This window comes from Hyperolius riggenbachi, chromosome 5, assembly GCF_040937935.1.
Source record: "Hyperolius riggenbachi isolate aHypRig1 chromosome 5, aHypRig1.pri, whole genome shotgun sequence".
Classification (NCBI taxonomy): Eukaryota; Metazoa; Chordata; class Amphibia; order Anura; family Hyperoliidae; genus Hyperolius; species Hyperolius riggenbachi.
The window spans coordinates 443,583,617-443,871,974 of record NC_090650.1 but is presented as its reverse complement, the minus strand read 5'-3'; the positions used below and the strand labels follow the sequence as shown (position 1 = coordinate 443,871,974).

General features: G+C 48.5%; 6 protein-coding genes and 1 pseudogene across 7 annotated transcripts; 2 read left to right on the top strand and 5 right to left on the bottom strand.

Annotated features, from left to right (window-relative positions):
* Window positions 1-34,385: 34,385 nt before the first annotated feature.
* LOC137519255 (fucolectin-1-like) lies at window positions 34,386-92,442 on the top strand. Its single transcript, XM_068238131.1, has 4 exons — window positions 34,386-34,423; window positions 68,026-68,111; window positions 69,940-70,222; window positions 88,727-92,442. The coding sequence occupies exons 2-4, from the start codon at window positions 68,030-68,032 to the stop codon at window positions 88,896-88,898; spliced, it is 537 nt and encodes a 178-aa protein (XP_068094232.1). The 5' UTR covers window positions 34,386-34,423; window positions 68,026-68,029; the 3' UTR covers window positions 88,899-92,442.
* Window positions 92,443-106,274: 13,832 nt separating this feature from the next.
* LOC137519254 (ubiquitin carboxyl-terminal hydrolase CYLD-like) lies at window positions 106,275-258,839 on the top strand. 2 transcript variants are annotated; one of them, XM_068238130.1, is made up of 15 exons: window positions 106,275-106,364; window positions 125,908-126,404; window positions 174,373-174,648; window positions 178,230-178,299; window positions 181,029-181,219; window positions 182,871-183,033; window positions 184,372-184,507; window positions 184,707-184,817; window positions 186,802-186,893; window positions 188,235-188,301; window positions 191,477-191,609; window positions 207,517-207,625; window positions 211,825-211,943; window positions 250,707-250,920; window positions 257,352-258,839. In XM_068238130.1, the coding sequence occupies exons 2-15, from the start codon at window positions 125,946-125,948 to the stop codon at window positions 257,534-257,536; spliced, it is 2,325 nt and encodes a 774-aa protein (XP_068094231.1). In that variant the 5' UTR covers window positions 106,275-106,364; window positions 125,908-125,945; the 3' UTR covers window positions 257,537-258,839. The 2 variants fall into 2 exon arrangements, with proteins under 2 accessions (XP_068094231.1, XP_068094230.1); XM_068238129.1 differs by having other exon boundaries at window positions 181,026-181,219.
* LOC137518331 (heat shock protein 30C-like) lies at window positions 136,503-137,922 on the bottom strand. The gene is made up of 2 exons (XM_068236022.1): window positions 137,508-137,922; window positions 136,503-136,702 (listed from the first exon to the last, which is right to left on the bottom strand). Exons 1-2 carry the CDS (start codon window positions 137,920-137,922, stop codon window positions 136,503-136,505), a joined length of 615 nt encoding a protein of 204 aa, XP_068092123.1.
* Window positions 146,241-147,750, bottom strand: LOC137517935 (heat shock protein 30C-like). The gene is made up of 2 exons (XM_068235009.1): window positions 147,284-147,750; window positions 146,241-146,486 (listed from the first exon to the last, which is right to left on the bottom strand). Exons 1-2 carry the CDS (start codon window positions 147,689-147,691, stop codon window positions 146,280-146,282), a joined length of 615 nt encoding a protein of 204 aa, XP_068091110.1. The 5' UTR covers window positions 147,692-147,750; the 3' UTR covers window positions 146,241-146,279.
* LOC137517934 (heat shock protein 30C-like) lies at window positions 151,140-152,603 on the bottom strand (annotated as a pseudogene).
* Window positions 157,105-157,713, bottom strand: LOC137518330 (heat shock protein 30C-like). The gene has a single exon (XM_068236021.1). It carries the CDS (start codon window positions 157,711-157,713, stop codon window positions 157,105-157,107), a length of 609 nt encoding a protein of 202 aa, XP_068092122.1.
* A 24,262-nt stretch (window positions 258,840-283,101) lies between the features above and the next one.
* On the bottom strand, window positions 283,102-286,703 carry LOC137519488 (E3 ubiquitin-protein ligase TRIM11-like). Its single transcript, XM_068238444.1, has 2 exons — window positions 286,401-286,703; window positions 283,102-284,842 (listed from the first exon to the last, which is right to left on the bottom strand). The coding sequence occupies exons 1-2, from the start codon at window positions 286,701-286,703 to the stop codon at window positions 283,157-283,159; spliced, it is 1,989 nt and encodes a 662-aa protein (XP_068094545.1). The 3' UTR covers window positions 283,102-283,156.
* Between the last annotated feature and the right edge of the window lie 1,655 nt (window positions 286,704-288,358).

Genomic DNA, 288,358 nt, shown 5'->3' with positions numbered 1-288,358 from the left:
TCCACCACCACCAGGCGTTGCGTTAGGGGCACGTTATGTGCCCTATAACGTCCCCTAAACGCAACGTCCTGGTGTGTAAGTGGCCTTAAACAATGCAGATTTCCTGGCTGTGGTGCAATCCATTGTCTCTAATATGTTTAGCCATAGCCCCTGAACAAGCATGCAGATCGGGTGCTCTAAATGAAGTGTGACTGGATTAGCTGCATGCTTGTTGTGATCCAGACATTACTGCAGCCAGAGAGATCAGCAGGACTGCTAGGTGTTGCTTAAAGCGGATCCGAGATGAAAAACTAATTATAACAAGTAACTTCTCTATATATCTTTATGATTATTTATTCCTGTGATACAATGAGAGCAGCTATGTTCTGTTTGTCACATTACACACAGACAAGCTGATCTGCATCTCTAGCCCTCAGCCTGTGAAAAATCCACTCCTATCTCCTCCTCCCTCCTTCCCTCTGCCTCTGAAATCTCTGGCTAGTTACACCTCCTCCTGCCCAGACTGAGCTCCGATAAGCCCTTGCTACTAAAGCTGAGTACACACGTCCGATAACGATTGTTCGAAAATAGACGATAACGATAATTGGAGAGATAATCGTGCGTTTCTAATCTTCCAACGATCGGTTTTTCGAACGATAACAATCGTTATCGTTCAATCTGGCCGATCCAACCCGGTGGATTTTTTTTAACAGATAATCGTTCAATCGTTGTAGTGTGTACAAAGATTGTCCGATAACGGTTATCTGTGATGTTCTACGCATGTTTGTAATTCCGGAAGTTGCCCACTCCCTATATATACTCTCATTAATTACGTACACGTTCGATACATTGAAAAAGCCATCTGTAAACGTCACTTCCTATATTCTATTCGGCACTAGTATTACGTGATTGGCCACTTTTTATGATAGGTTTCCACTGTACGAATGTTAAATAACGTACTTCCCACTGAGATAAATACATTTATCTTTTAAAACGTACGGTTCACAAAACAAACATCGTTACATGTGTACTACGTCGGCCGATTTTTAATAGCGTCGCTTCCGTTTGCGCACGCATTTTTTATTGGTCGTCATTCAGTACTTTTTAGAAAAATTGTTCATGTGTGTACACGGTTGTTCGTTACGAACAATTCTTCACTTCTCATTTTAATATCATGCATATATCACGAATCGTTCGTTTTGAACGATCTTTATCGGACGTGTCAAGGCTCTCTGGAGAAGCTGTAGGCGAGGCTTGTTTAGTTTATAGGGAATTAGAGTATTAAAACAAAAACAAAAAGTATTTGGCTTGAGGAATGCCCTATAAATTATAGGAAAGGAACACAATTATGCAATGAGTAAAAGTTTATCTCGGATCCACTTTAACAGGAAATAAATATGACTCCACATACCTCTCTCACTTCAGGTTCCCTTTAACACAAATGCATAACTCCCAACTGTCCCTATTTTGGAGGGACTGTCCCTCTTTGGGAACCCTGTGCCTCTGTCCCTCTTTCCTCCTCATGTGTCCCTCTTTCAGGACTGATGTACAGATCTGTGTTAATATATGTATTTTTCTACTGAATAATAAGTTTAGGGGCTCGTTTCCACTAGTGCGGTGCGAATCCCTGGGATTCCACCGATGACGAAATCGCATGCGGATGCGATTCCGCGTGCGTTTTTTGCCGCGAATTCGCATGCGATTTCGCATAGGCAGGGTCTATGCGAATTTAACCATGTCACTGCCTGACTCAATTTGTATTACTTTTCATGCGAATTCGCACGCGAATTCGCGGCAAAAAACGCACGTGCGTTTTCCCTATTAAATACATGGGCTGCGATTCGCCTGCATTCCTCACGCAGGCGAATTCTGCAGGCCCTACCGTGCAGAAAAATCCTGCACAGAAAAACGCACGAAAACAATGACAAGTGGAAACAGTCCCATCCACTTTCATTGCCTATGCGAATTCGCATGCAGGCCACGCATGCGAATTCGCCCTAGTGGAAACGGGCCCTAATTGACTCTAAACTTTTTACCTATCCTTTAAATTGATATACAGTGGGTTGCAAAATTATTCGGCCCCCTTGAAGTTTTCCACATTTTGTCACATTACTGCCACATACATGCATCAATTTTATTGGAATTCCACGTGAAAAACCAACACAAAGTGGTGCACATGTGAGAAGTGGAACGAAAATCATACATGATTCCAAACATTTTTTACAAATAACTGCAAAGTGGGGTGTGCAAAATTATTCGGCCCCCTGAGTCAATACTTTGTAGAACCACCTTTTGCTGCAATTACAGCTGCCAGTCTTTTAGGGTATGTCTCTACCAGCTTTGCACATCTAGAGACTGCAATCCTTGCCCATTCTTCTTTGCAAAACAGCTCCAGCTCAGTCAGATTAGATAGACAGCGTTTGTGAACAGCGGCTTTCAGAACTTGCCACAGATTCTCAATTGGATTTAGATCTGGACTTTGACTGTGCCATTCTAACACATGGATATGTTTTGTTTTAAACCAGAGCAGCCCCAATTGTTATGCCCCTGACCCCCATCCCTCATATTCCCAACCATATTCTTGCACTGCATCCTTATAGGAAACATGAGGCTAAATGGCTGCAGATTTACTTACCTGGACCTTCCTTCAGGCCCTAGAGTTCTCTGTGTTTCTTTGCTGCAGTTCTGCTGTCAGCCGCTCTTCTGGGGTCCCCTCCATGGCCAGTGCACAGAAGAGTGGCTGACAGCAGAGCTGTGGCGAGGGACACAGAGACCTCTAGGGGCTGGAGGAAGCCCCAGGTAAGTAAATCTGTAGTCAATAATTTAGCCTCATGTATCCTATAGCCATAGTCCAGCCCTGCAGCCCCAACGGTTCTCTACTTTGTAGTTATCTCCTACATGGAAATATTTTCTGGGAAAATCCGGGCTGCGCTCCCCTCATGCAAAAGCGTGGCTGTGCTTCCATTGTGCAAGCATGGCCGAGCACGATACCCCAGTAGCTGCTACCCCCTTTCCCCATCCCATATGAAACCTTTACCTTTTCTTGCATAGATCATCAGGGCGGTCTGTATGGCTGATATTGTGGAGAAACCCCTCCCACAGCAAGCAATATCTCCCTCTGTGCATAGATTGCTCAGTAACGAACATTCCGTACAGATCACCTGGCAGGACTGGAAATGTCACCACCAGAGATACATTTCAGAATGTGAATCAGGGAAAGAAAAGATTTTACAATGAGCAAAACTGACTAAATAATCTATAAATAACTATTAGAAAAAAATAAGCGTTTTATTTATGTTATTTTCATTGCAGTGGCTCTTAGTTTTTATAGCTGTCATCATTTGTCATCATCCAGTGCTCACATTATAGTCATGGCAGCCCACAGAGGTCGGGGGAACAGGGAATGATGGGGAAATGTCTCCAGGAGGAGCACAGAAAGCAATAAAACACAAGCTGCAGCCTCTCTCCACACAATATAGTAAGTGAAAGGAGTTTCCCTGAAGAATAAAGCAGAGGAATTTCTTACCGGAGTGCAGGCAGATGGCAGCCAGGAGGGATCCCCACACCGCTCTCATCCTGGTGCACTACAGTAGCCAGCCGCGCTCAGCAGCAGGTCCGCCTTCCCAGCTCTGCTTATATACCTATAGGATATACATTATTATTTCACAATCTGACAGTTATCAAGCAGAACAGGTTTATCACATCGCTGCACGTCCAGCAGCTGGGAAAGTACAAGTGGAAAAGTTTATAATAGTTGTTTACGCCACTGGCGGAGCTCACATCTGTCTATCTGACAGCAGAACGTGCCTCGCTCAATCACACGCTAATTCCCCGGTGTCACACACAAGGCCCGCGGGCCAAACGCAGCCCTCCTCGCCATTTTATGCAGCCCTGCTCCTTGCCATTTTATGTGGCCCTGCTCCTTGCCATTTTATGCGGCCCTGCTCCTTGCCATTTTATGCGGCCCTGCTCCTTGCCATTTTATGCGGCCCTGCTCCTTGCCCTTTTATGTGGCCCTCCTCGCCATTTTATGCAGCCCTGCTCCTTGCCATTTTATGTGGCCCTGCTCCTTGCCATTTTATGCGGCCCTGCTCCTTGCCCTTTTATGTGGCCCTCCTCGCCATTTTATGCAGCCCTGCTCCTTGCCATTTTATGTGGCCCTGCTCCTTGCCATTTTATGCGGCCCTGCTCCTTGCCATTTTATGCGGCCCTGCTCCTTGCCATTTTATGCGGCCCTGCTCCTTGCCATTTTATGCGGTCCTGCTCCTTGCCATTTTATGCGGTCCTGCTCCTTGCCATTGTATGCGGCCCTGCTCCTTACCATTTTATGCGGCCCTGCTCCTTGCCATTTTATGTGGCCCTCCTCGCCATTTTATGCAGCCCTGCTCCTTGCCATTTTATGTGGCCCTGCTCCTTGCCATTTTATGCGGCCCTGCTCCTTGCCATTTTATGCGGCCCTGCTCCTTGCCATTTTATGCGCTCCTGCTCCTTTCCATTTTATGCGGTCCTGCTCCTTGCCATTGTATGCGGCCCTGCTCCTTGCCATTGTATGCGGCCCTGCTCCTTGCCATTTTATGCGGCCCTGCTCCTTGCCATTTTATGCGGCCCTGCTCCTTGCCATTTTATGCGGCCCTGCTCCTTGCCATTTTATGCGGTCCTGCTCCTTGCCATTTTATGCGGTCCTGCTCCTTGCCATTGTATGCAGCCCTGCTGCTTACCATTTTATGCGGCCCTGCTCCTTGCCATTTTATGTGGCCCTGCTCCTTGGCATTTTATGTGGCCCTGCTCCTTGGCATTTTATGTGGCCCTGCTCCTTACCATTTTATGCGGCCCTGCTCCTTGCCATTTTATGTGGCCCTGCTCCTTGCCATTTTATGTGGCCCTGCTCCTTATCATTTTATGTGGCCCTGCTCCTTGCCATTTTATGTGGCCCTGCTCCTTACCATTTTATGCGGCTCTGCTCCTTGCCATTTTATGTGGCCCTGCTCCTTGCCATTTTATGTGGCCCTGCTCCTTGCCATTTTATGTGGCCCTGCTCCTTACCATTTTATGCGGCCCTGCTCCTTGCCATTTTATGTGGCCCTGCTCCTTACCATTTTATGCGGCCCTGCTCCTTTCCATTTTATGTGGCCCTGCTCCTTGCCATTTTATGTGGCCCTGCTCCTTACCATTTTATGCGGCCCTGCTCCTTGCCATTTTATGCGGCCCTGCTCCTTGCCATTTTATGCGGCCCTGCTCCTCGCCATTTTATGCAGCCCTGCTCCTCGCCATTTTATGCAGCCCTGCTCCTCGCCATTTTATGCAGCCCAGCTTCTTGTCATTTTATGTGGCCCTGCTCCTTGCCATTTTATGCGGCCCTGCTCCTTGCCATTTTATGCTGCCCTGCTCCTCGCCATTTTATGCGGCCCTGCTCCTTGCCATTTTATGCAGCCCAGCTTCTTGTCATTTTATGTGGCCCTGCTCCTTGCCATTTTCTGTGGCCCTGCTCCTTGCCATTTTATGTGGCCCTGCTCCTTGCCATTTTATGCGGCCCTGCTCCTTGCCATTTTATGCGGCCCTGCTCCTTGCCATTTTATGCTGCCCTGCTCCTCGCCATTTTATGCGGCCCTGCTCCTTGCCATTTTATGCGGCCCAGCTTCTTGTCATTTTATGTGGCCCTGCTCCTTGCCATTTTATGTGGCCCTGCTCCTTGCCATTTTATGTGGCCCTGCTCCTTGCCATTTTATGTGGCCCTGCTCCTTGCCATTTTATGCAGCCCTGCTCCTTGCCATTTTATGTGGCCCTGCTCCTTGCCATTTTATGCTGCCCTGCTCCTTGCCATTTTATGTGGCCCTGCTCCTTGCCATTTTATGTGGCCCTGCTCCTTACCATTTTATACGGCCCTGCTCCTTGCCATTTTATGCGGCCCTGCTCCTCGCCATTTTATGCGGCCCTGCTCCTCGCCATTTTATGCAGCCCAGCTTCTTGTCATTTTATGCAGCCCTGCTCCTTGTCATTTTATGCGGCCCTGCTTCTTGTCATTTTATGCGGCCCTGCTTCTTGTCATTTTATGCGGCCCTGCTCCTTGCCATTTTATGTGGCCCTGCTCCTTGCCATTTTATGTGGCCCTGCTCCTTGCCATTTTATGTGGCCCTGCTCCTTGCCATTTTATGTGGCCCTGCTCCTTGTCATTTTATGCGGCCCTGCTCCTTGTCATTTTATGCGGCCCTGCTCCTTGCCATTTTATGCAGCCCTGCTCCTTGCCATTTTATGCAGCCCTGCTCCTTGTCATTTTATGCGGCCCTGCTCCTTGCCATTTTATGCGGCCCTGCTCCTTGCCATTTTATGCGGCCCTGCTCCTTGTCATTTTATGCAGCCCTGCTCCTTGCCATTTTATGTAGCCCTGCTCCTTGTCATTTTATGCGGCCCTGCTCCTTGCCATTTTATGCGGCCCTGCTCCTTGCCATTTTATGCGGCCCTGCGTCTTGTCATTTTATGTGGCCCTGCTCCTTGCCATTTTATGTGGCCCTGCTCCTTGCCATTTTATGTGGCCCTGCTCCTTGCCATTTTATGCAGCCCTGCTCCTTGTCATTTTATGCGGCCCTGCTCCTTGCCATTTTATGCGGCCCTGCTCCTCGCCATTTTATGCGGCCCTGCTCCTTGCCATTTTATGCGGCCCTGCTCCTTGCCATTTTATGCGGCCCTGCTCCTTGCCATTTTATGTGGCCCTGCTCCTTGCCATTTTATGCAGCCCTGCTCCTTGCCATTTTATGCAGCCCTGCTCCTTGCCATTTTGTGTGGCTCTGCTCCTTGTCATTTTATGCAGCCCTGCTCCTTGTCATTTTATGCGGCCCTGCTCCTTGTCATTTTTCCGACCCCCCTCCCCGACGCTAGGCCCAATACCCCCTTCCTGCCCGCTATCCCCTCCAGCTCGGGCGGCCCCTCACATCCACGGCTTGGGGGGGGTTGCTTAAAGCTTGCCTCAGGCGGCAAAAAGTCTAGGGCCGGGCCTGCATAGTTCCACATAGCCCCACATTAATTATCACTGACTACCATTTGTTCAGTAATTATTCAAATTAGCAAGCAAGTAAGAAGAGCAGGAAAGCTGGCACTGCTGCACGTGTTCAATTTATTGTAGCATACATAAAGTGCAGGCATGCAACATCTTGCAAAATGGCATAAAAAGTCATAGACATACCCTTGTGAGAGGAGGCGTGGGTGGTGGTGGGTGCTGGACAATGATGCCTGACGGCTGTTTCGCGCTGGGATAGCGCTTCTACGGAGGCTGCAGAGTTATGGGCAAAGGCTCTGGTTAAATATCCTCCAGAGCCGTCATGTAACATTTACTTCCGGTGTCAGCGCCGCCCATATTTCCGCGTCACGTGTGCATACGTATTGACGCCTAGGCGTCCCGCGTACGCTGCACGCGTACGTAAATCCGCATGGCGCCAGTGATGTACGCATGTCAATTGGATGCATGCGTACTGCATTATTATGCTTATGGCGCATGCGTCAAAATGGTCGCATTGGGAATGGGAAAACTCCCCCTAGCGGCCAAATTGAGGTAGGGCCCGACTCAGTCATACCTGCACCAGGGTGAAAGAAAGAAAAAAAATGAAAAAGATAAAGGGGGAGAAATAAGAGGGGAAAGGAACCAGAAAGAAATGCAAGAAAAAACATGTTAGACGAAGTAAAGGTGGATGATCAGGAGATCCTGAAACAGTGAGACAAAGTGCATTACCCAAGGTGTCAGTATGTTTGGATCGTGCCCCACAAAACGCAAATTACTGCTATAAAAGGCACAAGGAAGCCACAAGTCTTCAAAATGTGCAAAATCAAGAGGGGAGGAAAATGGGAGGTTATGGTAAAGTAAAATTGCCCACTACCCCTGATGAGTGTTCACCATGGGGGCGAACAAGCCATGGATAGAGGGAGGGAGAAGGAGGACCAGCCACTGGTCGTATTGCCACTCTCCACAAATTAACAGCAAAAGTGATCGTATATAACATATAAGACAATAGACAGACAACAAATAGGACACATCGGAGGAGTCCGAATATGGGGAGGGAAGATACAGTCTCAAGGACGACAAGAAATGCTCTGTGGTGCAAGATAGCAACCTCCTTAGCGGTAACCCCGTGCTGGACACGGGGTAAGCCGCCGGAGGGTGCCGCTCAGGCCCTGCTGGGCCGATTTTCATAATTTTTTTTTTGCTGGACGCAGCTAGCACTTTGCTAGCTGCGCCAGCACTCTGATCGCCGCCGGCCCCCGCCCGATCGCCGCTATTTGCTGCGGCGCGCGGCCCCCCCCCCCCCAGACCCCAGCGCTGCCTGGCCAATCAGTGCCAGGCAGCGCCGAGGGGTGGCCCGGGACTCCCAATGACGTCCCGACGTCAGTGACGTCGGTGACGTCATCCCGCCCCGTCGCCATGGCGACGGGGGAAGCCCTCCAGGAAATCCCGTTCTATGAACGGGATTTCCTGATCGGAGATCGCCGAAGGCGATCGAAGCGGGCGGGGGGATGCCGCTCAGCAGCGGCTATCATGTAGCGAGCCCTCGGCTCGCTACATGATTAAAAAAAAAAAATTTTTTTTAAAAACTGCTGCGCTCCCTCCTGGCGGTATTTTTCATACCGCCAAGGAGGTTAAGGAACGTAAATTAAGAAAGTTCCAAAGAGACAAAGAGGACTACGCCCTTAAAAGATTTTTTTCTTGGCAGAGAGGAGTCAGACGGGGAACACCCAGGAAGGGTAAAGGGCACTGGACGACCGATACTGAATCCAGTGAGGACGAAACTAAGTCCATCAACCCGCCCGATTCTAACACGAACAAATCAGATTGCCCTTTAGACGGCACACAAGGAGGGGGAGGAGCAAAACCAAAACAAAAAAGAAAAGGAAAGCATCTGTCCTGGGAGGACAAGAAGCCCCCAAGGGACCCAAAGCGGAAAAGGCACTGAACCGAACGGGGGTAACCCCTGAACCATTGGAAATCCTAAATCTCTCTGAACAGGACCTTCCAGAAGGCACAGTATCCCTACTTCAAAAAGGTTTAAATTTTCCACTGAGTACTAACTTTGACTTTCCAAGATTCAAAGTTGACCTCTACAAAACCATCAGACGTCTTAGTATACAGTTACATTTCGCCAAGCAGAATTTGACGTTGGCCAAGTCGGAAAATATGGGCTGGGGCAACTCGCAGGTGGGCCCTTTGGGGTTCAGTCCTCAGTTTGTATGGGATGAACAAGATCTTAAAAACCTGGAACTTCTATGTGAGTTGGAAGATAGTACGATGAGTACAAACGATCAGAATGAGGCTCCACCTCCCAAATTTAAACCCTGTAGGTCAGTAGCACCTTTTCCGGTGCAACCAGGATCTAGCTTGGACATCTTTCAGAAAGTGGTTGAACGTGAACTGAAGGCAGAAATTTATCCAAAAACGACGGACAACATTACAGCTAAAGAGAAACATGCCTTGAAGTGGCTACGATCTAGACCAGATTTACAAATTAAAAGAGCCGATAAAGGCGGAATAATTGTTGTCATGTCCTCAAAGCAATACCATGAGGAAGCCCTTAGGCAATTGCAGGATAGAACAATCTATCAACCACTGTCGAGAGATCCCACTATCCATTTTTTAGACCAATTGAGATCCCTCCTAAGGAAAGGAGTAGAGATAGGAGCCCTTTCTCCCTCACTAGCGAGTGGCCTCATCCCTTTCCACCCAACCAAGCCCATCTGGTATCATATACCCAAGGTTCACAAGTCCCGGACCAACCCTCCGGGTCGCCCCATTGTCTCTGGCATGGGGTCGACCATGGAGAGGTTGTCCAGGTATTTGGATCACGTCCTCAGACCTCTCCTGGAGGAAATACCTTCTCACCTCTGGGACACCATGGACGTGCTCAGGGGCCTTGAGGGCTTAATATGGCACAAAGGCGATTTGTTAGCCACTATTGATGTTGAAAGTCTTTACAGTCGTATACCCCACACATTAGGCATTATAGCCGTAAGACATTTTTTGGATAAAACTGACAAATCTACAGCCTGTAAGGACTTTATTTGCGAGTGCCTCCTGTTTGTATTGACCCACAATGCATTTCTTTTTGACAGGAAATGGTATTGGCAGGTGTCGGGGACCGCCATGGGGACGGCGGTCTCCTGCACTTACGCCAACATTTTCCTAGCATGGTGGGAAGAACTTTTTATATATTCAGAGGACAACCCATACAGGGCGGATCTCAGGATGTGGTCCAGGTACGTGGATGACATTTTGGTGTTTTGGTCCGGGACTTGTGATTCCTTTTTTAACTTCCTATCCCACATTAATTGCAATTTTGTCAATATGGCTTTTACAGCCGTTATTCATCCAAAAAGAATTGCCTTCCTTGATCTTGAATTAATAATCAGTGAGGATAGGTTATTATCCAAGGGATATCGAAAACCGACAGCAAGCAATGCTTTATTGCACAAATCGAGTTTTTACCCCGCACACGTGGCCCGGACTCTGCCCTACTCCCAATTCCTCAGACTGCGTCGCAATAATGCTAACGATGCGGATTTCCGCCAGCAGTCTGAGGAACTGGGAGTGAGGTTGTTGGCAAGAGGCTACAATGAGCAGGACATCCAAGAGGCCTTTGTCAAAAGCAAGTACAAAACGAGATCAGACCTCTTAAAGAGGAAACCAATGAATCTTCCTATACAGCGAAAAACTCCCTTCTCTTTTGGCTACACCAATATGGTTGACCATATAAAGAAAGTAATCCATAGGAACTGGGATATCCTGACCAGGGATCCCATACTGAAGCCTCTAGTGACTGAAGGACCATTATTCTCTTTCAGAAGATCTCCTACAATAGGCTCATTGGCGAGCAGAAGCGAGTTCAAAACAGCAAGTGGTAGTGATTGGTTACGTGAAGGAGGCCCTCGGGGTAACCACAGGTGTGGACATTGCAAATCATGCAGTCAGATGGTAGTGGGTTGCCAATTTCGCAATACGCGCTCTTTTTTTACCTGCCAAACGCGGTTTGTTGTTTACACAATGTGGTGCCCCTGTGGAAGGTTTTATATAAGCTTGAGCACGCTGAAGACGTTCTAGAGAAGAGGTGTATAAAATCCTCCTGTGCACACTGCATGTCCTTCTAACTGAGTAGTCTTTGTCGCAATCGCTGTAGTGCCAACCGCCTGCCTCTTTCTGTTTTGGTTTATTATTAAAATTAGTGTCTGACGCAGATTGTGAACAATGTTTGTATGGAGGTAATAAGGATAATAATCTGAGCATAATCTGAGCAGGATTTCCTGGCCGCAGGGCGACTGATGAGGGGTGGGACAAATCCCAAAAACCAAAGATAATTAAAATTAAATGAAAGCACCCCTGAATCAGGAAAAAATATTGAATAAAGCCATAGGGGGCTAGATTCTTTTTTTCCCCTTTAGAGTGTCCTGGTGCTGCTTGTTGTCCTGGGGACCCTTCCAGTGATCGGTTGAAAAGGGCGCCCGAGCTGCCTGTATGAAAAGGGCGCCGCCATAGACATCAATGTTATTTCTGGAAATATGGGCTACAAGGTGTAGAAAAGGGCGCCCGAGTTTTGATATAGGCTACAAGTGGGCTCCCCTTTGTAGCCCATATTTTTTCGGCTACAAGGTTTTCGGCTACAAGCGGGCTCCCCTTTGTAGCCCATATTTTTTTCGGCTACAGTAAGGTGCCCCTCTGTAGCCCATATTATTGACCTTTTTTTGTAGCCGAAGTTTTTATATGGGCTACAAGCACTGTAAGCTGAATTATTTCATTCCCCCACTATCCATGGCGGCCTGGAGGGGGAATAGTAATTAACACATCCCGGAGTTTTTTTCTAGCCGAAGTTTGTTATGGGCTACAAGCGCTGGAAGCCGAATTATTTCATTCCCCCACTATCCATGGCGGCCTGGAGGGGGAATAGTAATTAACACATTCCGGAGTTTTTTTCTAGCCGAAGTTTTTATATGGGCTACACCAGGCGCCTTGGTTTTTTTGTAGCCGAAGTTTTTATATGGGCTACACCAAGCGTCTTTTTTGTAGCCGAACTTTATATGGGCTACACCAGGCGCCTTTTTTGTAGCCGAAGTTGGTATATATATGGGCTCCACCAGGCGCCCTTTTTTACCGGCGCCCTTTTCATGTAGACCCCCCTTCCATTCCCCACCCCCGGTCAACTTACCTTCCGAGCCATTCCCCTTCTCTGGTCCACTTACCTTCCGAGCCGTTCCCCGTTCCTGGTCCACTTACCTTCTGAGCTATTCCCCGTCCCCGGTCCACTTACTTTCTTAGCCATTTCCTGTACCCTGTCAACTTACCTTCTGAGCCATTTCCTGTCCATTGTCCACTTACCTTCCAAACCGTTCCACATCCCCGGTACACTTACCTCCCGAGCCATTCCCTGTCCCAGGTCCACTTACTTTCCGAGCCGTTCCCCGCCCCTGGTCCACTTACCTTCCAAGCCATTCCCTGTCCCCGGTCCACTTACCTCCCGAGCCGTTCCCTGTCCCCGGTCCACTTACTTTCCCAGCCGTTCCCTGTCCCCAGTCCACTTACCTTCCGAGCTGTTCCCTGTCCCCGGTCCACTTACCTTCTGAGCCGTTCCACGTCCCGGTCCACTTACCTCCCGAGCCGTTCCCCGTCCCCGCTCCACTTACCTCGTGAGCCGTTCCCCGTCCCGGGTCCACTAACCTCTCGAGCCGTTCCCCGTCCCAGGGCCACTTACTTCCCAATCCGTTCCCCGTCCCCTGTCAACTTACCTTCCGAGCCATTCCCCTTCCCTGGTCCACTTACCTTCCGAGCCATTCCCCTTCTCTGGTCCACTTACCTTCCGAGCCATTCCCATTCCTGGTCCACTTACCTCCTGAGCCATTCCATGTCCCACTTACATTCTGAGCCATTTCCCGTCCCCGGTCCACTTACCTTCTGAGCCATTTCCCGTCCATTGTCCACATCCCCAGTACACTTACCTCTCGAGCCGCTCCCCGTCCCCGGTGCACTTACCTTCCGAGCCGTTTCCTGTCCCCGGGCCACTTACCTCCCGAGCCGTTCCCTGTCCCCGGTCCACTTACTTTCCGAGCCGTTCCCTGTCCCCGGTCCACTTACCTTCCGAGTTGTTCCCTGTCCCCGGTCCACTTACCTTCCGAGCCGTTCCCTGTCCCCGGTCCACTTACTTTCTGAGCCATTCCCTGTCCCTGGTCCACTTACCTTCCGAGCCGTTCCCTGTCCCTGGTCCACTTACCTTCCGAGCCGTTCCGTCCCCGGTCCACTTACCTTCCGAGCCATTTCCCGTCCCGGTCCACTTACCTCTCGAGCCGTTCCCCGTCCCAGGTCCACTTACTTTCCGATCCGTTCCCCGTCCCCAGTCCACTTATCTTGCGAGCCGTTCCCCGTCCCCAGTCCACTCACCTCCCGAGCAGTTCCCTGTCTCCGGTCCACTTACCTCCCAGGTCATTCATGCAGCACGTCATGCAGTCATGCAGCACTTTCTAAATATTACTACACGTTACACACAACGCAACATGTGCACTGTGAATGTCGGACAGACTTTGCATTGCTGTGCGTTAGTCTGTGTTGGAACATTTTCTAACGTGCGACTTTAACGTCGCACTGTGAAAGAGGCCTGAATCTCCCCTCTTGGGTGTGCACAATCGCGTCCGGAGCAGGGGAGGGAGGGACTTCAAGGATGTTAGAGTTACGTCCTATCAGCCACAGACTGCCACACAGAGGACGTAACTATAGCGTCCTCAATCCTAAAGAGGTTGATCAACTCACATTTCAGAGGTTCAGTGCACACCGAGCGGTTTTAGCAGCAATCCGCCAACCGCATCCGCCTGTGAAAACGCTTGGCTAATGTATTTCAATGGGATGGTGCACATCGGCGGTTTGTATTTTTAGCAAACCGCAAACGTGCCTCCTGCAGCACGTTTGCGGCTTGCAGAAGCGTTTTTGCCTCAATGTTAAAGTATAGGAAAAGCTCAAACTGCTCTAAAAAACGCTAGATCAGAGCGGTTTTCCAGGCGTTTTTGTTACAGAAGCTGTTCAGTAACAGCTTTACTGTAACAATATATGAAATTCACAAAAACTCTCCAAAAATGCTAAGCATGATTAGAAAACGTCTCTAAACATGCCTAGAATAGCTCTGAAATCTGCTTCACAAAAACCGCTAGCGTTTTGCAGATCTGCAAGAGGTTTTAGTGTGCACTGGGCCAGACAGCTTTTTTCCAAGCTAAATAAGCCTTTCTTGGTAAGTGAGATCTTCCATCCCTCAGATTAATTTAGTTGCCAGTCTTTGTACCCGTTCCAGAAGGTCAATGTCCTTCTTATAGTGCGGTGCCCAAAACTGTATGCCATACTCCAGATGTGGATGAGAATCAGGCCTATGCATGGTGTGTGTGGCATTGTGACTAGTGATGGTCAAGTATATGCAAATAACTTTGAGTTGTTGCAAATGTATGCACATTTTGTATGCAAATTTCCGCAGCTTTAAAATGAACCAATCAAATCCTGCTGAGGTAAATTTTGATTGGTTCATTTTCAATGTGCATAAAAGTTTGCATACATTTTCATCAACTCAAAGTTATTTGCATCTACTTGACCATCACTAATTGTGACCAGGGTTGCTCAGCAGGACCCCGAATGCAAAGTTTCCCCGAAAAATTCAGGTGTTTTTTAGGTTTGCCGCATGCGAACCTGAATGCTGCGATTCCGAGCCGAACCCGAATACGAAGCATGCCGAATGCGCGTGCTGGAATTCGGCCGGATGGAGCTGTGGGTTCGATTTCGGCTTCGGGATTCGGGGATGACGTGATTGGGCCAATCAGAAGTCCTCCTGCCGAGGAGCTGGCAACCCTAGCAACCAATCAGAGGAGGGGAGCCTGGCCCTCCCCTCCTGTATATAAGGCGGCGGCCATTTTGCGGAGCCACGCACTTGTGTGACTGCTGCTGGTACTGAGAGATTCTCCAGTGCTGTGCTGTGTCTGAGCAAGTGCTTTTCACGCGTACGTACAAAAAGGGCGCCTGGACAAAAAGGGCGCGGGGTGTAAACTCTAAATAATAATTAATCATTAATAGGGTTTATAAATATAGTGTGCTATATTTCGTTTACAAATAATGTTTAACAAAATTATAAATCATTAAATAATGTTTATTAAATCGGAAATTGTGAAAACGTTAATCTTCCCTGTTTCAAAAGTTAAACTTATAATTACGTTTATAAAAAAACCAATAATATATGTTTAATTGTTATAATTGTATATTATTGTGAATAACCGTCATTTATGGTTTGTTCTTATAATAAAATCTGAAAATATTGTTTATAAAGATGATATAAATATAACTACGTTCGTAATAAGTGTTGTAATACATTAGTAATTATTACTAAAATTATACTAAAACTATACCTAAGCCTACTCTTACATAGAACCCTACCTGTACCTATCCCTAACCCCTAGACTCCCCTGTTGGTGCCTAAACCTAAGACCCCCCTATTGGTGCCTAAACCTAAGACCCCCCTGTTGGTGCCTAAACCTAAGACCCCCCTGTTGGTGCCTAAACCTAAGACCCCCCTGTTGGTGCCTAAACCTAAGACCCCCCCCTGTTGGTGCCTAAGTAACCCTCCCTGTACCTACCCCTAACCCCTAGACCCCCCTCTTGGTGCCTAAACCTAAGACCCCCCTGTTGGTGCCTAAACCTAAGACCCCCCTGTTAATGCCTAAACCTAAGACCCCCCTGTTGGTGCCTAAACCTAAGACCCCCCTGTTGGTGCCTAAACCTAAGACCCCCCCTGTTGTTGCCTAAGTACCCCTCCCTGTACCTACCCCTAACCCCTAGACCCCCCTATTGGTGCCTAAACCTAAGACCCCCCTGTTGGTGCCTAAACCTAAGACCCCCCTTTATTATGTGGATAATAATGTTTTACTAATTGTGGATTCAAAAAATATTTTGCAATTTATGTTACGTACTGATCGCTTTATTTTGTGAATAATAATGTTTTACAAACAGTAAGGGATAAAACTTTAAATAATGTTTTAATTATTTAAATAAGATAAATATGTTTAGTATTTTCATAAACGTTATTCGGCACGGGTGCATTTTATAAACGTAAATCACCACAAGTTCAGTTATAAATCATTAAACATCGCCGGGCGCCGTTTGTAAACTTTATTTAGCTCCTGGCGCCGTTTATAAACTTTATTTAGCTCCGGCGCCCTTTTTTCCTACTCGGCGCCCATTAAACTCTATTTATTATGGGAGTGAATGGCGGCGCCCTTTTTGTCCACTAGCGGCATGCGCCCTTTTTTCCCAGCTCCGCTTTTCACTGCTAAACCTAGCGTTTTGCTTCCTAAACACCTCCTAAACACATTTATTGTTGTCTTATATAGTTAGCTAGTATTTTGATTGTTTTTAGTCAGCTAGTGTATAGGATCCATCTGAAAATGGCGCCTGAGAATAATGGCGCATGGTGTTGTCGCTAATCCGTTTGCCGCTTATCGCTATTTAACGTTAAAGCCTTATTGTTATTTAATGTTAAAGCCTTATTGTTATTTACCGTTAAGGCTGCTTACACACTAAAACGTTACAGGCGCACGTTAGTGCGCCTGTAACGCTCCCCCAACGCACAGCAATGTAACACAAGTGGGCTGTTCACACAGCCCACGTTGCGTTACATGTAATGCTGCACGTTCTCCGGAAAGTGCAGCATGCTACGGCGTTGGAGCGGCTATAGCCGCGTTAGACTGTTTGCACATGCGCAGTGGGGGGCGGAGAGGAGGCGGGGAGAGCCAGCTACAGTAGCCGCGCACATGGCTACTTGATATTTACTGCACTGGCGGTAGCTGATTGGCCGGCGGGACCACGTGATGCGGAGTGTCTCGCTCCGCATCACGTGGTCCCGCTGGCCAATCAGCGCCACTCTGGGAGACATTATAGGAATCGAGCCGCCTAATGCGGCTTACTCTACCGTCCTCACTTGCAGCACCATACGTTGTGTTAGGTGCACGTTATGCGACCTTAACGTAGCACCTAACGCAACGTCTTGGTGTGCAAGTAGCCTAACACACAGAACCCTCTCTGCACCTATCCCTAACCCCTAAACCCCCCTGGTGGTGCCTAACCCTAAGACCCCCCCTGGTGGTGCCTAGCCCTAAGACCCCCCCCCCCCCGGTTGGTGCCTAACCCTAACCACCCCCTAGTGGTGCCTAACCCTAACCACCCCCTGTGGTGCCTAACCCTAAGACCCCCACAGTGGTGCCTAACCCTAACCTTGACAGTGTTACATTAAATCCATTCACCGTTTTGCAGTTAAATAACATCTGAAGTTTGGCTTATGTAGGGGGCTATTGATAAATAACGTTACTGTGTGCAATAACGTCTGCTGTTTGGCAAATGGACGGCACTAAATAATGTTAGTGTGTGCCACTATTGATAAATAACGTTAGTGTGTGCCACTATTGTTTTTTTCCCTTTGCGCCATTATTATGCAGTACTAACGATAAATAGCGATAAGCGTATCTTTTTAATGCGGCGCCATTTTCATGCATAGGCGCTGTGCGCCATTATTCACTGACCTGAGTGTATAGTGTATACTGTGCTAGGCTAGTGTTAGTCTGTGAGCAGGCTAGGCCTGCTAGCCTAGGTAGCCTTAGCCTACTACTAGCTTAGGTAGGTTAGGGATTCTAGTTAGTTGTGTACTAGTATTACTAGTTTAGTTAATTATTACTGCTGTAGTCTGTTACTTTATTAGTTTCAGTACTGTGTTAGATAGTTACTGACTGTGAGTGACAGGTCACCACCAGCATCCATTGTGAGTGACCTGACCTGTGACTGTCTGTCACCTCACCTGCCCCCTGAGCCTATTGATTGATTACGTCTGACCGCGTGTGACCGTTTTTAATTGTCACCGATTGTCTGCCGCACGACTTACTTGTAGCCTATTACGCTAGGTGTTTCTTAGTTACCTGCGTGCATACTACTAGTGTCTACTGTCTACTACTATACTACTAGTCTACTAGTCTAGTACCCGTTCACTAATTTTTTTTTCAATTTTACTGTGTGATTTTATTATCATCTGTAGTGTGTGTAATAAATAAGAGTTACTTACAACACATACAGGCCACCACACCAGCATCCGTTGTGAGTGACCTGTGACTGTCTGTCACCTCACCTGCCCGAGCCTATTAATTGATTGCGTCTGACCGTGTGCGACCGTTATTAATTGTCACCGATTGTCTGCCGCACGACTTACTTGTAGCCTATTACGCTAGGTGTTTCTTAGTTACCTGCGTGCATACTACTAGTGTCTACTGTCTACTACTATACTACTAGTCTACTAGTTTAGTACCCGTTCACTAATTTTTTTTTCAATTTTACTGTGTGATTTTATTATCATCCGTAGTGTGTGTAATAAATAAGAGTTACAACACATACAGGCCACCACACCAGCATCCGTTGTGAGTGACCTGTGACTGTCTGTCACCTCACCTGCCCGAGCCTATTGATTGATTGCGTCTGACCGTGTGTGACCGTTTGTAATTGTCACCGATTGTCTGCCGCACGACTTACTTGTAGCGTAGTACGCTAGGTGTTTCTTAGTTACCTGCGTGCGTGCATACTACTAGTGTCTACTACTGTACTACTAGTCACCACCAAGTCACAACCAACACAGACTTTATTAAAGTTTACACCCTTTCCCGCCCTCTTTTACTTATTTTCTTTTACTGTATTTGTATAGTGCACTATGACTGGCAGAGGTAGAGGGCGAGGCACCACCTGGAGAGGAAGTACCATTGCAGGAGCCACTGCCAGCAGCAGCAGGTCTGGGACTGGTGCGCCGCCAGCCACTGACCACAGCGAGGAGGGAGCAGAGGCGCAACAGCAGCGTGTTGCGCCCATCTTTGAGATGGGTCGTTGCCCACGGCCCATTGGGGAGAGTCAGGTGCAGGCTGTGGTGGAAATGATGGCGGGGCAGGAAGCCACCTTTTCCAGCCAGGCCTCCAGCAGCAGCGAGACTAGTGCCACCAGCAGGCCTCCACCAGCGCTTGAGGCCATGGTCACGGTGACCCCATCGACCAGCCTGCCCTCAATGAGCACGCTCTTTTCCCCTGAGACTGTGACTATGTACAGGGATGTTTTGGAGAAGTATGAGTTGGAGATGATGGGGCCATGAAAGGAGGAGGAGGAGTTACAGGTGCAGAAGTTTGTTGTTGGCGCTGAGGAGGAGGGGCGTGATGCAGGGGATGTTGGGGTAGAGGAGTTGGTTGAGTCGGGCTCACATGATTTGTTTGGGGTTGATGATGATGACTTGATAGATCCTTCCTATGTGCCACCAGTACCACCAGCACAGTTGGTTGAAGGCAGCTCGTCATCGGAAGGAGGAGGCGTCTCTGGCGCAGAGGCGCGGCAGCAGCAAGGCGGCCAGCACAGGGCGTGGAAGGCAGGAGCCACAGCCTACTGCTTCAGTCGCTACCACCACTCGCAGCAAACCTCTAACTACAACCAAAAAGGCACAATCCTCTAAGGGCACCCAAAAACCCCAGCCCTCAAGCGCAAAGAGCAGGTTGAAGTCCCCAGTCTGGCGGTACTTCACCAAGTGCCCAGTGGACCCGACCCGTGCAATTTGCAACAGTTGCAATCTCAGGCTCAGCAGAGGTCGCGATATCCACAAATTGAGTACCTCGTGCCTGCAGACCCACTTACAGAGCAGACATTTTGAGGACTTTAATGAGTTGGAGAAGCTTATGCAAAGTGGTGCAAGCAGTGGTCAGAGCCAGACAGCCACTGCACAGATTTCAGCAGCAGCAGCAGCAGCCAACCCTCCTGCCCATCCAGCAGCAGCAGCAGCAGCAGCACAGCAGCAACTCACTCCCACCCCCCCACCCCAAGCAGCCAGTCCTCAGTGGCCTCATCAGCTCCCTCCACAGTGGCCTCCTCATCCTCCCATGCAGGCAAACGCCGCCAGACCCTGCTCAGCGAAGCATTCCCCGGTGTGACCAAGGTGCTGCCTCCCGCCCACAGGCGCATCCGGTTGCTGAACGGGTTGCTTGCCCGGGCCATGTGCTCCCAGCTCCTGCCATATTCCTTTGTGCAGGAGGGGAGTGACATCAGAGCGCTGCTGCAGGTTGGGATCCTGGAGTGGCAAGTCCCCAGCCGCCACTATTTCTCACGCAGGGCGATCCCAGCACTGCACCGCTCTGCCATGGAGAATGTGGGCCGCGCGCTGGATCACGCTGTCAGTGCACGGATCCACATAACCATGGATTCCTGGAGCAGCCGGTTTGGGACAGAGCGCTATCTGTCCTTTACGGCCCACTGGGTCAGCCTGGTGGAAAGCCCGAGCGAGGAAGCAGCAGATCCATCCTCGGGCACAGCAGTACCAGTCGCCCACTACGTGGTGCCACCGCGCGGGGTCAGGGGAGAAGCAGCAGCTCCCACCGCCAAGCGATCCCGTCTCTCCAGCAGCGTGAAGGCCCGCCACTGCCAAGCGCTGCTGGAGATGAAAAGCCTGGGGAAACACTCCTTGACGGCAACTAACGTGTTCCGGTACCTTAGGGAGCAGGAGAGGACGTGGCTGACCCCCAGAGGCCTCACTGTGGGATTGGTGGTGTCCGACAATGCCGCCAACCTGCTGTCTGCCATCAGCAGTGGAGACTTGCTCCACGTCCCCTGCTTGGCCCACGTCCTGAACCTGGTGGTGCAAAAGTTCATGCACACCTACATGGGGATGGAGGAGCTGTTAGAAGCGGCGCAGAAAATTGTACGCACTTTCCGTCGCTCAGCAGCTGCCGCAGCAAAACTGGCTGACATCCAGCAGCAGGAGGGCCTGCCATGACACCGCCTTATCATAGATGTGCCAACTCGCTGGAACTCCACCCTGGCGATGTTGGAGCGGCTGGTTGAGCAGAGGAGGGCTGTCAACCGGTACATCTATGATGCCACTGTCGCCGGCACCAGCAGCAGAAGCAGCACCACACTCCAGCTCCTCACCAAAGCGCAATGGGGGCAGATGCAGCAGGTCTGCTTGGTGTTGGCTCCCTTCCTGCAGGGAACCAACCTGGTGAGTGAACAACGGGCATCCCTCTGCCAGTGGGTGCCCTTTGTTTGTCTGCTGGACAGGGCACTTGGCGATTTGGTAGATTTGGGAGAGGAGGCCCTGAAGCAGCTGGAACAGCAGCCACCTGCGCAGTCCACTGCTCCGCAGGTATTTGAGTCCCTGGAGGAGGAGGAGTTGGAGGTGCTGGACGTTGCTGCTGGGGGGGAACATCGGAGCGCAGCAGTAGTGGTGCAAGGGTGGAGAGAGGAGGAAGAGTCTCAGGGGCAAGAGGAGGATGAGGAGGAGGACGCTGACCCTGATGTCTCTGTTAGACGGTCCACCCTGTTCCCCATGGCAGCGCACATGCTGCGCTGCCTGCACACAGACCCCAGGGTCAAGCGGATGCAAGCGAGGGAGGACGCCTGCATCAGCATGATCCTGGACCCACGGTTGAGGGGGAGGTGGGATCAGTTTCTGCCTGCCAGAGACCGTGAGCAGCGAGCAAGGGAGTTGCAGGAGATCCTTGTTCGGCGACTGGAGGAAGCCTTCCCCCCGCCTTCCACTCCCTCTGTCCCTGGCCAGCAGCACAGCAGCAGGTGCCTGCGGCCAGCAGCAGCATCAGGCGCCCAGGAGACCTTCTGTCATTGACGCAGGCGTTCTACATGAAGGAACAGCAGCCGAGAGAGGAGGTGCGGGCAGCAGCCACCTTCGGTGAGAGTCACAGCCAGCGCATGATCCGGATGGTGGCCGACTACATGGGGTCCTTCAGTGGGCTTGACACCGGCAGTGAAGAGCCTGTGGACCCCATGGAGTACTGGGTGGAGTGCTTGCACATCTGGAGGGAGCTTGCGCAGTACGCCCTGGAGGTATTGTCTTGCCCCTCTTCCAGCGTGCTGTCTGAGAGGTGTTTCAGTGCGGCCGGTGGCGTGGTCACCGAGAAGCGCTCTCGTCTGTCCACAGAGGGCGTGGACAGACTGACATTTTTGAAGATTAACCAGGCCTGGATAGAAGGCACGTTCCTGGCACCTGTTGTTGGCGAAAGGAGGACATGAGGTGCCTGCCTGGGAATTACAATACATTGCCTGCTGCCTGCCATACGTGACGACTCCTCCTCCTCCTGCTGGCCTGCTGCATTGATTTACCTATGAATTTATTTATGTATTTATTTATTGTATTTCTACCGGACTCCTGCTGCTGCTGCTGGCCTGCTGCATTGATTTACCTATGAATTTATTTATGTATTTATTTATTGTATTTCTACCGGACTCCTCCTCCTCCTGCTGGCCTGCTGCATTGATTTACCTATCAATTTATTTATGTATTTATTTATTGTATTTCTACTGGACTCCTCCTCCTCCTGCTGGCCTGCTGCATTGATTTACCTATGAATTTATTTATGTATTTATTTATTTATTGTATTTCTACCGGACTCCTGCTGCTGCTGCTGGCCTGCTGCATTGATTTACCTATGAATTTATTGATGTATTTATTTATTTATTGTATTTCTACCAGACTCCTCCTCCTCCTGCTGGCCTGCTGCATTGATTTACCTATGAATTTATTTATGTATTTATTTATTGTATTTCTAACGGACTCCTGCTACTGCTGCTGGCCTGCTGCATTGATTTACCTATGAATTTATTTATGTATTTATTAATTTATTGTATTTCTACCGGACTCCTGCTGCTGCTGCAGGCCTGCTGCATTGATTTACCTATGAATTTATTTATGTATTTATTAATTTATTGTATTTCTACCGGACTCCTCCTCCTCCTGCTGGCCTGCTGCATTGATTTACCTATGAATTTATTTATGTATTTATTTATTGTATTTCTACCGGACTCCTGCTGCTGCTGCAGGCCTGCTGCATTGATTTACCTATGAATTTATTTATGTATTTATTAATTTATTGTATTTCTACCGGACTCCTGCTGCTGCTGCAGGCCTGCTGCATTGATTTACCTATGAATTTATTTATGTATTTATTTATTTATTGTATTTCTACCGGACTCCTGCTGCTGCTGCTGGCCTGCTGCATTGATTTACCTATGAATTTATTTATGTATTTATTAATTTATTGTATTTCTACCGGACTCCTGCTGCTGCTGCAGGTCTGCTGCATTGATTTACCTATGAATTTATTTATGTATTTATTTATTTATTGTATTTCTACCGGACTCCTCCTCCTCCTGCTGGCCTGCTGCATTGATTTACCTATGAATTTATTTATGTATTTATTTATTGTATTTCTACCGGACTCCTGCTGCTGCTGCTGGCCTGCTGCATTGATTTACCTATGAATTTATTTATGTATTTATTAATTTATTGTATTTCTACCGGACTCCTGCTGCTGCTGCAGGTCTGCTGCATTGATTTACCTATGAATTTATTTATGTATTTATTTATTTATTGTATTTCTACCGGACTCCTCCTCCTCCTGCTGGCCTGCTGCATTGACTTACCTATCAATTTATTTATGTATTTATTGTATTTCTAAAGCGGCAACATATTACACTGCGCTCATTTTCCTCCTGCTGCTGTCAGTGGTCCCACCACCAGGGCCCACACAATGCATTGCCTGCTGTCAGTGCCACACGTCACTCCACCTCCTCCTGCTGCTGCTGTTGTATTTATCCTACTGCTGTCAGAGGTCCCACCGCCAGGGTCCACACTATGCATTGCCTGCTGTCAGTGCCACACGTCACTCCTCCTCCTACTGCTGCTGTTGTATTTATCCTGCTGCTGTCAGTGGTCCCACCACCAGGGTCCACACTATGCATTGCCTGCTGTCAGTGCCACACGTCACTCCACCTCCTCCTGCTGTTGCTGTTGTATTTATCCTGCTGCTGTCAGTGGTCCCACCACCAGGGTCCACACTATGCATTGCCTGCTGTCAGTGCCACACGTCACTCCTCCTCCTACTGCTGCTGTTGTATTTATCCTGCTGCTGTCAATGGTCCCACCACCAGGGTCCACACTATGCATTGCCTGCTGTCAGTGCCACACGTCACTCCACCTCCTCCTGCTGCTGTTGTATTTATCCTGCTGCTGTCAGTGGTCTCACCGCCAGAGTCCACACTATGCATTGCCTGCTGTCAGTGCCACACGTCACTCCACCTCCTCCTGCTGCTGCTGTTGTATTTATCCTACTGCTGTCAGAGGTCCCACCGCCAGGGTCCACACTATGCATTGCCTGCTGTCAGTGCCACACGTCACTCCTCCTCCTACTGCTGCTGTTGTATTTATCCTGCTGCTGTCAGTGGTCCCACCACCAGGGTCCACACTATGCATTGCCTGCTGCCAGTGCCACACGTCACTCCACCTCCTCCTGCTGCTGCTGTTGTATTTATCCTACTGCTGTCAGAGGTCCCACCGCCAGGGTCCACACTATGCATTGCCTGCTATCAGTGCCACACGTCACTCCTCCTCCTACTGCTGCTGTTGTATTTATCCTGCTGCTGTCAGGGGTCCCACCACCAGGGTCCACACTATGCATTGCCTGCTGCCAGTGCCACACGTCACTCCACCTCCTCCTGCTGCTGTTGTATTTATCCTGCTGCTGTCAGTGGTCCCACCGCCAGGGTCCACACTATGTATTGTCTGCTGTCAGTGCCACACGTCACTCCTCCTCCTACTGCTGCTGTTGTATTTATCCTGCTGCTGTCAGTGGTCCCACCACCAGGGTCCACACTATGCATTGCCTGCTGTCAGTGCCACACGTCACTCCACCTCCTCCTACTGCTGCTGTTGTATTTATCCTACTGCTGTCAGAGGTCCCACCGCCAGGGTCCACACTATGCATTGCCTGCTGCCAGTGCCACACGTCACTCCACCTCCTCCTGCTGCTGTTGTATTTATCCTGCTGCTGTCAGTGGTCCCACCGCCAGAGTCCACACTATGCATTGCCTGCTGTCAGTGCCACACGTCACTCCACCTCCTCCTGCTGCTGCTGTTGTATTTATCCTACTGCTGTCAGAGGTCCCACCGCCAGGGTCCACACTATGCATCGCCTGCTGCCAGTGCCACACGTCACTCCACCTCCTCCTGCTGCTGTTGTATTTATCCTGCTGCTGTCAGTGGTCCCACCGCCAGGGTCCACACTATGCATTGCCTGCTGTCAGTGCCACACGTCACTGCTCCTCCTACTGCTGCTGTTGTATTTATCCTGCTGCTGTCAGTGGTCCCACCGCCAGGGTCCACACAATGCATTGCCTGCTGCCAGTGCCACACGTCACTCCTCCTCCTACTGCTGCTGTTGTATTTATCCTGCTGCTGTCAGTGGTCCCACCACCAGGGTCCACACTATGCATTGCCTGCTGCCAGTGCCACACGTCACTCCACCTCCTCCTGCTGCTGCTGTTGTATTTATCCTACTGCTGTCAGAGGTCCCACCGCCAGGGTCCACACTATGCATCGCCTGCTGCCAGTGCCACACGTCACTCCACCTCCTCCTGCTGCTGTTGTATTTATCCTGCTGCTGTCAGTGGTCCCACCGCCAGGGTCCACACTATGCATTGCCTGCTGTCAGTGCCACACGTCACTGCTCCTCCTACTGCTGCTGTTGTATTTATCCTGCTGCTGTCAGTGGTCCCACCGCCAGGGTCCACACTATGCATTGCCTGCTGCCAGTGCCACACGTCACTCCACCTCCTCCTGCTGCTGTTGTATTTATCCTGCTGCTGTCAGTGGTCCCACCGCCAGGGTCCACACTATGCATTGCCTGCTGTCAGTGCCACACGTCACTCCTCCTCCTACTGCTGCTGTTGTATTTATCCTGCTGCTGTCAGTGGTCCCACCGCCAGGGTCCACACAATGCATTGCCTGCTGCCAGTGCCACACATCACGTTTTCAGTGTTGTTTTTTTAAGTACACCTATTTCAATGTGAATTCACTTTAAAAAAACACACAAAAACCCCCCGAATTCACGAATACGAATTTTTAACGAATTTTTAGGCGTAACTTCGAACCGAATATGAACTCGAACCGAATTTCGTGGTCAAAGGCAAATTCGAATTCGAATGTCATGCGGACCCGAATTCGAATGTACCCGAACCGAATTTTGGTACATCTGAGCATGCCTGATTGTGACTCCACACTGAAGCATGTATTAGAAACATCCGCAGTCATTACATACGTGTGCCCTACATGTGCTGGCATGCTGCATATGTCACACAGGAGCCCTACTTCACATTAGTACTGCATGTACTGGCACATCACCTTCTATTAAAGACTTCAGTGCTATTGAGGTGAATCTTTATCCTCATTACAGCAACACACCTTATTATTACACTGCTGTGCTCCAGCTATTATGGTACAGGTAATAAGCACTGCGATAGGCTGTAATTGCTTCATACAGTGTGAGCTGAGGCTACATATGGGGAGAACAGAGATGAATTCTGGAGAAGCCAAACAGACCTGTGCCTAGGGGGATGCTACCTGAGGGAGGGGGCTGCACATGGAAGAGGATGGAAAAGGGAGGTTGCAAATGGGAGCAAAACATGGAATGGGAGGGGCCTCTGGACATGGATGCTACACATGGAAGAGGGGGGCTGCACATGGAATGGGAGGGGCTGCTGTACATGGATGGTACACATGGAAGAGGGGGAGGCACATGAAATGGGAGGGGCTGCTGTACATGGATGTTAAACATGGAAGAAGGGGCGGCACATACATTGGGAGGGGCTGCTGTTCATGGATGTTACACATGGAAGAGGGGGCTGCACATGGAATGGGAGGGGCTGCTGTACATGGATGTTACACATGGAAGAGGGGGCTGCACATGGAATGGGAGGGACTGCTGTACATGGATGTTACACATGGAAGAGGGGGCTACACATGGAATGGGAAACAAAAACAGGAAACAAAAACGGGAGCCCAGTAGTGCAATATGTAAAGATCAGGGTTTAAAATAAAAGGTAAATAGATTTTCTACTTACAAAGGAGGGTTGCAGAGGGGCAAACAACCACTAGAAGCAGGTGGAGACCATAAACCTGACTCCACTCGGGGTGGCTCAACTGGACCCGGATGCGGTCTCTCTCCTTCAAAACAGTGACAGACGACTAGCGGGGCAAAGACCACTAGAGGTCTGTCTTGACCCCTCCAACAGCCTTTTTGGGGGGTATACAATTGGGAAAAGAGGCGCCCGGGTGTACATAAAACTTTTAAAAACAAATAAAATGGGAAAAAGTGATGTGGCTTACCTCAATCATGACGTGTATGTTTGTAGTGACTTTTTTAGTTCATGTTTGCCTTAAAGCGAGATTGTCACCATAAAAATCAAATTTCAACAGCAACCTGTCTGAGTATATTAAAGAGACCCTGTACTGGGGGGTACTCACCTCGGAAGGGGAAAGCCCCAGGGTCCCAATGGGGTTTCCCCCTCCCCTGTAGCTGCAGGCAGTCCAGCGTTGGCTCCCCGGAAGTGTCCCGGAATCCTCCCCCGACAAGCCTGCCAAGCACTGATAAGCGCTGATTTATTTACCTTCCCTGGCTCCAGCGGGTGGAGCCGCAACTGCTCTAAGCACGGAAATAGACCGAAATAGCCGATCTCTGTTGGGTCCGCTCTACTACGCAGGCACAGGCGACTTGTACCTGCAGTAGAGCAGACCAACAGAGATCGGCTATTTCAGCCTATCTCCGAGCGGAGAGCTGATACTGCGCCTGCACTGGAGCCGGGAAGGTAAATATTTACATCCCCGCTGTTCGGAGGGGCACAGCAAGACCACCGTGGGACTGAGAAGGAGGACGGGGGAAGCCTCGATAGGATCCGGAGGCTTCCCCCAACCGAGTTGAGTATCCCCCAGGGGAGGTTTTTCTCATTACAGGTTTTCTTTAAAGGAGTAAAATAAGGGCTACTTACCCGGGGCTTTGTCAAGCCCCAAGCTCCCAGCATGTCCCTCGCCGCAGCTCTCTCCGCAGCCGTTCGCCGCCTCTCCCTCCCGGTCCGCGGTGATGACATCAGGCTGATCTGGAGGTCGGCCTGTACTGCGCCTGCGCGAGTGGTGCTGTCAATCACCGCCACGTGGACCGTGCGCAGGCGCATGCAGTACTGCAGCGAGGGACATGCTGGGAGCTTTGGGCTGGACGAAGCCCTAGGTAAGTAGCCCTTATTTTACTCTTGATGCCTGATAACTCCTTTAAGTGATAAAGATGCTAATCCTGCATTAAAAACTTTCAAAACTGTTTCTGCTGTTATGGTTTAGAGTTATCACATACCTTAGGAGCACTGGCCCTTTAAGTGCCATTGCCAAACAGTTGCATGCTGGGAGTCTTTTTTATTTATAATATATTTCTCCTCTTCCCTTTATTTCCCCCTCCTTCTAATGACATAAGACAGTGCACTTTCTAGTATAGACCTCGGTGGGAGTGTCTGAAGACTCTGGGAGGAGGTCAGGTAACGAATACACAATTAGCAAGAGGAGAAAAAAAGAGTGAGGGAGGAAATGATGTCAGGAGGTCAAAGGTAACAAAGATAGAAAATGCCTAGAATAGGATTCTCTGCTTTTCCTTTATAAAATTCACAGGAATCAGTACGTGGATAGCACAATACATCTCTTATGTCAGTAGAAGTAGTATTTATCTACTTATATATGTGTTTTTTTATTTCTAGGTTAGCATGGGTTTCACTTGTTCTTTAAAAAGAACTTGCTGCCTTTGGAGAAATAGACCGGAAACCCTGTGCTTTAATATACACACAATTGGTACAGCTGTTCCCTACCTGTGTATGACTAATCACAGTGGGTGATGGGGAGGGTGCAGCACACAATGCTAATGGTGTGGGCGTACCTGCATCGGCCTCGGCCCGCCGACTCCTCGGAAACACCAGATACAAATGGTCGTCCTAGTGTCGTGTAGCTCCCAGTTTGCAGGGAACATTTATACAGCACAGGTTTCAAACTTTCTATAAGGGATTTTTCACACCACAAGCAATTCCGCGGTGTTCCTTCTGCAATTTCTGATCGCCAGTGATCTGCAAACTCCTGATGCAGTGGGCTGCTGTGTTTGTAGCTATATACACCAACAAGCAGTGCCAATCTAATGCAAAAACCTTAAATTCACCAATGTCTCTTGACACCATACAATAGTCCTGTGAGTTCGCTGTGGGGATATCCAGTTAGGTGAAAGTCAATAGAAAGAATCCACTGCGCTCTCATTCCAATTAATAAGACCTAGAATTAAAAAACAAACTGCGTGATACTGCATTCAGGAGATTCAAGCACTTCGAACACTTCACAAGCCCGTGCAACGTGAATAAACAGTGCCTCCACTCGTGACACCACCACCCGTAATTGGAGAGGCTCACCAGATTCAAACCACCTCGCTTTTGCAGGTGGGTCTCTCGCTTTAGTATTATGCTTCACTAGGATGCATCAGTGAACCATACCCAGGGGCGCCTCTAGCTATTTTGTCACTCCAGGCAAGAAAATCTGTGTCGCCCCCACCCCCATGGCGCCCTTCCATGAAAATAATCATAATGCGGCAGTGTTTAGACCAGGAAATAATCCTAATGCGGCAGCGTTTTTCATCAGAAAGTTCGCAATGCGGTTAGTGTTTCACCAGAAAATACACGTAATGTAAGGCTGCAGAAGTGAGCTTACGGGCTGCAGGCCAGTGAACTGACGCGGCGTCTATTAGATGCTGCAAGCCTGTTCACCACCTGGGGACACAACATCTGGCGAGGGGGTGACCGTGGTTCCCCCTGCACAGCATTCATGACTGCCTGGTCAGCCTGACACCCTTTACAATGGGTCAGAAGGAGGCACAAAAGGGGACAGAAGGAGTCACAGGGGGACTAAAGGGAGCACACGGGGACAGAAGGAGGCACAAAGGGGCACAGAAGGAGGCACAGGGGGACAGAGGAAGGCGCAGGGGACAGAGGAAGGCGCAGGGGACAGAGGTGGCACATGGGGACTGAGGAGGCACATGGAGACAGAAGGAGGCACAAAGGGATACAGAAGGAGGCACAGGAGGACAGAAGGAGGCAGAGTGGGACTGAAGGAGGAACAGGAGGGCAGAGGTAGCACAAGGGCACAAATAAAGGCAAAGGAGACATAAGGAGGCACAGGGAGGGGGACAGAAGGAGGCACAAAGGGCACAGAAGGAGGCACAGGGGGACAGAGGAAGGCGCAGGGGACAGAGGAAGGCGCAGGGGACAGAGGTGGCACATGGGGACTGAGGAGGCACATGGAGACAGAAGGAGGCACAAAGGGATACAGAAGGAGGCACAGGAGGACAGAAGGAGGCAGAGTGGGACTGAAGGAGGAACAGGAGGGCAGAGGTAGCACAAGGGCACAAATAAAGGCAAAGGAGACATAAGGAGGCACAGGGAGGGGGACAGAAGGAGGCACAAAGGGCACAGAAGGAGGCAGAGATGGCACAAAGGATGAAAGAAGGATGCACAAGGCACAGAAGTGTCAGCTGCCTGCAACTTACGCTAAGTAGATGCAGCAGAAGCAAGTAATAGAACACCCACATGGGTGTGGCTTAATTTAGGGTGGGGCTTAATTTAGGGGTGTGGCTTAATTCAGCAACATGGCGCCCCCCAAAGACCAATGGCACTCCAGGCAATGGCCTGTACTGCCTATGCCTAGAGGTGCCCCTGACCATACCAATGTGCTGGTACAAGACTTGTTTATTCTCTTCATAAAAACTTCAATAAAAACACAATAAAAATTTAATTGCGCAATATGCTGTAAAGGTTGGCTCTCAACCGCGCTTCTGGCGCCAACTAATTACTCACAAGCTCCACAGTAGAAGAAAAGGCATATCTGAGCGATGCTCCTAGGGTCCTTGTTAACGTCTAGGTGGCTTCCGGGCGGCGCCCGCTTCCTAAAGTCCCCTCGCTACTATGGGCTCCCTCTCGCTGCACACGGCTGCTCTGGAGGCGTGCTTGCGTCAGGCGTACTGGCTGCGCCCTACGCGTTTCGTCATCAATCCAGACTCATCAGGGAAGCATAATACTAAAGCAAGAGACCCATCTGAAAAAGCGAGGTGGTGAGCCTCTCCAATTACGGGTGGTGGTGTCACGAGTGGAGGCACTGTTTATTCACGTTGCACGGGCTTGTGAAGTGTTCGAAGTGCTTGAATCTCCTGAATGCAGTATCACGCGATGTACAGTTTGTTTTTTAATTCTAGGTCATATTAACTGGAATGAGAGCGCAGTGGATTCTTTCTATTGAGTGTTTGTAGCTGACTGTAATACCAACACTGGCCACATGAGGTCAGCAGATCACCAGACTACGCTGATCATACATTTAACAATAACAATAATAATATTTATATAGCGCTTTTCTCCCTGGGGACTCATAGCGCTATGACATTATGCAGTCTCAAAGGCTCGGGAAAAGAGGTGAGTTTATAGATTTTTTTTTTAAAGCTGTCCAGAGAAGGAGCCTCTCGTACTGACTGTGGAAGTGAGTTTGTCTGTATAGTATGAACACCACAGGTGTGAAACACAAGGCGCCCCCCCCCCCCCACCCCCCCACCACCATTTTATATGACCCAAATCTGCCCCTTTCCCATTTTTTATGGCACAAATCTGGTCGTCCCCCATTTTATACGACTTGTTTCCCCATTTTATTTCAGAGCAGTTGCGATCACAAAACATTGTGGCAAAATTGCAAAAAATTGTGATCACAATCAATGTGAAACATCCCTTGCTGCTTACATTTGAATCTCCCACGGGCCACAGAAAATGGGGAGATGGGCCACGTAATATGGGGGGAGGGGATCTTATGCTTGACACCTGTGGTGTGTGCACTGTACAGGCAAATGTACGATCAGTGTCAGTCTTGTGATCAGATGACCTCCTGTGGCCAGTGATGGTATTACAGGCAGTTACAAATTTTTGCTTTATGGCCTCGTTCACATTGCGCTACGATCGCGTTCGCGTTCATGTTGGCTGTTTTTTGATACATTTTTTTTTCAATTTCTATGCGTTGGACGTTTTTGTTAAGTGCTTTTCTAAGTGCTTTTGCAGAGCAATTGCGTTTTTTTTTCCCTTCCTGACGTCAAGTAAACTTTTGATCCAATTTATTTATTCTTAAAACCGCTCACACAATCTCTGCACAGAGCGATTTTGTGAGCATTTTGCGTTTTTCCTATACCTTCCATTGAGGCGGAATCACCTCAAAAATTGCCCAAGCAGCGCTTATCTGAGCGGATTGTAAAGGAACCGCTCAGATGTAAACTTTCTCATAGAATCATTGCACAAGCCCTTTCGGGATGATTTTGAAAATCGCCAGTGCTTAAAAAATTTCAAAAACACCCCTAATGTGAATGAGTCCTGTGGCCTCGTTGACATTGTGCTTTGATCGCGTTCGCCGTTTATTGATGCATTTTTTTTCCAATTTCTGTGCGTTGGACGTTTTTGTTAAGCGCTTTTCTAAGCAGGTAGTAGTACCTTTAAAAAGGTCAAAAACACCCCTAGTATGAACGAGCCCTATGAGATGATCTTTTAAACCAAACATCATAACATTGCGTTACCTGTGCTCACTCTGCCCCGCTGGAGTAACAATTGCCCCCACAGAGGCAGGGGGCGGGGCAAAGGGAGTTTGCCGAAGTGATCACTTGTAGGGCAGCACGGTGGCGTAGAGGTTAGGTCTCTCGCCTTGCAGCGCTGGGTCCCTGGTTCGAATCCCGGCCAGGGCACTATCTGCAAAGAGTTTGTATGTTATCTCCGTGTCTGCGTGGGTTTCCTCCGGGCACTCCGGTTTCCTCCCACATTCCAAAAACATACAGATAAGTTAATTGGCTCCCCCTAAAATTGGCCCTAGACTACAGTACTTACACTACATAATATAGACATATGGCAATGGTAGGGATTAGATTGTGAGCTCCTTTGAGGGACAGTTAGTGACAAGATATATATATATATACACTGTACAGCGCTGCGTAATATGTCGGCGCTATATAAATACTAAATAATAATAATAATAATAATAATAGTGCAGCGGCAGCAGAACGCGATACTTTACCTGCTTCTGGCGGCAAGACGGGTCCACACACCTCTCAGCCACTTTCCATACAGCCTATAACCTACCGCTAGAGCTTTGCGGGAGTGATTGTGCCGCGATTAACGCGGAACAATTACTGGACAGAGTAGCGTTTTGGGAGCGATAACGATTAACGGTTCTATACATGCTAATCACAATCGTTCCAGAATCGCCACCAAAACGCTGCATGTAACGCTTTTGCGATGAACACAAATCGCGAAATGCCCTCGACCCCGACAGTGAGAACACTGCCATAGGGAAACATTAGCTATGTGGTTTACAAAACCGCTAGCGATTTTCGGTGAGCGGGAATCGCGCGATTCCTGCTCAAGTGTGAACAGGCCCTAACTGACTCTATACTTTATCCCCATGAATTAGATTAATATATTACTTATTTTCAAATGTTAAAATGAAGGAAAACTACTGATAATAGTGAGGACCAGCGCAGCGTGGACTGAATGATCTTTTGCTTCTGAGAACACACTTGCAGGGCCGTTTTCCCCGATTTCCATCAATGTTTTGCGTTCGTGTTTAACACGTGCGTTTCCATGTTTATGTGTTTGCATGGCATGTACCGCCATGCAACGTGTGGGAAGAAGCAGGAAACTGCATTTAGAAAACGAAAAAAAACGTAAACTCGCACAAATGGACACAGCGCATGTGTTTCCCGCGCAAGGCTATTGACTTAAATAGCCTATACAAACGTGTGTGTTGCCGTTCCCGCCAAAACGTGCAAAAATGCATGTAGTGTGTTCCCTGCCTGAATTCTTTGTGATATGCATGGTGAGGGATGTGATGGGGGTGTGACTAGAGGTGTGGCAGGGGCGTGTCTTAAAGGGAATCTGAAGTGAAAATAAACGTATGATATAATGATTGGTATATGTAGTACAGCTAAGAAATACAACATTAGGAGCACAGATATGAATCTCATATTGTTTCCAGTACAGGAAGAGTTAAGAAACTCCAGCTGTTATCTATGCAAAAGAGCCACTGAGCTCCACGGCTTTCAAAGTTGCAGAGAGCTCTGTCTTCTAAAGCTTGTTATCTCAACTGTCAGTCATTGTATTTTGTTTTTTTCTGCAGAGGAAAGTTCAAACATTCACTGGCCTGCTCTGTAAAATCATTTAGAATGCTGAGTGTTGTGTAAACTGCAAAAATTAGAGAATGATGCAAGGTTATAAAAAACACTATGTAACTGAAAATAAAAATATGAGAATATTTTCTTTGCTAATAATTGTTCTAGTTATTATCCGTACTACACAACCAATTCATTATATCATGTTTTTTTTTTTTCGTTTCAGTGTCACTTTAAAAGAGTCCCTCTTTCTTATCACAAAAAGTTGGGAGATATGGTTTGGGGGTTTTGCAATCGACTGTGAAAAACAACCTTGCAGACGTCAATACAAAACACTCCAAAGTGATGAAACTCGGTATGAAGTAAATTCTGCTTGTTGTATTTGGACAGCCGATGTCTGTTTGGAAACTTGAAAAAGAGAATTATTCTGCATCCATAGATCAGGAAGGCTGAGCTCTGCTGTCCTGTACGACACACACCATTACAATACACAAGGCCAGACCAGGAAGGCTGAGCTCTGCTGTCCTGTACGACGCACACCATTACAGTACACAAGGCCAGACCAGGAAGGCTGAGCTCTGCTGTCCTGTACGACACACACCATTACAATACACAAGGCCAGACCAGGAAGGCTGAGCTCTGCTGTCCTGTACGACGCACACCATTACAGTACACAAGGCCAGACCAGGAAGGCTGAGCTCTGCTGTCCTGTACGACACACACCATTACAATACACAAGGCCAGACCAGGAAGGCTGAGCTCTGCTGTCCTGTACGACACACACCATTACAATACACAAGGCCAGACCAGGAACGCTGAGCTCTGCTGTCCTGTACGACGCACACCATTACAGTACACAAGGCCAGACCAGGAAGGCTGAGCTCTGCTGTCCTGTACGACACACACCATTACAATACACAAGGCCAGACCAGGAAGGCTGAGCTCTGCTGTCCTGTACGACACACACCATTACAATACACAAGGCCAGACCAGGAAGGCTGAGCTCTGCTGTCCTGTACGACACACACCATTACAATACACAAGGCCAGACCAGGAAGGCTGAGCTCTGCTGTCCTGTACGACACACACCATTACAATACACAAGGCCAGACCAGGAAGGCTGAGCTCTGCTGTCCTGTACGACACACACCATTACAATACACAAGGCCAGATTAGGAAGGCTGAGCTCTGCTGTCCTGTACGACGCTCACCATTACAGTACACAAGGCCAGATTAGGAAGGCTGAGCTCTGCTGTCCTGTACGACGCACACCATTACAATACACAAGGCCAGATTAGGAAGGCTGAGCTCTGCTGTCCTGTACGACACACACCATTACAATACACAAGGCCAGACCAGGAAGGCTGAGCTCTGCTGTCCTGTACGACACACACCATTACAATACACAAGGCCAGACCAGGAAGGCTGAGCTCTGCTGTCCTGTACGACACACACCATTACAATACACAAGGCCAGACCAGGAAGGCTGAGCTCTGCTGTCCTGTACGACACACACCATTACAATACACAAGGCCAGACCAGGAAGGCTGAGCTCTGCTGTCCTGTACGACACACACCATTACAATACACAAGGCCAGACCAGGAAGGCTGAGCTCTGCTGTCCTGTACGACACACACCATTACAATACACAAGGCCAGACCAGGAAGGCTGAGCTCTGCTGTCCTGTACGACACACACCATTACAATACACAAGGCCAGTTCTAGACTTTGTGCTGCCTGAGGATGAGAATGTACTATGAGGATTAAAGCTGGCCATACACTGGCCCGATTTGCCGCCGTTTCGACAGCAGATTCGATCACTGGGATCGAATCTGCTGCCAATCGTTCACGCTACACGCCGAATTTCGATCCATTCACTGAGATTCACTGAGCTATTTACACCTCGTGTGGTGCCGGTCCTTTGAACTTTTGGATTATATTGACCCTTTGGTTCAGGGGTGAAGACCTGGCACACCTTCTTATACTAATTCATGTGGTGCTCCTAGACTTTTGCTTTAATTGTTAAAAAAAAAAAAATGGTATACGTGAATGTTAAGCTACATACACACGGGGGACAATCGTCCCCCGTTGCATGTATATACGCGACCAGGGAGCGACAGCTGTCCACACGTCTCTCCAGAAAGGCAGAGACGCGGCGGAAGCTGTCTGTGAATGGCGCATCCCCTGGCCGGATGCTCCATTCACTTGCGTAGGTCTCCTGTCGCTAGTCCGCATACACACGCAGGACTAGCGACAGTTGCGGCGAAGTTGCGGCGACAGCTGTAGCTGGCGATTGATCAAGTCAATCGCCCAGCAACAGCTCCGACTAGCGACGGTTCGGGGGGCACGCGCGTCATACACACGGGCGACCTGTCGCCGCAACACGCGCATGCCACGTGGTTGCGGCGACAGTTGTAACCCATGTGTATGCGCCATTAGACAGATTGCAGAAAGGAGTTCTAGGGAATTGGGGAAACTCAAGAGAAATCCTTTATGTGCAAACGAGGAGAGGCGACTAGAGAGGAGAATGCTGCTTGTAGAGCAGAGATTACATCCAGGGTGGTAAATACACTGACCAGTGTAGTTAAAGGACACCTGAAGTGACAGGGATATGGAGGCGGCCATATTGAGTTCCTTTTAAACAATGCAATTTGTGTGGCTGTCCTGCTGATCCTCTGCCTCCAACACATTCAGCCATAGCCCCTGAACAAGCATGCAGCAGATCAGGTGCTCTGACTGGAGTGTGGCTGGATTAGCTGCATGCTTGTTTCAGGTGTGTAATTCAAACACTACTGCAGCCAAAAAGATCAGCAGGACTGCCCGGCAACTGGTATTGGAAATATATACGGCAGCCTCCATACCCCTCTCACTTCAGGTTCCCTTTAAAGGAGCAAGACTATCAAGTGCTTTGTAGATGAGTGCAGATCTTGAATTGTATTGTTTGTGTGATTTGCAGGCATTTCAGTTTTGTCCATAGTATTGGAAAGCAGAAGGACATGAAGGAGGAAAATGCGCTGAGACAGTCGGGATGCAAGCTGTTAATGCAGCTAAAACAGGAGAGGTACAAATGACTGAAAACTAAAAAAGAGCTGATAAGTTGCCCAAGATCAGAAGTAAGGATGGAGAGAAGAGAAGGGGACTAAGGACTGAGCCTTGTGGTACCCAACAGAGAAGAGGTAGAAGGAGGAGATCGTGGCACAGTGTGCCACTCTAAGGGCCTGTTCAGACTATGCGCGTTCCTAGCCGTTTTCAGGGAACGCGTACGGGTACCAAAAACGCATAGAAACGGCTCCTAATGCTTTTGAATGGGCTAGTTCACATGTATGCGTATGAGACGCATACGTTTCTCATCCGCATTGCTGCACGCAGTTCTGTGCGTCACACATAGAAACGGACGCAATGGAAGTCTATGGACGCGTATCAAAAACGCGTACTATTGCGTTTTAAGCGTACAGATTCCTCTGCGGTTCCCATAATTCTTTTTTTTCCCCCTGGATCACGTGTGTGTGCAAAACGCAATAGAAAACGCATTAGAACGCAAGAAAAATGCATGCGTTTTTCAACTTGCGTTTCTTTGATTTTATACGCGTTCTTCATACGCTGACAATCTGAAAAGGCTCTAAAGATTCTATCTGATAGACGGCGGGAATCCAGGAGAGAGCAAGACCCAGGATGCCCAGAAAGGAGAGGATTCGGAGAAGCAGAGAATTGTCCACCTTGTCAAATGTAGAGATCAACAAGGATGAGTACAGAGTGCAAGCCTTTATCAGTCTGAGGCCAGAAACCCACTAGGAGCTATTTTCTGAGAGATTTGTGATTTGAAAACTCTTGCTAATGTAATGCTATGGGTGTGATTCCATTTGAGTGATGTGATTTTACAAAAATCCCCCATAGCATTGCATTAGCAAGAGCTTTACAAATCACCAGCGATTAGAAATCGCTCCTAGTGGGTTTCTAGCCTACGTTGACCACTTCTAGTGAGTGACTGGAGCAGAAGCCCAATTGAAAGTAATGAAACAGTAGGCTGGCAGCAGAGCTGGGACAAGGTCCTCCAGCAGCCAAGGCTGATACACCAAAGTGCGCCCCCCCCATCCCCCTCACCGCTGCCGTCACACACTGATTGCTATTAGACTAAAAAGCCCCTCCCCCAACACCTTAATATCTAGTTATCTGGCTTGCAGTCACTGCCGTGTATCCCCTTTTCTTATTTCTTTCTGCTTCATACACAATAGGGGAATGATAGCTGAGTGAGTTATGCGCCCTCTCCTACACTGCGCCCTGAGGCTAGAGCCTCTCTCACCTCGGCCCGGCCCTGTGCCCCCTCCTACACTGCGCCCTGAGGCTGGAGCCTCTCTCGCCTCTGCCTCGGCCTTGCGCCCCCTCCTACACTGTGCCCTGAGGCTGGAGCCTCTCTCGCCTCTGCCTCGGCCCGGCCCTGTGCCCCCTCCTACACTGTGCTCCGAGGCTGGAGCCTCTATCGCCTCTGCCTCGACCCGGCTCTGCGCCCCCTCCTACACTGCGCCCTGAGGCTGGAGGCTCTCTCGCCTCTGCCTCGGCCCGGCCCTGTGCCCCCTCCTACACTGTGCTCCGAGGCTGGAGCCTCTATCGCCTCTGCCTCGACCCGGCTCTGCGCCCCCTCCTACACTGCGCCCTGAGGCTGGAGCCTCTCTCGCCTCTGCCTCGGCCCGGCCCTGTGCCCCCTCCTACACTGTGCTCCGAGGCTGGAGCCTCTATCGCCTCTGCCTCGACCCGGCTCTGCGCCCCCTCCTACACTGCGCCCTGAGGCTCTCTCGCCTCAGCCTCGGCCCGGCCCTGGCTGGCAGTGAGGTGACGTACCAATTCTGAGTAGACATGTCACTGAGGTAGGTTAGAGGAGAAGGTAAGGAGGAAGATAGGCCTGTAGCTGGGGATATGCTTGAACCTGTTTGGGAAAGTACCAGTGGAGAGGGAGTGGTAGAAGATAGAAGTTTGGGAAGGTGAGATGGAAGAGGAGAGGTATGTAAGAGGTGAGAGGGGATAGGATCAGGGGGCAATGGTGGGATGTGATTTGGAGAGAGGAGAGGTGAGTATGTAAGAGGTGAGAGGGGATAGGATCAGGGAGTAATGGTGGAATGTGATTTGGAGAGAGGTGAGGTGAGTATGTAAGAGGTGAGAGGGGATAGGATCAGGGGGTGATGGTGGGATGTGATTTGGAGAGAGGAGAGGTGAGTATGTAAGAGGTGAGAGGGGATAGGATCAGGGGGCGATGGTGGGATGTGATTTGGAGAGAGGGGAGGTGAGTATGTAAGAGGTGAGGGGGAATAGGATCAGGGGGCGATGGTGGGATGTGAGTTAGAGAGAGGGGAGGTGAGTATGTAAGAGGTGAGAGGGGATAGGATCAGGGGGAGATGGTGGGATGTGAGTTAGAGAGAGGAGAGGTGAGTATGTAAGAGGTGAGAGGGGATAGGATCAGGGGGTAATGGTGGGATGTGAGTTAGAGAGAGGAGAGGTGAGTATGTAAGAGGTGAGAGGGGATAGGATCAGGGGGTGATGGTGGGATGTGATTTGGAGAGAGGAGAGGTGACTATGTAAGATGTGAGAGGGGATAGGATCAGGGGGTGATGGTGGGATGTAAGTTAGAGAGAGGAGAGGTGAGTATGTAAGAGGTGAGGGGGGATAGGATCAGGGGGTGATGGTGGGATGGGATTTGGAGAGAGGAGAGGTGAGTATGTAAGAGGTGAGGGGGGATAGGATCAGGTGGTGATGGTGGGATGGGATTTGGAGAGAGGAGAGGTGAGTATGTAAGAGGTGAGAGGGGATAGGATCAGGGGGCGATGGTGGGATGTGAGTTAGAGAGAGGAGAGGTGAGTATGTAAGAGGTGAGGGGGATAGGATTAGGGGGTGATGGTGGGATGTGAGTTAGAGAGAGGAGAGGTGAGTATGTAGGAGGTGAGAGGGGATATAATCAGGGGGCGATGGTGGGATGGGATTTGGAGAGAGGTGAGTATGTAGGAGGTGAGAGGGGATAAGATCAGGGAGTAATGGTGGGATGTGATTTGGAGAGAGGAGAGGTGAGTATGTAAGAGGTGAGGGGGGATAGGATCAGGGGGTGATGGTGGGATGTGAGTTAGAGAGAGGAGAGGTGAGTATGTAAGAGGTGAGAGGGGATAGGATCAGGGGGCGATGGTGGGATAGGATTTGGAGGAGAGGAGAGGTGAGTATGTAAGAGGTGAGGGGGGATAGGATCAGGGGGTGATGGTGGGATGTGATTTGGAGAGAGGAGAGGTGAGTATGTAAGAGGTGAGAGGGGATAGGATCAGGGGTTGATGGTGGGATGTGAGTTAGAGAGAGGAGAGGTGAGTATGTAAGAGGTGAGAGGGGATAGGATCAGGGGGCAATGGTGGGACGTGATTTGGAGAGAGGAGAGGTGAGTATGTAAGAAGTGATGGGGGATAGGATCAGGGGGTAATGGTGGGATGTGAGTTAGAGAGAGGAGAGGTGAGTATGTAAGAGGTGAGAGGGGATAGGATCAGGGGGTGATGGTGGGATGTGATTTGGAGAGAGGAGAGGTGAGTATGTAAGAGGTGAGAGGGGATAGGATCAGGGGGTAATGGCGGGATGTGAGTTAGAGAGAGGAGAGGTGAGTATGTAAGAGGTGAGGGGGGATAGGATCAGGGGGCGATGGTGGGATGTGAGTTAGAGAGAGGAGAGGTGAGTATGTAAGAGGTGAGAGAGGATAGGATCAGGGGGTGATGGTGGGATGTGAGTTAGAGAGAGGAGAGGTGAGTATGTAGGAGGTGAGGGGGGATAGGATCAGGGGGCGATGGTGGGATGTGATTTGGAGAGAGGGGAGGTGAGTATGTAAGAGGTGAGGGGGAATAGGATCAGGGGGCGATGGTGGGATGTGAGTTAGAGAGAGGGGAGGTGAGTATGTAAGAGGTGAGAGGGGATAGGATCAGGGGGAGATGGTGGGATGTGAGTTAGAGAGAGGAGAGGTGAGTATGTAAGAGGTGAGAGGGGATAGGATCAGGGGGTAATGGTGGGATGTGAGTTAGAGAGAGGAGAGGTGAGTATGTAAGAGGTGAGAGGGGATAGGATCAGGGGGTGATGGTGGGATGTGATTTGGAGAGAGGAGAGGTGACTATGTAAGATGTGAGAATGGATAGGATCAGGGGGTGATGGTGGGATGTGAGTTAGAGAGAGGAGAGGTGAGTATGTAAGAGGTGAGGGGGGATAGGATCAGGGGGTGATGGTGGGATGGGATTTGGAGAGAGGAGAGGTGAGTATGTAAGAGGTGAGGGGGGATAGGATCAGGTGGTGATGGTGGGATGGGATTTGGAGAGAGGAGAGGTGAGTATGTAAGAGGTGAGAGGGGATAGGATCAGGGGGCGATGGTGGGATGTGAGTTAGAGAGAGGAGAGGTGAGTATGTAAGAGGTGAGGGGGATAGGATTAGGGGGTGATGGTGGGATGTGAGTTAGAGAGAGGAGAGGTGAGTATGTAGGAGGTGAGAGGGGATATAATCAGGGGGCGATGGTGGGATGGGATTTGGAGAGAGGAGAGGTGAGTATGTAGGAGGTGAGAGGGGATAAGATCAGGGAGTAAAATGGGACTCCAGCCCAACAGAAATCTTCCATCTAGAGTTCTGCAAGTATCTCCTCCAAGTCCATCGAAGCACTTCAAACTCAGCTTGCCGGGCAGAGCTAGGCAGGTTCCCACTATGGCTTACTATCCAGCAGAGGGCACTCTCATACTGGGCGCATATACAGAGCAGCAACCCCAGCACTTACCACCATAAAGCCTCACTGAGCCAGGGGGGCGAGGCCATACCACGCGCTCTCAAGCAAAGCATCAGCAGCCAGCCCAGCCAAGGCCACCAACACAGTAGAGATGGGAAGTTCGGATCTTTTCAATGATCCGGATGATTCGAATCGGATCATTGAAGAGATCCGGATCTTTGATCCGAATCTCGGATCATTTTACTACAGGAGGCATTCGGGGGTGAAATGAACAGCAGGACAGGTCTGTGGACAGGAGAAGGGGAGGGAGTGGACACACAGAGAAGGGGAGAAGATGGACAGAGGGCAGGGAGTGGACAGAGAAGGGAGGAGGGACGAGCAGAGAGCAGAAATGTTTGCACGTAATACCCACATGCTGCAATATGCTTTACATGTATTTCACCTATATGTTCATCTGTACACTTTGAAAGAAAAGGTCGCACAGTGAAAGAAAGCATTCCCAGAAGATAAGTGCAGCTGTTTAGTGCCGAGTGCAGGAGGATTATATTGCCTTTTAATCACAGTGTCTGCAAAGTTACTGAGCTGTGCTGAGCCAAAAGCTTCCAATGTGTTCACTGTGCAGCACTACGGAACAGACAGCCTGTAATGAGCAGCACATTGCAGCCAGTATGTGTGCTCTACACATGTCTGGCAGTGGCACCCATGTCCCCTCTCTCTCATCTACCTGTCTCCCTGCAAGGCTGGCTCCCATCCAACAGAGCGATCCCTGCTTCCAGGACCCCGCTGCCCGCTGAGAGGGGGCGTGTCGCTCCTGGCCCCGCCCCTTTTGCGATCCGAATCGTTCATTTTGATGATTCGGATGATCGACTCATAAAATAGATTCGGATCAAAGATCCGAATCGTTCATGATCCGGACAACACTACAACACAGGCTGACAAAAGCCCAAATAAAACAGACTATAGAAAGCTGCAAGGAACGATACATAGAGGAATGGAGAAGTGACATAAAGAATTCCAAGAAACTCGCTGTCTATCAATCACTACAGAGGGAGTACACAATGGCTCCATATCTGGGGAGGCTACATCACCACAAAGACAGACAGGTCTTGAGTTTGTACCGTCTGAGTGCCCACAGCCTGGAGATAGAGACAGGGCGGCACAGACAGACATGGAAGCCCCGGGAGGAGAGACTGTGCAGACAATGCGACCAGGAGGTCTTGGAGGATGAGGCCCACTTCCTGCTACACTGCAGCAAATATGCACCTGTGAGGACCGCCCACTTCCAGAGACTCTCCGCCCACATCCAGGATTTTACCTCCACAGATGAGGAGCGGAAACTCTACATCCTACTGGGGGAGGAGGAAACAACCGTGCAAATAGCTGCCCGATATGTCACAGCCTGCCACCAACTGAGAGGAACATGATACCACATGGACTGTATTACCCCCCAATACCCCCCTATGGACTGTATATCCCAGTCCCCATGCTGCCCCTTACATCATTCACACACCTATGGACTATATACCCCAACTCCCTATATCCTTCCCTATTCCCACAAACCCCCCCCCATGTTAATGTTTTGTCTTGTTTTGCTTTGGCAATGCTAAATGTATTTGGTCCTGCCAATAAAGCTTTTTGGATTTGGATTTGGATTGGAGTAATGGTGGGATGTGATTTGGAGAGAGGAGAGGTGAGTATGTAAGAGGTGAGGGGGGATAGGATCAGGGGGTGATGGTGGGATGTGAGTTAGAGAGAGGAGAGGTGAGTATGTAAGAGGTGAGAGGGGATAGGATCAGGGGGCGATGGTGGGATAGGATTTGGAGGAGAGGAGAGGTGAGTATGTAAGAGGTGAGGGGGGATAGGATCAGGGGGTGATGGTGGGATGTGATTTGGAGAGAGGAGAGGTGAGTATGTAAGAGGTGAGAGGGGATAGGATCAGGGGTTGATGGTGGGATGTGAGTTAGAGAGAGGAGAGGTGAGTATGTAAGAGGTGAGAGGGGATAGGATCAGGGGGCGATGGTGGGATAGGATTTGGAGGAGAGGAGAGGTGAGTATGTAAGAGGTGAGGGGGGATAGGATCAGGGGACGATGGTGGGATGTGAGTTAGAGAGAGGAGAGGTGAGTATGTAAGAGGTGAGAGGGGATAGGATCAGGGGGTAATGGTGGGATGTGAGTTAGAGAGAGGAGAGGTGAGTATGTAAGAGGTGAGGGGGGATAGGATCAGGGGGCGATGGTGGGCCGTGATTTGGAGAGAGGAGAGGTGAGTATGTAAGAGGTGAGGGGGCATAGGATCAGGGGGTAATGGTGGGATGTGAGTTAGAGAGAGGAGAGGTGAGTATGTAAGAGGTGAGAGGGGATAGGATCAGGGGGTGATGGTGGGATGTGAGTTAGAGAGAGGAGAGGTGAGTATGTAAGAGGTGAGAGGGGATAGGATCAGGGAGTAATGGTGGAATGTGAGTTAGAGAGAGGAGAGGTGAGTATGTAAGAGGTGAGAGGGGATAGGATCAGGGGACGATGGTGGGATGTGAGTTAGAGAGAGGAGAGGTGAGTATGTAAGAGGTGAGAGGGGGTAGGATCAGGGGGTGATGGTGGGATGTGATTTGGAGAGAGGAGAGGTGACTATGTAAGAGGTGAGAGGGGATAGGATCAGGGGGTGATGGTGGGATGTGATTTGAAGAGAGGAGAGGTGAGTATGTAAGAGGTGAGAGGGGATAGGATCAAGGGGTGATGGTGGGATGTGATTTGGAGAGAGGAGAGGTGAGTATGTAAGAGGTGAGAGGGGATAGGATCAGGGGGTGATGGTGGGATGTGATTTGGAGAGAGGAGAGGTGACTATGTAAGAGGTGAGAGGGGATAGGATCAGGGGCTGATGGTGGGATGTGATTTGAAGAGAGGAGAGGTGAGTATGTAAGAGGTGAGAGGGGATAGGATCAGGGGGCGATGGTGGGATGTGATTTGGAGAGAGGGGAGGTGAGTATGTAAGAGGTGAGGGGGAATAGGATCAGGGGGCGATGGTGGGATGTGATTTGGAGAGAGGAGAGGTGAGTATGTAAGAGGTGAGAGAGGATAGGATCAGGGGGTAATGGTGGGATGTGAGTTAGAGAGAGGAGAGGTGAGTATGTAAGAGGTGAGAGGGGATAGGATCAGGGGGTGATGGTGGGATGTGATTTGGAGAGAGGAGAGGTATGTAAGAAGTGAGAGGGGATAGGATCAGGGGGTGATGGTGGGATGTGAGTTAGAGAGAGGAAAGGTGAGTATGTAAGAGGTGAGGGGGGATAGGATCAGGGGTTGATGGTGGGATGTGATTTGGAGAGGAGAGGTGAGTATGTAAGAGGTGAGAGGGGGTAGGATCAGGGGGCAATGGTGGGATGTGATTTGGAGAGAGGAGAGGTGAGTATGTAGGAGGTGAGGGGGGATAGGATCAGGGGGTGATGGTGGGATGTGAGTTAGAGAGAGGAAAGGTGAGTATGTAAGAGGTGAGGGGGGATAGGATCAGGGGGTGATGGTGGGATGTGAGTTAGAGAGAGGAGAGGTGAGTATGTAAGAGGTGAGAGGGGATAGGATCAGGGGTTGATGGTGGGATGTGATTTGGAGAGGAGAGGTGAGTATGTAAGAGGTGAGAGGGGGTAGGATCAGGGGGCGATGGTGGGATGTGATTTGGAGAGAGGAGAGGTGAGTATGTAGGAGGTGAGGGGGGATAGGATCAGGGGGCGATGGTGGGACGTGATTTGGAGAGAGGAGAGGTGAGTATGTAAGAGGTGAGGGGGGATAGGATCAGGGGGTAATGGTGGGATGTGAGTTAGAGAGAGGAGAGGTGAGTATGTAAGAGGTGAGGGGGGGGTAGGATCAGGGGGTGATGGTGGGATGTGATTTGGAGAGAGGAGAGGTGAGTATGTAAGAGGTGAGGTGGGATAGGATCAGGGGTTGATGGTGGGATGTGAGTTAGAGAGAGGAGAGGTGAGTGTGTAAGAGGTGAAAGGGGATAGGATCAGGGGGAGATGGTGGGATGTGAGTTAGAGAGAGGAGAGGTGAGTATGTAAGAGGTGAGAGAGGATAGGATCAGGGGGTGATGGTGGGATGTGAGTTAGAGAGAGGAGAGGTGATTATGTAAGAGGTGAGAGGGGATAGAATCAGGGGGCGATGGTGGGATGTGATTTGGAGAGAGGAGAGGTGATTATGTAAGAGGTGAGAGGGGATAGTATCAGAGGGCGAATGTGGGATATGAGTTAGAGAGAGGAGAGGTGAGTATGTAAGAGGTGAGAGGGGATAGGATCAGGGGGAGATGGTGGGATGTGAGTTAGAGAGAGGAGAGGTGAGTATGTAAGATGTGAGAGGGGATAGGATCAGGGGGTGATGGTGGGATGTGAGTTAGAGAGAGGAGAGGTGAGTATGTAAGAGGTGAGAGGGGATAGGATCAGGGGGTGATGGTGGGATGTGAGTTAGAGAGAGAGGAGGTGAGTATGTAAGAGGAGAGAGGGGATAGGATCAGGGGGTGATGGTGGGACGTGATTTGGAGAGAGGGGAGGTGAGTATGTAAGAGGTGAGGGGGAATAGGATCAGGGGGCGATGGTGGGATGTGATTTGGAGAGAGGAGAGGTGAGTATGTAAGAGGTGAGAGGGGATAGGATCAGGGGGTGATGGTGTGATGTGATTTGGAGAGAGGAGAGGTGAGTATGTAAGAGGTGAGAGGGGATAGGATCAGGGGGCGATGGTGGGATGTGAGTTAGAGAGAGGAGAGGTGAGTATGTAAGAGGTGAGAGGGGATAGGATCAGGGGGCGATGGTGGGATGTGAGTTAGAGAGAGGAGAGGTGAGTATGTAAGAGGTGAGAGGTGATAGGATCAGGGGGCGATGGTGGGATGTGATTTGGAGAGAGGAGAGGTGAGTATGTAAGAGGTGAGGGGGGATAGGATCAGGGGGTGATGGTGGGATGTGAGTTAGAGAGAGAGGAGGTGAGTATGTAAGAGGTGAGAGGGGATAGGATCAGGGGACGATGGTGGGATGGGATTTGGAGAGAGGAGAGGTGAGTATGTAAGAGGTGAGAGGGGATAGGATCAGGGGGCGATGGTGGGATGTGATTTGGAGAGAGGAGAGGTGAGTATGTAAGATGTGAGAGGGGATAGGATCAGGGGGTGATGATGGGATGTGATTTGGAGAGAGGAGAGGTGAGTATGTAAGAGGTGAGAGGGGATAGGATCAGGGGGCGATGGTGGGATGTGATTTGGAGAGAGGAGAGGTGAGTATGTAAGAGGTGAGAGGGGATAGGATCAGGGGGTGATGGTGTGATGTGATTTGGAGAGAGGAGAGGTGAGTATGTAAGAGGTGAGAGGGGATAGGATCAAGGGGTGATGGTGGGATGTGAGTTGGAGAGAGGAGAGGTGAGTATGTAAGAGGTGAGAGGGGATAGGATCAGGGGGCGATGGTGGGATGTGAGTTAGAGAGAGGAGAGGTGAGTATGTAAGAGGTGAGAGGGGATAGGATCAGGGGGTGATGGTGGGATGTGAGTTAGAGAGAGGAGAGGTGAGTATGTAAGAGGTGAGAGGGGATAGGATCAGGGGGTGATGGTGGGATGTGAGTTAGAGAGAGGAGAGGTGAGTATGTAAGAGGTGAGAGGGAATAGGATCAGGGGGCGATGGTGGGATGGGATTTGGAGAGAGGGGAGGTGAGTATGTAAGAGGTGAGTGGGAATAGGATCAGGGGGCGATGGTGGGATGTGATTTGGAGAGAGGAGAGGTGAGTATGTAAGAGGTGAGAGGGGATAGGATCAAGGGGTGATGGTGGGATGTGAGTTGGAGAGAGGAGAGGTGAGTATGTGAGAGGTGAGAGGGGATAGGATCAGGGGGTGATGGCGGGATGTGAGTTAGAGAGAGGAGAGGTGAGTATGTAAGAGGTGAGAGGGGATAGGATCAGGGGGTGATGATGGGATGTGATTTGGAGAGAGGAGAGGTGAGTATGTAAGAGGTGAGAAGGGATTTGATCAGGGGGCGATGGTGGGACGTGATTTGCAGAGAGGAGAGGTGAGTATGTAAGAGGTGAGAGGGGATAGGATCAGGGGGTGATGGTGGGATGTGATTTGGAGAGAGGAGAGGTGAGTATGTGAGAGGTGAGAGGGGATAGGATCAGGGGGTGATGGTGGGATGTGAGTTAGAGAGAGGAGAGGTGAGTATGTAAGAGGTGAGAGGGGATAGGATCAGGGGGTGATGGTGGGATGTGATTTAGAGAGAGGGGAGGTGAGTATGTAAGAGGTGAGAGGGGATAGGATCAGGGGGTGATGGTGGGACGTGATTTGGAGAGAGGAGAGGTGAGTATGTAAGAGGTGAGAGGGGATAGGATCAGGGGGTGATGGCGGGATGTGATTTGGAGAGGAGAGGTGAGTATGTAAGAGGTGAGAGGGGATAGGATCAGGGGGTGATGGTGGGATGTGATTTCGAGAGAGGAGAGGTGAGTATGTAAGAGGTGAGAGGGGATAGGATCAGGGGGTGATGGTGGGATGTGATTTGGAGAGAGGAGAGGTGAGTATGTAAGAGGTGAGAGGGGATAGGATCAGGGGGTGATGGCGGGATGTGATTTGGAGAGGAGAGGTGAGTATGTAAGAGGTGAGAGGGGATAGGATCAGGGGGCGATGGTGGGATGTGAGTTAGAGAGAGGAGAGGTGAGTATGTAAGAGGTGAGAGGGGATAGGATCAGGGGGTGATGGTGGGATGTGAGTTAGAGAGAGGAGAGGTGAGTATGTAAGAGGTGAGAGGGGATAGGATCAGGGGGTGATGGTGGGATGTGAGTTAGAGAGAGGAGAGGTGAGTATGTAAGAGGTGAGAGGGGATAGGATCAGGGGGTGATGGTGGGACGTGATTTGGAGAGAGGAGAGGTGAGTATGTAAGAGGTGAGAGGGGATAGGATCAGGGGGGTGATGGCGGGATGTGATTTGGAGAGGAGAGGTGAGTATGTAAGAGGTGAGAGGGGATAGGATCAGGGGGTGATGGTGGGATGTGATTTGGAGAGAGGAGAGGTGAGTATGTAAGAGGTGAGAGGGGATAGGATCAGGGGGTGATGGTGGGATGTGATTTGGAGAGAGGAGAGGTGAGTATGTAAGAGGTGAGAGGGGATAGGATCAGGGGGTGATGGCGGGATGTGATTTGGAGAGGAGAGGTGAGTATGTAAGAGGTGAGAGGGGATAGGATCAGGGGGCGATGGTGGGATGTGAGTTAGAGAGAGGAGAGGTGAGTATGTAAGAGGTGAGAGGGGATAGGATCAGGGGGTGATGGTGGGATGTGAGTTAGAGAGAGGAGAGGTGAGTATGTAAGAGGTGAGAGGGGATAGGATCAGGGGGTGATGGTGGGATGTGAGTTAGAGAGAGGAGAGGTGAGTATGTAAGAGGTGAGGGGGGATAGGATCAGGGGGTGATGGTGGGATGTGAGTTAGAGAGAGGAGAGGTGAGTATGTAAGAGGTGAGAGGGGATAGGATCAGGGGGTGATGGTGGGATGTGATTTGGAGAGAGGAGAGGTGAGTATGTAAGATGTGAGAGGGGATAGGATCAGGGGGCGATGGTGGGATGTGAGATAGAGAGAGGAGAGGTGAGTATGTAAGATGTGAGAGGGGATAGGATCAGGGGGCGATGGTGGGATGTGATTTGGAGAGAGGAGAGGTGAGTATGTAAGATGTGAGAGGGGATAGGATCAGGGGGCGATGGTGGGATGTGAGATAGAGAGAGGAGAGGTGAGTATGTAAGAGGTGAGGGGGGATAGGATCAGGGGACGATGGTGGGATGTGAGTTAGAGAGAGGAGAGGTGAGTATGTAAGAGGTGAGAGGGGATAGGATCAGGGGGTGATGGTGAGATGTGAGTTAGAGAGAGGGGAGGTGAGTATGTAAGAGGTGAGAGGGGATAGGATCAGGGGGTGATGGCGGGATGTGAGTTAGAGAGAGGGGAGGTGAGTATGTAAGAGGTGAGAGGGGATAGGATCAGGGGGCGATGGTGGGATGTGAGTTAGAGAGAGGAGAGGTGAGTATGTAAGAGGTGAGAGGGGATAGGATCAGGGGGTGATGGTGGGATGTGAGTTAGAGAGAGAGGAGGTGAGTATGTAAGAGGTGAGAGGGGATAGGATCAGGGGGCGATGGTGGGATGGGATTTGGAGAGGGAGAGGTGAGTATGTAAGAGGTGAGAGGGGATAGGATCAGGGGGTGATGGTGGGATGTGATTTGGAGAGAGGAGAGGTGAGTATGTAAGAGGTGAGAGGGGATAGGATCAGGGGGTGATGGTGGGATGTGATTTGGAGAGAGGAGAGGTGAGTATGTAAGAGGTGAGAGGGGATAGGATCAGGGGGAGATGGTGGGATGTGAGTTAGAGAGAGGAGAGGTGAGTATGTAAGAGGTGAGAGGGGATAGGATCAGGGGGTGATGGTGGGATGTGAGTTAGAGAGAGGAGAGGTGAGTATGTAAGAGGTGAGAGGGGATGGGATCAGGGGGTGATGGCGGGATGTGATTTGGAGAGAGGGGAGGTGAGTATGTAAGAGGTGAGAGGGGATAGGATCAGGGGGCGATGGTGGGATGTGATTTGGAGAGAGGGGAGGTGAGTATGTAAGAGGTGAGAGGGGATAGGATCAGGGGGTGATGGTGGGATGTGAGTTAGAGAGAGGAGAGGTGAGTATGTAAGAGGTGACGGGGGGGGGGGGGGGGGTAGGATCAGGGGGTGATGGTGGGATGTGAGTTAGAGAGAGGAGAGGTGAGTATGTAAGAGGTGAGGGGGGATAGGATCAGGGGGTGATGGCGGGATGTGAGTTAGAGAGAGGAGAGGTGAGTATGTAAGAGGTGAGGGGGGATAGGATCAGGGGGTGATGGCGGGATGTGAGTTGGAGAGAGGAGAGGTGAGTATGTAAGAGGTGAGGGGGGATAGGATCAGGGGGTGATGGCGGGATGTGAGTTAGAGAGAGGAGAGGGTGTGTTGGGAGCAGACTGATGGAAAGGAGGTGAGGGTTGTGGGTCTGTATGTAAGGATTAGGACTATTCCCTGCAGCCATCTTGTCATGCACAGGGGAATTATTTATTACTAGAAGACAAACACTCATTACACACATCAGTTTCCTGACAGAAAATATTTCCTTAATTAGTGAAAGTGATAAATCATTCTTTGCCACACATAGAAAGTTTTACGAGAGGAACTTCCTGAGCCAATGAGGAAACCTCCAGCCCTGATTAACCTTTTATGAGACACGTTACACCGCGGAGGATGAATGATTCGCAGGCTGAACGTCTCAGTCAGGAAACACGGCTGATCATCCACAGAGCCCGATAATCACTGCAGATCCCTCCCGGCCGCCGTCACTCTCTCTCCTCATTCAATTACTATTTTCTCCTAAGATTTTTCCTAGGTGATATTTTCACAACTTGTTATAAAATGCTTTTCAAGTCACCAACCAGCAAGTAATACATTTCTGACTTTCAAAGTGGCCTTTCTTTCTGGGTCTAAAGAGCAAGTCAGAAGCGAACACTGCTATTCCAGCGCAGAAGATTTGGGTGCAGCTGGCGCCACCATAGGCCTTAATAGGAATTACAGCTATAGCGGCGCACACTGAGTAACTTTAGCGCCGTCAGAAGGCGGAGCTGAAGTTACTTTTTAAACACTGTAATTCGTCTTCCAGCAATTGCTGGAAGCCGATTTATTTCATTTCCCCATTATCCACATGGACCTGGAGGAGGAATAGTAATTACCGCTGCCGGGACGTGTGCAGCAGCAGGATAAGCCATATACCGGCTGTATCCTGCGCCCAAGTCTCAGATTTCTGTTGTACGCAGTCAGAAGAAGGATCTTTTGCGTCTGAAGCATTGAAGGTGGCTTCTTTATACGATTGCTGGCAATCGATGGATAGTGTCACATGTTTTCTTCATTACTGAATATTTAGAGCCAGTAGATATGGCCCAAACATCAAATTTTGGGTTCGCAAACAGCGAACGTGAACTTCTGCAAATGTTTGCGAACATGTAAACCGCCATAGATTTCAATGGGCAGGGAAATTTTAAAACCTACAGGGACTCTTTCTGGCCACAAGTGATGGAAAAGTTATTTCAAGGGGTCCAACACCTGGACAGGGGTGTGGCGGAGTGGGATACATGCCAAAAGTCCCACCAAAAGTTACGGAGTTTACCCAGAGTCAGGTTTTAATCCCTAAATGGCAGCCAGGGCCGGGCCAAGGCATAGGCTGGAGAGGCTCCAGCCTCATGGCGCAGTGTAGGAGGGGGCGCACAATTCATTCAGCTGTCATTCCTAATTGTGTTTGAAGCAGAAAGAAATAAGAAAAGAGGATACATGGCAGTGACTGCAAGCCAGATAACTAGATATTAAGGTGTTGGGGAGGTTGTGGGCCCTGTGGCGCCTCTTAGTCTAATAGCAATCAGTGTGTGACGGCTGGGGTGGCAGGGATGGAGGGGCGCACTTTGGTGTCTCAGCCTTGGGTGCTGGAGGACTTTGTCCCGGCTCAGATGGCAGCTATCACATTATGCACAGCTCTGGGTGTCAGTGGGCTGTGGAGTGTCTCACACAAAGAAATGAAGTAGTGCTATCATCAGAATACAGTGAAAAATAATGCACTGGAGAGGTACTGTGCTTGTTACTAATGTGGCAAACAATGGCAGTAGTACTGTGCACAGCTCTGCATGGGTACCAGTGGGCTGTGGAGGGTCACACATAGAGGGAGATATGCAATAGTTCTATAAGAATACAGTGGAAAAAAACACTGAATTGGTACTGTGCCTGCAACTCAATGTGGCAACAGCAGTATTGCACACAGCTCTGGGTGTCAGTGGGCTGTGGTGTGACACACACACAAAATAAAAAACAGGAGACCGATGTGCTAGCCCTCAAAAGGGCTGTTTGGGGTGCTTTCAGCAAGTAGTCAGTGAGGAACAAGAACACAGGCCTAGCTAATGCATTCCCTATCTGCAGCAAGTCTGTCCCTGCTCTCACTAACAGCCAGCAGGCAGCAGCCAGCAGAGAATTGATCCAATATGGCCACTGCAACTGCTTTTTGATAGAGGGGTGGGGGGTCCAGGAGGGGGTGCTAGCCGATTGGCTGCCATGTGTCTGCTGACTGTGAGGTAAGGGGTAAAAGTTTAGCTCAATGATGATGTATAGGGGCGGGTCGAACACGACCCGCCCCTATACATTGAATGTTCACTGTTTGCCCCGTATGTGAACAGCAGAAATTCGGCGGGAACCATCTGCCGGCGAACAGTTCAGGCCATCTCTAATTGCTGGCAATCGATGGATAGCGTCATGTGTCTTCTTCATTGCTGAACATTTATTGCCAGTTCTCACCTCAGAGTTTAGTGTCAGCACTTAGCATTGCACACCTGTTACGCGACACTCCGGCCACCAGGTAATTAAGAGAATGAGTTATGGGACAGCCAGGATGGAAATTGTTCTTCCAAAGCTCTTTTGGCACGGAGTTCTTCCGGAAGGAAAGATATTTGTGGTTAAATACATTCACAGTCTGACGGTAACACTGATGAGTTGGGAGATTTCCAGGTTCCAGATATAGCTCAGTCTATAAAGGAAATGACAGGACAATGCTTTCTCTGTTTACAATATCATTTCCTTATTATGGTTATTTTTCCCAATCTTACCTCCATGGGCTTGTGCAGCTCAACCCTGACCTATAGGGGCCCATACACTGGTCATGTTCGGCCATTGATCGACAGCGATTTGACCTCTCTTATCGAATCAGCTAGAAATCGATGCAGCAAGATGCATGATTGATTGGCCGATCGAACGATTTCCAGCCTATTTAGATCGATTTGCTCGATCATTCCAAATGGAAAATCTAGGTTGATCGGGTGCTGGCAGCAGATCAATGGCCCATAGCGTTGCATTAGATTGAATGGTGCAATAATGCATTTTGATCGATTTTCAATAGATTTCATTCTGAAATCTGTTGGAATCTGTTCCTAGTGTGTGGCACACATCAGATAGATTTGTGTCAGATTCGACCTGACAGGCATCTGACAGGAATCTATCTAATGGTCTAATCTGCTGCAAATCTATAAGTGTATGGCCATCTTTAGTTCAGAATCAGCTATCTTTGCCGTGATCAGGCGAATGGTTACTGAAACCCCAAGGAAGATACACCAAGGTTCCCAAATCATACCTAGGTGGCCATACACTCGTTAGATTAGCAGCAGATAGATCATCAGATAGATTTCTGATCTATCTGATGTATTTAGGAACATTTTTTACTAGGAACAGATTTTCAATAGATTTCAGTATGAAATCTATTGAAAATCGATCTGATGGCATTTTTTGCCATCAGATTTCCATTAGGTCCAATGTAAAATGATAAGCAATCTCAAGAGATCGACCTAGATTTTCCACCCTGCTAGATCGATTGAAATTGATCGAAATCGGCTGCAAATCGATCGATCAGTCAGCCGCTAATCGGCTCAGTTTGTGGGCCCCTTGAAGTGAAAAGAATATGGAGATTGCCATATTTGTCTCATTTTAAGCAATACCAGTAACCTGGCAGCCCTGCTGATCTATTTGGCTGCAGGGGTGTCTGAATCACACCAGAAACAAGCATGCAGCTAATCTTGTCAGATCTGACAATAATGTCAGAAAAGCCGCATCTACACGCGTAGATGCGGCTCCGATCCTCCTTATCAATAGAGCTGCTGATGCGGCTCGATTGATAAGATCCGACAGGACGGATCTCCGCACCGCCGATTCCCTGCTCGCTCGCCGCGAGGGGACAATGGCAGGGAATCGAGCGGAAGATAAGCGGGGATTAACGGGAAATCGAATCCGGCGCACGCGCAACGAGCGGGGATGCGGAAGATGCGATCCGGCGGCTAATCGAGCCACCGGATCGGAGCCGCATCTACGTGTGTAGATGCGGCTAAACACCTGATATGCTGCATGCTTGTTCAGGGGCTATGGCTAAATGTTTTAGAGGCAGAGGGTCAGCAGGATAGCCAGGCAACTGGTATTGCTTATAAGGAAATAAATATGGAAACCTCCATATCCCTCTCACTTCAGTTGTCCTGTTGATACTGACACATCTAGGATATGCAGGTTCTGGGGCTAGTTGCACATAATCAGTGCCTACACAGTATCTATCTAAGCAGAGGCGGGACAAGGTCCTCCAGCACCCAAGGCTGAGACACCAAAGTGCGCCCCTCCATCCCTGCCTCTCCAGTCGTCACACACTGATTGCTATTACACTGAGGCCCCTCCCCCATCCCTCCCACCGCAGCCGTCACACACTGATTGCTATTAGACTGAGAGGCACCACAGGGCCCACAACCTCCCCAACACCTTAATCTCTAGTTATCTGGCTTGCAGTCACTGCCATGTATCCCCTTTTCTTATTTCTTTCTGCTTCAAACACAATTAGGAATGACAGCTGAATGAATTGTGCGCCCCCTCCTACACTGCGCCCTGAGGCTGGAGCCTCTCCAGCCTCTGCCATGGCCCGGCCCTGTATCTAAGCACAAGACTGTATAATTCATATGTGTCTGTATTTAAAGGGATGAGTTGGAAACACTAAGAGACACTGGTGCTAGGATGACCAAACCTGCACCACCCAAGTCGCCTGTGCTGAGATTAGATATGTAGCTGTGTCATCTCAAATTTCATCCTCTCAGCGTCGATCTTTTTGGCACAGCACTCCTCTCTCTCAGTTACTTTATTGCAGTTCTGTGAAGTTTGATATTAGTTACGGGGTTCTTCTAAGTTTTGTAGTGTAACGGGGAACATTAGACTGTTATGTGAAGTAGAGAAAGGGCTACAAATAAGCACCAGAGAGAACTATGCTTGGTTTGGGGGATGGGATGATTATTATTATGGACTCTGGAGCTTAGATATAGTCTATTCACTGTATTCTGGAGATGCTCTGGGGTCTCTGATTTGTGGGATGTTCTAATCTAGTGTAACAATCTGATCATGCAGATCATGACTGTACAATACCAGTGGTGCAAGATGCTGCAATGCACCTGGCCCAGATGGCATCCACCCCCGGGTATTAACCAGCTGAGCGGTCTGGACGAGCTCAGCTCGTCCAACACCGCCAGCGGCTGCCGCTCAGGCCCTGCTGGGCCGATTTTAATGAAATAAAAAGCAGCACACGCAGCCGGCACTTTGCCAGCCGCGTGTGCTGCCTGATCGCCGCCGCTCTGCGGCGATTCGCCGCGAGCAGCGGCGAAAGAGGGTCCCCCCAGCCGCCTGAGCCCAGCGTAGCCGGAACAAAAAGTTCCGGCCAGCGCTAAGGGCTGGATCGGAGGCGGCTGACGTCAGGACGTCGGCTGACGTCGATGACGTCACTCCGCTCGTCGCTATGGCGACGATATAAGCAAAACAATTCTGGGCGCCGGAGGCGATCGGAAGATCGCCTCCGGAGCGCCCTCTAGTGGGCTTTCATGCAGCCAACTTTCAGTTGGCTGCATGAAATAGTTTTTTTTTTATTTAAAAAAAACCCTCCCGCAGCCACCCTGGCGATTTAATCAGAACGCCAGGGTGGTTAAAGGAGTTGAGTTCAGTTATTGATAAGCCACTTTATCTTATTTTCTGTGATTTTCTTTTAAGTTCCTTCTGACGGGCGTACAGCTAATGTTTCCCCCTTATTCAAGAAGCGAAATAAATCAGAACCAGGAAACTATAGACTATAAGCTTAAAGCGGACCCAAACCAAACATTTTTTTAATTAAAAATATTTAGTTGCGCCTCTCTGACACATACAAAGATAAATAAACACTCCTTCAAACCTATGATCATTTCAGTGCATGGCTTTCACCTTTCTGTTTTCATAACTAGGGTTATACAGGTGGCAGCCATTAGCAATTCTTCCATTGCCAAACACCATCTACTCCACCAGTTTGCCGGATTTTGTCCCGGCAATTTGAAAGGAAGGGAGGGGTTCCTCCAATAAATGTAAAATATTTTATATTTGCCATCATGCAGCTGAAAAAAGGCTACTATTTATTATTATCATTTAGAAAATAGATTTTATTTCTGAAATCTTGTATTTTTAATTTGGGTCCACTTTAAAGGAGTTATCAGGCTTTAATAAAAAAATAAGTTAGGCTAGATTCACAGTGGGACGTTGCGTTTTGATGCCACGTTAAAGTCGCACCGCAAGCTTACAACGCAACGCGCCCAAAAAGTGGCAACGCAGTGTTACCGTCGCATACAGCAGATACAGTAAAAAATACAGGCAATGAAAAGTATGCATCCAAGTCATTACTGAGCATGTGCAAACAGTCCAACGCAGCTAATAACGTGTATAACGCACAGCATGCAGTACTTTTACTTAACGTGCAGCGTTAGTCACTAACGTAACGTGTGCACTGTGAACGGGGCATTGATTTTTCATTGCAGTGAGTTATTCTGCGTTAAATGCTGTTTTAATGCGCGACTTTAACGTCCCACTGTGAACTTAGCCTGATACTTACCGGGGGCTTCGTCCAGCCCCAAGCTCCCAGCATGTCCCTCGCGGCAGCTCTGCCCGCAGCCCTTCGCCGCCGCTGCCTCCCAGTCCCCGGCGATGACGTGAGGCCGACCTGGAAGTCGGCCTGTACTGCGCCTGGCGAGCGGCGCTGTCAATCACCGCCATGTGGACCAGAGCGTACTGCGCAAGCGTACTGCCGTGGCTCAGTTTCGCATGATGTTGCAATGCCGTTGCTGCATACTCTACCAGAGTTTATAATGATGCATGGTGTCTGTGCAGGCTTTGAGCCTGTGCAAGATAACCAGGCTGCAGGATGCTTACTGTAGATGCCCATTGCACGTTAGATTGTACACATTGGGATGATGAGCTTGGGAAGAATTTCTGTTTCATTTCAGAAATGGAAGTCTTCTGAATCACAGTATCAAGTGAATGAAAAGCCCTTGCAGGTGGTTGCCGTAAGCAATGGGGTCACAGGTTTATTCCAGGACAAAAGTATGGGCCTTGCCGTGGGTGGTCTTGTGGTTGAAAACGACCACTAGTGGCCGGATAGTGTACTGGTTAAAGGAGTTCAAATCCTGGCTATGGTCAGTACCTATTCAGTAGGGAGTCCTTAGGCAAGACTCCCTAAGGCCCCGTTCACACTTGCGGTTTAGTAAAAACCGCACCGGATGTCCGGACCGCACCGTATCCGGACCGGACCTGATCCGTACGGTTCCTATCCGGATCCGGTCCGGATCCGGTCCGTTTGCATCCGGTTTCCGTGCGGTGTGAACACGGTTGCGGTCCGGATCCGGTTTCTTAAGGAGATAACATCCTTTTAATTACCTGGGGTCTGGGAGGTCAGCAGAAGGGTCTGGGGTCATTGTTGGAGACAGGTGGACGTGTGGAGACCATCCGTGGATACAGAGACTGCAGTTGGGACCATGGATCCAGGCATTTTTTACTCGTAAACCTGGGAATTCTCTCTGTTGTTCGCCTCCTTCAGACATATCAGACATGTTGCTGGCAAAAAGAGCTCCAGCATGAAATCGCTGCTGCCCCACTCTTCGCTGGGCCCATGTGGTCCCCATCCAAAATGCATAGGAAGTGGGGTAGAACATCCGGATTTTATAGCCAGTGTGTTGTGCGCTCTCCGGCTCTCATTGCTTTGTATTGGCCGGATGGTGCAGTCCGGCTCCGCTCCGGATACTGCTGCCGGAGGAGCCGGACCAAAAAATAGCGCATGTTGGAACGGACGCCGGAGTCCGGATCCGGTCCGGATCCGGTCCGGCTCCAGTCCGGCAGAACGGACGCATGTGAACGGACGCATAGGCTTTCATTGCCATGCCGTGCGTCCGTTCCGTCCGTTCTGAAAGCGGTCAGGCTCCGGCACGGCGATTCCGGACGGCCACCGCTAATGTGAACCGGGCCAGCAGTGTGGCCTCTTGAACGCATCCTAGTGGCTGCAGCTCTTGAGCAATTTGGGTCCGACAGGAGAAAAGCGCTATACAAGTGTTTGGATTTGGATTATTAAAACATTTGGTTTAGGTACAGCTAAGCCAGAGTCCTTGGAATTGGTTACTACAGACAGGTTGGGATTTCTAGACATGGTGGTCATGGTTGGAGGACTCAGCTTTTTAATATGTATGTCAGGAGGGTATATTACTGTTATTATTGCAAATAAGGGCTTGTATTTATTGACAGGGTACAAAAAATACAGATCAAAAAAATACATCTTTATTTCCAAATAATATATTGCCACCATACTTTGTACTAGAAACATAATTTAAATGTTGTAATAGATGGGACAAATGGGCAAATAAAATGTGTGAGTTTTATCTACAGTAGCATTGTTTATTTTAAAAGTGTAAGGGATGGAATTGGAGAAATATTGCATTCATTTTTTTTTAGTTTTTCCTTTAAAGGAAAACTTAAGTGAACTATAAAAAAATGAGATTTACTCACCTGGGGCTTCCATCAGCCCCCAGCAGCTGATCGGTGCCCTCGCAGCCCCGCTCTGACGCTCCAGGACCCGCCGGCGAACACTTCCGGTTGGGCCGTCACTGGCCGACAGGCATGGGAACGCGAGTGATTCTTCGCGTTCCCAGCCTGTATATCGCCCCCTATGCTGCTATTGCGACAAAAATATGCGTTGCCGCATTACGCACGTATAGATATGCGGCAATGCGTATTTTTGTATGCATTGCGGCCCGCAATAGCGCTAATTACAGTCGGGAATGCGGAAAAAGCTACGCGTGGCCAGTCCTGACGGGCCTGTCGGCAAAAACGAAACTAGCTGGCAGCGGGGGACTAGAGGATTAGTGAGTGGCTGCGAGGGCTCAGGATTGCTGCATGGGGCTGCTAGAAGCAGAACTAGCTGGCAGCGGGGGACCAGAGGATTAGTGAGTGGCTGCGAGGGCACAGGACTGCTGCAGGGGGCTGGTAGAAGCAGAACTAGCTGGCAGCGCGGGACCAGAGGATTAGTGAGTGGCTGCGAGGGCACAGGACTGCTGCAGGGGGCTGGTAGAAGCAGAACTAGCTGGCAGCGGGGGACCAGAGGATTAGTGAGTGGCTGCGAGGGCACAGGACTGCTGCAGGGGGCTGGTAGAAGCAGAACTAGCTGGCAGCGGGGGACCAGAGGATTAGTGAGTGGCTGCGAGGGCACAGGATGGCTGCATGGGGCTGGTAGAAGCAGAACTAGCTGGTGGCGGGGGACTGGAGCAGCAGTGAGTGGCTGCGAGGGCACAGGATGGCTGCATGGGGCTGGTAGAAGCAGAACTAGCAGGCAGCGGGGGACCAGAGGATTAGTGAGTGGCTGCGCGGGCACAGGATGGCTGCATGGGGCTGGTAGAAGCAGAACTAGCTGGTGGCGGGGGACTGGAGCAGCAGTGAGTGGCTGCGAGGGCACAGGACTGCTGCAGGGGGCTGGTAGAAGCAGAACTAGCTGGCAGCGGGGGACCAGAGGATTAGTGAGTGGCTGCGCGGGCACAGGATGGCTGCAGGGGGCTGGTAGAAGCAGAACTAGCTGGTGGCGGGGGACTGGAGCAGTAGTGAGTGACTACGAGGGCACAGGATGGCTGCATGGGGCTGGTAGAAGCAGAACTAGCTGGTGGCGGGGGACTGGAGCAGCAGTGAGTGACTACGAGGGTACAGGATGGCTGCATGGGGCTGGTAGAAGCAGAACTAGCTGGTGGCGGAGGACTGGAGCAGCAGTGAGTGACTACGAGGGCACAGGATGGCTGCATGGGGCTGGTAGAAGCAGAACTAGCTGGTGGCGGGGGACTGGAGCAGCAGTGAGTGACTGCGAGGGCACAGGATGGCTGCATGGGGCTGGTAGAAGCAGAACTAGCTGGTGGCGGGGGACTGGAGCAGCAGTGAATGACTACGAGGGCACAGGATGGCTGCAGGGGGCTGGTAGAAGCAGAACTAGCTGGCAGCGGGGACCAGAGGATTAGTGAGTGGCTGCGAGGGCACAGGACGGCTGCAGGGGGCTGGTAGAAGCAGAACTAGCTGGTGGCGGGGGACTGGAGCAGCAGTGAATGACTACGAGGGCACAGGATGGCTGCAGGGGGCTGGTAGAAGCAGAACTAGCTGGCAGCGGGGACCAGAGGATTAGTGAGTGGCTGTGAGGGCATGGGGCAGCTGCAGGGGGCTGGTAGAAGCAGAGCTAGCTGGCAGCGGGGGACCAGAGGATTAGTGAGTGGCTGCGAGGGCACAGGACTGCTGCAGGGGGCTGGTAGAAGCAGAACTAGCTGGCGGCGGGGGACCAGAGGATTAGTGAGTGGCTGCGAGGGCACAGGATGGCTGCATGGGGCTGGTAGAAGCAGAACTAGCTGGCGGCGGGGGACCAGAGGATTAGTGAGTGGCTGCGAGGGCTCAGGACGGCTGCAGGGGGCTGGTAGAAGCAGAGCTAGCTGGCAGCGGGGGCCCAGAGGATTAGTGAGTGGCTGCGAGGGCACAGGACTGCTGCAGGGGGCTGGTAGAAGCAGAACTAGCTGGCAGCGGGGGACCAGAGGATTAGTGAGTGGCTGCGAGGGCACAGGACTGCTGCAGGGGGTTGGTAGAAGCAGAACTAGCTGGCAGCGGGGGACCAGAGGATTAGTGAGTGGCTGCGAGGGCACAGGACTGCTGCAGGGGGCTGGTAGAAGCAGAACTAGCTGGCAGCGGGGGACCAGAGGATTAGTGAGTGGCTGCGAGGGCACGGGACTGCTGCAGGGGGCTGGTAGAAGCAGAACTAGCTGGCAGCGGGGGACCAGAGGATTAGTGAGTGGCTGCGAGGGCACGGGACTGCTGCAGGGGGCTGGTAGAAGCAGAGCTAGCTGGCAGCGGGGGACCAGAGGATTAGTGAGTGGCTGCGAGGGCACAGGACTGCTGCAGGGGGCTGGTAGAAGCAGAACTAGCTGGCAGCGGGGCAGCAGAGGATTAGTGAGTGGCTGCGAGGGCACAGGACTGCTGCAGGGGGCTGGTAGAAGCAGAACTAGCTGGCAGTGGGGGACCAGAGGATTAGTGAGTGGCTGCGAGGGCACAGGACTGCTGCAGGGGGCTGGTAGAAGCAGAACTAGCTGGCAGCGGGGGACCAGAGGATTAGTGAGTGGCTGCGAGGGCACAGGACTGCTGCAGGGGGCTGGTAGAAGCAGAACTAGCTGGCAGCGGGGCAGCAGAGGATTAGTGAGTGGCTGCGAGGGCACAGGACTGCTGCAGGGGGCTGGTAGAAGCAGAACTAGCTGGCAGTGGGGGACCAGAGGATTAGTGAGTGGCTGCGAGGGCACAGGACTGCTGCAGGGGGCTGGTAGAAGCAGAACTAGCTGGCAGCGGGGGACCAGAGGATTAGTGAGTGGCTGCGAGGGCACGGGACTGCTGCAGGGGGCTGGTAGAAGCAGAGCTAGCTGGCAGCGGGGGACCAGAGGATTAGTGAGTGGCTGCGAGGGCACGGGACTGCTGCAGGGGGCTGGTAGAAGCCCCAGGTGAGTAAAACTCATTTTCTTTTTCTGGCTTAAGGTTCACTTTAAGTGTGATAAGCAGTGATAAAGTTATGGGCAAATTAATGGGAGAGGCACCTATACTTGGCTACCTATACCTGTGGGCTTAAAACTGCATCACAAATAACGTTCACGGGCCACGGGGTGGGGGGTCATTTTTCCACCCTCACCCTGGGAGTAATTTAGCCTAGTAACTGATTGGAAGCTGAGTTTCCATTCCACACTCTGTATCACACACATAGAGGAGACAAGCAGGGGGGGGGGGGGGTCTTATACTGGAGTCGGTTTATACTCACCATTGGCGTCTGATCCCTCATTGTGTACCTCCAATAGCTTCCCCAGTGTCTTATTCCATGCCCGTCGGCATACTTGCTTCTCCCTCAACGATGACATGTTCCCCGCTGATCGGTGTTCATGACAGCAACCTAATTTTTTTTTTTTGTTTTTTTTTTATTGAATTTAATATAATAACCCGTATTAAATTCAATATGAAAAAAAAAGTACAAGTGCAAAAAATGCTTGAGAATTATGTGAAATTAACTGACCCACTTTTTGTAAAGAAATCCTGGGGAGAGAACGCCAGGGAGGTTAAACATTCGTATTGTATATGAACAACAAGGTCATATATGTACAACAGGCGTTTTGTTTTGTCTTTTTTCATTTTTCTGAAGTTTATCTAAAGAGTGCCAGATTCTTGAACAAATAAAAAAAAAGCAAAGAAATGACAAGAGGAAGAAGGATAAAGGATTAGCCAGATCATCCAAACAAATATTTTTCTGAGAACTACGATGGCGGGAATCCAGAGGGGGGTGGGGGAGGGGGGCATGTAGCCTAGACAAAGCTATATAAACATGACACTTTTGTCATGATTCAGCTGACACAAGATCCAGGCAGGTAGGTGATGTGAAGGGGGAGGATGGTGATGATTCTGGGAGGATGACGATGATGATGGTGGAGATTAATTATTTGTATGATCATTGTGAAGGCCCATACACATGACAAATGTCTCTCAAAACAGGTGACGGAGGACGGTTTGTGCAACAATTGCTCCGTGTGTACAAAGACTGTCTGCAGACAAGCCCTAGCACGAGAGATCAGACCGGCCAATCACTCACAACTTTTGTAGTACAAACCGTCTCACAATTTAGAGTTGTTGTGTACAGGGCTGTGGAGTCATCTGACTCCAACTCCGACACCGACTCCTCAGTTTATGAAACCACTGACTCCAACTCCGACTCCGGGTAACCAAAATGGCTCAGACTCCGACTCCTCGACTCCGACTCCTCAGTTTATGAAACCACTGACTCCAACTCCGACTCCAGGTACCCAAAATGGCTCAGACTCTGACTCCTTAGTCTAATACTTACCAGGGTTGGGGATTTGGTACAAAAATCATCTGACTCTGACTCCTCAGTTTATGAAACCACAGACTCGGACTCCAACTCCTACTCCGGGTACCTAAAATTGCTCCGACTTCGACTCCGACTCCAACTCTGACTCCACAGCCCTGGTTGTGTGTACAAATGTCTTTAAGTCGACCCAAATTAAATATACAAGATTTCAGAAATAAAATCTATTTTCTAAATGATAATAATAAATAGCAGCCTTTTTTCAGCTGCATGATGACAAATATAAAATATTTGACATTTATTGGAGGAACCCCTCCCTTCCTTTCATATTGCCGGGACAGAATCCGGCAGACTGGTGGAGTAGGTGGCATCCGGCAATGGAGGAGTTGCTAATGGCTGCCCCCAGTATAACCCTAGCTATGAAAAGAGAAGGGTGAAAAGCATGCACTGAAATGCTCATAGGCTTGATGGAGTGTTTATTTATCTTTGTATGTGTCAGAGTGGTGCAACTAAATATTTTTAAAAAAAAAAAAATTGGGTTTGGGTCCGCTTTAAAGACGGACAGCTTGTGGACAGCTTGGAGGCAGACGACGCTGACCACTTTACAAGTCCGTGGCAGACTGCTTCTGTTGAGATCACTCGGTATGTTGTCGCGTGTGTACAATTGTTGCTGGTGCGAATTGTTGCTCAAAGCTACATGCTGCAATCATCTGTCTTTCGTTCCTAAAAAAAACCCCAAATACAGTTAACCCTCTTTCACACTCGCATGTGAATATTCATACAAATGCATTCAGAGCAATCACTCATCCAGGCGACACTGTTTTCCCTACAGCTAAATTAAAAGCCGGGGTCTAGTTACAGAATAATGCATTCTTATGCTTAGTCACCTATACTGCGCAGAAGTACCCAGGTAAACATAGGTGTCCTAGCTCTGGCCCTGTAACATGCATAGTGCAGACATGCAAACCTTCATTGCATCAAACCTATCTAGGGATTAGGAGCACACATCCTGACGTCCTCTCCTGGGACAGATAGTGCATTAAACTAAACTCACAAGGGAGCTAACAAAATACTGTATTTACTCGAGTATAAATTTAGAAATTTAGGTTTGATTCACTTCATAAAAGTATAGGGGTCGGCTTATACAGGAGTCACAGGCAACACTGAGCAATGTGTGTACTGTCAGTGACATTCCCGCAATTTACCCAGTGGTAAGTGATACTTTGAGGAAAGGAAATGCCAAGAAACCACAGGTGTGAAAGTCCTGGCCACAACAATTATCAAGGAAAGGGGGGGGGGGGGGGAATACTGGGCTGCAGGAAGGGGGGGGATGCTGGGCTGCAGAAAGGGGCAGGGGGGAAATACTGGGCTGCAGGAAGGGGCGGGGGAATACTGGGCTGCAGGAAGGGGCGGGGGAATACTGGGCTGCAGGAAGGGGCAGGGGGGAAATACTGGGCTGCAGGAAGGGGCGGGGGAATACTGGGCTGCAGGAAGGGGGGGGTACTGGGCTGCAGGAAGGGGGGGGATACTGGGCTGCAGGAAGGGGCAGGGGGGAAATACTGGGCTGCAGGAAGGGGCGGGGGAATACTGGGCTGCAGGAAGGGGCGGGGGAATACTGGGCTGCAGGAAGGGGCGGGGGGAATACTAGGCGGCAGGAAGGGGCAGGGGGGAAATACTGGACTGCATTAAAGGGAAGATCCACGCTGCCCAAACAAAACAAACTCCACTTACCTGGGGCTTCTTCCAGCCCCTGCCAGTCGATCTGTGCCCTCGCCGCAGCTCCTCTCACTCCCGGTGTCCAGCGGTGAAGAAGCCGTCCTCCCCAGGTCGGCTTCCGGGTCGGCTTCATTTGCACTCCACGGCGCAGGTCACGTGGGGTACGTGACGTCATCAAGTCTCTACTGCGCAGGAGTGAGCGGAGCTGTGGCGAGGACACAGATCGACTGGCAGGGGCTGAAAGAAGCCCCAGGTAAGTGGAGTTTGTTTTGTTTGGTCAGCGCGGATCTTCCCTTTAAGGAGAGTGAATAATTGCTGCACTTTGGGGCCTGGAGGAGGTATTGGCTGCACATAAGGGACAGGAGGGGTTAGTGGCTGCAATACTGTATGCAATGCAGCCATTAACCCCTCCAGAGCCCCAGGTGCAGCTATTAAATTTGCTGGGAAGACTTATACTTGAGTCAATACAAAATTCCAGCTTAAGAGGGTTGAATATTGGAGTAGACTTATCTACGAAGTCAACTTGTATTCCAGTATATAATGACCACTATGCACACACCATGGAGAGGGAAGTCTCTGGACCCCGTGGAGTCCCCCGATCCTCTCTCTGTCCCCTCATTCCCCTTCTGTCCTTGTTCTGATTTTGGGGCTCCTCGGAAGGCTTCGGAAGTGCTGGCCTCCCATTTGCTTCTGAAGAGGCGTGTATCTGTACTGTGCATGGGCGGGACCAGACTTACCCATGCGCAGTGCAGATCCGCTCATCTTCAGAAGTACTCGGGGACACCAGTGCTTCCAAAGCTGCCCAAAGATTCCTAAGGAGGGCTGAAGACATTATGTGATTTTGTCAAATAATTTCACTGGGGGGTGGGGAGACAGTGGGGGAGGGGGGGACACGGAGAGGGGACTGGTGGGACAGCGGGGGGATACGGAGAGTGGACTGGGGGGACAGCGGGGGGGACACACACAGAGGACTGGGGGGATCTGTGAGATCCAGAGCCTCACCTCTAAACAGGTGAATATCTTGCCATTTTTTTGCAGCTAGCTTCAGGGTCCTTTTAATTAGGAACAGTAATATTAGTAGCATTATTTTTTGTGCAGGTCAGATGTTGTATTTTGCTGGGCAGTCTTCTTATTTTGTCAGTGATTTTTAATCACTACTACGGCAGAAACTCACTATAAAATTCCCAACATATTTTGAAGAGGACCGCGACTGCGGCTGACAGGCTGTAAAAGAGGGGAAAAAAGCCACTATTTCTATGTACAGCGCTGCGATCTTTCTGTCACTGAGCTGTCCCCTCGAGTGGCTCACAAAGTGACCGCCGCGCATAGGCTGATGCCTATAACAGCCAATCACACTGCTTGACTCTCGGGGGGAGGGAGGGAAATTTAAAAAAAGGGACATTTTTATTAAATAAAAAGACTTTATAAATTAATTTAAAGAAACAACACACATCGCAGCAGCAATCAGATGCCACCAACAGAAAGCTCTGTTGGTGGCAACAAAAGGGGGGCAGATTCATTTGTGTGCCGAGTTGTCTGGCCGTGCAGCAAGCTGTTACAGCTGCAGAGCCCTGAATTGTAAAAAGTAGCCTGGTCATGGCATTTTCATTACAGTTCCTCTTTAAAGTAGACCTGAAACAGGGGGAACAAGTTCTATTTTACCTACCCGGGGCTTCTTCCAGCCCCCCGCAGCCTCACAGGTTGTTCGTTTTTTTCCCAATCTTTTTCGTTTTTCCACTGATCCCCGAAAGTTCACCGACTAGACTCGTTGCGGACTATGTACTATTCATGGCCTCGGCCGGGTGTCTCCTCAATCGCACTCCGATGACCAGAAGGGTTGTGTGTATGTGCAGTTCATGAAGGCTTAAACCACGCATGCGCAGGACAATCCAGGCAGCTCCCATGTTCCTCTGCCAGCCAGCAACTGAAACTGTCGTGCTGAGAGCAGGGCTACGGGAAAATGGTGCCCGGAGCCCTGCACTGCAGACTCGAAGTCTCCAGAGCAGGGCTTCAGACGCCATTTTACTGTAGCCCTGCTCTGCTGCTGCCGGAGCTGCAGGCTGCTGCTGCCGGTGAACTGACACGGCGTCTATTAGACGCCGAAAGTCAATTCATGCTTGGGGGTGCTTTAGGGGTGCTTGAAGAATTTTAGGGGGTGCTTCAGCACCCAAAGCACCCCCCTGGCACCGCCACTGCCTGGCCACAACAATTAACAAGCAAAGGGCCAGTGAGAAAATACTGGGCTGCAGAGCTTACTAAGGAGGGGGTGTGGATAATGGCTACACTTGGGAACCTGGAGGAATGACCGGCTACACATAAGGGACAGGAGGGGATAATGGCTGCAGTACTGTATGCAGTGCCGTCATTAACCCCCCCTGGTCCCCAAGTGCAGCCATTAACTTTGCTGGGTAGACTTATACTTAAGTCAATAAAAAAAATCATCTTAAGAGGATCAAATGTTGGGGTCGACTTATACACAAGGTTGACTTATATTCTTGGATATATGGAAATTGCACAACATGCACTATCTAACTGGTATACGTACTGTAATTTCTTGGAAATATTGGAAATCGATCAAAATTACAGACAGCCAGGTTGGGGCATCGATCACCAGGTGATTCAATCACAGGAATCAAATCCCTCAGGGAAAATCAATAAGTATATTATTATTATTATTATTTATTATTATTATTGAGTTATAAAGCACCAATATATTCCGTGGTGTAAATGAGCATCTGCACAGGAAATAGCTATCTGTTCTCTAATCTGTATCTGTTTATCGTTTATCTAGCAGGATGAAGACTTTACTAATTCTCCTTGTCTGTGGCCTGATCACACACACGACAGAAGACGAGATATGTAATCAACCTACTTACTGTAAGTAATTACATCCTGATAGTATTAGAAATTTGGTGGGAGAAGGCACGTCTTGAAGAAAATCTAAAAACTTTTTTAAATGGTAAAAGCGGCTTACCTTAAAGAAGTCAACCAGCATTAAATTATCTGAAGATGACAAGTTTATTAGGAACAGTACAAATGACGTGTTTCGCTGGCAAAATCCTACTTCTTTGGGCCAATAAAAGTGTCTTAGAGTGGTATGCAAACAGCACGAAACACCTGTTGCCCGTAAAACTTAAATAGCCGTCCTCAGCCAATTTTCTGCTAGTCGTCTTCTTTAACTGGTTAAGGTTCTTCTTGGACGTGGATTCTATGGTGTGCCTTAAAGAGAGTCTGAAGCGAGAATAGATCTCGCTTCAGACCTCATAGCTAGCAGGGGCATGCGTGCCCCTGCTAAAACGCCGCTATAGCGCGGCTTAACGGGGGTCCCTGTCCCCCCAAACCCCCTCCGAGCAGCGGGGGAGCGCTTCCTGGTTGGGGCAGGGCTAACCGCCGCAGCCCTGCCCCATGCGCGTCTGTCAGACGCGTATCTCCGCCTCTCCCCCGCCCCTCTCAGTCTTCCTTCACTGAGAGGGGCGGGGGAGAGGCGGCGATGCGCGTCTGATAGACGCGACTGGAGGCAGGGCTGCAGCCGTTAGCCCTGCCTCCAGGAAGATCAGCTCCAGCGACCTTTTTCCGACCCAGGTTTGCGGGGGGTGGGTTGGGGGTGAAGGGACCCCCGTTAAGCCGCGGGATAGCGGCGTTTTAGCAGGGGCACACGTGCCCCTGCTATATATAAGACCTGAAGCGAGATTTAGTCTCGCTTCAGTGTCTCTTTAAGGTTTCCATGAGTGACCCAGCCATAAACATTGGCCACAATTCACTAAGCTCATCTCCTGTCGTTAATAACGATTCTGTGCTGTTTTTACGGTTATCATCATGGTGATAAAGTATGTACTATTCACTAAGCAATTTACCTCAGGCAGATCTTCAAACAAGGATTTTGTCCTTATGTTAAGGAGTGTTTCCTAAAGTTAAGGTTTCAATCCTTAAACTAAAAACAGGATGTTAATTCACAGAAACATTTTACTAGTTTATCCAGAAGGAGACTCTGCATAGAGAGAAATATACTCAGCAGGCACACAGAGAGGGATGGAAAGAGAGACACCAAACATACACACACTGTACACACACACACACTGTACACACACACACACTGTACACACACACACTGTACACACACTGTATACTCTCTTTCTCTCTCTCTCTCTCTCTCTCTCCCCTATACAGGCTAACTATAATCGTCCTGGCAGCAGGAGAGGTGGAGCTACATCCTGCCTGCGTGTGCTCCTCCCCTCCCTATCTCCTGCATGTGAGAGTAATACAGAGCTTGAATGTTAAGACAACACTCTCACTGTGAAAATATATCACTACATGTTAATAAGGCAAGCTTCTTTAGTGAATTAACCCTTAGAATGCCGATCGATGTGTGGTGATACGTTTTCACCTCCCTTATTATCACTAGTATGATCTTGAGTTGTGGCCAATGGTTTTTTCTTTTTACTTGTGCGATATTCTTGGCTTACGCTCCCACTAATTGTGTTTGAGGACTCTTGCACACTACATGCGATTCCAATTTTTTATACATCCAATGTTGGATTCAGATTAAAAATCGTAGCAGCAGCACATTTTTTTTAATCGGAATCAAAAATCAGATCAGATAAAAAATCGTAATCTCATGTAGTGTGCCAGAGACCTCAAACTGCTGAATATTGAGTGATAACCTATCATTTAGGAGTATTCTGAGCGCGACTTTCTCTCTTTTCAGCACAAAACCTGGCGCAGTTTGCGAAGGCGTGCATGAGCTCCACCTACGACGTCGTGCCAAGTCCGGGACCGGATCGCGGAGTGGATGGCATTACTGATACCAACCATACTCTATTTCCCTGCTCAGTTACCAACTTGGAATACCAGTCGTATTTCCAGGTGGACCTGGAATTATCGTATGTCGTTGGCAGAGTGGTGATCTTCAACCGGCGGGACTGCTGCTGGAATTGGCTGGAAGGGGCAAAAATCTTAGTTGGAGATGAACCCGGCTTCAACAACCCTGTGTGAGTCACCCTCCTTCCCGAATGATGTCACTGTATCAAGACTCCGCCTCTATATCATGTGACGCTCATTGCCGAACGCCCAGCTACACCCACCACTCAAGAAGACAAATTCTACTATTAATACATGTATAGAGCTGGACAGAGTGTCTGCTCCATGGGGCACTGTGGTACAGCTTGCTTCCTCTCCAGGGGCGTTGCTTTCCCCAAAGATCAGTGGCACGTGCCCCGGATGTCCCCCAGGCAGAGTTAGCTGTGGTGCTTCAATGGCGGGCATGCTGGGAGCTTTGGTGCATCGATCGGGGGTATGCTGGGTGCTGTGGTGCCTCTAAGTGGGCATACTGGGTGCTGTGGTGTTTTTTATGGGGGCATGCAGGGAGCTGTGGCTCTTCTATGGGGGCATGCTGGGTGTGGGAACATGGGAGAGGGTCCACTAGAAGGTCAGGGAATGCTATGGTGGGACTACAAGACAACCTGACAGCAGGCCAGCCCGCCCAGCAGAAAGCCAGACCAGCCAGCACAGAAGCCAGGTAACTCTGCCTAGTTATGTTTAAAGGATACCCAAAGTGACATGTGACATAATGAGATAGACATGTGTAAGTACAGTGCCAAGCACACAAATAACTAGGCTGTGTTCCTTTTTTTCTTTCTCTGCCTGAAAGAGTTAAATATCAGGTATGTAAGTGGCTGACTCAGTCCTGATGCGAAGAAACTTTCCCAATAGGACTCGACCCTTCACGGATGCATAGCAATCTTTTTATTGCATATCAATAGCAGTGGTACAAGAGCATAACAACAGCATGACGTTTCGGGCGGAGGCCCTTTATCAAATGCTGAAGTTCACATCCTTTCCTTCCAACATATATACTGATACAACATCACGCCCCCCACCTAGGGGGCGGGCACAATACTTAAAGTTACACATCCCTTACAAGAGGAAAGAGCATAGACATGGATTATAGAAAGCATCTAAGGCTAAAATCTTAATTTAACCCACCCAGAAACTGAGTCCTCAGCCTGTCCATCCAGCAAGCCTCACGCCTAAGAAGGGTATTCCTCTGAATACCCATTTTTTGGGACAGGACGCTCCGGGGCACATCCGGGGGTACTGCAGGTTTATTGATGATTTGTTTTTTTGTTGGAGTGGGAGTGAGGAGGAGTTGCGCCTGTTCTTTGCTGACCTCAATCTGAGGCAAATGACGCTTAAATTTAAGATGGAGCATGACGCCCACAGGTTACATTTTTTGGATGTAGAGATCATGAGGAGGGAGGGAGAGGTGGTGACAAATTTATATAGAAAGGAGACCGACAAGAATTCTTTTCTTTTCGTCAATAAATTTTTATTGATGATAACAAAATTATGATGTGAACATTCAATAAGTAATGTTAAAAAGTGCTTAACATAACTAGAATTTGCTCATAAACAAGGAGCAGTAACATAGATACTTTACTTTGCTTATTATATTATCTTGAGGTACAAAATTAGTACACAGTATGATGATTATATCTAGTTTCGACCATATCTTTTCCATTTCCAGCAGGTATGCTGGATTTATATTTGTTTTTAGAAGGTGGTGGGCCGTTTCACCCTCCGAAGATGTAGCAGTAATTTGGGCATTGGGAAGGTAGAGGTGCTAGTGGGCTTAGAAGGTCTGGTGGGGAGGGGGGGGGGGGAGTGTATAGGGTTGGGGGGAGGGGATGAGAGCAAGGGAAAGACATGTGCTACTTACTTTTCCTTTCCATTCATGGACAGAATATCTTCTACTCACTTTTCATGACCACTCTGGGTGGAGCAGAAGTCATTCTAATCGCTATACGTCCTGTTGTTTTAGGAGGGTTAGGTACAGGGAATTGGGGGAAGGGGGGTGTGGGGGGTATGGAGGGGGATAGGCAGTGGTACGGCTAGTAAGCCAGGGGGTTTTTAAAGGAAATAAGTGAGGGTCATCTGTGTGCTAATTTGTACTCGTGTGAATTTTATATCATGTTCACTGATAATGTTACAGCTAGTATACAGTATATAGCATTCCACATATGGTGAACTAGAGAAAAACACATATAAACAAACAGTAACAGTCAACGGCAAGTACCACCTACAAGATTATATAAACTAGGGAAAGGGGCAGCTGGGATGTATCAATTACTCAGTGGTGCATAGTTGCGTGGTGCGTAGGGGAATCGTTAGCAGATCTTTTTTCTGCTAATGATACCAATGGGATGGCAGTTCAAAGTTACATTTATGATGAGTGTAGCCTACTTGTAGACTTTGTTCCAGCCTCAAGTTATTTTGTACGAGGGCTTTTAGCTGTTCTAGCGAGATATCTTCTGTGGACTTCCATGAGGATAAGATTAAATGTCTCGCCACTAGTAGAATGTGGCAGACTTTTGGTTGCACGGATGGTTTTAACTCATTAAGGCCAATGGTTAAAAGGGCTAGTTGTGGGGTTAATATAAAGTATGGGTGCGTTACCGACCTGATGAGAGACAAGAATTCTTTTCTGTCGGCAGATAGTTGCCATCCTCGCCCCCTCATTCAGGGTCTCCCCAAAAGTCAATGTATTAGGGCTAGGAGGATTACCTCCACAGATGAATTGTATCTTGAACAGGCGCAGCTCCTCACTCAAGATTTCGTCGCTAGAGGCTATAGTCGGAAGAGATGTGAGGAAATTCTAACAGAGGTGTTGGAAATGGACAGAAAGGCACTAAGAAAGTATAAAGCAGATATTGATGTTGAGTTTACTGATGTGAATTTCATTACAACTTTCTGTGGCGAATCTAGATTGCTTCAAGACACAGTTCTTAAATTCTGGCCGGTTATTGAGAGTGATCCCCAGCTTGTCCATATATGTAAGACCCCGCCGAGGTTTGTGTATAGACGGGGTAAGTCTTTGATGGACCACCTGGTGCGGGCAGATGTTGGCCGCACAAGGGTTAAAACACAGAGATTTTTAGGCCCGGGAAAAGTTGGGACGTTCCCTTGTCTCAATTGCCAACATTGTAATAGTATTATTAAGGGTCCTGAAGTACGCCATCCCAGTTCAGGGGTCTCCTTTCCCCTCAAGCATTATGCCACATGTGACACCAGGGGGGTGGTTTATCTCATCAAATGCCCGTGTGGTCTGGCATATGTAGGCCAGACCACACGGGATATAAAAACGAGGCTTAATGAACATAAAAGTACCATACAGAACCCAGCAAAGGAGAAAGAAGGTGATACTCAGACTAAAAAAGATTCCCCTTTGGCACGTCATTTTGTTGAATTACGACATAGAGTGACACAGATAAGATGGCAGGTGTTAGAGGTGGTGCAGTGTCAACAAGGGAGGGATCAGAGGAATACCCTTCTTAGGCGTGAGGCTTGCTGGATGGACAGGCTGAGGACTCAGTTTCCGGGTGGGTTAAATGAAGATTTTAGCCTTAGATGCTTTCTATAATCCAAGTCTATGCTCTTTCCCCTTGTAAGGGATGTGTAACTTTAAGTATTGTGCCCGCCCCCTAGGTGGGGGGCGTGATGTTGTATCAGTATATATGTTGGAAGGAAAGGATGTGAACTTCAGCATTTGATAAAGGGCCTCCGCCCGAAACGTCATGCTGTTGTTATGCTCTTGTACCACTGCTATTGATATGCAATAAAAAGATTGCTATGCATCCGTGAAGGGTCGAGTCCTATTGGGAAAGTTTCTTTGCATTGGATTTATGAGGAGGAGTGATGGACCTCTCAACCTGACAGGACTCCCCAGTATACATCATTTATCCCAGAGGCGGGCAGATACACTTTAGATTGCGATTGACTCAGTCCTGACTCAGACAGGAAGTGACTACAGTGTGACCCTCACTGATAAGAAATTCCAACTATAAAACACTTTCCCAGCAGAAAATGGCTTCTGAGAGCAAGAAAGAGATAAAAAGGGGAATTTCTTATCAGTGAGGGTCACACTGTAGTCACTTCCTGTCTGAGTCAGGACTGAGTCAGCCACTTACATACCTGATATTTAACTCTTTCAGGCAGAGAAAGAAAAAAAAGGAACACAGCATAGTTATATGTGTGCTAGGCACTGTACATACACATGTCTATCTCATCATGTCACATTTCAGTTGTGGTATCCTTTAAGTGACACTATTTATGTGATATGTATTTTTTTTTTAAATAGTGGAGGGGACTTCATTCAATATTTTGCTGGGCAGGCCTACATAGGCCGCTGTTCAGTTCATGTAAATTTGGCTCCACCCACGACCAAACCCACATTCTGGTGCATGGCCACACCCAATTTTCATCTCGAATGCTTTAAAGTGCCCCGGATCTCTTAGGATCTATTCATCTCCTCTCTGAATTCAGCTGCTGGGCGGGTCAATCAGGTGTGTCCATGTGACTGAAGTAGTTGTACCTGTAAGCAGGCCCGTTTCTAGTGCCGCTGCCCTGAGCGCTGAGGGAGGAGAGGGCGCTGTAATGGAGGGGGAGCCGCAGGGAGGGCAGCCCGACCTCTACCTTCCTTCCCTCCCCGGGCCGCCCTCCATGCTTTCCCCTCGGAGTGCAGAGTGAGCGCGCAGGGAAGCACTGTACACAGCTACTCACCTCCCTGGTTCCAATCGCCGCTCACTTAACGCTGATCTTTTCCTCTCTGCATAGATGCTGATACACACGCTGCTTCCTCCTGTTTAGCAGGAAGCAGTGTGTGTATGAGCGGCTATGCAAAGAGGAGACCAGCGGCGAGTGAGCGGCGATTGGAACCAGGGAGGTGAGTAGCTGTGTACAGTGCTTCACTGCGCGCTCACTCTGCACTCCGAGGGGGGAGCATGGAGGGCGGCCCGGGGAGAGGAAGGGAGGGAGAGGTCGGGCTGCCCTCCCTGCGGCTTCGGCTTCTCCCTCCATTATGGGGGGGCACCTACCTACCTAACCTATACTGGGCAAGCTACCTATCTAAACTATACTGGGGGCAGCTACCTAACATAACCTATACTGGGGGGCAGCTACCTATCTAAACCGGGGGTGCCCAATAGGTCGATCGCGATCTACCGGTAGATCGCGACCGCCTATTTGGTAGATCGCGGCCTCTTGGCCGCATCCCGTCACATTTTGCGGCTGGCAGCTGTCCCATCGATTTCTGCTGCCAGCCGCTGGCCAATAGGAAGCAGGGAAGGAGAGAGGAGGCGCGGCTGAAGAGGCCATGACGCGACGTCATGGCTGGGGGCGGCGCCGGGCACGCACGCACGCACGCCTGCCTTCCTGATTCAATTGTGCTGCCCGCCGGAGCGCTCCGAGTGCGAGAGGGGAGACCAGACATCGCCGCTGGAGGGAGGTAAGTGATTGAGCACCCATCCCCACCCACCTATGCTACAGGGACCCATCCCCACCCACCTATGCTACAGGGACCCATCCCCACCCACCTATGCTACAGGGACCCATCCCCACCCACCTATGCTACAGGGACCCATCCCCACCCACCTATGCTACAGGGACCCATCCCCACCCACCTATGCTACAGGGACCCATCCCCACCTACCTATGCTACAGGGACCCATCCCCACCTACCTATGCTACAGGGACCCATCCCCACCTACCTATGCTACAGGGACCCATCCCCACCTACCTATGCTACAGGGACCCATCCCCACCTACCTATGCTAATGGCACCCATCCCCACCTACCTATGCTAGAGGCACCCATCCCCACCTACCTATGCTAGAGGCACCCATCCCCACCTACCTATGCTAATGGGACCCATCCCCACCTACCTATGCTAATGGGACCCATCCCCACCTACCTATGCTAATGGGACCCATCCCCACCTACCTATGCTAATGGAACCCATCCCCACCTACCTATGCTAAAGGGACCCATCCCCACCTACCTATGCTAAAGGGACCCATCCCCACTTACCTATGCTAAATGGCACCCATCCCCACCTACCTATGCTAAAGGGACCCATCCCCACCTACCTATGCTAAAGGGACCCATCCCCACCTACCTATGCTAATGGGACCCATCCCCACCTACCTATGCTAATGGGACCCATCCCCACCTACCTATGCTAAAGGGACCCATCCCCACCTACCTATGCTAAAGGGACCCATCCCCACTTACCTATGCTAAATGGCACCCATCCCCACCTACCTATGCTAAAGGGACCCATCCCCACTTACCTATGCTAAATGGCACCCATCCCCACCTACCTATGCTAAAGGGACCCATCCCCACCTACCTATGCTAAAGGGACCCATCCCCACCTACCTATGCTAAAGGGACCCATCCCCACCTACCTATGCTAAAGGGACCCATCCCCACCTACCTATGCTAAAGGGACCTATCCCCACCTACCTATGCTAAAGGGACCCATCCCCACCTACCTATGCTAAAGGGACCCATCCCCACCTACCTATGCTAAAGGGACCCATCCCCACCTACCTATGCTAAAGGGACCCATCCCCACCTACCTATGCTAAAGGGACCCATCCCCACCTACCTATGCTAAAGGGACCCATCCCCACCTACCTATGCTAAAGGGACCCATCCCCACCTACCTATGCTAAAGGGACCCATCCCCACCTACCTATGCTAAAGGGACCCATCCCCACCTACCTATGCTAAAGGGACCCATCCCCACCTACCTATGCTAAAGGGACCCATCCCCACCTACCTATGCTAAAGGGACCCATCCCCACCTACCTATGCTAAAGGGACCCATCCCCACCTACCTATGCTAAAGGGACCCATCCCCACCTACCTATGCTAAAGGGACCCATCCCCACCTACCTATGCTAAAGGGACCCATCCCCACCTACCTATGCTAAAGGGACCCATCCCCACCTACCTATGCTAAAGGGACCCATCCCCACCTACCTATGCTAAAGGGACCCATCCCCACCTACCTATGCTAAAGGGACCCATCCCCACCTACCTATGCTAAAGGGACCCATCCCCACCTACCTATGCTAAAGGGACCCATCCCCACCTACCTATGCTAAAGGCACCCATCCCCACCTACCTATGCTAGAGGGCACCTATCCCCACCTACCTATGCTAGAGGGCACCTATCCCCACCTACCTATGCTAGAGACACCTATCCCTACCTACCTATGCTAGAGGCATCTGTGCCCAGTGAAGGGACCTGTACCCAGCTACCTTTGCTGAAGGGACCTATACTTTGCTACCTATACTGGAGGCACTTGTACCTGGGGGCTGTTCAACCGGGGGGGGGGGGGGGGGGGGGGGTCTGTGACACTTTAAATTTTGGTAGATCTCCTGGACTTGGCAAATTTTAAAGTAGCTCGCGAGCCAAAAAAGTGTGGGCACCCCTGATCTAAACTATACTGGGGGCAGCTACCTAACATAACCTATACTGGGGGGCAGCTACCTATCTAGCCTATACTGGGGGGCAGCTACCTATCTAACCTATACTGGGGGGCAACTACCTAATCTAATCTATACTGGGGGCACCTACCTAATCTAACCTATACCGGGGGCAGCTACCAATCTAACCTATACCGGGGGCAGCTACCAATCTAACCTATACCAGGGGGTAGCTACCTAACCTATACTGGGGGCACCTACCTAATCTAACCTATACTGGGGGGCACCTACCTAATCTAACCTATACTGGGGGGCAGCTACCAATCTAACCTATACTGGGGGGCAGCTACCTATCTCACCTATACTGGGGGCACTTACTTACCTAACCTGTATTGCTAGCCTATACAGGGGGCAACTATACTGGCTACCTATATTGGAGGCACATAACTAACCAATACTGGGGGCACCTACCTATCTAACCTATGCTGGGGGCAACTATTGTGGCTACCTATATTAGAGGCACCCACCTAGCTAACCTGTACTGGGGGGCATCTACCTATCTAACTTATACCGGAGGTGCCTGCCTATCTAACCTATACTGGGGGCAACTATATTGGCTACCTATACTGGAGGCACCTACCTGGCTAACCTATACCGGGGGCAACTATACTGGCTTACCTATGCCTGGCTACCTATACTCGGGAGGACTTATAGCTGGCTACCTATACTGGGGGGACCTATACTGAGTGAAAATAGACCTGGCTAAACTGTGGGCACCCATACCTGGCTCTGGGGGGCAATTTTTATACCCTCGCCCTGGGTGCATTTTAGCCTAGAAACTGCACTTCCTGTAATTAACCAATCATGCTCCTTCTAACCCCCCCCCCCCCCCCCCCCCCCCATGGCATTTTGTGTTACAAACCCCCCTTATGGGCAGGATTCCTATCAGTGTCCCGCTACAAAGACATTGTCCTTGCTCATTTAGATTGCGATGTGGTCGGTCTTTCAGCAAAGTTTCTTCAAAGAGACAAAAAAACACTTCATAGTGTGGCTGTATATGAAAAGGTGCCTACCACCGATGTCCACATTTCTCTGTGGTATCTATAATTATCATTAGTGATGGTCAAGTAGATGCAAATAACTTCGAGTTGATGCACATTTAGGCAAAATTTTATGCAAATGTATGCAGCTTGTAAATGTACCAATCAAATCCTGCTGAGGTAAAATGTGATTGGTTAATGTTCAATCTGCATAAATTTGCATACACATTTGCAAAAACTTGCATCAACTCGAAGTTATTTGCATCTACTTGACCATCACTAATTATTATCAACAAGTTTCACCCCATGCAACCATCACCAGCTTAGTACCACACTCACCAAAAAAGGCACAGTACCAGGGCAGAGGGACTACCAGGGCTGACAGCGGGAGAATGGAGGGGGCAGAATGGACACCGAGGGAACCCACAGCCTACAGCAGAGCTCCCAACTGTCCCTCTTAGGAGGGACAGTCCCTCTTTGGGAACCCATGTCATATGCAAAAGCAGCCTGCACTGTCCCCCTGTCCCTCTTTCCTCCTCATTTGTCCCTCTTTCAGGACTGATGTAGAGATCTGTGTAAATATCTGTATTTTTCCACAGAAAATGTGTTTAACCACTTTACCACCGCAGGTGCGTATATCTCCGTCCCTTTGCACAACCTTTAACCACCAGGGACGGAGATACAGTATATGCACCTCCCGCTCGCTCATGTGCGCGCTTCCGCGCTCATGCATGCCGCCGCCCGCTCGCCCAGAGATCAATGAACAGGAATTACCATTCCCGTTCGTTGATCTAAGCCCCCCAGCAGTGATCGGCTGCTTCTATGAGAAGCAGCGCGATCATTGTGAAAAAAAAGAAGTTTCCCAGCCTCCTTGAACTTCCTGCAAGCGTACTTCCTAAGTTCCTACGCTTGCAGGACGCATTCACAAAAAGTTACTGTGGCCATCTTGTGGCCAAATAGTAAAACTACACCCAAAAACATTTTTCATATACTGTACTTATACATAGTTTTACATTATAAATTAACTCATTACCTCCCACACTCCCCAATTTTTTTTTTTGTTGTAATAAAAAAAAAAAAAAAATTATAATAAAAAAAAATACATAAATAGTTACCTTAGGCACTAGAGATGGGCCGAACGGTTCGCCTGCGAACGGTTCCATGCGAACTTCCGTGGTTCGCGTTCGCGTCCCGCAGGCGAACGTTTGCGGAAGTTCGGTTCGCCCCATAATGCACCATAGAGGGTCAACTTTGACCCTCTACATCACAGTCAGCAGGCCCAGTGTAGCCAATTAGGCTACACTAGCCCCTGGAGCCCCACCCCCCCTTATATAAGGCAGGCAGCGGCGGCCATTACGGTCACTCGTGTGCTGCCTGCGTTAGTGAGAGTAGGGCGAGCTGCTGCAGACTGTCTCTCAGGGAAAGATTAGTTAGGCTTAACTTGTTCCTGTCTGGCTGCATACCTGTTCTGTGAACCCACCACTGCATACCTGTGCTGTGAACCCACCACTGCATACCTGTACTGTGAACCCACCACTGCATACCTGTTCTGTGAACCCACCACTGCATACCTGTTCTGTGAACCCACCACTGCATACCTGTTCTGTGAACCCACCACTGCATACCTGTTCTGTGAATCCACCACTGCATACCTGTTCTGTGAACCCACCACTGCATACCTGTTCAGTGAACCCGCCACTGCATACCTGTTCTGTGAACCCACCACTGCATACCTGTACTGTGAACCCACCACTGCATACCTGTTCTGTGAACCCACCACTGCATACCTGTTCTGTGAACCCACCACTGCATACCTGTACTGTGAACCCACCACTGCATACCTGTTCTGTGAACCCACCACTGCATACCTGTTCTGTGAACCCACCACTGCATACCTGTTCTGTGAACCTGCCACTGCATACCTGCTCTGTTCAGTGAACCCGCCACTGCATACCTGTTCTGTTCAGTGAACCCGCCACTGTATACCTGTTCTGTTCAGTGAACCCGCCACTGTATTCCTGTTCTGTTCAGTGAACCCGCCACTGTATACCTGTTCTGTTCAGTGAACCCGCCACTGCCGTCACTACACAAACAGCTGTTTGCGGTGCGTTACACGGTGAGTTTGGTGTGTCAGTGTGAAGCAGTACCTTAATTACACTACCTGATTGATGTATACACATGCAAGATGTTTTAAAGCACTTTAGGCCTGTCATTTAGCATTCAATGTGATTTCTGCCCTTAAAACGCTGCTTTGCGTCAAATCCAGATTTTTCCCGGGGACTTTTGGCCTGTATCCCACTCCGCCATGCCCCCCTCCAGGTGTTAGACCTCTTGAAACATCTTTTCCATCACTTTTGTGGCCAGCATAATTTTTTTTTTTTTCAAAGTTCGCATCCCCATTGAAGTCTATTGCGGTTCGCGAACTTTAACGCGAACCGAACCTTCCGCGGAAGTTCGCGAACCTAAAATCGGAGGTTCGGCCCAACTCTATTAGGCACTGAACTCTTTAAATATTTATGTCAAGAGGGTATAACACTGTTACTTTATAAACTATGGGCTTGTAATTAGGGATGGACGCAAAACTGAAAAAAATGCACCTTTATTTCCAAATAAAATATTGGCGCCAAACATTGTGATAGGGACATAATTTAAACGGTTTTATAACCGGAACAAATGGGCAAATACATTTCATGGGTTTTAATTACAGTAGCATGCATTATTTAAAAACTATAATGGCCGAAAACTGAAAAATAATGATTTTTTTCCCAAATTTTTTCCTATTTTCCCATTAAAACACATTTAGAATAAAATAATTCTTGGCATAATGTCCCACCTAAAGAAAGCCTAATTGGTGGTGAAAAAAACAAGATATAGTTCATTTCATTGTGATAAGTAATAATAAAGTTATAGGCGAATGAATGGAAGGAGCGCTGAAATGTGAAAATTGCTCTGGTGCTCCAGGGGTAAAAACTCCAGGGGTAAATTTATATATTTCGTATTTTCAAATGTTAATATGAAAGAAAATGAACGAGGATAGAAAGGACCAGTGTGGATTGAATTATACGACAACATACTTTTCTTATGAAATCTTTATGGTATGCTTGACTAGGGGCGTGGTTATGGGTGTGGCAGTGGCATGACTAGGGACGTGGTGGGGATGTGATTAGGGGTGTGGTAGGGGTGTGGCTTAAGTGTCCCTCTTTCTTATCTCAAAAAGTTGGAAGGTATGTCTACAGGGGTTTGGAGGAAGCCTCAGATCACAGAATTACATTAATAATGTCAGAGTCATCGGCCCCAAAAAAGCATGCACATCAGGTGTTCTGACTGCAGGGGGCGGGCCTGCCTATAACAGAGCGCACAGAGGATCCACATCAATGTGTTCTGAGGCTGATGATTGGAGATGGTTAATAAGATGCTAATAACACTGGCTTTCATGCAAATATGCAAATTGTATCCAGCTTGGCCAATCAAAACTGATGGGAAGTTTGCATTCAGTTTGCATGCAAGCTTTCAGATTATCTCTAGAGATGCTATAGGGGCTGTTGGCATTTCTGCTTTCTGTACTGTCTGAAGCCGGCTGCATTAAGAGTCTGAAGCGATTTAAAACACCTGTTTTCAATCATCAGGCCGCTTCAGCATTACAATCCAAACTGATTCGCTGTATTCCCGCGGCAGAACGAGGTCTTAATCACCCCAAAACCCCCGGGGCAAATTTCAGGGCTCCTTCCTGGTAGAGGCAGAGCTTTGTGCTGTTGCTCTGTCTCTACTCGCGTCAATCCCCGCGGGTCTACGCCCCCCCTCCCGCCCCTCTCAGTCTTCTTTCACTAAGAGGGGCGGGGAGAGGTGGAGATCGGTGGAGATTGACTGGATAGGAGGCAGAGCTACTGCGTAAAGCTCCGCCTCCCCCAGGCAGCAAAATTCATGACCTGGAAAGATGTGGAATTTTGCCCCAGGGTTTCGGGGGGTTAAATACATCGTTCTGCCACACTGTTGCGGCAAATCTGATTGTATTATAATGCTGAAGCGGCCTGATGAATAAAAACTGTTTTTTTTTAACGCTTCAGTCTTTCTTTAAAGAGTGAACATTTTTACTGCTGGCAGGTGATGTAGCTGCTGCATGTTTTTTTGGCAGTTGGAAACAGCTGAGGCACAGGATGGCGGATTCCTGGGGACGATCGCGATGGCGGTATTTGCCGCCATCCACAGCGCCTACATGTATTTAAGGCAGACACCCCTCAGGGTCATCTAACTACCCATTAGAGGGTCGATACAGTGTTGACTGCCAATTTACTTTAAGACACGCCCCAGACAAGGGGCGTTGTCCACTTCCCCTTCCACCACCTATTTAAACAGAGGCCTGACATGGCTTGGTTAGCTTTGACTTAAGCTTTGAGGGATGGCGGTGGGGGGGTCTGTGTAGATATTTTAATCACTGTTTATGTAAATTTGTATATATTGTATAGCACCTTCTGAGGAAGCCCTGTCTATGGGCGAAATATGTTCATATTAAGGTTTTATATGTACAGCACTGGGCACTTGTGATGACACAGCACTCTATCCATCCTGTCTCCTTTGGGCACAGTAGTGTGAGGCAGAACTCTGGGCTCTACCCTATCTGTTATTAATAGATTGCAGGTAGCTTGTTTATGCCCCTCTAACCTCACGCACTGTCCCGGTACACTAGTGCACTGCCTGCGGGATAGCTACACCCCACGTCGACACATCGAGTGGGGGGGATCAGCAAAGACCCCCGCAGTAATTTGCACATACTTGTAGCCAACTATCCCTATTAGGAGAGTGTACCGTTGATATCCCTCCAAACACAGGAGGCATATCACTTGACCAATTGGTCTAATTTTGACAAGACACCGTACTGAGGTGTTTTTACCTATAGGGCTTGTCTTCTTTTAGACTTTGTTTGATTTACTGTTTCCCTGGTATCCCACTTCGGCCAGTGTGTGTTCCTTTTCTCATTGGTGTGCCGAACACCCATTTTTTGTGGTATGGCCTACCTATCGGAAGGCCTACCATATATTGATTCCCTTACTAAAGAGGCGAGGGAGAGTTTTCAACACCTGGCTGATGGAGGAGAATCAGACCAAGAGCACAATGACACTGACATAGAACCTGTTTTTGTTGACATATTTAAAACCTATAAAGACTTTACCCGCTCCTCCTGGGAAGTAGCATCATTCAAGGTCTACTTAAAGGAACAGATCACGGTCAGGGGTTTACGCATCCTAACGAAACCTAACTCCCACACAGATGATGCAGATTTCATTAAGGGATGGGAGGAATTAAAGACAAAACAGACACTTGAGCAGATGCGCTACCTACACGATTATGAACTCAGATATTCAGATAAAGTAAGGGCAAAACTTTTGCAGGAACAAAAGATCCTGCTGGAATTGTCAGGGCACCCTGAATTCGAGAGATTTGAATCCAAGTTACAGAGGAAGGTCGAGGCACTCACAGAGGAAATTAAAAATAGAAAACAGAAAAAGTACCTACGGGATAGCCAGGATTTCAAAAATAATAAAGTTTATACCTGGATGAGCCAGACACAGTCCTCACCTCAGGACAGTGCACAGGCCAGTGGAGTCTCTGAAACTGACACACAATCTGGCAGTGAATCTAACACCTCCACCTCTCGTGACCGACCACACAGTAACAAAAAGAGCAAAAAGAGAAAGCCTGGTCAACGTAAACCCCAAAATCCACCTAGGAACCCACGCAGAAACAGTCAAACCGGTTTTTTAGACCACACCCCCACCAATCCCAAACCAATATGTGTAGAGGGACAAGAGCGGGAACCTCATACAGGCAAAATGAAAGAACAGGCAAAGACACTAAGAAACAGACAGCAATGGGGATACACAGGCAGGTGGAGGGGCAAACCGAATCATCAGTGGTAGAGGTAAAGGGTGGCAGTAGTACAGATCAGCCACTGACGAGATCTGACCAACTAAGGGTCGTTAACCTTTCTTCTGTTACCCTGACACCTACTCAAATCTCTTTGTTGACTAAAGGCCTCACCTTTGTACCGACTAGCAGATTTAACGCCTTTGATTGGACTAAGGACGTAAATCTCTTCGCAAGAAAACTCACACTTATAAAGATGTTTGAGAATAAAGATGCAAAGGACAAAAGGAGTGCACAGAATGAAAGGGAAGCTTTTAAAGCTCTCCAGGAATTGTTGAATGAAAACGAAAGGGACAGTGTGACTCTAGCACCCCCTAGTGGAACTAAACCAAAAAGCACATTCTGTCCATCCATAAGTCAATATCCCCAAATTCACACGTTTGTGGACATGGTGACACGCGCCTTACGCACATTAGAGACAAACACAGCACGGACTCCAGTTCGGGACAATTTAAGTTGTGAGGAAAGACAAGCCTTGAACACACTTAGAAATAACGATCGCCTTATCATCAAACCTGCAGATAAGGGGGGGAACGTTGTGGTATTAGACAGGGAAATGTATGAACAAATGTGTCTCACGATTTTAAATAACAGGGAGCAATATGCAATATTGAGTAACAACCCCATCAAAACACATTGTGAACAATTGCGTAACATCTTGAAAAGGGGTAGAGACAGTGGTTGCTTGGACATTGATGATTACACTTGGTTATATAGATCCACTGAATTTCCTGTCCTATCGGTTTTTTACGCCTTGCCGAAAATTCACAAAAACACTTCCCCACCTCCAGGCAGACCTATTGTATCAGGTAGGGACAATCTGACTGATGTGACCAGTCAGTATATTGACAAATTCTTGAGACCGTTTGTCGAGGCCCTCCCATCATATCTGAAAGACACAAAAGATGTTTTACTGCGTCTGCAGGACATGGAGGTACCCCCCGCCACTTGTCTGGCTAGCCTGGATGTTGAGGCCCTCTACAGTAATATTGAACATCAATTAGGCCTGAATGCTGTAGGCTTCTTCCTCAATACTAGAGGACAACACCTATATGAACACAATAGATTGCTTTTGGAACTACTGGAGTTCATCCTTACACACAATGTGTTTATGTTTGGGGGGCGCATGTACCACCAACTCAGGGGCAGCGCAATGGGGACGGCGTGTGCGCCGTCCTACGCAAATCTGTTCCTGGGTTGGTGGGAGGATCGTATGGTGTTCACAGATGACCTGTCTTTCTTTACATCACACATTCTCTACTGGGGTAGATTTATTGACGATGTGTTGATATTGTGGGAAGGCCCCACCTCTGTTTTTCATGATTTTGTGGGCATCCTTAATGACAATCGGATAGGGATGAGATTTACTCATGAGATCCACCCTAACAACATTAATTTCTTAGATCTCAACATATCAATCAATGATAATGGACGCATTGAAACTGAGATTTATCGTAAACCAACATCCACCAACGCATTGTTAAAATGGGAAAGTTCTCACCCCAGCTCTCTCCGACGAAGTATACCGGTGGGGCAGTTCCTGCGGGCTAGGAGAAACTGCTCTTCGGAGCCGGCGTTTAAGAGAGAATGTGAATTACTACACAAACGTTTTAAACAGCGGGGTTTCCCTGATGAGGTTATCGACAGGGCATACAGGAGGGCTCTGCATACACCTAGGACAGAGACCCTAGCTGACAAAAAGAGACCCATAGGTGGCATGACATCAGGCACTCCAAACAGGACACAATCAGCCAATACACCAAGACTGATTGGGACCTTCACTGAGCACTCGCATGATGTATTTGAAATTATTAAACATTACTGGCCGATTTTGCAAAAGGACAAGGACCTCGTGAAACATCTATCCCCCCTCCCAGCTATCACATATAGAAGGGCGGCTAATCTCAGAGACATGCTTGTACATAGTACATTTTCAAAAGCCATTACACCCATCCAGACCTGGCTCCCCCCTAAACCTGTGGGGTCCTTTAGGTGTGGACACTGCAAAGCATGCAAGTATGTACCCACTGTCAAAAGCTTTACAGCCCCACATAGTGGGAGAACGTTTACAATCAAATCATTCATTAACTGTGAGACACGCGGAGTAGTGTATGGAGCGAAATGCCCATGCAACCTGTGGTATGTGGGTAAAACCACAAGACAATTCAAGGAAAGGGTACTGGAACATGTGGGCAATATCACACATAAAAGCAGCACCCCTATTGCCAGGCATATGAATGAATGCCATAGCGGCCATCGTTTTGACATTTCCTTCTGGGGAATTCAATGTTGGAAACGGGATAAAAGAGGGGGCAATTTTGATCGCAAGCTCACACAGATAGAGTCCGAGTGGATATTTCGTCTGGAAACTATTGCACCAAAGGGATTAAACGAGGACTTTAATCTGGCCTGTTTCCTATGACATACCTTGTCTGCCACCCATTCTATATGTTATTGTGCTTCCATGTGAGTCTGATTCTCTCTGTATTGGTTTAGCCAAGTTTAGCCAGGTTCCTCCCCCTCCTACCTATTGCTCTGTTTGTGGTGGAATGGATATAGTGTCTCTCCCCTTTTCCCTACCATGCCTCCTGTATCTCTGCCCCATTGTACATTTAAGTGATGTATCAATATGACGTATCGCACATCACTCAATGGGCTGACCTGTTTATGTCTGCACATACACAGATTATGCGCATAGAACACTCTCAGTGCGTCAGATGGCGTGCTGACAGTTTATATACTGTCTTTGATCTGGCTGTATCATGCTATCATGATCTGGCTGTATTATGTTGCCATGACAACTTATGCGCCCTCCCTCTGGAAGACGTCACTCGGAGATGTGAGTATCTATGAGTGCCGCCCCACTGGCCAAGGACGGACCAATCGGTTGCCGGCATCGCCGTTACCCTGGCAACTTAGCAGGGGGCGGATGCGGCGCCGAATGAGGCCAGGCCGGCACCTTGACTATACTCCATGCCACTTTTACATGCTGGGCGGGGATAGTCTGCTCCGTTATGGAGCCCCGCCCCATGGGTCTGACGCAGACCTATGCGCTGGTGGCATTGCGTCTCCCTGACTACATGGGAGGAGGCGCATTGTGACGCCGGCTTTGTCCGGCGCCGTCACTATGGTTACATACAGCACATGACGTATACGCCGGGCGGAAACGGGCTGCTCCGCCATGTACACATGGAACTAACCCGGCTTGGAGGCACAGGATGGCGGATTCCTGGGGACGATCGCGATGGCGGTATTTGCCGCCATCCACAGCGCCTACATGTATTTAAGGCAGACACCCCTCAGGGTCATCTAACTACCCATTAGAGGGTCGATACAGTGTTGACTGCCAATTTACTTTAAGACACGCCCCAGACAAGGGGCGTTGTCCACTTCCCCTTCCACCACCTATTTAAACAGAGGCCTGACATGGCTTGGTTAGCTTTGACTTAAGCTTTGAGGGATGGCGGTGGGGGGGTCTGTGTAGATATTTTAATCACTGTTTATGTAAATTTGTATATATTGTATAGCACCTTCTGAGGAAGCCCTGTCTATGGGCGAAATATGTTCATATTAAGGTTTTATATGTACAGCACTGGGCACTTGTGATGACACAGCACTCTATCCATCCTGTCTCCTTTGGGCACAGTAGTGTGAGGCAGAACTCTGGGCTCTACCCTATCTGTTATTAATAGATTGCAGGTAGCTTGTTTATGCCCCTCTAACCTCACGCACTGTCCCGGTACACTAGTGCACTGCCTGCGGGATAGCTACACCCCACGTCGACACATCGAGTGGGGGGGATCAGCAAAGACCCCCGCAGTAATTTGCACATACTTGTAGCCAACTATCCCTATTAGGAGAGTGTACCGTTGATATCCCTCCAAACACAGGAGGCATATCACTTGACCAATTGGTCTAATTTTGACAAGACACCGTACTGAGGTGTTTTTACCTATAGGGCTTGTCTTCTTTTAGACTTTGTTTGATTTACTGTTTCCCTGGTATCCCACTTCGGCCAGTGTGTGTAAACAGCTATTTCCCAGAATGCAGCAAGGTTCCCAGACAGGAAACTGCCAAGAGTACATAGTTTTCTTGTTTCTTGTGGGAGGGGTTTCACCACAATATCAGTCATACGGCGCCCCCTGATGGTCTGTTTGTGAAAAGGAATAGATTTCTCATGTAAAAGGGGGTATCAGCTACTGATTGGGATAAAGTTAAATTCTTGGTCGGAGTTTCTCTTTAACCATGCTTCTCCTGTAGGTGCGCCACCATCAGGAACTGCAGCAAGTCCCGGCCAATGATGGAATTCAACTGCAACGGGATGCAAGGCCGCTACGTCACCATCGTCCACTTTAACTCATCGGGGATCATCGCCGTGTGTGAAATGCAGGTCTATCAGCATAATGTCATGGAGCAAAGGCAACTACTATGAATCCTGATCCTGTTTCCTTCGCTCATCAGGAGTCTCAACGCAATAATAATACCGAAATGTCTGCTTTATTAGCAACTACAAATCAAGCTGATTACAATCTATAATTCCGTGTGATGTGCCCAATACTACCTTGTTGTGCGCCTGCTGTGCGAATTCGCTTCAAATCAGTGGAATGGGCGGAGCTTGGAAATATACGGACAATACAGTTTGTCAATGACATAGTCATAACGGTGGCCATACATGTAGCAATGATGGGCAGATTCAACCAAGAGACAGATCTCTCTCTGAGGGCTCGTTCACACTAGAGGCATTTGTATTTTTTTCAGCACTGTCGATTTTCAAAATCGAGAGAGTTCACAGCTGAGCGGTTCGTTTCCGTCCGCTCAGCAAAGCGCTGCCTGTACCATTTTTGAGGTGATTCCGCCTCAATGGAAGGTATAGGAAAAACGCAAAACGCTCACAAAATCACTTTGTGCAGCGATTGCGTTTGCGTTTTTAAGAATAAATACATTGTATTTATTCTTTCCCGGTTCAAAGAGTTCACTTCCTGACTTGGGTCCGGGAGTGAATTAAAAAAACGCTCGGGAAACGTGCTTAGAAAATCGTCGGAAATTGGAAAAAAAATGGCATCAAAAAAAGCAAAATGCAACACAACGCGAACGCAACACAATGGGAACGAGGCCTGATAGAGGCCTCTTGCACACTACATGCAATTCCAATTTTTTGAACGATCTGATTTTTTTATCACGATTTAAAAAAATTACTGCATGCTGCTGTTTTTTAGTCAGAATCAAAAATCTGATCGTATAAAAAATCGGAATACACAAGTAGTGTGCAAGATGCCAGAATCTGATTAGAGAGAGATCTGCCGGCTGCCGATACACTGCAGACCGATTCCCGGACGATTGCAGCATGAAATCTCTCGGGAATCGGCTGAGTCTGCCGCCTCACCGCTGTTCCTCTAACATATAAATGTATATGTATGTGGGCGTTTATACATTACCTGTCCTGTGTAGCGGTGCCAGTCTGTCTTTGGAATCTGATGCTTTTTACATTAGCCCTACACAGTATATGCCGTAATATGATTTTTGCATTTTTTGTGAATTTTCACGGTAAAAAATGATTTTTCGTATTTCTGGGAATTTTTTTTTTTTCAATGTATTTTTGTGAATACTGTAGTTTCTCGAAATCGAAAATAGCACTTTTAATGCAAAAATTTGCAAGCTACAGCAGTAATGGAAGAACGCCAGATACAGATACGGACGGGCACCGCGACACAGGGCGGGTTATGTATAAATGCACACATACATGTACAATGATACGATATGTGGGAACAGTGGTGGGTTTTTTTCATGGTTGCCGCTCGTCCCGATATTACTGATCGTTTCCACCGCACACCCGGGCATGCACTAGGTGGCACTAATTTTCATATAATTTCAATAATTATCTAATCGGATGGTTGATCTGCCGCTAAATCGCTAGATGTACGGGCACCTTAATTTTGAGTTGATGCACATTTTATACAAATTATCCTGAAAGAAATGTGTTTAATAACACCACAGATTTTTGAGGCATATCTACTAAATAAAGGGCAGTGCAATTTCAACATTACTCATTCCATTGTCGATAAGACGTGTTACCTTGGCAACATGGGTTGTGCTAATTGCGCAATGTGCGCTATGTCACCGGTGTAAGTAATGGAAAAATGTACCACTAAAGTCAAATCATGCAGTTCAAATTCCCTACTAAGCAGTCAAGCCACACCTTTCTGACACACATGATCACACCTCACCACTCCCTTCTGAGTCATGCTGTCTAGGTGGGGAGAAGACAGCATGACTCATCAGAAGGAAGGAGTGGTCTCATGGGAGTCAGCATACAGGCTTGTTTAATCTGCACATGCAAGACATGCCGCCTGGTAGAATTTGAGGCTCCATTCCTCGGACTAACATTGCAGGGCCAATTCCGTACAGAGGTATTCTGTTGCTATGAGGGGGAGGGGAAGGACTGATGGAGTTGAATGGAAGTGATGTCACGCAGTGGGAGGAGTGAGTAGAGAGAACAATGCTCTCAAGCAACGTTCAGCTGAAATTATCAGCTGGACTGTTCGCTGGCTGAGGCATTGGGGGCCGCTGTACACACTAAATTCTCAGCAGAGTCGGTCATTATTGAACAAGTTTCATCTAGTGTGTGTACACAGTTTAAGGGCTGGGCTCCACAATCATGGATAGCAATCACAAACTCTAAGGATTTGCGAATAGGAACAAAAAGAACACCTCGATTATCAAAGCGATTTCCAGGAATGCGATTCTGCCCCTGCATTTCTTCAAATATAATCATTCTGAAAATGCTGCATGTTGATCGCTAATCCCCAAGCGCTGATTGCACAATAATTCCAGACAGCGGATGTGTTTCCCACAGAAGCCTGGAGTGTAAACGCATCAGCTTCAGACTCCAGCCGCATACAATGCACGCCTCGGACAATGACACTGCACTGCCCGCTCCTGCTGGCCGTCTATAATCCGGCTCTATGTGTGTACGTAGCTTAACCCCTCTCCCTCCCCCTGGATGAGTATCTACATCCCTGCTTTACCTACATACTCCTCCCTTGCCCCCATGCACTCCCGCTCGCTCCCGCGCTCGTTTTCGCCGACCGATCGGTAGGTGGGGACAAATGAATGGGAACTGAACGCCGGCGATCAATGAGGTCCCACGTCATTCACAGAAACCGAAAGCAACATGGCTACACATTGCATCCTGTTTAGCGTACTAAAGCTGGCCATACAATGGCCCGATTTGCCGCCGTTTCGACAGCAGATTTGATCACTGGGATCTAATCTGCTGCCAATCTCTCGCGCTACACGCCGAATTTCGATCCTTTTCGTCCGATCCCGTCGATCGCTCCGTGCGGAAAATTAGCGTCGATCGCCCGCGGGTAGGGAGCACGTCGTTAGCGGCGTTCGAGTGTCTGACGACCGACGCAATAGAGCGGCAATACATTACCTGCTCCGCCGGCACGACTGCCCCCGCTGTCACCGCTGCTCTGTGTCCGCGCTGGTCTCCGGCATGCTTCAGTTCCTCCTGCCCGGCAGGAAGTTTAAACAGTAGAGGGCGCTCTACTGTTTAAACTTCCTGCCGGGCAGGAAGAAGTAAAGCATGCTGGACCTGGAGACCAGAGCAGAGAAGACAGCGGAGACCTGGGGACTGGAGTCGCGCCGGCGGAGCAGGTAATGTATGCAGGGGGGGGGGGGGGGAGCGGCAGCACCACAACAGATTGTGAACGGTTTCAGGCTGAAATCGGTTCACAATCTGTTTGCAGTAAAGGTAGCCATACGATCCCTCTCTGATCAGATTCGATCAGAGAGGGATCTATCTGTTGGTCGAATCTGATGGCAAATCGACCAGTGTATGGCTACCTTAATAGTACGCAACAGAAAATAATGCACGAGGACATCTTGTGGCCAAATAGTAAAATTACACATAGATACAATTTTTTTTGTAAAAAGTATAATATTTACATTTAAAATTAAATCTTTCCCTCCTACGCTCTTTTGTTTGTTTTTTGTGGTATTAATTTAAAAAAATAAATAGTTACCCTAGAGACTGAACTTTTTAATATGTATGTCAAGCGGGTATATTACTGTTATTTTTTAAATCATGGGCTTGTAAATAGAGAGGAACGCAAAATTGAAAAAAATGCACCTTTAGTTCCAAATAAAATATTGGCACCCTACATTGTTAAATGTTGCAATAACCGTGACAAATGGGCAAAAACTGAGAAATAATGGGTTTTTTTTCCCAATTTTGTCTTATTATTCCCATTAAAATGCAGTTAGAATAAAATAATTTTGGGGAAAAAGTACTAACCAAAGAAAGCCTAATTGGTGGCAAAAAAAACAAGATATAGATTGTTTTGTTGTGATCAGTAGTAATAAAGTTATAGGCGAATGAATGGAAGGAGCGCTATTGCTCTGGTTTTTAAAGGATACCCGAACTGAAATGTGACATAATGAGATAGACATGAGTATGTACAGTGCCTAGCACACAAATAACTATGCTGTGTTCCTTTTTCTCTTTCTCTGCCTGAAAGAGTTAAATATCAGGTATGTAAGTGGCTGACTCAGTCCTGACTCAGACAGGAAGTGACTACAGTGTGACCCTCACTGATAAGAAATTCCCCTTTTTTTACCTCTTTCTTGCTCTCAGAAGCCATTTTCTGCTAGGAAAGTGATTTATAGTTGGAATTTCTTATCAGTGAGGGTCACACTGTAGTCACTTCCTGTCTGAGTCAGGACTGAGTCAGCCACTTGCATACCTTATATTTAACTCTTTCAGGCAGAGGAAGGAAAAAAGGAACACAGCATAGTTATTTGTGTGCTAGGCACTGTACATACACATGTCTATCTCATTATGTCACATTTCAGTTCGGGTATCCTTTAAGGCCACGTTCACATCTATGTAGTGCAGATCACACGCCATCTGTGCCACTACCCGCGCACTGCTGATTCCATTCATTGACGGTGAATGGATCAGCTCTGCGCTTGCGGGCAGAAAGCATGCAGCAGTACACAAGCGCATCATATCGCCTCGTACTGCTGCGCAGCGCCTATGATGTGAACGGCAGGAGGGCTGTCTATGCCTTTCAGCCGCTCTTGCTTGTCGCACATCATACGCGCTTCCAAATGCTCACAGAAGTGTGTTTGATGTGAACGAGTTCTGAGGCCTCGTTCACATTGGGTGCGCTGACAAACGTATAAAAGAGCATGATCAAAAACGCATGTGTTTGAGCGCACTCTAGTGTGCGTTTCTGTGTGCTGTGGTGCGCTTTTTTTAAGCATGTTTTGCTTATTGTAGCAGTTGTCAATAAAGATTTGTTTTCAAATGAAAATGTGTTTTGTTTTTTATTTAGGGGTAAAAAACACATGCATTTCTATGCGCTTTGTATGCACTTCTATGCTCTAAAAAAAAGCGCACCCATTCACTTGCATTGATGTGCGCTTTACAGCCCAACGCACAGAAATGCATGCAATACTACCTTTTTGTAGCTCAGCGCAGCGCATAGAAGTGAACCAGGCTAGTGTTGGGCGAACATCTAGATGTTTGGGTTCGCAAACGTTCGCCGAACATCGCCGCGATGTTCGGGTGTTCGCGCCGAACTCCGAACATAATGGAAGTCAATGGGGACCCGAACTTTCGTGCTTTGTAAAGCTTCCTTACATGCTACATACCCCACATTTGCAGGGTATGTGCACCTTGGAAGTGGGTACAAGAGGGAAAAAAATATTTGAAAAAGAGCTTATAGTTTTTGAGAAAATTGATTGTAAAGTTTCAAAGGAAAAACTGTCTTTTGAATGTGGAAAATGTCATGTTTCTTTGCACAGGTAACATGCTTTTTGTCGCCATGCAGTCATAAATGTAATACAGAGAAGAGGTTCCAGGAAAAGGGACCGGTAACGCTAACCCAGCACCAGCAGCAGCACACGTGATGGAACAGGAGGAGGAGGCGCAGGAGGAGAAGGCCACGCTTTTTGAGACACAACAACCCAGGCCTTGCATGAGGACAAGAAGCGTGCGGATAGCATGCTTTTTACCGCCATGCAGTCATAAATGTAATAAAGATGAGAGGTTCCATAAACAGGGACCGGCAACGCTAACCCAGCAGCAGCAGCAGCACACGTGATGGAACAGGAGGAGGCGCAGGAGGAGAAGGCCACGCTTTGAGACAAAACAACCCAGGCCTTGCATGAGGACAAGAAGCGTGCGGATAGCATGCTTTGTACCGCCATGCAGTCATAAATGTAATAAAGATAAGAGGTTCAATAAACAGGGACCGGGCGGCAACGCTAACCCAGCAGCAGCAGACGTGATGGAACAGGAGGAGGCGCAGGAGGAGAAGGCCACGCTTTCAGGCGCAACTCAGGCCTTGCATGAGGACAAAAAAATGCGTGCGCAAAGCAATGCAATGAGTAGTTTTCAGGACAGAATGGGCTATTCGGAGGAGCTATTCCCACTCCCACAAACTTCTACCTGTGAAAGGTCAATGGAACAGCCACAAATGTTGTGCCCGGATTCACAACCTTTTTCTGTGGAAAATGCACCTCGCACTGAAATGCAAGGCGAGGCCGAGGATGAACATGACGTCAACAACTCAACATGACGCAAAATGGGGGGCGGAACAGAAAGCTGCTTTCAATGTTTTGAAGGCCTTAATTGCCTCCGGTGGCCAGTTAGATGCATCATTCATCACACCCAAATCCCAGAGCAATGTGTGCAGGAATTTGAATCGCAGGAGGTGTACCGAGATCATCTGGACAAGTGACCAAGTGACAAGTGACCAAGTGACAAGTGACAAAGTGAAAGTGACAAGTGACAAGTGACAAAGTGACAAGTGACAAAGTGACCAGTGACAAAGTGACAAGTGAGAGGTTGTTCTGGGGAGCTCCACTCCACTGCACACAGTCACATATGAGGAGAGGTCTCGTCGGGACTGCTGATCCTCCTCAGCTTGCTCAAAGCCTTGAGGGTCCCTGAAGATTCTCTGCTTGGAGTTCCCCGGGGTTCAGCTTGGTGTCGGGGTCGGCGGCGTCCTCCTCACTCCAACGTGGCAGATCTTCTGTTGAAGGAAAAAAAAAAACATTTTTTAAAGTCCAGTACCGCTTCTGAAGGACTCCCCAAGAGATGCAGGAGCGCTTCAATCTAGCGCACCATCGCTCGCTGGGTGATGTCCCTCCCTACACGCTGGAATTCTACGCTGCACATGCTAGCACGCTTTTGCGCAGTGCCGAGGCGCATTCCAGCAGCTAGCTACCAAGCTTCTGTGGATCTGATTGGGCCACCATGTTGGATCTCTGCCAAGTCCTCCAAAATTTTGAGCAATCCACGTTGCTTGTGACTGAGCAGTGACAACTCTCTGCACAGAGAATTTAAATGTGTGCATTAAACACCAAGTGAACACCTGACACAACTGGCTAAGCAAATTTGGCCTGATTGGCTATTCATGAGGCAATGCTCATGCAAATATGCATTTGCTTTCGCATGCCAACTAATGCAGGGTCCATTGAACCAATGCCGCAAAGCGGTTTGCCCTGCGGGAATTAGTTCATGCTATACAGCACTATCCAGGAGCGCCTCGGGGAGGCTTCCCAATGCCCCCATACAACCGGGGGACCGCGGGGTCCCAGGCGCTCTCACTGCCTGGGAACCACAGCAGCACCCCGGAGGGGGGAGGCTGGGTGGCGCAGGCGGCCCCCCCAAGCGTGGCCAGCGCCGGGGAGAACCATCCGCACCTTTCACCTCCCAATATTTAAAAACAGGCACTTACCTTGACGTCCATTGCGTTCTGCTGGTGTCGGGGTCGGCGGCGTCCTCCTCACTCCAACGTGGCAGATCTTCTGTTGAAGGAAAAAAAAAAAACATTTTTTAAAGTCCAGTACCGCTTCTGAAGGACTCCCCAAGAGATGCAGGAGCGCTTCAATCTAGCGCACCATCGCTCGCTGGGTGATGTCCCTCCCTACGCGCTGGAATTCTACGCTGCACATGCTAGCACGCTTTTGCGCAGTGCCGAGGCGCATTCCAGCAGCTAGCTACCAAGCTTCTGTGGATCTGATTGGGCCACCATGTTGGATCTCTGCCAAGTCCTCCAAAATTTTGAGCAATCCACGTTGCTTGTGACTGAGCAGTGACAACTCTACAGTCAGCATTACAATACCACTGCTGTGTTTACTGAAGAAATCAATGTTGAAGATGGAAACCGCTGGCATGATGCAAGTGGGGGAATCTGAAGATGAAAACGATCAGCGTGATGATACCAACATCAGGCAACCTGCCTCAGGAAACGCTGGTCCCAGCTATGACAAAGAACAGGACGAGGAACAGCTGGAGTTGGAGCAGGAATTGGATGCCCCCACTGCCGAGGGACAGAGCGGTGCACGTTGGACTTCCACAATTTAGCGGGAATGGACAGCAGAAGAGGAAGAAAGTGATGCTGGTGACGAATATGGTGCATCACAACAATCACAACGCTCACAAGAACATGAAGAGTCTGGCAGGATTCTCTGGCACACATGGCTCAATTCATGCTAGACTGCATTGAACGCGGCCCGCGCATTATTCACTATTCATTATTATTCATTATTCTGGACAACACCAATTACTGGGTTTATACCCAGTTTATACAAACACAATGTTAAAAAACTGATTGAAGAAAGTGTCAGACAGGTCAAAAATGGAACAATTCCAGCAGGCCCTTGAGGATGGAGACTTTAGAGAGGAGATTGACATCCTCCTCCTTCTCTAGCCAGTTGTACGCCGACAGACTGACTTGAGCAAACCCAGGAGGACCAGGAGGGCAGCAAAGAACACAAGCTGCTGCTAGTGCCCAAAAGGGAATGGTATTGGCAGTGTCCTTGGAGTGGGAACATTTTCTGACACCCATGCAGCAGCCCACAGAACAGCAATCGGGCAGTTCCACGTCCTCCAACACCAATCGCCTGGAGAAGATGGTCAAGGACTACATGTCAGATGGCGTAGCTGTGTTGAACAATCCATCTGCAGACAGACGGTGAGTGTGACAGGCAGCACAGAAGGACCATGGCAACTCACTCATAGTACCACAGTTTGATAGTGCTGCCCAAAAAATTATATGGATCCGTGGACCCGGGCACTGCAGGCAGTACTGGGAAGTGGGAACGCAGATTTTAGTACCTAAACACACGATACAACATGTTTTCCGGGGTCGGACTGTGAGGCACATACAGATGGTCCCGATCATCATCCTCATCATACAACTCTTCTCCTGAGTCTGACCCACCCACCACCTCTGCCACCCCAACATCCCCAGACACAGACCCCTCATCGTCCTCAACATTAACTTGGGACGCTGGCCTGAGCCCGACCTCCTCCTCCACATCAGGCCCCATCATCTACTCAATGGCAGCCCTCAATAATCGCTCTGGCGCCGGACCGATGGACACAACGTTCTCCTCCGGGGAGGGCTGCTGCTGACCACTGGCTGCTGGGGTGGATGTTATAGCTTGCGTGGGGCGTTGGCTGTTGCTGTTGTTGGGAGTGCTGCTCACAGCGGAGGTCTCTGAGGAACTCATGGTGAGCTCATATAGTGGTTGACGTTGAGTGGAGTATTACTGATCCCAGCAATATACACACTGACTGGCACAGTACGCAATGCTATATAGTGGTTGACGGTGAGTGAAGTACTACAGATCCCAGCAATATACACAGTGACTGGCAGTACAATGGTATGGGTGGGTGAGCAGAGTACTACAGATCCCAGCAATGCTATATAGTAATGGGGTGACTGAGTGAGCGGCAGTGTACTACTGTTCCCAGCAGACACAGAGTGGCAGTAAACACAATGCTATATAGTGTGGCTGAGCGAGCGGTGTACTACTGTTCCCAGCAGACACAGAGTGGCAGTAAACACAATGCTATATAGTGTGGCTGGGTGAGCGGTGTAGTACTAATCCTAGCAGACACAGAGTGGCAGTAAACAGAATGCTATATAGTGTGGCTGAGCGAGGTACACAGAGTGGCAGTAAACACAATGCTATATAGTGTGGCTGAGCGAGCGGTGTACTACTATTCCCAGCAGACACAAAGTGGCAGTAAACACAATGCTATATAGTGTGGCTGAGCGAGGTACACAAAGTGGCAGTAAACAGAATGCTATATAGTGTGGCTGAGCGAGCGGTGTACTACTATTCCCAGCAGACACAGAGTGGCAGTAAACACAATGCTATATAGTGTGGCTGAGCGAGGTACACAGAGTGGCAGTAAACACAATGCTATATAGTGTGGCTGAGCGAGCGGTGTACTACTATTCCCAGCAGACACAAAGTGGCAGTAAACACAATGCTATATAGTGTGGCTGAGCGAGGTACACAAAGTGGCAGTAAACAGAATGCTATATAGTGTGGCTGAGCGAGCGGTGTACTACTATTCCCAGCAGACACAGAGTGGCAGTAAACAGAATGCTATATAGTGTGGCTGAGCGAGGTACGCATAGTGGCAGTAAACAGAATGCTATATAGTGTGGCTGAGCGAGCGGTGTACTACTATTCCCAGCAGACACAGAACAGTAAACAGAATGCTATATAGTGTGGCTGAGCGAGGTACACAGAGTGGCAGTAAACAGAATGCTATATAGTGTGGCTGAGCGAGCGGTGTACTACTATGCCCAGCAGACACAGAACAGTAAACAGAATGCTATATAGTGTGGCTGAGCGAGCGGTGTACTACTATTCCCAGCAGACACAGAGTGGCAGTAAACACAATGCTATATAGTGTGGCTGAGCGAGGTACGCATAGTGGCAGTAAACAGAATGCTATATAGTGTGGCTGAGCGAGCGGTGTACCACTATTCCCAGCAGACACAGAACAGTGAACAGAATGCTATATAATGTGGCTGAGCGAGGTACACAGAGTGGCAGTAAACAGAATGCTATATAGTGTGGCTGAGCGAGCGGTGTACTACTATTCCCAGTAGACACAGAACAGTAAACAGAATGCTATATAGTGTGGCTGAGCGAGGTACACAGAGTGGCAGTAAACAGAATGCTATATAGTGTGGCTGAGCGAGCGGTGTACTACTATGCCCAGCAGACACAGAACAGTAAACAGAATGCTATATAGTGTGGCTGAGCGGTGTACCACTATTCCCAGCAGCGACACACAGCACAATGCTATACAGTGGCGGGTGAGCGGTGTACCACTATTCCCAGCAGCGACACAGAGCACAATGCTATACAGTGGCGGGTGAGCGGTGTACTACTATTCCCAGAAGACACAGAGTGGCAGTAAACAGAATGCTATATAGTGTGGCTGAGCGAGCGGTGTACTACTGTTCCCAGCAGACACAGAGTGGCAGTAAACACAATGCTATATAGTGTGGCTGAGCAAGGTACACAGAGTGGCAGTAAACAGAATGCTATATAGTGTGGCTGAGCGAGCGGTGTACTACTATTCCCAGCAGACACAGAGTGGCAGTAAACACAATGCTATATAGTGTGGCTGAGCGAGGTACACAGAGTGGCAGTAAACAGAATGCTATATAGTGTGGCTGAGCGAGCGGTGTACTACTATTCCCAGCAGACACAGAGTGGCAGTAAACAGAATGCTATATAGTGTGGCTGAGCGAGGTACACAGAGTGGCAGTAAACAGAATGCTATATAGTGTGGCTGAGTGAGCGGTGTACTACTATTCCCAGCAGACACAGAGAGAGTGGCAGTAAACAGAATGCTATATAGTTTGGCTGAGAGAGGTACACCGAGTGGCAGTAAACACAATGCTATATAGTGTGGCTGAGCGAGCGGTGTACTACTATTCCCAGCAGACACAGAGTGGCAGTAAACAGAATGCTATATAGTGTGGCTGAGCGAGGTACACAGAGTGGCAGTAAACAGAATGCTATATAGTGTGGCTGAGCGAGCGGTGTACTACTATTTCCAGCAGCGACACAATGACTGGGGGGACCCTGGCTAGCGTGGCTGGAGCGCGAACTACCCTGCCTGCCTACCCAAAGCTAAACACAGACAAATGGCGGAGATATGACATGGTTCGGGTATTTATTTACCCGAACCACGTGACAGTTCGGCCAATCAGAGCGCGTTCGGGTCCGAACCACGTGACCCGTTCGGCCAATCACAGCGCTAGCCGAACGTTCGGGGAACGTTCGGCCATGCGCTCTTAGTTCGGCCATGTGGCCGAACGGTTTGGCCGAACACCATCAGGTGTTCGGCCGAACTCGAACATCACCTGAACAGGGTGATGTTCTGCAGAACCCGAACAGTGGCGAACACTGTTCGCCCAACACTAAACCAGGCATATTAATGGCGTGTAACACTGATATACGTTATGTCAATGTATTAAATGATGGTGACACTGAGATCAATACTCACAACAAGGATAAACTGACCTAATTAATTAATTAGTGCGCTGACCGAGGCCATTCCCCAAGTAATTGGCTCATAACTATTCTAGATATGATCTTTGTTAAGTACCTGAGATGAGAGGGATATGGAGGCTGACATGTTTATTTCCTTTTAAATAATGCAGATTGCCTGGCTGTATTGCTGATCCTCTGCCGCTAATAGCCGCTGAACAAGCATGCAGATCAGGGACTCGATTCACTAAAGTGTGATAACTCAGTTATCACGTGTAAAGGCTTTGCACATGCTAACTCGAGTGTAAAGGCTTTGCATGTGCAAACTTGGGTGCTAAGTAGTTTGCACTTGCAAAGCGGCTTTTCACTGCCATGCTAACACTTAGCACCCTTTAGTGAATCGAGCCCAAGATGTCTATGACAAATCTGTCAAGATTAGCTACATGTTTGTTTCAGGTGTGTGATTTAGACCAGAAAGATCAGCAGGTCTGCCAGGCAAGTGGTATTGTTTAAAAGGAAATAAATATGGCAGCCTCTATCAGTCTCTCACCTCAGATTCCTTTTTAACCCTTCTGGATTTGAAGGCTGGAATTGTGTAAGGCAAAGCAGTGTAATGTTCTGCAGACATGCGCAATGCACGGCCGCTGCTGGGATAGAAGGATCCAAAAACTCCAGCTGAACTTTTATCTCCTCTTCATTTATTTTTTTAACAAATAAGTCATTTCTAATTTAGTTGTGTATCTGGAAGCACAGATTAACTACTTTCACCTTTTGGACATTGCTATTACGTCCAAAAGGCTGCTGTTGCTCTGTTGCATGTGGCTGTGCGCTCCCGTGCGCAATTGCACACACCCCCGTGTGCTCCCGTGCTGCTGCTCGTTAGCCCAGAGATTAATGAATGGGAACACAGTTCCCATTCATTGATCGAAGTCCCCGTTAGAAAGACCGATAGGCTTCTTTTAGAAGCCACAATCTTTCTAAAGGAAAAAACGTTTCCCGTCCTCCCTTTACTTCCTGTAAGCGAGAGAGCTTGCTTACAGGACTAATTTTTTTTTTACTGTGTCCATCTTGTGGCCAAATAGTAAAACTACATCTAAATACATTTTTTGTCAAAATAAATACAATTTATTACATTTCAAATTAACTGTTTACCCCCACATGCCAAAAAATACTCAAATACATTTTTTAATTAAAAAAAAAAAGAAATTACAATAAAAAACAAAAAACAAAACATAAATAGTTACCTAAGGGTCTGAACTTTTTTTTAATATACAATTGAAGAGGGAATATTACTATTATTTTTTTAAACACTTGAGGACCGCAGTGTTAAACCCCCCTAGTGACCAGGCCATTTTTTAGTAATTGGGTCACTGCAGCTTTCAGGGCTCGCTGCAGGGCCACACAACTCAGCACACAAGTGATTCTCCCCCCTCCCCCCCCCCCCCCCCAATTTCTCTCCACCAACAGAGCTCTCTTTTGGTGGGGTATGATCGCCCCCCCCCCCAGTTGCTTATTTTTATTGTTAATATTGTTAAATATTTCTTTTATTTATTTATTTATTTCAGTTATTAGATGGTTTCACCGTCTAACAGTCTCCCAGGCGCTGGGAGAGTGAAGGCGGAATGGAGCTTCATCTTCCAAGCAGGAGATGCACGCAATCTCATGCTAGCCCCATAGAGGGCCGTTCACGCCAATCGGCAAGCAGTTAAATTATAAGCTTGTAAATAGTGATGGACACAAAACTGAAAAAATGCACTGCTATTTCCAAATAAAATATTGCCAACATACATTGTGATAGGGACATAATTTAAATTGTGTAATAACCGGGACAAATGGGCAAATAAAATATGTGGGTTTTAATCATGATAGCATGTATTATTTTAAAGCTAAAAAATGGGTGAAATCTGAGAAATAATGATTTTTTTCAATTTTTTTCTTAATATTCCTGTTAAAATGCATTTAGAAAAAAAAATAATTCTTAGCAAAATGTACCACCCAAAGAAAGCCTAATTAGTGGCGGAAAAAACAAGATATAGATCATTTCACTGTGATAAGTAGTGATAAAGTTATTGGGAAATGAATGAGAAGTGAAAACTGGTTGTATAAGGTGAAAAAATGACTGAAGGCTGAAGTGGTTAATCTCACATCATTGTAACAGCAAAGTGGATGAGCTGACGCTGGATATCTTACTATGGGCACCAAAGTGGCCAGACAACTGGATGCAGCAAGGAAAGGTCTGAGCTATGTCAGGTTCTTCCTGCTGTCGGTGTCCCTGCTGGGGAGATTTCCCTCACATCCTGTCCCAGGTGTTGTCATAGGTTATAGCCTTCCATTTTGATTGGCCCATAAGGTAGGTAAAATCATACTACATGGAGGTGGTAAAATTGGCCAATCACAATTGAAGGTGTGTACCAGGTCTTATATGAACTCTGATGGAGGTGAATAAAAATATTTCAGGGATACCGGTAACCACTCTGGGAAGAAAAAGTTGCATACTCACCTAAGAGGCAAGGAAAGCTGTGGATCCCTTGGAGCCTACCTTTCTGCGTTCCCCTCATTCCACCACTGCTGGGCCATCCGTTTCAGCGTCCAACTTCAATGTCAAAGAAGTACTCAGGTATCCGATTACTTACGAATACAAGAACTGCTCATGCGTGAGCGTAAGGGCGTATGCCTGCGCAATACAGAGCCACTTGGAAGTACTCAGGTATCTGACTACTTATGAATACAAGAACTGCACATGCGTGAGCGTAAGGGCGTATGCCTGCGCAATACAGAGCCACTTGGAAGTACTCAGGTATCCGACTACTTACGAATACAAGAACTGCTCATGCGTGAGCGTAAGGGCGTATGCCTGCGCAATACAGAGCCACTTGGAAGTACTCAGGTATCCGACTACTTATGAATACAAGAACTGCACATGCGTGAGCGTAAGGGCGTATGCCTGCGCAATACAGAGCCACTTGGAAGCACTCAGAGACACAAAGATGCATCTGGCAGGAGATTTGAAGACAACAGAGAAACAAGGAGACAGAAACAAAACAGCTTATAGGATTTGTACTTTTTGAAAAGCATGCTTATATACCATAGCTGGGATTTGAACCCAGGACCTAGTGTGTAGTAGGTATCTGTCTTACCCTCTAGACCAGGGGTCCCCAAACATTTTGGGTTGAGGGCCGGGTCAACATACTTCAGACCGCTGGGGGGCCGGAGTAAACATAAAATGATGTAGAAGTCTTTGCGGACCAGACAGTGAAGCATACCCAGGTGACAATCTGCAAGCCAATTGGACAGCAGTGTCACCTGATGTGGAATTTGATTGGAAACCAGCAAAATTTCTGCTTTCTGGCTTCCATGTGGATGGGGGGTGCTGCACTGCTATTCCATATGTGGACCACCAATATTTAAAGATGTAGCTGACTGCATTTATAAGCAATACATTTTCTGTGTGGGGGGCCGGTAAGAAAGCCTTAGGGGGCCACATTCGGCCCGCGGGCCTTAGTTTGAGGACCACTGCTCTAGACCATCAACCACACTCAGGGCCAGGCTTTAGCATGTAGTGTGGTCAGAGGTGGGACAAGGTACTTCAGCACCCAAGGCTGAGACAGCAAAGTGCCCCTCCCCATCCCTCCCACCCCAGCTGTCACACACTGATTGCTATTACACTAAGAGGTGCCCCAGGGCCCCCACCCCCAACACCTTAATCTCTACTTATCTGGCTTGCAGTCGCTGCCATGTATCACCTTTTCTTATTTCTTTCTGCTTCAAACACAATTGGGAATGACAGCTGAATGAATTGTGCACCCCCTCCTACACTGCGCCCTGAGGCTGCAGCCTCTCCCTTACTAGTGGGTAAGACAGGTACCTACTACTATGCAGTGTGGGTCATGGTCTAGAGGTTAAGACAGATACCTACTACACACTAGGTCCTGGGTTCAAATCCCAGCTATGGTATATAAGCATGCTTTTCAAAAAGTACAAATCCTTAATCATGCTACTTTTTCTATCGAATTGATCATAATGGAAGTATGGTTTATGCTACCGCCAGCTTTAGCATGTAGTGTGGGTCATGGTCTAGAGGGTAAGACAGATACCTACTACACACTAGGTCCTGGGTTCAAATCCCAGCTATGGTATGTAAGCTGTTTTGAAAATCTGCAATTCCCTACTGCCTGAGAGAGAGAGAGAGAGAGAGAGAGAGAGAGAGAGAGAGAGAGAGAGAGAGAGAGAGAGATTCCGTTTGAGAGGTATAGGAATTCCGATTTGACAATCGGAATTAACCTAATTCTGCGGAATTTTCCGAGCATCCCTATATTTTTCATTCTGTATATGGAAGGGTGCTTCTAAAATTGTACACAGGTAGATCATTTTGACTTGCTAATTTTTTAAAGTAGCTCACAAGCCGAAAGAGTGTGGGCACCTCTGATCTAAGGCATACCCAACTGTCCCTCTTTCTTTTTCCAGTAAAAAAAAACAATACATATATTTACACAAATCTGTACATCAGTCCTGAAACTGTCTGTCTTCCTCATGTGTCCCAGTTTTAGGACTGATGTACAGATTTGTGTAAATATATGTATTGTTTTTTTTTACTGGAAAATTTGGATTAACTGACTAAACTTTATTTTTATCCTTTAAATTGATTTCATATTTTTAAATGTTAATATGAAGGAAAATGATCCCTCCCTCCTCTTAGGTGCGTATCTACCTTTTTCTTCCCTGCGTAGTTACAGTTATCCTTTAGGGCCCTTTCACACCAGGGCGGTGCAGCATATTAACCGCACCCCACCGCCGGGAAATGAAAATCTATGGAGACTTTCATACTAGGACATTACGGCACAACACACGGTGTTCCCTGAAGGCCTGCGGTGCGATGCAGTGCAGCGGGCGTGATGTATCACATTGCCAATGCTGGTTTACGGTGTGAAACCAGCCTTAAGACATTCTAATGCATCCCCCATGTGATGAAAATGGGTTTACCTTTTTGCAGTCTGTTCCAAATGGAACCACACCATGTCATATGTCTAGGCACGTATTATGTAGTGTATGTATTGTAGTCTAGGGCCAATTTAGGGGTTATCTGTATGTTTTTGGGATGTGGGAGGAAACCGGAGTGCCCAGAGGAAACCCACACAGACATGGGGAAAACATACAAACTCCATGTGGATAGTGCCCTAGCTGGGATTCAAACCGGGGACCCAGCGCTGCAAGGCAAGATTGCTAACCCCTGCAGCAGCAGCTTCTTACAGAGTATGCAGTCATGCTGCAGTCAGTAATCAGAGGAGCTCACAATCTCTCTGTATACAGACACGCACATGTAAGCATTACAGGACCAGCTGGCTAGCAGGGACTGAACACTGGGAATTGTAGTGCACCAGCATGTACACAGAGCTGCCACTGATGTCACTGTCACACAGGCTGTAATGTGAGCAGCAGGCTGTCTCTGTCACTCCTTTCTGTGGGAGGGGACACCATAATCAGAAGACTCTGCTTCCTCATCCTTCCCCTGATCTGACTGAGGGGTTCACAGAGCTGGGCTGGGGGCAGCTGATCCACTGTGTGCAGCTCTGTGAGTACAATGTGTGTGTAATCTGTGTAACCTACACAACTCTGTGCTGCCTACACTGCTCTACAGCGTGTGTATCTATGTGTGTACAAAGTGTAACGTGTGTAGCAAAACAATATCAACATTGTATCTATCTCTGTACACACACTTACACAATTCAGTGCTGCATACACTCCTGTACAGCAGCTGTGTCTCTATGTGTACAATGTGTAATGTAACATAACACTGTCTATAATGTATCTATCTATGTCCACATACTTACACAACACAGTGTGCTGCAATAACTGCTCTGCAGCATGAGTGTTTCTGTAAGTGCAAGGTGTGTAATGTGTGTATCTCTACATGACATACACAACTCTGTACTGCCTACACTGCTCTACAGCAGCTGTGTCTCTGTACAATGTGTAATGTGTGTAACATAACACTGTATACAATGTATCTATCTCTGTATACACACTCACCATACACAGTGTGGTGTATGCAGTCCTCTACAGCAGCTGTGTCTCTGTGTGTACAACGTATAATGTGTGTAAAATAACACTGTATACAATGTATCTATCTCTGTATACACACTCACCCTACACAGTGTGGTGTATGCAGTCCTCTACAGCAGCTGTGTCTCTGTGTGTACAATGTATAATGTGTGTAACATAACACTGTATACAATGTATCTATCTCTGTATACACAATCGCACAACACAGTGTGCTGCGTACACTCCCTCTACAGCGTGTGTATCTGTGTGTAAGTGTAATGTGTGTAGCAAAACAATATCTAATATTGTATCTATCTCTGTACACACACTTACACAATTATGTGCTGCATACACTCCTCTACAGCAGCTGTGTTTCTGAGTGTACAATGTATAATGTGTGTAACATAACACTGTCTATAATGTATCTATCTCTGTACACATACTTACACAACACTGTGTGTTGCGTACACTCCTATACAACAGCCATGTCTCTGTGTGTGTATAATGTGTAATATGTGTAACATAACACTGTATACAATGTATCTATCTCTGTACACACACTTACATGACACTGTGTGCTGCCTACACTCCTCTACAGCAGCTGTGTGTCTGTATGTACAATGTACAATGTGTAATGTGTGTAAAATAACACTGTATACAATGGGCTTGATTCACAAAGCGGTGATAACTCAGTTATCACGCCTAAAAGACTTTAGGCGTGATAAGCTGTGCACCACTCAGTTATCGCCGATTTTTGCTCTTTATCGCGCGCAAAGTCCCGCGCGCAAAGTTTTTTTACGCGCGCAATCGCGTAATTCCGCGCGCAGTGCCCATAGGGCTTAATGGGCGCATCGCACGCAATGCACCGTGCGATTGCGCGCGCAAAACTTTGCGCGCGGGAATTTCACGCGAGTTTCATTTTATCACGCCTAAACTGAGTTTAGGCGTGATAAGGGGCTTTTCACATGCGTGCAAACACTTTGCACCGCTTTGTGAATCAAGCCCATTGTATCTATCTCTGTACACACACTTACACAACACAGTATGCTGCATACAGTCCTCTACAGCATGTGTATCTATGTGTGTAAAAAGTGTAATGTGTGTATCAATACAATATCTACATTGTATCTATCTCTGTACACAGGGGAGGACTGGCCAGGGGGGAAGGGGGGAGATTTCCCCCCAGGCTGCCTCTAATTTAATGATTTAGGGCTGGCACTGTGCCTGGTGATAGGTTTTTGTATAAGGCAATGTGAAACACTAGGCTGAATGAGGGAAATAAATGCCCAATTAAAGAGCAATTGCAGGGCGGGCAAGCTAGTAAATATACACAGCATGATACAGAGCAGAGGCTTGCCTGCAGGGTCCGTGGGAAAAAAATCTGTCTGGTCTCTTACCATTGTTAACTGCATGTGCACAGCTACATAAGATATTGTCTAGGTTGAAAAGTTTTCGACAGTCCCTAGACTCCGGAAGGGCTGCTTGCAGACAGTCCCTAGACTCCAGAAGGGCTGCTTGCAGACAGTCCCTAGACTCCAGAAGGGCTGCTTGCAGACAGTGCCTAGACTCCGGAAGGGCTGCTTGCAGACAGTCCCTAGACTCCGGAAGGGCTGCTTGCAGACAGTCCCTAGACTCCGGAAGGGCTGCTTGCAGACAGACTCCGGAAGGGCTGCTTGCAGACAGTCCCTAGACTCCGGAAGGGCTGCTTGCAGACAGTCCCTAGACTCCGGAAGGGCTGCTTGCAGACAGTCCCTAGACTCCGGAAGGGCTGCTTGCAGACAGTCCCTAGACTCCGGAAGGGCTGCTTGCAGACAGTCCCTAGACTCCAGAAGGGCTGCTTGCAGACAGTCCCTACACTCTGTAAGGGCTGCTTGCAGACAGTCCCTAGACTCCGGAAGGGATGCTTGCAGATAGTCCCTAGACTCCGGAAGGGCTGCTTGCAGGACTTGTGTAAGAGATAGAAACCCCGACCGTTGTAACTCAAAATGTATTATGTGCCCCCCCCCCGGTGCCAGTGCATTTATACTTTAGCTGTCACGCTGTCCCTTGAGTGTCCTTGCTGTATTTCCCACGTGACTACCGGCATATAGCACGTGGGGCACATGTGTGATGTCATTTGAGCTGGGGCTGCCATGAAAACGGGCCTCTAGTTTGTGTTTTCCCCCCAGGCCAAAAGGTCCCAGTCCTCCCCTGTCTGTACACACACACACACATATACACACACGCACACTATAGTGTGTTTCATACACTCCTCTACAGCATGTGTGTCTCTGTAAGTGCAACATGTGTGTAATGTGTGTATCTCTGTGTAATGCTGGGAATACACGGTTCATTTTTTAGGTGATTAGATGGTTCGATAGATAATTTCTGACATGTCTGATCTCGCTTTTGATCCTTTCGCCGCTCGATTCCTGATAGAAGTGAATGGAAAAAGATAAGAAAAATGAGCGGAAGATAAGAGAATCGCCTGCAGAATCAAGCGCCAGAAACGGACCGTGTATTCCCAGCATAACATATACAACTCTGTGGTGCCTACACTCCTCTACAGCGTGTCTCTGTGTGTACAATGTGTAATGTGTGTAACATAACACTGACTACAATGTATCTACTACCTCTTTATACAAACCTCCACAATTCAGTGCTGCATACACTCAGGTGTCTCTCTGTGTGTACAATGTATCTGCTGTCTACAATGTGTCTACCTCTTTATACAAACCTCCACAATTCAGTGCTGCATACACTCAGGTGTGTCTCTGTATGTACAATGTATCTACTGTCTACAATGTATCTACCTCTTTATACAAACCTCCACAATTCAGTGCTGCATACACTCAGGTGTGTCTCTGTGTGTACAATGTATCTGCTGTCTACAATGTGTCTACCTCTTTATACAAACCTCCACAATTCAGTGCTGCATACACTCAGGTGTGTCTCTGTGTGTACAATGTATCTGCTGTCTACAATGTGTCTACCTCTTTATACAAACCTCCACAATTCAGTGCTGCATACACTCAGGTGTGTCTCTGTGTGTACAATGTATCTGCTGTCTACAATGTGTCTACCTCTTTATACAAACCTCCACAATTCAGTGCTGCATACACTCAGGTGTGTCTCTGTGTGTACAATGTATCTGCTGTCTACAATGTGTCTACCTCTTTATACAAACCTCCACAATTCAGTGCTGCATACACTCAGGTGTGTCTCTGTGTGTACAATGTATCTGCTGTCTACAATGTATCTACCTCTTTATACAAACCTCCACAATTCAGTGCTGCATACACTCAGGTGTGTCTCTGTGTGTACAATGTATCTGCTGTCTACAATGTGTCTACCTCTTTATACAAACCTCCACAATTCAGTGCTGCATACACTCAGGTGTGTCTCTGTGTGTACAATGTATCTGCTGTCTACAATGTGTCTACCTCTTTATACAAACCTCCACAATTCAGTGCTGCATACACTCAGGTGTGTCTCTGTGTGTACAATGTATCTGCTGTCTACAATGTATCTACCTCTTTATACAAACCTCCACAATTCAGTGCTGCATACACTCAGGTGTGTCTCTGTGTGTACAATGTATCTGCTGTCTACAATGTATCTACCTCTTTATACAAACCTCCACAATTCAGTGCTGCATACATGCAGGTGTGTCTCTGTGTGTACAATGTATGTGTAATGTGTGTAACTATGTGTAAACATCACAACACTGTCAACAATGTGTGTATCTCTGTGTGTATGTATGGCCATTTCTGATGTAGTAAACGTCTGATATAGTAAACTACTTTGCCAGTTCCCTCCAAGCTTACTATAAAGGGATTCTACTGAATAGACAGCTTTGTGTGCTCCATACAGTCCTCTACAGCGTGTGTATCTATGTGTGTAACATGTGTGTATAATAGGCTTGATTCACTATACCATGATAACTTAAATATCACACCTTATCAAAGATATCACACCTTATCAAAGTTAACACACCTTATCAGAGTAGCATAGCGAGCGCTAAAACGTATGCCTGCTAATTGGCAATGGCACTTGTCCTGCCCTGAGCCCCTGCGGGATCGTAGCACTCGCTATGCTACTCTGATAAGGCATGTTAACTATAATAAGGTGTGATATTTTTGATAAGGAACTCGTTTCACGAAAGCGTGATAACGCTTATCTCGGCTGTGATGCGCGCTTTTGCGTGCGATTTCAGGTGCGCAAACCTTTACAGGCTATCACGTGATAAACATCAGTATCACGCGACTGCACACAGCACATCACACAATCCGCTTGGAACATTGCGCGCGATAAGCGTAGCACCATTGCTGATTTCAGTACCAAACTCTACCTGCTTAGCCGTAATTATCACGTGAAAAGCGCGCTTATCGCATGAAGTGCAATGCCGTACGCGCAATAAAAATTAACACGCGATGGCTAAACTTTTCACGCGTAACACACGCGCACAATGGTTTGCGCACTCCTTTGTGCGTGAAAATCTTTAACACATGATAACTGTGTTATCACAGTTTATTGAATCGAGCTCAAGGTGTGATATTTGAGTTATCATGGTTTAGACCAGGCATGGGCAAACTGGGCCCTCCAGCTGTTACGGAACTACAAGTCCCACAATGCATTTGCCTTTATGAATCATGACTGTGGCTGTCAGACTCCTGCAATGCATTGTGGTACTTGTAGTTCCGTAACAGGTGGAGGGCCGAGTTTGCCTGTGCCTGGTTTAGTCAGTGAATCAAGCCCCATCTGTGTAACTGTGTATATAAACATCACTACACTGTGTCTACTATGTGTATCTCTGTGTGTACAATGGGCCTGATTCACAAAGCGGTGCTAACAGTTAGCACACTGGTGAAAAGCCCCTTATCACGCCTAAACTCAGTTTAGGCATGATAAGTTTAGGCGTGATAAGTTTAGGTGTGATAAGTTTAGGCATGATAAGTTTAGGTGTGATAAGTTTAGGTGTGGTAAGTTTAGGCATGATAAGTTTAGGCATGATAAGTTTAGGCATGATAAGTTTAGGCATGATAAGTTTAGGCATGATAAGTTTAGGCATGATAAGTTTAGGTGTGATAAGTTTAGGTGTGATAAGTTTAAGCACCAACTGGGTTAGCACCGCAGTGCACAGCTGATCAAAAGTTTTGCGCTAGCAAAGTCTGGTGCACTTTGCATAGAGTTTAATGGTGCTGCTTTGCGTGCGGGACTTTGCGCGCGATATAAACTTATCATGCCTAAACTTATCACGCCTAAACTTATCACGCCTAAACTTATCACGCCTAAACTTATCACACCTGGGGCTCGATTCACAAAGCGGTGCTAACCCAGTTAGCACGCCTAAAATACTTTAGGCATGATAACCATTGCACCATGCTGGTGAAAAGCCAGTTTAGGCGTGATAAGTTTAGGCGTGATAAGTGTAGGTGTGATAAGTTTAGGCATGCTAAGTTTAGATAAGTTTAGATCGCTTGCAAAGTCCCGCACGCAAAGCAGCGCCATTAAACTTTATACGAAGTGCACCAGTCTTTGCTAGCGTAAAACTTTTGATCAGCTGTGCACTGCGGTGCTAACGCAGTTGGCGCTTAAACTTATCACACCTAAACTTATCACACCTAAACTTATCATGCCTAAACTTATCACACCTAAACTTATCACACCTAAACTTATCATGCCTAAACTGAGTTTAGGCATGATAAAGGGCTTTTCACCAGCGTGCTAACTGTTAGCACCGCTTTGTGAATCAGGCCCCTGGGGCTCGATTCACAAAGCGGTGCTAACCCAGTTAGCATGCCTAAAAGACTTTAGGCATGATAACCATTGCACCATGCTGGTGAAAAGCCAGTTTAGGTGTGATAAGTTTAGGTGTGATAAATTTAGGTGTGATAAGTTTAGGCATGCTAAGTTTAGATAAGTTTAGATCGCTTGCAAAGTCCCGCACGCAAAGCAGCGCCATTAAACTTTATACAAAGTGCACCAGTCTTTGCTAGCGTAAAACTTTTGATCAGCTGTGCACTGCGGTGCTAACGCAGTTGGCGCTTAAACTTAGCATGCCTAAACTTATCACACCTAAACTTATCATGCCTAAACTTATCACACCTAAACTTATCACACCTAGGGCTTGATTCACAAAGCGGTGCTAACAGTTAGCACGCTGGTGAAAAGCCCTTTATCATGCCTAAACTCAGTTTAGGCATGATAAGTTTAGGTGTGATAAGTTTAGGTGTGATAAGTTTAGGCATGATAAGTTTAGGTGTGATAAGTTTAGGCATGCTAAGTTTAAGCGCCAACTGCGTTAGCACCGCAGTGCACAGCTGATCAAAAGTTTTACGCTAGCAAAGTCTGGTGCACTTTGTATAAAGTTTAATGGCGCTGCTTTGCGTGCGGGACTTTGCAAGCGATCTAAACTTATCTAAACTTAGCATGCCTAAACTTATCACACCTAAACTTATCACACCTAAACTTATCACGCCTAAACTGGCTTTTCACCAGCATGGTGCAATGGTTATCATGCCTAAAGTCTTTTAGGCATGCTAACTGGGTTAGCACCGCTTTGTGAATCGAGCCCCTAAACTTATCATGCCTAAACTGAGTTTAGGCATGATGAAGGGCTTTTCACCAGCGTGCTAACTGTTAGCACCGCTTTGTGAATCAAGCCCCTGGGGCTCGATTCACAAAGCGGTGCTAACCCAGTTAGAGACTTTAGGGGCTCGATTCACAAAGCGGTGCAAAGTGTTAGCACCATGGTGAAAAGGCCCTTATCACGCCTAAAGTCACTTTAGGCATGATAAGAAGAAACTCGCGCGAAGTTGTCGCGCGTACGCGCGTACGCGCGTACGCGCGTAAGTGCGCGCGCAATACCCGACGCTTCGCGCGAAGCTCCCATTAAGCCCTATGGGACTTTGCGCGCGCTCTTACGCGCGTTCGCGCGAACGCGCTTACGCGCGGTAACTTCGCGCGAAGAGCAGGAAAAATCGGTGATAACTCAGTGGTGAAAAGGTCATCACGCCTAAAGTCTTTTAGGCGTGATAACTGGGTTATCACCGCTTTGTGAATCGAGGCCCAGGCGTGATAACCATTTTTATCATGCCTAAACTCAGTTTAGGCATGATAAGTTTAGGCATGATAAGTTTAGGCATGATAAGTTTAGGCATGCTAAGTTTAGATAAGTTTAGATCGCATGCAAAGTCCCGCACGCAAAGCAGCACCATTAAACTCTATGCGAAGTGCACCAGACTTTGCTAGCGCAAAACTTTTGATCAGCTGTGCACTGCGGTGCGAACCCAGTTGGCGCTTAAACTTATCACGCCTAAAAATTTATCACACCTAAACTTATCATGCCTAAACTTATCACACCTAAACTTATCACACCTAAACTTATCATGCCTAAACAGAGTTTAGGCATGATAAAGGGCTTTTCACCACGGTGCTAACTGTTAGCACCGCTTTGTGAATCAGGCCCTTAAACTTATCACGCCTAAACTGGCTTTTCACCAGCGTGGTGCAATGGTTATCACGCCTAGGGCCTGATTCACAAAGCGGTGCTAACAGTTAGCACCCTGGTGAAAAGCCCTTTATCACGCCTAAACTCAGTTTAGGCATGATAAGTTTAGGGGCTCGATTCACAAAGCGGTGTTAACCCAGTTAGCATGCCTAAAAGACTTTAGGCATGATAACCATTGCACCATGCTAGTGAAAAGCCAGTTTAGGCGTGATAAGTTTAGGTGTGATAAGTTTAGGTGTGATAAGTTTAGGCATGCTAAGTTTAGATAAGTTTAGATCGCTTGCAAAGTCCCGCACGCAAAGCAGCGCCATTAAACTTTATACGAAGTGCACCAGTCTTTGCTAGAGTAAAACTTTTGATCAGCTGTGCACTGCGGTGCTAACGCAGTTGGTGCTTAAACTTAGCATGCCTAAACTTATCACACCTAAACTTATCATGCCTAAACTTATCACACCTAAACTTATCACACCTAAACTTATCATGCCTAAACTGAGTTTAGGCATGATAAAGGGCTTTTCACCAGGGTGCTAACTGTTAGCACCGCTTTGTGAATCGAGCCCCAACTGCGTTAGCACCGCAGTGCACAGCTGATCAAAAGTTTTGCGCTAGCAAAGTCTGGTGCACTTCGGATAAAGTTTAATGGCGCTGCTTTGCGTGCGGGACTTTGCACGCTATCTACACTTATCTAAACTTAGCATGCCTAAACTTATCACACCTAGGCCTCGATTCACAAAGCGGTGATAACCCAGTTATCACGCCTAAAAGACTTTAGGCGTGATGACCTTTTCACCACTGAGTTATCACCGATTTTTCCTGCTCTTCGCGCGAAGTTACCGCGCGTAAGCGCGTTCGCGCGAACGCGCGTAAGAGCGCGCGCAAAGTCCCATAGGGCTTAATGGGAGCTTCGCGCGAAGCGTCGGGTGCTGCGCGCGCACTTACGCGCGTACGCGCGTACGCGCGTACGTGCGGCAACTTCGCGCGAGTTTCTTCTTATCATGCCTAAAGTGACTTTAGGCGTGATAAGGGCCTTTTCACCATGGTGCTAACACTTTGCACCGCTTTGTGAATCGAGCCCTATGTGTCAGACTGTGTATACACACTTACACAACTCTGTGTGCTGCATACAGTCTATAGGGGCCCGTACACTCAGACGATTTTTGGCCAATCGATCGATCAAAATCGATTGATCGATTGCAAATTTGTGGCCAATTTTGATCGATTTTGAACGATTTCAATCGATCTGGCAGGCTGGAAAATCTAGGTCGATCTGTTGAGATTGCTTATCATTTTGCATTGGCCCTAATGGAAATCTGATGGCAAAAAAATGCCATCAGATCAATTTTCAATAGATTTCAAACTGAAATCTATTGGAAATCTGTTCCTAGTAAAAAATGTTCCTAAACACATCAGATATGTGTGTGAGATAGACACAGTGTAGAAAGTGTTGTGTATGTTACACACAGAGTTAAGGTGGCCATACACTTGTTAGATTAGCAGCAGATAGATCATTAGATGGATTTCTGATCTATCTGATGATCTATCTGCTGCTAATCTAACAAGTGTATGGCCACCTTAACTCTGTGTGTAACATACACAACACTTTCTACACTGTGTCTATCTCACACACATATCTGATGTGTTAAAGAGAACCAGAGATGAAGCACCCTCTTGTATTTTACCTTATAAATCAGTGGGAACATGACAGTAAAGGTGGCCATACACTGGTCGATTTGCCATCAGATTCGACCAACAGATAGATCCCTCTCTGATCGAATCTGATCAGAGAGGGATCGTATGGCTACCTTTACAGCAAACAGATTGTGAACCGATTTCAGCCTGAAACCGTTCACAATCTGTTGTGGTGGTGCTGCTGCTGCTGCCCCCGCCCGCCCGCCCCGCATACATTACCTGCTCCGCCGGCACGACTCCAGTCCCCCGGTCACCGCTGCTCTGTCTGCGCTCTGGTCTCCAGGTCCGGCATGCCTCACTTCTTCTAGCCCGGCAGGAAGTTTAAACAGTAGAGGGCGCTCTACTGCCGGGCTAGAAGAAGTGAGGCATGCCGGACCTGGAGACCAGAGCGCAGACGGAGCAGCGGTGACCGGGAGACTGCAGTCGCGCCGGCGGAGCAGGTAATGTATGCGGGCTCTATTGCGTCGGTCGTCGGGCACTCGAACGCCGCTAGCGATGCGCTCTTTACCCGCGGGCGATCGACGGTTATTTTCCGCACGGCACGATCGACGGGATCGGACGAAATGGATCGAAATTCGGCGTGTAGCGTGAACGATTGGCAGCAGATTCGATCCCAGTGATCGAATCTGCTGTCGAAACGGGCGCAAATCGGGCCAGTGTATGGCCTGCTTAAACACCTAATCTGCCCTTTGTTTCATTGTTCTCTGTGTAATCTGACTGTTATCACGTCTGATAAGAATCCCCGACTGAGAAGTCAGGCTGCTCCGTCTAGCTTTGCTACAGAAAGATTATAGCTAAGTCTGTCTTCTGTGGTGTTATTTCAAGCCCAAGCCTGCCCCCTTGTGGCTTTGCTATAATGACTCAGCTATAATCATTCCCAGCAAAGCCAGATTTAATTGCTCAGTCTGGGATTCTTGTGACTGCTGTTAACAGACACTTTTAGCAGTGAGGAGGAAACAGAGAGCATGGTAAGTGTTTTCTCTAATGTTCTTACTGATATACATGGTAAAATACACAAGGGTGCTTCGTCTCTGGTTCCCTTTAAGGAACATTTTTTACTAGGAACAGATTTCCAATAGATTTCAGTTTGAAATCTATTGAAAATTGATCTGATGGCACTTTTTTGCCATCAGATTTCCATTAGGGCCAATGCAAAATGATAGCAATCTCAACAGATCGACCTAGATTTTCCAGCCTGCCAGATCGATTGAAATCGATCGAAATCGGCCGCAAATTTATCGATTGGTTAATCGATTTGCAATCGACCAATTGATCGATCAATCGGCCAAAAATCGGCTGAGTGTATGGGCCCTTTTACACAACTCTGAGTGCTGTGTACAGTCTCTCTACAATGTGTGTACAACACTATCTATATTACACTATTTCTGTATACACACTTACTCTATGCACACAATACACTTTATTTGCAATCCGTCTGCCTATTTGTATAAACACTGAGTACATTATGTGTGTAAGCACTGTGCTCTGCATAAATACAGTGTCCAAATGACGGGTCGTCTAAGAAAATCCGACGTGTGTACGAGTCTTTACTGTAATCAGTGGCATAGGGAGCCATAGGGACTGCTATGGGGCCTGTATCCATACTAGAGGATTCTGCCTAAAGGGGCCCATACACTGGTCGATTTCAGCCATCGATCGATTCTATAGAATCAATTGATCGGTCGGAAATCGATTCTATCAAATCAATCGATTGATCGATTTGTAGCCGATTTCGAACGATATTGATCTATCTGACAGGATGGAAAATCTAGGTCGATGTGCTGCTGGCACCAGATCGATGGCCCAAGCCCATGACATGAAGTGATGCTTTTCGTGTGAAAACGTTTGCAAGCGCCAGTTCGCGTGATAACTGCTGTGATAGCAGTTATCACGCTTTAGTGAATCAAGCACATATTATTAACATCCTGTGCTTTCAAATGAGCTTATCTGCCGTGGCAGCCAGCTGACACAGGGGGCAAATCAAATTACAACTTGTGGTTAGTCACAGATGAGGGGGGATTAGTCAGGCTAAACCCTCTATTTTTCTCTGTTTTCCTTCTGTGCTGTGCAAGAGTTTAGCTCCATTTTACGGTGGCCATACATAACTCAATGGATCGGCCATCAGATAAATCCCTCTTTGAATCTGATCAGAGAGGCATCTATTACCTGTTCACACACTGCACACAGATTCCCAATAGATTACCACTGCACTGCCTCCACTTGCCAGGCCCCCAGCAGAGGCGTATCTAGAGGGGTGCAGGAATGGCTTGTGCCATGGGTGATATCAGTGGTGATTCGGCAAATCAGGAGTGAATTCATTAAAAATTATCTGCTACTAACTGTTTAGGATTGGGCAATCTCACCTGGGTCATATCAGATCATAGGGCTGGAACCCACAGGAGCGCTTTTGGCAGCGTTTTGGCAGCACTGCGATACGCTAGCGCTTTACCAAAACGCTGGGCTAATGTTAATGGATGGGGCAACTTCCACAGGAGCGTTTGCGTTTCCCAGAAACGCAAACGCAGGACCTGCAGCATTTTGGGAGCGTTAGCGCTTCAATGTAAAGTATTGAAACGCTAGCAGAAACGCTCAGCAAAACCTAAACTGAGCGGTTTTGCTAGCGTTTTGCGGTTCAGCACACTGTAACAAAATGAAAAATAATTCACAGGACCAATCAGGATAAAAACGCAAAACGCAAAACGCTAGGCACCCGCTGGGGAAAAAAATACAATGTTGCAAAACGCGACCAAAAACGCGCATGTATCCGCTTGCAAACCGCTCAGACAAAACGCTAGCGGTTGCGTTTTGCGTTTGCGGTTTTCAGTGGGTTCCAGGCCATAGAGTTGCTGAGAGGATTATGAGTTGGTGGCTGTGGGGTTACAGCTGTAACATGCATCACAAGAGTTTTATTAAAGTAGCACTATGGCGAAAATTGTAAAATATGTGCAAACACATACAAATAAGAAGCACGTTTTTTCCAGAGTAAAATGAGCCATAAATTACTTTCCTCCTATGTTGCTGTTACAGTAGGTAGTAGAAATCTGACAGAAGTGACAGATTTTGGACTAGTCCATCTCTTCATAGGGGATTCTCAGGGATTCATTTATTTTCAAAAGCACTTAGGCCTGGTGCACACCAAAAACCGCTAGCAGATCCGCAAAATGCTAGCAGATTTTGAAACGCTTTTTCTTCTTTTTCTGTAGCGTTTCAGCTAGCATTTTGCGGTTTTGTGAAGCGTTTTTGGTGTAGTAGATTTCATGTATTGTTATAGTAAAGCTGTTACTGAACAGCTACTGTAACAAAAACCGCCTGGCAAACCGCCCTGAAGTGCCGTTTTTCAGAGCGGTTTGCGGTTTTCCTATACTTAACATTGAGGCAGAAACGCCTCCGCAATCCAAAATCTGCAGCAGCCCGGGAGTATGCGTTTCTGCAAAACGCCTCCCGCTCTGGTGTGCACCAGCCCATTGAAATACATTACCCAAGCGGATCCGCAGCCGCAAGCGGATCGCAAACCGCAGCAGAACCGCTCTGGTGTGCACTAGGCCTTAGTGAATGGCAGTTGCTCTGTCCAACTGCCAAAACACTGTGTAGCAAGCAGGGAAGCTGGCCAGCATCATTGTTTAAATCTGTTTTAGGGCTGGAACCCACAGGAGCGCTTTTGGCAGCGTTTTGGCAGCACTGCGATACGCTAGCAGTTTGCCAAAACGCTGGGCTAATGTTAATGGATGGGGCAACTTCCACAGGAGCGTTTACGTTTCTCAGAAACGCAAACGCAGGACAGGCAGCATTTTGGGAGCGTTAGCGCTTCAATGTAAAGTATTGAACCGCTAGCGGAAACGCTCAGCAAAACCTAAACTGAGCGGTTTTGCTAGCGTTTTGCGGTTCAGCACACTGTAACAAAATGAAAAATAATTCACAGGACCAATCAGGATAAAAACGCAAAACGCAAAACGCTAGGCACCCGCTGGGGAAAAAAATACAATGTTGCAAAACACGACCAAAAACGCGCATGAATCCGCTTGCAAACCGCTCAGACAAAACGCTAGCGGTTGCGTTTTGCGTTTGCGGTTTTCAGTGGGTTCCAGGCCTAAGGGAATATCTTTATAGAGAATAAAAGCCTTGCTGAGAATCCCCTATGAAGAGATGGACTAGTCCAAAACCTGTCGCTTGTGTCAGATTTCTACTATCTACTGTAAGTGACAGGAACATAGGAGAAAAGTCATGTATGGCTCATTTTACTCTGGAAAAAATGTACTTCTTATTTGTCTGTTTGCACATATTTTAATTTTTACAATTTTTCGCCATAGTTCCCCTTTAAAATAAATACAATAAGGACAGCCTCAGGTTTTTCAGCCTATTAGCAGATAACATGAAATCTCCCAGTCCAGGGCTGGCAGATGAACGCTGCAGGGCAAAGTCTGGACATCTCGCGCCAGTAAATCATCGCAATGTCCAAAGTGAAATGAGAGCTGCAGTCATGGGAAATCCCCACAAGATAATTACAGCCAGGTTGTGACATCAGAGAGGGGCGTGTACAGGAGGCCCCTCCCACTCTGCTAGATCCTAGCATTATCAGCTAGCATGAGCCTGTCAGTACTGCGCCCTGTGCTCAGCATTTCACTAAATAGTCGGCAGAGGACGTGCCTAGACTGGCTGGGTTCTTCCTGGGAATACAGCCTGCAAATACAATACACAGCTACTAATTCACAAACCTCTCAGTCTCACTAAAGGCTCGCACCCACCTTTTTCCAATGAGTTTCCCAACGGCAGGCTATTTTTTTTTTTTTTTTGCAACGTGTGTACAGGTGCCTGATCTTTCTCTACCTGAAAGCAGGGCCGGGCCGAGGCATAGGCTGGAGAGGCTCCAGCCTCAGGGCGCTGTGTAGGAGGGGGCGCAGAATTCATTCAGCTGTCATTCCTAATTGTGTTTGAAGCAGAAAGAAATAAGAAAAGGGGATGCATGGCAGTGACTGCAAGCCAGATAACTAGATATTAAAGGGGAACTGAAGAGAGAGGTATATGGAGGCTGTCATGTTTATTTCCTTTTAGACAATACCAGTTGCCTGGCAGCCCTGCTGATCCTCTGCCTCTAATACTATTAGCCATAGCCCCTGAACAAGCATGCAGCAGATCAGGTGTTTCAGTGGTTCAGACTTATAAGTCTGATCTGACAAGACTAGCTGCATGCTTGTTTCTGGTTTTAATCAGATACTACTGCAGAGAAATAGACCAGCAGGGCTGCCAGGCAACTGGTATTGATTAAAAGGAAATAAACATGACAGCCTCCATATACCTCTCTCTTCAGTTCCCCTTTAAGGTGTTCAGGAGGTTGTGGCCCCTGTGGCACCGCTTAGTCTAATAGCAATCAGTGTGTGATGGGTGGGGAGGCAGGGATGAAGGGGTGCACTTTGGTGTCTCAGCCTTGGGTGTTGGAGGACCTTGTCCCACCTCTGCCTGAAAGTGTTGAATATCAGGTATGTAAGTGGCTGACTCAGTCCTGACTCAGACAGGAAGTGACTACAGTGTGACCCTCACTGATAAGAAATGCCAACTATAAAACACTTTCCTAGCAGAAAATGGCTTCTGAGAGCAAAAAAGAGATACAAAGGGTCAATACTTCATAGATTTTAGCTCTGGCATACTTCAATGAATGTGTCATTGAGCAAAAACAATAAAACAGTTAAAACTTATAAAGTAGATTTAAACATAAAATAAAGCTGTGGAATATCTTAAAAAGTCATTTTTAGGTGAAGGAAGATAGATACAATCATTTATTTCATTAGTTTATTTTTGCTTCGGGTGTCCTTTAAAATCCCTGATGACAACCACACAAAAGTACCGCGATCCCTTGAAGTCTTGTTTGCACCCGTCGTGTAACGTTGCGCAACGCCGTGCACACCCGCCAGGTGAGCGCTTATCGCCCGGGAGACATCACTGGATCCATCTTCCTGCATTGCGAGGTGAGTATGTAGCTTTACACGACCTGCGGCACACGAGTTACATGAGCGTTGCTATGGTAACACACTTTACTAACATGTGTTACCGTAGCAATGCCTGCAGTACTGGAATACCGCAGGTCATGCTAATAGCGTAACTCTGCTGGCGGTAATACCAGTTATATTGCCGGACACTGGATCTGCATGGCAATATTACCGCTGGTTAGTGCATCAGGCCCTATATCTGACTATGATCTGATATAACCCAAGGCAGAGTGGAACATTCTGACCCCTTATTTGGCGGACACACTTCTGATATATTCTCTGGGGTGTTTGGGGTTCACGGGAGAGGCGTTTAGTAAATCAGGCCACAGACCTGCATCTCACAGATAAACTCACTGCAACGTTTCAGCTGGGTGCATGGGATCTTGCAAGGACTGTGAGGTATTTATGGCGAATAGATAAGACCCCTACATAGACTCAGGCTGACATGGAGGGTTTTTTTACAGACTCTATCCTGTTCACTGTATGCTGCTGGTGCCTAGAAACAGTTCATTGTATGTTACTGAGCAAGGGGGGCACAATGATTCCGGGGGGCAGTGCCCCAGCAAGCTCTAGTGTAGCGCTATCCATTATAGCAGTCCACAGTGGGACCTTTCCTTGGAGTGATATGATGGGATGATGGCAGTCCACAGTGGGACCTTGGAATGATATGTTAGCAGTCCACAGTGAGACCTTGGAATGATATGATAGGATGATAGCAGTCCACAGTGGGACCTTGGAATGATATGATAGGATGATAGCAGTCCACAGTGAGACCTTGGAATGATATGATAAGATGATAGCAGTCCACACTGGGACCTTGGAGTGATATGATAAGATGATAGCAGTCCACAGTGGGACCTTGGAGTGATATGATGGGATGACGGCAGTCCACAGTGGGACCTTGGAAAGATATGATAGGATGATAGTAGTCCACAGTGAGACCTTGGAATGATATGATAGGATGATAGCAGTCCACAGTGGGACCTTGGAATGATATGATAGGATAATAGCAGTCCACAGTGGGACCTTGGAGTGATATGATGGGATGACGGCAGTCCACAGTGGGACCTTGGAAAGATATGATAGGATGATAGCAGTCCACAGTGAGACCTTGGAATGATATGATAGGATGATAGCAGTCCACAGTGAGACCTTGGAATGATATGATCAGATGATAGCAGTCCACAGTGGGACCTTTCCTTGGAGTGATATGATAGCAGTCCACAGTGGGACCTTGGAGTGATCTGATGGGATGACGGCAGTCCACAGTGGGACCTTGGAGTGATATGATGGGATGATGGCAGTCCACAGTGGGACCTTGGAATGATATGATAGGATGATAGCAGTCCACAGTGAGACCTTGGAGTGATATGATAAGATGATAGCAGTCCACAGTGGGACCTTTCCTTGGAGTGATATGATAGCAGTCCACAGTGAGACCTTGGAATGATATGATGGGATGACGGCAGTCCACAGTGGGACCTTGGAAAGATATGATAGGATGATAGCAGTCCACAATGAGACCTTGGAATGATATGATAGGATGATAACAGTCCACAGTGGGACCTTGGAATGATATGATAGGATGATAGCAGTCCACAGTGGGACCTTGGAATGATATGATAGGATGATAGCAGTCCACGTGGGACCTTTTCTTGGAGTGATATGATGGGATGATGGCAGTCCACAGTGGGACCTTGGAATGATATGATAGCAGTCCACAGTGAGACCTTGGAGTGATATGATAGGATGATAGCAGTCCACACTGGGACCTTGGAATGATATGATAGGATGATAGCAGTCCACAGTGGGACCTTGGAATGATATGATAGGATGATAGCAGTCCACAGTGAGACCTTGGAATGATATGATAAGATGATAGCAGTCCACAATGGGACCTTGGAATGATATGATAGGATGATAGCAGTCCACAGTGGGACCTTGGAATGATATGATAGGATGATAGCAGTCCACAGTGGGACCTTGGAGTGATATGATAGGGTGATAGCAGTCCACAGTGAGACCTTGGAATGATATGATAGGATGATAGCAGTCCACAGTGGGACCTTGGAATGATATGATAGGATGATAGCAGTCCACAGTGGGACCTTGGAGTGATATGATAGGATGATAGCAGTCCACAGTGAGACCTTGGAATGATATGATAGGATGATAGCAGTCCACAGTGGGACCTTGGAATGATATGATAGGATGATAGCAGTCCACAGTGGGACCTTGGAATGATATGATAGGATGATAGCAGTCCACAGTGGGACCTTGGAATGATATGATAGGATGATAGCAGTCCACAGTGAGACCTTGGAATGATATGATAAGATGATAGCAGTCCACAGTGGGACCTTTCCTTGGAGTGATATGATAGCAGTCCACAGTGGGACCTTAGAATGATATGATAGGATGATAGCAGTCCACAGTGAGAGTAGGTCCACACTTGTCCGTTCCAGATCGGATCCGTTTTTGTAAATCATTTTTATTTCCTCCCCGTTTTCATTAAAACTACCTATTTGCAGCCTACATTTCCAGTCCGTGGAAACGTGTCCCCAGCCCTGGCCATGGGGGGAGGGGGGGGGGGGGGCGCCATGCTGGAGTGGGTAGCAGCCAGGATGGGGGGTTGTAGCAGATGGCGGTGTGGGGAGGTCGTGGGGTCACCCCCCCTTCCTCACCTGGGCCCCCCCTTCTCCGCTCCCCCTCCAGCTAGTTTCTACTTAAAAATCAATGTTATAAAGTGTGCAGCGAGCAGGGAACTTACTTCCTTGCATTCCACCGCTCGCCGCATCACTTCCTGTAATGTCACCCTGTGTTCTTCATTGGACGGCATACAGGAAGTGACGCAGCGAACGGTGGAGCTCAAGGAAGTAAGTTCCCCGTTCACCGCTTGCTTTATAACATGGATTTTTAAGTCTTTTAAGCAGCAACTAGCTGGAGGGGGAGGTGGGGGACCCAGGTGAGGGGGGGACCCCCTTTCCCGCCATCCGCTACAAACCCCCGTCCTGGCTGCTACCCCCTCCAACTTGGCGGCCCCCTCCCCACCCACAGGCAGGGCTGGGCCACAGAAAACGGATCCGTTTCTGTGTCCAACACGGTCTGTGTAGAGGGGGATCCATTTTCCTATTACCCTTCACTACCCCTGCGTGTATCAGGATCCATATGCGGTGTGTGAAAATGCAGCAGATCCGGACCTTCCGTTCAGGTTTTGAAAATGGGTCCCCGCAGACGCATCCGTTTTTTTGTTTTAGTTAAAGACAGCTGTTATTTTTAACATTGCTATCCGTGGCTCCGGTTTTCATCAGGTTTTAAAAACGGACCCACGGGTATGTTCCCGGACCTAGTGTGAACCAGTTCTGAGACCTTGGTGCAGAGCTGGGACAAGGTTCTCCAGCACCCAAGGCTGAGACACCAAAGTGCGCCCCTCCATCCCTCCCCCCCAGCCGTCACACACTGATTGCTACTAGACTAAGAGGCTTCCCAGGGCCCCCCAACCTCCCCAATACCTTAATCTCTAGTTATCTGACAAGCAGCCACTGCCATGTATCCCCTTTTCCTATTTCTTTCTGCTTCAAACACAATTGGCAATGACAACTGAATGAATTGTGCGCCCCCTCCTACACTGCGCCCTGAGGCTGGAGCCTCTCCAGCCTCGGCCCGGCCCTGCCTTGGTGTGATCTGATGAGCTGGACTCTGGTGCTGTGCCATCTCCACTGGTATCAGGGACATCTTATCCTGTCCTGCCTATGAGCCCGAGCAGTTACTACATACGGCCAGCTAGCTGTGTGGATTAACATGAAGCTTAGCAGAGCTGTGCAGCAATGATGGGATTATGATCATTAGTGACATCAATCTTCTCGGATTGAGTTACATGAAAGTTTCTCCACCTTGTGTCTCTCCTGCAGAGAGGATTCTGGTGGATCGTGTCACCCTCTGAGAAGACATGATGGCTGCTGGACTGGCTGCGGAGATGGATGACTTCCTGATGTACTTTATACTGATGGAGAAGGTCCCGCTGGGTTCTCGGACGGTGGAGCCCGGTAAACTCTGCTGCATGAGTGAAGAGTCCTATCTCCAGCGTATCACCGGTGACCAGATCCCTGCCCAGTCCCTTAATGTCACCGTCCTAGAGGATAATGCCCTGATAGAGGTGGATGTCAATGTTGTGCAACCCCTGTCCAAGAGGCAGGCCGCCCTTCTGTTGGCCATCCCCAACCCCACTGAGCGTCTCGGTTGCTTTCTGGAGAGGGGCCTCCTGGAACAGGCAGTGCAGGCCGAGGTGGGCCAGAGGGTTCTGGTAGAGCATGAACAGAAATTTTATCCGGCCCTCATCCACTATGTGGGCAACTTCCTGGACAACAGCACTTTGTTGCCTCCTGTATACTTTGGAGTGGAGCTGGAGGTAAGAGCACCTGTCTTTATAATACTTCAATATTTGTCCAAAAGATATAATTTTATTCTGTTAGTTTAATATCCTGACTAAAGACTGAAATTAAAGTAATCCTGTAAGGAAAAACTGCCCCTGGGGGGTACTTACCTCTGGAGGTGGAAGCCTCTGGATCCTAACAAGGCTTACCCCATCCTACAGGGGACCCGGCGCTGGCAGCTTACGAACATCGGCGATGTAAATATTTACCAGTCCTCCCTCCTGCACAGGCACAGTACAAGCTTCCCCTTGGGCTCCAGCGGAAATAGCCAGGTCTGCTCTACTGCGCCTGCGCAGGAGCGAGCCCGAGGACTGGTAAACAGTAGAGATGGCTCGAATCTCCGATTTTAGGTTCGCGAACCTGGAACGCGAACTTCTGAAAAAGTTCACGTTCGCGCGAACCATGTGAACCGCAATAGACTTCAATTGGCAGGCGAACTTTCAAAACTACAAACACTAATTCTGGCCACAAAAGTGATGGAAAAGATGTTTCAAGGGGTCTAACACCTGGAGGGGGGCATGGCGGAGTGGGATACACGCCAAACGTCACGGGGAAAATTACGGATAATGTGATAATGTGAGCATATGGCTAATCCAACTCAAGTCAGCTTATTCAGGCCTGGAACCCACTACAAAACGCTATCGCTAATCGCAGTCGCTAGCGTTTTGTATCAGTGCTTTGTAAGCAATGTCATGAGCGTTTTTTATAGCAATTTTAAAAAGAGTAATCCATTTGCCAGCAATTGTGTAGCGATTAGCGTTTTAATTCTTATTGGTCCTTTCAATTTTAATTTTGTTACAGTGTGCAGTAACTTTCAAACACTAGCAAAATCGCTCTGTGCAGGTTTTGATGAGTGATTACGCCAGTGATTATATACTTTACATTTCAGAAATGCTAATGCTAAACGCTAAAAATGCTGCATGTCCTGGATTTAGCGATTTGGTACTCGCAATCACTCCAGTGGAATGTGGCCCATCCATTAACATTAGCTGAGCATTTAGTGAAATCGCTAGCGGTTTGAATCGCTCCCTAAACGCTCAAAAAATTGCTCTAGCGGGTTTGAGCCCTCAGAGCACCTGATATGCTGCATGCTTGTTCAGGGGCTATGGCTAAAATATTAGAGACGCAGGATCAGGAAGACTGCCAGGCAACTGGTATTGTTTAAAAGGAAATGAATATGGCAGCCTCCATATCCCTCTCAACTTGGGTTCCCTTTAAAGGGAAGCTGAAGAGAGAGGGATAAGGAAGCTGCCATCTTTATTTCCTATATAATTATAAACAATGCAGATTACCTGGCTGTCCTGCTGATGCTCTGCCTGTAATACTTATAGCCACAGCCCCTGAACAAGCATGCAGCAGATCAGATGACTGATGTGTGACTGGATTATCTGCATGCTTGTTTCATGTGTGTGATTCAGACACTACTGCAGCCAAAGAGATCCGCAGAGCTGCCGGGTAACTGGTATTGTTTCACAGGAAATAAATATGGTAGCCTCCATGTTCGTCTGATTTCAGGTTCCCTTTTACAGGCTTATTTTGTTTTTTAATGAGGATGTAACTGAATCAGAATCCTATTTTGTGGAAAGGTATGTGCACCTTTGGCTTTACAGATGGACTGAATAATGAGAAAAGGGCTTATTATATTCAATATTACTTTATGAATTTATAAATGATTTAGTGTTTGCCCATTGTAACAACCTTCCTCTCCCTGATTTACAGTGTGAAACGTATCACTGGTGGTGGCAGCTTCACTTCTGGCAGGTGCAGTTCTGCAGAATGTTTGTTTATTGTGTTCCAAAGCAAGTAGAAATAACACCTTGTCTCCCAGAATGCTCTGAGAGAAGAAAACATAGCTAAACACCCTGGAGGGCAGGGCTGCATACAAATATATGCAATACATAGATATAGGAAATGTTTCCGATGTTGAAACTAGGATTGTGCTGTTCATACATCTGGCCTGTAGATGGCACTGTGCTACTTGTATTTCTTATGAACACAACAGGGTTGAAAAAGCGGATATCCTGAATAATTTACTATATTCTACTTTGTGTCATTACAGTGCCTTTTTAACACCTGGTATAGCCCCCTTTTGAAGCGGGCATTAGTTACATGTATCTACCAATCGCTGCTGCTTACTCCGAGAAGTGTTGTGTTTCTGTTTGATGCACAATTGTTTCAATCATATGAGGAGTTTCTTGCATAGTTTGTTTCAAATCTCCCAACCCCATGTGAGATGGATTCAGCTCCAGTCTTTGTCTTGGGTATTCTAGAACCCACTGACCATTCTAGGGGTTAGTTGCTGGTTATTTTGCTATTATTATGCTATTATGCTGAATGGTCCACTTTTGGTTGTATCTCAAAACTTAGACAAATGATCGTATGCTGTTCTTAGGCACCAGGTATAGTGATTAATTTGTGCAGTCCTGGCCAAATCCTGACTGATAGCAACCCATTCTTTCATAATCACTTGTTTGAGTTTCTCAGAATTAGTTGGTTTTTGTTTGTCCACCCGCCTCTTGAGGAATGACCACAAGTTCTCAATGGGATTAAGATCTGGGGAGTTTCCAGGCCATGGACCCAAAATGTCAACGTTTTGGTCCCCGAGCCACTTAGTTATCACTTCTGCCTTATGACACGGTGCTCCATCATGCTGGAAAATGCATTGTTCATCACCAAACTGTTGTTGGATTGTTGGAAGAAGTTGCTGTTGGAGGGTGTTTTCTTACCATTCTTTATTCATGGCTGTGTTTTTTGGCAAAATTGTGAGTGAGCCCACTCACTTGGATGAGAAGCAACCCCACACATCAATGGTGGCAGGTGTGAGCGTATCTGCACGCAGTGAGGAGAAGACTTTTGGAAGATGGCCTCGTGTCAAGAAGGGCAGCAAAGAAGCCACTTCTCTCCCAAAAAAACATCAGGGACAGATTGATCTTATGCAGAAAGTATGGTGAATGGACTGCTGAGGACGGGTGCAAAGTCATATTCTCCAATGAAGCCCCCTTTCGATTGTTTGGGGCATCTGGAAAAAGGCTTGTCGGGAGAAGAAAAGGTGAGCGCTACCATCAGTCCTGTGTCATGCCAACAGTAAAGCATCCTGCCACCATTGATGTGTGGGGTTGCTTCTCATCCAAGGGAGTGAGCTCACTCACAAGTTTGCCAAAAAACACAGCCATGAATAAAGAATGGTACCAAAACACCCTCCAAAAGCAACTTCTTCCAACAATCCAACAACAGTTTGGTGATGAACAATGCATTTTCCAGCACGATGGAGCACCGTGTCATAAGGCAAAGTGATAACTAATGCTGGGAATACACGGTTCGTTTTTGCCTTCGTTTAAACCTTCGTTTCGATTGTGCCTTTTGTCCTTTTCGATCCCGAAATAATCGGTCATACGGTTAATATCACCACCCACGGTTTCGTTTTTTTTTTCGATTCTGATGGTTTCGTTTTTCCAATGATCGAAGGCTGCAAAGAAACGAAACGAAAATCCCTTTTTACAGGGACGGACTAGCATAAACGAATATATAATCGATCTGAACAGCCATCAAGCCTACCAATGGCTCGATTAGATGGATAAAGAGAGATAATATCAAACATGTTCGATCACTAGTCGTTCGTTTTTGGGGTCTATTAATCGAAACTATAATGAGATTATGACTATTTTCACATACGTTTTCAACACTCGATTCGTTTACCGAACGAATCAAAGGTTTAAACGAAGGCAAAAACGAACCGTGTATTCCCAGCATTAGTGGCTCAGGAAACAAAACGTTTACATTTTTGGTCCTTGGACTGGGAACTCCCCAGATCTTAATCCCATTGAGAACTTGTGGTCATTCCTCAAGAGGCGGGTGGACAAACAAAAACCAACTAATTCTGAGAAACTCAAAGAAGTGATTATGAAAGAATGGGTTGCTATCAGTGAGGATTTGGCCCAGAAGTTGGGAGCATGCCCAGTTGAATTGCAGAGGTCCTGAAACAGAAGGGCCAACACTGCAAATACTAACTCTCTGCATAAATCTCATGTAATTGTCAATAAAAGCCGTTGAAACGTATTAAGTGCTTATAATTATATGTCAGTACATCACATAAACAACTGAAACGAAGATCTAAAAGCAGTTTAGCAGCAAACTTTGAGAAAACTCATATTTTTGACAGTCTCAAAACTTTTGGCCAGGACTGTATTGGTGCGTTAATGATGGTGCGTTTGTCCAGGTCATGGATAATGCAAACTGTAGCAATTGCACCACCATGCTTTACAGTTAGCCTAACGTGTCTTCTGTAACTGTAGACAAATGACTCTCTATCTTTGCCTTGTCTGTCCAGATGTCATTGTTTCAAAAGTCCTCCTGGGCTTTCCCTAGTTGTTTATCTTGATCATTTTTTTTTTCTTTCCGGATAATGATGTTGCCTCCCGGCACAGCTCTTCTGTAGGCCTTACTCATCCAGCGTCTTAATAGTGGAAGACTTGTGCCCTCTGGCTTCATTAATGGTGAGCTTGCTGTAGGTCACTTGATGAAATTTTGGCTTCATTAGTGGTGAGAGCTTGCTGTAGGTCACATGATTTAAGGGGAACTGAAGTAAGAGGTATACGGAGGCTGCCATATTTATTTCCTTTTAATCAATGCCAGTTGCCTGGCAGCCCTACTGGTCTATTTATCTGCAGTAGTATCTGAATCACACCAGAAATAAGCATGCAGCTAGTCTTGTCAGATCTGACTTTAAAGTCTGAAACACCTGATCTGCTGCATGCTTGTTCAGGGGCTATGGCTAATAGTATTAGAGGCAGAGGATCAGCAGGGCTGCCAGGCAACTGGTATTGCTTACAAGGAAATAAACATGGCAGCCTCCATATACCTCTCTCTTCAGTTGTCCTTTACAGTTTGGGCTTTTAGCATCTTGAGGTCTGCTCTTGGGCTGGACCTGCTGGGATGGCTTGGTTGGGGCAACGTGACTGTTGTTTGAAATCTCCAACCCCTGGAGATGATCTTCCAGGCAGTGAGACACTTGATGATGATGACCATTCATATAACAATGTTTGTTAATGTCTTAGCGGACACACATGGATATGTACCTTTTTTTTTCTGAAATCGTTATGTCGTTTGGCATCTCATAAATCAGTTGTGTGCTGATGGAATCCATGTTTCATGCCACCTCTGGAAATTAGGTCATTCATATTGCATAGCTTCTTTTCCACGCTGGTGGATAATAATTTGCATTCAACATCTTACCAGTATAAAATGACCTTAGGCTGCAGGCCTCTAATAGCGAAACTGCTTTGTGATGTGTACTTAAAGAGAACCTAAAGTCACTAAAAAAAAACCGAGATGAACTTACCTGGGGCTTCCCTCAGCCCCCTGCAGACGATCGGTGCCCTCGCAGCTCCGCTCCGATGTCCCAGGACCCGCCGGCGAGCACTTCCGGTTTGGCCGTCACCGGCCGACAGGCATGGGAACGCGAGTGATTGTTCGCGTTCCCAGCCTGTATATCGCCCCCTATGATCCAGGAGGCCGCAATAGCAGCATAGGGGCGATATACAGGCTGGGAACGCGAACAATCACTTGCGTTCCCATGCCTGTCGGCCGGTGACGGCCAAACCGGAAGTGCCCGCCGGCGGGTCCTGGTCCATCGGAGTGGAGCTGCGAGGGCACCGATCGTCTGCAGGGGGCTGAGGGAAGCCCCAGGTGAGTTCATCTCGGTTTTTTTTTTGTGACTTTAGGTTCTCTTTAAAGAGGAACTCCAGTGAAAATAATGTGATAAAATGGGATGTGATAAAAAACGGGCTCTAGGTCTGTTTCTCGCCGCTGCCGGCACATGTTACTGCGCATGCACCGCACTCTTGTGCGCCTGCACCCGGCTGCCCACTCACACGCCTGCCCGGCTCCCTGGCCCTGTCCTCCTGTCTCTTTGAGGCTTGGTCCGTGCTGAGCACATGCACAGTAGTAAAAAGTACGATCCCAGCTACACAGGGACAGCGTGACGCAGGGAAACGGGTTTTATTATAGAGGATGATTTAGTCCGTGTTTGCCCATTGTAAAATCTTTCCTCTCCCTGATTTACATTCTGACATTTACCACATGGTGACATTTTTACTGCTGGCAGGTGATGTAACTGGACGGAGATGCTGCTTGCTTTTTTAGCATTTGTAAACAGCTGTTATTTCCCACAATGCAACAAGGCTCCCACAGTGTGATGTCAGTACCTCAGTGCTGTGAACTGCTGACATCATTTGTGGGAAGGGTTTCACCACAATATCAGCCATACAGCGCCCCCTGATGGTCTGTGTGTGAAAAGGAACAGATTTCTCATGGGAAATTCTCATCAGCTACTGATTGGGTTGAAGTGCAATTCTTGCTTACGGTTTCTCTTTAAGCTTGGTCTGATTTTTAGCCTCTGTCCAGCCAAAACGGTTGTTATGCTGCCCGCACCCTCCCTTGACCTCTGGTCTTGCAGCACGTGTAATCGCAACAATCTCCGCTTACCGGACAGCATCGCGCAGCGCCTAGGTCATCTGACTACTACAGGAAGATGTAGTAATAGTCATGTGACTCCCTCTGTATTCAACTGCATTTTGATGTTTTTTGGCCTTTTTACACACTTCTATTTATGTTGCAGCACTGGTGGATGGCATTGTAATAACATTTTTCACAGAGCAGCAGATTTAATAATTACTTGTGAAACATGCTACTTATATTTCCAATTTTGACTAGCAGTGGCTAATACTCACCTTCCTGGGATAAGTCACAGCTCTGAAGCTCGTCCAGGTCCAGGACACGAAGGCCCAGATGCAATTCACTTTTTCTTCTAAGTTTTCTCTTAGGAGATAATTTTTCTTTTTCTATTTAAAATAACTCTTTAGCACATTGCAATTGAAAAAGTACCAACAAGTAAGTGAAAAGGATTAAGGATTTTGTTGCTTGCTGGTGAAGTGAATTGCATATGGGCCTATTGGCATGGAGTGGCTATGTTCTCATGTATAATGATATAGTTGTATTATGCTTATCGGCTAGCAAGATGGTAATTATGTGGTTAAAATGTAAAGCTGACATGAGAAAGATGGACGTCATGTTGCTATACAGAAATGTGGAAGCTATTTGTTATAAGTCAGATGTTATGGCTGCACCTGATATATCGCAGATATAATGGTTGTATTTGTTATAAGGCAGATATCATGGCTGTACCTGTACGCCGTGGGGATGTCTAGTAGGGAATCATTTGTGCACATATTATTTATACTGAAGCTAACGCCCTCCTTTGCTGTACCTGTGTTGAATGCATGTTGTGAAATTTTGTGCACATTGTGGAGCTCTGCACATCTTTGTAAATAGCTAATCAGGGTACAGCCTCTGTCTAAAAGCACTGCCACTTCCTCTTGCTGTACCTGATATATGGCGAATATAATGGTTGTATTTGTTATACATTATAAACATTTTTATATGTTATATTCATTTAGTGCGGCATTTATGATCACATAACTTTTTCCCGTTACACATTACAAACTGCAACTATATACCATACCTCCCAACATTTAAACTTCACAAACCGGGACACAGGCCACACCCCCTAACCACACCCCCAACATCCCTAGTCACGCCCACCTTTTTTATAAGAAATAAATATTTGTATTTTATTAATTAATCTTACTTCCGACGGGGGGGGTGCTCGTGGGTGCGGAGGAGGGAGGAAAAAAACCTGATCGAGGCACCAGCCGCGGGGGATCCCGTATGCTATTTGGTATGAGTGGCCGCTATTTCTCCCTCCCTCCTTCCTAAAGTGCCCCCCAGTGTCCCCCCTGCAGAGATAAATGCGCAGCAGCGGAGCGGCCTGTCATAAATCTTACCATTGCCTCTCCGACTACCGGGATCCCGTCTGGTCTTCTCAGCTTCCGGCTTCCTGTGACGTCACAGGAAGCCGGAAGCCTAGAAGAGCCAGATGCCGGTACGGTAGTCGGAGAGGTAATAATGACAGCCCGCTCTCCGCTGCTGCGCATTTATCTCTGCAGGGGGGACACTGGGGGGCACTTTAGGAAGGAGGGAGGGAGAAATAGCGGCCACCCATACCAAATAGCATACGGGATCCCCCGCGGCTGGTGCCTCGATCAGGTTTTTTCCCCCCCTTGCCCAGCGGCCGGGACACAAGGGGGGGTAGCGCGGGATGGCGGGAGGGGCCCCCCAAATCGTGACCGTCCCGATGAAAACGGGACGGTTGGGGCCTATGATATACTACAATGTCTATAAGGGTTTTTTTTTGTTGTTGTTGTTGTTGTCTTTGCCTCTACTGGACATATGTGGAAGGGTTAGATCCAATCCTGGAGTCCCATGCTTCTGTACAGACTGGAGAGATTTCCCCCTCACTTCCTGTTCCTCTGAAGGGTGTCACCGGAGCAGGAAGTCGGGATAAAGCTCTTCACTGAGTGCAGGCAGAGCAACACAAAACAGATTTTGTGGAGGAACTGGAGATGGTCAGTGAGATGATAATGATTCTGGCCAATTGCCGGCAGCTTGGAATTAGGCTGGTCACACTTAAGCTTGGGACACACTTTAAATTATGATTGTCCAATCACTGACCATTTTACCTCCACCATGTAATGAGGGTCATCAGATATTGTACATTATGAGCAGATTGTGTAGGTAAACTCTTATGCTGGTATAATTGGTCAGTGATTGGACAATCAAAATTGAATGTGTGTACCAGGCTTAATTTCTGATGATATGGACTGGCCCAGTTCCAAACTCAGTACAGTTTGCAATTTTTAAGCGAGAAGGAATAAATAGCATCTCATTGAACATTTCCAGGTGTGACTATACACTACACTGTCTATCTGTCTATCAGGGTTTTATTGTTGTCTTTGCTTCCACTGGACAGATTTCCCTCCCTTTCTGTGCTGGTGACACCCAGAGCTCACAGCAAAGGGGGGAATCTCCTCATCAGAGACACAGACAGCAGTAACAACCACTATGGAGGCGGAGCCAGCACACATATAGGAGGAGTTATCTATGCACCAAGCAACTTCTATAATACACAGAAACACACAGCAAATCACATTTTAACTCTTTATTGATACAATGAAACTATTAACAAATCAACAGAAATTGGACTGTTTTATAAGTCCTCTGTCATAATCTAAAAAACCAGTTCTAAAATTATGTCCCTCTGTAAGATTCTTATCAGTCCCATCATTAAATATGATCAGACAGAATTCTGGGAGGTGTCTCCCTGCCCTTGCACTTGGCTGATCTGGATCACTCACCAAACAGTTCTATACAGTCCTGTAGTGAGATAGATATTAGTGTTGTCCGGATCATGAACGATTCGGATCTTTGATCCGAATCTATTTTATGAGTCGATCATCCGAATCATCAAAATGAACGATTCGGATCGCAAAAGGGGCGGGGCCAGGAGCGACACGCCCCCTCTCAGCGGGCAGCGGGGTCCTGGAAGCAGGGATCGCTCTGTTGGATGGGAGGCAGCCTTGCAGGGAGACAGGTAGATGAGAGAGAGGGGACATGGGTGCCACTGCCAGATATGTGTAGAGCACACATACTGGCTATAATGTGCTGCTCATTATAGGCTGGCTGTTCCGTACTTGTGCACAGTGAACACATTGGAAGCTTTTGGCTCAGCACAGCTCAGTAACTTTGCAGACACTGTGATTGAAAGGCAATATAATCCTCCTGCACTCGGCACTAAACAGCTGCACTTATCTTCTGGGAATGCGTTCTTTCACTGTGCGACCTTTTCTTTCAAAGTGTACAGATGAGCATATAGGTGAAATATATGTAAAGCATATGACTTCAGCATGTGGGTATTACGTGCAAACATTTCTGCTCTCTGCTCCTCCCTTCTCTGTCCATCTTCTCTCCTTCTCTGTGTGTCCACCCCCCTCCCCTTCTCCTGTCCACAGACCTGTCCTGCTGTTCATTTCACCCCCGAATGCTTCCGGTAGTAAAATGATCCGAGATTCGGATCAAAGATCCGGATCTCTTCAATGATCCGATTCGAATCATCCGGATCATTGAAAAGATCCGAACTTCCCATCTCTAATAGATATCAGTCCCATGATGTGATGTGATCAGGAGGATGTCTGGGAGGTGTCTCCCTGCTCTTGCACTTGGCTGCACTGGGTCTCCCGGGTGAGGGGCTGGCCTTCTCCTGGGGTCATAGTAATGGGGATGGATCTCTCTTTGGCAGGGGGCAGGGCCAGGCGAGGGGCCTGGAGGTGGAGCCGCCCATCCTTGGACAAGAAGCACTGCAAGTCCTCAGGACGGACGTCTTCTAGAGATGGGAAGTTCGGATCTTTTCAATGATCCGGATGATTCGAATCGGATCATTGAAAAGATCCGGATCTTTGATCCGAATCTCGGATCATTTTACTACCGAAGCATTCGGGGTGAGATGACTAGCAGGACAGGTCTTTCCCTGCTGTGGACAGGAGAAGGGGAGGGAGTGGACACACAGAGAAGGGGAGAAGATGGACAGAGGGCAGGGAGTGGACAGAGAAGGGAGGAGGGACGAGCAGAGAGCAGAAATGTTTGTGCACACAATACCCACATGCTGCAATCATATGCTTTACATGTATTTATTTCACCTATATGCTCATCTGTGTACTTTCCATGCAAACGTCACACAGTGAAGGAAAGCATTCCCAGAAGATAAGTGCAGCTGTTTAGTGCCGAGTGGAGGAGGATCATTTTGCCCTGCAATCACAGTGCCTGCAAAGTTACTGAGCTGTGCTGAGCCAAAAGCTTCCAATGTGATCACTGTGCACAACTACGGAACAGCCAGCCTATAATGAGCAGCACGTTATAGCCAGTATGTGTGCTCTACACATATCTGGCAGTGGCACCCATGTCCCCTCTCTCTTATCTACCTGCTGTCCCTGCAAGGCTGCCTCCCATCCAACAGAGCGATCCATCTCAGCTCTGCTTCCAGGACCCCGCTGCCCGCTGAGAGGGGGCGTGTCGCTCCTGGCCCCACCCCTTTTGCGATCCGAATCGTTCATTTTGATGATTCGGATGATCGACTCATTAAATAGATTCGGATCAAAGATCCGAATCGTTCATGATCCGGACAACACTAACGTCTTCTGGCAGCTGGGCTTCTCTGCGCCACTCTCTGTATTCCTGGAAGAAGCCGCCAGTCTCTGTCTCGCTTTTCTTCTGATGTTTTCCCGCCACAATCAGTCTCCTCCCCTCCGTTTTGACTGTCAGCTCTTCTGGAGAGAAGTGACTGCCATCCAGACTGAGCTGGAAGTCTTTCCCATCAGCGCCTGTGTGGTCCTCCATGGTGGGACGTCCGCTCTGAGCCGCTCTCCTCCTCCTATCCATGTCATTAGCCATGAGCTGGAAGGCTTGGGAGAGATGCTGCATTCTCCTCTCCATGTGGCTCCTCCTCATGTCCTCCTGCAGCTCCTGGAAGAGGAGGCGTGTGGCTGGCCAGGAGGTGAGCTCCTCGGGGGTCTCCCAGTCCTGGAGAATGCTGATAGGAAACATGTTGCTGCTGGTCACAGTTCAGCTGTCTGCCTGTTTGTCAGTGTCTGCTGTCTCTCCTTATTAGTGTTGTCCGGATCATGAACGATTCGGATCTTTGATCCGAATCTATTTTATGAGTCGATCATCCGAATCATCAAAATGAACGATTCGGATCGCAAAAGGGGCGGGGCCAGGAGCGACACGCCCCCTTTCAGCGGGCAGCGGGGGCCTGGAAGCAGGGATCGCTCTGTTGGATGGGAGGCAGCCTGAGCCTTGCAGGGAGACAGGTAGATGAGAGAGAGGGGGGACATGGGTGCCACTGCCAGATATGTGTAGAGCCCACATACTGGCTGCAATATGCTGCCCATTATAGGCTGGCTGTTCCGTAGTGCTGCACAGTGATCACATTGGAAACTTTTGGCTCAGCACAGCTCAGTAACTTTGCAGACACTGTGATTGAAAGGCAATATAATCCTCCTGCACTCGGCACTAAACAGCTGCACTTATCTTCTGGGAATGCTTTCTTTCACTGTGCGACCTTTTCTTTCAAAGTGTACAGATGAACCTATAGGTGAAATATATGTAAAGCATATGACTTCAGCATGTGGGGATCAGGGGAGGACTGGCCCAGGGGGACGGGGGGCAATTGCCCCCCGGGCTGCCCGAATCTTAAGTAATTAGGGCCGGCCGCTGCTATACGCAGCGGCCGCAGACATACCACAGGTGACAGGTTCGCAGTGGGGATCGCAACCTCGTGCGATATTTCCCGGCAAGTTGAAGTATCCAATCAAAGAAGGGGCTGAGGCGGCCGGACGTGGTGTGCCCTTGTGCGTGGCTGCGCCTGCGGTGGATGTGAGCGGCACAAGGACACAAATAGCTTAGGTCCTCTCCGGCCCGGTGGGTTGACCCTGCTTGACTCCACCCCCCGCCTGGAGCCATTGCCGCCCGCAACGTGCTGCTGTGCCTGCGGTGTCATCGGAGTGAGCTGTCTCACTCTTCAGCTTTCTGTGCTGGGGGGGCTGGAGCTGCGGCTACGAGTGGCTGGCTGGCCTGGCTGGAGGAGTCGGACACAGTCCTCCCCTGTGCTGCTGTGCCTCTGAGGTGTCGTCGGAGTGAGCTGTATCACTCTTCAGCTTTCTGTGCTGGGGGGGCTGGGGGCCTGGAGCTGCGGCTACGAATGGCTGGCTGTCCTGGCTGGAGGAGTCGGACACTCGGGGGGGGGGGGGGGGGGGCTGGGAGTCGGAGATGCCACCTATAGCTGCTTGCTGCTGTGGAGGAGGAGGAGGTGTAGGACTGAGGAGACAGGAGGTCAGGTCCAGGTTGCCAGAGGAGAAGGTGGTTTTTATAAATTTTGTTTCTGTACTTCTTCTCCCTTCTTGTCACTGAGTTACTCACACTTTGCTGCCTGCCTGCTACTGCTGTCAACTTCAATTCTCTGCCAAGGCCAGTGCCCGCTGAGTTTTTTTTTGTGTGATAATCATCTCCATTCTGACCCTGGCCTGAGGGGGGACGTTTTTTCTTCTTGTGGTGTGATTGGCGGCAGGGGAGGGGGGAGGCAGGCAGTTAGGCACTGTCAAACAGGTAGTTGGAGGGGGGGGTAGGTGTCAGACAAGTAGTTTGTATGGTGGGTGGGCAGGAGTGGGGTTAGGCATCACCAGGTAGGTAGGTTTGTGTTTGTGTGTGTGTGTGTGTGTGGGGGGTTGTTCAAAGGAGTTATCAGGCATTTTTAATGAAATAAGTGCTACTTACCCGGGGCTTTCTCCAGCCCCACGCTCCCAGCATGTCCCTCGCCGCAGCTCTGCAGTCAGCCATTCGCTGCCGCTGCCTCCCAGTCCCCGGCGATGGCACCAGTCCGACCTGGATGTCGGCCTGTACTGCGCCTGTGCGAGCAGCACTGTCAATCACCGCCACATGGACCGGAGTGTACTGCGCAGGCGCAGTAGTTCTGCGTCTGCACAGTAAGCTCTGGTCCATGTGGCGGTGATTGACAGCGCCGCTCGCACAGGCGCAGTCAGCCTGACATCATCGCCGGGGGTTGGGAGGCAGCGGCAGCGAACAGCTGACTGCAGAGCTGCGGCAAGGGACATGCTGGGAGCTTGGGGCTGGACGAGCCCTGGCTAAGTAACACTTAATTTTATAAAAAAAAAAAAAGCAGCCTGATAACTCCTTTAAGGTTAGGCATCAGACACAGACAGGTAGATTGTGCGGAGAAATGGGGTTAGGCATAAGGTACATAGTGTGTGTGTGTGTGTGTGTGGCTGGGGCTGTTAGTCATCACAATTTGAAGATTTGCACACAAGAAAGATATGGCTTTGGGCTGGGGATGCCGTGAAACGGGCCTCTAGTTTGTGTTGTCCCCCCAGGCCAAAAGGTTCCAGTCCTCCCCTGGTGGGGATTGTGTTCAAACATTTCTGCTCTCTGCTCGTCCCTCCTCCCTTCTCTGTCCACTCCCTGCCCTCTGTCCATCTTCTCCCCTTCTCTGTGTGTCCACCCCCCTCCCCTTCTCCTGTCCACAGACCTGTCCTGCTGTTCATTTCACCCCCGAATGCTTCCGGTAGTAAAATGATCCGAGATTCGGATCAAAGATCCGGATCTCTTCAATGATCCGATTCGAATCATCCGGATCATTGAAAAGATCCGAACTTCCCATCTCTACTCCTTATACTGCAGCCTGTCCCAGCCTGACTGCCTATATACTCCCAGCTCTGACTTCTGGCCCCTCCCACACACTGCCATGTGCTCGCCCTATATGGAGGGGAGTGGGAGGGGCCTGTCCCAGCCTAACTGCCTATATACTCCCAGCTCTGACTTCTGGCCTATTCTTGATGTTTCCACACAGGCCCCTCCCTCTCCCCTCCATATAGGGAGAGCACATGGCAGTGTGTGGGAGGGACCTTTGTGGAAACATCAGGAATAAGACAGAAGGGAGGAGGTGGAGCCACAGAGCTCTGAGTGACATCAGCAGTGCTGGAGCTGGGAGGATTCCACTGGAGATGTCTGGAGGATTCTGTGTGTGTTACAGAGAGGCCACACCCTCCTTACACAACCAGCTCCGCCTCCCCCTCTGCTTAAACATTGGCTGTGTGATTATCGGGGTTACATAAGATTGTGCACATCTCCTATTATTAAAGGAAAGCTATCAAAGTTTATGTAACTCAGCAATGATATGTCCCCAAAAGCAATGTTTTGTGTGTGCTTCCCCCCCCCCCCCCCCCCCCCCCCCCGCGCTGCTGGTTGAGAGCTGCACACAATAGTGTGAGGAGGCAGAGAAGCTCCCTCTCTGAACATACTTGCAGGTAGAATCTTGCCTGTCTGCCTTGCACAGAGTAAGCAGCGTACGCTATGCCGGATTGGCTGGGAGGAGTCAGTGAGCTGTCACATTTGCATACATTATGTGCTGCATGCAGCTGTGTGGATTGTGTCTCCACAGGCTGCATTTCTGACCCATCCATCCCGGCGTAGCGTGCGCTGTTCCCTCTCTGTGCGAGGCAGGCAGACAGGATCTTATCTTCAGGCGTGTACAGAGAGGGAGCTTCTTCCTCCTACCATGCCAGCTACACACCATACAATTTTGTGTTAGATAGATGGTTGGTTGGATAGATAATTTCCATCATGTCCGATATTATTTTTTGCTAATTTTTCTGGCAGATTTCTTGTAGAAGTGAATGAAAATAAATAAGTGAATCGTGCATGCAATCTCTCAGGAATCGGCCACAAAGTATACTGCACCAGACATGGGGGGGTGGTGTACATTTTTACATTGGGGGCAGCATCGGTGGTTTCATCATGTTCATCCCGATTTTGCTTGTTATTACCACCGCGTACGCGATCGACCATGATGGCCGGACATCCTGCAGCATGTCCCACACACAACCAATTTCTGGTTGAAATTGGTCGCACTGTCGATCGGGCATGCTCTTGGCGGCACTGATGTTCATCCAATTCGATAAACACTTATCCAATCAGATGGTCGATCGGCCACCAACTCGATAGATGTATGGCTACCTTTATACTTATCCACTAAAATAATTGCCCACCACATCAGGCTGGCATGTCATTGGCTGCAGAGACTTTCTTATCAATTCAAACAACTGTAATGCTAGCTACACACAATGCAATTTTCTGACAGATTTACTGTCAGATCGATTATTTCGAACATGTCAAACATGATTTACAATTGTTTTTCAAACAATTTTTTTTCATACTGCAGCCTGTTCCAGCCTGACTGCTTCTGACTTCTGGCTTATTCCTAATGTTTCCACACAGGCCCCTCCCTCTCCCCTCCATATAGGGAGAGCACATGGCAGTGTGTGGGAGGGGCCTGTGGAAACAACAAGAATAAGACAGAAGGGAGGAGGTGCAGCCACAGAGCTCTGAGTGACATCAGCAGTGCTGGAGCTGTGAGGATTGCACTGGAGAAGTCTGGAGGATTCAGTGTATGGTACAGAGAGGCCACACCCTTACAGAGAGGCCACACCCTCCTTACACAACCAGCTCCGCCTCCCCCTCTGCTAAAACATTGGCTGTGTGACTGTCGGGGTTATATGAGATTGTTCCTCCTGCTCTGATGTATGGAACACTAGCTTTAGGAACATGACATACAGAGCAGAGAGCCAATAGGAAGAGCCCCCCCCCCCCTCCTGCTTCTCTCTGTTTGTTTGCTTCAACATGTTATTGGGAGGGGCTAGTTTCTCTTCTCCACTGACACTGGTTGAGGGGGAGGTGTTCTTTCACACCAGAGCTCGTTTTCTGTGTTGTAACGCTAAGTCGAAACTTTGTGTTAAAGGGATACTGTAGGGGGGTTGGGGGAAAATGAGCTGAACTTACCCGGGGCTTCTAATGGTCCCCCGCAGACATCCTGTGCCTGCGCAGCCACTCACCGATGCTCCGGTCCCGCCTCCGGTTCACTTCTGGAATTTCTGACTTTAAAGTCAGAAAACCACTGCGCCTGCGTTGCCGTGTCCTCGATCCCGCTGATGTCATCAAGAGCGCACAGCGCAGGCCCAGTATGGTCTGTGTCTGTGCAGTACACGCCTGGTGACATCAGCGGGATCGAGGACACGGCAACGCAGGCGCAGTGGTTTTCTGACTTTAAAGTCAGAAATTCCAGAAGTGAACCGGAGGCGGGGCCGGAGCATTGGTGAGTGGCTGCGCGGGCACAGGATGTCTGCGGGGGACCATTAGAAGCCCCGGGTAAGTTCAGCTCATTTTCCCCCGACCTCCCTACAGTATCCCTTTAACCACTTAAGCCCGAAGGGTTGAAATTTTTTTACATCCGAACAACTTTCACCCCCCATTCATTTGCCAATAACTTTATCACTACTCATCACAATTAATTGATCTATATCTTGTTTTTTCCGCCACCAATTAGGCTTTCTGTGGGTGGTATATTTTGCTAAGAGCCACTTTACTGTAAATGCATTTTAACAGGAAGAATAAGAAAAAAATGGAAAAAATTCATTATTTCTCAGTTTTCAGCCATTATAGTTTTAAAATAATACACGCCTCCATAATTAAAACTCACGTATTGTATTTGCCCATATGCCCCGGGTATTTCACCGTTAAAATTATGTCCCTATCACAATGTATGGCAACAATATTTTATTTGGAAATAAAGGTGCATTTTTTCCGTTTTGCGTCCATCACTGTTTAGAAGCCCATAATTTATTTAATCATATTGATATACTCCTTTGACATGCATATTTAAAAAGTTCAGACCCTTAGGTAACTATTTATGGTTTTTTTTTTTTTTTTTATTATTGTAATTTTTTTTTTTTTTTTTTTTAATTTAAACTTGTATGTGGGTATTTTTGGTGTGGGAGGTAAACAGGGTTTTTTTTAATATATTTATATGTTTAATTTGACATTTTTTTTTTTCAGGTGCAATTTGCTATTTGGCCACAAGATGGCCAGAATCAAAAAGTCCTGGGAGCGATCGATCTCGCTCCCAGGCAGAAGAAAGGAGCCCAGAGCTCAGAAAAGCCGCAGCATCTGAAGAGATGCTGTCGGCTTTTCTCCGGGGGGGTCCGATCAGCGAAAGGGATTTATAATCCCTTTCACTGATCGGTGGGCTAGCGGGCAGCAGCGGGGGCGCGCACGGGGGGGCCCGCGGGCGCGCGCGCGACCCGCGGGAGTGCGTGCAGCCCAACTGGACGAGAAATCTCGTCCAGTTGGGCTTAAGTGGTTAACCAAGGTAAACTGAAAGTCCATAGAAGCACCCGGGAGCTATTAATCATCATGAGATGGCGTTTTCCCGTAGGGTTGAATTAATTACTACCGCCACTGATTGCATTGCACCGCTACATCCCGACGACACGCCGCAGGGTATTCAGCGCTTGCAGGAGAACGGCTCCTGCACGCGTTGTAAATGTGAAAGGTTTCAGGAAAGATTTCCCTTGCAGCCCTTTAGACATTAACCCTTTAGGTCCCTGTTTGTAAATGCCCGAGACGCAAGTGATGGAATCCTCTAAGCATGGCATGTGTAATGTTTATTGAGAGGTCATCAAAACACAGGCTATTAAATAAAATGTTAAGAAAGGCGGTACTTACATATTATTCTGTGTGCAGAGTTTGGCAGCTTCAAGTTCTGTTTGCTCCCCTACCAAGATCTAAGCATTTCTGGAAAGCTGAAAGTCCTGGCTTTCCTTTGCACCAGGTCCCGAGTCGGTGCAATGCCCCATTCAAGAGTCAAAGGGTTTGAAAGAAGGGTGTCTGCTGCACTTGGCTGGAGAAAGCCTGATTACAGAACTACCGAAGGAAGCCCGAAGCCGACCACTCGGGAGGTCCTCTTATGAGCAGCCCAGCTACACCCCCTGGTCTCCTCTCTCTCTGTGTTACTGGCCGGGGCTGGAGACTCTATTCCACTGTGCTCTCTGCAGCCAAGTGCAGGGGACACCCCTCTTTCAAACTCCCCTAACTTTTGAATGCAGCATCGCACTGACTCGAGACCTGGTGCAATGGAAAGCCAGGACTTTCAGCTTTCCAAAAATGGTTAGATCTTTATAGGGGAGGGACAAAAAGTAGGGATAATAAAAATTGCACCCTGCAGGAAGAAAACACAGAGACAACAGGAGCCCAAATGGTGCAGTATGTCACAGTACCAGAAGCATGTAAAATATGTGAATGTATTATACTCACAAAGGTGGGTTGCAGAAGGGCAACCGACCACTAGAAGCAGGTGGAGATGTATAACCCCGACTCCACTCGGGTGACCAGACGGAGCTGGTGATGGTCGCACTCTTGATAAAAAGCAAACCTCAAATGACCTAAACTGGTCAAAGAGGGTTGATCCCCCTCCAAAAGGAGGGTGAAGGCACAAGGTAAAGGGGGAAGAGGCGCCCAGAGCAGATAAAAAGGCGCCTTATTTGTGGCTACAAGCACTATTAGGCACTGCTATTTGGCCTGAGGAAGTGGGTATGCACCCACGAAACGCGTTGCCAGTGCAATAAAATTCTATTAATACGTGAACTTGTCTTCATTGAGGTAAGCCACCTCACTTTTTTCATTTTATTTGTTTTTAACGTATTTTATCTGCTCTGGGCGCCTCTTCCCCCTTTACCTTTATAGGGGAGGAAACAGAACGTTAACAAGAAGCTGTCACACTCTACGGACGGGATAATACGTAAACACCAGAATGGCTAAAGGACAGATTCCGAGGGACTACCCAGAAGGGATGTCTCTTAGGTAACCCTGTCACAGCACACACATTGTAGGACCTCGCAGCAACACAACACAGTCCTTCTCTGCAGCTGTTACTGAACGTCTTTGTGAATTGAAGCCGAGTTTGTCTGTAAATTACTGAACTTCTACCGCACCTGTGAAAATCTTTATAAATTAGAAAACCAGTCGCACAGCCCTTTATACATTGGGGCCATAGTCTATCAGGGTTTTATTGATGTCTTTGCCTCCACTGGACAGATTTCCCTCCCTTTCTGTGCTGGTGACACCCAGAGCTCACAGCAAATGGGGGAAACCTCCTCATCAGAGACACAGACAGCAGTAACAACCACTATGGAGGCGGAGACAGCACACATGTAGGAGGAGCTATCTATGAGCCAATCTACTTCTAGAATACACAGAAAGACATAACAAATCACAAGTAAACTCTTTATTGACAAAATAAATGCTTAGAACCATTCAAGAAGAAATAGACAGAAAAAAAAATATATGCAACATTAAACATTCCAATTTAAAAACAAAAACAGTTCTAAAACTGAAGTTCCTCTGTAAGATCCTTATCAGTCCTATGATGTAATATTATCAGGAGGATTTCTGGGAGGAGTCTCCCTGCTCTTGCACTTGGCGGATCTGGATCACTCGCCAAACAATGCTATACAGTCCTGTAGTGAGATAGATATCAGTCCCATGATGTGATGTTATCAGGAGGATGTCTTGGAGGTGTCTCCCTGCTCTTGCACTTGGCTGCACTGGGTCTCCCGGGTGAGGGGCTGGCCTTCTCCTGGGGTCATAGTAATGGGGATGGTTCTCTCTTTGGCAGGGGGCAGTGCCAGGCGAGGGGCCTGGAAGTGGAGCCGCCCATCCTTGGACAGGAAGCACTGCAAGTCCTCAGGACGGACGTCTTCTGGCTAGAGATGGGAAGTTCGGATCTTTTCATTGATCCGGATGATTCGAATCGGATCATTGAAGAGATCCGGATCTTTGATCCGAATCTCGGATCATTTTACTACCGGAAGCATTCGGGGTGAAATGAACAGCAGGACAGGTCTGTGGACAGGAGAAGGGGAGGGAGTGGACACACAGAGAAGGGGAGAAGATGGACAGAGGGCAGGGAGTGGACAGAGATGGGAGGAGGGACGAGCAGAGAGCAGAAATGTTTGCACGTAATACCCACATGCTGAAGTCATATGCTTTACATATATTTCACCTATATGCTCATCTGTACACTTTGAAAGAAAATATCGCACAGTGAAAGAAAGCATTCCCAGAAGATAAGTGCAGCTGTTTAGTGCCGAGTGCAGGAGGATTATATTGCCTTTCAATCACAGTGCCTGCAAAGTTACTGAGCTGTGCTGAGCTGAGCCAAAAGCTTCCAATGTGTTCACTGTGCAGCACTACGGAACAGACAGCCTATAATGAGCAGCACGTTATATAGCCAGTATGTGTGCTCTACACATATCTGGCAGTGGCACCCATGTGTCCCCTCTCTCTCATCTACCTGTGGCTGCAAGGCTGGCTCCCCTCCAACTCAGCGATCCATCCCTGCTCTGCTTCCAAGACCCCGCTGCCCGCTGAGAGGGGGCGTGTCGCTCCTTGCCCCGCCCCTTTTGCGATCCGAATCGTTCATTTTGATGATTCGGATGATCGACTCATAAAATAGATTCGGATCAAAGATCCGAATCGTTCATGATCCGGACAACACTACTTCTGGCAGCTCGGCTTCTCTGCGCCACTCTCTGTATTCCTGGAAGAAGCCGTCAGTCTCTGTCTCGCTTTTCTTCTGATGTTTTCCCGCCACGATCAGTCTCCTCCCCTCCGTCTTGACTGTCAGCTCTTCTGGAGAGAAGTGACTGCCATCCAGACTGAGCTGGAAGTCTTTCCCATCAGCCCCTGTGTGGTCCTCCATGGTGGGACGTCCGCTCTGAGCCGCTCTCCTCCTCCTATCCATGTCATTAGCCATGAGCTGGAAGGCTTTGGAGAGATGCTGCATTCTCCTCTCCATGTGGCTCCTCCCCATGTCCTCCTGGAGCTCCTGGAAGAGGAGGCGTGTGGCTGGCCAGGAGGTGAGCTCCTCGGGGGTCTCCCAGTCCCGGAGAATGCTGATAGGAAACATGTTGCTGCGTGTCACAGTTCAGCTGTCTGCCTGTGTGTCAGTGTCTGCTGTCTCTCCTTATACTGCAGCCTGACTGCCTATATACTCCCAGCTCTGACTTCTGGCTTATTCCTGATGTTTCCACACAGGCCCCTCCCTCTCACCTCCATATAGGGAGAGCACATGGCAGTGTGTGGGAGGGACCTGAGTGGAAAGATCAGGAATAAGACAGAAGGGAGGAGGTGCAGCCACAGAGCTGTGAGTGACATAAGCAGTGCTGGAGCTGTAAGGATTGCACTGGAGAAGTCTGGAGGATTCTGTGTATGTTACAGAGAGGCCACACCCTCCTTACACAACCAGCTCCGCCTCCCCCTCTGCTAAAACTTTGGCTGTGTGACTGTCGGGGTTACAGGAGATTGTTCCTCCTGCTCTGATGTATGGAACACTAGCTTTAGGAACATGACATACAGAGCAGAGAGCCAATAGGAAGACCTTCCCCCCCCCCCCTCCTGCTTCTCTCTGTTTGTTCCAATTGGGTTGAATTAATTACTACCGCCACTGATTGCATTGCACCACTACATCCCGACGACACGCCGCAGGTTATTCAGCGCGCGCAGGAGAAGGAATGATGATGTGAAAGAGCCCTCAGGAAAGAACTTTCCCCTGCAGCCCTTTAGACGTTTAACCCTTTAGGACCCGTTCACACTGCACGCGCTTCCAGACGTGTTTTGGAAACGCGTGCGGGAGGCCGACACGCACGACATCAGACAGTGCATAGAGTGCACTGTCTGATGTTCACACTGCATGCGTTCTGGACCTGTGTGGTCTGGGAACGCATGCTGCACGCATTTTTTACAAAAACACGTGGCTGTCCCATTCACTTTTCAGTGATGGGATCAGCCACGCAATGCACACAAACACGGATGGCGTGCGTTCGCATGCGTTCCGTACGCATGGCCATCCGCATTTTGTACTGTGAACGAGGCCTTAGGTCCCTTTTTGAAGATGCCGAGACGCATGTGATGGAATCGCCTAAGCATGGCATTTTTAATGTTTATTGTGAGTTCATCAAAACACAGGCTATTAAATAAAATGTTAAAGGGACTCCGAGCTCATCTAAAAAATAAAAGTTGTACTCACCCGGGGCTTTTTCCAGCCCAGCGCTGGTCGGGAGGTCCCACGACGGCGTCCTGGCTCCTCTCCTACTCCCCGCTCCGGAATGGCTGACCGGCCGCAGCCTGGGCGACACTCGGCCGAGTGTCGGGCTGATCCTTCCGCGTATGACGCGGCTGACGTCACACGCCGGCCGGCGTGGTAGTACCGCGTATGCGCTCTTTAATCGCGCATGCGCAGTACTTTCACGCCGGCCGCCGTGATGACGCGAGGCGGCCGGCGTGTGACGTCAGCCGCGTCATACGCGGAAGGATCAGCCCGACACTCGGCCGAGTGTCGCCCGGGCTGCGGCCGGTCAGCCATTCCGGAGCGGGGAGTAGGAGAGGAGCCAGGACGCCGTCGTGGGACCTCCAGACCAGCACTGGGCTGGAAAAAGCCCCAGGTGAGTACAACTTTTATTTTTTAGATGAGCTCGGAGTCCCTTTAAGAAAGGTCGTACTTACGTATTATCCTGTCTGCAGAGTTTGGCTTTAAGTTCTGTTTGCTCCCCTACCAAGATCTAACCATTTCTGGAAGGCTGAAAGTCCTGGCTTTCCTTTGCACGACCAGGTCCCGAGTCGGTGCAATGCCCCATTCAAAAGTCAAAGGGTTTGAAAGAGGGGTGTCCCCTGCACTGGGGTGTCCCCTGCACTTGGCTGGAGAAAGTGTGATTACAGAAATACAGAAGGAAACTGACCACTCGGGAGGTCCTCTCATGAGCAGCCCAGCTACACCCCCTGGTCTCCTCTCTCTCTGTGTTGCTGGCTGGGGCTATAGACTCCATACCACTGTGCTCTCTGCAGCCAAGTGCAGGGGACACCCGTCTTTCAAACTCCCCTAACTTTTGAATGCAGCATCGCACTGACTCGAGACCTGGTGCAATGGAAAGCCAGGACTTTCAGCTTTCCAAAAATGGTTAGATCTTTATAGGGGAGGAAACAGAACGTTAACAAGAAGCTGTCACACTCTGCAGACGGCATAATGCGTAACTACCGGATCTGCTAATGGACTAGTGTTGTCCGGATCATGAACGATTCGGATCTTTGATCCGAATCTATTTTGTGAGTCGAACATCCGAATCATCAAAATGAGTGATTCGGATCGCAAAAGGGGGCGGGGCCAGGAGCGACACGCCCCCTCTCAGCGGGCAGCGGGGTCCTGGAAGCAGAGCAGAGATGGATCGCTCTGTTGGAGGGGACTCGGGGAGCCAGCCTTGCAGGGAGACAGGTAGAGGGGACATGGGTGCCACTGCCAGATATGTGTAGAGCACACATACTGGCTGAAATATGCTGCTCATTATAGGCTGTTTGTTCCGTAGTTGTGCACAGTGATCACGTTGGAAACTTTTGGCTCAGCTCAGCACAGCTCAGTAACTTTGCAGGCACTGTGATTGCAGCGCAATATGATCCTCCTGCACTCGCTCTGAACAGCTGCACTTATCTTCTGGGAATGCTTTGGGGAATGCTTTCTTTCACTGTGTGACGTTTCCATTCAAAGTATACAGATGAACATGTATGTAGGTGAAATATATGTAAAGCTGAGCATATGATTGCAGCATTGTGGGTATTGTGTGCAAACATTTCTGCTCTCTGCTCATCCCTCCTCCCTTCTCTGTCCACTCCCTGCCCTCTGTCCATCTTCTCCCCTTCTCTGTGTGTCCACCCCCCCCTTCTCCTGTCCTGCTAGTCATTTCACCCCCGAATGCTTCCATTGTAAAATGATCCGAGATTCGGATCAAAGATTCGGATCTTTTCAATGATCCGATTCGAATCATCCGGATCATTGAAAAGATCCGAACTTCCCATCTCTATAATGGACAGATTCCGAGGGACTAGGAGGGATCATGTAGAAGGGATGTCTCTTACTAATGTAACCCTGTCACAGCACACACATGGGAGAACCTCGCAGCAACACAACACAGTCCTTCTCTGCAGCTGTTACTGAACGGCTTTGTGAGTTGAAGTCATGTTTGTCTGTAAATTACTGAACTTCTTCCGCACCTGTGAAAATCTTTATGCATTAGAAAGCAGGAATCGCACAGCCCTTTATACATTAGGAGGGCCATAGTCTATCAGGGTATTATTGCTGTCTTTGCCTCCACTGGGCAGATTTCCCTCCCTGTCTGTGCTGGTGACACCCAGAGCTCACAGCAAAGGGGGAAATCTCATCAGAGACACAGACAGCAGAAACAACCACTATGGAGGCGGAGCCAGCACACATGTAGGAGGAGCTATCTACGCACCAATCTACTTCTATAATACACAGAAAGACATAACAAATCACAGTTAAACTCTTTATTGACAAAATAAACGCTTAGAACAATTCAAGAAGTAATAGACAGAAAAAAATATATATGCAACATTAACCACTTCAGTGCCGGGGGGGGGGGTGCCTGATCGGTGCTGCGTGGGCTCTCCAGCCCGCAGCACCGATCAGCTGGCAGCCAGGGCGATCAGACTTCCCCCCTTTTTTCCCCACTAGGGGGATGTCCTGCTGGGGGGGTCCGATCGCCGCCGGCTGCATGCGCTTGCGGGGGGGCTCTTCAAAGCCCCCCTCCGCAGCGCTCCCTGGCCTCCTTCCCCTTCCCTCCCTCTCCCTCCCTCTGTGACTGTGAGCAGATAGGATAGGCTTCAGCCTATCAGGTGCCGGCGGTCCCCGGCCAATCAGAGGCCGGGGATCGCCGATCTCTGCCACGGCGCTGCTGCGCAGCAGCGCCGTTTACATGTAAACACCGGGGAAGATCTTCCCCGTGTGTTTACATTTACCCTGCGAGCTGCGATCGGCGGCTCGCAGGGTGTTCACGGAGACACGCTCCGTGAACTGACATGGAACGGCCGCTCGTATGGCATCCACTTCAGGATTCAGGGGCGTAGTTAAGCGTACGCCGAATCCTGAAGTGGTTAAACATTCCAACTTAATAACAAAAAACAAAACAAAAACAGTTCTAAAACTGAAGTTCCTCTGTAAGATACTTATCAGTCCTATGATGTCATATTATCAGAAATAATTCTGGGCTGTGTCTCCCTGCTCTTGCACTTGGCTGATCTGGATCACTCACCAAACAGTTCTATACAGTCCTGTAGTGAGATAGATATCAGTCCCATGATGTGATGTGATCAGGAGGATGTCTTGGAGGTGTCTCCCTGCTCTTGCACTTGGCTGCTCTGGGTCTCCCGGGTGAGGGGCTGGCCTTCTCCTGGGGTCACAGTAATGGGGATGGATCTCTCTTTGGCAGGGGGCAGTGCCAGGCGAGGGGCCTGGAAGTGGAGCCGCCCATCCTTGGACAGGAAGCACTGCAAGTCCTCAGGATGGACGTCTTCTGGCAGCTGGGCTTCTCTGCGCCACTCTCTGTATTCCTGGAAGAAGCCGCCAGTCTCTGTCTCGCTTTTCTTCTGATGTTTTCCCGCCACGATCAGTCTCCTCCCCTCCGTCTTGACTGTCAGCTCTTCTGGAGAGAAGTGACTGCCATCCAGACTGAGCTGGAAGTCTTTCCCATCAGCGCCTGTGTGGCCCTCCAGGGTGGGACGTCCGCTCTGAGCCGCTCTCCTCCTCCTATCCATGTCATTAGCCATGAGCTAGAAGGCTTGGGAGAGATGCTGCATTTTCCTCTCCATGTGGCTCCTCCTCATGTCCTCCTGCAGCTCCTGGAAGAGGAGGCGTGTGGCTGGCCAGGAGGTGAGCTCCTCGGGGGTCTCCCAGTCCCGGAGAATGCTGATAGGAAACATGTTGCTGCGTGTCACAGTTCAGCTGTCTGCCTGTTTGTCAGTGTCTGCTGTCTCTCCTTATACTGCAGCCTGTCCCAGCCTGACTGCCTATATACTCCCAGCTCTGACTTCTGGCCCCTCCCACACACTGCCATGTGCTCGCCCTATATGGAGGGGAGTGGGAGGGGCCTGTCCCAGCCTAACTGCCTATATACTCCCAGCTCTGACTTCTGGCCTATTCTTGATGTTTCCACACAGGCCCCTCCCTCTCCCCTCCATATAGGGAGAGCACATGGCAGTGTGTGGGAGGGACCTTTGTGGAAACATCAGGAATAAGACAGAAGGGAGGAGGTGGAGCCACAGAGCTCTGAGTGACATCAGCAGTGCTGGAGCTGGGAGGATTCCACTGGAGATGTCTGGAGGATTCTGTGTGTGTTACAGAGAGGCCACACCCTCCTTATACAACCAGCTCCGCCTCCCCCTCTGCTAAAACATCGGCTGTGTGACTATCGGGGTTACAGGAGATTGTGCACATCTCCTATTATTAAAGGAAAGCTATCAAAGTTTATGTAACTCAGCAATGATATGTCCCCAAAAGCAATGTTTTGTGTGTGCTTCCCCCTCCCCTCCCCCCCCCCCCCCACCTGCGCTGCTGGTTGAGAGCTGCACACAATAATGTGAGGAGGCAGAGAAGCTCCCTCTCAGATCATACTTGCAGGTAGAATCTTGCCTGTCTGCCTTGCACAGAGTAAGCAGCGTACGCTATGCCGGATTGGCTGGGAGGAGGAGTCAGTGAGCTGTCACATTTGCATACATTATGTGCTGCACGCAGCCTGGGTGGATTGTGTCTCCACAGGCTGCATTTCTGACCCCTCCATCCCGGCATAGCGTGCGCTGTTCCCTCTCTGTGCGAGGCAGGCAGACAGGATCTTATCTTCAGGCGTGTACAGAGAGGGAGCTTCTTCCTCCTACCATTCCAGGTACACACCATACAATTTTGTGTTAGATAGATGGTTGGATAGATAATTTCCATCATGTCCGATATTATTTTTTGCTAATTTTTCTGGCCGATTTCTTGTAGAAGTGAATGAAAATAGAAAATAAGACAATCGTGCGGGAAATCGAGCAGAAAAACAAATCGAAAATTGATTGAACGGAAAATCGCCTGAAAAAAATGCATTGTGTGTACCCAGCATTACACTGATTGCGGCTTTCGTCTAGCGGATCGGGGGGGTGGGGAATATCTCAGGCTGCCACACTACATTATACAGAGCACATAGCGGCGTACTGATGGATCCTGTATCCGATGCCTCCTGTGTGGCATCATGCCATTTGAACTGTGTAGTTCAGTGACACGGTCAAAAAAATCCCTATTTGCTTACAAGTACTTATAATTCCTAAGTCTGGCCTCTCTATTATAGGGTGTTTGCAAAAATCATTAACTTTGATAGTTGTCCTTTAACCTCTTGCCGACCGCTCCATGCCGATTGGCGTGAACAGCTGGGAATGGGCTTTGCAGGAGAGTGCGCATGCATTAGCGCGTACATCTCCGCTCTGATGATGCAGCTCTGCCCCGCCTTCAGTCTCCCAGAGAGCTATGTTGGTGGGGAGAAACGGGGGGAAGCACTTGTGTGCTGAGTTGTGCGGCCCTGCAGTGAGGCCTTAAAGCTGCTGTGGCCCAATTTGTGAAAAAAGGCCTGGTCATTAGGGGGGTTTAACACCGCGGTCCTTAAGTGGTTAAGGTGCCCATACATAAGACGATGTATTGGCAGATTGACCAATCAAATTTGATCAGAGAGAGATCTGTCGGCTGCTCATACACCGCAGGTGGATTCCCGATCGATTTCAGCATGCAATCTCTCAGGAATCGGCCACAAAGTATACTGCACCAGACATGGGGGGTGTACATTGGGGGGCAGCGTCGGTGGTTTCATCATGTTCATCCTGATTTTGCTTGTTATTACCACTGCGTACGCGATCGACCATGATGGCCGGACATCCTGCAGCATGTCCCACACACAACCAATTTCTGGTTGAAATTGGTCGCACTGTCGATCGGGCATGCTCTTGGCGGCACTGATATTCATCCAATTCGATAACCATTATCCAATCAGATGGTCGATCGGCTACCAACTCGATAGATGTATGGCTGCCTTTATACTTATCCACTAAAATAATTGCCCACCACATCAGGCTGGCATGTCATTGGCTGCAGAGACTTTCTTATCAATTCAAACTACTGTAATGCTAGCTACACACAATGCAATTTTCTGACAGATTTACTGTCAGATCGATTATTTCGAACATGTCAAACTTGATTTACAATTGATTTTTCAAACAATTTTTTTTTCATACTGCAGCCTGTCCCAGCCTGACTGCTTCTGACTTCTGGCTAATTCCTGATGTTTCCACACAGGCCCCTCCCTCTCCCCTCCATATAGGGAGAGCACATGGCAGTGTGTGGGAGGGGCCTGTGTGGAAACCTCAAGAATAAGACAGAAGGGAGGAGGTGGAGCCCCAGAGCTCTGAGTGACATCAGCAGTGCTGGAGCTGTGAGGATTGCACTGGAGAAGTCTGGAGTATTCTGTGTGTGTTACAGAGAGGCCGCACCCTCCTTACACAACCAGCTCCGCCTCCCCCTCTGCTAAAACATCAGCTGTGTGACTATCGGGGTTACAGGAGTTTATTCCTCCTGTTCTGATGTATGGAACACTAGCTTTAGGAACATGACTGACAGAGCAGAGAGCCAATAGGAAGAGCCCCCCCCTCCCCCCTCCTGCTTCTCTCTGTTTGTTCACTCACTTTGTTCTTGGGAGGGGCTAGATTCCCTTCGCCCCAGGGCTTTTTCCCACCAGAGCCCGTTTTCTGTGTTGTAACGCAAAGTCGAAACTTTGTATTAACCAAGGTAAAATGAAAGTCCATAGACTTTCATTGTACCTTTTACACCCGACGTTGCGTTTTGGTGCGTTGCAGAACAAAGCACCCGGGAGCTTTTTATCATTGGGAGCTGGCGTTTTCCCGTCGGGTTGAAGTAATTACTACCGCCACTGATTGCATCCCACCGCTACATCCCGACGACACGCCGCAGGCTATTCAGCGCTTGCAGGAGAACGGCTCCTGCATGCGTTGTACATGTGAAAGGTTTCAGGAAAGATTTCCCTTGCAGCCCTTTAGACATTAACCCTTTAGCTCCCTGTTTGTAAATGCCCGAGACGCAAGTGATGGAATCCTCTAAGCATGGCATGTGTAATGTTTATTGAGAGTTCATCAAAACACAGGCTATTAAATAAAATGTTAAGAAAGGCGGTACTTACGTATTATCCCGTCTGCAGAGTTTGGCAGCTTCAAGTTCTGTTTGCTCCCCTACCAACATCTAACCATTTCTGGCAGGCTGAAAGTCCTGGCTTTCCTTTGCACCTGGTCCCGAGTCGGTGCAATGCCCCATTCAAACGTTAAAGGGTTTAAAAGAAGGGTGTCTGCTGCACTTGGTTGGAGAAAGCCTGATTACAGAACTACCAAAGGAAACCGACCACTCGGGAGGTCCTCTCATGAGCAGCCCAGCTACACCCCCTGGTCTCCTCTCTCTCTGTGTTACTGGCCGGGGCTGGAGACTCCATTCCACTGTGCTCTCTGCAGCCAAGTGCAGGGGACACCCCTATTTCAAACCCCCTAACTTTTGAATGCAGCATCGCACTGACTCGAGACCTGGTGCAATGGAAAGCCAGGACTTTCAGCTTTCCAAAAATGGTTAGATCTTTATAGGGGAGGAAACAGAACATTAACAAGAAGCTGTCACACTCTACGGACGGGATAATACGTAAATACCAGAATGGCTAAAGGACAGATTCCGAGGGACTAGCCAGAAGGGATGTCTCTACGTAACCCTGTCACAGCACACACATGGGAGAACCTCGCAGCAACACAACACAGTCCTTCTCTGCAGCTGTTACTGAACGTCTTTGTGAATTGAAGTCATGTTTGTCTGTAAATTACTGAACTTCTGCCGCACCTGTGAAAATCTTTATGAATTAGAAAGCAAGAGTCGCACAGCCCTTTATACATTGGGGCCATTGTCTATCAGGGTATTATTGATGTCTTTGCCTCCACTGGGCAGATTTCCCTCCCTTTCTGTGCTGGTGACACCCAGAGCTCACAGCAAAGGGGGGAATCTCCTCATCAGAGACACAGACAGCAGTAACAACCACTATGGAGGCGGAGACAGCACACATGTAGGAGGAGCTATCTATGAGCCAATCTACTTCTATAATACACAGAAAGACATAACAAATCACAGTTAAACTCTTTATTGACAAAATACATGCTTAGAACCATTCAAGAAGTAATAGACAGAAAAAAAATATATGCAACATTAAACATTCCAATTTAAAAACAAAACAAAAACAGTTCTAAAACTGAAGTTCCTCTGTAAGATCCTTATCAGCCCTATGATGTAATATTATCAGAAATAATTCTGGGCTGTGTCTCCCTGCTCTTGCACTTGGCTGCTCTGGATCACTCACCAGACAATGCTATACAGTCCTGTAGTGAGATAGATATCAGTCCCATGATGTGATGTGATCAGGAGGATGTCTGGGAGTTGTCTCCCTGACCTTGCACTTGGCTGTTCTGGGTCTCCCGGGTGAGGGGCGGGCCTTCTCCTGGGGTCATAGTAATGGGGATGGATCTCTCTTTGGCAGGGGGCAGGGCCAGGCGAGGGGCCTGGAAGTGGAGCCGCCCATCCTTGGACAGGAAGCACTGCAAGTCCTCAGGACGGACGTCTTCTGGCAGCTCGGCTTCTCTGCGCCACTCTCTGTATTCCTGGAAGAAGCCGCCAGTCTCTGTCTCGCTTTTCTTCTGATGTTTTCCCGCCACGATCAGTCTCCTCCCCTCCGTCTTGACTGTCAGCTCTTCTGGAGAGAAGTGACTGCCATCCAGACTGAGCTGGAAGTCTTTCCCATCAGCGCCTGTGTGGTCCTCCATGGTGGGACGTCCGCTCTGAGCCGCTCTCCTCCTCCTATCCATGTCATTAGCCATGAGCTGGAAGGCTTGGGAGAGATGCTGCATTCTCCTCTCCATGTGGCTCCTCCTCATGTCCTCCTGCAGCTCCTGGAAGAGGAGGCGTGTGGCTGGCCAGGAGGTGAGCTCCTCGGGGGTCTCCCAGTCCCGGAGAATGCTGATAGGAAACATGTTGCTGCGCTGCGGTGGCTGCTGGTCACAGTTCAGGTGTCTGCCTGTGTGTCAGTGTCTGCTGTCTCTCCTTATACTGCAGCCTGCCCCAGCCTGACTGTCTATATACTCCCAGCTCTGACCTCTGGCCCCTCCCACACACTGCCATGTGCTCGCCCTATATGGAGGGGAGGGGCCTGTCCTAGCCTGACTGCCTATATACTCCCAGCTCTGACTTCTGGCCCCTCCCACACACTGCCATGTCATAGCTCCCAACTGTCCCTTTTTCGGAGGGACAGTCCCTTTTTGGGAGCCCTGTCCCTTTTTCACCCTCATTTGTCCCTCTTTCAGGACTTTGTCCCTCTTTCTATATAAATATGTATATTAATATGCTAAAAATGTGTTTAATTGACTCTAAACTTTATTTCCATCCTTTACATTGATATATTACTAATTTTAAAATGTTACTATGAAGGAAAATTAACCAAGATAGAAAGGACCAGTGTGATTTGAATTATAAAACAACATATATTTCTTATGAAATCTTTATGGTATGCGTGGCTAGGGGCGTGGTGGGGGCGTGGCAAGGGGTGTGACAGGGGCGTGGCTTAAGTGTCCCTTTTTCTCATCTCAGAAAGTTGGGAGGTATGCCATGTGCTCTCCCTATATGGAGGGGAGTGGGAGGGGCCTGTGTGGAAAGATCAGGAATAAGACAGAAGGGTGGAGGTGGAGCCACAGAGCTCTGAGTAACATCAGCAGTGCTGGAGCTATGAAGATTGCACTGGAGATGTCTGGAAAATTCTGTGTTATGCTGTGTATGCACAATACAATTTTCTGTTCTATTTACTTGCCAGATTGATTTTTTCCAACATGTCCAATCTTAATTTCTATCAATTTACAGATGTCCTATCGAATTTTTGTTTCTCCTTGACCAAATGGCTGGAGGAGCATTTTCATGCAAAGGTATTTAGGAATCTCTTAGCAGAAGTTCCTCCAAGCACCCAGGTCTTTATCCTAGTTTAACAAGACCACCTAGAAGGTTTATAGCCCCATCCTTCATATCAGCTCAGATATGAGATTGACAGAACCAATTTAAGGTACTCCATCCCAGACATTTCGGCTTCAATCTCAGCAGGCTTTGTCACTTAGCTCTATAGCCTGGAAGATCAAAGGAGGTCATCTTCCAGCTGGCTCGGCTCAGAGAGCAGATGACCTTACAGTGAATCTTAAGTGTCTATAATAATCCATAAACTTCTATATTTGTCTTATTTCCTGTGTTGCAAAGCTGCCAGGTCCTTCAAATTCGCAGAGTGTGTTGGACTTTATGTACAGTAGGTAGAGATAAAGTATGAGTCTGGCACTCGAGCAGTTGACTGGATAAGCAGCTGGATCCTGGTTAAACAACTGTGCTCACCATCACATATACAACTCAATATCGATTAGGTTAGAAGAAAAGTCGATCGGGCACCAGTTGAAATAATCCAGTTTTACTTTTTAATCCAATAGGTACATTTTACACATAGGAGTAGAAACGGTCAGCCTAACAGCTGTTTCACAGGTTTCCCTGCTTCTTCAGAGGCCAAAAAGTGGGCCTCTGAAGAAGCAGGGAGACCTGCGAAACAGCTGTTAGGCTGACCCTTTCTACTCCTATGTGTAAGATGTACCTATTGGATTTAAAAGTAAAACTGGATTATTTCAACTGGTGCCCGATCGACTTTTCTTCTAACCTAACCGGTGTTGGACTTTACGTGGCACTAGTTCTGAGAGGTTTTCAGACCAATCAGGCTTCCAGGACAGGAGTAAGACAGGTTCAAAGTGGCCCTTTAAAACTACAGGGTTCCCACCCCTCATGTTTGATTTCACCGTTGTTGATAATTCCTGACCGACCTAAAAATGTTCTTAGCATAACCTGTACGGTTTTAGAGAGAGGGCACATAACATAATTTAGGTATATTTTCTGTCTCCATGAGAAGGTTCTGGCTCTTCTCAGGTTCCAAGAGGTGTGTGTGATCCATGCCCTCACTCCTCCTTACTGAGCGAGGGGTATAACCATGGCAGAGCACAGAAGTTCAGCGTCCTATACTTTTAATCTGACGTTGAATTACCATTGATTATTTCTCACAAAGGTCTCTGGCTGCATGGCAATCGGCCACCTTGGACTTTGATTGCCGCAAAGACTACCAATAATAGTATTTTGAACTGTATTATAAGACATTCTATTTCCTTTTCATCTCTACCAATTTCTATCAACCCAATCTGTTCTGACTGACGGGGATATTTTTCTGTTGGTTGTAAAGTATATTTGTGTGTATAGTTTTAGAATAAAAGTAACGATTGTATCGTTCAGTCTTGTGCCTGTTCTGGTCATCTGATTGTTGCTACAAAGGATCTGACCTCCGAAGAGTCATACTACCGCATTGTTTATTATTTTTTTATAAACTGTCATTTTGCTAGTTAGGTTTGAAAATAACCATTTCTTCCTCAGAGAAAAAGCTAGCGGGGGTCTCCTCTCCCTTTGAAATTCGGAGAGTGGTGTCAGCGAAATTACCAGATTTCCAGCGTGAAATCGATATTTTTATTTTAACGATTGTACATACAATTGAGATTATATGTGTATGGGCACCATCAACCAATCTTAACCGTTTACTGTGCACACCGTGGATTTGCCTCCAGAAGTCTCTTGTGCATGAGACCTGATTGGCAACTGTGGCCTAGTAATACGGGATCAGTGAGCGGCACATTACATCGTCGGCAGCGGTGCGACCAATACTTAGTGTCAGTCTGTTCACCGTATTTCTAGCCATCGGAAGTGACTAATCCCCGGATGGTAACGGCAGCAGATTAGACGGAATTGGCACACTTCGTCACGTTATCATCGGCGATCCAGCAACTGGTCATTTTAACATCATTTAGACAGGATCGTGGGGCTGGATTGTCACACCAAATCGATCAGAAAAGTGATTGGAATTAAGATCGGACATGTTGGAAAAAATGCACCTAGCAGGTGAATGTAACAGAAAATTGTATCATGTGTGCCTAGCATTAAAGAAAGGCCACACCCTCCTTACACAACCAGCTCCGCCTCCACCTCTGCCAAAACATTGGCTGTGTGACTATCGGGGTTACATGAGATTGTGCACACCCTTCATTCTTATACATATCCACTAGGCTACAATAATTGTATAATAAAGTGCCAAAACACGTGGTGACATCACTGGCACGCTGGCAAACGGGTGTTAGCCTGCTGCCCTCCTCCACCAGGGACTAGGATCACTGCCGGTCACAGCCCTTCCTCCAGGCATCACCTTTGATGTTTTATGGGCAGAGTCCCAGACATGCTTTTAACCACTTAAAGGACCACTATCGCGAAAAACATAAAATGTAAAATGCATGTAAACACATACAAATAGGAAGTATATTTCTTCCTGAGTAAAATGAGCCATAAATTACTTCTCTGCTATGTTGCTGTCACTTACAGTAGGTAGTAGAAATCTGATAGAAGCAACAGGTTTTGGGCTAGTCCATCTCTTTATAGGGGATTCTCAGCACGGCCTTTATTCTTCTAGGGACACTGCCTGAAAAGGATTTATACAAAGATGCTGCCCAGCCTCCCTGCTCACTGCACACTTTTTTGGCAGTTAGACTGAGCAACTGCCATACACGAAGTGCTTTTGAAAATAATGAAAACCCTGAGAATCCCCCATGAGGAGATGGGCTAGTCCATAACCTGTTAGTTCTGTCAGATTTCTATTACCCACTGTAAGTGACAGCAACGTAGGAGACAAGGCATTTACGTCTCATTTTACTCTGGAGGAAATGTACTTCGTATTTGTATATGCTTACATGTATTTAGAATGTTACGATTTTTGTGATAGTAGTCCTTTAAGGACCACAGGCTTACACCCACCTAGTGACAAGGCTATTTCTTACAAATTAATAGCTCGCTGCAGAGCCATACAATTGAGCACACAGATGAATCCCCCTCCCCCCTTTTCTGCCCACAACTTTCTTGTTGTGCAGAAGAAAATTATTATTCAATTCAAACAACTGTAACATAAATAAGATGCTGAATAACAGATACTCCTATATAACTAAACCTGCTCAGCTCCAACAATCATGGATGAGACAGCTTCATCCATCTTCCCCGGCAACACACAACTTTCCCCCCAGCAACCTCTCCCCCTAACACAAAATACAACAGCAGAACAGCCAATCACATCTCCTCTCTCCTCCTCCCTAACCTCAGGTCACAGCGAGGTCGCACTACAGCTAATAGCAGCCGCCTATCAGCCTTCACTACTTCATGTTCTACAGGAAGAAATCCAATTCCAGAACTTTATTATTATCATTATTTTATTAAAAAGATCAGCTGCTTGTCAGTCTCACAGTGTTGGTAGAGTATTTTTATTTTAAAGAGACTCTAAAGCAACATAAAATCCTTGCTTTTACCTTTAATTATGCCTTTAATTTTGTTAAGCACTATGGCTAGTGCTAAAACGCTGCATCCCTGCGGCAGAGCGAGGGGATTATACCCCCCAAATCCCCAGGGCTAAAATCAGGGAGCGCTTCCTGATAGAGGAAGGGCTTTGGGCTGTAGCTCTGCCTCTACACGCATCAATCCCTCTGATCGCTGCCTCTCCCCACCCTCTCAGTCTTCCTTCACTGAGAGGGGCGGGGGAGAGGCGGAGATACGCCGGCAGATTGAAGCGAATAGAGGCAGAGCTGCAGCTCAAAGCTCTGCCTCCCTGGGCAGCAAAATCCATGACCAAGATAGTTGTGGATTTTGTCCTGTAATTAGGGGGTATAAACCCCTTGTTTTGCCATGGGGATGTGGCGTTCTAGCACTAGCCATAATGCTTAATATAAATAAAAGGTAAAAGCAAGGATTCAGAGTCTCTTTAAGGCCCGGTTCACACTTGTGTTGAAGTGGCAAACGAAGCAGTGAAAACGGATCTGATCACCAGTTGATCAGATCCATTTTCTTTCCGTTGCTACTCTGTTTCCGTTCCACTGTTTGCGTTCCTTTTCCCCACATCCCCCTCCCCCCCCCCCCCCCTCCCGGCCCCACCCCAAAGAGGATTTTGCCCTTTAGAACGGTCCATTTCTTCACTAGTGTGTACTGCCCCACCAGGTGTCACTGCATAAAGGGCGACATCTGGGCAGAGGCATAGGTATAAAGGGGTGGTGTATCACGAATGGGATAGAGCAACGACTGGTCAATATGAAGAAGCAGACGGCCAGACGGGCTAATGTGCAAAGTGCGCAGTGATGGGAGAACTCCCCACTCCGGGATGCATCTTCACCCTACAAGATGCTCCTTTTCTTCTCCCTCCACTGCGCACTCTGCTTGGGGAATGGGGGCCGTCTCTGGCCACCTATGCTAGAATAATCAAATGGTCACCTATACTAAGGAAGGTCACCTTTATGGGATTGGACACCTGGCTACCTACACAGGGAGGTCATGTGAATAAAACATGAAATTTCTCTTGGATTTGGGGGATCTTCACCCCTTTACTGTCTCCGCTAGTGTCCTGGAGTCCCATCCGCTCGTGGTCGCGCTCTCGTGGCCGGTAGTTCTGCACCTGTGCAGAATGCTCATGGCCACGGGCGCATGACCGCGAGTGGAAGGGATCCCAGGACACTGGCAGAGAGAGCGGAGCTGCGGTGAGGGACACAGACTTCTAGGGACTGGAGGAAGCCCAGGTAAATCTGATTTTCTTTTATTTCACTCGTATGAAGTGATATGTCCACTTAGTCTACGCCACCTCGTCAAGATCCACCATTATTTTAAGTTAATGAGAATCTAAATTTAAAAGAAGAAACCAGAGGGGGAGGGATGGCTCTGGATCCTATAGCTCCTTCCCACTCCTTTCCCAATGCCCTCCTTGCAGCGGCAGCTCCTCCATTCCAATCCCCCGCTGCAGGGGACTTTGGAAGTCTTCGGGAGTCGAGTCCTCCCAAAGACAGGCGGCTCCATACTGCACATGCGGGAGTGCACAAGAGAGGGCGCACGCGCATGCGCAGTGTGGAGCAGCCTGTCTTCGGGAGCACTTGGGCTCCTGAAGACTTTCGTAGCCTCCCTTCGGTGGCAGGGACAACAGCATTGGACTAAATTGGTCGAATGCTGCTACTGGGGAGCCAGCGCTGGAACGGGCATCGGGAGAGGAGAGGGTAGGCTCATTAGGACCCAGAGTGCCCCTCTCCCTAGGTAAGTATCTGGATATTTTTTTTATGTTGATTCCCAATGACTTTAGTGATCTGATCATTTAGCATATCATCCCTATGCTTTATAAATGTTCATATAACAATGTGTGGATATCTAAAGATGGATTATGAAATGACCTTTCATCTGTTATTTCAAATGATCCGGCTTTCAGTGTGTACGCAGCTTATCACACACAGAATGTTCCAGACATCTCCAGTACAATCCTCACAGCTCCACCACTGCTGATGTCACTCAGAGCTCTGTGGCTTCACCTCATCCCTTCTGTCTTATTCTTGAGGTTTCCACAAAGGCCCCTCCCACTCCCCTCCATATAGGGCGAGCACATGGCAGTGTGTGGGAGGGGCCAGAAGTCAGAGCTGGGAGTATATAGGCAGTCAGGCTGCAGCATAAGGAGAGACAGCAGACACTGACAAACAGGCAGACAGCTGAACTGTGACCAGCAGCCACCGCAGCGCAGCAACATGCTTCCTATCAGCATTCTCCGAGATTGGGACCACCCTGTGTATGTCTGCATGGAGACCCCCGAGGAGCTCACCGCCTGGCCAGCCACACGCCTCCTCTTCCAGGAGCTGCAGGAGGAGATGAGGAGGAGCCACATGGAGAGGAGAATGCAGCATCTCTCCCAAGCCTTCCAGCTCATGGCTAATGACATGGATAGGAGGAGGAGAGCAGCTCAGAGCGGACGTCCCACCCTGGAGGACCACACAGGCGCTGATGGGAAAGACTTCCAGCTCAGTCTGGATGGCAGTCACTTCTCTCCAGAAGAGCTGACAGTCAAGACGGAGGGGAGGAGACTGATCGTGGCGGGAAAACATCAGAAGAAAAGCGAGACAGAGACTGGCGGCTTCTTCCATCAATACAGAGAGTGGCGCAGAGAAGCCCAGCTGCCAGAAGACGTCCGTCCTGAGGACTTGCAGTAGTGTTGTCCGGATCATGAACGATTCGGATCTTTGATCCGAATCTATTTAATGAGTCGATCATCCGAATCATCAAAATGAACGATTCGGATCGCAAAAGGGGCGGGGCCAGAAGCGACACGCCCCCTCGCAGCGGGCAGCGGGGTCCTGGAAGCAGAGCTGAGATGGATCGCTCTGTTGGATGGGAGGCAGCCTTGCAGGGACAGCAGGTAGATAAGAGAGAGGGGACATGGGTGCCACTGCCAGATATGTGTAGAGCACACATACTGGCTATAACGTGCTGCCCATTATAGGCTGTCTGTTCCGTAGTGCTGCACAGTGATCACATTGGAAGCAGAGCAGAGATTGATCGCTCTGTTGGAGGGGACTCAGGGGAGCCAGCCTTGCAGGGACAGGTAGAGGGGACATGGGTGCCACTGCCAGATATGTGTAGAGCACACATACTGGCTGAAACGTGCTTCTCATTATAGGCTGGCTGTTCCGTAGTGCTGCACAGTGAACACATTTGAAGCTTTTGGCTCAGCACAGCTCAGTAACTTTGCAGGCACTGTGATTGCAGCGCAATATGATCCTCCTGCACTCGGCACTAAACAGCTGCACTTATCTTCTGGGAATGCTTTCCTTCACTGTGTGACGTTTGCATGGAAAGTACACAGATGAGCATATAGGTGAAATAAATACATGTAAAGCATATGATTGCAGCATGTGGGTATTGTGTGCACAAACATTTCTGCTCTCTGCTCGTCCCTCCTCCCTTCTCTGTCCACTCCCTGCCCTCTGTCCATCTTCTCCCCTTCTCTGTGTGTCCACTCCCTCCCCTTCTCCTGTCCACAGCAGGGAAAGACCTGTCCTGCTAGTCATCTCACCCCGAATGCTTCGGTAGTAAAATGATCCGAGATTCGGATCAAAGATCCGGATCTTTTCAATGATCCGATTCGAATCATCCGGATCATTGAAAAGATCCGAACTTCCCATCTCTAACTTGCAGTGCTTCCTGTCCAAGGATGGGCGGCTCCACTTCCAGGCCCCTCGCCTGGCACTGCCCCCTGCCAAAGAGAGATCCATCCCCATTACTGTGACCCCAGGAGAAGGCCAGCCCCTCACCCGGGAGACCCAGAGCAGCCAAGTGCAAGAGCAGGGAGACACCTCCCAGAAATCCTCCTGATCACATCACATTATGGGACTGATATGTATCTCACTACAGGGCTGTATAGCATTGTTTGGTGACCCCAGGAGAAGGCCCGCCCCTCAGGGCCGGGCCGAGGCATAGGCTGGAGAGGCTCCAGCCTCAGGGCGCAGTGTAGGAGGGGGCGCAGAATTCATTCAGCTGTCATTCCTAATTGTGTTTGAAGCAGATAGAAATAAGAAAAGGGGATACATGGCAGTGACTGCAAGCCAGATAACTAGATATTAAGGTGTTGGGGAGGTTGTGGGCCCTGTGGCGCCTCTTAGTCTAATAGAAATCAGTGTGTGACGGCTGGGGTGGGAGGCATGGGGGGCGCACTTTGGTGTCTCAGCCTTGGGTGCTGGATGACCTTGTCCCGGCTCTGCCGCCCCTCACCCGGGAGACCCAGAACAGCCAAGTGCAAGAGCAGGGAGACACCTCCCAGAAATCCTCCTGATCACATCACATTATGGGACTGATATGTATCTCACTACAGGACTGTATAGACCCAGAGCAGCCAAGTGCAAGAGCAGGGAGACACCTCCCAGAATTCCTCCTGATCATATGACATCACGGGACTGCTAGGTATTTCACAGAGGGACTTAATTTTGAGAGCTGGGTTTTGTATATGAGGGGGCTTTTAAATTGTTGCTTTAAAATTATTCTCCTGTCTTTTTATTCTTCAATGATTCTAAGCATTCATTTTATCAATAAAGAGTTTAGCTGCAATTTGTTGTTTATTTCTGGGAATTAATGTTTATCTATCTATCTATCTATCTATCTATCTATCTATCTATCTATCTATCTATCTATCTATCTATCTATCTATCTATCTATCTATCTATTGATTCTTCAATAGTTCTAAGCATTTATTTTATCAATATAGTTTAGCTGTGAGTTGTTATGTCTTTCTGTGTATTATAGAAGTAGATTGGTCCATAGATAGCTCCTCCTACATGTGTGCTGGCTCCGCCTCCATAGTGGTTGTTACTGCTGTCTGTGTTTCTGATGAGAAGATTTCCCCCTTTTCTGTGAGCTCTGGGTGTCACCAGCACAGCAAGGGAGGGAAATCTGTTCAGTGGAGGCAAAGACAACAATAAAACCCTTATAGACAATGGACTTTATTCACAAAGCTTCTTCACCTGTTTTCCTTTCTTTTCACAGCAACTATGTTAGTTAGTTTTTAAGCTCCCAAAGACCAAAAATATATGATTAACCAGTTCAGCACCACAGTGTCAAAAACCTGCGGCTGCATCCGAGCCACGTTCACCTCCCATTCATTCGCCAATAACTTATCACAATGAATTGATCTATATCTCGTGTTTTCCGCCACTAATTAGGCTTTCTTTGGGGGGTACATTTTGTTAAGATTTATTTTTTTCTAAATCCATTTTAACAGGAAGATTAAGAAAGAAATGAAAAAAAATCATCTTTTCTCAGTTTTTGGCCATTATAGCTTGAAATTAATATATGCTACCATAATTAAAACTAATGTATTTTATTTGCCCATTTGTCCCAGTTATTACACCATTTAAATGATGTCCCTATCACAATTTATGGCACCAATATTTTATTTAGAACTAAAGGTGCATTTTTTTCAATTTGCGTCCATCACTATTTACAAGCTTATGATTTAAAATAATATAATAATATACTCTCTTGACATGCATATTTAAAAAGTTCAGACCCTTAGGTAACTATTTATGTTGTTTTTGTTTGTTTTTTTATTGTATTTTTTGTTTTGTTTTTTATTAAAAAATGTATTTGGGTAATTTTGGGTGTGGGAGGAAAACAGCTAATTTTAAATGAAAAATAATGTAATTGTTTAATAAAAAATGTGTGTGAATGCAGTTTACTATTTGGCCACAAGATGGCCACAGTCAAAAAAGTCCTGGATGCGCACAATCTCGCATCCAGGAACTAGAAAGAAGACGGAGAAGTTTTCTGGGGGCAGAAATACAGCGCTCTCTGATTAGAAAGGTAATTCTGCGGGGAACTTAGATCGGTGAATGGGAATTATAGTCCCATTCGCTGATCGGGGGGCTAACAGCGGGCGGTGGGAGGGCACGCGGGTGCGCACCACGCAGCAACAGCAGCAGTGCCTATGCCAGTGCCTCTGGACTATGCTCATCCAGTTACGCTGAACTAATTAAGGTAAGAAAAGTAATATTGAAATGAAGTTAATCAGGAACAACGTACTTAGAGTGATTATCTTGCTAGTAAATGTGCTGAAAGGTTATTTTTATTAATTAGGTTATAAATAAAACATTCATGAGAAGTTTTATGAATAAGAGCCCCAGTGGCATACCTAGGGAATTTGACACTCGTGCTGATTTTTTACAGACCCACCCCCCCCCCCCCCCCCCCCACCCCCACTGTAGAAGATGTCACTGCTATATAAATACATAATAATAATATGGTAGGACATTACACTATGACTATGGTAGGATTAGAGTGTGAGCTCCTCCTGAGGACAGTCAGTGACATGACTATGTACTCTGTAATGTGCTGCAGAAGATGTCAGTGCTATATTAATACACAATAATAATATGGTAGGACATTACACTATAACTACGGTAGATTGTGAGCTCCTCTGAGGACAATTAGAAAGGGGGACATATGAAAGAGGAGGATGCATAGCAAGAGGGGGGATAAAGAGGTAGAGGCACAAGACAGAGAGCCTGGTATGAGAGGAGAAATGTCAGGAAGATCTCTCACCAGGACTGCAGACATCATCAGTGCTGTTTGGCAGGGACATGCTGTTAAAATAAGCCACTGAAATCTGAAAAGAGGAAAGTGTCAGGGGAGAAGACAACAAGGTGGGAGGGGGAGCTGGGAAAAGAGATAAGATTACCTGCAATCAAGCTAATCTAAATTGCCTGGAGTTTGCGTCTTTGCTCACTACAGAAGTCGGCTGCACCGGTATCACTGGCTTCTGCAACAGCAGACTGCCCTGCATTATTGATTAATTATTCTGATCAGGATAAATAATCAATAGTCTAGGGCACTCTGGTATTACAGCAGCCAGTGCACATGGTTACTAATGACAGGCAACTTCTGATGCACTAAACACATCCTGACACCTTTCTTTGCTAATGTCTGAGTTGCAGCACAGCAATCATTCTCTCTACTCACCCTGCTGCTCTGCCCATTTACTCACTGCAGGTTGTGTGTAGAGAGCGAGGAGACACATTGCCCACAGGAGCACTAAACACATCCTGCCACCTCTCCCTGCTAATGTCCCAGCTGCAGCACAGCAATCATTCTCTCTACTCACCCTGCTGCTCTGCACATTCACTCACTGCAGGCTGTGTGTAGAGAGCGAGGAGACACATTGCCCACGGGACAGAAGGGGAAGGGGTGCTCCATCTAGTGCAGGAAGTAGTACAGTCCCCGGCACTGCCTGCTGCTATTTTCCTGAATGTTGCCAACTATGAATAAAAGGTCTCAGGTGGAAGAACACAGTGACTGAGCACCACAGCGGCACCCCTAGTCATGGCTACGCCCAGCGCTGTGATCACCTGCAGTCTTATGGTAGCTATGTACTGTAGAGCCCATTGTAGTATATAGTCACACCCAGAAATGGTGAAATGCTATTTATTGCAGCTTGCATACAAATTGCATGCAAACTGTACTGAGTGTGAACTGGGCCAGTCCATATCTTCAGGAATTGTTGTGATTTGCCTAATTCCAAGCTGCCGACAATTGGCCGGAATCACTAGCATCTCACTGACCATCTCTAGTTACTCCACAAAATCGTGTTGTTCTGCCTGCACTCAGTGGAGGGCTGTATCCTGATTTCCTGCTCCGGTGACACCTTTCAGAGGAACAGGAAGTGAGGGGGAAATCTCTCCAGTCAGAGAAACAGGAAGTGAGGGGGAAATCTCTCCAGTCAGAGGAACAGGAAGTGAGGGAGAAATCTCTCCAGTCAGAGGAACAGGAAGTGAGGGGGAAATCTCTCCTGTCAGAGAAACAGGAAGTGAGGGGAAAATCTCTCCAGGCAGAGGAACAGGAAGTGAGGGGGAAATCTCTCCAGTCAGAGGAACAGGAAGTGAGGGGGAAATCTCTCCAGGCAGAGGAACAGGAAGTGAGGGGGAAATCTCTTCAGTCAGAGGAACAGGAAGTGAGGGGAAATCTCTCCAGTCAGAGGAACAGGAAGTGAGGGGGAAATCTCTCCAGTCAAAGAAACAGGAAGCGAGGGGGAAATCTCTCCAGTCAGAGGAACAGGAAGTGAGAGGGAAATCACTGCAGAACAGAAGCATGGGACTCCAGGATTGGATCTAACCCTTCCATATTACAATAATTACTGTCACTAGAGCTTAGTTGGTATACACATCCAACTTTGGAACAATGTTACCACCTCCATGTAGCATGGGAGTTTACCTACACAATCTGTTCATAATAATAAAAATTTCTGGGCCCTCATACTACATGCAGGTAGAGAAATTGGCCAATCAAAGTTGGATGTGTGTACCAGGCTTAAAGGACAACAATCAAAGCTAATGTTTTTGTTGCAGATGCCCTGTAATAGAGAGAATCATACATTATAGACTTGCAATAGATTAGCAATGATATTTATAATTACTTGTAAGCAAATAGGTTTTTTTTACCGTGTCCCTGAACTACACAGTTCAAACGGCCACTCAGGAGGCGTTGGATACAGGATCTGTCAGTACACCGTTATGTGTATTGTACAATCTAGTGTGGCAGTGTGAAAGAGTCCTCCCTGTGATCAGCATAATAGTGTGAGGAGGGAGACGCTGTGCACATGCTTGTGGAGAAAGTCCTGTCGGTCTGCCTCGCATAGACACAGTAAGCCGCGTATGCTATGCAGGGATGGATGGATCAGTAATGCCCGATCCACACAGGCTGCGTGCAACACAGAATATATTCAGATGTGCCCACCCCCCAATACTCCTCCCAGCCAACCCCTGCCCACCAATACTCCTCCCAGCCAAACCCCGCCCACCAATACTCCTCCCAGCCAAACCCCGCCCAACAATACTCCTCCCAGCCAAACCCTCCCACCAGTACTTCTCCCAGTCAACCCCCGCCTACCAATACTCCTCCCAGCCAACCCCAGCCCACCAATACTCCTCCCAGCCAACCCCCACCCACCAATACTCCTCCCAGCCAAACCCCGCCCAACAATACTCCTCCCAGCCAAACCCGCCCACCAGTACTTCTCCCAGTCAACCCCCGCCTACCAATACTCCTCCCAGCCAACCCCAGCCCACCAATACTCCTCCCAGCCAACCCTCACCCACCAATACTCCTCCCAGACAACCCCTGCCCACCAATACTCCTCCCAGACAACCCCCGCCCACCAATACTCCTTCCAGCCAACCCCCACCCACCAATACTCCCAGTCAACCCCCGCCCACCAATACGCCTCCCAGCCAACCACCGCACACCAATACTTCTCCCAGCCAAACCCCGCCCACCAGTACTTCTCCCAGTCAACCCCCGCCTACCAATACTCCTCCCAGCCAACCCCAGCCCACCAATACTCCTCCCAGCCAACCCCCGCACACCAATACTCCTCCCAGCCAACCCCAGCCTACCAATACTCCTCCCAGCCAACCCCCGCACACCAATACTCCTCCCAGCCAACCCCTGCCCACCAATACTCCTCCCAGCCAACCCCCGCCTACCAATACTCCTCCCAGCCAACCCCCGCACACCAATACTCCTCCCAGCCAACCCCTGCCCACCAATACTCCTCCCAGCCAACCCCCGCCCACCAATACTCCTCCCAGCCAACCCCCGCACACCAATACTCCTCCCAGCCAACCCCCGCACACCAATACTCCTCCCAGCCAACCCCAGCCTACCAATACTCCTCCCAGCCAACCCCCGCACACCAATACTCCTCCCAGCCAACCCCTGCCCACCAATACTCCTCCCAGCCAACCCCCGCACACCAATACTCCTCCCAGCCAACCTCTGCCCACCAATACTCCTCCCAGCCTATCAATACTCCTCCCAGCCAACCCCCGCCTACCAATACTCCTCACAGCCAACCCCCGCACACCAATACTCCTCCCAGCTAACCCCTGCCCACCAATACTCCTCCCAGCCAATCCCACACACGCACAAAAAAAACGCAGTTTTCTTACCGGGACATCTCATTGCTGCGTCTCTCCTCTCTATTACATGGCTTCTGAAAAAATCATTGCCTTTGATAGTTGTCCTTTAAAGAGTAACTGTCAGGCTGCAAAAGCTAATTTAAACCTCTATTCTCCTGTGTTAAACAGTTTAGAAGGAAGCCAAAAAGGCAATACTGAAGTTAAAAATCTCTCTTACTTTTGATGTGTGCTGAACAGCAAGGATGTTAGACCCAAGCTCTTAAAAGGACGACAGGCCGCATACCATACTGCAAAGCATTCTGGGGCTGCTTGGGTCCTCCCCTCCGCTGCTAGTGAGTCCGCTATTGTTCCTAGCCACATGGCTAATTAATATTCACTGCACAGTAGTGTTGTATTTTTTCTGAGTGGAATCATCAGGAAGCAGGCAGGACATGACGACACATTTGGCTTCATAGGAGACAGACAAACATGGAACCTGCCATGAGCTGTCAGGAGCATCAGTCTCTGCAAATACTATATAAAGATTCTGTGAAATCCAAACGTGGACAGTGAAATGCATATGTAATGTAAGTACAGCCAATATTTAGCTACTGATATATGTGACCTTATACCCAACAGCTCCTCTTTAAAGTGGACCTGAACACTTGTACAGGACAGAAGGAAAACACAGATAAATGCACCCTGTATGTATTTAGAGAGTTTAGCCTATCTAATTCCCCCTCATCTGTGACTAATCTCAAGTTGTAATTTGATCTCTCAGCTGTGTCAACTCAGGAATCTCCTCTGCCTCGGCAGAGCAGCTAATTGGTAAGCACAGGATGTTAACCCTATGTTTGCTTCCATGAAAGCAGGAAGTAGACACACTGCAGATTTATTGCAGGATTTGTATCAGCTGTAACAGATAAATGTTTTTGTTTAAAGGTTATTGTGCTGCTGCTTATATTTTAGAGCGCAGCGGAAGTTCTGAGTTCAGGTGCACTCTAAGGCTACGTTCACATTGGGGCGCTGCAATGCGTGTTATTCACGTGACGAGACGCATACAGTGAAGCATACCGTACATAGTATGAAGTATGCTTCACTGCATTGCACTGCAATGTGTTATGCGGTACTGCACTGCATGTACTCAGTTATGCTGACAGATTCCACCTGCTGGCACGCTGATGTAACTGCACCATTACAATATAATGCGATTATATTATTGGACGCTATGCTCTACTGTAAATGCATCTCTTAAAGGACAACTGAAGTGACAGGGATATGGAGGCTGCCACGTCTATTTCCTTTTAAGCAATACCAGTTACCTGGCAGCCCTGCTGATCCTCTGCCTCTAATACTTTTAGCCATAGATCCTGAACAAGCATGCAGCAGATCAGGTGTTTCTGACATTATTGTCAGATCTGACCAGATTAGCTGCATGCTTGTTTCTGGTGTGTGATTCAGCCACTACTGCAGCCAAACAGACCAGCAGGGCTGCCAGGCAACTGGTATTGGTTAGAAGGAAATAAATATGGGAGCCTCCATATTCCTCTCACTTCAGTTGTCCTTTAAAAAATTTCCAGAATTTGTGGGTTGTCTTTTTATTGCTGTCTTACCTCCAGTCCTGACAGGAAGCTGTGGAATTAATAATAAGGTTGTTATAAACCTCTGTACAGCGCGGTACACATACAATCTCGATTGGCCAATTTCACTACTTTCATGGACTATGAGGGGTTACTTACACAATCTGTTCAAAGTATTCAAAATCTGTTGGGCCTCATACTACATGAAGGTGGTAAAATTGGCCAATGAAGATTGGATGTGTGTATGCACCTGTAGGATGTGCCAGAGGTTAGGCAGCTACACCGTGCACTCAGCTGCTTTGTACTGCTACTTCCACCTCCTGGAGAGCTGCTACGGCCCACTGCAAAGCCTGCTACACACATACAATCTTGACTGACCAATTACATCATTTGCCAATCAAAATTGTAGGTGTGTACCAGGCTAAAACTGCACAGGCATGGTGACTGAGTTGGGCTGCCTCTTTTTGGATGCTGCATGCTGGGGTTTATCCACCATCAACAACTGACGCCCACTGTACCACCCCCCCATCCCCCCCACCTTCCCTTCCCCGCTCCTCCACATATCTATTTCCTGACCAGGTGGTTCCCATTAGTGTATGCCGGAATGCCCCATGATGGATGAGATCGGTGATTCGGTGTCTTCTAGAGGGGACGTGTTTGGTTGATCTGTTTGCCGCTGGCAATACTTCTGTGCCATAACATAAGTCACCTCCTATTTCCGCAGGGTGAAGGTGAAGGGCGTGGCCAGAACAACGGAACTCACAAGGGGGTGGCCTTCTTCAAATGTAAGAAGAACAGCGGCCTGCTCCTTCCATTCAACAAGGTCATTTTCAGCGGAGTGGCGCCGTCAGAGAGTGTGGCTCCTCCCCCACCGCAGGCCAGCCCACTGAACCCCGTAAATCAGGGGGACACAGTTGCGTTCTTTGTGGAGGACAAGTTGAAGCAAGGCTTGGTCATCTCCTCCAGCCACCAGGCAGACGGCTATGTAGAGGTGTTACCGGTGAGGGTGTGGCTTGTTCTGACCAATCACAGACCTGCCTTTTACTTCTGTTTTTGTTAACAATCCAGAATGTTTGTTTCTGAGAATTCCAAAGCCAGTAGGAAATATATCTGGTATCCCAGAATGCTCTGGGAAGAGAATTCTACATAGCTAATCAGCCTAGGCTAAGCATCAATCACTGAGCAGGCCGTACTACACACCAATGTACAGATAGATATAGATAGATAGATAGATAGATAGATAGATAGATAGATAGATAGATAGATAGATAGATAGATAGATATAGAAAGTGTTTCTGATGCTGAAACCAGAAAAAATACCATAAAAGTGGGTGGTCCCGGATAATGTACAGTATTCTACTGTATGTCACTTCAGGGCCTCTTTAACCATTTCAGCCTTTTGGACATAGCTGCTACGTCCAAAAGGCTGCTGTGTGCTCCCGTGGACAATCACGCGTGCACCCGCGCGTTTCCGTGCCGCCATCCGTTAGCCCAGAGATCAATGAATGGGAACGTAGTATCTCATTCATTGATCTAAGTCCCCATTAGAAAGACCGATGGCCACTATGAGAAGCCGCGATCTTTCTGAACCCCCCCAAAAATTCATGTCCTCCCTACAATTCCTGTAAACGAGAGCGCTCACTTACAGGGTGGAAAAAAAAAAAGACTGTGGCCATCTTGTGGCCAAATATTAAAACTACATCTACATACATTTTCTTTTTAATAAACACAATAAATTCAACTTAAAGTGAACCAGAGATGAAGCAACTTCATGTATTTTACCATATATATCAGTGGGAATATTAGAGAAAACACCTACCCTGCTCTCTGCTTCATCTTTCACTGCTCAGCCTGCTTCTAATCAGCCCCGATAAAATACCCGACTGAGCATTCAGTCTGGCCTTGCTCAGGAATCATTATAGCTGAGCCTGTCTTCTCTGATGTCTTTTCATGCCCAAGCCTGCCCCCTTCTGGCTCTGCTATAATGACTCAGCTATAATGATTCCTGAGCAAAGCCAGACTGAATGCCCAGTCGGGGATTTTATCAGGGCTGATAACAAGCAGGCTGAGCAGTGAAGGATGAAACAGAGAGCAGGGTAGGTGTTTTCTCTAATGTTTCCACTAATATATATGGTAAAATACATGAGGATGCTTCGTCTCTGGTTCACTTTAAAATTAACTGTTTACCTCCCACACTCCAAAAAAAACCCCAATAAATTGGTTAACTAAACAAAAAAAAATTGCAATTAAAAAAAAATACATAAATAGTTACCTAAGGGTCTGAACTTTTTTTTAATATGCATGTCAAGAGGGTATATTGCTAATATTTTTTAGATTATAAGCTTGTTATTAGTGATGGACGCAAAACTGAAAAAATGCACCTTTATTTCCAAATAAAATATTGGCGCCACACATTGTGATAGGGACATCATTTAAATGGTGTAATAACCGGGACAAATGGGCAAATAAAATATGTAGGTTTTAATTATGGTAGCATGTATTATTTTAAAGCTATAATGGCCAAACACAGACAAATAATCATCTTTTTTTTCCTTAAAGAGACTCCGTAACAAAAATTTTAGCAGTATTTCTCATATTCTACAAGTTCCTAAGGCTGTTCCATTGTGCTCTGGCTTACTGCAGCACTTTCTACTTGCACGGTCTTTGTAATAAATCAACTTATCTTTCCCCTGTCGGACTTATCAGCTGTGTCTGGAAGGCTGCCAACCCTTCAGTAATGTGAACAAGTTAACCCCTTCCATGCCCTTCCAGTGCTCCTGTGATGATTATTCCTTACAGACAATGTCCTCAATTCACGGAGCATTATCAAACGTTTATCAAACACTTTATCAAACGTTTGATAATTTACCTCATGGGTAAAATCTCATTTTAAATTCACTAAGGTGTTATATATTTATTGAATGTTTTACCGATAAAACGTTCAACAAATATATAACACCTTAGTGAGATTTTACCCATGAGGTAAATTATCAAACGTTTGATAAAGTGTTTGATAAACATTTGATAATGCTCCGTGAATTGAGGCCAATGTCCCTGCTCTCACTGTCAGCTTGTCTGCTATCTGTGAGGCTGATAAACACAGACTGATAAACTGAACAAAGAATAGCTGGCTGAGGAGGAAGCTGCCTGTCAGACTGACAGGAGTGCAGACCCGAGACTACAGGCTCTAAAGACACAGCTTGTCATGCTTCATTGACACAGAGCTCTTTCAAAACTTGCACATAACCTCTGGAGACTGAATTCTCTGTGTACTCACTGTGTATTAACTGAGTTCACTGCTCTGCTGATGTACTTCCTGTTTTGGTGGCCATCTTTTCTGTTTACAAAACAGTTTATAAAACAGTTTTTTTACCCTCTTTATTGCAGCGGAGAGCAGCAAAAATAATACAGAGGGGGCTAGGAGATGACCCCAAACTAGTGTTGGGCGAACAGTGTTCGCCACTGTTCGGGTTCTGCAGAACATCACCCTGTTCGGGTGATGTTCGAGTTCGGCCGAACACCTCATGGTGTTCGGCCAAACCGTTCGGGTTCGCCCGAACTACTCAAAGCCCGGCCGAACAGGGCCCCTGTTCGGCCGAATACTGCCCCCCTATGGGGTCGTAGGCATAAGGGGGGAGCATGCCCCGATCGCGGGGGAGGGGGTCGGAAATTCCCCCCACCCCCTCCGCTAGCGCTCCCCCCTCTGCCCGCTTCCCCATACAAAAAGTTGGCGTAAAGTTAAATATTACCGGTGGTGGCTGCTGCAGTGGCTGGCTGGCAGTGGTGTGAATGAGGAGGAGGAGTCCGAGTATGACGCGTTGAGGCCGGGCAGCGGGCGGTTCAGCGGTAGTACCCTTGTGGTACTTCCGCCCTTTCTCTGACCTCACGTCCTCTACGTGATGACGCATACGAGGGTACGCGTGACGCGTACCCTCGTATGCGTCATCACGTAGAGGACGTGAGGGCGGAAGTACCACAAGGGTACTACCGCTGAACCGCCCGCTGCCCGGCCTCAACGCGTCATACTTGGACTCCTCCTCCTAGTCCTCACTCACACCACTGCCAGCCAGCCACTGCAGCAGCCACCACCGGTAACATTTAACTTTACGCCAACTTTTTTATGGGGAAGCGGGCAGAGGGGGGAGCACTAGCGGAGGGGGTGGGGGGAATTTCCGACCCCCCCCCCCCCCCCCGCGATCGGGGCATGCTCCCCCCTTATGCCTGCGACCCCATAGGGGGGCCGTATTGCGGCATGTTCGGGTCCCCATTGACTTGCATTGAGTTCGGGGTTCGGGCCGAACATGCCGAACATCTGGCCCATGTTCGGCCTGTTCGGCCCGAACCCGAACATCCAGGTGTTCGCCCAACACTACCCCAAACAGGCAGGGATAAAATAATTATTAGCAAAATTTACCACCCAAAGAAAGCCTAATTGGTGGCAGAAAAAACAAGATATAGATCAATTCATTGTGATAAGTAGTGATAAAGTTATTGGTGAATGAATGAGAGGTGAAAATTGCTCGGATGCATAAGGTGAAAAACGACTGAAGGCTGAAGTGGTTAATCTCCTGTCTCTGGCAGGAGGATAGTGCATCCAGTGACTTGCTGAAGATCCCGCTGGACGCTATTCTAAAGGAAGACATCATTTCCGGTATGTCACACATTATATTATTTGTACAGCGCTGAGGAGGATGTTGGTGCTATATAAATACAATAATTTTAAGTTAGCCAATAAACGGTATCATCCTGATTCATAACTTCTTGCTTTACAAATACTAACTAATAATAATGTGTAACATGCATTTGAAGTAGACCAGTTTAAATTAATTCTTCACAAAAAGATTGCTAAAGGCTCTTTATTGTTGTTTTTGGTAAATAAGAGAACAAATATTTGCTGCAATTTTTTTGTATTGATTCCTCAGCGAACTACAGCTGCCTGCTCATTCCCAGCCACTCCTCCGACAGTCATACTAGCTTTTCTGGTTGGCTGGGTTATCAGAATTCTATTCAGCTGTCTGTCTGGAGTATTAAAATACTCTCACAATACTACAGTGTGCTCCATAGAGTAAAATTATATCTAGGGCCTGAATAACTATCTTCCAAGGTCTCTGATTACTGGAAACCAACAAGGACCTTATAGGGCATTCATTGTGTATATGTATTTTTTGTCACTTAGAATCCTATCAGACGTAGATCCAATCAGTTCATCAGAACAGCCATACACAACACAAACAAATGGAACGCTTTCCTGATTTATTATGTTGTTTGTTTGTTTTTGTTTTGTTTTGTTTTGTTTTTTATAACAAATTGTACAATTAATTTAAAAGAAATTGATTTTTCAGGGTTTTATTTTAATAAAAATAAAAACTGAATGCTTTATTCAAAAATGTTTTGGACATTTTCAGGAACATTGAGTCTCAGTGTTGGTTTATTGGTTTAATTTTTCAAACAAATTGATCAAGCGGAAAAATCGATCACATTCAAAATATTGAATTGTGTATTATTATTATATAGTATTTAAGTTTTCACAGTGAGAGAGTTATCTCATCACTTCAGTCCTTAAGTTACCTCCTCTGAAGTTATTTTCACATGCAGTTAACATAATTGACAGCCTGTCCTTAACTTTAAAATTCTGTAGTTATTTTAAGGATTCAAGAGTCAACTTTAAAGGGATACTTAAGTGTGAGATAAAAAATGATTTTTACTCACCTGGGGCTCCCCTCAGCCCCCTGCAGCTGAACGGTGCCCTCGCCGTGTCCCTCCGATGCGCCTGGTCTCGCCGGCGGCCACTTCCGGTTTGGCTGTCACCGGCCAACAGGCTGGGAACGCGGCTAATTATCCGCGTCTCCGGCCGCAATAGCATTATAGAGGGCGCTATTGCGGCAACTGGTATTATTTTAAAAGGAAAAATCCATATCCTTCTCTGGTTAGGTTCCCTTTAAGAGATCTCACCTTAACTTGAAGACAGAAGATAACTCTAGAAACGTTATTAAAGACAGGAGATAAGCTTAGTGAATTGAGGCCATTGTCCATTAGGAGGGGACACAACTGACATCGGGGTGTATGCAATAAACAGAGTTAGAGCGGACCTGAACTCAGAACTTCCTCTCTGCTCTAAAAGATAAGCAACAGCATAATAACCTTTAAAGAAAAATATTTTTTGTTACAGCTGATAAAGAAATCTGCACGATGTCTACTTCCTGCTTTCATGGAAGCAGACATAAGGTGAACAGCCTGTGTTTACTAATTAGCTGCTCTGCCATGGCAGCTAGCTGACACATCTGAGAGATCAAATTACAGTGTTGATTAGACACAGATGAGGGGGGATTATGCTAAACTCTCTAAATATATACAGGGTGCATTTCTCTCTGTTTTCCTTCTGTCCTGTGCAAGAGTTCAGGTCCAGTTTAACTCTGTTTATTGCATCCATCCCCTAATGTGGAAAGGATCCTCAGATCCATGCTGGATAAAGCTGGGGGCGCACTATACATTTTCCTCAGATGATTGTTGGCCACAAAAATATTTTCTACAAAGATTGTTCAGTCATCTGTGAGGGCCAGTTCACACTAGGGGCGTTTTTGCCCTTTTTTCAAGCGCTGGCGATTTTCAAAAATGCCCTAAAAAAACTTGTGCAATGATTCCCTACAAAAGAGTTCACATCTGAGCGGTTTGTTTGCGATCTGCTCAGCAAAGCACTTCCTGTACCATTTTTGGGGCGTTTGTACCTCAATGGAAGGTATAGGAAAAACGCAAAACGCTCACAAAATCATTTTGTGCAGCGATTGCTTTCGTGTTTTTAAGAATAAATACATTGTATTTATGCTTTTCCGGGTCAAAGAGTTCACTTCCTGACTTGCGTCAGAGAGTGAATTAAAAAAACGCTCTGGAAAAGAGCTTAGAAAATCGCTTTTCTCAAAAACGCAGCGCCCACCCAAGTGCCGGGAGGTGCTAAAAAGAAAAAACTCGCACAAAAACACAAAACGCTTGAGTTTTTAGGTGTGAATGAGGCCTGAGTGCATGTGTCCCCTGACCCCACCGATGACGTTGTGAGTAAACAACCATCCTGGACCACCTTTATTGTTCATCTCTCAGTTGTCTTCCCTCCTCCCTCCCCCTCCATAGAACAGAACAGGCATATTGTTAGTGCTCTGTGGTCAGACGTCCTCTCTATAGTCAGCAATGTGTTTGGGGACATCTACAGATGGACTGCAGACCAAAAGGTCTTGGCCATTGGTTGACCATGTTTCAATGGGCTTCACCATGATTTGTGATTGGCTGAGAATTACTGATCAGTAGCAGTTTTATGTCTGTGTTGCTGTCGGACTCTTGAATAGCTTGATGTTGACCTCATACACATTATGTCTCCTGGTTTTCCAGAAGATGGTGGCACCCCAAGCAGAGACTTTAAGAGCCTCAGTAATGGGGCACTGAAGGAAGAAGCTCCGGTCCACCATCTGGAAGTGGATTCTCTTGTACAGATCCAGTATAAAGAAGGGGAGCTGGCGTATGGCACCATCAGGTGGCTGGGGAATCTGGCATATAGTGAGGACACCATGGTGGGGGTGGAGCTGGTGAGTATCACAGTATGAATAGTAAAATTACTAACGCTGCTCTCAGAAGGGGATCACCATTTACTGAAGGACGACTCTTTCAGTCTTTTGGCGTCAGCCAGTAAATGGTATCATTATAATTTAATCTTTCCACCGGAGTTTCATTAACAAAGTCCTCTCATTCTCCAAGTTGGAGATCATCGGATGTGTGACTTGCCAAACTGGCCTGGCCATATTTACAGAAAGCTGTCCATCTACTAGCTGTATATAGATTACAAGCTAAGCCTGGGTCATATCTGATCTTACTGATCACTGCTGACTAGTGAAATATCAGGCAAGTAGATTTTTTCTGTAGGAATTATCAAACCATTAAGAGCATCAGGTCCACTAGAAGGTTGGGATGTTTGGTACTCGTAAGCATCCTGTGCCAGTTAATTAGCTCCACCCCACTGTCACCTTCAGGATACCCTTTGCCCCGCCTCCCCCATGATATAAAAAAACATAACGATTCTTTGAGAACACTGAGAAAGCACGCAGACTGAAATTCCACCAAAATGTTGACAAGTCAGTTTAACTTAAAGGGACACTTAGGCCAGGAATCAAAAGTAAGTTTTACTTGCCTGGGGCTTCTACCAGCCCCCTCCTGCTGTCCCGTGCGCTCGCAGTCACTTATGGATCCTCCGGTCCCCCGCCGTCAGCTAGTTCAGTTTTCGCTGGCAGGCCCTGATGGGGCCTGGCCACGCGTTATCCTTCTTCATGTTCCTGTCCTCAATAGCGTCCTGCACAGGCGCAGGGCACTATTGCGGACGGGAACGTGAAGAAAAATACGCATGGCCAGGCCTTTCAGTGAAAACAAAACTAGCTGGTGGCAGGGGACCGGCGGCTCCGTGAGTGACTGCGAGGGCACGGGACAGCAGGAGGGGGCTGGTAGAAGCCCTGGGAAAGTAAAACTGACTTTTGACTACTGGCTTAAGGGGAAACTCTGACCAAGAATTGAACTTTATCCCAATCAGTAACTGATACCCCCTTTTACATGAGAAATCTATTACTTTTCACATACGGACCATCAGGGGGCGCTGTATGACTGATTTTGTGGTGAAACCCCTCCCACAAGAAACTCTGAGGACCGTGGTACTCCTGGCAGTTTCCTGTCTGTGAACCTTGTTGCATTGTGGGAAATAGCTGTTTACAGCTGTTTCCAACTGCCAAAAAAAGCAAGCAGCAACTACATCACATGCCAGCAGTAAAAATGTCACCATGTGATAAATGTCAGAATGTAAATCAGTGATTTAAAAATTTTACAATGGGCAAACACTGACTAAATCATTTATACATAACTATTGTAAAAATGAAGCACTTTTTTATTACATTATTTTCACTGGAGTTCCTCTTTAAGTGTCCCTTTAACTGCCTTTCTGATATAGTATTTGGCTGAAGGATGCCAAAGTCTCACCATGTTTATGTTCAGTATATGGAAGGCCAGGGAAGTCACCATGTCATGTGATTAGTCAGAAGTGACTGAGACAATGCTCGTCTAATCACACAGTCATCCAATTGTTGTCAACCTCGGTCTTGCTTTTTAACAATTGGTTGAACTTCATGGATGCTTTGTTTTTGTTTTGTATTTTTCCAACCAAACTAACTCTGTAACTACTATGCAAATTTCCTGCAGGAAGAAGAGAAAGGCTGTACGGACGGTGTCTGGCAGGGACACAGGTACTTTTCCTGCCCCCCAAAACGTGGAATTTTTGTGAAGCTGAAAGCATGTCAGCCAGACACCCGCTTCCTCTCCAGCCGAGAGTGCCAGCCCAAGAGCCTGGAGACGGAGGGATACAGTGAGTATTTATTAGCCTCACAGAGGTGGAGCGGGATGCAGTAAGATATTTTATATACTCAGGGGCAGAACCTGATGGTATTGGTATCTACTCAGGGGCGGGACCAGACAATGATCTTAATATATTCAGGGGCGGAGCCTGACTTATCTTTATATACTCAGGGGCAGAACCTCCCATGGACCTCAGCTGCAGTCTGTGTCTGTCTATGTCTGTCCTCCTGGCTGCCCATTAGTGTTATGCCGGACTGGCTCATCCAGGAGTTACCTCAGTCAGTGAATAAAGTAAACATGAGACAAATGGGAGAAAGGGATTTTTACTTACCTGGGCCTCCTCCCAGCCCCCTATAGTCCATCAGCTCCCTCGATACCCTTCCTGCCCAATCCGTTGTGCTCCTGTGAAGTCTGTACTATCCAGCTGGGTTGCGGAGCGCTGCGCATGCACTGTTCAGGGTCACACACGTCCTCCATCACGCTCCTATAGCTGGGGCATTCTGTGCATGCGCAGTTACAGTCTTAATGAACTGAGCGTAAGCAGAACACTCCCAGGGATGGGAGCGCATGAATATCGGACCCACTGAGATTAGTGTGTTCATGCCTTCAAAGATTGTGATTTTCCATGTGGGGGGCGGAGGGGAGTGAGGGGGGCCCAGTAGTTTTTTGCCCAGTATGGCTCCCAAAATTTTCTGATGGCGGCCCTGGGAAAACCATCTGAAGAACAATTAAAGCAGTATTGGGCCATCATATCCCTTTTATTCCAAACATATTCTTACTGGGTGATAAACCTTCTAACTACCCGGCCCATAGGCTTGTCCAACATATACTGTAGCCTCCACAGCTCAAAGGGTCCCAGCTCGAAACTGGCTCTCTTCACAGTTCTTCCAGTAAAAAATGTCTTCACTTTGGTGTCTGAAATTATGCTGGCTGCCTATATAACAATATAACAGCCAAGGTGACGGACAATATGCAAGGTTTTTACTACACATGACTCCATAGATCGCTAGGTTAGAAAGCAAAGGCCTCTCTCATTACTGCCACACATTTTAAGGCCATTTAATTATCCTTTTCCAAATGGTGTATACCTCTTCAAATGTTTGTTAATATGCTGCGTGGGTTGACAGGCGTTTTAGCCTATTTTCTTCTAAAAATTCAATAAAACTGCTTTGAAACTAAAATCTTTTCTTTCTTCCTTTCTTTCTTTCTTTCTTTCTTTCTTTCTTTCTTTCTTTCTTTCTTTCTTTCTTTTCTTAGAGGTCAGACTCAGTTCAGTGGACGCAATTCCAGACTGATCAGCTGTCCTGTGTAATAATGTGCTGTTTCTATGAATTCTGATTTGTTTCAGGTAAAGATGAGAGTCGCCGGATATCTGGGAAGGTGCCCCCCTTGCAGGGCGCAGCCGCTGTGGATATTTTAGAGGGAGATATGAAGGGGATCCAGGGTCACTGTAACTCCTGCTACATGGATGCTGCACTCTTCAGGTGCCTCAGGGGAGGGTCTAATTATGTCATGGGCTCTGCGGGGGCGGGGAATGTGAAACTGTTCCTTAATGTTACTGGTGGAACAAGATATGCAGTGTTGTAGTATTTCATATTGTGCTCCTGCCGGCATTGTTGCTCCATCCCAGTCCGTGCAATATTATGCACTAATGATTTGTCCTCCTCCATGTTGTCTCTGCAGCCTCTTCTCCTGCAGCTCAGCGCTGGACTGTCTCCTATTCAAGCCATCGCCTCACCCTGATGGGGAAATCCAGCGGACCCTGAGAGAGGAGATCGTCAACCCCCTGCGCAAGTAAGACCCCCTCACCGCTACACCCACATGGGCACAAGTACCAGCTAAAAGAGTAGTGATGGGACATTCGCGAACAAGCTGGCTCTAAGAGCCGGCTCTTTGCTGCGAACGACAAGAGACGGTTCTCAGTTTTGAAAGAGCCGATGCCTCAGCCGCCCCACACAGATCTGCTTTTCTCTGTAATAAAGGGCGCTGAGGCATGCTGGGAGATGTAGTCCTCCTCTTACAGCTTGTAGGAGTGTATGGGGCGGAGCAGAGTAGTAGCAGGAGGGATTGCCCCAGTCAGAGAAGCAGTCTGGAGTTGTCATGGAGACAGGGGCGGGGCTTTTACTCAGATTCTGAGTGGTGTCAAGTGATATTTAATGAATAGCCGATTCAGAGCCGTAAGAGCCGGCTCTTTAAATGGAGCCGATTCAGAAGAGCCGATTCTCTGAGAAGAGCCGGAATTCCCATCACTACTAAAGAGTAGTAACTGCAAAGAGCTGACGTGACGCACAGAAAGCAGCTCAGCTTATAGCAAAGTCCTAGTAGAAGCAATTTTTAATGTCCTTACTTTTTTGAGTACAGTGTTCAACATATAGTGGTTAGTTTCCTAAGGTTGGGACACAGTGGAGAACATGTACGGTTCTGATGCAGCTCTGTATCATGCCTGGAGAAGAAACTTGAGGTTCCCAAAACTTGGAAGAAAACTCTATAGTCAGATGTTACCTACAGCAACTTCAGGAGGGTTGTGACAAGTCCACGCCCCCTAACAGTGCATAAGGACAGTGATCTCCTTCACCAATCACACTGTTCCCGATGACACCACTAAGCACACTGACACACGCTGGGCGTTTCTCTGCCTAGGCGACCACTCGGGGCAGCAGCTGCTGAGTCTAGTGTGTGTACAGCAGCCCCCTGACCCCGCCTCTGTGCCTCGGCCAGTGATCAGCTTGGGGGATCGTCTCCCTCCAGCTCTAGCCAGGGACATTGTTCTCCCCGTTCCCCCCCCCGATCCCTGCTCGGGTGACGGTCCTCCCCCTTGTGTAGGAGGGGCCCAGCATGACTCCTCCCCCCGACTCCCACGCCTGGCCTGAGCAATGTCACTGCTCTGCTGTGTGTATGTTGCTGCCAGTCACTTCCCCTGACTACTGGCCGATGCTGCAGAGAGCGCTGCCAGAGTGATGGGAGCATTACAGGGAACCCAGTCACATCATGGAGAACCAGAACCACTAAGATTCATAAACTTCAGAAACGTCTCATTCCTGGAGTATTTAAAAAGCAAATGTAGATGTGAGCAGATGTCTGCAGACACTCACCATACCCTCCCTGTTAGTTTTGTAGCTTTTGGTGACTGGTGCACTTTAACCCTTTCCAGTCCTATTTCCTGATCTTCCTGATGTGTGGTGGCGGTGTTGATCCCGGGGGTCTGTTCCTCCTTGCACTAGAGCAAGGAGGTCACCTGGCATCAATGTGTATGTGGGGGGCGGGGAAGCAGCTTGTGTAGCTCCACCCCCTTGTAAGCGCACCAGCATAATTTTGTTATTATGTGGCTCTTCCTGGTGCTGGAGGGTTTAAAGGATCAGACTTTGTCCAACACTTTAATCCATGTGGAGACTAGATCTGGCAATGGCAGCACTAGTGGCAGCTCCAAGTGTGCCCACATAGTATGTAGATGGGGCCAGAAGCGATCAAAAGCATCAGGCTAGATTCACAGTGGGACATTGCGTTTTGATGCAATGTTAAAGTCGCAAAGCAAACTTACAACGCAACGCGCCCAAAAAGTCGCAACGCAGCGTTACCTAGTCCGGGGTTAAGCTATTATTTGTGTCTGGTGCAGCTGCAGTGCCGGGTTTGTGGCATGGAAGGACGGTCATTTCCTGACATGCGTACCCTTTTTACTTATTAACATGGATGACGTGTGTAAGGAAGGTACTGATTAAATGTGGATTTATTGTGAATCGTGATGGATAGTGGCTGCACTCAGCGTTTGGTGTTCCGGCAGGCATGGCTTTGTCTCGGCGGACAGCGTGATGATGCTGCGACATCAGCTGATGCAGGAGAGTCAGTGTCCGAGCTTCACCACGTCCGAGAAAGGTAACGGCGGTCGTTTCATGGTACGGGGAGGTCCGGCACCAGCGCTGCCGATACAGCACGACTATTGTCAGCCATGATTGTAGCTTACACTTGTTCTTTAGAAATTATCAGCTGGGGAAGTGTCTTTGGTTTTTCAATGTCCTCCCAAACTCTCCCCCTAGTAGCTGCCTGACTCATGGTCAGTGGAATGAGTCTGAGTCTGGAGGTGATCAGTTCTCTGCAGACAGATTCCCTGCAAGAGGAAGTCAATGGTGAAACAAATCATTCATCAGGTGACCATTTTCCATCTCTCTGATTGGCTGGTCATTAGAAATGATCACGTGATTGGGTTTAGGCAATCAAACAGTAGAAATCCGAGATCCAGTAAATTGGTCTTTTATGAATTCCCCTAGCAGGAGAAATTCTCCTAGGAAAGCTGCTGGCCAATGTGGCTATAAACTTATAGATTTTGCAGCACGATCGACCCTTCTATTCAGATAATTTTATTAGATCGTATAAAAATTTGGTACCACAACAAACATGCCCAGTCGATGATTCGACCGATTTCGATGTCACGTGGCCGCCATGTACAGCATGTGGTGCATGTGTGACATCACAAAGGTGCCACGTGCTATATGTGACAGTCACGTGGGACATGGGAGATATTTTAATGCATGGGGGGGGGGTGTAGGATTAACATTTGGGGGGGGCAGCGGCCAATCAGAGAGAGATCTCTCTCATGGCCGATCAGCCCATGCATTGCTACATCTGTGGGCACCTGTAATCAGATAGATGTGTGATTTTATTAAAACATTGAATTCAATAGATTAGGTGCACATATCCCAGCATCCCACGAGAGGAGCGGCAGGATATGAGCTGCAGATCCTTGGATAGGTTGATACACTGTATGCCTGTATGTTGTATTATGCATGTTACAGGGCCATAGATAGTTAGCATACATACAGATGTAGGGGACCCTCCGCATGGCGTATCTAGTTACACCATGCATGCGCTGTAGCTCAGTGCCACTGCTCTCTCTGCGCACCCTGCAGTCATTGCGATCGCAAGAACGCACTTTATCAGCTGCCCATGTGGATGACAACGATCCAGGCTGGCCAATAATAATAATAAGTTTAGCATTATACAGTTGTCATGTTTTCTTTCCTGATATTTACTATTTTCTTCTTTTTAAAATGGATATTTTATTTTAAAAATGTGTTTCTTAGTACTAAATATAAAACATAATAACAATAATAAATGCGTGAGTCGGATGTGGGGATGCAGCACTTCATCTGTGTGTATATTTTCTGTCGGGAGAATAGCGGTAGTGATGTCATAACGTTTGCATCGTTCATCTTTCAGATCCGGAGGAGTTCCTGAACCTGATCATGCAGCGAATCCTGAGGGCGGATCCTCTGCTGAGGCTGCAGTGAGTGTCATATGTAGCCATTTTGCCCCACCTCCCCAATATGTGTCCCTGCCTCCCCAATATGCAGAGTCACCAGCAGAGCATGTTGCCTGCAGCAGTTACTTACCTCTCTGCACAGTGGGATCCAGCGGTGCCACTGGAGGAGGAACGGGCTGATGCTCTATACTACGGTAGTTGCTGTGTGCAGGGAGTGCACGAAAATGTTACCAATACTATCACCAGGGAGCATTGCAAGTTAAAGATAATCTGTATTGTTAAAATCGCACAAAAGTAAACATACCAGTGCGTTAGGGGACATCTCCTATTACCCTCTGTCACAATTTTGCCGCTCCTCGCCGCATTAAAAGTGGTTAAAAACAGTTTTAAAAAGTTTGTTTATAAACAAACAAAATGGCCACCAAAACAGGAAGTAGGTTGATGTACAGTATGTCCACACATAGAAAATACATTCATACACAAGCAGGCTGTATACACCCTTCCTTTTGAATCTCAAGAGATCCTTTGTGTGTTTCTTTCCCCCTGCAGCTATATTCCACTGAAGTGTCAGGCTGTTTCTTCCTGCAGAGTGCAGACAGCTCTGCCTGTATGTAATTCCTCAGTATGTGAAAGCCCAGCCAGCTCAGAGGAGGATTTATCCAGCTTGTAAAAGATAATAGAGCAGAGAGAAGCTGCACTAATCTAAATAACACACAGCAGTGTGCAGAGAGGGGCCTGGAGGGGGGAGTTCATAGCAGAACCACAACACTGAAGAACTTGGCAGCCTTCCAGACACAGGCTGACAAGTCTGACAAGAGAGAGATAAGTTGATTTATTACAGAGATGGTGATAGTAGAACGTGCTGCAGTAAGCCAGAACACATTAGAATAGCTTTTGGAACTTGTAGGATGATAAAAAACAGGATGCAATTTTTGTTACGGAGTCTCTTTAAGCCTTTAGCACTACAGGCATTACCACGCTAACCCACGCATTGCTATGGTAACACCGTGCATTACCATAGCAATGCACGCACTAACCCAGTAACGCCTGCAGCCCTAAAGCAGTAATGCCTGGTGCTCCCCTGCGCCAGTATCGGTAAAATTCCCAACACACGGTAACTTTACCGCAGTAAGCGCTTCAGGCCCATAGAGAGGAAACGCTACAATGGGCTGAAGAGAGATCCCAGCGACACAGAGAGTTAACTGCTGCCTGCAACAAGCTCTGGACATGATTACACTACAATGGCCAAGCAAGGGGGCCACTCTGGGTACAGGCACGCCATCATGGCTCTGCTCCCAAGTACCTGCCTCAGTCCGGCCCTGGTCATATAATGATGTTTGCCAACTGCAAGTCCCTGTAAAAACAATGCAGCCATCATTAACCCCCCCGCCCCCCAAACCTGTGGTCACAACATTGACACCTGCTCTGGGGGGTAACCTGTATCAGAGGGAGGGCAGGCCCAAGTTGGAGCCCCCCACCAGCGCTGGCTCCCTGCAGTTATGCCTCTGAGTCTTTTAACATAAAGCTGCATTAAACTGTGTTCGGACACAAGCCTGAGTCATAAATTCTGCCCGCCCCTTCCTGCCTTATGCCCGCCACTTCCTGCCTTATGCCTGCAGGAAGTGTCCGCTGATCAAGTCACTACTAGAGATGGTGATAGTTGGCCAATGGAAACAGCTTAGTGAGGCAGGAAGCTTTTTAAGGCCTTGTTCACATTATAAATCGCTATATTAGTGATGGGAATTCCGGCTCTTTTCAGAGAATCGGCTCTTCTGAATCGGCTCCCATTAAAGAGCCGGCTCTTACGGCTCTGAATCGGCTCTTCATTAAATATCACTAGACACCACTCAGAATCGGAGTAAAAGCCCCGCCCCCGGCTACATGACAACTCCAGACTGCTTCTCTGACTGGGGCAATCCCTCCTGCTACTGCTCTGCTCCGCCCCATACACTCCTACAAGCTGCAAGAGGAGGACTACATCTCCCAGCATGCCTCAGCGCCCTTTATTACACAGCAAATCAGAGCTGTGTGGGGCGGCTGAGGCATCGGCTCTTTCAAAACTGAGAGCCGGCTCTTGTCGTTCGCAGCAAAGAGTCGGCTCCTAGAGCCGGCTCGTTCGCGAACGACCCATCACTACGCTATATCGCTATATCAAGCAGCGATGGGCTCTAATTCGGATTCGGGTGATCCGGATAGTTGCTATCCGGATATCTCCCAGTAATGCTGTGCATGCTGGGCGGGGGGTCAAGCTTACCTGTCTGACGTCTTCTTCGGTCCGTCCCTCGGCGCCTCCCATGATGCGGTCCACGCGCGTCACGTGATTACAAACACTTCCTCCTTCAACCCGGAAGGAAGAAGTGTTTGGAGTCACGTGACCGCCGCTTGGAGCGCATTGTGGGAGGCGCCAAGGGATGGACCGAAGAAGACTGGGTGAAATCTGGATAGCAACTATCCGGATCACCTGAATCCGAATTTAAGCCAATGGCTGATCGCAAGTACTGAGCGATTTATACAGTGATTTTTTATGAGCTTTTCCCTGCAATTTGCGCTTAGAAAAGCGATTTCCTAATCGATTTTGCTCAGTGATGACATCAGGAAGTGAAGTCTTATAGCTGGAAACAAATAAATACAATGTATTTATTCATAAAACCGCTCGGGAAATCACTATTTCCCTATACCTTCTATCAAGCCAAAAAAGGCTCAGAAAATGGTACAGGTAGCGCTTTTGCGATCGGAAAGCAATTGAAGCGCTCATATGTGAACACTCTCATAGGGAATCATTGCACAAGCTCTTTTAGAGCGATTTTCAAAGTCGCCAGCGCTTAAAAAAATCTGCAAACACTCATAGTGTGAACAAGCCCTTCGAGTTTAGGGTTGTATTGTATTTGAGTGTGATAGAAGTTTACATTTTTATCCATCAGGAGTGGCTGATTTTTCTGACCAATTTTTCAGAAGATTGAATGGTGTGGGGAAGATTGTCAATTTCTCGATATATAGACATCATATTTTTCATATCTGAGGAAAACTTGAACAGGTGTGTGATACATTGGTCAGATTGTTACAATAACAAAAAAATGATCCTAATTCTAGAATTGACAAAAAAAAATATAAACGATTGTACGGTGTGTGGCCACCTTCCATCGGAGCAGCCATGTTGTCTGTGAAGACTGAGGGGTGTATTTGTGATTCTCCCTTGCAGGTCGGATGGTCAGAGGGTCCAGGAATGTTACTGCTATCAGATCTTCATCGAGAAGCAGCAGGAGATGGCAGCTCCCAACGTGCAGCAACTTCTGGAGCAATCGTTCCACCACTCCAACCTCAAGCTGGTGGAGGTAAAGGGATGGGCGGGGCTGGGATGGGCCGAGCAGGGGCATGCAGGAGCAGGGAAATGCAGTGCAGGGAAAGCTGGAGTAGGAGTGGGCAGTGCAGGGACAGGAGCAGGTAGGGCAGGGACAGGCGGGGCAGAGACAGGTGGGGCAGTAACAGGCGGGGCAAGGAGGAGCCTCTGACTAGGGACAGGCTAATGCGCTATACTGGGACAGGTTTTCCCAGTATGGTGGACAGTGTCGTGCGCAGCGGGTTACGGACGGGGGGTGCGGCGGCATAGCAAGCATAGTTGCCCCAGTATGGCTAGTATAATTACCCCAGTATGGCTAGTATGGTTACCCCAGTATGGCTAGTGTAGTGTCCCAGTGTAGCTAGTATGGTGGCCAGTATAGCTAGTATAGTCCCAGTATAGCTAGTATAGTCCCAGTATGGGTAGGTAGTGCCCCAGTATAGCTAGTATATTGCCCAGTATAGCTAGTATAGTGCCCAGTATACCCAGTATAGTGCCCCAGTATAGCTAGTATATTGCCCAGTATAGCTAGTATAGTGCCCAGTATAGCTAGTATAGTGCCCAGTATACCCAGTATAGTGCCCCAGTATAGCTAGTATATTGCCCAGTATAGCTAGTATAGTGCCCAGTATAGCTAGTATAGTGCCCAGTATAGCTAGTATAGTGCCCAGTATGGCCAGTATAGTACCCATTATAGGTAGTATATTGCCCAGTATAGCTAGTATAGTGCCCAGTATAGCTAGTATAGTGCCCAGTATAGCTAGTATAGTGCCCAGTATAGCTAGTATAGTGCCCAGTATGGCTAGTATAGTACCCATTATAGGTAGTATATTGCCCAGTATAGCTAGTATAGTGCCCAGTATAGCTAGTATAGTGCCCAGTATATAGCTAGTATAGTGCCCAGTATAGCTAGTATAGTGCCCAGTATAGCTAGTATAGTTGCCCCAGTATAGCTAGTATAGCGCCCAGTATAGCTAGTATAGCACCCAGTATAGCTAGTATAGTGCCCATTATAGGTAGTATAGTGCCCATTATAGGTAGTATAGTGCCCAGTATAGCTAGTATAGTGCCCAGTATAGCTAGTATAGTGCCCAGTATATAGCTAGTATAGTGCCCAGTATATAGCTAGTATAGTGCCCAGTATAGCTAGTATAGTGCCCAGTATAGCTATTATAGTGCCCATTATAGCTAGTATAGTGCCCATTATAGGTAGTATAGCGCCCTAGTATAGCTAGTATAGTGCCCAGTATGGGTAGTATAGTGCCCAGTATAGCTATTATAGTGCACATTATATCTAGTATAGTGCACATTATAGGTAGTATAGCGCCCTAGTATAGTGCCCAGTATAGTGCCCATTATAGGTAGTATAGCGCCCTAGTATAGCTAGTATAGTGCCCAGTATGGCTAGTATAGTGCCCAGTATAGCTAGTATAGTGCCCAGTGTATAGCTAGTATAGTGCCCAGTATAGCTAGTATAGCGCCCAGTATAGCTAGTATAGTGCCCAGTATAGCTAGTATAGCGCCCAGTATAGCTAGTATAGTGCCCAGTATGGCTAGTATAGTGCCCAGTATAGCTATTATAGTGCCCATTATAGCTAGTATAGTGCCCATTATAGGTAGTATAGCGCCCTAGTATAGCTAGTATAGTGCCCAGTATGGCTAGTATAGTGCCCAGTATAGCTAGTATAGTGCCCATTATAGCTAGTATAGTGCCAAGTATAGTTAGTATAGCGCCCAGTATAGCTAGTATAGTGCCCAGTATAGCTAGTATAGCGCCCAGTATAGCTAGTATAGTGCCCATTATAGCTAGTATAGTGCCCAGTATAGCTAGTATAGTGCCCAGTATATAGCTAGTATAGTGCCCAGTATAGCTAGTATAGCACCCAGTATAGCTAGTATAGTGCCCAGTATGGCTAGTATAGTGCCCAGTATAGCTATTATAGTGCCCATTATAGCTAGTATAGTGCCCATTATAGGTAGTATAGCGCCCTAGTATAGCTAGTATAGTGCCCAGTATGGCTAGTATAGTGCCCAGTATAGCTAGTATAGTGCCCAGTATATAGCTAGTATAGTGCCCAGTATAGCTAGTATAGCGCCCAGTATAGCTAGTATAGTGCCCAGTATAGCTAGTATAGCGCCCAGTATAGCTAGTATAGTGCCCAGTATGGCTAGTATAGTGCCCAGTATAGCTATTATAGTGCCCATTATAGCTAGTATAGTGCCCATTATAGCTAGTATAGCGCCCTAGTATAGCTAGTATAGTGCCCAGTATGGCTAGTATAGTGCCCAGTATAGCTAGTATAGTGCCCATTATAGCTAGTATAGTGCCAAGTATAGTTAGTATAGCGCCCAGTATAGCTAGTATAGTGCCCAGTATAGCTAGTATAGCGCCCAGTATAGCTAGTATAGTGCCCATTATAGCTAGTATAGCGCCCAGTATATCTAGTAAAGTGCCTAGTATAGCTAGTATAGTGCCCATTATAGCTAGTATAGCGCCCTAGTATGGGTAGTATAGTGCCCAGTATAGCTAGTATAGTTGCCCCAGTATAGCTAGTATAGTGCCCAGTATAGCTAGTATAGCACCCAGTATAGCTAGTATAGCGCCCAGTATGGCTAGTATAGTGCCCAGTATAGCTAGTATAGTGCCCAGTATAGCTAGTATAGTGCCCAGTATAGCTAGTATAGTGCCCAGTATAGCTAGTATAGTGCCCATTATAGGTAGTATAGCGCCCTAGTATAGCTAGTATAGTGCCCATTATGGCTAGTATAGCGCCCTAGTATGGCTAGTATAGTGCCCATTATGGCTAGTATAGTGCCCAGTATAGCTAGTATAGTGCCCAGTATAGCTAGTATAGTGCCCAGTATAGCTAGTATAGTGCCCAGTATAGCTAGTACAGCGCCCAGTATAGCTAGTATAGTGCCCAGTATAGCGCCCTAGTATGGTGAGTATAGTGCCACGCCCAACATTAGCCGGCGGCGGCGGCCGCTTGTTACCCTCTCATGTCTGTGTAGTGATTCCGCGCGGCTGTTGTGAGGAGGAGGCAGGAAGCAGGAGAGAGCGGCTTCTTGTAGCGGTGATGTGTATCGCCGTCACTATGGGAACCGCTCTCCTGCTTCCTGCCTCCTCACAGCAGCCGGGGAGCGCGCTGCGGGGAATCACTACACAGACTTGAGAGGGGAATATAGATTAGGAGGGGACTGTAACGATCGGTGGGCGCAGAGAGTATCTGATTACCGGTGATCTGCAGTATCACCGGAAATACAGATATATACCAGATTATAAGTGATCTGCAGTCTCACCGATAATCCGATATACAAACTAACCTCTGTTCACCCGAGTAGAGCGTTGTGTTTGGTGCAACAGTAATACAGAGGACAAGCCTCAGTGCAGCAAGGAGTACTGCACAGATACCTTCCACAGGTCTAAGCTCTCCAAAACGGGAGGAGTCAGACTAACAGTGGGAAGGAAAGTCTGAAAGTGACACTCAGACGCAAGTGTCACTAACGGGACAAGGAACCGCCTCCAATCGTGAGGTCGGTTCTCGAGGTCGGGCAAGCCAAGTCGTAAACACACAGACAGATAAGGTACAAGATCAGCAGACAAAAGGCAGAGTCAAAGTACAGGCAGGGTTCGGCAACGGGGTATCAGATATATCGGGGTACAGAATCAGGAGGCAGAAACAGAGTCTAGGAGCGAGCCGGGGTTCGGCAACGGAGTATCAGAAATAACGAGGTACAAGATCAAAGTTCAGAAGAGTAGTCAAGGCAGGCAAGAAGTCATAACAGATAATCACAATCAAACTAGTACTTTAAGCTATCAACGGAATCTAGCTTAGTGTAGGATTACAGCTCCAGCTGGTCCCGGCACACTAACAGATCTGACTACGGATCTGGGTGCTCCCACATGTGTGATCGCACGCCAGACAAAGAGCAAGTGAACAACCAGCAGTATATATACTCTAGGACCTTTCCAGGACCTCCCTAATTGCTGGTCCAATGGGAGCAGTGGAATTTGTCAGCTGACCCAGCTGGTCAGCCGACACCCTTCTAACTGCTATTTAAACTCTGCCTCTGTGCTCGCGCGCGTGTAAGTCTGAGTCTTGGTGGACTACCAGTCCCAGCCACACCAGTACTGTCATGCAATGTATCTAATGCGGGGGCCGCCTCTGATGCGGATTCCGCCGTTACCAATGCGGATTCCACCGCTCTGCCCATGCGGCATGCGGCGGTTTCTTCGCGTTGTGCCGCCATGTCAGACGCGGAAACAGCCGCCTCCCTCTGAGTGCTAGCGGCGGCTTTTCCGCGTTTCCTCACAGTACCCCCCCCCCCCCGAGGAGTGGACTCTGGACAACTCCCACCAGGTTTCTCGGGATGTGAGGCATGAAATTCTCTCCTTAATTCGTCTGCATGCATGCGCGTCCCTGGTACCCATTGCCTTTCCTCAATGCCGTACCCTTTCCAGTGTACGAGATATTGTACTGAATTTTGCACAACACGTGAATCTAAAATCTTTTCCACCTCATATTCAGGTTGATCATCTACCAACACAGGGGGAGGAGGAGCGGAACCCACCTGGACCGCAGGTTTGAGTAGGGACACATGAAACGACCTTACGCCCCGCATGCTGGCATGAAGATCAATGGCGTAAGTCACGTTATTGATTCTTTTGGTTACTGGGAATGGACCCACAAACCTGGGACCCAGTTTGATAGAAGGCTGCTTCAGGGTCAAGTGACGTGTAGACACCCAGACTAACTCCCCTGGCTGAAACTTCCATTCCACGGATCGTCTTTTGTCTGCCTGACCCTTCTGACTCTGGAACGCCTTCTGCAAATTCCCCTTAACAATTCCCCAATTGTCCCTAAGTGATCTTTGCCAATCCTCCAGTGCTGGAAATGGGGATGACACGACTGGAAAAGGGGAAAATTTGGGTGATCTCCCTGTCACAATCTGGAATGGAGAGAACCCAGATGAGGAATTCTTCAAATTATTCTGTGCAAATTCCGCGAAGGGCAAAAACCTCACCCAGTCAGTCTGTGCTTCCGCAACGTAACATCTTAGGAATTGTTCCAAAGACTGATTGATACGTTCCGTCTGCCCATTTGTCTGTGGGTGGTAGCCCGACGAAAAAGACAACTTCATGCCCATCTGGCGACAAAATGCCCTCCAGAAACCAGAGACAAATTGGACTCCCCTATCCGACACAATGTCTTCCGGAATGCCATGCAACCGGAAGACGTGAAGGATGAACAACTCGGCCAGTTCCTGAGCCGAGGGGAGTCCTTTCAGGGGCACAAAATGGGCCATCTTGCTAAAACGGTCGACTACCACCCAAATGACCGACATTCCTTCAGACCTGGGCAATTCTCCCACAAAATCCATGGACAAGTGGGTCCATGGCTCACTCGGGGTGGGCAAAGGCTGCAGCTTACCTACAGATGCCAGCCGGGAGGGTTTACTCCTGGCACAGACCGCACACTCCCTGACGTACTCTTTGCAATCTGTTGCCAAAGAAGGCCACCAAGCACACCTGGCAATCAGATCCTGTGTTCTAGCCGCTCCCGGATGACCAGCATTCTTATGGGCGTGAAAGAGGTGCAGGATTTGTAAACGAAAGGGCAAAGGGATGAACATAACCCCTTCGGGTTTTCCCTCAGGAACGTCCTGCTGAAATGGACCCAAAACCTCCGTCCAATCCTCCCAAGTCTCTGTTGCGGCTAACACTAGTTCCCGCGGGATGATAGACTCAGGAGCGGGTGGCTGTGCCGTTTCTGGTTCAAAACACCTGGAGAGGGCATCTGCCTTGACGTTTTTGCTGCCTGGGGTGTACGTGATTATAAATCTAAACCTTGTAAAAAACAAAGACCATCGGGCCTGACGGGGACTCAATCTCTTCGCCCCCTCGATGTATTCCAAGTTCTTATGGTCGGTGTAAACTGTGATTGTGTGTTCTGCCCCCTCTAACCAGTGGCGCCACTCCTCAAATGCCAACTTAATAGCCAGAAGTTCCCGATTGCCTATATCATAATTTTTCTCTGCAGGTGAAAACCTGCGGGAAAAATAAGCACATGGGTGTAATCTGCCCTGCAACCCAGACCGTTGCGACAGCACCGCCCCCACCCCAACTTCTGAGGCATCAACTTCCACAATGAAGGGAAAGGACGTGTCAACATGCCTCAAAATTGGTGCTGAGCAAAATAATCTCTTCAATAAAGCAAATGCCGTCACGGCTTCAGGAGACCAGTGGTTGGTATCCGCCCCTTTTTTTGTGAGACTGGTAAGGGGGGCGACTAAAGTGGAGTATCCCTTGATGAACCTCCTGTAATAGTTCGCGAACCCCAAAAACCTCTGCAGGGCCTTCAACCCCACTGGCTGTGGCCACTCCAGCACGGCTGTGACCTTGGCAGGATCCATTGAGAGGCCCGAGGTGGAAATTACGTATCCCAGAAACGTGACCGTGGTCACTTCAAATATACATTTTTCCACCTTTGCGTAGAGCCTGTTCTGTCTTAATTTGTTTAGGACAAATTTTACATGAACCCTGTGTTCGGCGAGGTTATTGGAATAAATCAGTATGTCATCGAGGTATATCAATACGAATCTACCCAAAACCTCCCGGAATACCTCATTGATTAATTCTTGGAAGACGGCTGGCGCATTGCACAACCCGAAGGGCATCACTAGGTACTCGTAATGCCCGTCGGGTGTGTTGAAGGCCGTCTTCCACTCATCACCCTCTCTGATGCGGATTAGATTGTACGCCCCCCTCAGATCCAATTTAGAGAAGATCTTTGCGGCTGTGATTTGCGTAAATAAATCGTCTATCAAGGGTAACGGATAGCGATTTTTTATCGTGATCTTATTGAGGCCCCGATAATCAATGCAAGGTCGGAGACCCCCGTCTTTCTTTTTAACGAAAAAGAAACCGGCCCCAGCAGGCGACCGGGAGGGCCGGATGAACCCCTTGGCTAAGTTATCACGAATGTATTCCTGCATAGCCATCTTCTCTGGACCGGACAAGTTATACAGATGACCCCTAGGAGGCATACAACCAGCACGGAGATCAATGGGGCAATCGAACGGGCGATGAGGGGGTAACTGATCAGCAGACTTAGGACAAAATACATCAGAGAATTCTGCATACTCTTCGGGAACCCCCTCCACAAGAATCTTGGTCCGACCCAATGTCACCTTCCCTAAACACCGTTGGTGACAATGATCGGACCATCTGGTTACCTGACCCGTAGCCCAGTCTATGTGCGGAGAATGGATTTGCAGCCACGGCATGCCTAGGATAATAGTCGAGGTAGACATGCGTAACACAAAAAATCGTAACTGCTCCCCATGCAGTACCCCTATGACGACCTTCACCTCCGGGGTCTGTGACAGGGGGCGATCCCGTTGCAGAGGGGAATCGTCCACTGCCGTGACCTGAATGGGGGGACTCACTGGAGTGAGGGGAATACCCAACTCCTGAGCGAATTCAAGATCCATAAAATTAGCCGCCGAGCCAGAATCAACAAACGCTTCAGTGGCTACAGACTTATTCTCCCTTGTGATAGTACAGGGGAGAAGCAATTTTTTCTCTTTAAGAGGTGAAATTTGTGTGCCTAGGGTGTCACCCTCCACTACTCCTAGGCAAAGTCGTTTTCCCGACTTGGTAGGGCAGTTTCGCACCCTATGCCCTGCTGCTGCGCAATACAGGCACAGCTGTTCCGTCATTCTCCGCCGTCGCTCCACCTGGGTCAACCTCGAACGACCAATCTGCATTGGTTCGGGCGGAGGCAAGACCGGAGAGGGTGAGACAGGCGGAGAAGGTGTCACTAGGGGTGTAGCGGACGGTGCCGCATAAGATGTCACCCTGTCGTGGTGAGTACCCCTAACTAGTGTTGGGCGAACATCTAGATGTTCGGGTTCGGGCCGAACAGGCCGAACATGGCCGCGATGTTCGGGTGTTCGACCCGAACTCCGAACATAATGGAAGTCAATGGGGACCCGAACTTTTGTGGTTTGTAAAGCCTCCTTACATGCTACATACCCCAAATTTACAGGGTATGTGCACCTTGGGAGTGGGTACAAGAGGAAAAAAAAATTTAGCAAAAAGAGCTTATAGTTTTTGAGAAAATCGATTTTAAAGTTTCAAAGGGAAAACTGTCTTTTAAATGCGGGAAATGTCTGTTTTCTTTGCACAGGTAACATGCTTTTTGTCGGCATGCAGTCATAAATGTAATACATATAAGAGGTTCCAGGAAAAGGGACCGGTAATGCTAACCCAGCAGCAGCACACGTGATGGAACAGGAGGAGGGTGGCGCAGGAGGAGAAGGCCACGCTTTGAGACACAACAACCCAGGCCTTGCATGAGGACAAGAAGCGTGCGGATAGCATGCTTTGTACCACCATGCAGTCATAAATGTAATAAAGATAAGTGGTTCAATAAACAGGGACCACGCGGCAACGCTAACCCAGCAGCAGCACACGTGATGGAACAGGAGGAGGCGCAGGAGGAGAAGGCCACGCTTTGTGAGACACAACAACCCAGGCCTTGCATGAGGACAAAAAGCGTGCGGATAGCATGCTTTGTACCGCCATGTAGTCATAAATGTAATAAAGATAAGAGGTTCAATAAACAGGGACCACGCGGCAACGCTAACCCAGCAGCAGCAGCAGCACACGTGATGGAACAGGAGGAGGCGCAGGAGGAGAAGGCCACGCTTTGTGAGACACAACAACCCAGGCCTTGCATGAGGACAAAAAGCGTGCGGATAGCATGCTTTGTACCGCCATGTAGTCATAAATGTAATAAAGATAAGAGGTTCAATAAACAGGGACCACGCGGCAACGGTAACCCAGCAGCAGCAGCAGCAGCAGCAGCACACGTGATGGAACAGGAGGAGGCGCAGGAGGAGAAGGCCACGCTTTGTGAGACACAACAACCCAGGCCTTGCATGAGGACAAAAAGCGTGCGGATAGCATGCTTTGTACCGCCATGTAGTCATAAATGTAATAAAGATAAGAGGTTCCATAAACAGGGACCGGCAACGGTAACCCAGCAGCAGCAGCAGCAGCAGCAGCAGCAGCACACGTGATGGAACAGGAGGAGGCGCAGGAGGAGAAGGCCACGCTTTGTGAGACACAACAACCCAGGCCTTGCATGAGGACAAAAAGCGTGCGGATATAGCAGCAATGCTTTTTGCCGCCATGCAGTCATAAATGTAATACAGATGAGAGGTTCAATAAACAGGGACCGGAAACGCTAAACCATCCCAGATGTTCATCGGTCATGTTACTTGGTTGGGGTCCAGGAGTGTTGCGTAGTCGTTTCCAATCCAGGATTGATTCATTTTAATTTGAGTCAGACGGTCTGCATTTTCTGTGGAGAGGCGGATACGCCGATCTGTGATGATGCCTCCGGCAGCACTGAAACAGCGTTCCGACATAACGCTGGCTGCCGGGCAAGCCAGCACCTCTATTGCGTACATTGCCAGTTCGTGCCAGGTGTCTAGCTTCATGCCCGGTTTCAGGTCCAGCGGTGCCAGCCACAAATCCGTCTGTTCCTTTATTCCCCTCCAAATTTCCTCCCCTGTGTGCTGCTTATCCCCAAGGCAGATCAGCTTCAGCAACGCTTGCTGACGCATGCCAACAGCTGTGCTGCACTGCTTCCACGATCCTACTGCTGCTGGTGCTGGGTTAGCATTTCCGGATGAGGTACAGCTTTGAGATGCGTTGGAGGAGAAGGAGTCAGAGAGGTAGGTGCTGCTGTTGTTATCCAGCTGTTTGCGGCGTGGGCAACACCCGCGCCGTAGCAGGTGAGGAATCGCTGCCAGGCTCCACAAGGTTCACCCAGTGCGCGGTAAGGGAGATGTATCGACCCTGGCCGAACGCACTCGTCCAGGTGTCAGTGGTGAGGTGAACCTTGCAGGCAACGGCATTCTTCAAGCTTCGGGTTATTTAGCTGACCACGTGCTCATGCAACTCAGGCACTGCAGAGCGCGCAAAGTGGTAGCGGCTGGGAACAACGTAACGTGGGATGGCCACTGACATCATGCCCTTGAAGCTGTTTGTCTCCACCACTCGATATGGCAGCATTTCGCAGGCCAGAAGCTTGGCTATGCTGGCTGGCTGTTACTGCCACGGCCCGGGGGTCATTTGCTGGCAATTTCCTCTTGTGCTCAAACATCTCAGAGACAGACAACTCAACCGTAGCGCTGCACACCGAAGGGCTGTTGGTTGTTGTGTTTGATGAACACTGGGAGACCTCAAGAGCACTAGTCCGGAAAGTGACAGTGTCAGCATCGTCTGATGTTTGTGAATGTTGTGAACCACGCAATGGCTGGGCTACTGCTGCTGCTGAGGCGGGTCTGGTGGTGAGTCTGGTGAACCCAAGGGAGGCAGTGTTGCTGGTGGTACCCTGTCCTGCCGCGTTTGCCCACAGAGTGGGATGTTTGGATAGAATGTGGCGGCTCATGCTGGTGGTGGAGAGGTTGTTAATACTTTTCCCCCTGCTCAGGCGGGTCTTGCACACCTTGCAAATCGCCATGGTAACATCCTCAGTGCAGTCTTCAAAGAAAGCCCAGACTTTAACTGGCTGAGGACTCGGACCTCGTGCGTGATGTGCTGGTGCTGCTTAACCCACTGCTGGACGCTTGAGAGGTCATCCAAGTAATTATCTGGTCCTGTTCTTTTGGATCTGTGAGGGTTGTTGTCCTGGACAACATGGGCAGTATTGAGTGGGTTTTCTTGGGTGCTCCCCTGTGGCCTGTACGTGAACCGTCAGGGGAAACACCTCTTCCCTTGCCCCTCCCTCTTTCACCGGATTTCTTCCTCATTTCACTTATCCTTAAAGTACACGCTGACTGGCAGCAGTACAGTGGCAGTACAGAAATGCTATACAGTGGTGGGTGAGCGGTGTACCACTATTGTCAGCAGTGACACAGAGCACAATGCTATACAGTGGCGGGTGAGCGGTGTACTACTGTTCCCAGCAGACACAGAGTGGAAGTAAACACAATGCTATATAGTCTGGCTGAGCGAGCGGTGTACTACTGTTCCCAGCAGAATCAGAGTGGCAGTAAACAATGGTATATAGTCTGGCTGAGCGGTGTACACAGAGTGTCAGTAAACAATGGTATATAGTCTGGCTGAGCGAGCGGTGTACTACTGTTCCCAGCAGAATCAGAGTGGCAGTAAACAATGGTATATAGTCTGGCTGAGCGGTGTACACAGAGTGTCAGTAAACAATGGTATATAGTCTGGCTGAGCGGTGTACACACAATGCTATATAGTCTGCTATATAGTGTCAGTAAACAATGGTATATAGTCTGGCTGAGCGAGCGGTGTACTACTGTTCCCAGCAGAATCAGAGTGGCAGTAAACAATGGTATATAGTCTGGCTGAGCGGTGTACACAGAGTGTCAGTAAACAATGGTATATAGTCTGGCTGAGCGAGCGGTGTACTACTGTTCCCAGCAGAATCAGAGTGGCAGTAAACAATGGTATATAGTCTGGCTGAGCGGTGTACACAGAGTGTCAGTAAACAATGGTATATAGTCTGGCTGAGCGAGCGGTGTACTACTGTTCCCAGCAGAATCAGAGTGGCAGTAAACAATGGTATAGCTGAGCGGTGTACACAGAGTGTCAGTAAACAATGGTATATAGTCTGGCTGAGCGGTGTACACACAATGCTATATAGTCTGCTATATAGTGTCAGTAAACAATGGTATATAGTCTGGCTGAGCGAGCGGTGTACTACTGTTCCCAGCAGAATCAGAGTGGCAGTAAACAATGGTATATAGTCTGGCTGAGCGGTGTACACAGAGTTTCAGTAAACAATGGTATATAGTCTGGCTGAGCGGTGTACACAGAGTGTCAGTAAACAATGGTATATAGTCTGGCTGAGCGGTGTACACAGAGTGGCAGTAAACACAATGCTATATAGTCTGGCTGAGCGAGCGGTGTACTACTGTTCCCAGCAGAATCAGAGTGGCAGTAAACAATGGTATATAGTCTGGCTGAGCGGTGTACACAGAGTGTCAGTAAACAATGGTATATAGTCTGGCTGAGCGGTGTACACAGAGTGTCAGTAAACAATGGTATATAGTCTGGCTGAGCGGTGTACACAGAGTGGCAGTAAACACAATGCTATATACTCTGGCTGAGCGAGCGGTGTACTACTGTTCCCAGCAGACACAGAACAGTGAACAGAATGCTATATAGTGTGGCTGAGCGAGCGGTGTACCACTATTCCCAGCAGACACAGAACAGTGAACAGAATGCTATATAGTGTGGCTGAGCGGGCGGTGTACCACTATTCCCAGCAGACACAGAACAGTGAACAGAATGCTATATAGTGTGGATGAGCGAGCGGTGTACCACTATTCCCAGCAGACACAGAACAGTAAACAGAATGCTATATAGTGTGGCTGAGCGAGCGGTGTACCACTATTCCCAGCAGACACAGAACAGTGAACAGAATGCTATATAGTGTGGCTGAGCGAGCGGTGTACCACTATTCCCAGCAGACACAGAACAGTGCACAGAATGCTATATAGTGTGGCTGAGCGAGCGGTGTACCACTATTCCCAGCAGACACAGAACAGTAAACAGAATGCTATATAGTGTGGCTGAGCGAGCGGTGTACCACTATTCCCAGCAGACACAGAACAGTAAACAGAATGCTATATAGTGTGGCTGAGCGAGCGGTGTACCACTATTCCAAGCAGACACAGAACAGTGAACAGAATGCTATATAGTGTGGCTGAGCGAGCGGTGTACCACTATTCCCAGCAGACACAGAGTGGCAGTAAACAGAATGCTATATAGTGTGGCTGAGCGAGGTACACAGAGTGGCAGTAAACAGAATGCTATATAGTGTGGCTGAGCAAGCGGTGTACTACTATTCCCAGCAGACACAGAGTGGCAGTAAACAGAATGCTATATAGTGTGGCTGAGCGAGGTACACAGAGTGGCAGTAAACAGAATGCTATATAGTGTGGCTGAGCAAGCGGTGTACTACTGTTCCCAGCAGTGACACAATGACAGGGGGGACCCTGGCTAGCGTGGCTGGAGCGCGAACTACCCTGCCTGCCTACCCAAAGCTAAACCCACAGACAAATGGCGGAGATATGACGTGGTTCGGGTATTTATTTACCCGAACCACGTGACCGTTCGGCCAATCAGAGCGCGTTCGGGTCCGAACCACGTGACCCGTTCGGCCAATCACAGCGCTAGCCGAACGTTCGGGGAACGTTCGGCCATGCGCTCTTAGTTCGGCCATATGGCCGAACGGTTTGGCCGAGCACCGTCAGGTGTTCGGCCGAACTCGAACATCACCCGAACAGGGTGATGTTCTGCAGAACCCGAACAGTGGCGAACACTGTTCGCCCAACACTACCCCTAACCTGCTTCTGATGGCGTAACCTACAATCAACTCGAATGGCCGATGATATGGCCTCATCGACTGTCTTGGGTACGGGTATAGTCAACATTAGATCAGAGACTTCCTCCGACAACCCAGACAGGAAGTAATCCATCAGAGCAAAGTTATCGAATCTAGCGGTGACTGACCACCTACGGAACTCTGCCGCATAATCCTCGACCGAGCCTCTGCCTTGCCGCAAAAGTTTGAGCTTCCGCTCAGAGGACGCGGCGAGGTCAGGGTCGTCATAAATTATGGCCATGGCCTTAAAGAATTCCTCCACCGAGGTCAGGGCAATATTGGTAGGAGGCAGGTTGTATGCCCAAGACTGGGAGTCCCCAGTCAGCAAAGTTTTAATAAAGATGACCCGTTGGGTCTCCGTCCCCGAGGATCGGGGTCTCAAGTCAAAATACGACAACACTCTACTCCTGAAATTCCGGAAGTCAGACTTGTGGCCGGAAAACTTATCAGGTACAGGCATACGTATATCAGTACTAGGAGAGGATCGCACTGAATCAACTGACGTCTGGAGGGTTTGCACAGAGCCTGACAGGACATTAATCATAGTCTTGTGGCTACCCAGCACTTGGTTGATGTTTTCCACCGAAGTGGCAAGTGCGCCCAGACGGTCAGTGTGTGCGTCCATTTGCATTTTTGGTCTGGCGTTCTGTAACGATCGGTGGGCGCAGAGAGTATCTGATTACCGGTGATCTGCAGTATCACCGGAAATACAGATATATACCAGATTATAAGTGATCTGCAGTCTCACCGTTAATCCGATATACAAACTAACCTCTGTTCACCCGAGTAGAGCGTTGTGTTTGGTGCAACAGTAATACAGAGGACAAGCCTCAGTGCAGCAAGGAGTACTGCACAGATACCTTCCACAGGTCTAAGCTCTCCAAAACGGGAGGAGTCAGACTAACAGTGGGAAGGAAAGTCTGAAAGTGACACTCAGACGCAAGTGTCACTAACGGGACAAGGAACCGCCTCCAATCGTGAGGTCGGTTCTCGAGGTCGGGCAAGCCAAGTCGTAAACACACAGACAGATAAGGTACAAGATCAGCAGACAAAAGGCAGAGTCAAAGTACAGGCAGGGTTCGGCAACGGGGTATCAGATATATCGGGGTACAGAATCAGGAGGCAGAAACAGAGTCTAGGAGCGAGCCGGGGTTCGGCAACGGAGTATCAGAAATAACGAGGTACAAGATCAAAGTTCAGAAGAGTAGTCAAGGCAGGCAAGAAGTCATAACAGATAATCACAATCAAACTAGTACTTTAAGCTATCAACGGAATCTAGCTTAGTGTAGGATTACAGCTCCAGCTGGTCCCGGCACACTAACGGATCTGACTACGGATCTGGGTGCTCCCACATGTGTGATCGCACGCCAGACAAAGAGCAAGTGAACAACCAGCAGTATATATACTCTAGGACCTTTCCAGGACCTCCCTAATTGCTGGTCCAATGGGAGCAGTGGAATTTGTCAGCTGACCCAGCTGGTCAGCCGACACCCTTCTAACTGCTATTTAAACTCTGCCTCTGTGCTCGCGCGCGTGTAAGTCTGAGTCTTGGTGGACTACCAGTCCCAGCCACACCAGTACTGTCATGCAATGTATCTAATGCGGGGGCCGCCTCTGATGCGGATTCCGCCGTTACCAATGCGGATTCCACCGCTCTGCCCATGCGGCATGCGGCGGTTTCTTCGCGTTGTGCCGCCATGTCAGACGCGGAAACAGCCGCCTCCCTCTGAGTGCTAGCGGCGGCTTTTCCGCGTTTCCTCACAGGGACCAAGAGGACTGTCCCGCGGCCCAACTGCAAATGTCCCACAGACCACCAGTGGGCTGCGGACCACAGGTTGGGGACCCCATAGGGGAAAGACTTGCAGCCTACAGACAGTTTTCAAAGTGTTATACACACCAGTTTCCCTCCACCCACATAATGTTCAGTACTTGAAAACAAAGCCCACATTGGCAAAAATGAAATACCTTTTCACAAACTCCAAACTGCTTATCAATGTTACCAGCAGTTTGCCTTGGAAACAAGGTGCAAAAATCCAGCACACTCTTACATCATCTCAGTAGGCGGGTCCTGGATGACCTTCCCCAGACTTCTGGGCTGCTCCCTCTATCTGAGCTTTTTAGGGGGGTTGAAGCCAGCAGGCCCAACCCTCTGCTCAACTAACCATGTGACTCAGCAAAAGTAGATCTAGAGGAAAGAAGGGAGGGTGGGTTTGGATGAGTGGAGCAGAGGAAGGACGGGTTTGGATGGGCGGAGCAGAGGATAGATGGGAGGACAAGTTTGGATGGGTGGAGCAGAGGAAAGGTGGGAAGGTGGGAGGGTGGGTTAGGATGGGCGGAGCAGAGGAAAGATTGCCGGGTTTGGATGGGTGAAGTAGCGTCGCATAAATCGATGTATGGGTTTACTTGTCTGTATCTCAGTCTTACCCTTTGATAGTAATCACAGGACTTATTATTTTCCCGCTACAGGTCCCGTCTTGTTTCATTATCCAGATGCCGAGATTCGGTAAAGAGTACAAGATGTTCAGTAAAATACTTCCCTCCCTGGAGCTGGATATAACCGATCTGCTGCTGGATAGTGAGTTACCGACCAATGCTGAAGGATAACTGTAATCACACACCTCAGCCAAGTTCTCTCTCTGTTTCCTTCTGATAAATCTTGAAGTTTTTTTCCTCCAGTCCCTGCTGATAAAATATTCCATAATCATGGAGTTCTATCAGCTGTCATTAGTTATCGGTGATAGTTACTACAGTTAGACTGCTGCAAAGCTGTGATTTATAGCCCTGGATTATTTCACTGAGAGGAAAAGAGCACAGACTAGTTCTATGTAGGATTGGGACTGTAACGTGGCATAACGTGCGTTACCATAGCAATGCACATATTACCCCGGTAACACGCCTGGTGCTAATAGTGGAACAGGAGCTGCTTTCCTGTTGTTAATGATAGTAAAATTGCTGTGCGCCATGCAGCAATATTACCAACGTTTCCGTACATCAGTACCTATATTATTACATCATATGCTGGTATTCTTATTCCTGCCCTGTACATCTGTTTTTGAGCCTTTAGACCAGTGATGGCTAACCTTGCACTCCAGGGCTGGATTCACAAAGCAATGGTAACTCATAGCATGGTGGCGCTAGCGTTTTGCGCACGTTATAACGCGCATAACGTTTTTCACGCACAATCGGGAATTTTTGAGTGCAATCATGAATTTTCACATGAAAACGTACGCATTCTCACATGAAAAATTGCGATTGCACATGAAAACGTTACGCGCATTGTAACGCACGCAAAACTCTAGTGCGACCGTGCTTTGAGTTAGCACGGCTTTGTGAATCAAGGCCCAGCTGTGACAAAACTACAAATCCCATCACGCCTCTGCCTCCCTGAGTTATGCTTAGAGCTGTCAGAGTACTGCAATGCCTCATGGGACTTGTAGTTCCACCACAGCTGGAGTGCCAAGGTTAGCCATCACTGCTTAAAGCCCCATCTACACCATAACATTTTTTGTCCAATTCAATTCAATTCGATTTATTGATTCAATTCAATCCGACATGTCCGATCTGGATTTGATTCAATTTGCCATTGCAAAACAATGGCAAATTGAATCGAATCCCGATTGGACATGTCGGATTGAATCGAATCAATGAATCGAATCGGACAAAAAATTGTATGGTGTAGATGGGGCTTTAGACTGATATATAAGGAATGCAATCTTTTTGGGCTCTATTAAAGCGGACCTGAACTCAGAACTTCCTCTCTGCTCTAAAGATAAGCAACAGCATAATAACCTTTACAGAAAAACATTTCTTTGTTACAGCTGATACAAAGCCTGCAATAAATCTGCAGTGTGTCTACTTCCTGCTTTCATGGAAGCAGGCATATTGTTAACATCATTTGTTGACCAGTAAGCTCAGGAGCTAACACAGCTGAAGGGATCAAACTACAACTTGTGAATAGTCACAGATGAGGGAGAATAAGACGTACCTGTCCTCCAGCCCTCTGATATGTTGTATGACTGCTATGCACGTACCTGTCCTCCAGCCCTCTGATATGTTGTATGACGGCTATGCGCGTACCTGTCCTCCAGCCCTCTGATATGTTGTATGACTGCTATGCACGTACCTGTCCTCCAGCCCTCTGATATGTTGTATGACTGCTATGCACGTACCTGTCCTCCAGCCCTCTGATATGTTGTATGACTGCTATGCACGTACCTGTCCTCCAGCCCTCTGATATGTTGTATGACTGCTATGCACGTACCTGTCCTCCAGCCCTCTGATATGTTGTATGACTGCTATGCACGTACCTGTCCTCCAGCCCTCTGATATGTTGTGTGACGGCTATGCACGTACCTGTCCTCCAGCCCGCTGACCGCTGATATGTTGTATGACTGCTATGCACGTACCTGTCCTCCAGCCCTCTGATATGTTGTATGACGGCTATGCGCGTACCTGTCCTCCAGCCCTCTGATATGTTGTATGACTGCTATGCACGTACCTGTCCTCCAGCCCTCTGATATGTTGTATGACTGCTATGCACGTACCTGTCCTCCAGCCCTCTGATATGTTGTATGACTGCTATGCACGTACCTGTCCTCCAGCCCTCTGATATGTTGTATGACTGCTATGCACGTACCTGTCCTCCAGCCCTCTGATATGTTGTGTGACGGCTATGCATGTACCTGTCCTCCAGCCCTCTGATATGTTGTATGACGGCTATGCATGTACAGTACCTGTCCTCCAGCCCTCTGATATGTTGTATGACTGCTATGCACGCACCTGTCCTCCAGCCCTCTGATATGTTGTATGACTGCTATGCACGTACCTGTCCCCCAGCCCTCTGATATGTTGTATGACTGCTATGCACGTACCTGTCCTCCAGCCCTCTGATATGTTGTATGACTGCTATGCGTGTACCTGTCCTCCAGCCCTCTGATATGTTGTATGACTGCTATGCGTGTACCGGTCCTCCAGCCCTCTGATATGTTGTGTGACTGCTATGCATGTACCTGTCCTCCAGCCCTCTGACATGTTGTATGACGGCTATGCACGTTCCTGTCCTCCAGCCCTCTGATATGTTGTATGACTGCTATGCACGTACCTGTTCTCCAGCCCTCTGATATGTTGTATGACTGCTATGCACGTACCTGTCCTCCAGCCCTCTGATATGTTGTATGACTGCTATGCACGTACCTGTCCTCCAGCCCTCTGATATGTTCTATGACGGCTATGCGCGTACCTGTCCTCCAGCCCCTCCAGCCCTCTGATATGTTGTATGACTGCTATGCACATACCTGTCCTCCAGCCCTCTGATATGTTGTATGACTGCTATGCACGTACCTATCCTCCAGCCCTCTGATATGTTGTATGACTGCTATGCATGTACCTGTCCTCCAGCCCTCTGATATGTTGTTTGACTGCTATACACGTACCTGTCCTCCAGCCCTCTTATATGTTGTATGACTGCTATGCACGCACCTGTCCTCCAGCCCTCTGATATGTTGTATGACTGCTATGCATGTACAGTACCTGTCCTCCAGCCCTCTGATATGTTGTATGACTGCTATGCATGTACCTGTCCTCCAGCCCTCTGATATGTTGTATGACTGCTATGCACGTACCTGTCCTCCAGCCCTCTGATATGTTGTATGACTGCTATGCATGTACCTGTCCTCCAGCCCTCTGATATGTTGTTTGACTGCTATGCACGTACCTGTCCTCCAGCCCTCTGATATGTTGTATGACTGCTATGCACGCACCTGTCCTCCAGCCCTCTGATATGTTGTATGACTGCTATGCACGTACCTGGCCTCTAGCCCTCTGATATGTTGTATGACTGCTATGCACGTACCTGTCCTCCAGCCCTCTGATATGTTGTATGACTGTTATGCACGTACCTGGCCTCCAGCTCTCTGATATGTTGTATGACGGCTATGCACGTACCTGGCCTCCAGCCCTCTGATATGTTGTATGATGGCTATGCACGTACCTGTCCTCCAGCCCTCTGATATGTTGTATGACGGCTATGCACGTACCTGGCCTCCAGCCCTCTGATATGTTGTATGACTGCTATGCACGTACCTGTCCACCAGCCCTCTGACATGTTGTATGACGGCTATGCATGTACCTGTCCTCCAGCCCTCTGATATGTTGTATGACGGCTATGGACGTACCTGGCCTCCAGCCCTCTGATATGTTGTATGACTGCCATGCACGTACCTGTCCTCCAGCCCTCTGATATGTTGTATGACTGCTATGCACGTACCTGTCCTCCAGCCCTCTGATATGTTGTATGACTGCTATGCACGTACCTGGCCTCCAGCCCTCTGATATGTTGTATGACTGCTATGCACGTACCTGGCCTCCAGCCCTCTGATATGTTGTATGACTGCTATGCACGTACCTGTCCTCCAGCCCTCTGATATGTTGTATGACTGCTATGCACGTACCTGTCCTCCAGCCCGCTGACCGCTGATATGTTGTATGACTGCTATGCACGTACCTGTCCTCCAGCCCTCTGATATGTTGTATGACGGCTATGCACGTACCTGTCCTCCAGCCCTCTGATATGTTGTATAACTGCTATGCACGTACCTGTCCTCCAGCCCTCTGATATGTTGTATGACTGCTATTCATGTACAGTACCTGTCCTCAAGCCCTCTGATATGTTGTAGGACTGCTATGCATGTACCTGTCCTCCAGCCCTCTGATATGTTGTATGACGGCTATGCACGTACCTGTCCTGCAGCCCTCTGATATGTTGTATCTCCGCAGGCCCCCGCGAATGCGTTGTGTGCGGACAGCTGGCTGCCTTTGAATGCTCCGACTGCTTCAAGGACATTATTCTATCTTCTCCGGGCCTAAAGCAGTACTGTACTCTGTGCTGCCAGCAGGTATGGCGCCCCCTGCCTTCAGTGTGTGTATGTGCAGGGTAAACTGTATGCGAGTATTATAGGGAAGGTCCGAGGAACATAAAAATAAAAAAAATATACTTACCTGGGGCTTCCTCCAGCCCCTGGCAGCCGTCCTGTGCCCTCGCCGCAGCTCCGGTGGCTCCCGGTCCCCTCCGGTGCAGGTGCCAACCTCACCAGGCCGCCATCTACTTGCACTCCAGTGTGTGGCTCACTGAGTTACACTGACGTCATCCAGACTGTACTGTGCAGGCGCAGAACTACTACTACTACTGAGCAGTACAGTCCTGATGACATCAGTGCAACCACGTGAGCCCCATGCTGGCGTGCTGGAAGGAGGATCCCTGGCCACCTTCGGGAAGGGGGGGGCGGAGCTGCAGCAAGGGCACAGGATGGTTGCCAGGGGCTGGAGGAAGCCCCAGGTAAGTAGATTTTTTATTTTTATTCTTCCTGTGCGTGTCATTTAAGCTGAGCCTGTACTGCTTGTGGAAACTTCCAATGTATTATAAAGGTATATCCTAAAATATTGGAATCAGACAAGAATAACTGTAACATGTAAACAATATACACCCATAGGGTTTCCATGCTGTTCAGCAGCTGTGGATGGAGATGGGTATAGTGTGTCTTGCTCGCTGTGTTTATGAGGCAGCTGTAAACTGACCTCACATCAGATAACTACTGATTAATGTATAGAGCACATAGGGGGCGGGGCAACACCGGCTCACTCAGACAGACATCTGCTAGAGCAGGGCTTTTCAACCTGTGGTACGCGTACCACCAGTGGTACTTTGCTGTTGGCCAGGTGGTACACACCAGGTTTGTCTGTCACTTGTCATGGCCTCCACAAAGTTCAGCTCCCCCTCGCTCGCTCACCGCTGTGCTGCCCTGCGGCATACTTCAGACCTCAGATCAATGGTGAAGAGACAGCCAGGCAATCGGTGCACAGTGACAGTCGGGTTACTGCTGATCTGAGGTCTGAACTATTCTGCAGGGTAGCACAGCGAGGACCTCGGGAGCTAAAGATGCTTCCCCCTTCCTCCACAGTAGAGGGATCCAGCGAAAGGACGCCCAAAGATCTCCTTGTCAGCATACCCGCATATGCAGTAGCAGCTCTCCGCTTTGATTCTGGTGGAAACAGCCAGGCCTGATCGGGTCCGCTCTACTGCGCAGACGCACAGGTGGTACTTCTAAATTTTCAGGTGATAAAAGTGGTACAATTAGTGAAAAGATTGAAAAGCCCTGTGCTAGAGAGCTGCAGTCATTGTACCCATATCTGGCAGAACATCCTTCACAGCTGCAGTAGAGTCTCGGTTACCCGGCACTGACAGGGATCGGCTGATGCCAGATAAATGGGCTTTCTGGTTGCTTGAGACTTGATGGTAAAAATAGGCCTAGCTAACCCGGTACTATACACCGCTCTATATACTGTACACACCATGAGTTCTGTATTAAATGTTAAAATACAGTAACTGAAAGTATGCAAACCTTGGCAGAGCAGTGGAACCCAGACTTTATGCACAGCAGAGGCACAAACAGCCTAAAGGTGGCCACTAACGGTCCAATTTCTAGTAATCGTTCGAGCAATCAGAAATTCTGATCGGATTGGCTGTAAATAATCTCTGTTGATGGGCACAATGGATTATGAACGAGTATAAAAACATCAGTCGTCAGATTGGATTTTCGTTGAACTAAAATTTGGATTTTCTTGATGGTTGTGATAGATAGGAAGCAAAGATTGGTTCATTGATGGTGTAGTGAACGATTTCACTTCCGATCAGAATTTCTAATCGCTCAAACAATTTTTCACTAGAAATTGTATCGTTCGTGGCCACCTTAAGGATATAATTTGCTGAACAATCAATTATGAATGAGTCTTCATATGAATGATCGTAAAAGATGGTTTGGGACCACTAATGGACAAAAATCTCCAACCAATCTGATCAGAATGAACTAAAATTCGGATCGATTTCATTAATCTGATCAGATTGGTTTGGAGATTTTAGTCCCATTAGTGGTCCCAAACGATATTTTAAGATCATTCATAGGAAGAATCCTTTGTAATCGATTGTTCAGCAAATTATATCCTTAGTGGCCACCTTAAGAAGTTGTCCTTCACCCCTCCCCGCTCGGATTTGTGCTGGTTAGTTGAGACTGCTGGTTAGTTGAGTTCTGGATAATGGGTGCTCTACTGCAGTGTTTCTCAACTTTTTGGAGGACTGCATTTCCCTCTCTGCCAATCAAAGACGGATCCCTGCGCACATCCTCCAATCACAGCCGCCCATGGCTCTGCTCCGTGACTGGCTGGAATGGTCTCGAGGCGGGGCCATGGCTGCCACCCTGGAGATCACTGCGGCCAGTCGCTGAGTAGAGCAGTAGGCAGCTGTGATTGGAGGATGTGCGCATGGATCCTTCTTTGATTGGCAGAGAGGGAAGTGTAGCTGGCATAGAGACAGCATATTATTAATGGCTCATCGCGAAACCACAATCCTATCCATCTCTATCTTGGCAGCATTTTGACATTCTGGCAGGCTAACACCACTATGGGACGCCGCTGATCAGCTAGATTGCCAGCGGCTGGCGCAGTTTACGTGCAGAGGGCGGCTGGCAGGTGGGCACAGCCAGCACAGCTGATTGCGCTGCGTACCCCCGACTGTGGTCTCATGAACCACATGTTGAAAACCACTGCTCTACTGTATTTAAAGAGACTCTGAAGTCTAATTTTTACCAGTTTTTTTAATTTAATCTTGTTTAGCATTATAGCCTAAGTTGAATCGCCGAAATCCCGCCGCAAAACAAGGGTTTTTTTCATACAGAAAACATCCTGCAAAGTTCCATGACTTTGCAGGTCGCAGATCTTGCTACCCTGGAGAGGCAGAGCTTTGCGCTGTAGCCCTGCCTCTCCGCAATCAATCTCCACAGATCTCCGCCTCCTCCCCGCCCCTCTCAGTGAAAGAAGACTGAGAGGGGCGGGGAGAAGCGGCGATCAGCAAAGACTGACTGTGGAGGAGGCAGAGCTACTGCGTAAAGCTCTGCCTCTTCTAAGAAATAAAGCCTTGCGAGGCCAGGAACTTTGCAGGACGTTTTCTATATGAAAAAACACTCGTTATATCTGGAGATCTCATCACACCATGTTTAACAGACATTCATCTGCAGATCATATCCACCAGGCTGGATCTTCAGATCTGCAGGTGGATGTCTGTTAAACAAGGTGTGTATGAGGATCTGCAGATATCATAGACTATGAATGCATTTTGCAGGAACGGATCTTTGGCAGGAACAGATCTTTTGCAGATACTGATCTTTTGTGTCTGTACAGCATCTGTGTGTGCAGCATCTTGCAAAGATTTCTGTCTGATGGGGAGTTCAGCTCCATAGAAAAGACTGTGTAGAGTATGGCTCTCATACTACATGAAGGGGGTAAAATTGGTCTGTGATCTTTCATGAATCTTTCAAGTGTGTACACACCATTAGGCTATTATGCTAAACAAGATTAAATAAAAAAAATGGTAAAAAATGAGACTTCAGAGTCTCTTTAACGCCCATGATCTCCAGTGGGCCACTTCCTGGTCACTGAAGAGCGGCTGGAGATGATGTCAGAGGGGGGTGTGACAGAAGAGAGGGGTGTTTCAAATCCTCCAAATCAGCCCACCTGGGTGTGGCTGAACCAGAAAGAGCCCTCCCATAGGATTCATCTCCACCCCTCCATACAGCAGCTACTAGTCATTCCCCATCCCCCACACCAAGCAGAGCCAACCATGAACTCACATCCAGACGTGTCCTCCAACCACCTGCTATGTGTGAGAGAAGAATGAAACATCCCCGGCTTCAAGGACAACTAAAGTGAGAGGTATATGGAGGCTGCCATATTTATTTCCTGTTAATGTGGCACTATGGTGAAAAATTGTAAAATTTAACATATGTGCAAACACAGACAAATAAGAAGTATGTTTTTTCCAGAGTAAAATGAGCCATAAATTACTTTTCTCCTATGTTGCTGTCACTTACAGTAAGTAGTAGAAATCTGACAGAAGTGACAGGTTTTGGACTAGTCCATCTCTTCATAGGGGATTCTCAGCAAGGTTTTTATTCTTTATAAAGATATTCCCCACAAAGGATTTAAACAATGATGCTGGTCAGCCTCCCTGCACAATTTTTTGGCAGTTGGATGGAGCAACTGCCATTCACTAAGTGCTTTTGAAAATAAATAAATCCCTCAGAATCCCCTATGAAGAGATGGACTAGTCCAAAACCTGTCACTTCTGTCAGATTTCACTACCTGCTGTAAGTGACGGCAACATAGGAGAAAAGTAATTTATGGCTCATTATACTCTACAAAAAAACGTACTTCTTATTTGTATATGTTTGCACATATTTTAAATATTACAATTTTTCACCATAGTGCCCCTTTAAGGAAATACCAGTTAATACCAGTTACCTGGCAGCCCTGCTGATCTGTTTGGCTGTAGCAGTGTCTGAATCACACACCTTAACCCTCTGGGCGATACAATTACATCGCCCAGGAGGGGGAGCAGCACTTTTTTTTAAATTTTTTTTATTTTTAAATCATGTAGCTAGCCAGCGCTAGCTACATGATAGCCCCTGTGCAGCGGCATCCCCCCACCCCCTCCGATCGCCTCCGGAGATCAGCGCAAGCAGGAGATTCCGTTCAGAACGGGATCTCCTGCTTGGCTTCCCCCGTCACCATGGCGACGCTCGTGATGATGTCATTGACGTCGTGACGTCAGAGGGAGTCCCGATCCACCCCTCAGCGCTGCCTGGCACTGATTGGCCAGGCTGCGCAAGGGGTCGGGGGGGCTGCGCGGCACGGCGGGTAGCGGCGGATCGGCGGCGATCGGAAGTTACACGCAGCTAGAAAAGTGCTAGCTGCGTGTAACAAAAAAAAAAAAAAATTATGCAAATCGGCCCACCAGGGCCTGAGAAATCCTCCTGCGCGACATACCCCGAGCTCAGCTCGGGATTATCGCCCAGGAGGTTAAAGTGATGGAGGGGGACTCAGCTGGGGGGAGGGGGGCCTCGACCCTCTCCCCAGGGCCCTTTTCCGTGCTCCCCCCTCCACTGCAGAGTAAGTGCGGCGGTAGACTGGTAAAACACCTCCCCCCCCACTCCAAGTGTTGATCTCTTGCCGCTGGTCTCCTCTGTCTGCAGTGCCTATACTATCACTACTTCCTGATTAGCAAGCCCAGATGCCCCCCCAGTACAGGTTAGCAAGGTGTCTCCATATCCCTCTCACCTCGGCTTCACTTTCATGACAATATATGTGAGTAATGACATATCAGATATGAGAAATCGAACACTAAGCATGCAAGCACTTTATTATTAGATTTATATTTGCAAAATATGCATAATGCAGGTTGTAAGCAAACTTATGAATAATGCAAGTTGTATGCAAATGTATGGTTTTGCTTGATTACACTGATTAAGGCCTGGGGCACACCAGAGGAGTTTTTCTGAGCGTTTTGAGTTTTTAAATCTGCTGCTAATGTTATTCTATGTGTCTGTGCACACTGGAGCAATGAGGTTTTGTAAAAAAACCCATAGCATTACATTGGGAAGAGCTTTTGAAACCTCTAAAAGCTCTTCCCAATGTAATGCTATGGATTTTTTTACAAAACCTCATTGCTCCAGTGTGCACAGACACATAGGATAACATTAGCAGCAGATTTAAAAACTCAAAACGCTCAGAAAAACTCCTCTGGTGTGTTTCAGGCCTATATGTTCATTTAGGGCTGGTGCACACCGAGCGGGTTTTCTCGCGGTTTTACAGCCGCTTGCAGCTGCGGATACGCTTAGGTAATGTATTTCAATGGGGTGGTTCACACCAGAGCGGGAGGCGTTTTGCTGAAACGCATACTCCCGGGGTGAGGCATTTTTTGGATTGCGGAGGCGTTTCTGCCTCCAATGTAAAGTATAGGAAAAACGCAAACCGCTCTGAAAAACGCCAGTTCAGATCGGTTTTCCAGGTGTTTTTGTTACAGAAGCTGTTCAGTAGCAGCTTTACTGTAACAATATATGAATTCTGCTACACAAAAACCGCAAAAACGCTAGCTGAAACGCTGCTTAAAAAGAAAAAGCGTTTCAAAAACCGCTAGCATTTTGCAGATCTGCTAGCGGTTTTTGGTGTGCCCCAGGCCTTAAAGGACAACTGAAGAGATAGGTATATGGAGGCTGCCATATTTATTTCCTTTTAAGCAATACCAGTTGCCTGGCAGTCCTGCTGATCCTCTGCAACTAATACTTTTAGCCATAGCCCCTGAACAAGCATGCAGCAGATCAGGTGTTTCTGACATTATTGTCAGATCTGACAGGATTAGCTGCATTCTTGTTTCTGGTGTGATTCAACCACTACTGCAGCCAAATAGATCAGCAGGGCTACCAGGCAATTGGTATTGTTTAAAAGGAAATAAATATGGAAGCCTCCATATTCCTCTCACTTCAGTTGTCCTTTGAGGACTAGTGCACACCAAAAATCTCTAGCAGATCCGCAAAACGCTAGAGGATTTTGAAGATTTTAGAGCGAATTTAGGCATGTTTAGAGCAGTTTTCTAAGCATGCCTGGCGTTTTTTGGAGCGTTTTTGTGTAGCAGATTTCATATATTGTTACAGTGATTTCGTCGAAATGCTCAAACGCTTGCGCTTTTGAAAGCGCAAGTGCTATTATACCCTATGAGCCCGTTCTTACTTGAGCGATTTCCGCTAATCGCCGCAAATCGCGAAATGCACAAACGCTTAGCCTGCACCATTTTCAGACGATTTCCCGGCGTTCGCATTTAGTGCTAAAGAAGCGCTAAACGCGATCGCGAAAAAATCACTAAGGTGAATGTTTGGGTTTTTTTGCGTTAATCACGCAAAATCGCCATAGCAAAACGCTAGCTTTATTGCGAACAGCAAGTGTGAATGGGCCCTAAAGCTGTTAACAGCTTCTGTAAAAAAAAGAACGCCTGGAAAACCGCTCTGATCTAGCATTTTTCAGAGCGGTTTTCCACTTTCCTATACTTTAAAGAGAACCCAAGGTGGGTTCTGAGAATGAAATCCCCATACAGAGGCTGGGTCTGCCTATAGAGCCCAACCTCTGTTGCTATTCAGATTCCCCCTAAGCCCCCCCTGCGCTCAGCGGGACCCCATAAATCACAGCTGTGCTGTTTACCACCTCCTGTTAGTCTCCGCTCTCCCCCGCCTCCTGCAGAGCTCCGGTCCCCGCCCGCGTCCCTTCCCTCCAATCAGCCGGGAGGGAAGGGTCGTGGGGGGGGGCCCGGAGCGATGCAGGAGAGCGGCGAGAGTGACACTACAAAGGTAAACACAGCCTGCTGTGACACGCTGCGTGTCGACAGCGCGGCTGTGATTTATGGGGTCCCGCTGAGTGCAGAGGGGGCTTAGGGGGGATCTGACTAGCAACAGAGGCTGGGCTCTATAGGCAGACCCAGCCTCTGTATGGGGATTTTGTTCTCAGAATCCCACCTCAGGTTCTCTTTAACATTGAGGCAGAAACGCATCAGAAATCCAAAAAATACTGCAGCCCGGGAGTTTGCATTTGTGGAAAAAACGAGCCGCTCTGGTGTGCACCATCCCATTCACTTTCATTAGCCAAGCGGTTTTCCCCTGCAAGCGTTTTAAAAAATGCTCCAGAACCGCTCCGGTGTGCACCAGCCCTAACACTTAGGCCTCTTTTCCACGAACTGTTTACAGGCAGTGAAATGCCTCTCAAACTCTCACAACTGCTCACTGCTGCCTGGTAACTGCTTGCTGAGCACACAGCTCAACAGTTCGTGGAAAAGAGGCCTTATGGTGCTCTTACCTGGTACAATTTTTTTTGTTTAAATAGATAATTTAATTTGATTATTCCCTTAGATCAAAGGAAAAAAAAACACATAGGCCTCTATTCATAAAGCACTCCCGCATGCGGTAATGCTGAAAACAGCTGACTTTACCGAGCACATAGCAAAATGTCAATTCATCAAGGCTGTTTCCACATGAAAAGCTCAAATTACCGAGCAGTGAGGTAAATTACCGCCTTGTGCTGCCATTATCTCAACACATGTCACTATAATGTCAATTTATAAGGATTAGAGCAGGTATTGGGACAGAGAATAACCTCTGTTTAGAAAAGGTGATAAGAGAGCGGAAAACAGCAAAGCTAATGGAGACAGAACAAAAAAGGCTTTCCGGGAATACCAAGGCTGTGGTTTTTAACCCCTTGGGTACCAGTTTTCAGATATATTTCACATCAGAAAGCCTGCATGTGTAACATTTCTTTTTTAGTTGTTCTAAGCTGTGGCAATTGAATAGATTATTTAGAAAGACTAATAGACAGATTCAGCGCAGATTCAGGGCAAACAGAAGCAGTTTGAGGGCCCGTTTCCACTAGAGCGAATCTGCAAGCGTTTCTTGCATGCAGATTCGCATAGACAATACAAGTGGATGGGACTTGTCAGGATTTGTTAGCGTTTTTCTGTGCAGAAATAATCTGCACGGCAGAGCCATCAGAATTCGCACACCGCAAAGTGGTGTGCGAATCGCATACAATGTAATAGAAAAAACGCATGCGTTTTTGCCATGTGTTTTTCTATGTGTTTTCGCATGCGTTTTTGTGTAAAAACAATGTAAAAAGCACACCAGCATTGACAGGGTTAAAAATGCTTGGCCACAAAATGCATGCAAAATCGCATTGGGAAAAAACGCATCCGCATGCGAAATCGCACATGCGTTTTCCGCACTGGAATTGCAACGCACAAGTGGAAACGGGCCCTCAAAAAAAAATGCACATCTAAATGGAAGTTGGAGATGCCTCTTATTGTAACGCTGTCTCTGGAGGAGAAATTGTAACAACTCAGCAGCACCACCAGCTTAGTTCGGAAATCCCCGACCTATTATCACAACTGTAAACATTTTTATGAATTAGCACACAAAAGTCTAAAATACCGACGCAGTGTTTTCCCTCCAAGATTTTTTTTACCACAAAGCCTTTTATGAATAGAGCCCATAGTTGTTTTCCAGGTATCATATACAAACGTTCAATTTGTTAAAAAAAAATTTGGAAAAAAATGATCGCATATAAAGATTTTTCCAACATGTCTGATCGGATTTTTAAACGTAATAATCGTTCGTTTTTTTTTTTTAAATCGAAAAAAATAATCTTTTTAAAGGGACTCCGAGCTCATCTAAAAAATTAAAATTGTACTCACCCGGGGCTTCCTCCAGCCCAGTGCTGGTCGGGAGGTCCCACGACGGCGTCTTGGCTCCTCTCCTACTCCCCGCTCCGGAATGGCTGACTGGCGGCAGCCCGGCGACACTCGGCCGAGTGTCGGGCTGCTCCTTCCGCGTATGACGTGGCTGACGTCACACGCCGGCCGCCTCGTGTCATCACGGCGGCCGGCGTGGCAGTACGGCGCATGCGCGCTTTAATCGTGCATGCGCAGTACTTTCACGCCGGCCGCCGTGATGACGCGAGGCGGCCGGCGTGTGACGTCAGCCACGTCATACGCGGAAGGAGCAGCCCGACACTCGGCCGAGTGTCGCCGGGCTGCCGCCAGTCAGCCATTCCGGAGCGGGGAGAAGGAGAGGAGCCAGGACGCCGTCGTGGGACCTCCCGACCAGCACTGGGCTGGAGGAAGCCCCGGGTGAGTACAATTTTCTTTTTTTGGATGAGCTCGGAGTCCCTTTAAACTTCATTTGATTGGATTGTTTTGGTTGAATAAATGGGAAAATCGAATGTTTTTATTGTACCATGTATGGGCACCATAAGAATGAGGGCAATTTTATCATTAGATTTATATCTGCAATATAAGAATAATAGAATATGGGTACTTTTCTGTTAGCCGGGTGCAACCACTAGGTTGCGTTAATTACTATTCCCCCTCCAGGCCGCCATGGATAGTAGGGAAAGATGTAACTCTGGTGGAGTTTTATCGCCACCTAGAGGATTCGCCCGGCTAACGGAAAAGAACCGGAATATGTATGCACATATAATTTTAAAAATATCAGGTTATAAAGCCTCATTTCCTGCTATTTGCTGGTGGTGACTGCAGCCATAAACTGGGCCATAACAGAACATAGTGGTGACTGAAGAATGGTTATCTATAAAATATATGGTTAAAAAGAAGCATTTCCCACTATATGCTGGTGGTCACTGCTGCCATAGCCTGGGTCATATCAGGAACTGCTGGTTGGGGAATGCTTACTTATTTGCATTTGCAATTGCTGAATAACACATGGGCACATCTCTATATAGTGGGTGGTGTCCCTCCTGTGTAAGTCAGTCTGCAGTGTGGTGTAATCTCATCACAGAGCTACACATGGTAAATAAGCCTGTACAAGCCTCATGGAGTGTCTGAAGCTCCCCCTGCTGGACACAGTCAGTAAATATGTATATTCATTAGTAATGCTTCCTGTTTATCTGGCCAGATGTTTTGTGGCTACACTTGTTATGGGTGTGAAGATACTGATGGGATGGCTACACCTGTTTTATCACCCTTGTGAGATGGCCCCACCCCCAGGCTGGGAGGGGCACCAAGGGGAGGCTAGGGAAGGGGTGTGACCATTGCAGGGCCCATCAAAGTTTCGCTGGAACCGCCGTGAATTGTTATTATGCCACTGGTGGGCGGATCTATCACATCCCCTGACTCCCCCCAGATATCTTTATATAACCTCCCCTTACTAGAGATGGGAAGTTCGGATCTTTTCAATGATCCGGATGATTCGAATCGGATCATTGAAGAGATCCGGATCTTTGATCCGAATCTCGGATCATTTTACTACCGGAAGCATTCGGGGGTGAAATGAACAGCAGGACAGGTCTGTGGACAGGAGAAGGAGAGGGGGGTGGACACACAGAGAGAAGGGGAGAAGATGGACAGAGGGCAGGGAGTGGACAGAGAAGGGAGGAGGGACGAGCAGAGAGCAGAAATGTTTGCAAGTAATACCCACATGCTGAAGTCATATGCTTTACATATATTTCACCTATATGTTCATCTGTACACTTTGAAAGAAAAGGTCGCACAGTGAAAGAAAGCATTCCCAGAAGATAAGTGCAGCTGTTTAGTGCCGAGTGCAGGAGGATTATATTGCCTTTCACACTGTCTGCAAAGTTACTGAGCTGTGCTGAGCCAAAAGCTTCCCATGTGTTCACTGTGCAGCACTACGGAACAGACAGCCTATAATGGGCAGCACGTTATAGCCAGTATGTGTGCTCTACACATATCTGGCAGTGGCACCCATGTCCCCTCTCTCTCATCTACCTGTCTCCCTGCAAGGCTGCCTCCCATCCAACAGAGCGATCCATCTCAGCTCTGCTTCCAGGACCCCCGCTGCCCGCTGAGAGGGGGCGTGTCGCTCCTGGCCCCGCCCCTTTTGCGATCCGAATCGTTCATTTTGATGATTCGGATGATCGACTCATAAAATAGATTCGGATCAAAGATCCGAATCGTTCATGATCCGGACAACACTACCCCTTACACATAGCACAGCATGGAGGGGCTCAGTGAAGGTGGCAGTGAAGGTGTGGATGTGTCTGATGGGGTCACACAGGGCATAAAAGGAGATCTGCCCGGCCTCATAATCCAGATATATCCTGACTCTATCACTGGGGATCCCATCAGGTAACCGGATCACTTCCCTGTCATGTCTCACTGAGTAACTACTATACAACCTGCTCAAACCCCAGGACTTGTTACTCCATCCAATCTCTGACTGATCTCCTCTCCTGTCTATAGGGGGGTAACACATCCCAACTTCACACCAATCCGATCTCCCAACATCCACTTCCCAGTAATGTCGCCCTGAGGAGAAACTCTGGCTGCTCAACACCTGAGAAGCAGACTGAAGTAGTGAATCTGGGCATTTCTGCCATGGTGAGCTGGATGCAGTTTTCCTGTCATCTGATATTTGTAGCCCATTACTAGCTGTGGTTACATCCAGTAATATGTCTGCAGGCTGTATAGGGATACCCCCAGTTACCCCAAACATGATATCAGCCAGTCCTGTGTGTAATGTGTGTGAGATGCCGGCCACATCCAGATCCCCTCCATCATGGAGCTGCTTATCATGTCTGTCCTCCGTGTCACACAAGTCACCTGTGTGTGATTCCTGTAAGACAGTCAGTGGATCAGTCATGTTACACAGCTCCTCAATGTGACGCATCTTCCTGGGCAGCTCCTCCTTCTTTATCTCCAGCTGTCTGATGATGTCATCATAGTATTGTACCTCCCTCATGATGTCACTCAGGACTCTCTTCTCCAGCTCCTCCAGCCGTCTCTTGAGGTCTCTAAACAGGGCAGTGACTCTCTCTGTCTCACCAGCTGCTTTTTCTTGTGCTTTTCTCCTGCGTTCCTCCAGACTCTGGACTCTTTTCTCAGCCTCCTCTGTCTCTGCCATCAGTTTCGGCAGATCATTTCTCAGCTTCTTCTTCTTCTCCTCAGAGGCCTCATCCAGTGACATCATCTTATGTCCTATATGTCTTCCAAATACACAGCAGGACACACAGACACAGGCAGCATCCTCAGTGCAGTAATACTTCAGTATTTCCTTATGGACGGAGCATTTCCTGGTCTCCGGGGAGGTGGTGGGGGCACATAAGACGTGTTCTGGTGCCTTGCTGTGGACTCTCAAGTGTTTATCACACAGAGAAGCGTCACAGTGCAGACAGGACATAACAGCAGGTACAGGAGAATGGATACAGTAAGTACAATGGACTCCGGACTCCTGATCTGGCTGAGTAGTCAGGAAACGCCCTGCTATGTTCCTCAGAGCAATGTTTGTCTGTAATCCAGGCCGCTCCTTGAACCTCTTCCTACATTGAGGACAGGAATAATCTGACCCCTCCTGTGAGTCCAGCACACGATCAATACAGACCCGGCAGAAGTTGTGACCACATCTCAGGGTTACAGGATCTGTATAAATGGTCAGACAGAGGGAACACTTCTCCTCACTCAGATCAGCAGACGCCATCGCTGCAGTAGGGGAGGGGAAATGAAAGTGAAAGTCTCTGATTCTCGGAATCCAGCAGAACCAGTTACTTATTATTTGCCTGAGGGAGGGACGATGACAGCTGTTTTTTTCTTTTTGTTTTTTAATCAAATAGAAACATTAAAACCTTAGAACTAAAGTGAACTTATACCTGTCTGAAACACATCGATCTATCTATTAAGAGAAAACTCTGGGACGTGTGGATGAGGGAATATGAGAAGTATTAGGGGTGTGAGCAGAGTGGTGACATACTGAATAACACTCTCACCATACAGCACTAGCTTACTGGTTGAAATGTGTTGGTTATTACTTGAGAAGACACTAGCAGCGTGTGATGAGGCAGAACTTGGTTTACTTGGCTGGATTAAGTTGCAAGCATACAGAGCATTTCAGTAAACTGTTAGGCCTAGTGCACACCAGAGCGGTTCTGCTGCGGTTTGCGATCCGCTTGCGGGTGTGAATCCGTTAGGGTAATGTATCTCAATGGGCTGGTGCACACCAGAGCGGGAGGCGTGCTGCAGATTTTGGATTGCGGATGCGTTTCTGCCTCAATGTTATGTATAGGAAAAACGCAAACCGCTCTGAAAAACGGCACTTCAGAGCGGTTTGCCAGGCGTTTTTTGTTACAGTAGCTGTTCAGTAACAGATTTACTGTAACAATACATGAAATCTACTACACCAAAAACGCTTCACAAAACCGCAAAATGCTAGCTGAAACGCTACAGAAAAAGAAGAAAAAGCGTTTCAAAATCTGCTAGCATTTTGCGGATCTGCTAGCGGTTTTTGGTGTGCACCAGGCCTAACAGCAGCAGGGATGCTCATCACGGAATAATCACGAGTAACCACAGTGGTTACTCATGATTCAAATTAGCTTTAATTGCCCCAGCTGAGCAGGTAGATGCGAAGGGGTTAAATACCCATAATGCTGCTCTCCGCCCAGCGTTTCAACAAGCTTGCAAGCAAGGGCGTAACAATAGACCCTGCCAGGGTTGCAGCTGCAGGGGGGGCCAGAAGCCACAGAGGGCCCCTTCCTGAGAGACTGACAACTAAGGGCACAGAGAGAAAAAAAACCTTCTGCTCTCTGCACAACTGTTCTAATGACTGCATCTGCTTGGCCACTGATAAGGAATCATACACGGTTTTGCAGACAAAGATTTGTAGACTGTTCCTTTTCAGTGTTCAGCAGGGTCTTGTGTACATAGCCCAGCCCCCAGCCTCTCCTCCCCTCCCCAAGTGCTGTGTACTGTAGTGATGCTGGAGGAGTCTGCAGAGCCCCGCCCCCTGCCTCTCCCTCCCCTCCCCAAGTGCTGTGTACTGTAGTGATGCTGGAGGAGTCTGCAGAGCCCCGCCCCCAGCCCCTCCACCCCTCCCCAAGTGCTGTGTACTGTAGTGATGCTGGAGGAGTCTGCAGAGCCCCGCCCCAAGCCTCTCCACCCCTCTCCAAGTGCTGTGTACTGTAGTGATGCTGGAGGAGTCTGCAGAGTCCCGCCCCCAGCCTCTCCACCCCTCCCCAAGTGCTGTGTACTGTAGTGATGCTGGAGGAGTCTGCAGAGCCCCGCCCCCAGCCTCCCTACCCCTCCCCAAGTGCTGTGTACTGTAGTGATGCTGGAGGAGTCTGCAGAGCCCAGCCCCCAACCTCTTCTCCCCTCCCCAAGTGCTGTGTACTGTAGTGATCCTGGAGGAGTCTGCAGAGCCCTGCCCCCAGCCTCTCCACCCCCTCCCCAAGTGCTGTGTACTGTAGTGATGCTGGAGGAGTCTGCAGAGCCCCGCCCCCAGCCTCTCCACCCCTCCCCAAGTGCTGTGTACTGTAGTGATGCTGGAGGAGTCTGCAGAGCCCCGTCCCCACCCCCTCCCCAAGTGCTGTGTACTGTAGTGATGCTGGAGGAGTCTGCAGAGCCCCGCCCCCAGCCTCTCCCTCCACTCCCTAAGTGCTGTGTACTGTAGTGATGCTGGAGGAGTCTGCAGAGCCCCGCCCCCAGCCTCTCTACCCCTCCCAGGGGCGTATCTATAGGGGTGCACATGGGCGCCCCCTAAGGGGGGGGGGGCGCATCCCCCTGTAATCAATAAATCTCCCCTTTAGCTGCAGCGTCAAGGGAGCAGGACTGTGTGCGCCGCTAGCGGGTAGCGGCCGCCTATTTACTTCTGCACCTCCTCCCCGGCCCCGCTGCTCTGCCTCTGGCTTCTGTGGTGGTTGCCATAGCTGCTGCCTTCCATCCCTCCCCCCGGCCTCTGCTCCTCCTGATCGGCTTACTTGATCACCGCCGGCGCCGGACCACGGGTTCAGACAGCCGCACTGTGCCCCCTGCTTCTGTGAGTGTGGTCGCCATAGCAACGTCGGCGACTCACTCACCTCCAGGCTCCACTTGCATCCTCCTCCTGATTGGCCGGCTGGGCTGGCTACCTCACCGGGCGGCGGGCGCCGCCGGTTCAGTCAGACAGTTTTCCTCCTTCTGCCCCGTTCGGTCCCAGCGTCTGCAGTCCCCATAGCAATAGCGGCCGCGCCCGCTGGCCACTTTGTTGCCTCTGCAGACCGCAACCTCTCATTCCCGGCGGCCGGCGACGATCCTCCTTCCTGATTGGCTGCCTCGACTGTCACTGTGCCGCTGGGGCTGATGGGGGTGGGACCGTGGGAGAGAGGAAACAGTGCGTAGTAGCTACAGAGTGCACAATGCACATAGAGTGACTGACTGTCTGCAGAGTCAGAGAAGCAGGCAGCTGGCGCAGCACAGCAAGATCAACTGGCTGCTAGTGAAAATAAGTAACACAAGGTAATAATATAATAAGTGATTCACTCACCCACCTCTGTCCACTCACTGACTAAAGATACCAGAGCCAAAGGTTAAATAGGAGGCAGGCATATATGATGTAATGTTGTCTGCTGTTGGTAGGGTAAGGTTAGGATAAATAAATACCGCTTTCCGTTACCCTCCCTCACTCGCCCTTCTAATGCAGTAATTGATGTTCTTTTGGCGGACCCGGGCACCTTGCAAAACCTAGGACCTGTCCTGGACATACTGCGTATGCGCAGTATGTTCTCTCTTTTCCCCTGTGCCTACATTAATAATTGTCACCATGCAGAAGCATGCTCGCTCCCCTCGCTTCTGTCCTGCGTATACTTCTCACTGCAGTGGAGGGTGCATGCCGGAACACACGATCGAGGGGAATGAGCGTCCTGTATAGTGACATAATTCAGGGTGGCGCAGTATGTCCAGGTCCTAGGTTATGCAAGTCGCCCTGGTCGGCCAAAAGCGATTACCGTAAGTCAGGAGAATGGCGAGTGACGAGAACAGAACGGAAGGCACGGTTAGTATTTGCTTATACCACCCTACCCACAACATATGCCTATTTAAGTATTTTGTCTCTGGTATCTTTTAAGTACTGTATGAAAAAACATTACAGAATTATTCTGCAGCAGCAGCTGGTTTAATAACAATTATCAGTTGTCACCACGTACTTAAAGAGACTCTGAAGTCTCTTATAAATCATCTTTTTATTATAAAATCTTGTGTAATATGATAGCCCTACCTAAACCGCCGCATCCCCACCGCTGTAATCTAACTAAATCCCCCCAAACTTCCCAGGAGGCAATCCGGGCAGCGCTTCTGTGAAAGGCAGCGCTATATGAGCCGCAGCTCTGCCTCTCAGTGCGTCTGTCAGCCCGGATCCCCGCCTCTCCCCCGCCCCTCTCAGCGCCCCTCTCCGTCTTCCTTCGCTGCGAGGGGCAGGGGAGAGATGGAAATCCGCCGCTGACAGATGTATGTAGAGGCAGAGCTGCAGCTCATAGCTCTGCCTCTCACGGAGAGTGGGCAGCAAAATCCACAACAAAGAAAGTCGTGGATTTTGCAGGGGAGAGGAAGGGCGGGTTTGGGGGGATTTAGATAGTATACAGCGGCGGGGATGCGGCGGTTTAGTTAGGGCTAATATGTTAAACAATATTTTGTAATAAAAAAAATGATTTTTAAGAGACTTCATGGGTCTACAGGGGTCAGGGCCTAGCTGTGGCAAGGAAGCAGACAACGTCGCTGGCAGGAGACTGAGGCAAACAGGGGTGTTAAAAGTACTGTGGAGCAGCAAAAATTAAGCCATGCGCAGTGATTTGTCGATGGGGGATGATGCAGCTTGTAAAGGGTCGTGCTCTAGAAAACATGATGACGGAGCTGCGATGTGTCTGTGTGGAGCAGCACAAGTTGTTACGACACCTGCCACTGCTTTCCCACTGTCCCACATTTGATTTCAGTTTCTTCATACCCATTCTACAGCAGGTCCCTGCTTTCCCACATTTTAATTCTTGCAATTTCCATCCATTCACAGCAGGCCAATGCTTTCCCACATAAGTTTTTCTGGGATTTTCCCAGAACTGAAATTATGTGGGAAAGCACTGCAGTGGACTGCTGTAGAATGGCTGGAAACTACTGAAATGTGAGAACGCAGGGGCCTGCTGTAGAATGTAAATTGTAAATGTATGTGTATCATAAGATTTCTTCAGTCGGAAATAGAGATTGTTCACGTGAGGTTCTTTACTTACCTGCGGCTTCTTTCAGAATCCAGGTCCTGAAGTCTTGTAGTTCCCTCATCCTCTTGGTCCTCATCCTTGATCCGTTGTGTGGCCCTGTAAACTACTGCGCATACATCGGCTCCGCGGCGGGGCATCTTGCTCACACTCCCATTTGGCATTATGTACAGACACAGTCTATGCTCCCAGTTGGGGAAACGTGATCAAGTAGGCGTGCTACCAGGCCAGCGCATGGGCAGTAGTGCACGACTTAGCTAAGTTTCACATTTTACCGGGCCAGACAGCGGATCAAAAATGAGGACCAGGAGGACAGCAAGTGAACTACAAGACTACGGAGGCTGGTGTAAAGGTGTAGGTGTAAAGAAATCCAGGCCCATGTGCAATTCACTTTTTCACCTGAGTTTTCTCCTTGGTGATATTTTCACACCATGTCATAAAATTATTTTTAAACCACCAGCAAACAAGAGAATGCTCAAAATAATTTTGATAGTACTTTTTTACCAACTTTTGGGTTTTTTCAATTGTAAAATGCTTAAAAGTTAATTTAGAGAATATGAAAATTATCACCTAGCAGAAAACTCAGGAGAAAAACTGAATTGCATATGATCCAACTATGTTAAAGGATATCTGAACTGACATCATCAGGAAATAAAGTACATACATGTATGCACAATGCTATCTGGATTAGGACTGTGTCCTCTGTTCCCTCCACCCACAATTGCAATCCTCAGTTTTTTCCATATTTGGTCTCATTCTAGGGCCCGACTTTGAACCTTTGAAGTTTGAACTGGATATAATGGCTGCATGCATGCGCAGTTGGGTTCATTACACCACTGTGGCCATGTTTATGTCTGTCTCCTGAGCGTGGTGTGCATGATTACAGCACTTGCTGCACTCAGGAGGCAACAGGGGGCATGACACAGTGAATTAATGGACCCAATTGCACATGTGCAAAGCCTATTTATATCTAGTCCAAAAAGGTCTCAACCTAGAATGGGAGCAAATACAGAGGAATGGAGGATTATAGGGGAAACCGCAGCCCTTGCCCAGATAGCATTATGCTTACATGTATGTACTCTATTACTTGCCATTTTTTCAGCTTCAATATCATTTAAGCACACTTTCCACTTAAAATGGATCAGGAGCAAAATGCACATTCTTGACCTGCATGTTTTTTTCAAGAGACCATAGACACTGTAGAAGCTAATAGAATCCATGCAAGCCTATGAGAATAGACAATGTCTGTTCTCACATGGCTGTATCCCCCTTCGTTCCCGATCCTCTGTCTTCCACTGTTATTCGTGTCCTCCACTAGCACCACTGCTGTGCTTGGGGACAAGCGCCATTATATAGCTGAGAGATTTTGCATCTACAATGTTATTTTATTGTTCATGTTTGTTTTAATGAAGCTTTGAAATGAGAGTAAAAAAAACCCTGAACATACTCTTGAGTGTTTTATGTCAGAATCAGAATCAGAATCAGAATTTATTATCGCCAAGTACAACGGTGGGTTGTACCCGGAATTGGTTTTGGCCATACAGGGTCGTCGATGAAAAAAAAGAAACAAGAAGCAGCATACAGATAAGCAGGTACATACATAGACAGGGGACAAGCATTCATAGGACAACATTACAGCTTGTGCGTACAATTAAGCAGAGGACAGCATTGCATACAGTTAAGCATGGAACATACATATAAACAATAAAAAGCAAAAACAAAAGCAAAAACAGAGAGCATTACAGCATACACATACAGTTAACATAGTACAACATAGCAAAAGAATACACTGATAGCAGGAACAGAAAAGAGTGGGACTGGAGGAGCAGCCTGAGAGCTGATATGAGCGCTGCCATTTTCGGCACTGGACGCTACACAGCGACACGCTCCCAACAAGACAGGTGCTACCGATTGTCCGCGAAAGTAGAAAGAAGGCTGAGAAAGCTGGGGGGCATCATAATGGAGGCGGACAGCAGAGTTCACGCGGACCAGGTTGCCCGAGGGGTAGCATTCCTGATTTCAAGTCTGTTCGGCTGGTAATGAGGGAGCAGACGCAGTGGGGGCCATGTGGGGCCAGGAGGCAACATTGTTGGGCCGCAGTGGTGGTGGACGTGGGGCTGGGGGGTTTACCTTGGTGGTGGGAGGACACTGATGCTCAGATGCAGCAGCCAGCTCCTCTGAGAGGGGGGCAGCATCCCCTCCTCTGTGGCTGCGATGGGGCAGGAAGCAAAGGTGGTGGACCTGGCAGCCAGTGGGAAATTTAGCCCCCGGCTTGTGGCCTAGTGCAGGTAAGATGTAGGTGGCAATTTTAGTGCTTGCCATAGGCGCTGTTCTCCCTAGATACGTCACTGACCCCTCCCCAAGTGCTGTATACTGTAGTGATCCTGGAGGAGTCTGCAGAGCCCCGCCCCCAGCCTCTCCACCCCTCCCCAAGTGCTGTGTACTGTAGTGATGCTGGAGGAGTCTGCAGAGCCCCGCCCCCAGCCTCTCCACCCCTCTCCAAGTGCTGTGTACTGTAGTGATGCTGGAGGAGTCTGCAGAGCCCCGCCCCCAGCCTCTCCACCCCTCCCCAAGTGCTGTGTACTGTAGTGATGCTGGAGGAGTTTGCAGAGCCCCGCCCCCAGCCTCTCCACCCCTCCCCAAGTGCTGTGTACTGTAGTGATGCTGGAGGAGTTTGCAGAGCCCCGCCCTCAGCCTCTCCACCCCTCCCCAAGTGCTGTGTACTGTAGTGATGCTGGAGGAGTTTGCAGAGCCCCGCCCCCAGCCTCTCTACCCCTCCCCAAGTGCTGTGTACTGTAGTGATGCTGGAGGAGTCTGCAGAGCCCCACCCCCAGCCTCTCTACCCCTCCCCAAGTGCTGTGTACTGTAGTGATGCTGGAGGAGTCTGCAGAGCCCCGCCCCCAGCCTCTCACTCCCCTCCCCAAGTGCTGTATACTGTAGTGATGCTGGAGGAGTCTGCAGAGCCCCGCCCCAACCTCTCTACCCCTCCCCAAGTGCTGTGTACTGTAGTGATGCTGGAGAAGTCTGCAGAGCCCCGCCCCCAGCCTCTCCACCCCTCCCCAAGTGCTGTGTACTGTAGTGATGCTGGAGGAGTCTGCAGAGCCCCGCCCCAACCTCTCTACCCCTCCCCATGTGCTGTGTACTGTAGTGATGCTGGAGACGTCTCCAGAGCCCCGCCCCCAGCTTCTCCACCCCCTCCCCAAGTGCTGTGTACTGTAGTGATGCTGGAGGAGTCTGCAGAGCCCCGCCCCCAGCCTCTCCACCCCTCCCCAAGTGCTGTGTACTGTAGTGATGCTGGAGGAGTCTGCAGAGCCCCGCCCCCAGCCTCTCCACCCCTCCCCAAGTGCTGTGTACTGTAGTGATGCTGGAGGAGTCTGCAGAGCCCCGCCCCCAGCCTATCTACCCCTCCCAAGTGCTGTGTACTGTAGTGATGCTGGAGGAGTCTGCAGAGCCCCGCCCCCAGCCTCTCTACCCCTCCCCAAGTGCTGCGTACTGTAGTGATGCTGGAGAAGTCTGCAGAGCCCCACCCCAGCCCCTCCACCCCTCCCCAAGTGCTGTGTACTGTAGTGATGCTGGAGGAGTCTGCAGAGCCCCGCCCCCAGCCTCTCCACCCCTCCCCAAGTGCTGTGTACTAGTGATGCTGGAGGAGTCTGCAGAGCCCCGCCCCCAGCCTCTACCCCTCCCCAAGTGCTGTGTACTGTAGTGATGCTGGAGGAGTCTGCAGTGCCAGTTCTGCTCCACCAGCGATGGACAGAGTGGGTGTAATAAGCTGAGGCTGGGAGCACACTCGTCTCTGTCTTTCTGTATACGTTTTCTGCACACCGTGTCTGTATGTGTGATAACATGCACATTTTATCACAGCAGCTAATGTCATTGATAGAGAAAATGCTGCAGTGCTTCACTGCTGTCTGTTTTTATCTGCATGGGGAAAACACACTCAAGTGTGCCCTAGGCAACTGAATAACACTGGTTGTCAGGTTACCTGTGCAGAAAGTGAGGAGGGGGCCCATCCAAAGTTTTGCAGGAGGGCCCAGTGATTTCTAGTTACGCCCCTGCTTGCAAGCGTCTATTGGACACGTTGTAAGCCTCGCTATGGTGCACTTCTTCCTTCAAGCCGCAAGGAGGAGGTGCTCCATAGCAAGGCTTACAATGCGTCCAATAGGACGCTTGCAAGTTTGTTAAAGCGGTATCGTCACCATAAAAATCAAATTTCAACAGCAACAGGTCTGAATGTATTAAGTGATAAAGATGCTAATCCTGCATTCAAAACTTGCAAAACTTTTTCTGCTGTTAGGATTTGGAGTTATCTTATACCTTAGAAGCACTGGCCCTTTAGTAGTCGGTGCCAAAGAATTGCATGCTGGGGGTTCTTTTTAGCTATAATGTATTCCTCCTCTTCCCTTTATTTCCCTGCCAGTTGCTTATCTGAAACCTAATCCCCTACTCACTTGTGTTTACAAGCAAGTCTGAGGTGACTCAGCGATTGGAGGAGACAAGAAAAAAAGTAAAGGGCAGAAATGACATCACGAGTTAGTCTTAACTGTGGGCAAAAGACATGGCCCCCACCAGGAACAGAATTCTCATCATTTACTATATAACATTCACTGAAATCAAAACGTGGACAGTATAATATATGTGTTGTGTAAGTAGATCAAGTATTTATCTACTTATATATATGTGTTTTTTTCCCCTGGAATAGTATGGCTCATCCTACTGCTTTAAAACACTGGGCGGAGAGCGGCATTATGGGTAATTAACCCCGCTGCATTAAGCCACTCAGCTGGGGCAATTAAAACTAATTAGAATCATGAGTAACCACGGTGGTTACTCTGGATTATTCCGTGATAAGCAGCCCTAAACAGCAGACATAACAGTTGTGACATAACAAGTTTTTCAGATAGCAGAGAATAAAGCCAGCGCTCACCACATGGGCTGCATCTGAATGACTTATCACCTCATGTGCACCACTTATACAGCTCAAATACACACTCAGCAATCAAACCGATGCAAAACATATGCATAACGAAATACTTACCATCAGGGCCAGCTCTACCATAGAGGCAAAGGAGGCAGCTGCCCCAGGGCCCCAGAGCTTGTAGGGTCCCCCAGTGGCTACAAGAGGAAAAACAAAATTCGGTACTTATCCGTTAGCCGGGCGCATCCGGCAGGTGGCGACAAAACTCCACCAGAGTTACATCTTCCCCTACTATCCATGTCGGCCTGGAGGGGGAATAGTAATTAGCGCCACCTGCCGGATGCCCCCGGCTAACGGATAAGTACCCAAAATTCAAATCGGCCTTATAGTTTTTGAGAAAATCGATTTTACAGTTTCAAAGGAAAAAAAATACACATTTAAAAACCTGCCGACTTTAATGGTTAATAGCAAATCCACCTTAAATGCTAGAAACCCTAAATTTGCAGGATATGTTAAGGAGATCATTGGGAATAAGAGGAAAAAAACAATTTTTCAAAAAGACCTTATAGTTTTTGAGAAAATCGATTTTAAAGTTTCGAAGGAAAAAAGTATACTTTTAAATGCGGTAAATGTCACTTTTACGGTAGTAGCTAACCTAACGGTAGTGTAATTTTACATGCATCAAACGAAAGCGCAATAAATTTCCTGACGGGGTTTCCAGGGGGTCCATACGCAGCCGCAGCGCTTTGGCCAGGGATCGCTCTACAGCCGCAATATGGCTGTATGAAGATCCCTGGCATTTTTTCCTATTTTCCCAATTTTTTTTTTATGTTTAGAGTGTGGGAATTTTTTTTTTTTTTTAAATTGTGTGGGGTCCCCCCTCCTGAAACTTTTTAACCCCTTGTCCCCCATGCAGGCTGGGATAGCCAGAATGTGGCGCTCCGACCGATTGGGACTTCACACCCTGACTATACCAGCTGCAAAAAAGGTCCCCTAATGCCAATTTTTGTTCCGTGGTATATGTTGGGGGGGCCCCCCAGGTTTATTTTGCCCTGGGGCCCCATTGTTGCTTAAACCGGCCCTGCTTACCATGCAAACAGGGAAGCAAAATGCCAGCAGCCCATGTGGTGAGCGCTGGCTTTATTCTCTGCTGTCCATATTGAATGTAAGTTACACATTTTTGCTTAGCTGCTGCCAGGGTAAGAACATATGCTTTTAACTTAGGTCAGATAGTGTAAGACATCTGCTCCAGAGAATTACCTCAACGTTGGTGCAGATGTCCAGTAAATTGGTGCAGATGTCCAATAAATTGTATTTTGCATGCAATCTATAATGGAAGCTAAGCTTTCTCCATAAACCAGTATTGCGTTGTTTGGATGCGGGGCGTGCAATTTTAGTCCAGGAGGGGCGGTGTATGCCACAGCGATTAACCTTTCAACTGTAGTATTAGGTCCGGGATGCACAGCCTTCTACCTATATTTGTTTCCATAAGTTTTTCAGATAGACACACATAACTGTTAACTTTATTTGCAGCAGTGCCATCTTACTGGTCTAGTGGTGATAATACTCAGTACTCTATAACAGAGTTCCCCAACTCTGTCCTCAAGGCCCACCAACAGTACGTGTTTTGCAGAAAACCAACCTACATTCACAGGTGAGGTAATTAGTGTCCCAGCAGAGCTGATTAACTACCTCCTGTGGATTTCCACAAAACATGCACTGTTGGTGGGCCTGGAGGACAGGGTTTGGGAACACTACTCTATAAAGTACATGTAGTTGTATCTCCAACAAAATTTCCAACATTCTGGTAAAAGCAGCAGATTTCTGGCAGCACTACAGGACAATTACTTGACTCAAATGGTAACTGAACCAACTAGGGGGAATGCGTTACTGGATCTGATCATTTCTAATAGACCAGATAATGTATCAAATGTGCAGGTTCAAGAACATTTGGGAAATAGTGATCACAACATGATAACGTTTGATCTGGTGACTGATAGGCCACGGGGCAGCGGGACCACTAAAACTATGAATTTTAGAAAAGCAAAGTTCAATCAAATTAGGCAGGCACTAAGTTTGGTGAACTGGGATAATGTACTTCAAGGGGAAGACACTGAAGGGAAATGGCAAGCTTTTAAACTTATTCTCAATCAATATTGTAGTATGTATATCCCATATGGAAACAAAATATCTAGGAATAAAAAAAGGCCTCTATGGATGAATAGAAAGGTTAAAGATAAAATGAAGAGGAAAAAGAATGCCTATAAGGCCCTAAAACAGGAGGGGACCGAGGCTGCACTAAGCAATTATAAGGAGTGCAATAAAAATTGTAAAAAAGAAATTAGGCTGGCAAAGATTGAAGCTGAAAATCAAATCGCTAAGGATATCAAATCTAACCCAAAAAAGTTTTACAAGTACATTAACTCTAAAAAATGAAAGGTTGACTGTATAGGACTCCTAAAGGATGAGGGTGGGAACTCAGTGGTGGATGACCAAGGTAAGGCAGAGTTATTAAATGCTTTCTTTGCTTCTGTCTTCACAAAGGAAACAGCACTGTTGCAAATTACAGAGGCAGAAGAGTCTCAATCTTCTAACTGTAATATTAAATACTTAACGCAGGAAGAAGTGAAGGCAAGACTAAATAAATTAAAAATAGACAAGGCACCTGGCCCGGATGGCATGCATCCTCGGGTCCTAAGGGAATTAAGTTCAGTTATAGATAAACCCCTTTATCTTATCTTTTGTGACTCTCTTGCAACTGGCAGAGTCCCAGTGGATTGGCGTACAGCCCACGTTTTCCCATTATTTAAGAAGGGCAAAAAATCTGATCCAGGAAATTATAGACCTGTAAGTTTAACATCAGTTGTATGCAAACTATTTGAGGGGTTACTAAGAGATACTATACATGACTTCATAGTAGAAAATAATCTTATTTCTCAGCATCAACATGGGTTTACTAAAGACAGGTCCTGTTTGACTAACATGCTCAGCTTTTATGAGGTAGTGAATGCTAATATGGATATTGGGAATGCTGTAGATGTGATATACTTGGACTTTGCAAAGGCCTTCGACACTGTTCCCCACAAAAGTCTGGTGCAAAAGTTGAGAATGCAAGGACTGGGGAAGAGTCTGTGTGCATGGATAGGGAACTGGCTAATGGACAGAAAACAAAGAGTTGTGGTCAATGGATCGTACTCAAAATGGGAGACTGTTAGCAGTGGGGTCCCACAGGGGTCTGTACTGGGTCCAGTGCTCTTCAATTTATTTATTAATGACCTAGTAGATGCAGTAGTGATCAATGTTGCTATTTTTGCAGATGATACAAAATTGTGCAGAATCATCAACTCTCAGGAAGATAGTGTCATATTGCAACAGGATCTGGATAGGATGGCTATATGGGCACATAAATGGCAGATGAAATTCAATGTTGACAAATGTAAAGTCATACATTTTGGTCGTAACAATGGTCTAGCACCATACAAAATAAATGGGATACAGTTGGGGACATCAAACTTGGAGAAGGACTTAGGAGTACTCATCGACAACAAGTTAAATAATCGTACTCAATGCCAAGCCACTGCAGCTAAAGTTTTGGATGCATTAAAAGGGAAATAAAAACTCGAGAAGCTAGCATAATATTGCCCGTTTAACTCTCTAGTAAGCCACATCTGGAATATGGAATTCAGTTCTGGGCATTACATTACAAAAAAGATATTGCAGTTTTAGAGCAGGTGCAGAGACGAGCAACAAAATTGATACGTGGGATGGAAGGTCTCACTTACCAAGAAAGGTTAGATAAACTGGGTTTATTTAGTCTAGAGAAAAGACGCCTTAGAGGAGATCTAATTAACATGTATAAATACATCAGAGGGCAATATAATAGCTTGGCGGATGAGCTTTTTGTCCCTAGGCCTTCTCAAAGGACTAGAGGACATGATCTGCGCATGGGGGAAAAACGTTTTAGCCATTTATTTAGGAAAGGGTTCTTTACAGTAAGAGTGATTAAGATGTGGAATGCATTGCCACAGGAAGTCGTTATGGCAAACTCTATACTTGCATTTAAAGGGGGCTTAGATGCTTTCCTTGCGTTGAAAGACATCCATGGCTACAATTACTAGGTAATGCCTAATGATGTTGATCCAGGGATTTTATCTGATTGCCATCTGGAGTCGGGAAGGAATTTTTCCCTCTTGGGGCTAATTGGACCATGCCTTGTAAGGGTTTTTTCGCCTTCCTCTGGATCAACAGGGATATGTGAGGGAGCAGGCTGGTGTTGTGCCTTCCTCTGGATCAGCAGGGATATGTGAGGGAGAAGGCTGGTGTTGTACTTTGTACTGGTTGAACTCGATGGACGTATGTCTTTTTTTCAACCAAAATAACTATGTAACTATGTAGGCCAGAACATGAGCTGCATGGAGTTTGTATGTTCTCCCGTGTTTGCCACGGTTTCCTCCCACACCCAAAAAAAAAGATGAGTTAATTGGCTTCCAACAAAATCAGCAAAAAAGGATACATCTGGGAAATGAAGAAAAATTATCCCCTGGAAGCCTATGTCTCCCTCGCCACAGCTCCATTCCAAGCCGGCTCCCTAGGTCCTCTCCGTACCAGCTGCCGACCAGCCCAGGTCAGCGGCCACTGCGCATGCGCGCTGCTCACGGTTGTGCTCCTGTCGCCGGTAGGGTTCTGCGCAGGCGCAGTGACTACTAACCTGGGTGGGTCAGCAGATGCTACGGAGGGGACCCCGGGAGACCGGCTTGGAGCGGAGCTGTGGTGAGGGACACAGTTCCAAGGGCTGGAGAAAACCCCAGGTAAATAGTACACTGATAATATAATAATTCAAAAATTTGTATAGCGATTTTCTCCTGTTCGACCTAAAGCGCTCAAGAGCTGCAGCCACTGGGACGCGCTCAAGAGGCCGCCCTGCAGTGTTAGGGAGTCTTGCCTAAGGACTCCTTACTGAATAGGTACTGACCCCAGCCAGGGTTCAAAGCCTGGTCTCCCATGTCAAAGGCGGTGCCCTTAACCAGTACACTATCCAGCTGAAGGGGGCCATTAGACCCCTGGGAACTTTATAAGGGAGGAAAGTGGCAGGTAGACATTGAGGTCGGCCTGCGAATAGATGCTAGTGTACAACTTCAGCCCACTTTGTATTTGATATGTAAAACAAGAAGGCAGGCAATTGAGAGCCCCCAATTGTGTATTATTGATAATATAATGTATGTAGTGAATAATACAGGTATGGGTTGCCAAGACCAGGCAACCACTCAACAAGCAAGAGGGGAGATTAGACCTGTCCCCACTCAGACTTAAGGCTCATACACACTCCTGATTTTTGCAAATGACCGTTCGTTTAAGGCCCCTTTCACACTGCACTCGTTTCCAGCCGCGTTTCTGGAACGCATGCGGGAGGCCGACACGCACGACATCAGACAGTGCATAGTAGCACTGTCTGATGTTCACACTGCATGCTTTCCGGACCAGTGCGGTCCGGGAACGCATGCTGCACGCATTTTTTGCAGAAACGCCGAAACTGTTGCAGTTGGGGCCTCCCCACAACTGGGACAGCACAGTTATCAGCCCAGACAACTCCAAAAAAATTACACAGAAATTGTGTTTAGGTAATTACCATGGCACCTATTGTTGGTACCACGGCACTGGTAAAACATTAAAAAAGAGAGGTTCCAGGAAGCGGTCGTACTGCCGCAGTTGGGGCCTCTCCACAACTGGAACAGCACAATTATCAGCCCAGACACCTCAAAAAAAATTACTCTGCAATTGTGTTTAGATAATCACCATGGCACCTAGTGTTGGTACCACGGCTGTAAAAAAAATTTAAACCAGGCTTATTAGTCAAGACGGAGGCAGGAGGTTGTGGTGGTAAAAGGTGGTAAGGTAGGCATAGTGATTCCCAGCCACTTAATTTCCCCCACCTGCCAACAACAGTCTGGGTGGACAGACGAGAGCGTTTCTCGATGACCAGACAACCGGCAGCACTGAAGCACCTCTCTGAAAGCACGCTGGAAGGCGGGCAGGACAGCACTTCCAGGGCATACTGTGCCAGCTCGCTCCAGATATCCAGGCGCTTGACCCAGTAATCCAAGGGGTCCACAGGGGTGTCGGTGTCAAGCCCGCTGTAGGACCCCGTGTAGTCTGCCACCATCCGGGTCAGGCGCTGGTTCTGGCTTTGAGAGCCAGATGCTGCTGCAGGCACCTCCTCTGTCGGCAGATGTACCGACGTGGCGTACAGCGCCTTTGTCAGAGACAGCAGGTTTGTTGCTGTTGCTGGACGCAGGCACCTGCTGCTGTGCTGGCTGCACTGTGACAGCAGGGGGGGTGGAAGTCTGGGGGAAGGCTTCCTCCAAGCGCCGAACCAGGGACTGCTGCAACTCCCTCATTTGGCGCACAGGGTCTCCTCCTGCAGGCAGGAACTGATGCAGCTTCCCCTTCAGCCGGAGGTCCAGCATCATGGTGATCCACATGTCCTCCCGAGCATGCATCTGCTTGACTCTTGGGTCCTTGCGCAGGCACTGCAGCATGTGCACTGCCATGGGGAAGAGGGGCGCCATCTTTGCTGACACATCATCATCACCCCTAGAGCCAAAAGTGCTGTCCTCCTTCTCTGATTCCTGAGCCTCCTCCTGCTCTCTCCAACCCGCACCACTGCGGCTGCTCTCGGCTGTGCCCCCTCATCTTCAAGGCCAGGGACCTCCAACTCCTCAAACTCCAAGTCCTCAACCTCCGCCTCCTGCCGCACAGAGATGGACTGTGCAGGTGGCTGCTGCTCCTGCTGGATCAAGGCTGTCTCTCCCACTTCCAGCAAAGCATAGAGGGCCTTGTCCAGCATGCACACCATGGTCACCCACTCACACAGCGACGCACGGTCCCGGCTGACTAGGTTGGTGGCCTTCAGGAACGGTGCCAGCACCAAGCACACCTGCTGCATTTTTCCCCACTCATCACAGAGGAAGATGTCCGGGAGGTGGGTGGTACCGGTCCCGAACAAGGTGGCGTCCGCTGTGGCTTTGGCCAGGTACTGATTGACAGCCTGCCTCTGCTCAACCAGACGTTTCAACATGGCCAGGGTGGAGTTCCATCGTGTTGCAACATCGATAATCAGCCGGTGCCGTGGGAGGTTCAGCTCCAGCTGCAAGGCTTCCAGGGACGCTGTGGCACCACCCGAGCGGCGAAAATGACCCACCTTTCGCCTTGCTGCTTTCAAAAGTGTGTCCATCTCCTGGTAGGTGCTCAGAAATTTCTGCACCACCAGGTTCAGGACGTGGGCCAGACAGGGGATGTGGGTGAGGTTTTCCCGGTGGGTGGCAGCAACCAGGTTGGCCCCATTGTTGGACACCACCTCTCCGACTCTCAGGCCAAGGGTCAGCCAACTCCTCTCCTGCTCTCGGAGTTTGGCCAGGACGTGGTGTGCCGTCAGCTTGGCCTTCACACTGATGCTGAAGCGGGGATGTTTGGCGGTGGGTTTGCTGGAGGATGGAACCGGATCAGAGCTGGAACCTGCTGCACTTCCCCTGACCCTGCTGCGGGGTGGCACCATCCACTGGGTTGATGATGCTCCTGCTGCTGTGCCCGATGCTGCTGTCCCTTCATCACCCCCTTCCACCAAACTGACCCAATGCGCGGTGAACAACAGGTAGGGCCTGTCCCGAATCGGCTGCTCCACGAGTCCATTGTGACCCGCTTACCCACCGCATGATCCAGCCTGCGTTCCACGTTGGCCATGGCGAAGTGGTGCAGTGCTGGGATGGCTGTGTGGGAAAAGTAGTGCTGGCTGGGCATTGGCCAATCCGGCGCTTCGCACTGCAGGAGTGCACACATCTGGCTCCCCTCCTACACCAACGAGTACGGGAGAAGCTGGGAGGACATGGCCCGTGCAAGCATGCCATTAAGCTGGCGTATGCGACGGCTGCCGAGAGGCTGAGCCCTGACGTGGAAGGACTCGCTCAGCAGGGTCTGGTGGCATTTTGGGCTTGCACAGGAAGCCAAGGAGGGAGCAGAGGAGACCACTGCCAGCGCCAGCTTCCTTCACCCTCTTGAACTCCTCATACTCAAGATAATGTTTTTTTGCCAGATGGTTGATGAAGCTGGAGGTGCCGTAGTTTGAGGGGTTACAGCCTCTGCTCAGCTTCACATGGCACACATTACAAGTCACAAACTGGCTGTCCACTGAGGGCAGATTAAAAAACTGCCAGATTGGGGATAAAAGTTTTCCCTTACGCCCTGAGTGGGCTGCTGCTACTGTTTCCTGTTCAACTCAATGGCAGCAATACTACGGGTTAGTCCCGCCCCCTTGACCCTACAGGACCTGTGACTATAAATCTTTGCTCTGCCCCTCTCTTCCTGCTTTTTTTTCCCCGTCCTCCTACAGGACTGTGGTAATCTTTATTGCAACAGAAATACCGGACTTACCAGAAAAAAAACAGATCTTAGTCAGTTACATAGACGAACTAGTGCAAAAGAAGGCAGTTGTGAGGGTGCCCCCAGAAGAGGAATTCAGGGGCCTGTACTCCCCACTTTTTTTTGTGACAAAAAAAAATCGGGCGATTTAAGACCGGTACTGGACCTTCGTCTGCTGAACTCTCAAATAAGACAGGAAAAGTTCAAGATGGAATCACTACAAAGTATCATCCCGTCAATAGGCTTAAAGGATTGGCTAATTTCGGTGGATTTAGCGGATGCATACCTGCATATACCCATAAAGAACAACTTTCAAAGATTCCTCCGATTTGCTATGGGCAGCTGCCACTTCCAGTTCAGAGTTCTGCCCTTTGGCATTTGTACCGCTCCCAGAACTTTTACAAAAGTTTTAGTAACAGTAATAGCGTTATTACGACAGCAGGGGCTATGCACACATCACTATTTGGACGACATATTGTTAATAGCACCGTCCAGGGAGGTAATGTTAATCCACAGAGATATACTTATCAAAACACTCACACAGTTTGGATGGTTAATAAACCACAAGAAGAGCAACTTGGAGCCGTCTCAGCAAATAACGTTTCTGGGAGCACAACTAGACACAATCAACAACGCGGTCAGATTACCGCCGGAAAAATTAAAACAATCCTGAACAGAGTAGAGGCTGTGCTACAGATGGACCACCTCACAGCAAAACAGTGCCTAGCAATTCTAGGAACGTTCACCTCTACAATTCCGATGGTGAAGTGGGCACGGTGGAACATGAGGATGATACAGAAATCATTTCTGGAACAATGGAACGGGACAAACTATTATCAGAAGATATACAATCTTCCTATTATGAAGCAGCAGCTAGTGTGGTGGAGCGATGAAAACAATCTACGCAATCATCACAGGCTGCGAACTCAGAGCCCCAACGTCATAACCACGGATGCGAGCTATTGGGGCTGGGGTGCCCAGATGGGGAAGAATCTAGCCCAGGGCAGATGGAAAACACCAGCACAGGATCTCCCGTCCAATATCATAGAACTGCGAGCAGCGTTCCGGGCCTTAGTGCACTTCGGGACACTAATCAGCGGTACGGTTGTAACACTCAGGATGGACAATGTCACGGCTGTAGCGTACATCCAAAACCAGGGGGGTACGCACAGCTGGAGCCTGCTTCAGGAGACAACCCCAATAATGAAGTGGGCCCAGGAGAACTTGGCACTACTGCAGGCGGTTCACATACCGGGTATTCAGAATCAGGTGGCAGACACACTCAGCAGAGGGTGGCTGGACAACAAGGAGTGGTCACTCAAGCAGGAGGTGTACGACAGCATCTGCAAGAAATGGGGAAGACCCCAAATCGACATGATGGCGACACCGCTCAACACGAAATGCGCAGCATTCTATTCAAGACACAGGCATCCGCAGGCAGTAGCATGGGATGTCCTGACAGCGGAATGGAAACTCGAGAAGGGGTATGTCTTCCCTCCGACGCCTCTAATACATCGACTACTGAAAAGAATCCAGCAGGAGCCGGTGACAGTCATAGCAGTGATCCCAGGTTGGGCACGCAGACCATGGTTCCCACTTCTGTCGCTCTCAACAGCACTCCCACTGGTTCTACCATGCCCGGAGGATTTGCTGTCGCAGGGACATGTACTCCACCCCCAGCCACAAATCTTGAATTTGATGGCGTGGAGACTGAGAGGAGGACGCTACAATCCCTCGGATGCTCAGCCCAGGTGATAGGTACACTACTAAGAGCAAGAAAGAGTACTACTAATACCACGTATCATAGAACTTGGAAACGCTTCATGGAATTTCTGCAGCAGAAAGAATTACAGGTACCAACGCTACAGGTGACACATGTCCTAGAATTCTTGCAGGCCGGTCTAGACTTGGGTCTAGGTTTGAGCACTATAAAGACACAGATATCATCAATCTCAGCATTAACTTCAAAAAGGTGGGCTCTAGAACCACTAATTATTCAGTTTATTCAGGCTGTGTCAAAGATCAAACCACCAAAAAGAACCTAATACCCAAAGTGGGACATACCCTTAGTGTTAAGGGGTCTATGCAGAGCTCCATTTAAACCGGAGGCAGACACTAACCTTTACAACTTCACACTCAAGGTAGTATTCCTGACAGCTATAGTATCGGCCAGAAGAGTGTCTGAATTGCAGGCTTTAAGCTGTGATGCTCCATACACTGAGTTATTCCATGACAGAGTTACGCTAAGGCCGATACAGGAATTTATTCCCAAGGTGATGTCTACTTTCCATTTTTTGCCAGGAGTGGAACCTCCCGACATTTACGAACCCTAAGCTGGAAAATCCTGAATCATTGAATATTCCATATCTTCTAAGACGATATATCGAAAAGACGGCAACCTTACGGAACACTAATAGATTATTCATCATCCCGGCTGGATACAGGAAAGGGCAACCTGCAGTCACCAGAACAATCGCAAGTTGGTTGGTGAAAACAGTTAAAGAGGCATACAAGGGTATGGGTCAGATATCACCAGAGGGCATAGCAGCCCACTCTACTAGGGCAATTTCCACCTCTTGGGCAGCCTTCTCCAATGTTTCGCCAGAAACAATTTGCAGGGCAGCGAACTGGTCCTCGGAGAATACCTTTATCAGGCATTATAAGGTAGATCCGGGAGCACTGTCTACTTCCCAGTTCGGAAGAGAGGTTTTATCTTCTGTTAAAGGAGTTCTGTGGGGGATTGTGGAAGAAAAAAACGGACACTTACCTTGGGCTTCTATCAGCCCCGTGCAGCGGTAATGTCCCACGCCGTCCTCCTCCCATCTGCCGTTCTCCGCCGCCGGCCCCGGTCTAAGCGGCATGGGATCCAACTGCGGCTGCGCTAGAGTGGCCATGCACCCGCTCGCTTCCGCCTGCATCATCGGAAGCTTACTGCGCAGGCGCAGTACAAGGCTCCGTTGTACTGCGCCTGCGCAGTAAGCCTCAGATGACGCGAGCGGAGGCACGGCAACGCGCATTATTCGTCTGTATGTCAGACGAATAATAGCCCGGTGCCGGCTGCGGGGAACGGCGGATGGGAGCAGGACGTCGTGGGACATTACCACTGCAGGGGGCTGATAGAAGCCCAAGGTAAGTGTCAGTTTTTATCTTCAGAAACCCCCACAGAACCCCTTATAAGGGAATGTTGCCTTGAATATGTAAACAGAAATTATGAAATTAAAGAACTTCCTCCTCCCTTTTTTTCTCTTGCTACTAAGATCCCCGTAGTATTGCTGCCATTGAGTTGAACAGGAAAACGGAAAATTGTATACTTACCTACCGGTAATTTTCCTTTCCTGTTTAACTCCATGGCAGCATACGGAGGACCCACCCATAACAACAGTACATTTTAGGACTATTAAAAAAGCAGGAAAAGAGGGGCAGAGCAAAGATTTATAGTCACAGGTCCTGTAGGGTCAAGGGGGCGGGACTAACCCGTAGTATTGCTGCCATGGAGTTAAACAGGAAAGGAAAATTACCGGTAGGTAAGTATACAATTTTCCGTTTTTTCTCCCTGAGGTGGTTGGGCCTGTGGTGGTTGGGGCCCGGGGTTGAGTGGTGCAGCTGGTGATAGAAGCAGAAGATGAAGCAGCAGGGTGTGGGTCCCGCATTCCACGCCCACTGCTGCTCCTGCCAATGTCAGCGATGCTGATCCTCTGTGTTAGACCCGACGCATCGACCTCCTAAGACTCAGAGCTAACATCCCCCTCCTGTGGATGGTAGTCATGGTCCTTCATCTTGTCATCATTATCATCATCATACTCCCCCCTCCTCAAACAACTGCTGGGATGATGACCCCCCCAAACGCCTCTTCTACCGACACATCAGGCAAGAACCCCATCCCAACAACCACCGCCACCATCTGTGACTCCTCCAAATACCCCATTGCACACAGAATATCCTCCTTAAAGTCACTGGTAAAAGCCCTGATTGCGCTCGCGGTGCCTGGAGTACAGAACGCACTGATTGAGGGTAGGCTGCCCGCTGGGGTTGACATGATGACCGATGAGTCCCCATCCCCAGCTGCTGTTGCTCCTGCGAACAGGAGTGGTGGTGGAGCTCTCTGTTGTAGAGCTGGTGGTGGTGCCCTGCTCATCCAACATCAGCTGCATCACAGGCTGTGCGTCTTTCTCCGCCAAATTGCGCCGCCGACCATGCTGGAAAATGGCCGCTACACGCTGCTGGATTCCTCTATCTCTCAGGGATCTGGTGGTGAGATCTCTGTGCACCTGAGTTCCCAGCTCTGCACACCTGCTGCACCCATTACCAGAGGCTCCTCCCCCTGCTGGATTCTCCTATCTCTCAGGGGTTTTGATGGTGAGATCTCTGTGCACCTGAGTTCCCAGCTCTGCACACCTGCTGCACCCATTACCAGAGGCTCCTCCCCCTGCTGGATTCTCCTATCTCTCTGGGATCTGGTGGTGAGATCTCTGTGCACCTGAGTTCTCAGCTCTGCACACCTGCTGCACCCATTACCAGAGGCTCCTCCTCCTGCTGGATTCTTCTATCTCTCAGAGGCTCTGGTGGTGAGATCTCTGTGCATCTGAGTTCTCAGCTCTGCACACCTGCTGCACCCATTACCAGAGGCTCCTCCTCGTGCTGGATTCTTCTATCTCTCAGAGGCTCTGGTGGTGAGATCTCTGTGCACCTAAGTTCCCATCTCTGCACACCTGCTGCTCCCATTACCAGAGGCCCCTCCCCTGCTGGATTCCTCTATCTCTCAGGGACTCTGGTAGTGGGATCTCTGTGCACCTGAGTCCCCAGCTCTGCACACCTGCTGCACCCATTACCAGAGGCTCCTCCCCCTGCTGGATTCTCCTATCTCTCTGGGATCTGGTGGTTAGATCTCTGTGCACCTGAGTTCTCAGCTCTGCACACCTGCTGCACCCATTACCAGAGGCTCCTCCTCCTGCTGGATTCTTCTATCTCTCAGAGGCTCTGGTGGTAAGAGCTCTGTGCACCTAAGTTCCCATCTCTGCACACCTGCTGCTCCCATTACCAGAGGCTCCTCCCCCTGCTGGATTCTCCTATCTCTCTGGGATCTGGTGGGAAGATCTCTGTGCACCTGAGTTCCCAGCTCTGCACACCTGCTGCTCCCATTACCAGAGGCTCCTCCCCCTGCTGGATTCTTCTATCTCTCAGGGGCTCTGGTGGTGAGATCTCTGTGCACCTGAGTCCCCAGCTCTGCACACCTGCTGCACCCATTACCAGAGGCTCCTCCCCCTGCTGTATTCTTCTATCTCTCAGGGACTCTGGTGGTGAGATCTCTGTGCACCTGAGTTCCCAGCTCTGCACACCTGCTGCACCCATTACCAGAGGCTCCTCCCCCTGCTGGAGTCTCCTGTCTCTCAGGGGCTCTGGTGGTGAGATCTCTGTACACCTGAGTTTCCAGCTCTGCACACCTGCTGCACCCATTACCAGAGGCTCCTCCCCTGCTGGATTCTTCTATCTCTCAGGGACTCTGGTGGTGAGATCTCTGTGCACCTGAGTTCCCAGCTCTGCACACCTGCTGCACCCATTACCAGAGGCTCCTCCCCCTGCTGGCTTCTTCTATCTCTCAGGGGCTCTGGTGGTGTGACAATCTTCCCTTCCAGCGGCAGGTCCCGCGACGTCTCGTACGGGGTCCATGCTGCTGGCGAAGCTCCCATACCAACATCCTCCTGCGGCATCCTCGGCTCCCCTACGGCGGTGAATTTGAGCGCACAATGCTCAATGCGTCCAAACGGACGCGTGCGAGACATGAAAGGTCTTATAGTTTAAGGAGGCGGGTTTGAGCAACGTCAGCGGTGATGTCATTTTCATGACATTACCATGCAGGAGGTGCTGCTAATTTGGGAGTGGTTTCTGGGATTGTGGGTTTTGTATTTAAGGCCGGAGCTCTCAGTCACTCACCGGCCTTGATACTAATCAGTTTGCTAGTTCTTGGCCTCCTGAGCTATTTACTATTACTTAGTTCAGTCCAGGGATTCAGATAGATATAAATCCATGTCGCAATATTTATATCTATCATAGACTAGTCTAGTTTTTGTATTATTAAAGTAACATCTTATTGTATATTTATCTGTGTACCGACCTTTTGCCTGCCTCTTGACCTCGCTCTTGTCTTGCCCTTCTGTTCTACTGTTATCTGATATACGTGTTTAACTCGACTTGTCCCCTGACTTCGCTATTGCCTGATCCTTACAATACAACTGACATTTGACTTGTGTGTATGACCCTGCCTGTTTATTGACTATGATATTGCCTTGCTACTCTGTACCTCGATATCTCTGACTTGTGTATGAATATGGCCTGATCCTGACTGCGCTTTACGTATTACTGTTGTGTATACACGTGTACGTTACCTGTTCACGCTCCAGCGTGATAGATGTTGAGATCTCTGCTCAGCTGCAGGGAAGACGTAATATAGGGACTGTGGTGAGGAGGTTGCAGATAGTCGCAATTGTTTGAAGTGTTTGTGTTTAATGCCTGGTACACACCATGCATTTTCCTATCAGATTTTGTTTCGAATCGATAATTTCCAACAGCTCCGATCTGATTTCTGATGGTTTTCTAATCATTTTTCCAGTAACTTATGTGCAAAATCAATCAGAAAAATGTTCGGAAATCGGATTGGACCTATTGGAAAATATCGATTCGACCCAAAATCTGACGTGAAATTACATGGTGTGTACCAGGCATTAGGGTGCATACACACATTCAATTTTGATTGGCCAATAATTGTCAGTTTTGCCACTATGTAGCATTATCCTCCCTGGCGTTTAATCTCCCCAGAATTTCTGTCCAAAAAGTGATCCAATTGATTTTCATAACCTTTATTTTCCTGCAACTTGTAACTTGTATACACATCAGTACTGTTCACAGTATGTTTTGTATTGAAGTGTATAACCCTCTATACTGCTAGGGAGTTTAAAGAGAATCTGTATTGTTAAAATCGCACAAAAGTAAACATACCAGTGCGTTAGGGGACATCTCCTATTACCCTCTGACACAATTTCGCCGCTCCTCGCCTCATTAAAAGTGGTTAAAAACAGTTTTAAAAAGTTTGTTTATAAACAAACAAAATGGCCACCAAAACAGGAAGTAGGTTGATGTACAGTATGTCCACACATAGAAAATACATCCATACACAAGCAGGTTGTATACAGCCTTCCTTTTGAATCTCAAGAGATCATTTGTGTGTTTCTTTCCCTCTGTTCTCATGCACTGAAGTTTCAGGCTGCTCGTTTCTTCCTGCAAACAGCTTTGCCCTTGTCTGTAATTCTTCAGTATGTGAAAGCCCAGCCAGCTCAGAGGACGATTTATCCAGCTTGTAAAAGATAAGAGAGAAGAGAGAAGCTGCTCTAATCCTAAATAACACACAGGCAGTGTGCATAGAGGGGCCTGGAAGGGGGAGTTCATAGCAGAACCACAACACTGAAGAACTTGGCAGCCTTCCAGACACAGGCTGACAAGTCTGACAGGGGAAAGATACATTGATTTATTACAGAGACTGTGATAGTACAAAGTGCTGCAGTAAGCCAGAACACATTAGAATAGCTTTTTGAACTTGTAGGATGATAAAAAACAGGATGCAATTTTTGTTACGGAGTCTCTTTAAGTCCCGTACACACTTTCAATTTGGATTGACCAATTACTGACCGATTTTACCATCTCCACGTAGTTTGTGAGCTACCTACATAATCTGTTTATAGTATTCACAATCTATTGGCCCTCAAACTACCTGGAGGTGGTACAATTGGCCAATCAGAATTGGATGTGTGTACGCACCCTCAGGTATAGTTTGCTGTAAGCATCACATAAATGCAGGTAGGTTCAGATGAACTTGCAGTATACGGAGTTACAGATAACGCTGTGATAGTCTGACCACACCATTCTCTTCACTTTCCAGGTACATCGTCATCACTCGCGCGGCGGTCACAAGCCCCTCCCCCTGAAGGTCCCAAGCTCCTTTCTGAAAGCTCAGGGGGTGAAGAAGGTTCCGCGGGAGAAGCTGGAGCTGTTCGCCGTCCTCTCTATAGAGACCAGTCACTACGTCTCCTTCGTGAAGTACGGGCTGGAGAAAGGGAGCTGGATGTTCTTCGACAGTATGGCCGACCGCTGCGGTAAGGAACAATAACCGAACTAACGGTCTCTGGCCCCGGTCACACGACAGTATGGCCGACCGCTGCGGTAAGGAGCAATAACCCAACTAACGGTCTCGGGCCCCCGGTCACACGACAGTGTGGCCGAGCGCTGCGGTAAGGAGCAATAACCGAACTAACGGTCTCTGGCCCCGGTCACACGACAGTATGGCCGACCGCTGCGGTAAGGAGCAATAACCCAACTAACGGACTCGGGCCCCCGGTCACACGACAGTATGGCCGACCGCTGCGGTAAGGAGCAATAACCGAACTAACAGTATCAGGCCCTGGTCACATGACAGTATGGCCATCCGCTGTGGTAAGGAGCAATAACCGAACTAACAGACTCAGGCCCCGGTCACACGACAGTATGGCCGACCACTGCGGTAAGGAGCAATAACCGAACTAACGGTCTCAGGTCACACTACACTATGGCCGACTACTGCGGTGAGGAGCAATAACCGAACTAATGGTCTCAGGTCCTCGGTCACACGACAGTATGGCCAACCGCTGCTGTAGAGAGCAATAACCGAACTAACGGTCTCAGGTCCTCGGTCACACGACAGTATGGCCAACCGCTGCTGTAGAGAGCAATAACCGAACTAACGGTATCAGGCCCCAGTCAGATGACCATATGGCCGACCGCTGCAATAAGGAGTAATAACCCAACTAATGGCCTCAGGCCCGGTCACACGATAGTTTGGTCAACCGCTGCAGTAAAGAGCAATAACCAAACTAACGGTCTCAGGCCCCCGGTCACACGACAGTATGGCGAACCGCTGCTGTAGAGAGCAATAACCGAACTAACGGTCTCAGGCCCCCGGTCACACGACCGTATGGCCAACCGCTGCTTTAGAGAGCAATACCTGAACTAGCGGTCTCAGGTCCCCAGTCACACGACAGTATTGCCGACCGATGCGGTGAGGAGCAATAACCAAACTAACGGTCTCAGGCCCCGGTCACACGACAGTATGGCCTACTGCTGCGGTAAGGAGCAATAACAAAACTAACGATCTCAGGCCCTGGTCACATGACAGTATGGCCAACCGCTGTGGTAAGGAGCAATAACCCAACTAACGATCTCAGACCCCCGCTCACATGACAGTATGGCCATTGACCAACCGCTGCGGTAACTTAAGGAACAATAACTAAACCAACGGTCTCAGGCCCCGGGCACACGACACTATGGCCGACCGCTGCGGTAATGAGCAATAAACGAACTAACTGTCTCAGGCCCCCGGTCACACGACTGTATGGCCAACCGCTGCAGTAAGGAGCAATAACCAAACTAACGATCTCAGGACCTGGTCACACAACAGTACAGCCGACCGCTGCGGTAAGAAGCAATAACCAAACTAACGGTCTCAGGCCCCCGGTCACATGACAGTATGACCAACCGCTGCTGTAGAGAGCAATAACCGAACTAACGGTCTCAGGCCCCGGTCACATGACAGTATGGCCAACCGCTGCTGTAGAGAGCAATAACCGAACTAACGGTCTCAGGCCCCGGTCACATGACAGTATTGCCGACCGCTGCAGTAAGGAGCAATAACCCAACTAACGGTCTCAGGCCCCCGGTCACACGACAGTATGGCCGACCGCTGCGGTGAGGAGCAATAACCCAACTAACGGTCTTAGGCTCCGGTCACACGACAGTATGGTCAACCGCTGCGGTAAGGAGCAATAACCAAACTAATGATCTCAGACCCCCGGTCACACTACACTATGGCTGACCACTGCGGTGAGGAGCAATAACCCAACTAACGATCTCAGATCCCCGGTTACACAACAGTATGGCAGACTGCTGCGGTAAAGAGCAATAACCCAACTAACGATCTCAGGCCTTGGTCACACAACAGTATGGCAAACCGCTGCAGTAAGGAGCAATAACCGAACTAACGGTCTCAGGCCCCCGGTCACACGACACTATGGCCAACCTCTGCAGTAAGGAGCTATAACCAAACTAACGGTCTCAGGCCCTCAGTCGCACTACAGAATTGCCGACCGCTGTGGTTAGGAGCAATAACCGAACGAACGGTCTCAGGCTCCGGTCAGATGACCATACGGCCGACCGCTGCAATAAGGTATGGCCAACACTACAGTATGGCCAACTGCTGCGATAAGGAGCAATAACCGAACTAACGGTCTCAGGCCCCGGTCACAGTACAGTATGGCCGACCGCTATGGTACGGAGCAATAACCAAATTAATGCTCTCAGGCCCCGGTCACATGACAGTATGGCCGACCGATGCGGTAAGGAGCAATAACCGAACTAATGGTCTTAGGTCCCGGTCACAGGACAGTATGGCCGACCGATGCGGTACGGAGCAATAACCGAACTAACGGCCTCAGGCCCCGGTCACAGGACAGTATGGCCGACCGCTGCGGTGAGGAGAAATAACCCAACTAACGGTCTTAGGCTCCGGTCACACGACAGTATGGTCAACCGCTGCGGTAAGGAGCAATAACCAAACTAATGATCTCAGACCCCCGGTCACACTACACTATGGCTGACCACTGTGGTGAGGAGCAATAACCCAACTAACGATCTCAGATCCCCGGTTACACAACAGTATGGCAGACTACTGCGGTAAAGAGCAATAACCCAACTAACGATCTCAGGCCTTGGTCACACAACAGTATGGCAAACCGCTGCAGTAAGGAGCAATAACCGAACTAACGGTCTCAGGCCCCCGGTCACACGACACTATGGCCAACCTCTGCAGTAAGGAGCTATAACCAAACTAACGGTCTTAGACCCCGATCACATGACCATATGTCCAACCGCTGCGGTAAGGAGCAATAACCGAACTAATGGTCTCAGGCCCCGGTCACATGACAGTATGGCCAACCGCGGCAGTAAGGAGCAATAACCAAACTAACGGTCTCAGGCCCTCAGTCGCACTACAGAATTGCCGACCGCTGTGGTTAGGAGCAATAACCGAACGAACGGTCTCAGGCTCCGGTCAGATGACCATACGGCCGACCGCTGCAATAAGGTATGGCCAACACTACAGTATGGCCAACTGCTGCGATAAGGAGCAATAACCGAACTAACGGTTTCAGGCCCCGGTCACAGTACAGTATGGCCAGCCGCTATGGTACGGAGCAATAACCGAATTAATGCTCTCAGGCCCCGGTCACATGACAGTATGGCCGACCGATGCGGTAAGGAGCAATAACCGAACTAACGGTCTCAGGCCCCGGTCACAGGACAGTATGGCCGACCGCTGTGGTACGGAGCAATAACCGAATTAATGCTCTCAGGCAGTGGCGTAGGAATCGCCATAGCAACCATAGCGTTGCTATAGAGCCCGGCTGGCCCTACACCACAGGGGGGGCCCGCAGCTGAGACTGAGGACTTTAAAAAAAATATATAAATTACTGTAACAAAGCTGGGCACCACCGCCGGGCCCCTCTCCCTCCCGAGTCCCCGCATATAGCCTCTAATGGGGGACTATTTTGGGCTGCGGATTGATCTCTCCTGGCCGGACCCGACAGTTACTCTGTAGTTCCGGTCAGGATCTCTTCACTACCCTTCAGTTCCGCCCCTTTCCAGCTGCATCAGCCAATCAGGGGAGGCTCTCAGGCATCTGAACCCAGGCGCGCCAGAGAGGAGACAGGATGGGATAGAATGGATTACAGGCAGTACACACATCATGCTGCCACAGCTTCCTGGATGAAGAGAACCATCCTCAGCACACATTCAGCAAGCAGTGCACTGTCCAATCTGTCCAACACACGAGTGCACTGCTGCTGCTGCTGAGAGAGGCTCCACAGACATGTGCCTGACAGCGTGCAGCCCTGCAATGTCTGCAAACTGTGAGTACTAATCCTATGGCACGCTGACAGGCTGTGTGCAGGGAGCTCACTTTGCACAGAGATGGGGGAGGGAGATAGACGTCTGGGTGCAGACAGAGAGAGGTTACTAAGGAAGCCTGTAGCAGCCAGTGGTCACGTTATCTCATTTTTCCTGCTTCTTCTTTTCCTGGTCTTCTTTTCTTTCTTTCTCCCCAGCTGTATTTTTCCCCTCTACTCTCTCTCTCTCTCTTGCTCTCTTCCTGCTATCTCTCTCTGCCTGTTAGCTATCTCTATGGCAGCCATCTCTCTGCTTCTAGCTGTCTCTGGCCCTTAGCTGTCTCTGGCCCTTAGCTGTCTCTGGCCCTTAGCTGTCTCTGGCCCTTAGCGGTCTCTAGCTGTCTCTGGCCCTTAGCTGTCTCTGGCCCTTAGCTCTGGCCCTTAGCTGTCTCTGGCCCTTAGCTGTCTCTGGCCCTTAGCTGTCTCTGGCCCTTAGCTGTCTCTGGCCCTTAGCGGTCTCTAGCTGTCTCTGGCCCTTAGCTGTCTCTGGCCCTTAGCTGTCTCTGGCCCTTAGCGGTCTCTAGCTGTCTCTGGCCCTTAGCTGTCTCTGGCCCTTAGCTGTTTCTGGCCCTTAGCGGTCTCTGGAAGTAGAAACAGTGCAGATTTATTGAAGGACTTGTATTAGCTGTAACAAAGAAATGTTTTTTTCTTTAAATGTTGTAATGCTGTTATGTATCTTTTTACAGCAGAGAGGAAGTTATGAGTTTTGATCCACTTTAAAGGAAACCTCTGGGGTTTTTAAAAAGAGCAAGTCTTCTTACCCGGGGCTTCCTCCAGCCCCTGGCAGCAGCTTATGTTTCCCTCCCAGCAGCAGCTCTGCTCCCAGCCGATCCAGGTCCCCTCCGTTGCAGCAGCCGACCTGGCGAGGTCGGCAGGCTCTGCACTTGCATAGGCACAATGGCTGTCAACCTCGCCAGGTGGACTGCTGCAACGGAGCAGACCTTGGGCCACCAGCTGGGAGCGGAGCTGCGGCGAGGGACACTGCTAGGGTTTGGAGGAGGCCCCAGGTAAGTAGATCTGCTTAAAAAAAAAAAAAGTTTCCTTGAATCAATAGAGATTTTTCCATCCAGTCTGATTACATTTTAACGTAAAATGGATCAAAAATATTGTTCTGACTAGATGAAAAATCTTTTTTGATGGTTCGGGAGGGGTGTGTGTGGTGGTGGTGGGCCCATGAAAAAAATTTGCTATGGGGCCCAGTCATTTCTAGCTACGCCCCTGCTCTCAGGCCCCGGTCACATGACAGTATGGCCGACCGCTGTGGTAAGGAGCAATAACCGAACTAATGGTCTTAGGCCCTGTTCACACTACAGTGGAAAACACAGCATTTTCTGGAGCGCAGGAAAACACTAAATTAGACAGTGAATGCATCCTATGTTAATAATAGGATCCGTTCATACTGTCAATTGGACCGCAAAAGCAACAAGCAATGACTGGACTACAAATGCAAAGTCCCGCCTGCTGCATTTTCCCCACAACCATATCAGGATCGTGCCACAAAATACTCACCTGTCCTGTGGATTCAGTTCCGCTGCAGCCAGTCCATCCTCTGCAGGGGACAGGAGACCAGCAGAAGCATGCGGAACCTCATTGGTTTGCTGAAGACCAATGGGAATCCTGCTGCAACAGGGACAATTCTCATTGGTTCATGGTGGAGGATCTCCCTGTTGCTAGGCAGGACTCACACTGATTTTCTGCAATCCAACAGGAAGCCTCATGCTCCTTCTGGTCTCCGGTCAGTTTTGAGATGGGCAGGGCGATGGCGGAGGGTGTGGCAGATGAACGGACGGGTGACAAGGTGAATGCAGCAGGTGGAAGTGGCAGGTCATGTGAACATGCGGCCGCAGATTACGCTATTAGCGCGACCCGCGGTACTAGAGTAGCACGACTGTTGCTACAGTGAGGAGTGTTACTAATGGTAATGCTCATCAGCAACGCACATTACCATAGCGACGGTGGAGCTACTGCAGTATTACCGCGATTTTGTGCATCACGCCTAATGACCATATTCAATTTACTGTTTCTCCTAAAGAGATACTGAGCAGTCTCTGAAAAAAGAAAACCGGGCTTATCTGGGGCTTCCTCCAGCCCACCGTAGCCCGTGAGGTCCCCGGACCCCGGCATCCTCCTGGCCCCCTCCGCTGTACCACTGGTGGCTCCGGTAATGCGCCAACTTCGGGTGAAGCTATGCGGGCTGCGTCATTCCACTGGCCGCCGTAACAGCCATGCGCAGTTCTCTAAAGACTGAACCGCGATGATGCGACGGCTACGCAGCAGGACGAGCACGCCGACTTCACCCCAAGCTTGGGGTGTTACCTTTTAGGCCATTAGCAAAAAAATACGTTTTCACCAACTTTTTGGTACTTTTTCAATTGCAGAACGCTGTAAAAAATGTCATTGTTCTTTAACATCTCCTTGGAGAGAAACTGAATTGAATAAGGGCCCATATATCTGCTCCTCTGACCCGTCCCCGGGGAACGGAGCGATTGCTGACTTCCGAGGCTGATATCTGCAGCTTTGGGCCAGATTATTGTCACCCTGCTTTGTCCCCACAGGTAGTGAAAATGGCTACAACATCCCCCGAGTCACCCTCTGCCCAGAAGTGGCCACCTACCTGGCTTCTCCACTGACTGACCTAATCAGCCAGAACCCACGTGAGATGAAGGGCGTGGCCAAACGCCTGTTCTGTGACGCCTATATGTACATGTACCGGTCTCAGAAGATGGCGCTCTATAAGTGAGGAGGACTTTCCCATGACGGTTATCGGATTGTGATTGGAGACAATACTCGGTGTCCATGTTTGCCGGTCACTTCACAAGGTTGTCCGGGATACAGGAGGCGGGTTTATCAGAAGATGTCAGTGAAGGATTGTACTTTATCTGGATGTGTACTGGGCCCGGTGGCTCTGGTCACCTTGCGCTGTATGACACCGTTCTGCACTGGAGCAGAAACGTCCACAACGCTACAACGGAAGCTCTGCAGAACAAGGACAATGTCTGCCAATTACACTTCTTACAAATGTTTTATTTTTCAAAGTTTATCCTTAAAACTCTTTGCCGTTCCCCACATGGATTTCTATTCGTGGCTCTTTATCTAGTAAAATAAAGCATTTGGAGTTTAAAACTGTGTAAAAAGAGGCAAGGCAGTTTCCAGGCTAAATTGCACCCAGGCAGGGGCGTAGCAATAGGGGTTGCAGAGGTAGCGACCGCATCGGGGCCCTTGGGCCAGAGGGGCCCCGAAGGGCCCTCCCCCAACTACAGTATTAGCTCTCTATTGGTCCTGTGCCCATAATAATGACTTCTATAGATACTTTGAATACTGGTAATCCTTAAGAAACTGTTTCCCATGCTTTTCTTGCACCTCTGACACTGTAGTTGCCATTGGCAGGTTTTGGTGCGCCGTATCAATTGTTATGTATAGAGTGCTTGGGGGGGCCCCATTGTCAAACTTGCACCGGGGCCCACAGCTCCTTAGCTACGCCACTGCACCCAGGGTGAGGGTGTAAAAATCACGTGCCCCCGTGGAGCCATGTATAGGTGCCCACAGTATAGGTTAGACAGGTTTGGTTGCCCCCAGTATAGGTAGCCAGCTATAGCTCCCCGCCAGTATAAGTAGCCAGGCATAGTTGTGCAGTATAGGTTACCTAGGTAGGTGCCTCCAGTTTATGGTAGCCCGTATAGTTGCCACCAGTATAGGTTAGATAGGCAGGTTCCCTCAGTATAGGTTAGATAGGTAGGTTTCCCCAGTATAGGTTAGATAGGTAGATGCCCCCAGTATAGGTTAGATAGGTAGGTGCCTCCAAAATAGATAGCCAGTATACTTGCCTCCAGTATAGGTTAGATAGGTGGGTGTCTCCAATATAGATAGCCAGTATAGTTGCATCCAGTATAGGTTAGATAGGCAGGTTCCCTCAGTATAGGTTAGATAGGTAGGTGCAGGGGCGTAACTAGGCCCCAACTGGCCCCCCTGCTAAATTTCAGAGCGGCCCCCCCTCTCCCTGGGGCCTGCTCGGGGCCGTTTTGTGGGGCTGGAGGGGTGGCAGCATGAGGGGAAAGCCTTGGCCACAGTCGGTGGGGAGAGGGGAAGTTCCCCCCCTCTCCCTCACCTTAGGGCTCTCCCCTCTGCGCTCCTCTCCAGCTAAAGTTATAGTGTGGGCAGTGGCGGGCAGATACATACCTTCCTTGCGTTCCACCGCATACTCCTCGCTCTGGCGTCTGACGTCACTTCCGGAAGTGACGTCAGACGCCAGAGCGAAGATTATGCGGTGGAACGCAAGGAAGGTATGTATCTGCCCACCGCTGCCCACACTATAACTGTAGCTGGAGGGGAGCGCAGAGGGGAGAGCCCCGAGGTGAGGGAGAGGGGGGGGGAACTTCCCCTCTCCCCGCCGACTGTGGCCAAGGCTTTCCCCTCATGCTGCCACCCCTCCAGCTCCCACAAAACGGCCCGAGCAGGCCCCAGGAGGGGGACCGGGCCCCCCGCAGGCGCAGGGGCTGCAGGGCCTATTGATACGCCAGTGGGTAGGTGCCCCCAGCATAGGTTAGATAGGTAGGTGCCTCCAATATAGTTAGCCAGTACAGTTACCTCCAGCATAGGGTAGATAGATAGGTTCCCCCAGTATAGGTTAGTTGGGTAGGTGCCCCCAGTATAGGTTAGATAGGTAGGTGCCTGCAGCAGTATAAGTTAGATAAGCAGGAACCCCCAGTATAGGTTAGATAGGTAGGTACCCCCAGTATAGGTTAGCTAGGTAGGTGCCTCCAATATAGATAGCCAATATAGTTGCCCCCAGTATAGGTTAGATAGGTAGGTACCCCCAGTATAAGTTAGATAGGTAGGTGTCCCCAGTATATGGTAGGTAGGTGCCTCGAGTATAGGTTAGATACGTAGGTGCCCCCAGTATAGGTTAGCTAGGTAGGTGCCTCCAATATAGATAGCCATTATAGGTGCCCCCGGTACAGTGTATTACAACTCACACACTAGGGAACAGCGGCAGACACAGCCAATTCCTGAGAGATTTCATGCTGAAATTGATAATCAATCAGCCTGCAGTGTATGGGCAGCCGCCAGATCTCTGTAATCAGGCTCGATCAGAGGGAGATTTGTGTCTTGGCTGAATCTGCCCATCATTGCTAGGTGTACGGCTACCTATACAGGGCACTTTCATAGACTTCATGGCAATTACCAGCCCATTGTACCCCTATAAGTGCCGGGAGTCACTGCTTCTCCTGCCTTACTCATTATTACTACACGCGGCAACATCAGGGGGCGGTCAGTAACATGCAAATAATTCCAAGCTGATGCAGCTGATTGTGGAAATTCTGTATGAAAAGTTACACAGCTTGAAAATGGACCAATCAGATCCTACCGAGGTGGAATTCAATTGGCTCATTTTCAAGCTGTATATATTTGCATAGTGAATTTGCATAATCCTTTACAATAAGAAGCAGAGGTGACCGGCCTCACAATGGAAGCGAAGTCCAGCACTGTCCTCGTGGTCTGTAGACATGAACCTCAATAAGGAGAGGAGCACCAGCAGGGGCGCGGCAATAGCCTCTGCAAGGGATGCAGGCGCAGGGGGGCCCAGTGATTCCTAGTTCCGCCCCTGACCACCAGCGTAACAGAACTCCACAACTTCAGGCTGCTCTGTCCCCCTCGTTCTGCTTTATGCTGTAATTTGTACCCGATGCAATAAAGCTCTGAAGTTCCGTTACACTGGTGCTCCTCCCCTTCTCCCCTGGTGCTCCTCCCCTTCTCTCTGAAAATTTGCATAATCCTGCATCAATTTGTCATTATTTGCATCTCATTGACCATACCAAATTTTGCATACAATTGCTATTAAAAAATGTGTCCTTTGGTAGATTGTTTTTTACCTTATTATTTTCATAACCTCCCTGGCGTTCGGTTTCTGCTGGATTTCTGTGCAAAAAGTGATCCAATTCATTTTCATAACTTTTCATTCCTGTAACTTACCAAAATGTGTCAAGCGAGGGTGCAGTGTACATTCTGAGTATAACGAAAGCTTGAAACACAAAATCATGTAAAAACAAAAACAAAAAAAAGTAAATGTAATAAATACAAACAGAAAAAAAAAATGCTCAAATATGAATGTAGATATACCTTATTTCCAGCGTATAAGACGCTCCGGACTATAAGACTCATCTAGGTGTAGAGGGCTAAAACCAGGGAAAAAATAAACTGAACCTGGTGCATCCATATTCCAGGAGTATCTTGTAGATATTCTCCCCCAATTATTGTGTCCTCAATGTGTCCCCTTCTGCCCCCCTCAATCTGTCCCCAGTGTGTCCCCTTCTGTCCCCAGTGTGTCCCCTCCTGTCCTCAATGAGTCTCCTTCTGTCCCCAGTGTGTCTCCTTCTGTCCCCCTCAATCTGTCCCTAGTGTGTCCCCCTCTGTCCCCAGTGCGTCCCCAGTGTGTCCCCTTCTGTCCCCAGTGTGTCCCCTTCTGTCCTCCTCAATCTGTCCCAATTGTGTCCCCTTCTATGCCCAGTGTGGCTCCTTCTGTCTCCCATGTGTCCTCCTCTGTCCTGTTTGTGCTCAAACCCCCCCCCCCCCCTCCCCCGGTGTGTCTGCAGCTAACCTAATCAACAGTGTGTGGGCCATACCGCTTTCCGCTCTTGTTTTCTTGCCCAACACACCGCCCAAGATACTCTTGTTTGTCGCCCCATTCTCTGGCCAGCGGAGGAAATGCCGTACTGGCGAACAGAGCTGCTCATTGACATGCAAATGCAAATGTAACGCATATCATGTGCCGCTTGGAACAGAAGTGAGCTGGATAGGCTAATTTCCAGGCTGCATGCAATGTGCATTAGATTTGCATGCAAGCTAGAATGCTGAGCCTGTTGTTCGGCGTCATTATGGTGCTCCGGGCACAGCCCCCCCCCCCAGCAGTTATCTGGGTACCGGAGTGCAGTAATGTACATATAAGCCAAAGCTTTTCTATGGTCTCCGTTGTGTAAATGTACAGAATGTGTTCAATCTGAGCTGCTCACATGTTACTGGAAATAAATTGTATATCTTTCCACATTTCTTGTTGTTTTACTTTATTTCTTCTTATCATGCCTCTATGTGGCCTCACAATGACCAAAAGTCTGTACACCCCCTAGACAAAAGTCTGTACACCCCCTAGACAAAAGTCTGTACACCCCCTAGACAAAAGTCTGTACACCCCCTAGACAAAAGTCTGTACACCCACTAGATAACAGTCTGTACACACGCTAGATAACAGTCTGTACACACGCTAGATAACAGTCTGTACACACGCCAGATAACAGTCTGTACACACGCCAAATAACAGTCTGTACACACGCCAGATAACAGTCTGTACACACGCCAAATAACAGTCTGTACACACGCCAGATAACAGTCTGTACACACGCCAGATAAAAGTCTGTACACCTGCCAGATAAGTCTGTACACACGCCAGATAACAGTCTGTACACACGCCAGATAACAGTCTGTACACACGCCAGATAACAGTCTGTACACACGCCAGATAAAAGTCTGTACACACACCAAATAACAGTCTGTACACATGCTAGATAACAGTCTGTACTCACGCCAGATAACAGTCTGTACACATGCCAGATAACAGTCTGTACACACGCCAGATAACAGTCTGTACACACGCCAGATAACAGTCCTGTACACACGCCAGATAAAAGTCTGTACACATACTACATAACAGTCTGTACACACGTTAGATAACAGTCTGTACACACGCTAGATAACAGTCTGTACACACGCTAGATAACAGTCTGTACACACGCCAGATAACAGTCTGTACACACGCCAGATAACAGTCTGTACACACGCCAGATAAGTCTGTACACACGCCAGATAAAAGTCTGTACACATGCCAGATAACAGTCTGTACACACGCCAGATAACAGTCTGTACACACGCCAGATAAAAGTCTGTACACCCCCTAGACAAAAGTCTGTACACCCCCTAGACAAAAGTCTGTACACCCCCCTAGACAAAAGTCTGTACACCCCCTAGACAAAAGTCTGTACACCCGCTAGATAAAAGTCTGTACACCCGCTAGATAAAAGTGTACTCACGCCAGATAAAAGTCTGTACACCCCCTAGACAAAAGGCTATACACCCGCTAGATAAAAGTCTGTACACCCGCTAGATAACAGTCTGTACACCCGCTAGATAACAGTCTGTACACACGCCGGATAACAGTCTGTACACACGCCAGATAACAGTCTGTACACACGCCAGATAACAGTCTGTACACACGCCAGATAACAGTCTGTACACACGCCAGATAACAGTCTATACACACGCCAGATAACAGTCTGTACACACACCAGGTAACAGTCTGTACACACGCTAGACAAAAGTCTGTACACCCACTAGATAAAAGTCTTTACAAATGCTAGATAACAGTCTGTACACACGCTAGACAAAAGTCTGTACACGCGCTAGATAAAAGTCTGTACACATGCCAGATAACAGTCTGTACACCCGCTAGATAACAGTCTGTACACCCGCTAGATAACAGTCTGTACACACACTAGACAAAAGTCTGTACACTCGCTAGATAAAAGTCTGTACACACGCTAGATAACAGTCTGTACACACGCCAGATAAAAGTCCGTACACACGCCAGATAACAGTCTGTACACACGCCAGATAAAAGTCTGTACACATGCTAGAATAACAGTCTGTACACACGCCAGATAAAAGTCTGTACACACGCCAGATAAAAGTCTGTACACATGCCAGATAACAGTCTGTACACACGCCAGATAAAAGTCTGTACACACGCCAGGTAACAGTCTGTACACACGCCAGATAAAAGTCTGTACACACGCCAGATAACAGTCTGTACACACGCCAGATAACAGTCTGTACACACGCCAGATAAAAGTCTGTACACACGCCAGATAAAAGTCTGTACACATGCCAGATAACAGTCTGTACACACGCCAGATAACAGTCTGTACACACGCCAGATAAAAGTCTGTACACATGCCAGATAACAGTCTGTACACACGCCAGATAACAGTCTGTACACACGCCAGATAACAGTCTGTACACACGCCAGATAACAGTCTGTACACACGCCAGATAAAAGTCTGTACACACGCCAGATAACAGTCTGTACACACGCCAGATAAAAGTCTGTACACACGCCAGATAACAGTCTGTACACACGCCAGATAAAAGTCTGTACACACGCCAGATAAAAGTCTGTACACATGCCAGATAACAGTCTGTACACACGCCAGATAACAGTCTGTACACACGCCAGATAAAAGTCTGTACACATGCTAGATAACAGTCTGTACACACGCCAGATAAAAGTCTGTACACACGCCAGATAACAGTCTGTACACACGCCAGATAAAAGTCTGTACACACGCCAGATAACAGTCTGTACACACGCCAGATACAAGTCTGTACACACGCCAGATAAAAGTCTGTACACACGCCAGATAAAAGTCTGTACACATGCCAGATAACAGTCTGTACACACGCCAGATAACAGTCTGTACACACGCCAGATAAAAGTCTGTACACCCCCTAGACAAAAGTCTGTACACCCGCTAGATAAATGTCTGTACACACGCTAGATAAAAGTCCGTACACCTGTCAGATAAGTCAGTACACACGCCAGATAAAAGTCTGTACACACGCCAGATAAAAGTCTGTACACACGCCAGATAAAAGTCTGTACACACGCTAGATAAAAGTCTGTACACCCGCCAGATAACAGTCTGTACACACGCCAGATAAAAGTCTGTACACACGCTAGATAGAAAGACTTAAGACTGGGGCGGAGGTTCACCTTCCAGCAGAACAACGACCCTAAACATAAAGCCAGGGCAACAATGGAATGGTTTAAAACAAAACATATCTATGTGTTAGAATGGCCCAGTCAAAGTTCAGATTTAAATCCCAATATTCTCTTAGACAACCTCTGAGGCCATCACAGAGCTGCTGTATTTGTACTGACATTAGTGATGGCCCGAACCGTTCGCCTGGCGAACTTTTCTGGGCCTCTTACTACTTCCGGGTCGCAATGACCCGGAGTAGTACGCCTGCGCTGCCCGGCGGAGCGCGTCCTAGATCGCGCTCCCGTTGCCGGGCACTTTCTGCGCATGTGCGTGACGTCATGAGTGACGTCACGCTCATGCGCAGAGAGTGCCCGGCAACAGGAGCGCGATCTAGGACGCGCTCCGCCGGACAGCGCAGGCGTACTACTCCGGGTCATTGCGACCCGGAAGTAGTAAGAGGCCCAGAGTAGCAGAGCGGTTCGCCGGCGAACGGTTCGGGAACCGTTCGCTACATCTCTAACTGACATTAGATTACACACAGGTGCACTCTATTTAGTCATTAGCACTCATCAGGCAATGTCTATGGGCAACTGACTGTACTCAGACCAAAAGGGGCTGAATAATTACGCACACCCCACTTTGCAGTTATTTATTTGTAAAAAATGTTTGGCATCATGTATGATTTTCGTTCCACTTCTCACGTGTACACCACTTTGTATTGGTCTTTCACGTGGAATTCCAATAAAATTGATTCAGGTTTGTGGCAGTAATGTGACAAAATGTGGAAAACTTTAAGGGGGCCGAATACTTTTGCAAGCCACTGTATATATTTACACACACACACACACACACACACACACACACACACACACACACACACACACACACACACACACACACACACACACACACACACACACACACACACACACACACACACACACACACACACACACACACACACACACACACACACACACACACACACACACACACACACACACACACACACACACACACACACACACACACACACACACACACACACACACACACACATTATTTATATTTATGAATATTTATTATTTTATTTTTTATTTATGTACAAATAACAAATGGTGCACGGAGCTGCCATCAGTGTTCAAAACGCTATTTTTGTGTTTTAATGTTAAAACATTAAATAGCGTTTTAACATTAAAACGCTATTTACCGGTTTAACATTAAAACGCAAAATAGCGTTTTGAACATACGCCATTTTTTCCAGGCGCCATTTTTTCCTGCTCCCACATACATCTGATTTTATATATATATAGAAGATAAATAAGTGATGCAAGTTGTATGCAAATGTAAAATATATGGTTATAAAGCCTTATTTCCTGCTATCCTGCTATTTGCAGGTGGTGACTGCAGGCTGCACCAATAAACTGGGCCATAACAGAACATAGTGGTGGCTGAAGAAAGGTTATCTATAAAATAAATGGTTATAAAGCAGCATTTCCCACTATATGCTGGTGGTCACTGCATAGCCTGGGTCATATCAGGAAGTGCTGGATGGAGAATGCTTTTACTGTTTTACATATGGGCATATATCCATACAGAGGGTTGTGTCCCTCCTGTGTAAGTCACTCTGCAATGCAGTGTGATCTATATATATAAAATCGGATGTGTGTGTGTGTATGTGCTGCGATCACTCGAAAACCACATGACCGATTTGAACGAAACTTGGTACACAGATCCCTTACTACCTGGGATGATATGTTCTGGGGGTCTCGCGGCCCCCCTGCACACCTGGGCGGAGCTACAAACAGCAAATCAGATTCCACCCATTCAAGTCAATGGAAAAAATGTAAAAGGCTGCCATTCTCACAGTAATCAAGCCAGAGCCCCCACACTTTGCACAGTTGGTCACTTGGTGACCGAGGTTACAAATCCAGGAAAAGTGGGCGGAGCATAAAACAGCCAATCAAATTTCAGCCATTCATTTTAAATGGGAAAATGTAAACTGCAGCCATTCTTAGACTGTTAATTGCAGGGTTCTGAAACTTGACACAGTTGGTCACTGGGTGACTGGGATTAAGATTCAAGAAAGTGGGTGGAGCCTACAACAGCCAATCAAAATTCACCTATTGATTTTCAAGGGGAATATTTAAACTGCTGCCATTCTTACACTGTTAATGGCAGAGGCTTCAAACTTGCTACAGTCGGTCATTGGGTGACTGGGGTCCAAATTCACTAAAGGGGCGGGGCCACCTACAGCCAATCAAATTTCCTTGGTGGATAAACTGCTTCCATTCACACATTTTTGATGCCAGGAACCTGAAAGCTCACAAACTTGGTCACTGGGTGACTGTGTGTCAAGGTTACAAAAAGTGGGCAGAGCTAAAAACAACTTTTACTGGAAAATATAAACTTCAGCCATTCTTACACTGTTAATGGCAGGGTTCTCAAACTTTGCACAGTTGGTCACTGGGTGAATGAGATTAAGATTTTGGAAGGTGGGTGGAGCCTACAACAGCCATTAAAAATTCACCTTTTGATTTTCAAAGGGAATATTATACTGTTAATAGCAAATGCCTCAAACCTGGTACAGTTGGTCACTGGGTGATTAGGGTTCAAGTTCAGAAAGGGGGCGGAGCCACAAACAGCCATATTTATTTATTTTTCAATGGGAATATACAAAGTATTGATACCAAGGACCCCAAAGCTGATAAACTTGATAACTGAGTGATTGTATGTCAAGGTTAGAAAAAGTGGCCGGTGCCAACAACTAAATTTTTAACATGGCAGGGTTCCCAAACTTTACACAATTAGCCACTGGGTGACTGGGATGAATAATCAGAAATGTGGGTGGAGCCTACAACAGCCAATCAAAATTGACCTATTGATTTTCAAGGGGAATATTTATATTGCTACCATTCTTACACTGTTGGTGGCAGAGGCCTCAAACCTGATACAGTCAGTCATTGGGTGACTGGGGTCCAAATTCACTAAAGGGGTGGAGCCATAAACAGCCAATCAGATTTGTTAGATTGATTTCAGCTGTTCTCTTATTGGCAGGGTTCTCAAACATGACACAGTTGGCCACTGGGTGACTGGGTCTAATATTCAGGAAAGTGGGTGGAGCCTACAGCAGCCAATCAAAATTCACCTTTTGATTTTCAAGGGGAATATTTACATTGCTGCCATTCATACACCCTTAATGGAAGAGGCCTCAAATCTGGTACAGTCAGTCACTGGGAAACTGGGGTTTAAATTGTGAAGGGAGCGGGCCAAATACAGCCAATCAGATTTGTTTCATTTCAGTGGTAAAATGCAACTTATTTATGCCAAGGACCCACTGGCGTAACAATAGGGGATGCGAGCCCTGCCGTCGCGGGGGGCCCGCTCAGGGACTTTTGGGGCACAGGAGGGGTCGCAGAATAAGAGGAGAGTGTGGCAGATCGGTGGGGAGGGGGGAAAATCCCCCCTCCCTCACCTCGGACTCTCCTCTCAGCACTCCCCTCCTGCAATCATTGGTGGCAGCGGGCAGCAGCAGCAGCAGCAGCAGCAGCGGCAGGCTGAATACATTACCTCCTTCTCGCCGGAGCTCTTCCATTCTCTAAGAGCAACTTCCTGTTTACACAGGAAGTTGCATGAAGCTCTTAGAGAATGGAAGAGCTCCGGCAAGAAGGAGGTAATGTATTCAGCCTGCCGCTGCTGCTGCTGCTGCTGCCCGCTGCCACCAATGATTGCAGGAGGGGAGTGCTGAGAGGAGAGTCCGAGGTGAGGGACTCTCCCTCCACCGATCTGCCACACTCTCCTCCTATGCTGCGACCCCTCCTGCCCCCCCCCAAAAAGTCCCTGAGCGGACCCTAGGGGGGGCGATTTTTTTTTTTACAGGGGGGCCCGGGGATTTCTAGGTACGCCCCTGCAAGGACCCCAAAGCTCATAAACTTGGTCATTGAGTGACTGTATGTTAAGGTTAGAAATAGTGGGCGGAGCCAAAAACAACTAACTTTTTACATTGGAAAATATAAACTGCAGCTTTTCGTACACTGTTAATGGGAGGGTTCTCAAACTTCACACAGTTGGTCACTGGGTGACTGGGATTAATATTCGGGAAAGTAGGTGGAGCCTACAAGAGCCAATCAAAATTCACCTATTGATTTTCAAGGGGAATATTGAAACTGCAGCCATTCTTAAACTGTTTATGGCAGAGGCCTCAAACCTGCTACAGTCGGTCGTTAAGTGTCTGGGGTTCAAATTCAGTAAAGGGGCAGAGCCAAACACAGCCAATCAGATTTCTTTGCTGGATGCTTCCATTAGCAGAATTTTAATGCCAGGAACCGAAAAGCTCACAAACTTGATCATTGAGTGACTTTGTGTCAAGGTTACAAAAACTGGGTGGAGTCAAAAACAGATCTTTCTGGGAAATTGTAAACTGCAGCCTTTCTTCACTGTTAATGGCAGGGTTCTCAAACTTTGCACAGCTGGTTACTGGGTGACTGGGATTAATATTTATAAAAGTGGGAGGAGCCTAAAAATGCCAATCAGAAATCACATATCGCTTTTCAAGGAGAATATTAAAATTGCTGCCATTCTTTCACTGTTAATGGCACAAGCCTCAAACCTGGTACAGTTGGTCATTGGGTCACTGGGGTTCAAATTCAGAAAATGGGACAGAGCCACAAACAGTCAATCAGATTTGTTTCATTTCATGGGAAAGTACAAATTATCGATGCCAAGGACCCAAAGCTCACAAAATTGGTCATTGAGTGACTGTGTGTCCAGGTTACAAAAAGTGGGCGGAGCCAAAACCAAATTTCACTGGGAAAATATAAACTGCAGCCATTCTTACACTGTTAATAGCAGGGTTCTCAGACTTTGCCCAGATGGTCACTGGGTGACTGAGATTAATATTCAGGGTCGTGGGTGGAGCCTATAATAGCCAATCAAAATTCACCTGTTGATTTTCAAGGGGAATATTTAAATTGCTGCCATTTTTACACTGCTAATAGCAGATGCTTCAAACCTGCTACAGTTGATCATTGGGTGACTGGGGTTCAAATGCTGGAGAGGGGGTGAAGCCACAAACAGCCAATCTGATTTATTTCATTTCATGGGATTATGCAAATTATTGATGCCAAGGACCCCAAAGCTCACATACTTGGTCATTGAGTGTTTGTGTGTTAGGGTTAGAAATACAGTCAAATACATAGACAGGCCATGCCGGTTCATCAGTGGGTGGAGACAAATACAAATTTCCCTGGGAAAATGTAAGCTGCAGCCATTCTTACACTGGTAATGGCAGGGTTCCCAAACTTTGCACAGTTGGTCACTGGTTGACTGAGATTAATATTCAGAAAAGTGGGTGGAGCTTACAAAAGTGAATCAAACTTCACCTATTGCTTTTCAAGGGGAATATTTAATTGCTGCCATTCTTGCACTGTTAAAGGCACAGGCCTCAAACCTGGTACAGTTGGTTATTGGGTGACTGGGGTTCAAATTCAGAAAAGGGGGTGGAGCCACAAACAGCCAATCAGATTTTTTAATTTCAATGCAAATTATTGATACCAAAGACTGCAAAGCTCACAAACTTGGTCGTTGAGTAATTGTGTGTCAGGGCTAGAAAAAATGGGCGGAGCCAACACCAGCCAAATACATACCCGGGCAACGCAGGGCAATCAGCTAATACGTTTATAATAATATGACAATAAATGAGGATTTCAGGATATAATTATTCAGGACAAAAAAAAAACAGGAATTGTCCTATGAAATCACAGACAGCTAGTAATTACTGGCAGGACAATGAGCCAATTACAATCCTCTCCCCCTGTGATGTCATGTCACCAGTGGGCGGGTCTCTTCCCCTGATTCCCCCCAGATATCTTTATACGACCTTTCCAAACACCTAGCCCAGCATGGAGGGGCTCAGTGAAGGTGGCAGTAAAAGTGTGGAGGTGTTTGATGATGGGGTCACACAGGGCATAAAAGAAGATCTGCCCGGCCTCATAATCCAGATATATCCTGACTCTATCACTGGGGATCCCATCAGGTAACCGGATCTCGTTCCTGTCATGTCTCACTGAGTACTGATTACCCTCCCTGCACAAAACCCAGGACTTGTTATTCCATCCAACATAGAACTTATCTGAACTGAACTGATCTCCTCCCCTGGCTATACTGGGGTAACACATCCCAACTTTCCAGCTCACTGACCCCCCAACATCCACTTCCCAGTAATGTCGCCCTGAGGAGAAACTCCGGATGCTCAACACCTGACAAGTCTGAAATCTCTGTGGTGTTTCTAGGCGGTTCAGGCTTCTGTAAGACCAGGATGCAGTTTTAAAGTCGTCATATGATATATATAGGAAAGTGCCAGCTGTGTTTACATCCAGTAATATGTCTGCAGGCTGTATATAGCTCCCCCCAATTACCCCAGACACAATATCAGCTAGTCCTGTGTGTAATGTGTGTGAGATGCCGGCCACATCCAGATCCCCTCCATCATGGAGCTGCTTATCATGTCTGTCCTCCGTGTCACACAAGTCACCTGTGTGTGATTCCTGTAAGACAGTCAGTGGATCAGTCATGTTACACAGCTCCTCAATGTGACGCATCTTCCTGGACAGCTCCGCCTTCTTTATCTCCAGCTGTCTGATGATGTCATCATAGGATTGTGACATCATCTCTGCCTGCCTCATGATGTCACTCAGGACTCTCTTCTCCAGCTCCTCCAGCCGTCTCCTGAGGTCTCTAAACAGAGCAGTGACTCTCTCTGCTTCACCATCTGCTTTTTCTTGTGCTTTTCTCCTGCGTTCCTCAGACTCTGGACTCTTTTCTCAGCCTCCTCTGTCTCTGCCATCAGTGTCCTGCAGATTATTTCTCAGCTTCTTCTTCTTCTCCTCAGAGGCCTCATCCAGTGACATCATCTCATGCCCTACATGTCCCCCGATCACAGAGCAGGACACACAGACACATGAGGCATCCTCAGTGCAGTAATACTCCAGGATCTTCTTATGGACGGAGCATTTCTGGTCTCCGGAGAGGTGGTGGGGGCACATAAGACGTGTTCTGGTGCCTTGCTGTGGACTCTCAGGTGATTATCACACATAGAAGCATCACAGTGCAGACAGGACATAACAGCAGGTACAGGAGAATGGATACAGTAAGTACAATGGACTCCGGCCTCCTCCTGATCTGGCTGAGTAGTCAGGAAACGCTCTGCTATGTTCCTCAGAGCAATATTCCTGTGTAATCCAGGCCGCTCCTTGTACTTCTCTCTACATTCAGGACAGGAATAACCTGCAGACCCCTCCTGTGAGTCCAGCACACCCTCAATACAGACCCGGCAGAAGTTGTGACCACATGTCAGGCTTACAGGATCTGTATAAATGGCCAGACAGACGGGACACTCTAGCTCCTCGCTCAGATCAGCAGACGCCATCGCTGGCAGCAGGAGAGGAAACGAAACAAATGTGAAACTGTCTGGGTCTCGAAATCCAGAATAACCAGTTACTTATTTGCTTGGGGGAGGGGTGATGGTATCAAACACTGCAATAATAGCACCAGTTAAAATAAGCACGACTATCAGTTCAATGCAAATGTACCGCATTGGTACCTCTCCTGGCACCTGCAGTTATTTAACAGCTCTTTACACTCTAGAACCCTGAAATCCTTAATTACCAGCAATTGTTACAGAACCTCGTCCACATTACAAATTCCTTAAAGCCAATGTTTCTCGATAGCCTAAATGGAAAGCCAGCTACTTACCTAAGGAGAGGGCGGGCTCTGTGTCCTAATGAGCCTCCCCTCTCCTCTCCCGGTGCCCTCGTTGCAGCGGCAGCTCCCCTGTCTAAATCCCCCACCGCGGGGACTTCATAAGTCTCCGGGAGCCGAGTCCTCCAGAAGACAGGCGGCTCCATACTGCGCATGCGCGATGACGCGATAGAGGGCGCTCGCGCGTGCGCAGTTTGGAGCGGCCCGCCTTCGGGAGCACTCAGATTCCCGAAGACTGCTGAAACCTCCCTTCGGCGGCAGAAGTAGCAGTATTTGACCAATTTAGTCAAATACTGCTTCCCGGGGAGCCAGCGCTGGAACGGGCACCGGGAGAGGTGAGGGGAGGCGCATTAGGACTCTGAGCCTTCCCTCTGCTTAGGTAAGTAGCTGGCTTTTCTTTTAGGCTATCGGTATCCATTCTCTTTAAATAGCCATAAATTCACACTATTATACACATCACACAGATTTCACATGTCAACATCTTTAATTTGCAGGCAAATATACGGGATGGAACTACAGCGCCCTATTTATCGTGCATACATTATGCATACGGTACCGCTGCTTGCTCATAAGTTACAATACAAAATCCTTAATTAGGGACAAAGTCATGCCAAGTGTCACTCACTCACAGCAAACACATTACATTTCGAAACTCTTAATTACCAGTGATTGTACACATCTCGTAACCTTATTACCCACTTCGGAACCGGCCGCCTAACCCCCCTTAAGGACCAGGGCATTTTGCGGTGGAGGGGGGTGCGCGCGTTTGGGGGGTCGGGCGGCCGGATCCCGTCTGTGGCTGGGTGGGCAGTGTCCCCCCCCATGGTGGCAAGTGTCCCCCCTGTAGCTGGCAGCCATCACTCACCTTCCAGGCTCCAGCGATGAGCCGCAATAGCCCCCTTCTTCTCCAGCCGGCATCTCCGCTCCAAATGATGCTCAGGTCGGGTCGCGGCTTGATGACGTCATCAAGCCGGGACCCGGGGCTGACGTCAGACGGAGCAGAGATGCCGGCCAGAGCAGAGGGGGGCGCCGAGGACGGCAAGGAGGTGAGTGGAGCCTCTTCCCCCCCCCCCCCCCCTGCCGCCGCCGCCGTTGTCAAAGTGATCGCTACGATCCGACGGTGATCGTAGTGATCACGTGATCAGCAGCCATACGTGATGGCTGCTGATCACTGAGGGGAGATACCAGCTGTCATATGACAGCTTAATCTCCCATCTCGGGAGCGGTTCTTTAGCGCGGACGTTGAATCAATGTCCGGTCAGAACTGTACCACCACCTGCCGGACGTTGATTCAACCTACGGTGGTCCCCAATAGGTAAAAATCCTTAATTTGCAGAAATTATATTCTGTGAATCGGAGCAGGAAAAAATGGGGCACAGCTCCCCTAGGACATAATGGAGCTGCCATTTTGAAGGCTTACATTATGGCGCATGGTTGCGGTGATGCGGGTGTGTGGAAATTATGGGGCAATACATGATCATGCCGATATTTATGACGCTTTCCTGCACTATTCCCGATGGCATAAATATAATTATTTATGCAACTTTGACACTAAATAACTCCAGCTCAGCCAAGCGGATCCATCAAAACCAGTCTTATCAGCTGAATGATCGTTTGTATACACGCCCGGTTTGACGTCCAAACGACCGGTCGTTTGACATGTGTATGTACACAGGCTGTGGTGTAATTAGCTGTCTCTGACCGTTATTTTGCATTGTAGACTCATAAAATATTACAAATATACACGTGTCTATATTGTGCATGGCTGCTCTACTGCCCAGCTGCCTGAATAAAACGGTATATATATATACTGTTAAAACACTTAGCGGCACCTCAATTTATCTTTTTGAAGGACTTTGACATAAAATGCATTGATAAATATAGTTTTAAAACACTTTATCGGCGGCACCATGCGCCATTTTTTTCCCGGGGTCTCTTTTGGATGTACGCCCATTAATATATAGCACACTATTATTATGGTGGTCGCTTATCGCTTATTTTCTTATCTCTCTCTGCTTCAAACACAATAGGGGAATGATAGCTGAGTGAGTTGTGCTCCCCTCCTACACTGCGCCCTGAGGCTGGAGCCTCTCTTACCTCTGCCTCAGCACGGCCCTGTGCCTCCTCCTCCACTGCGCCCTGAGGCTGGAGCCTCTCTCGCCTCTGCCCAGCCCTGCGCCCCCTCCTACATTGCACCCTGAGGCTGGATCCTCTCTCGCCTCTGCCTCAGCCCCGCCCTGTGCCTCCTCCTACACTGCGCCCTGAGGCTGGAGCCTCTCTCGCCTCTGCCTCAGCCCCGCCCTGTGCCTCCTCCTACACTGCGCCCTGAGGCTGGAACCTCTCTCGCCTCTGCCTCAGCCCCGCCCTGTGCCTCCTCCTCCACTGCGCCCTGAGGCTGGAGCCTCTCTCGCCTCTGCCTCAGCCCCGCCCTGTGCCTCCTCCTCCACTGCGCCCTGAGGCTGGAGCCTCTCTCGCCTCTGCCTCTGGCCCGCCCTGTGCCTCCTCCTACACTGTGCCCTGAGGCTGGAGCCTCTCTCACCTCTGCCTCAGCACGGCCCTGTGCCCCCTCCTACACTGCACCCTGTGGCTGGAGCCTCTCTCGCCTCTGCCTCGGGCCCGCCCTGTGCCTCCTCCTCCACTGCGCCCTGAGGCTGGAGCCTCTCTCGCCTCTGCCTCGGGCCCGCCCTGTGCCTCCTCCTACACTGCGCCCTGAGGCTGGAGCCTCTCTCGCCTCTGCCTCAGCCCCGCCCTGTGCCTCCTCCTCCACTGCGCCCTGAGGCTGGAGCCTCTCTCGCCTCTGCCCCGCCCTGTGCCTCCTCCTACACTGCACCCTGAGGCTGGAACCTCTCTCGCCTCTGCCTCGGGCCCGCCCTGTGCCTCCTCCTCCACTGCGCCCTGAGGCTGGAGCCTCTCTCGCCTCTGCCTCGGGCCCGCCCTGTGCCTCCTCCTACACTGCGCCCTGAGGCTGGAGCCTCTCTCACCTCTGCCTCAGCACGGCCCTGTGCCCCCTCCTACACTGCACCCTGTGGCTGGAGCCTCTCTCGCCTCTGCCTCAGTCCCGCCCTGTGCCTCCTCCTCCACTACGCCCTGAGGCTGGAGCCTCTCTCGCCTCTGCCTTGGGCCCGCCCTGTGCCTCCTCCTCCACTGCGCCCTGAGGCTGGAGCCTCTCTCGCCTTTGCCTCAGCCCTGCCCTGCACCCCCCTCCTACACTGCGCCCTAAGGCTGGAGCCTCTCTCGCCTCTTCCTCGGCTTCGTCCTGCGCCCTGAGGCTGGAGCCTCTCTCACCTCTGCCTCAGCACGGCCCTGTGCCCCCTCCTACACTGCACCCTGTGGCTGGAGCCTCAAACGCCTCTGCTCCGCCCTGCGCCCCCTCCTACACTGCGCCCCGAGGCCAGAGCCCCTCTCACCTCTGCCTCAGCACGGCCCTGGCCCTCACAGTTTACTGCAGCAGTGTTTGCACCACAATATTAGCCATACAACAGCCCCTGATGATCAGTGTGTGAAAAGGAATTGATTGATCATGTGAAAGTGGCTATCAGCTACTGATTGGGATGAAGTGCAATGAAGTAACATTTTTAGATATAACAACTTCTTTTCATGTGACACTCTCTGTGTATGTGTGTAAGTAATACTTGCTGAGCATAGTAAGGTTACATCACACAATTAAACATCTTTGGGTATGAAGGGATCAGCTCACCTAACATGTGTGTATCCACATTATAAGTGTCTTCCTCTTCTTCTACAGTTTGTAAATCTGTAATAAGGTTCCACAGCACATGGTATAACTATTACCTGTGTATATGTTGGACATATTTTGAGGTAGGCCCGGTTCACATCTGCATTTCAGCCAAAAAGGATCCGATGAGCAGATCAGATCTCAGCTTCACCGGATCCGGATGGCTCTGTTCATGGCGCATTCACATAGTGAATTTCACTCAGCAATACATACCTAATCTTCTGCAGTAGCCGGCGGTAGAGACTTCCTCTTCTTCCGCTGTCACTACACAGCGCATCATGTGACTAGTCACATGACGCATCATGTAGTCACATGTAGGGTTGCAACGGTATGAAAATTCACGGTATGATAACCGTAAAAAAAATACCACGGTATGACGGTATTACGGTATATGGTATTACGCAATTATTCTCATTACAATTACCCTTATAAAAATGAGAAATGGTAAAAGTTGAACAAACTCTTCTTTATTAAACCCTTAGGCTGGTTTCACAGTGGGACGTTAAAGTCCCAGGTTACAGCAGCCAGTAGTGCAGCCTAACTCACAGCACTGTAAAATCAATGTGCTGTTCACAGTGCACACGTTGGGTTACATAGTAACGCAGCACGTTTAACCTCCTTGGCGGTAATCCCGAGCTGAGCTCGGGGTATGCCGCCGGAGGTCGCCGCTCAGGCCCTGCTGGGCCGATTTCGTTTCTGAAAAAAGCAGCACACGCAGCTGGCACTTTGCCAGCCGTGTGTGCTGCCCGATCGCCGCCGCTCCGCGGCGATCCGCCGCGTGCAGCGGCGAAAGAGGGTCCCCCCAGCCGCCCGAGCCCAGCGCAGCCGGAACAAACAGTTCCGGCCGGCGCTAGGGGCTGGATCGGGCGGCTCTGACGTCAGGACGTCGACTGACGTCCATGACGTCACTCCGCTCGTCGCCATGGCGACGAGGAAAGCGAAACAAGATAGGCCGCTCATTGCGGCCTATCTTGTTACTTTCGATTGCCGGAGGCGATCGAAAGTACACATCAGGAGCGCCCTCTAGTGGGCTTTCATGCAGCCAACTTTCAGTTGGCTGCATGAAATATTTTTATTTTTATTAAAAAAAAACCACATTGCAGCCTCCCTGGCAAAATAAATAAACCGCCAGGGAGGTTAAACAAAGTGCTGCATGCTGTATGTTATACTGGGCTAAGCCACGTTAGACTGTTTGCACATGCTCAGTAATGTTGGAGGAGGAGGTCTCCCCTCCTCCTCCAGCCAGCCACATGGCTAATTAATATTCACTGCACTGTGGAGACTGTGGTAGGATTGTAGTGTTGTCCGGATCATGAACGAATCCTTCATTTGATCCGGATCTTTTTTGTGAGTCGAATCATCCGGATCATCACAATGAAAGATTCGGTTCACAGTGGATGTCTGTCTGGAAGAAACAGGAACATACAGAATGTACAGTGCAGGGAAAGTCCTGTCCTGCTTGTCATTTCACCCAGTCTGCTTCCCTAGTAAAATGATTCAAATGATTCGGTTCAAAGATCCGGATCTTTTGAATGATCCGATTCAAATGATCCAAATCCTTAAAAAGATCCGGACTTCCTATCACTAACCTGGAGCGGCTGCTTTGAGAGCTGCATAACGCAGCTCAATCTGACGTCCAACTTCATCACCACCATGCGTTGCGTTAGGGGCACGTTATGCGACCATAACGTCCCCTAAAACGCAACGTCTTGGTGTGTAAGTAGCCTTAAAGGGGGCCATACACTGGCTCGATTCGCGGCCGTTTCGACAGCAGATTCGATCCTGGGATCGAATCTGCTGCCAATCGTTCGCGGTAAACGCAGCCGCCGATCCGATTTTTTCCCGAAATCGGATCTGTCCGTCGATCGCGCCGTGCGGGAAATTACCCTCGATCGCCCGCGGGTAAAGTGCGCGTCGCTAGCGGCGGCCGATCCGATCAGGTATACATTACCTGAGGCTGGCTCCCGGGCATCTTCTCCGCGCTGCACGGCTCTGTTCCGGCTCCATCCATCCCGGCGCTTCCTGTGTCACTGCAGTGACCAGGAAGTTCTAATAGAGGGCGCTCTATTTGAATTTCCTGGTCACGGAGTAACACAGGAAGCGCCGGGATGGAGCCGGAACAGAGCCGTGCAATGCGGAGAAGACGCCCGGGAGCCAGCCTCAGGTAATGTATACGGGGGGGGGGGGGGGGGGGACAGGCGGCAGGAGCAGCGCAGCAGATGGTGAATCGGTTTCAGGCTGAAATCGATTCACAATCTGTTTGCAGTAAAGGCAGCCATACGATCCCTCTCTGATCAGATTCCATCAGATAGGGATCTGTCAGCTGGTCGATCTAATGGCACATCGACCAGTGTATGGCTACCTTTAGGGTTAGGGTCCTCCTGTCATGCTTGAAATATTTACTCTTCTAAATGTCATAAAACCAACAATACCAAAAGTAAATCTCCATCCAAAATGGCCAACAGAGCAATTTGATATTTTGTTGGCTGTGATTCTTAAAGTGGAGCTGAACTCTTGCACAGGACTGAAGAAATACATAGAGAAATGCACCCTGTATGTAGTTAGAGAGTTTAGCCTGTCTAATCCCCCCTCATTTGTGTGTAATCACAAATTGCAATCTGATCTTTCCCAGAGTCACATGACTGCCTATAGCAGAGGGCAGATAATAAGGCCATTGGAAAGCGCAGTAGGTTAATATGTCTGCTTCCTTGAATCAGGGAGTAGAAACTGTACAGATTTATTTTAGGATTTGTATCAGCTGTAACAAAGAAATAAATGTTGTTGCATATCTTTTTGAGCAGAGATGAGGACGTTTTGAGTTCAGGTCCACTTTAAAAATGCTGGTGGTACACTTTACTATACACCTTAAAGTGTACCAGAGACGCAGCATAGTGAAAGTTTTATATATACCTGCGGCTTCCTCCCGCCCCATTCGCACGGATCCCTCCCACGCTGCCGTCCTCAGCCTTTTCTATCGCTGGTACTGAGTCCTGTAACTTCAGACAGTCACGGCCAGTCTGAGCATGCGCAGTGCGTTCTCTACAGCGGAGAATAATACTACGCAGGCGTAGTACTATTTTCTGCCAGAGACGGAGGGAGCGCACTGCGCATGCGTAAAACTGTCCGCGACTGGCCGAAGTTACAGGACTCAGTACCAGCGATAGAAAAGGCTGTATTAAGAGTGTATGAAGGGCAGCAATGTAAATATCCCAGTCACCCAGTGACCAACTGTGCCAAGTTTGAGAACGCTGCCATTAACAGTGTAAGAATGGTTGCACTTTATAATGTCTCATGTAAAAAATATAATTGTTGGCACCGCCCACCTTTTCTAACCTTGACATACAATCAGTCAATTACCAAGTTTATCAGCTTTGGGGTCCTTGGTATCAATTTGTATATTCCCATTGAAATTAATCAAATCTGATTGGCTGTTTGTAGCTCCGCCCCCTTTCTGCCTGTGAACCCCCAGATATCCAGTGACCAACTGTACCAGGTTTGAGCCATATGCTATTAACAGTGTAAGAATGGCAGCAATTTAAATATTCCCCTTGAAAATCAACAGGTGAATTTTGATTGGCTGTTGTAGGCTCCACCCATTTTTTCTGAATATTGACAGCAGTCACCCAGTGACCAACTGTGCAAAGTTTGACAATCCTGCCATTAACAGTGTAAGAATGGCTGCAGTTTATATTTTCCTATTGAAATTTGTTTTTGGCCCCGCCCACTTTGTGTAACCTGGACACACAGTCACTCAATGACCAAGTTTGTGATCTTTCAGGTTCCTGGCATCAAAAATGTGTGAGTGGAAGTAGTTTATCCACCAAGGAAATCTGATTGGCTGTTTGTGGCCCCGCCCCTTTAGTGAATTTGGACCCCAGTCACCCAATGACTGACTGTAGCAAGTTTGAAGCCTCTGCCATTAACAGTGTAAGAATGGCAGCAGTTTAAATATTCTCCTTAAAAAACAATAGGTGAATTTTAATTGGCTGTTGTAGGCTCCACCCACTTTCCTGAATCTTAATCGCATTCACCCAGTGACCAACTGTGGCAAGTTTGAGACCCCTGCGATTAACAGTGTAAGAATGGCTGCAGTTTACATTTTCCCATTAAAAATGAATGGCTGAAATTTGATTGGCTGTTTTATGCTCCACCCACTTTTCCTGGATTTGTAACCTCGGTCACCAAGTGACCAACTATGCCAAGTGTGGGGACTCTGGCTTGATTACTGTGAGAATGGCAGCCTTTTACATTTTTTCCATTGACTTGAATGGGTGAAATCTGATTTGCTGTTTGTAGCTCCGCCCAGGTGTGCAGGGGGGCCGCGAGAGCCCCAGAACATATCATCCCAGGTAGTAAGGGATCTGTATACCAAGTTTCGTTCAAATCGGTCAAGCCGTTTTCGCGTGATCGCGGCACATACACACGCACACGCACGCACACGCACACACACACACACACACACACACACGCATACAATTTTATATATGTATACGTTCACTCAGCTCATACATACACACACATATATAACTTTTTGTATGTATCTATGTGTTTTTGTTTTAGTTTTTTATATACTGTATGTATGATATGACTGTACACAATGCAAATCCTAATTTTGACCGTAGGTATGTGTAATTGAGCTGATTTCAACTCATTAACACACTCAAATCGGAAATCCTCTTCCATCTGAAATGACGATTACGGTCAAATTGAAATTGCGGGACTCAAAACCACTCGTAGCCCAAAATCGCTCAATTCGAGCATCAATGGTATAAATCTCATAGAGCGTCTGAAGCTCCCCCTGCTGGACACAGTCAGTAAATATTTATATTTATGAGTAATGCTTCCTCCTTATCTGCTTGAAAAAAATGTATCCATTTATTTTTAAAATGAATCCAAAAGATAAGAAAAAGATATGGAGAGAATGTGTTTCATATTGCATACTTCTTATCACAGGCAGCTCTTCGCTGGAAGTAATGCAGAGCATGTACAGTGCTACCCATAATCATTCATACCCCGGCAAAGTTTTCACTTAAACTTTCTTTTATTCAACCAGCAACAAGTAATTTTTTGACAAGAAATGACATCGGTGTCTCCCAAAGATAATAAGATGATGTACAAGAGGCATTATTGTGAAAAAAAAACATTTCTCAGCTTTTAATTACATTTGAGCAAAAAGTGTCCAGTCCAAAATTGTTCATACCCTTCACACACTGTCATACCACAGTCTATGGGAAAATCCAAAGTTCTATACCATTGCAAATAGTCCAAGCTGTTCTAAAGCATCCTAATTACCCTGATTAATTGGGAACAGCTGTTTTAATCTACTCAACAGGTGAAAAACAGCAGCTCTCTGCAGTTGGTTTGTGGACAGTCGTGGCTTAGACAAAGGAGTTCAGTGAGGACCTGCTGCTGCACATTTTGGCTGCTCACAAGTCAGGAAAGGGCTACAAGGCCATTACTAATTGTTTTCGAGTTTCAGCGGCTACAGTGCAAAGTACTATAAAAAAATACAAGATGTTCCGCACTGTGGGAAATCTCAGAGGATGTGGTCGGAAGCCAAAAAAAAAAAGTGCTGCCCAGGAGGATAGTGAGAGAGGTGATAAAGAATCCAAGGATCACCACCAAGGCCATCCTGGTGAATCTGGGCTCTGCTGGTGGAAAAATCTCAAGGCAGACAATCCAAAGGACACTGCAGACTGCGGGGTTCCACGGATACAGACCAAGGTAAGGCACACAAAAGCTTGCTTGGCCTTTGAACTGTTCATCTGGACAAAGAAGAAGACTTCTGGTCCTCTGTGTTATGGTCAGATGAAACAAAAATTGAATCGTTTGGTCACAATGATGTTTCCTTCATTTAGCATAAAAAAGGAGAAGCCTTCAACCCAAAGAACACAATCCCTAGTGTCAAACATGGTGGTGGGAACCTAATTCTTTGTCGGTGTTTTTCCGCCAATGGATCAGGGAACCTAATCACAGTAAACAGCACCATAAAAAAGAGCAATACATGGGGATTCTCAACGACAACAGCAGGCAGTCTGCAGAGAAACTTGGCCTTGGGCACCAGTGGACATTTCAGCATGACAATGACCCAAAATACTCAGCAAAAGTGGTGAAGAAATGGTTAACAACAACAACATTACCGTTTGGAGTGGCACAGCCAGAGTCCCGACTTGAATCCAATTGAGAATCTGTGGAGGGAGCTAAAGATCAGAGTGATGGCAAGAAGACCCTCCAACCTGAAAGATTTGATTAATGTAATAGCCAATAAAGGCTTTTCTATTGATTATTGAGAAGGGTATGAATCATTTTGGACTGGACACTTTTTGCTCAAATGTAAATAAAAGCTGAGATTTTTTTTCTCCCACAACAATGGCTCTTGTACATCATCGTCTTATCTTTTGGGAGACACCTATGTCCTTTCCTGTGAAAAAATGCCTTGCTGGCTGAATAAAAGTAACTTTAAGTCAAAATTTGTCAGGAGTATGAATAAGTATGGGCAGCACCAGCGCCGGCCCGCTCATGAGGCGGGGTGAAACTTTTGCCTCAGGCGGCAAATTTCTAGGGGCGGCATCCGCCCATCGGTGGGTGCAGGGCGCCGGCCGCCCAGCTGGAGGGGTAGCGTACGCTCCACTGACGTCACTTCCTGCAACGGCGCCCACTGTATTGTAAGTGGACGGCGCTGCAGGAAAGGACGTCAGTGGAGCGCACGCTGGATCGAGCGAGGAAGAGGTGAGTCCTCCCCGCCCACTGCCTCTTACGAGTTGCGCTTCTTATCTATTTAAGGCTGGAGGGGAGCGGAGGACGGGGGACCCAGGCGAGGGAGGGGGGGGGGTCCGACCCCCCTCCCCGCCGCTAGGCCCAATACCCCCGCCCTGCCCGCGCCCTGCGGCGGCAGCAATCATTTTTTCCTCAGGCGGCAAAAAGTCTAGGGCCGGCCCTGGGCAGCACTGTAGATTATTATGAGTTACAGATAAACAAATACAATCATAATCATGTGACAATAAATGAGGATTTAAGGATATAATTACTCAGGACAGAAACCAGGAATTGTCCCTGGAGATCACAGACAGCTAATAAGGATTGGCTGAACTATGAGCCAATCACAATTCTCTCCCTGTGGTGTCACCAGTGGGCGGGTCTCACAATTCCCTGATTCCCCCCACATATCTTTATACAACCTCCCCCCCCTTACATATAACCCAGCATGGAGGGGCTCAGTGAAGGTGGCAGTGAAGGTGTAGAGGTGGGTGATGATGGGGTCACACTGGGCATAAAAGGAGACCTGCCCGGCCTCATAATCCAGATCTATCCTGACTCTCCTCACTCTATCACTGGGGACCCCATCAGGCAACCGGATCTCTTTTCTGTCATGTATCACTGAGTAATGATTACACCCCCTGTCCAAACACCAGGACTTGTTATTATCTCCAATCAGTGACTGGCCTCCTCTCCTGTCTATACTGGGGTAACACATCCCGACTGTCCAGTAATCTGATCCTCCAACATCCACTTCCCAGTAATGTCGCCCTGAGGAGAAACTCCGGCTGCTCAACACCTGAGGAGGCCAATCCTGAAATCTCTCTGGTGTTTCTGGGCGATTCTGCATTAGTGACCAGGATACAGTTTTCCTGTCATCTGATATATATAGCCAATTATGAGCTGTGTTTACATCCAGTAATATGTCTGCAGGCTGTGCAGAGATCCCCCCAGTTACCCCAGACATGATATCAGCCAGTCCTGTGTGTAATGTGTGTGAGATGCCGGCCACATCCAGATCCTCTCCATCATGGAGCTGCTTATCATGTCTGTCCTCCGTGTCACACAAGTCACCTGTGTGTGATTCCTGTAAGACAGTCAGTGGATCAGTCATGTTACACAGCTCCTCAATGTGACGCATCTTCCTGGACAGCTCCTCCTTCTTTATCTCCAGCTGTCTGATGATGTCATCATAGGATTGTACCTGCCTCATGATGTCACTCAGGACTCTCTTCTCCAGCTTCTCCAGCCGTCTCCTGAGGTCTCTAAACAGGGCAGTGACTCTCTCTGTTTCACCATCTGCTTTTTCTTGTGTTTTTCTTCTGCGTTCCTCCAGACTCTGGACTCTTTTCTCAGCCTCCTCTGTCTCTGCCATCAGTTTCTGCAGATCATTTCTCAGCTTCTTCTTCTTCTCCTTAGAGGCCTCATTTAGCGACATCATCTTATGTCCTACATGTCCCCCGATCACATAGCAGGACACACAGACACAGGCTGCATCCTCAGTGCAGTAATACTCCAGGATCTTCTTATGGACGGAGCATTTCCTGGTCTCCGGGGAGGTGGTGGGGGCACATAAGACGTGTTCTGGTGCCTTGCTGTGGACTCTCAGGTGATTATCACACATAGAAGCGTCACAGTGCAGACAGGACATAACAGCAGGTACAGGAGAATGGATACAGTAAGTACAATGGACTCCGGCCCCCTCCTGATCTGGCTGAGTAGTCAGGAAACGCTCTGCTATGTTCCTCAGAGCAATGTTCCTGTGTAATCCAGGCCGTTCCTCGTACTCCTCTCTACATTCAGGACAGGAACCTGCAGACCCCTCCTGTGAGTCCAGCACACGATCAATACAGACCCGGCAGAAGTTGTGACTACATGTCAGGCTTACAGGATCTGTATAAATGTCCAGACAGAGGGAACACTCAAGCTCCTCGCTCAGATCAGCAGCCGCCATCGCTGGCAGCAGGAGAGGAAATGAAAGTGAAAGTCTCTGAAGAAGAACCAGTTACTTATTATTTGCTTGGGGGAGGGGTGATGAAACATTACATCTGAAGAAAACTTATACCAGTCTGAAACATGATCTATTTATTAAAAAAAAATACTGGTGGCATACTGATGGCCTTCATCACATCACGGCTGGAGTACTGCAATGCCCTTTATGCTGGCCTCCCCAAAAAGGACCTGCTCCGCCTGCAATTAGTGCAGAATGCTGCTGCCAGATTGCTAACAAACCAGCCTCGCCACTGTCACATTACACCGATCCTTCGCTCACTGCACTGGCTACCAGTAGAATGGAGAATACTCTTCAAGATTGGACTGCTGACATTCAAATCCCTGCACAGTCTGGGCCCTGGATACATGAAGGACTTGCTGAAGCTGCACCACACCTCTCACAACCTCAGATCAGCTAGTTCTATAAACTTGGTCACTCCCAGAGTGCACCTCAAAAAATCTGGAGATAGAGCCTTCTGTCATGCTGCCCCTACTCTTTGGAACTCCCTGCCACACCCAGTAAAGACAGCACCATCCCTGGAGCTATTCAAATCCAGACTGAAAAGCCACCTGTTTAGCCTGGCATTTCCAGACTTATAAAATTCTTCCCCTGTACCACGATGGTCGGAGCCATGCTTATGCGCTTTGAGTCCCACGGGAAAAAAGCGCTTTACAAATGTTATTTGTTGTTGTTGTTGTTGAATAACACACTCACCATACAGCACTAGCTTGCTGGTTTAAATGTAGGCACGGACACATCTGCATGAAGTTTGTATGTTCTTCCATGTTTTCTAGAGTTTTCTCCCAATTCTGTAAAAAACATAAATAGGTTAATTGGCTTCCAACACAATCAGCCGGAGAGATACGTAGAGGGCGCACTTCTATTGGACTGGCTGCGACTGGCCAAAGTAACAGGACCAGATACCGGAGCTGCAGGCAACAGAGGACAGCGGCGTGGGAGCGATCCATGCGCATGGTGCTGGAGGAAGCTCCAGGTATGTATAAATCTTTTTTCTAGGTTCGGCTTTGGTTTCCTTTAAACTATAACAGAGACATTTGATTCTAGCAAGCAGAGGTGCCGCCAGCGTACAAGTTTAAGAGGCTGAAGGACCAGGAAGGGGGTGGTCAAGCCGCTGCAGCACGAAAACACACTTCTCCCTCTAGTGCGCCCTCAGCAGCTCATGCCACAGACCTCCTCTGCTCCCTCCTCAGCTTCCCCTGCAGGACATCGGCAGACCCTGCTGAGCGATAGCTTTCACAGCTTGACCAAGCCTCTGCCTCCTGGCCACAGGTGCATCTGGAAGCTGAATGGCTTGCTGGCCCGGTCCATGTGTTCCCAGCTCCTTCCGTACGCCCTGGTGCAGGAGGGGAGTGATATGCCCATGCTGCTCAAGTTTGGGATCTTAGAGTGGCGAATCCCCAGCCGCCACTACTTTTCAAGGACCGCTATTCCAGCACTGCAGTAGTTTGTGGTGGCAAATGTGGCCTGTTCGCTCGACCATGCCGGAGGCAAGCGTGGAGCAGCTGATTTGGGACAGGCCTGTCCATTACCGCACATTGGGTGACCTTGGTGGAAGGAGGTGAGAAGAACGCAGCAGCAGCAGCTGGCACAGCAGCAAGCCAGTTGGTGGTGCCACCACACGGGATCGGGGGGATGCAGCAGGCTCCTCTGATCCCATTTCCTCCACACCCTGCAAGCAAGCCCGCCTCAGCAGCAGCGCAAAGCCTCGCCACTGCCAAGTGCTGCTGAAATTGGTCAGCTTGGGGAAGGAGAAACTAATGACCGCCCACATCCTGACCACCTTCAGAGAGCAGGAGCAGAGGTGGCTGACCCCCAGAGTCCTCAAAGTTAGTAACATGGCGTCCGATAATGGGGCCAACTGGTGGCCACACTGCACAGGGGACACCACGTCCACATCCCCTGCTTGGCCCACGTCCTCTATTTGGTGGTGCAACACTTCGTGAGCACCTACCCGGGGATGGACCAGCTGCTGGAAATTTCCGCCGCTCCGCCACTGCCTGTGCAACCCTGGCCGACCTGCAGCAGCGCGAGGGCCTGCCATCAAACTGCCTGATCATAGATGTCCCAACTCGCTGGAATTCGACCCTGGTGATGTTGGAGCAGCTGTTGTAGCACAGGAAGGCTCTTAGCAGGTACATCTGTGAGGCAAACATCTACGGCTCCACCAACATGCAGCTGATCTCCTCAGCTTAGTGGACACACATGCAGCAAGTGTGCCTGGTCTTGGCTCCCTTCCTGCAGGGAACTAAGATGGTGAGCCTGGAGTGGGCATCTGTCTGCAAATGGGTGCCCCTGGTTTTCCTGCTGGACAGGGTGCTGTGTGATCTGATGGCAGAGGGGGAGGCAGCCCTGGCCCAGCTGAATCAGGAGCACTTGGCAGCACAGTCTTGGGTGTGAGCTCCATGGTCTCGACACCCTGGAACTAGTCTGAAGTATAACATAATAATACACAGAAGTAATCTGGCTCAGTGTGAATTCCCAGGTCCTCCTGGCTCAAACACACTGTTGGATCTGACTAAGGTCTGAGTGCTTCCACATAAGTGTTCGCAATGGCAGACAACCTGAGACTGGCCAGCAGTGACTATATATAGGACAGCGCTCTCCGGCGCCACCCATCAGCGATCAACCAATAGTCACTTGCCTTGAGGTCAGCTGACCGACCTGGTCAGCTGATCCCTCCTTGTTTGTCATAAAGGTTCTGCCTCTCAGCGCGCGTATTCAGCGTCGTACTGACCCAGCGAAGTGCCGATGTTTTGGTCGGTGGGCCCCGCCTCCACATCTCCAGTGGGCCCCAGGGCCAGGGCGTAGGGATAACTATGGGGCCCATAGACGGGGCGCCTTTTCTGGCTACATGTGTTTTAATATCTTCTTTAATGCAGCCCTGGCTGGGCCATTTCAATAAGTAAAATCACCCCCCAAAAGATTGTTGCAGAGACGCAGGCAGGCAAAGGGACTATTTTAACCTTCCGCCTCACTGCGCTCTCTGTCTTCAGCCGGCAATTAGTTTATAATTCCGGCTGAACAGAGAAAACACAGCAAGTGGGCGTGGCTCCACCCCTCCGCTCTACAGCAGACAGAGATGGGAATACAGCCAGAGACGAGAGTCACTCTGGTTACTGGAAGAGGCCCTGCCCCCCACGTGCACAGCAGTGAGGAGAAAGCTGCAACAGCGCGGCCAATTTGAATCAGCCAGCACAGACATGTCTTTGGTCCAGCTGATCTGCCTCCTCCACGGAATGCCATTGCCAGCAGGTATTCTTGTATCTCTCCCTCTGGCTACCTCCTGCCTGTCAGTGCTGCAGACACTACCCTCCCCTCCCCCCCCCTCCCCTCTGTGCACACACTCTCCTGTCCAAGCACTGAGCTGAGCCTGAAATAGCTGTCAGCTCTTCTCTCTGTTGTAGTTCACACAACTCCCTATCTCCACTCTTTCCTGTCTGCAGAATTCTCACACTATTCATCCCTCTTTTTGTATTTTCTTTTAGTTTACAA

Coding starts and splice junctions, on each gene's coding strand:
- LOC137518331 (XM_068236022.1), bottom strand. CDS start 137,922: ATGTTTCCTATCAGCATTCTCCAGGACTGGGAGACCCCCGAGGAGCTC. Junction 136,703..137,507: donor CCAGCTGCCAGAAGACGTTA/GTGTTGTCCGGA, acceptor CATCTCTAGAAG/ACGTCCGTCCTGAGGACTTG.
- LOC137519488 (XM_068238444.1), bottom strand. CDS start 286,703: ATGTTACTAACTTTGAGGACTCTGGGGGTCAGCCACCTCTGCTCCTGC. Junction 284,843..286,400: donor TTCCACCAAGGTCACCCAAT/GTGCGGTAATGG, acceptor GTTCTTCTTCAG/AGACTTTCACTTTCATTTCC.
- LOC137518330 (XM_068236021.1), bottom strand. CDS start 157,713: ATGTTTCCTATCAGCATTCTCCGGGACTGGGAGACCCCCGAGGAGCTC.
- LOC137517935 (XM_068235009.1), bottom strand. CDS start 147,691: ATGTTTCCTATCAGCATTCTCCGGGACTGGGAGACCCCCGAGGAGCTC. Junction 146,487..147,283: donor GAGAAGCCGAGCTGCCAGAA/GTAGTGTTGTCC, acceptor TCCCATCTCTAG/CCAGAAGACGTCCGTCCTGA.
- LOC137519255 (XM_068238131.1), top strand. CDS start 68,030: ATGAAGACTTTACTAATTCTCCTTGTCTGTGGCCTGATCACACACACG. Junction 68,112..69,939: donor ATGTAATCAACCTACTTACT/GTAAGTAATTAC, acceptor CTCTCTTTTCAG/CACAAAACCTGGCGCAGTTT. Junction 70,223..88,726: donor CCCGGCTTCAACAACCCTGT/GTGAGTCACCCT, acceptor CTTCTCCTGTAG/GTGCGCCACCATCAGGAACT.
- LOC137519254 (XM_068238129.1), top strand. CDS start 125,946: ATGATGGCTGCTGGACTGGCTGCGGAGATGGATGACTTCCTGATGTAC. Junction 186,894..188,234: donor CTTCACCACGTCCGAGAAAG/GTAACGGCGGTC, acceptor TTCATCTTTCAG/ATCCGGAGGAGTTCCTGAAC. Junction 191,610..207,516: donor CCAACCTCAAGCTGGTGGAG/GTAAAGGGATGG, acceptor TTCCCGCTACAG/GTCCCGTCTTGTTTCATTAT.